The sequence below is a fragment of the Lissotriton vulgaris genome, chromosome 5 (assembly GCF_964263255.1).
Source record: "Lissotriton vulgaris chromosome 5, aLisVul1.2, whole genome shotgun sequence".
NCBI lineage: Eukaryota > Metazoa > Chordata > Amphibia > Caudata > Salamandridae > Lissotriton > Lissotriton vulgaris.
The window spans coordinates 1,393,028,459-1,393,295,579 of record NC_141693.1 but is presented as its reverse complement, the minus strand read 5'-3'; the positions used below and the strand labels follow the sequence as shown (position 1 = coordinate 1,393,295,579).

General features: G+C 43.8%; 1 protein-coding gene across 1 annotated transcript; it reads left to right on the top strand.

The window, feature by feature from the left end:
- Window positions 1–26,142: 26,142 nt before the first annotated feature.
- On the top strand, window positions 26,143–172,309 carry LOC147712643 (cytochrome P450 2G1-like). Its single transcript, XM_086923339.1, has 4 exons — window positions 26,143–26,284; window positions 83,098–83,285; window positions 92,398–92,539; window positions 171,817–172,309. Exons 1-4 carry the CDS (start codon window positions 26,173–26,175, stop codon window positions 171,996–171,998), a joined length of 624 nt encoding a protein of 207 aa, XP_086779465.1. The 5' UTR covers window positions 26,143–26,172; the 3' UTR covers window positions 171,999–172,309.
- Window positions 172,310–267,121: the final 94,812 nt, after the last annotated feature.

Below are 267,121 nucleotides of genomic sequence, written 5' to 3'. Positions count from 1 at the left end.
TATGTTTTACATATTGAAGAATGAGTGGATGTATAAGTGTCTGGATGAAGGATTTAGTAGGTGCGTGACTGACTGTAGGAGTGAGTGATTAAATGTGTCTTACTAAATGCATGGGTATTAGACCTGACATCATTGGCTTGAGTCTCTCCTCCATTTTTCTGTTTGCCTCTACTGTTTTACGATGTTTTGCTGGTATATGCTTTGGGCGCCGTGTCACTGCTGATCAGTGCCATAGCGCAAGTGCTCCCTATGTTAAAATGATGTGTCTATTGTATCCATGTTTGGCTTATTTGGTTTACTGTCAGTCCCTAGTCGAGTGCACCAGGAGTGCCGGGGCTTGTAAATGCAAATACCGCTCGTGGGCTTGTGAAGGACTGGGTTCTTTAAGACCCAGCGGTGCCAGGGCACAACACCTGAAACCTTCGTGGGTAACCTGCTCCGGCTTACAAGTCACAGAGACACGGGACACTTCCTTTGACGTCAAAGATTCAAGGTTTATTTGCTGCAGGGAACACAGAGATCACGACAAGTACACAGCGTGCAACTTGGGGAGACTGCTTCAAATTGGTTCTGTGGATCGCTCCTTTTATACAGTTTTTACCCATAGGATAACATGATACACAAAAGTTTACAACCCGGTTCCCACAATTATCCCCCAGAGGGGTCGCTTTGGTCACTTTGAAGCACATGAGGTCCGGAACATAAGTGCGGAAACATTTGGCGGTTCCCAACTGTAAAAACCCATCTTCCCACCATTAGCAAATTCCAATCAGCAGTAAAACAGATCGAAAATAGGAACGAGGACAGGTGCAGAGGAAGACGGAGACAGAGGGGAGATCGGAAAGGGTGTAAAAGGGGAGGTATCGGGAAACACGAGATACAGGCATCAAAGGGACGTGCCTAATGAGATGCACGGCTGAGACAATAAGTCCATGCGGCAAGATGAGCCTCGAGTGGCGCCATCTGCCTCACAGTAGCATCCCCCTCGTCATAAAGACACTTACAAAGAACATGTGTCTTCCGCAAATATCTTGGGAGTCCCAGGGTCGCGAAGCGGACAACGTCCGTTCGCTGGCTACTTGAGGGCAAGAGACAAAATGGATGCCGTATCTAAGATGGAACCCGTGGGTACAGATGAAAAACCCACATAACAAACGAACGGTTTAAGTTAGCACAGCGAAACTGCGCACACTTACTAAACTCGTCATTTGCGGTTCATAGATACCAGACTCGACCGTATTTGTGCGAGTCGAAAACACCACTTACAATTGTCACGGAACCTCAGACGCTCCTTTTGCCCTCATGTAGGCAAGCACTAGTCGGAATCATATTCGATATTCATCAGACCATCGAGATGTTGCTGTAGCATAGCTCTGTCCAACCGAGTCCCCTTGGTAACAGATGGTTGTCTCATACACGTTGTAGCACAGAGGCCACATAAGGCAGGACCACACTGCACACAAAGGCAACACGTGAACAGGAACACTACCACAACTCCAATGATCATCAGAATTTTCCAACCCCAAGTCGACATCAGGCCCCAAAACCATCCAAGTAGTGTCCAATCCCCTACATCCACGTGTATGGATTCGGAGATCTTATGCAACCTCGAGATGGCTTGATAGACAGTTGGAGCATTATCTGGAATAAAAATGCAGCAGCTCGAATGGATCACCTTACATACCCCACCTCGATCTGCTAAGATGACATCTAAAACCATACGGTTTTGTAACGTCATAAGTCTATCCGCCTGAAGTTCTGTGGTGATATTACCAAGGGCACTGGCAGTAATATTAGCTGTCGATTCTACCACTCGAGTCAACTGTCTCAGGTTCCTACTGTTAACCATAGGTCCCCAAAACGGGAGGAAACCCTTGAAAAAGTCTCCTGCCTCTTGACCGGCAGTGTCTTCTTCACTAATTACGCCTCGCACAACTCTAGTCTTATGATAATCGGCATCTACAGTGAACGTCGGAGGCAACAGATTTGCAATAAAACATGAGCCCATGAAGTCAGCGGGAAACCATGTGTATGCACGATCATAACAGATAAAGTATGTACCCTTGGCAGCCAGAAACACAGGGGACGAGGACATCGGCAGAATGTAATTTTCAGTGCAAGCACTTGCTCCAAGTCGGGCTTGCGATCTTCGGCCACGACCCATAAGACAAAAATTACCAGTGTGGGGTACGACCCATATTGGAGGCGAGCTTTTAAGCTGTTTTTCGCTGCTGAACACACTATATTCACCTCTACTTAGGACTCTATAGGCTTGTACCTCTTCTTCAGGGATAAGCGAAGGATCATAGATCTCACTATCTAAATCCTCTATGGCTATCGACAAAGGCTTCTGATACGAGGTAGGGCCAGAGTAGGGGGAACGTGGTTCTCGAATGGGGTGGAAACCCAGTGCGCTTCGAAACATTGTTTGAAATGCTCGAGCTGACCCTTGGGAACTATACGGTAACACCAGATATGGAATTCCCTTATCCGTAGTATGTGGCATCAACCCACACACCCAACAATTAGTAGTGTTAACCACTAACTGATGCTGATGGAGGAGCTGAATAAAGGAATTGTTGCGGAATTCTACACGTCTAGCCTGCTCGTGTTCCGGTAACATGTGAAAGGAATGGGGAGAAGCAGTAGAGGTAATATTAGGGTAAGGAGTAGGAGTAGGTGTAGCAGGTAAGAAATAAGACATCGTGTAATACACCCCACCCGCCAATAATGCAGAAGCAGTCAAAAACAATACAAACAATTGGAATATAAAACATTTGGTACGACTGAGTTGCTGCAGCTTGAATCTATAGACTTGAGCCCCTTCCAAATCATTCAGCTTCGAGAATGCCATTCCCTACGACCGTCCGCAACGTTTCTTGACGCACTTCGTTCTGTGCAGCAATAGTCAATCCCTAGGAGTTCCTAGGAACCGACGGCCTTTAACCTAGCGTCAAGACCTACTGTCCAGAAGGAAGTACGCGCGCGGCCCTACGGCCTTCAATACACAATATGTATATACAAGCACAAAGTCTCTCGGCTGTGGAAGTAAAAAGATACAAGGGAGGAAGCTCAATATATATATATGTACACAAATCACAGTGATACGAATGTTCAAAACTGATCACGGGAAACGGGGATAATGCAGTTGACAATTTCAGCAAAGCAAGAAAAAAAATTTTTATTTGTCCTTAGTGCGAGATCGCAAAGAATATCGGTGTTTCCCGGGACGTGTCTGCTCGTCGAACAAAGGATCCGTTGAAGAGACAGCGTCCTGCTGATCAGTTGATTGTTCTGGTCTTGAGTCTTTTGCTGACAATTTTTCAACAGTGGCTTTCTGCTGCGCTGAGGATTCTCCAACAGGCTGTGCGTCGCTGAAAGGCACAAACGCCGGCAATGTTTCTGTTTCTGTTGACGCAATGCCTTTCCTTACCCACGGGTCTGCCGGCAAAGGGATGGGGACTCGCTTGGTGTGCGTAGCATGCACCCAATTTTTACGCCCCTCAAGACGAACGGCAGTCCTCGTGGCCAGGAGCACCTGGTAAGGTCCGGTGAACCTCGGGTCCAGATTATTCTTGCGTGAAAAGTTTCGTGTTACCACCCAGTCTCCGGGCTGGAGCTGGTGGCCTGGACCCTCCGTCTGCGTCGGCAATGCGTCGTAAACCTGTTGGTGAATTAACCTCAGTTTAGCAGTCAAGTCATGTAAATAGTCAATCAACATTGGATACTCAAGATCAGAAAACATTCCTGGCCTAGGAACCCCCCACACATTCGCAGGACGGCCGAACACTATCTCATAGGGACTAAGCCCTATTCGGGAGTGTACCGTCGCCCTAGTTGACAGTAATGCTAAGGGTAAAGCGTCAGGCCACGAAAGACCAGTCGTAGCCTGAATCTTTGCTAGCTTTAGTTTAAGGGTACCGTTATACCCCTCAACTAATCCAGCTGACTGGGGATGATTGGCGCTGTGGAATTTTTGATTTATTCCAAGGCCCTTACACACACTCTTCATCACACTTCCAACAAACTCACTTCCGTTATCTGACCACACGACTCTAGGCATTCCATACCGAGGAAAATATTCCTTCAGTAGGATTTTCGCAGTAGACAAAGCAGTATTGTCTTTGAGGGGATAGGCCTCAATCCATCGGGAGAATGCGCAAACCACAACTAAAACGTATTTCAGGTTATTGCATCGCTCCATATGGATGAAGTCCAATTGAATCACCTCAAAGGGATATGAAGGGGGAGCAAAACTGCCAGGAGGAGTTGGGGTTCCTTTGCCAGGATTGTACATTATACACACCATACAATTCTTCACCAGACGTTCAGCACATTTCGTAATGCCATCATTCTTCCACACAGGCGACAACAATTTACAGATGCCTTTCACGCTAATATGTGCTAACCCATGTGCCATTGTCACAACGGCCAGCACATACGCATCAGGCAACATCCATCTTTTCTGATCCGACAAATCAATCCAACAACCATTCGCATCCAACTTTCCCGTACTTTCTTTCCACTTCGCCTTTTCAGTCTCGGTGGCCTCATTCTGAATTGCTTTCACACTCTCAATAGTGTCTTCACACATACTCGATTCTGTGGGCCACCTAACCGAACTCGTCACATACATTCGAGTGCTAAGGTTCCGGGCAGTCTCCTTAGCAATCTCATCCGCAAACGCATTACCACGACCAACATCATCCGTCACTTTACGATGCGCACTACACTTAACAATCGCAACTTGCGTAGGCAGAATCAATGCATCCAAAAGATCATTCACAAGCTGGCCATGCTGTATCTTCGTACCATGCGACGTCAAGAAACCTCTCTCTCGCCACAATCGTCCAAAACTATGCGCTACACCAAAAGCGTATTGGCTATCGGTGTACACATTCACACGTTTCCCTTTTGCTAACACACATGCTCTAGTAAGAGCAATCAGCTCCGCAGCTTGGGCAGAATTCTGATTCAATCTTGCAGTTTCAACAACAGTGTTCAATGTTACAACAGCATAAGCGGTAGTCACATCGCCATTCGGCAACTTAAAACATGACCCATCCACATACAGAGTGCCATCCGGATCTTCCAATGGGGTGTTTTTAAGGTCCACTCGACCTTTCGTTTCCTCTTCTGTCCTCAAGTAGCAGTCATGTTCTGCTACTTCATCTGACTCTGTGCTAATTGGTAACAAAGTTGCCGGATTTAGGACATTACAACGTTTTATCTGAATATGGCTTGCCAAGAGCGTCAATTCGTACCCAGACAACCTCGCACTCGTCAAGTGCTGAGTTTTCGTTCGATTCAAAAGAGTATCGACTGCATGCGGAACCATCACCGTAAGCATATTATCCATGACCAATCCTGCTGATTGTCGGATGGAGACCGCAGCTGCCGCAGTTGCTCTCAAACAACTCGGCAATGCTCTAGCTACTGGGTCCAAGGTCGAGGAAAAATATGCACATGGACGTTGCTTACCACCAAAAGGTTGCGTTAGAACACTCAAAGCACAACCTTCCCTCTCGTGAACATATAACGTGAACGGCTTACCGTAGTCAGGGGTACCTAACACAGGAGCCGAACACAATGAATCACGCAGTTCAGAAAAACGTTTCTGACATTCTTCCGTCCATGGTAAAGGAGTTGAAACATCCTTGCACGTAAGAGCCACCAATGGTTTCGCTAGCAATGAAAAATTAGGAATCCATTGCCTGCAGTACGACGTGATACCTAGGAAGGCACGCACATCTCTTTGGGTGTTTGGCACAGCCATTCGCGCAATCGCTGCAATTCTCTCTGGGGTCAATCTCCTTCCCTCCTTTGACAATAAGTGACCTAGATAGGTTACTTCTTGACAACAATATTGGAGTTTAGAAGGTGACACCTTGTGATTTAACTCACAGAGATGTTGCAGCAATGACACCGTAGCGATTTTACAAATGTCCTGAGTATCGGCAGCCACCAATAAGTCGTCGACGTATTGGATTAAGGCCGCACCAACCGGCAACCGAAACGCATCCAGTTGACCCTTCAAGGCTTGACTGTAAATCGATGGACTTTCACAGTAGCCCTGAGGAGCGCGTTTGAACCGGAAGCTACGTCCACCGAGAGAGAAACCGAAAAGGTCCCTGCTCTCTTCGGCAATCGGGATGCTGAAAAACGCATTTTTCAAGTCAATCACCGAAAACCATGATGCAGAAGCCGGAATCAGAGTCAGTAGCGCCGTGATGTCAGGCACAACAGGAAATTGAGGAACCACAATTTTATTTACCTCCCGTAAATCGATAACAAAGCGATAAACAGGCGGTTTTGTAGGATCTGTACGTTTAAGAATGGGTAGTACAGGGCTGTTGCACACGTTTCCCCGAGTCTCTTCAATAACATCTTTCTCGATCAAATCATAGATGATCGCCAACAGTGCTCGTTCACCATCGAGGGAGATACGATATTGGGGAATACGTGGCAGCCGCACATTAGATTTCAACTGAACAACATAAGGGGAGATATCAAGTAGGCCCACGTCATTTGGACCCGTCGCCCACAAAGACGCAGGAAGAGAACTCAATTCCGGTGGAAGCTTATCAAGAGACAAATACATGGGAGAGACAACCCTCTCTCCTAACGTAAGCTTTACACCCGCAGGAGAACAATACAAAGTTGCATACAAACGTTTAAGCAAATCCAGGCCCAAAAGATTTTCACCACAACCAGTAGTCAAAATCAACGGAGCTTCTAGCTCACGTGGCCCAATTTTAAGGGGCAAAGGGCGTGAAACTGGATTGCTAACGGGGGCGCCAGAGAATCCAACGGAAACATTTGTTAAGCCAGACAAAGGTGCGCCAGGGAGTTTCGAATGCATGACAGAACTTTTCGCTGCACCAGTGTCCAACAGAAAAGGCTCAACGACGCCCGATGTAGCAACTGCGACGTAAGGCCCTCTCTGATCAACCGGAACTGATACCACTCCCTCTCCTTGTCTTTGGCTGTCCTAGTAATTACTGTCGTCAGTTCCCTGATCAACATAATAATCATCTACATTGTACTGCGCAGATCGTCCTTGCGATGATCCACGTTGATCGAAACAGTTATTAGAATTTGATGAGTTGTCTGAGCGATCGTTTTGAGCACCACGACCTCTACCACGTGATGCCTGCTGTGAACCACCACGGCCTCCTTTAGACGAATTACCACTATTACGTTCATTTAAAACAGGGCAGTTGAATTTAATGTGTCCTTCCTGTCTACAATAAGCACATTGATTGTACCCTAACGACGATCTTTGGGAGGAGGAATCATTACGTGGCTGCGATCGATTCGATTGCGACTGCGATCTATTCTGTTGGGGCGCATTCTGATTAGAACGCGGCGGATACGCTTGTTGTAACAACACTTTAGTTTTCAGTTCTTTCGTCTTTTTGTCAGCACGGTCATTCTCCTCTTTCTCCCTATTCTCATAATATTGTGCCGTAGCCAATATCTGAGCTGAGGTAGAAACGGCCCATGCACTCTCCGAATTCTTTAATTTATTGCTCAAATCGGGCAACAAATTTGACACAAATTTATCCACAAACAACCTTTGTCCACCCTCGGTACCCATATCCTGTCCACTATGGTCAATGAACGCTTCCTCAAACCTTGTAAAGAAGTCCGAAACACTCTTGTCCTTCTTTTGCTTACACGCTGACAATTTGTCCCAGTTTACCCTCATAGCTGGCATAAGCGTTTTCATTAACGTTATTATTCGCTGAGGAAGAGCAGTAATCAATTGGTCCGGTTTAGTAGCAGCCACTTGTCCAGCATCTGCCGCTATAATGGCAGCCCAATCACCGCCTAATTCATTTGCGTGATCTTGCTGGCGAATCTTAGCCCATACCGGTTGCGGTACGACGTTGCCAAACAACATGTCGATATCGGCAAGATTCATTACCGTAGCATCTACGAGCTGCGATAATTCCTTATAATACCCTGTAGGATTTTTGCGCGGATCAGGCAAAGATTGTTTCACCTGTAGCACTTCCGAACGTTTCCATGGGAGATGTATCCACACTCTCTAGAAATGCGCCGCTGTCGCAGGATTAGCATTAGGATCAGCCGGTACCCAAACCGGCGGAACTTCACGCATAGGATATTGGCCAGACTCGTCTGGTTGGTTTTCAATATCCTCGACAAACAATGCATGAGGTATTGGAGCGGGACGGAAGGATAGTAACCGCTCAATAGCACGTCGGACGTTAGTATCTACTATCAGTCCGTTTGCGAACTGAAGCCGAAGTTCAGACAGGGCGGTCAGCACCTCGTCAGGCGCATCGGCCGTTATCTGATCATGAAGGAACTTGCACATTTCGTCAAACACATATCTCTGGGTTGGTATGTTAAATTGACAAAACGTTTCGAGGACAACACGGGGTGGATTTCTAAGAGGGTTTACCATCCAACCCATCGCCATATTATATAGCGCAACGCGTTCTCTGTTACCAGGAAGCTGACTACGTCTCTGAGGACCATCGGAACCAGCAGACCCATGAACAGGTCCGAGCGAATGAAAGAAGCTAGCCGCAAGGGGAGAATTACGATTACGAGTAGAGGGAGAGAGATACGACACAGGACTAACAAGAGAAGGAGTAGAGACAGTAGCAACGACAGGGGTTAACAAAACAGGAGCAGTAGCGGGAGCAGGAGTATGTGGAAGCGGAGGAGCAGTAGGGATAGCAACAGACAAAGGAGCAGGAACAGGCGGAAGAGCGGGTGCAGGTTGAGGAACAGGCGGAGGAACAATAGGTGGAAGAACAGGTACGGCAGGGACCACAGGAACTGCGGTACCCTGTACGTACGGAGGTGGCGACTTCATAAGATAGGACATTAAAGGATCCTCAACTGCCTCTTCCTTCTTATCCGACTCCGTAGGCAAAGCAGGATAACATTTATCTATGGTCATACGCTGTAGTCTTTCAAACACTTCCTTATCCTTATCCTCCTTATCACGCTGGAACTGCTCAGCTTTCTTCACTATGGTAGCAACATTATCTCGCTGACTACGTTTATTCTGTCTGATCTCTTTCTGTCGGGCTTCTTTGCGCCACAACCGAAAGGCATCAAACATGGCCGGCCTTGATTTACGTTCGAACAGCTTCATTTCTAGATTATCTAAGATCGACGCCTCGAAGCTACCGTGAGGTGGCCAACGAAGGTCGCCGTCTTTCTTTGTATATTTAATCCAATAATCGTTAAAGGTAATCGGGCCTAGCCCATGTTTGCTATACAAGTCATAAGTAGGAGTCCCAACCGGAGGTATCGGACACGAGTCCTCCAGTCGGGAATCCGCACCACAAGGTCTAAAACAACTGAACAAAGTACTGCGACCAGGCATCTTGCACACTAGCCGAGTTTCACAAACTTCAAGGGTTACGGGATTTACCAAGTCCCAGCAAAGAACAAAACCCTCGGTTTTTGGCGGCTGCAGTCGTCAAACAACACAACAAAGTACCAAGAACCACAAATGCAATGGAACCATGCAACCACTAAGTAACCACAACCAAGAACTCTGGGAGCGACCCACAAATACTTAACTCAAAGATCGATGGCGTCACCAGGAAGGCCCGTCAATCGTCTCGCTATACCAAGGTCTACGCCAGGCGCCAAAACAGGTCTACAGTCAGGGCAGCAGTCCGTCGCAGCCGTCAGGAGGCGGGAATCTTCGTGGGAAAAGTCTTCGGGCCACTTATTTCGACAACAGGATCGATGAAGCGGAGTGCACCTTCCCTCGGAGATTTCACACGAAGTTCCTCACGATCGTCGGGCTTGGACCGGTACCACTGATGCAGCCCCACGTTGGGCGCCAACTGAAGGACTGGGTTCTTTAAGACCCAGCGGTGCCAGGGCACAACACCTGAAACCTTCGTGGGTAACCTGCTCCGGCGTACAAGTCACAGAGACACGGGACACTTCCTTTGACGTCAAAGATTCAAGGTTTATTTGCTGCAGGGAACACAGAGATCACGACAAGTACACAGCGTGCAACTTGGGGAGACTGCTTCAAATTGGTTCTGTGGATCGCTCCTTTTATACAGTTTTTACCCATAGGATAACATGATACACAAAAGTTTACAACCCGGTTCCCACAATTATCCCCCAGAGGGGTCGCTTTGGTCACTTTGAAGCACATGAGGTCCGGAACATAAGTGCGGAAACATTTGGCGGTTCCCAACTGTAAAAACCCATCTTCCCACCATTAGCAAATTCCAATCAGCAGTAAAACAGATCGAAAATAGGAACGAGGACAGGTGCAGAGGAAGACGGAGACAGAGGGGAGATCGGAAAGGGTGTAAAAGGGGAGGTATCGGGAAACACGAGATACAGGCATCAAAGGGACGTGCCTAATGAGATGCACGGCTGAGACAATAAGTCCATGCGGCAAGATGAGCCTCGAGCGGCGCCATCTGCCTCACAGTAGCATCCCCCTCGTCATAAAGACACTTACAAAGAACATGTGTCTTCCGCAAATATCTTGGGAGTCCCAGGGTCGCGAAGCGGACAACGTCCGTTCGCTGGCTACTTGAGGGCAAGAGACAAAATGGATGCCGTATCTAAGATGGAACCCGTGGGTACAGATGAAAAACCCACATAACAAACGAACGGTTTAAGTTAGCACAGCGAAACTGCGCACACTTACTAAACTCGTCATTTGCGGTTCATAGATACCAGACTCGACCGTATTCGTGCGAGTCGAAAACACCACTTACAATTGTCACGGAACCTCACTTGCAGCACGTGTTGTGCCACCCACAGGAGCGGCCTTGTAAAAGAATGTCTACGGGTCGGTCATTGCGAGACCCACGTACAGTCTTGTACTGTCACGCAGGCTGCGCAAGTATACCTACTTGCCAGCCCCCCAACCTTCCCTTAACTTCATGTTAGTTACCCCTATGGTAGGCCCGTGGGCAGGGTGCATTGTAAGGATAAGGAAGGACACGCCTGACCAAGTTGGCATGTCCTGATAGTGAAGTACCGCCATCTTCGTGCTTCACTATTGCGAGGTAGCCTGCTCTCCATTGCTTAGAATGGGCCGCCGGGATTATTAATGCTATGATCCTAGCTGGCTCGGAGAGTATGGTGCAATGTCGAGTTTGGTATCCCTGAATTCGGGGTTTAATTACGCATCCATTGGTGTGGATGGTTTTTGGACTCTGGGTTCGAAAATAGTACTTTTAGAAAGTGTCTATTTTCTTGTCTAACCATATCTGGTCTCTGCTGGTCTTGCGTGTGTGTGACAGGAGCTGGGTGGCTCCAAGAGGTCTGGATGAGTCAGTGTGGGATGAGTGGGACATTTACGTTGAGAGTAGGGGGAGAGTAGCTGTTGATAGCCTGCCTTGCCTGATACAATGCTGGCTCCACCTCCTGCCAAGCGACTGATGGCTCTGTACCTGCCATGGACGATCCTAGCCCCACCTCCTGCCAGGAGGGCGATAGCTCTGCTCCTGCCAGTATCCATGCTGGCTCCACCTCCTGCGGGGCGTCTGAGGACCCGGCCCGGCTCAATGAATAGGCCAGGTGCTACTGCCTAGCTCCACCCACCACAGACCCAGGATGTTGGGAAATCCCCAGCATAGACAAAGGGATCAAAGACGAAAAGGGGTATAAGAGGAGGACCCCTGAACTAGGAAATCAGATCACTTCTGACAAGGAACCCTGTAACCAAGGACAAGAAGCCTGCTGATCTAAAGGACTGCCTACCCCTTCTGCCAGTGTGCTGTTGTTGGGGGAATCCTGCAGTGCTTCTTTATTTTTGCCAAGGAACCAGGAGAGAGGAACTTTGTGTGTACTCTCACGCTTGCTAAGAAAATCTCCAAGGACTGGAAGAGTGCCAGTCTCCTGCTGAAGTCACAGGGCTAAAGGACTTCACCGGCTAAAAAGTGCTATCCGCTGGAAGTGTGAATCCAGCACCTCTGAAAGAACCAGCAACCACGACGATCGGACGCTGGGCCCAACCGACGCCAGCAGCAACGCCAGTGAGTAGGAGTACGGCTCTAACTCCAGAGGACCTCGTGTCTGCCCCGCTGCTGATCGCATCAACCGTGTGCCCTTCGACGCCGTGAGCGCTGCTCACTCTGTGCAACTGCATCATCGACAACGCCTGCTGAGGCCTGATCGACACCGAGACACGACGCCGGATTGCTCGACGCCGCTGATCATCGTGTGCTTCATTTTCCTAAGGTACTGTGTTGTTGGGGGTCCGTGTGACTCCAGGCCCGACGTAGCGCTCCTCGCGGTCGACGCCATACCTGTGGATTAACTTTGCCTTGACGTTCTGTAGCTCCCGTGTGAGTTACCCTGTTGCTAAGAACTGTGTTTCCAAGAAGAAGATTTGCTTGATACTAAAAGACTTTTGTGCTAAAGAAGAAACTACCTTTGAACTATCCTTTTTCCTTCCCGAACGTATTTATTCCGATTGTGTACAGTTTTGCCGTTATTTGGTCTTGTGCTAAGTCTTATATAAAAATACTTATTTTTATAATACTACTGTGTCGTGTCCCTTTGTAGTGTATTCACTTTATTACTGTATGTGGTCATAACTGCTTAACACACAGCCTCTTAGATAAGCCTGTTCTGCTCTGCCAAGCTACCAAGGGGGTGAGCAGGGGTTATCGAAGGGTGTGATCCCCTTGCCCTGACAAGAAAAGGAGTGTCCCTATTTGTCAGGAGTGTATACCTCTGCCAACTAGAGACAGCCGGTTCTAACATTGGTGGGTCAGCGGTGAGGATTTGGACCTTGCATTTATGACACATGTACAGTGATTAGTGTGCGCTACGTAGTGAAAGCAGACCATAACGCAGTCACAATCTAATTCGGAAGGATCCTATTTTTGTTCTCCGCTTTCCTGAAACTTGATTTTCTGAACACTGCCAGTTTCATCATGAGTGACAACGGAGTCACTGCCCCTGCTATCGTTGTTGTTGAAGAGTTCGAGAGGAGTAAGCTAAAGAGATACAAGAAAGATGAGCTGAGACACTTTTGCAACCAGTTTGAAGTTCCTACCACCGGCCTCTCGAGAAAAGATGATTTTTATAAAGCATTACAGGCCTGGTGGGAATCCAGAAATCCCTCTGATGTGGTGGTGGTACCCACAGAGGAAGGGGATGAGGAGGTGCCAGTGAATGGACCTGTGCCCTCTCCCGGAAGCAGTGTTTCCTCCAAAGGTCTTTCCCCTGAAGAAAGAGAAGAAAGGGCGAAAGAGCGAGCTTACAACATGGAGATGGCAAGGCTAAAGATAAATGGGCAGTTGGAGTTAGAAAATGCAAGAGGTAGGAGAGAAGCTGATTTGGAGATCAAAAAGTTAGAGTTTGAACGAGAGAAGTTAGCTTTGGAGCGTGAAGCCAGGTTGAGGGAACTGGATATCCAAGCTAAAAAGTTAGAGTTGAATCCCTCTGGTGGCAGCATTCCATCCGAGCCTGCAGAAAGTAAGTTTTACTTCCCGAAAGATGTGATCAAAGATTACAATAAGAATGAAGATATTGGTCAATGGTTTAAAGCATATGAGTTAGCATTGTTGGCCCACCAGGTCCCTGAGAAGAATTGGGGAGCGGGGTTGTGGGGTCGCTTTGTGAATGAGGGAAGAGATACCCTGTTAGACATGCCTGTTGCAGATAGGATGTCGTATGCTCATATGAAAGATGCTTTGATGTTGCGATATGGTTTAACCCCCGAGCAGTACAGACAAGCTTTTAGAGAATGTAAGAAGTTGCCTGGTACGACGTGGGTTGAATATGTGTCTTATTTTTGCAGAGCCATGGATGGTTGGGTAAAGGGCAGCAAAGTGGAAAGTTATGAAGCTCTTTATGATTTGTTTGCGTGGGAGCACTTGTCTAATAACTGTTTTCCAGAGCTGCGCCAGCACCTGATTGATAGCAAGATATCTAACCCTAGAAAACTTGCTGAGGAGGCGGACCGCTGGGTCAGTACCAGGGTCCACAAGGGTCCAGTGGGAGACTCAGCCAAAGGTGGGCAGGGTCCCCAGCAGAAGAGTGCGGGGGACAAGGGTAAACAGAAGGAATCTCAGAAAGGGCCCCAAAGTAATCCCCAAGGGAACCAAGGGAAAGGTTCCCAGCCTCCCCCTGAGAAGAAGCCAGGGGCCCCGACGGGTAAACCTGTTCATAGGGGCCCCCTAACCTGCTACGGTTGTGGGCAGGTGGGACACCGGTTTTATGACCCCCAGTGTCCCAAGAAGGATTCGAATGCACCGCCGCGTGCACCCCCTCGTCAGTTGGCAAGTGTAGCCTTGGGAGGGGAGGAGATGGTTGTCCATGGTGGGAGGGGTCCCGCAGAAATGTCCCTGGTCTCGCTAGGAGACATGCAAATGGTCCCTCCACCCCCTTTGCCTAGTAACACTAGTAAATATAGGCAGTGGGTGACCATTAATGGCCATAGAGTGGAAGCTCTCAGAGACACCGGAGCGAGTGTGACAGCTGTCAAGTGTCACTTGGTGTCCAGAGAGCAGGTGGTTCCCCACGCATTCTACCCCGTGATAGCTGCCGACAACTCCCAGAAAGAGTGTGAGGTAGCTCAGGTTTCCTTTGAATGGGGGGGAGTTTCAGGTACTCTTCAGGTTGCTGTGAGGCCCGCCATGCCTGACGACTGTCTCCTGGGCAATGATTTGGAAGACTCCCCTTGGGCTAAGGTGGAGCGAGCGGCGCACTTGAAAATGTTGGGTGTACCAGAGTGGGTGTGTGCAACCACTCGATCCATGACAGCGAGTAAGGGTGTTGATGGGGTCCCGGAGCCTGAAAGTACGGCCCAGGACCCAGCTGTGAAGAGAAGAGGCAGGAGGCGCGGGAAACCGGCCCCCGTTGTTCCCGTGGTCCAGAAGGAGGTAGACCCTGAGGGGGATGCCCTGGAGCCCACAGGGGAACAAATTGCCGAACTGGGAGATCTGCCCGAGCTGACCCACTGGCAGCAGGATGGTGGTCCCTCCAGGGAGGAATTCTGTGCGGAACAGAAGGAGTGCCCTTCTCTTGTGGGCATGAGGCAGCAGGCCTCAGCCCAATCCTCAGGTGATCAGTCAGGGTCACATTTTGTGTACTGGGAGAACGACCTCCTGTATAGCGAGCCTAAGGCTGCTGAGCCTGGGTCAGCCCGTGTGCTGGTGGTACCCCAGCGCTTCAGAGCCTTCCTACTGGGTTTGGCTCATGACGTACCGTTAGCTGGACATCTGGGGCAGGACAAGACCTATGACAGGCTTGTCACCCATTTTTATTGGCCTCAGATGCGTAGGGATGTAGACATCCATTGCAAGACTTGTCGCACTTGCCAGGCAAGTGGGAAAAGCGGAAGGAAGCAGAAGGCTCCCCTCCAACCTTTTCCGGTAGTCAGCACCCCCTTTGACCGGGTGGGTATTGACATTGTTGGGACCCTGGACCCCAAGATAGCCCTGGGCAACAGGTTCATCCTGGTCTTGGTGGACCATGCCACAAGGTACCCGGAAGCCATCCCTCTCAGGACAGTGACGGCCCCCGTGGTGGGACGGGCACTGATGGGTGTTTTCTCCCGGATGGGGTTCCCCAGAGAGGTGGTGTCCGACCGAGGCACCAACTTCATTTCGAACTATATGAAGTCTCTGTGGAAGGAGTGTGGGGTAACCTACAAGTTCACCACTCCTTACCACCCTCAAGGAAACGGGCTGGTTGAGAGATTCAACCGGACCCTGAAAGGCATGATCATGGGTCTTGAAGAACCAATGAGGCGGAAATGGGACGTCCTCTTGCAATGCCTGTTGTTTGCTTACCGTGAGGTACCGCAGAAGGCTCTAGGGTTCAGCCCCTTTGAGCTCTTATACGGTCACCCGGTAAGAGGGCCTTTGAGTCTGGTCAAGGAAGGCTGGGAGCAATCCCCCAGGAAACCTCCCCAGGATGTATACAGCTACATGCTGGCCTTTCGGAACCAGACTCGGCGCTTCAGAGAACTTGCTCAGGCAAATCTGGAGGCCAGCCAGGAGGAGATGAAGCGATGGTACGACCGGAATGCCACTCTGGTAGAGCTTCAGCCTGGTCAGGAAGTGTGGGTCATGTCCCCTGTGGAACCTTGTGCGCTCAAGGACAGGTGGACTGCACCGTTTAAGGTTGTGGAGAAGAAGAGCGATGTCACCTACCTGGTGGACTTGAAATCTCCCAGGAACCCCTTGCGGGTCCTGCATGTCAACCGTTTGAAGCCCCACTTAGAAAGGTCCGAAGTGGGCATGCTCCTAGCTACAGATGATGGAACGGAGGAGGAAAGTGAGCCTCTTCCTGACCTCCTGTATGCTAAAGAGCAAGACGGGTCAGTGGATGGTGTGGTCCTCTCTGACACACTGACCCTTGAGCAAAAACAGGATTGTCGCCACCTGTTGGGACAATTCCCGGATCTGTTTTCCTTGGTTCCGGGTGTCACGCATTGGTGTGTCCATGACGTTGACACCGGAGACAGCCCTCCTGTGAAGCACAAGGCTTACAGGGTGACTGACAAGGTCCGAGCGTACATTAAGGAGGAGGTCTCCAAAATGTTCGCGTTAGGGGTGATTGAGTCCTCTAGCAGTCCTTGGGCCAGCCCAGTGGTCTTGGTCCCGAAGGCTGCAGCGCCTGGTGCTTCACCGGAACTCCGGTTCTGCGTGGATTACCGAGGACTCAATTCGGTCACGAAGACTGACGCGCACCCCATCCCCAGAGCTGATGAGCTCATCGATCGGTTGGGGGCTGCCCGGTACCTTAGTACGTTTGACTTAACGTCTGGGTACTGGCAGATCGCCTTGACTGATGGGGCAAAGGAGAGGTCAGCATTCTCCACACCAGATGGGCTATACCAGTTCCGGGTGATGCCCTTTGGGATGAAGAATGCCCCTGCCACCTTCCAGAGGTTGGTCAACCAGGTCTTGGCTGGACTGGAGGATTTCAGTGCCGCCTACCTGGACGACATCGCAGTGTTCAGCGCCAGCTGGGAGGAACACTTGCGCCACCTCCAGGAAGTGTTGTTGGCCCTGCGCGGAGCAGGCCTCACAATCAAAGCCAGTAAGTGCCAGATTGGGCAGGGTTCTGTGGTGTACTTGGGGCACCAAGTAGGGAGCGGTAAGGTGGCCCCCCTGCAACCCAAGATTGATACCATCCTGGCTTGGGCCCCGCCCAAAACCCAAACACAGGTGAGAGCCTTCTTAGGACTCACGGGTTATTACAGGAGGTTTGTCAAGGATTACGGCAACATTGTGCACCCCTTGACTTCGCTGACTTCCAGGAAGCAGCCACGAAACGTGATCTGGACTGATGCCTGTCAAACGGCCTTTGACACCCTGAAAACTGCAATGTGCACAGCACCTATACTCCAGGCACCCGACTTTTCAAAAGAATTCATTGTTCAGACGGACGCTTCAGAGCATGGCGTGGGGGCTGTTCTAGCTCAGGTGAATGAAGAGGGCTGAGACTTGCCTGTAGCCTTCATCAGTAGGAGGTTACTTCCCAGGGAAACGAGGTGGAGTGCGATAGAGAGAGAAGCATTTGCTGTGGTCTGGGCGCTGAAGAAGCTAAGACCCTACCTGTTTGGGACTCACTTCCGGGTTCAGACAGACCACAGGTCCCTCAGATGGTTGATGCAAATGAGGGGTGAGAATCCAAAACTGTTGAGGTGGTCCATTGCTCTACAGGGGATGGACTTTACGGTGGAACACCGCCCGGGTACAGATCACGCCAATGCTGATGGTCTGTCCAGATTTTTCCGCCTTAGTGCTGAGGACTCCCTAGGTCAAGGGTAGTTCTCCCCACATTTCAGCTGGAGGGGACACGTGTTAGACCTGACATCATTGGCTTGAGTCTCTCCTCCATTTTTCTGTTTGCCTCTACTGTTTTACGATGTTTTGCTGGTATATGCTTTGGGCGCCGTGTCACTGCTGATCAGTGCCATAGCGCAAGTGCTCCCTATGTTAAAATGATGTGTCTATTGTATCCATGTTTGGCTTATTTGGTTTACTGTCAGTCCCTAGTCGAGTGCACCAGGAGTGCCGGGGCTTGTAAATGCAAATACCGCTCGTGGGCTTGCAGCACGTGTTGTGCCACCCACAGGAGCGGCCTTGTAAAAGAATGTCTACGGGTCGGTCATTGCGAGACCCACGTACAGTCTTGTACTGTCACGCAGGCTGCGCAAGTATACCTACTTGCCAGCCCCCCAACCTTCCCTTAACTTCATGTTAGTTACCCCTATGGTAGGCCCGTGGGCAGGGTGCATTGTAAGGATAAGGAAGGACACGCCTGACCAAGTTGGCATGTCCTGATAGTGAAGTACCGCCATCTTCGTGCTTCACTATTGCGAGGTAGCCTGCTCTCCATTGCTTAGAATGGGCCGCCGGGATTATTAATGCTATGATCCTAGCTGGCTCGGAGAGTATGGTGCAATGTCGAGTTTGGTATCCCTGAATTCGGGGTTTAATTACGCATCCGTTGGTGTGGATGGTTTTTGGACTCTGGGTTCGAAAATAGTACTTTTAGAAAGTGTCTATTTTCTTGTCTAACCATATCTGGTCTCTGCTGGTCTTGCGTATGTGTGACAGGAGCTGGGTGGCTCCAAGAGGTCTGGATGAGTCAGTGTGGGATGAGTGGGACATTTACGTTGAGAGTAGGGGGAGAGTAGCTGTTGATAGCCTGCCTTGCCTGATACAATGCTGGCTCCACCTCCTGCCAAGCGACTGATGGCTCTGTACCTGCCATGGACGATCCTAGCCCCACCTCCTGCCAGGAGGGCGATAGCTCTGCTCCTGCCAGTATCCATGCTGGCTCCACCTCCTGCAGGGCATCTGAGGACCCGGCCCGGCTCAATGAATAGGCCAGGTGCTACTGCCTAGCTCCACCCACCACAGACCCAGGATGTTGGGAAATCCCCAGCATAGACAAAGGGATCAAAGACGAAAAGGGGTATAAGAGGAGGACCCCTGAACTAGGAAATCAGATCACTTCTGACGAGGAACCCTGTAACCAAGGACAAGAAGCCTGCTGATCTAAAGGACTGCCTACCCCTTCTGCCAGTGTGCTGTTGTTGGGGGAATCCTGCAGTGCTTCTTTATTTTTGCCAAGGAACCAGGAGAGAGGAACTTTGTGTGTACTCTCACGCTTGCTAAGAAAATCTCCAAGGACTGGAAGAGTGCCAGTCTCCTGCTGAAGTCACAGGGCTAAAGGACTTCACCGGCTAAAAAGTGCTATCCGCTGGAAGTGTGAATCCAGCACCTCTGAAAGAACCAGCAACCACGACGATCGGACGCTGGGCCCAACCGACGCCAGCAGCAACGCCAGTGAGTAGGAGTACGGCTCTAACTCCAGAGGACCTCGTGTCTGCCCCGCTGCTGATCGCATCAACCGTGTGCCCTTCGACGCCGTGAGCGCTGCTCACTCTGTGCAACTGCATCATCGACAACGCCTGCTGAGGCCTGATCGACACCGAGACACGACGCCGGATTGCTCGACGCCGCTGATCATCGTGTGCTTCATTTTCCTAAGGTACTGTGTTGTTGGGGGTCCGTGTAACTCCAGGCCCGACGTAGCGCTCCTCGCGGTCGACCACCATACCTGTGGATTAACTTTGCCTCGACGTTGTGTAGCTCCCAAGTGAGTTACCCTGTTGCTAAGAACTGTGTTTCCAAGAAGAAGATTTGCTTGATACTAAAAGACTTTTGTGCTAAAGAAGAAACTACCTTTGAACTATCCTTTTTCCTTCCCGAACGTATTTATTCCGATTGTGTACAGTTTTGCCGTTATTTGGTCTTGTGCTAAGTCTTATATAAAAATACTTATTTTTATAATACTACTGTGTCGTGTCCCTTTGTAGTGTATTCATTTTATTACTGTATGTGGTCATAATTGCTTAACACACAGCCTCTTAGATAAGCCTGTTCTGCTCTGCCAAGCTACCAAGGGGGTGAGCAGGGGTTATCGAAGGGTGTGATCCCCTTGCCCTGACTAGAAAAGGAGTGTCCCTATTTGTCAGGAGTGTATACCTCTGCCAACTAGAGACAGCCGGTTCTAACAATGGGTTAGTGACTAAACTGTCTGAATGTGTGCATCAGTATGTCTGTTGTTGTGTAAGCTGCTGCATGTGTTGATCAGTAGCTATATGAGTGGCTATATGGGTTATTTATTGGTTAACCAATTATTTGAATGGGAGACTGAGTGTGTGTGTGGGTGGCAGGGAGGTGTGTGACTCTGTGCATAGATGTGTGAGCAGTTGATTCACTAGGTGTATGAGTTCAAGAGTTCATGTTGAAACAGCTATACGGGCGGTTGACTGTGTGCATGGGTGTGTTGGTGAGTGAATGGATATCTCAGTGCTACATGTCCAAGTAAGTACATATGTAAAACACAGTGCATGTTAGAGTTGGCATATATAAATGACTATACATGAGAGCCAGTGAATGTGCGAGTGGCTGTATGGATCATTGTGTACTTGTATCAGTGATTGTATAATTGAGTAAGTATGTGTTAGTATATGTTTGAATAAGTAAGGTGTTGTGTGTATAACTGTCTAGTTGAAGAAATGGAAGTGTGATTGATTCTTTGCATGACTGACTAGGTGTGTGAGTAACTCCATGAATGAGTGGCAGTGTGTGAGTGTCTGTATAGGTGTATGAGTGCATATGATAGTGTTGTATTGATGAGTGACTGTATGTATGAGTGATTCTATGAGTGAATGAGTGAATGTGTGTGTAGACCTAGGAATCAGTGAGTGCGTATGTAGTAACTGGTATTGGTGTGTCAATGGTTTCAAGAATGGTAGTCTGTATTTAACAGTGGGTGTATCAAAGGTTATATTAGAGTGTGAGGAGGTGCATCATATTATCACATGAATGATATCATCAGTGATGTGATCAGTGATGTCAAATGAGATGTCATCAGTGATGTCATCAGTGATGTCATTTGAGATGTCATCAGTGATGTCATCAGTGATGTCACTGACCATGTCATGAATGATGTAATATGTGACATCATCAGCAGTGGATTGCGGGTGCGCGAAATATAGTTAGTACAACTAATGATATAGGAGCAATTTCAATGGTTTTTTAAATGTTAATTCATAACTATATATGACCTGAAACCTATGGTTTTTTCAGTGAATATATATATATATATATATATATATATACATACATACACACATATCTATATGTGTACAAGTATATATATGTGTGTGTGTGTGTGTGTGTGTGTGTGGGCTTAAAATAATTATATATAAGAAGCTGTCAATACAGGTATAAAAAATTGCAATGTTTCACAAAACTGCATTCATTATATGTAAACAAAATCTTAAACAGCATTTGGTAAGTGTTATAGAGGAGCCGAAGCGCGTCATGCTGTTTTAAAAAATAAAACCCTGTACTGGATAGCTAATTCTGCTCATGTGTTGGTGTCCGATTTTTGAGCAAAGAAATCGGGTTTGGTTGGAATATATATATATATATATATATATATTACCTACTGGCAATAGCCAGTAAGTATATATAGTTAGGACCTAGTTACCATAGGAAATTCCGAATATTCTATTGGGAATAACTTTGGCGCCGATTGAGGGATCTGCCTGTAATTTTCCTTAAATTTGCCTCGCTGTGCTCCGCTCATTCCCTGAAAGTTTCGGTGGGATTCGTCAAGCGGGGGCTGAGAAAAACGCGGGGTCCTAAAACGTGTTTTCCCATGTTAATTTCCATGGGGACATTCTGACAAGGCTACAGCTCGAACGGCTGAACGGAATTACACCAGATTTGGCAAAATGGTAGGGACTGGTATGCAGCAGTGCCTTTTGTATGTTTGGTGAAAATCCCTCCAGTGTGGGACCCCTGAGCAGGCCTAGGTGGTCAGGGTGCTTCTACCCTGCCCCCTTTTTGAGTTCTACATGTTTGTTTTTCTGCTTTCCTGTGCCTCAGTCTACCGAGGCACAAGATGGCTGCCAACAATTTCTATTTTAGAGTGTTGACAGACAGTGGCAGCCAATCAGCATTCAGCTCATACTCGGTAAGGTACAGAGTACAGTAAGCTTACAGTGCACGCACGGTGTCCCACCCATAGATATATTATTTGGGAAAATTCAATTTTCTCAACAACTACTGGAGCGATTTTCACCAAATATAAAAAAGGCACTACTGCATACCAGTCCCTACCAGTTTGCCAAGTTTGGTGTAATTCCATTCAGCCGTTCGGGCTGTAGCCGTGTCTAAAGGTCCTATGGAAAATTGCATTGGGCTACATTTCACATTTAATTTTTTCAAAACCTACTGGAGGGATTTACACCAAACATACAAAAGGCACTGCTGCATACCAGTCCCTATCATTTTGCCAAATCCGGTGTAATTCCGTTCAGCCGTTCGAGCTGTAGCCTTGTCAGAATGTCCCTATTGAAATTAACATGGGGAAAAACACTTTTTGAGACCCCCGTTTTTCTCAGCCCCCGCTTGATGAGTCCCCCCTAAACTTTCAGGGAAGGAGCGGAGCCTAGCGAGGCAAATTTAAGGAAAATTACAGGCAGATCCCTCAATCGGCGCCAAAGTTATTCCCACTAGAATGTTTGGAATTTCCTATGGTAACTAGATACTAACTATATATACCAACTGGCGACCGCCAGTAGGTAATACATATATATATATATATATATATATACATATATTTTTGTATATATATATATATATATATCACAATATATCACATTAATGTTTGTTGTAAAAAAGTAAAATACTTCCGCTTTTTTCACAGCACACAGAGCACCTTGCAATGCAATATAGTCCAATCTTTCCTCTCACCAGTATAAAAATAACTGCATTGCTCGCATCTGATGTATATGCTTTCTCTTACTGGCTTGAGAGCTGATGAAGTGATATTAGAGATAGTATAACTCATTTAGATAGTGTTTGAACACAGTTCTTTATGACAGGAAAGGTATGCTGAAGAATTTCCCCATCTACATCTCTAGTACAGATAGGTTCGTTTTCAGAAAATCTGCGAACGATGAATTAAAACAGAAAGATAGCTTCTCATTTATTCATTATAGCAGGTCTTAAAGACAATCAATACGATTTTATCATCTTATATTCCTATCTTGTGTTTTATGTACTGTATTAAGGTCATATGTCAATAGCCATTATTTGCAGAGCTTCCCAATGCTATATGTGATCACTGTAACAAGTGAATGTGTTTTACCTAAAGATCAATGTATACACAGATTAGTGTGGTCTGGCCAGAATGCTACTCGAGTGTAAGTACGTAATTCCCTAATACATGAACATTATTTAATTAAGGTATTTACTTCATCTTCTGATAAGGTCTTTCCATATTTTCAATCTGAAAAGTATGTATAGTTAGTTTGTGGAGCTTTAAAATCTATAGGGAAAGTGAAATTTGGACTTGTACTTTGCTGAACTGTTTTATTAAGAAAAACAATCTTGTTGACATAATCAAGCAGGACATTGTGTGTTCACTTGCCATGATGAGGCAGTGTCTCCAATACTTTTGGGTTGAAACGTTTTTATGGCAATATTTATTAAAATATTTAATGAATATTTAGGACCTTGTATTTACAAATAAGCAGTTGGAAATTCTATATTTAAATGAATACTATTCCTGGAAGTCTCTCAAGCTGCCAGCCCAAACAGATTCAGTGAGGGAAATTATCTAATTAACATTGGCCATTGACTGATGAATATAGAAGGTCTGTTGTAATAAACATCTACATAGTTTCACCAACGGAATGAGAGGAGTATGCATGGTTAAGTGTCAAAGCATTATCTCTCCCTGACACTGCAAGGATATCAGGGACATTTTTGTATTGTGCTTCACCTCGGGCCTCAATGGTATTGATCCTCCAGGATTATTTTGAAAGGTTCACTTGCAGGTTTCAAAGCTGCAGTAGTAAGGCTACTTGTGTAAGCCTGATGCCGTATTTTCAATGTCAGTCTAGGATAGCGCACTTTAGTGCCACAGTCCATAGGTGATATTTAACTTTCTATGCAATTGGTATAGATTCCCCCACTTGACCTTACTGGAAAGGACAATAAACCAATTGTGGCTTAGACAATTTTACCATGTTTTATGGGATAGTGCACATACACTGGACACCGGGTGAGTGGTGTGACTCACTGGTTAGAGGCGGCAGACCCGGAAGCAGAGTACGGCCCGGGACCAGGGTTCAATTCCCGACCCGGTAGGGTCGTGGACCAGCATCAGCGGACTCGATAATTCTTGCCTCGGTGCCTACTCTAACCAGGGATCACACTCGGCAACTCTGGGCATTAGCTTGCCTCATCTCCACAACGGCCCCCCACATACGCCGGGGATGCCTGGTTTCACCCTGGAGATTCCCAGTAGGGTCCATCTCACAAGGAAAGCCAGGACGGGTTCCCCAGCGGTCTACAGTGCGGAGACACCCCATGTGGGGTGATTCATGCGCTTTACAAGCCATCATTACACTGGACACCGGGTAGCAGTACTCCAATGTGCAAAGTTTACAAAAACAGCAGCATCTGCCCAGAAAACAACAGGCGTGACACGCAAAATGAGGCACTTTCTCACACCACCTCTAATTTATTAGATTTAGGCAAAATCCAAAATGGGAATGCTTTGTGGGAATTTTATTATATCTAGAGCTTGTGGACGTATTGCTTATGTCAGAGGTTCATGTGTGACAATTGGAATCCCAACATTAGTCACCATGGGCCGTGATACATACTGTCCAGTCTTCTATATAGTCACTAATTCTACTAATAACTGTCTAAACTGATCTGCACTCAAAATTATGTGCCACATGGGACCTGGAAGTTTAATTAGTCTTTTTTTCTACACTCCCAACCACCATTTCTACAGATCCAAAGTGCAATTCTAAGCTCAATCGAATTATGAGGAGATCCTTTTCATAAATAAGAGCATAACAAACTTTTCAGGAGAATAGTGAGTTCCAATTTGAGGAAGGAACAACAAATACAACAGATGTTTCTGTGTCAGTTATAGATGGCAAGTGCTTCTATGTCACCCCTGAGGGTTCTCATAGATAAAACCAATGATTTCATCACCCTGTTACATTTTCACAAGAGCTGTGATCATGGCTCAATAGATCCTTCGTATCCATCAGGCAAGCGCAGGAATGAAACAATTTAGCAGAATGAATGGTAGGAACAGACAAATTATGACCCACGTATTTCTCTGGATTTTCACAGAGATTTAGTGCTGTTAGTTATGGCAACATTTCTTCACAGTTGCACACACACACACACACGGGAAACTTGCGCTGATATTTTAAAGGCTGCATTTCAAGCTATTTTGTAGACAAGAATAAATGTAAAAAAAATATTGAAGGCATCAATATTATTTTAGGGAATGGAAAAGCACAGAATGTAAATAATATGAAATCAGATAAGATTTTAAATAGTGATTTATTAAGGAGACATTCATGCCCTACCTATAGCGCCCAAAGTTTGTCGTAATGAGGGTTCAGTATTTACTTGTCAACAGGCATGTGTAGCTGACATCTGTCACCTACATGTGTAGATTACAGCTGTCATCTATGTTTCAAGTCAGAAACTCATCTGTAGGACCAGACTGAATCATGCTTCCACAGAAGGACAGTTTTTGAGATGATGAGCTTGGTATGGTTCTCCTTGGAGCCACATTTCTCTGCTGTCTGGAAATGCTTAAGAGGTCCCCGTCTCTATCATGGAGAAGCCTGTGAACAACTTATTTATGCCACCCAAATCATTTCTTTTTGGCAGCATATCTTGTTAGCATGACTTAAGGCAGGAGAATGCTTGAGAAATCACTTGCACAGTTTTTTAAAGCCTAAAGCTATTATCTTTTTATTATTAAACATCAGCTATACCAATGAACACATAAATATATGAAATAAAAGCATACTATCAAAATGTATGATGAAATTAACACAACATTTTTACACAATAATGAGAAATTAATGCGTCAACTGTTGCAAGTTAATATCGGCTTATTAGAAATAAGGCCCCAAAAAGCAACTAAGCAAAGACATGATTGAGGGGGACATCTAAGAGGCATTCAGAAAAAATATATAACATGTTCTAATCTTGCTAAACGTGTGTTGTGTTGCTTATTCCAAAGTTCAGGTCATGCATTTTAATATTTGTTTTTTATCAACCCAAGGAAAAAGAGAACCCGGAAACAGAATTCCACATGTCACAATTGGTCAAAAGTGTACTGACTCTGTTCTTAGCGGGCACGGAAACAATCAGCACAACTTTAAGATATGCTTTTCTTCTTCTTCTCAAGCATCCTGAAATTAAAGGTACTACATTAAAAGCTGTGTAAAACCCACATCAATTGCAAGTTTTGTTTTCATCACATGGTTAAAAAGATGTAACCCCTGAGTATTCCTTTTTGATCTCAGTTCACTGTTATCACACATCATTCTATTGAACTCTCAAACTTTCAGTTAGTTGGTGTTCACAGCCCAGTTACTAATGGTCCTATTTACACACCACTAACAAACACCTTTCTCTTAACATGGATTATGTAATCAAATGTCAGTTATCTTAGTATAGATATTTAATTACAATGTGAATGAATACAATTAAATTAGTACTTTAAAATATGTTTATTCATAGAATATATATACAATTATTAAATCATTCAGTTCTCCATTCAAGATATAGTATAGGGCAGGACGGCTTTAATATTGCATAATATGTTGTTTCTTTGATGTTCCTGTGATGTCATATGCTATCCTAGGACAGGGACGTCTTTAGGGCAGAGCAGCTGGTGCGCCCGCACTGGGCGCTGACCTGTGAAGGGGGGTGCTGACCTCAGGTCAGGCACTGTGTTTAGCAATAACTTATGATTGGAGAGATGAGGGGAGCTTTTGCCCGGTGGTAGCGAGAGAATCCGAGGAGGTGATCATGGGGTATGCGGGCGCCAAAAATGAATATTGCACCAGGTGCTACCAGCGCTAAAGCAGGCCCTGTCCTATGATTGTGGTGAAGGAGATCATTTTCAAGTTGCTCTTTATGAAAAGCCCAAAATGCTTGCAATGCTCAGCCATCGCCCAGCCTTTTTTGGCTTGGTATAAACAGCAGAGCAGAATTTACTGCAGCAGTCCTCACAGACATCTTTGAGGTTTAAGACTGTGGAGCAGTATTAACCTTTACTACCAGGTCCCAGGGGCTCATCTGCTTCCATTTTCTCAACTGTGCCCATCTGTCCTTTAGCAGCCTGCCCGACACCTGGACAACGGACAGCAGTGGATAGCGACTCTCACCCTACTTTCTTCTGGAGGTGCTGGAGCAACCTCTTCTTCCCTGGTAAACTGTCTGTATGTCGGGACCCTGCTGGCTCCCCATTCCGGCCTGCAACCACTGATCGTGATGTGCCGCTATCTGAGCTGGTGATGTACTCATGCCTATGAGGAAAGTGTGCCCTGCCAGAAGACCAATCTTTTATTCACCTGCCTGCTTCTTCTCATCCCACCTCCATGAATCGGTGCCATGACACTACTGCCCCTATTTTTGCCTGAACTTCTCTTGAGGCCTCAAACCTGGTCACCGAGGCGCGCCATCTTAAAATTAGTTAATGGTCCTTGGCAAGACTGCATTTCTCTGTTTACCCATGGTTGGGCCATCCATAGCCAAGCACAAGCACCGGTGGCTGCGGAGTTACACAGTCACTCTCAGTACACCTGCATCCTCTGCTTGTCCACAGCTGGGCCAAACATATGTCCCAACAGCTGCCATCTTAGAACCAGGCAGTTGCCTTAAGGGGGACTGCAACTCTGTCCACACACAGCTGGAAAGCCCCTATCTGGAAAGGTCAGTCCCTGCCTGAGTCCCTCTAAGCTTCTCTACGGCCCACCCCACCAGAGGTGGTTGGGGGAAAAGTAAACCATCAGTCCCACACACAACACTGACCTATGGATCAGGTCGTTATGTAATTTTGTCTAGTCCTCCGCTCTCTAACATACCCTTTGGACACAAACTCAAATGCAACAATATGAAAATCATGATCCAAGCCAGTGATACAATCCAGTCCATGGTCAACTTTATTTCACACTCAAGCTTTCTGATGATCCTCGATGTACTCCATCTCGGTTCATACCTTGGTTCATGCCTTGGTTCATACCTAACACCTCAACCACTCTCCTTCCCTTATGGTCCTCCCAGACTCCCCTTTCTCCCCAGACTCTCCTGCAATCTAATATATCCCCCATATTCCATGGAGAACTTCCAACAACAGACCTCTAACACCCTTCCACAGACCATCTCCACACCATTCATCTCCAACCTTCCACAAACCATTATCTCCCCCTCTGGTTGCATGCTCCACCCTCTTCTCCATCCCATGGTTACCCTCTAAGCCTCCTCCTCCCTCTCCTTCTTTATTTCCCACTGACCTAACTTCTCCCAACACTAGATACCAACAACCCATGTCTCTCGCAAACATAATTGATTAAGATTATTGGCCTCTGGTTAACAAGCTCCTGCCCTTGTTCTCACACCTCTCTTGATGAATTGGCATCCCCTCATTGGCTCTATCCAATCTAATCATCTCTCTGTCCTCTCGTTGCTGCTCTCCTCATCACAATTTGCTGACCCTCCCCCCAAACCTTCCAGCATGCAGAGAGACAGCCATCTACCCAGACCCAAACAGACCCAATCACCCCTAGAAACCTCAGACCTATTCTATCTCCTAAAGAGCTACACAGCTTTAATTTCCAAAAACCCTTCCTCCTCCTTTCTTCCAGCAGTAGGCTGCCCGATTTCCATCATCTCAGACCACAGTCAAACTAACATACACCATCCCTGTGTGAGATCATCCCCTCTTAACTTGATACAAATCCCAACTTCCCTCACTGACCAGACAAATCAGAAAGATAACAGCTTCTCCCTGAACTGCATCCTGCTCAATTGTTTGTCTGCAGTTAAACACTGTCTAGAGATATTGGACTCTATCCTGGCCCATAATCTTGATATCCTGATCCTCACCAAAATGTAGCTCAACGGCTCATATGACCACTCTCTAGACCTTCTACTTCCTCCTAATTACTCCATTTTGCTTTTAGACCAAGAAGATAGACAAGGTGGATGTCTCGCACACATTCACAGAAATTCCTGAGATGTAGGACCCTCCCAACGACTTTGACTTTATATTTGAATGCGATTTACCATCCACCGGGTCAAAACAATTCCTTCATCAAGGAATGCACGGATCTCTTCACCTCAAAACATATCAGCATCGGACACTATCTTCCTTGGCGTCTTCAACATCCACTGGGGAAATGAGAGTAACAGCTATATGGACAATGTTGCCTTCTTTTCAAAGACAATTGATCTGCCATGAACCCACTTACATGAAGGCACCATTCTGGACCTAATAATCTCCAAATCCCCCAACCTAGAGTCGATTGGTATGACCAAATCCAGATCCGGTTCTCCTATCCAGCTTATATTCCAAAACATATGGACAACCCAACTTTCCACAAAATCCATGCCAATCATGGCCATTCCTACCATAATTTCGAATACACCTCACCTTAAAATTTCAGGCCACCAACAAGTACAACTCCTGCATGGAATCCCTAATCAACAAATATGCACTCCTAAAGTGCAAACTAGCCAGACTAAATCCATCTTGTCCTTGGTTCTCAAAAGAACTTTACAAAAAAATTAAAAGTTATCAGCCAATGTGAGAAAGAATGGAGACTAGCACCTTCTCACTTGAATATGAATAAGCTTTGCAAATGCAAAAACAACACAAAGACCGAATCCTCAGAGCCATATTGCACAGAGTACAAACCCCTCCACTATTTCAACACCTAAGTCATCAGTGACCCGCTACAAAAACTTTGTGGATTTCTTTGAGAAAAGTGTTAGAGACATCAATATCAGAAATGGTGGAGATTCTGCCATGAATGTCACTGTATTCATGGTTATCTTTCTCCTCAGTTTCCGAACAGGACCTACAGAAAACAATCTCCAAAGAGGAACCCTCAAACCACCTTCAGGACACCATTTCAGGTTCTACTACCAAATCTATTGCCATTTGGACTAACATGGTCAACTCCTCTCTAACAGGGCCTATTTCAGGAATAATAGTTGATCAAGTCTCTCCTCTTTTGAAAAAACTATCTTTTGATCCAGAGAACATGAACAACTTCTGTCCAGTCTCTACACTCCCATTTTTCAAGTCATTGAAAGTTGAGTAGCGTCCCAACTTGCCCTACACATTTGAACAAAAACACTCCTAGACACTCCCTAATCAGGTTGCGGAAGGGCCACAGCACAGAAACTGCGATCCTCCAAATAATCAACGACTCCCTTAGAATCCTCAACTCTGGTAAACTCATACCTCGTGGTCCTACTGGAATGGTCCACTGCATTCAACACTATCAATCAGCTGAACCTCTTTCTCACTTTTGAACAAAGAATGGGATAAGGAGGCACAGTCCTCAAGTGGTTCTCCTTACACCTAACTAACTGCTCTCAAATTGTGACAAAGGACAACTCTTTCTTGAGACCAGTTACCATACTTAAAGGGGTCCCCAAGGCTCGATCCTCTCCCCAACCCTCTTTAACCCGTTGTGTGCTCATGACGAGCTCAGCTCGTCATGAGGCACGCTTGAGTTGCACTCATGACGAATTGGAACGTTCACACGTGGGGATAATTTCCCCGCTGTGCTGAACGTTCCAAAACGGGTGTGGTCGTGACGAGCTCAGCTCGTCATGAGTGCAGCTCTGTGCCTCATGACGAGCTGAGCTCGTAACAAGCACAGCGGCGCCACGTGCTGCCCCCCTATCCCCACACAGCAGGTGAAAACTCCCCGCAGCCAAGGGGTTAAACTCTACCTAGTTCTACAATGTATTTTCAGAAACTCTGGGATTCTCTCCACCTCTACGCTGACAACACTCAAATATACATGTAAATCTCATCCCCTGAAGACATTGCCCTCCTTTCAATCACGCTCTTGGATTCAAAACTGGATGTCTAACCACCTTCTAAAACTCAACCCTGGTCAAACAGAATTTCTTTTGATTTCACACTAGAAAACAAAGACCCCAGTACAGGAGTGGATGGCTAAATTTCCCACCGTGGATGGCTTCCCTTCGATTGTACAGAGTGCTAGATCACTTGGTATCACTCTTGATAACCATCTCAATCTTCACAGCCACATTGCAGCCATGGCCAAAAGAGCTCAGCACCAACTTAGGCAGCTTTGGGGCATCAGACAACTGATCCATCAGACAAATGATTAAAACAGGGGTGCAGTCTCTCATTCTTTGCAGACTAGATTATGGAATTGCCCTTCTCTCAGGGATTCCCAAAGTTCACCTAAGGACACTACATGAAGTAGCGCACCTCCTTTTAAGTCTCAAGAAATTTGACCACATTTTCCCTGCCCTGCTAACCCTCCAATGGCCTCCCAATAAAGCATGGACCCAAAACATAAACTGCCTGTATCACCCACAGAGAGCTGCACTCCTCTTCATCCTTCTATGTAAACAAGAAACTGAAATTCTGTGGATCAAAAATGCATTTCAGAAATACCCAGCCCCTGCTCCTTGGATGCCACACCTTCAGTCGAGACCAGTACATGAGCCAGTCATTCTCTGGTAGTGCTACAAGAATATGGAACTTTACACCTCTCAACCTTTGATTAACCACTTGCATAGTCACCTTAAAAATAACCTCAAGCTCCTCCAATTTGACAGACACCTTGATTGATTTCTCTCAACCATACTTCAGTACTCTCTCCACCAGGATATAAACTACCTTCATTAAGTGACTCCATCATCTTAATCAATGCTTGAACTGTGCACAGCCTTTCATCAACTTCTGCAATTGTCCTGTTAAACACCTACGGATGCAAACATCTAAATGTAATTAGTGTAACTAGCTGTAATCCTTGTATCCTGCCACTGATGTAAAGTGCTCTAATACCTTCAGGCCATATATACAAATTTGAAAAAATAAAAATAATAACCAGGGACTTTCTCAGCAGCATGCTGTGGTCTCACAGTAACTCAGACCGATCACCAGTATCAAATTGGATTGTGAGCTTCCCCTCTCATCACTGTTTACCTACCAAGGAAGTCAGAGAACATCGACAATAGTAAAGTAGAACTCTGATACTATGGGGTGAACTTACAAGGGGTAAACCTGCCAGAACATCACTGTTATCAACGTTCTGGTGGTGGTATGCCATTCTCCATATTTACAAAGCTGCGCTAAGCCATGTTTAGTGGCTTAACGTCGCTTTGTAAATACGGCCCCTTTACACACATCACTTTGCGTGAAAGGGGCATGCAATGGGTGTTGCTGTGGACATTCCACCTCAGCACCCATTGCTTTTTGATGCTGCCCCAGATAGACAAATGATCTGTAAACCTGAAGCAGAGCCAGAAACTAACCCTATGCAATGACAGGCATTAGAATTCTATAACAAGGAAAAATACTTTTTTTCTCCTCGTTTTTGCTTTTTCTATGTGTGCTGTATTCTACAGAAAGAACACACTTTTAACAATGGTTTATGTGCAGAAAGGTGCTCGTTCCTGCACATAAACAATTATTTAATAATGACGATGTGCTATTTCTATGTGTGCTGCAGAATACAGCACCCTTAGAAGTACCAAATTGCTATTATTGACTGTTTATGTGCAGGAAAGGACACAAACACAATAATTCCCTGCAATTAAGGCACCCTTGCACTAGGGTGAGTTGGTGCTAGGCAGGTATTTTTAGCACCAGGCCTAGGTGAAACACCGGGTTGTGCCGTATTGTTATTAACAAAGCGCATCCCTGCGTGTTAGAAATGGCAGAGCGCAGCGCTGACAAATTTGGTGCAGCTCTGCCATTTTCTTGTATATATGCCCCATGCCCTTAAATTCTTTCCAGATATATATATAGTGTACTATAGGCGACATGCGAGTCCCTTTGAAGATCAGTTGGGATTTCAGAACAATATAATCCAGTTGCATTGTGAGCACGGGTTTAAGGGAGTCTTTATCTAAAAGGGAGTTTCAACCAAGGATTCCTTTATCAACCCATAAGGGCCAGAATAGTTCTATGTTACCTATAAATAATACAATATTATGCCAGACAGGCACTGCCCTGTTTATAGAAGCCAAGGATTTAAGTGGGCAATTAGCTCTCTTCCAGGCATAGTGTTTCCCTGTATTGAGGGAGAAAACATATGGTTGGTGCCAGTTGGTGGTCAAGCCAGTATGTTTCCATGAAAGGCACTTTGTTTAACCCATATCAATGAAATCATACAGCTGTAATGCCAGAAACCGGTCCTAGGAAGCTTGTTTCCGGTTCAGGGAAGGCATGGCTTGGCAGTTCGGGCTGGACTGTTCCCATGAGGCACAGGGTCAGACTGATTTGCATATGGCCATGTCTGAACTGGGGTGGCAGAGTGGGCTAAAGAACGGTGATGGATTAAACCCAGATCTGTTGACTGCGTGTGAGTGTTTGATTGGTTCAGATGCTCCGTCCATCACCACCCCTTTTTGTACCGCTTTGTTCACTATAAGTTGGCAGGGTATGCTCAGACGTGAGTCCCTTTCTCACTTTGCCACTGGATTCAAGCAAGCCTGGCTGAAGACGGCTGTAATGCCAGAAACCGGTCCTAGGAAGCTTGTTTCCGGTCCAGGATAGGCATGGCTTGGCAGTTCGTGCTGGACTGTTCCCATGAGGCACAGGGTCAGACTGATTTGCATTTGGCCATGTCTGAACTGGGGTGGCAGAGTGGGCGAAAGAACGGTGATGGATTAAACCCAGATCTGTTGACTGCGTGTGAGTGTTTGATTGGTTCAGATGCTCCGTCCATCACCACCCCCTTTTGTACCGCTTTGTTCGCCATAAGTTGGCAGGATATGCTCAGACGTGAGTCCCTTGCTCACTTTGCCACTGGATTCAAGCAACCCTGGCTGAAGACGGCTTTAATGCCAGAAACCGGTCCTAGGAAGCTTGTTTCCGGTCCAGGGAAGGCATGGCTTGGCAGTTCGGGCTGAACTGTTCCCATGAGGCACAGGGTCAGACTGATTTCCATATGGCCATGTCTGAACTGGGGTGGCAGAGTGGGGTAAAGAACGGTGATGGATCAAACCCAGATCTGTTGACTGGGTGTGAGTGTTTGATTGGTTCAGATGCTCCGTCCATCACCACCCCCTTTTGGATCTTAAACAGAGCAGGTTCTGCCTGTGTAGTGAATGGCTGATTCAATTTACATTTGATGCAGGGTAGTAACTTAAAGTCTCAGATCTAGAGCGGGAATTATATAACACCATTGGCTGTTCCACCTCTGTCTCCAGGCTTCTCCTCTCATCCTGCAAATATGTTTAGCAATTGTGGAGTATCTCATCATCTCACCTCATACGTATGATTTACCAGTGTTCCTTGTGTGTCAGAGAAGCCTTGAAGAAACACAGTAAGCAGTCTTTCTCTACAGGAGTTCTGTTGCCAGCCACGTACATTCGCCATGTGGCGGTCGGAGCCCCCAGAATGCCCATGTCAAGACAAATTCCTATCAGGTCATGGTCAGATATTACATTCAGAGAAAAGTAGGTTGCAAACAGCCTTCCAATTAGAGTCTTTATATGTAGGAGAAAGGGATCTGGATCTAGACCCATGAACCCTTGATGTGAAAGTGTAGTCCTTGCCCTCAGGAAAAGGAGGCGCCATGAGTCTACAAGAATAATCAGGCATGACATTTTGAAGTATTTTGTCATCTCTGGACCTTAGTAGATTTGATGGCCCCGACCTATTCATCAAGGGATCTAAGATTATATTCCACTCAACTCAGATTAGGACCTGGGTTTTGCCGAAGGAAGCAAGGAGTCTAAAAAGGCCCCTAAGAAAATCAGTTTTTGGCCTAACATAGGCATAGACTGAACCACAATAAACATGAAGTCCTGTAATTTCAACTTGGCAAATAAATACCTGCCATCTACATCAGAACATGTTTTCAATATACAAATGGGAAGAGACCTACCGACAAAGGGGTGGGGGGGTACTTACCTTTTGTGATGATCCGAGGAGTCCCTGGTAATGGTTGAGAGCCGGGGGCCTTACATGCATAGGGAACCGTTTCCTTCCAATTGAACTGCAGTTTATTGATTTTAGCTGGGGTGAGGTGCATTTCTTGTAGCAACACTAGATTGGGGTGCTTGGGATTTTAATAAGTTCAACATCTTCCTTTTGGTAAAGTGTAGGAGGCCATTGATGTTAAGAGCCACTACAGATAAGAGCTTTGTGGTCATATGGCCAGTTGAGAGTGGCTTGTAGAGAACCTTTTTCTAGTCAGGTTAAGGGAGTTATGCACCCAAGATAACATCTGCTCACCTTCTGGGTAGCTTGGGATGAGCAGTCAGGCTTATCTTAGAGGCAATGTGTAAAGCATTTGTACAAACACACAGTAACACAGTGAAAACACTATAAATGGCCACCACACCAGCTTAGAAAAATCACCAATCTTTGTCTAAGTATACTAAGGCCAAACAAACATAAATCTAACATACATAAGCAAAGATATCACTTTTGAAAGTTTAAAAGTAGTTCAGTCCATGGAAAACTATGCATACGTCACTTTTATCACAAGGTACCTGGGCTCTATCAAAAACAAAGATGAAAACAGGTGCGGGAGGTGAGGTGCCATAAAAGCAAAGTGATGAGTCGGTTCCTTGCTCTCAGGGAAGGTAATCCATCAGTTCCTTACTGCCAGAGGAGGTGATGCACTGGTTTCTTACTGCAGTGCAGGTGAGATCATGCGTGGGTTCTTTACTGTTGGGGGAGGTGATACGTCTGTTCCTCACTGTGAGGGGAGGTGATGTATCGATATCTGGACACGCATCCTTGGTTCATTACTGCTGGGCAACCTTGATGAAGAACAGGTGTGTGATGTGTTGAAAATCCAGATGTGCTGGGTCAATGCTGTGAAACAGGCGCTGTGTCGATTTGCCAGGCATGAAGCAGGTGATGAATGGATTTCTTCAGCTGTACTGCAGGGCCTGTGTCAGTGTTTTAGGGGGTGCCATGGACGTCGATGACACAGTGTTTGGGACTTGGGCTGTGGTAAGCTTTCAGCTGTATGGCAGGTGCTGCTTCGATTCTTTGGCCGCACCGGAATGCATTGGTTTTTCAGCCGCACAGCTGTTCTCCGTCAGTAAAAAACATTTGCTGAAGGGCGATGGTAAATTTTCTTCTCTTCTGTGCAGCAAAACCACCACCTAGGTCTCAGAACTTAAATTGGCACCAATTGGCATGTCAGAACACCCAGCAGAGTAGCTCAGTGGCTGCAGCTGAAAACTTTGATGGCTCTGAGACTTCTTACAGGAGGCAGGCACACCCAAGACCTTGGAAAACCTTGGTAACCAGGATACAGAAAGCACAAGCCCAGTCTTTCTATGGCCAAAGATAGAAGCAGCAACTAGTATGCCAGCACAACACAGCAACAAGCAGAGTGACAGTTAAATTGTGAGTTCAGAGACCCCAAACTCAAGAGATATCTCTTCCCTACGGGAAGTTTCACTTGTACAAAGTTACAAGCCAGGTCCAATGATATTCTACTGGAAAGAAAGTCCTTGCAATAATGAAAAACTAAATTAGCAGTATTTCACTATCAGAACATGTCAAAACACACCAGTACATGTCCTACCTTTAACATACACAACACCCTGCCCACGAAGCCACCTTGGGTCTACGTTATGGGTACCTTACATGTAGGTAAGGATCTGGCAAGTGGGTACACTTGTCAGGTCGACATGGCAGTATACAAAACTGCACACTCAAACACTGCAGTGGCAGGTCTGAGACATGGTTGGAGGGCTACTCAGGTGAGTAGCTCAATCAGTGCTACAGGCCTACTAGTAGCATTTAAATTGCAAGCCCTGGGCACATACAGTGCACTTTTCTAGGGGCTTACTAGTAAACCAAATATGCCAATCATGGATAAGCAATCTCAATTACAATTTACACAGGGAGCTCTTGCACTGAAATCAGTAGAAATCAAATGCAGCACACAGTCAAAAACAAGAGTTCAGAAGCAACAAAGACAGCGAAAAAAAACGTCTAACAGAGAGTACCATGGAGGTGATGTACGTACTCAACACGAGGGCATCAGAAGTCCACAGAACCACCCTGAGGGCTGGCAAAGATACAGAGATTGTAGTGTTTGAGCTGGTAGCGTGCCTGGGAACCAGGACTCAACACTCTTATGACCTGTAAACAGGCAGACATTCATCATCCAGCCATAACAACAGTCTTTCAGTCTGCCAGCATAGGCTCCCAGGCCACAAATACAACACACACTATAGCCAGAGGCAAAGCACTGCACCATCAGTGATGCAACCCTCTCCATCCTCTTAGCCCCGTAACTCAATAATGCAGATCAAAAGTACCTCAAAGGATAAGCACTGCTAAAATCATAGCTGTAATGTGACCAAATTATGCAATTATCCCAGTAGTATGCGTTTTATCTGGTACTGTAAATGGGATGGAAAGACGTTTAGTGCTTAAGTGATGTTAGACTGTCCATCTGCAGCTTGTATTTACAATATGATACTACTGTTATTTATGATGCCGCTGATATTACCTTTATGGTTACAATACCAATATTCAAGGCCAGTACTCTCAATGGTCAGCACCAGTTGAACACATGCCATCAAAACCAGCTAAGAAAACATTCTTTCAATAAGTTAGCTATAAAAGTAGAGGGAATAGAGATTGCACAGTAAACCTGGCAGTTGTAAGAGCAGACTCGTCCTAATGAACTGACCAAACTGGAAACAGATCTTTTGGCTTCACCAGCAACAATGTACTGGTATTTTATTAAAACAGTCAAGGATCCAGTAATGGACTCTGCTAGGGATGCTTATGTATTCATGGATTATATTGGAATGGGGCAACTTCTTAAGTGGTGGTCCACTCCTATCTGTTTGAGTATTCTTCTCCCCTTCCATACAGCAAGATTTTCACGGCTCGTCACATCGGCTACTTTCAGGATTAAGCATTAATATAATTTCCTTGAGAACCTCCGATAAAACTGTTATAGAGAAATTCACATATATGAAGATGTATATGCTGTATGTTGACAGGAATACTTGTTGTGTGGTACACTACTGGACGGGTGCTCGCATTGCCATGGAAAGACATATAGGGCCTCATTTATTAGCTTTACTCCATCAGGGTAATGGAGTATTTGACTCTGTCAGCCTTACTGAGTAACCACCTGGCGAATTTAAACATGACTACCAAACCGGCGATCATTTCTGAAGCATTGGCAGGAACCAAGGCCACTATTTCAAAGTTTGATGGACTGCTCTGTCAAAATGAGGGAACCATCCACCAAATGAATTTTTTTTTTAATAAAAACCCAAAGCAGAATTTTCTTTTTGAAAATAAACAAAATTCCCCTCCGCACCATGGTAATTATCTCCCATGGCAAGGGGGGAATTGATGGGCAGTAAACACTGACCTGTATGCCCACCCATTTAAGATAGGTGGAGGTACATAGAGGTCATCTTCAGATGGTTATTAATCTGTGGGGCTGTCTCAGCAGTGTAAGCATGGCACGGATGGTGAAATCTCCGCTGTGGTTACGCATAAAGTTTGCCTACATTTAAATTAGGTGGGTGGACCATTATGTTGGTGATAAGAATACTTTGTCGCCATTTCAACTGAGTATCCTTAATGCCAACATATAAATCAGCCATTTAGGGGTCGATTATGATGTTAGTAGGAAAGACTCTGAAGAGCATTCGGTTTGTCCTAATTCAATTCGTAAACATACCTATCAATGCTGGCTGCGCCAGGGCTCTTCAACGACTCTTGTCCCAACAGCACTAGGGAACAGGCTCCTCATACTATCCAGGCGCTGCTCTCATGCTACATCTAGAATGAGAGCAGTGCCTAGATTGGTCTTAGTGGCCTGGTTTGCCACACAGACAGGGCCAGGGAGTGTGTGCTGTTTCTCCAACCCAGCTATGCCACAAAAATGCACATGTTTGTTTGGCCAGACTAAGATGGCCAGCCAAACTGACATACACACTTTACAGTGCCCATCACTCCTCTCCCTGCCATGGTGCAACACCGCCCCACCCTACACTGACATCCAGTCAGTAAGGCAGCGGGGAGGATACATTGATAATAATTATTTATTATCATTTTATTTTTTGCTGACTGACTGTGGCAAGTGGGGAGCCACCCATGAAGAATGCAATGCCCTGACGCTGAAGCACATGCTTTGAAAGTCAATCTTATCCAAAAAGTAAGCCAATGAAGATTGCACAGAAATGGGCATATTAGCTTGTACTTTTTGATTTAAAAAGGAGATAAGCTGCTGCATTTTTGAATGATCTATAGCGGAAGGATCTACTTTTTTGGATAACCTAGGGCAATGGAATGTCAATGGACCAATCTGGCCACAATATTAGCCTGAACAATTTTTTGCTTGTTATCTAATGGTATAAAAGGCCGAATTTCTTTGAGCACTTTCAGAACAAGTGGTTTTTCAAATGCATTCAGGAAAGGACAACATGGTACTGGAGATGATAACTATTTTTTCTGCTGACTCAGTAGGAAGGGATGCATTACACCACAATTGACAAAGTATGATGTTTAAACATTAACTGGGTCAAATTAAATGCAGAGTAGATTCCTCACTTAAATGTGCTGAAGGTGTTGTACATGCCTGTTTTACTTCTATTCATGTGCACTATAATGATATAAAATGCTCATTCACCGGGCTCTACACAATATGTCTTGTCAATATATTTCAATCCTACATGTTTAAACAGATTCAGATAGATAGAGTCAGATAGTGATTTAAAGCTCATTCAAATAACTTTATTGAGAGGAATATTAACATGACCGAAATAATATACTGGAGCTTGTATCAACTGTAGAAATGAAATAAAAAAAATATCATAAAGGATTGAAGCTGTTTAACAATTTTGTAATACAATGGGAAAAAGATGGAAGGAAAGGAGAGAGAATTCATAAATGAAGACCAAGTTAACAGCGGTGTAGAGCATTACCTGAAAAGAAAATAGCGATATAATGTAATGTAACACATAAAAACAAGGAATAGCACAATTAACACCCATGGCAGAGAAATAGAAAAATGATGGTGGTTTACATTTTTCAGATCAATTACAAATAGGAAACGCATGCTCTACATCATCTAAAAAGGAAGTCAAATGTAACTAATATAAACCTCTTTTAGCAGACGGACAATAAACAGAGGAAAAGGCAGTATCCAATCTATTGTAATGACAAATATTATTCCACCAGGCTTTAGATTTGCTGAAAGGCAAGAGTTAGCATTAGATCTAACAACCGTAAGTTATGTGGTGAGAGGACATCTTCAAAAAGACTACCCAAAAAGAGTACCAGGGGAGTTAAAGAGTTAAAGATAACTGAGACCACACTTTTACCCAGAAAGAAGCTGTAGGAGGACAGTTGAATCGCATATGCATAAGGTCATCAAGTTGATGTTCGCAGGACCAACATATAGGAGAGGAGCCCAAGGAGAATCTAGCTACTAAGGAAAGGATAAAGTAGAGTCTATGATAGCGAAAGAACACAGATTAAGAAGTAGAAGCTGTTCTGGATGTTCAGGAAAGTTTATCTGGAAAATGGAAGAGTCCAGCTACAACCCAAATCTAATTCCCACTGCTCTTCCAACTTGGTTTTGGATCGGAGATACAATAAAGAGTAAAGAAGCCTCTATATTATCCTGAAGAATACTTATGAGAAGGAGATATTTAGGTAAAAAGGAATGAGAGCACTTGAATGAGTGTGGAAATTGTAAAAAAGAGAGAGGATCATTATTGGAAAATAAATCTTTGGCTCCAGGCTTTCCAAAAAAGGGGCTTGTTATTAATAGTAATACGATTGTTATACCAAAGAGGAGACTGTTGCAAAGAATCACTAGTTACAGACTGCAATTGATGAATTGGTTTTAGGATAGTGCAAGTGTGTTTAAAAAGAGAAGAAGAAATCATGAAAGGCTTAGCCAAGAAAGATATAACATCATGGGGAAAAAAGGAGCTAGAAAAGGGCATTCATTATCCAACCATAAAGGGGTAAATGAGGTCTGCAATAAAGAAAGCCATCTAGAGGCTTGTCAGAGACAGAAAGCCTCATAACCAAAATCAAGGAAATTGACTCCACCTTCCTGGTTGGCCTTCCTAAGAGAAGCTAGAGAAATTCTGGCTCTTTTATTCATCCAAAGAAATTTCGAAAGTTTAGTGTCTAATTTATCAAAAAATGTAGCAGGAATATTAACAGGGATAATTGAAAGTGAATAAAGAATTATGGGGGAAATTATCTTTTTAATAGAGTCCATATGACCCCACCAGGAAAGAAAGAAGGGATTCCAGGAAGAGAGAAGTTTGTCAGGTTTATCTAGACAATATCGGGCATTTACTGAAACTGAATCATTAATAGAAGGGGCGAACCAAATGCCCAAATATCTAATTTTGGAGGTATTCCAGTGGAACCCAGTGGCAATAAAAGAATGACTAAAAGTGAACTTAGTAAAAGGCATGATTTCAGTTTTTTCAGGATTAATCCTGTATCCGGAACCCGAGGAAAAGGTAACAATTTCCATGAAGAAGCTCAGGAGTGGAAAAGTAAGCATAAGAAGACATTTTTAAATGATAGGCTCCATGTTGAAAACCATTAATTTAAGTGTCATTTCGATACCGGACAGAAAAGGTTCCAAAGCAAGTATAAATGAAAGAGGAGATAAAGAACAACCCTGAGGAACACTACAACTTAACCGAAGTAACTAGAGATCATCCAATTGACTAAAACTGAAGCCATGGGGGATTGATAAAGTAAAGAAAATAATTAAATAAAATTGGGACCTAACGCATGCCAGGCTAGGGATTTGAGTAATAAGGGCCAGCCAACGCGAGCAAATGCTTTCTCAGCATAAATAGAGATTGAGGTTAGAGGACATGAAAGAGAAGATGCCTTATTCAAAACATTAAAAAAGAATCTAGAATTGTCAGAAGTAAATCTACCTTTAATAAATCCTGACTGTTCCTTACCAATCATTGAAGGAAGGAAGGATTCAATGCGCAAATATAGTAATTTGGCAAAGATTTTAGAATCAACATTTACTAACAAAATAGGCCTTTCGTTTTTACAAAGAGCCGGATCTTTACCTTCCTAATCAATCAATCAATCAGAACATTTGTAGAGCGCTCTACTTACCCTTGAGGGTCTCAAGGCACTAATGGATAAGACAAATAGAAGCCTCTTGGAAGGAGCCGACAGTGGAACCAGGCACAGAGAAACATATAAAGAGTTGTAATAGTCTAGGAAGAAGAAGATTAGAGAAGAGAAGAAAAAATTAAACTGTGTAGCCATACAGACCAGGGGATTTGTTCTTTTTAAAAGATTGAATTGCACGAAGGATCTCTGATAGAGAAATGTCAGATTCTAAGGATAAGAAGTCTCTATATTCGAAAAGGGAATTCCTGAGGTTTTGTCAAAAAGGCTCTATCTGAGAAGGCAGGGGTGGAGATTCAGGCATGTAAAGAGACTGATAATAATGAACAAATTCCACAAGAATCCCAGAATCTTTGAAGCCAGGAAGCACTATAACATGTTTACTGGATCTAACATGTGACCTTGCTTACAGATCTTCAAATAATTAATCAAAAGCTTACCCATTTCAGTAGGGGCACTTTAATAACAAGCACTGCTACGGAGTTGATCTGTGGATATCTTATTAAATTGAGTTTCGCACAGATAAGCTCTTGCAAATTAGGTAGAGTGGATGAACAGTAATATTGATGTTCCAAGAGTTTAATGCCAAGTAAAGATATAGCTGTTGTTTAACAAGCAATTTATTTTTCTGAGATATGAAATCAATAATATGACCTCGAGCAGAAGTTTAAAAAGTATCCCAAAGTAATTGTAGAAAGATTGTAGGGTCTGCATGAATTAAAAAAAAATATTCAGACAAAAGTCAAACAAGAAGAAGAGAAAGTATGTTTGATTAAAAGGAAATTATTGAGGCTCCATCTATTGGTCTTGGGATGCACCAGGGTTAAATAAAAAATCTGACAGAGGCATGATCAGAAATCCCAATTGGTCCAATTGAAGAACTGATAAGTTTTAGGGAGAGCAATTTAGAGACAAAGATATGATCTAATCTCGATAGGAAACTATGAGGAGGAGAGAAGAGAGAACATTCTTTACTAGAAGGATTGAAGAGTCTCCATGAGTTCACCAAAAAAAGTTGAGCTAGAAAGGAATGAAAATGTTTGTGCATTTTTTGGGGAATATATTTAGTTTGGGGATTGACAATCCATAAAAGGGTCCATTACTGGATTACAGCCATCACCCAAAATAAAATAGTCATCAGCATGTTTCACACATTTTTTGAAATGTTAGGCCAAAAGGAATTATCAACCTGGGTAGGACAATAAATATTACAGATAGTAAGGGGGTATTGTAAACAATTAACTTAAGAAAAAGTGATCTGCCTTCGGAATCAAATCTTAGAAAACAGTTATCAATTTTAAGTACTTGTGACAAAGAAGAATATTGCCATATTTCTTATTTAGGGAAGGAGAGACAAAAACAGAACCAACCCAACCTTGTTTAATTTTCAAAGCCTCAAGTTCAGAAAGATGAGTTTCCAAGAGCAGAACGTAGTCAGGAGAAGATTTGGCCAAGTGAGACAAAATTCTCTGCCTCTTTATAGGGTTAATTACTCCTTTAACATTCCAAGAAATAACTGTGAATGGAACAGCAGATAGAAATATATCCACAAAGTTGGTCTATTAGGACAAACAATAATGTAAACAATAAGACATCAAAAAAGAAACTGAAAAAATTGAAGAAAAGAGAAGTCGAAGGGAAGAAAAGGGGAGGAAAGAAAGGAGAAGTTAAAAAAAGATAGACAATACATGTCAAGCAATGACGACTGTAGAAACATACCTGATAAGGATGAACACGGGGAAGAATTGATGACAGCATGGGTGAAGACGGCACACTGAATGCCTCAACAGACAAATGGAACAGAAAAGGGTAAGTGACTTTATAAAATGACAAGGAACCTGAAAAAGTTGAAGGTTAGTCAATAACCGCAAATTACACAATAATCGTAAAAGAATCATAATGGAAATAAGCATGAAACTGCAATTGGGAGATAATGCCCAGAGGCAGATTATATACAGGCGGAACCATTAATCACAGAAAACTGTTATCTTGACAAGGAAGCAGAACTCTTCATATGGATGGAAGAATGAAGACTAAGAAATTGTTGCAGGTTCGCAGGAACTGTGAAGGAGGAAGTTTTATTCTGAAATGTCACTTAGAAGAGACAAGGATGGAATCAACCAAAGCGGGCACCCATGGAGCATAATTGAGGTAAGCGATCTAGGAACTCCTTCCGCCTGGCAGCTGTAGCTCTTGAAACATCCTGTGAGATGAAAATGTTACTTCCCTGCCATAAACATTGCCTTTTAGATTCCGCTGCACCGAGGTCTTTCAGTAAAATCAGTAAATTCCTGAAAAAAGATGATGTCACCTCTGGGCATGGTATGAGGAAAATAAAATAGAACATGGACCTAGACAATGAGTTCTCTGAATAATAAAGCATGTGGAGGAGGGTGGGCCCACCAGCTGAGGCAAAAATATAACGAAACTGGTACTGTGTAAAGCTCTCTGATACCCGATATCTCCGGGTCTAGTTTGCGCTATATAAAACTTTTTTTTAAAAAGAAGAAAAAAAGAAGTAAAAAAGAAAATAGGATCCATTCCCTCCAATCCTTCCTGAAGACCATAGAGGTGTGGGTTATTTCTTCCATTTCTGTTTTCTAAATATTCAGAATGAGCCTTCAATGCCGACACCTCTTCCTCCAAAGTTGCCATTATTTAAACTCACCTGGCACATAACTGACACGTTGTTCAAGGTCCCCGACTCTGGTTTCCATTTGAGACCATTTGTCATCAAAATTCTGAATGTGCATATTGGTTTCTTTCATGACTGTGACGTATCGCAAATAATTCACCTATAGAGCTGTACTTACCCCAGCTCGTCTAATATATTAATCGAGTAAATAATCAGTCAGTTGGCAGTGAAGAAAGTTCAATCGTTTAATATACAGAATGCTCTATATCGAGGAGCCTCCTCCGAACCTCATCCCTCGAGGTGCGCAGAGAAGACTACTGGCTTACAGCCAAGACAGATCATATATACTTTTCGAATACACATGCAATCACCCTAGATGGAAAGTTACAGGAGGCTTCTTAGTGGCCTCAAGGAAAGACCATATTAGGCACACAGAATTGGCTCAGAATAACTCTATTCATTATAGTAAGGTCAAAGAGGTTGACTCCCCTCGCCCCAGCACACGGGAGGACAGGCACGGCGCCTTCAGGAATGTGTTTTATCGCATTCAAACCCAGATGTAACCTTGGGCCTTCAGACAGAGGGAGAGACAGTCCACCATCAGCTGCTACTCTATAACTCAGAGAGAAAAGGGTCCTGTTGGTAGGAAAGGGAACACGTGACTTTGGCTCAATATAGAACAGGGCCAACAAAATGGAGTCTGTACGGATCCTAGGCCTAATGCACTAACACACTGAAATACTCATGTTTATATGGAAAGCATATAGAACGATACACGTAAATGACATATATCGGAATATATATATATATATATATATATATATATATATATATATATATATATATATACAGACGATTATTTAAAACAGGATTGAGTAACATTTGAAACTCACTACGGTGATGGGTACTGAGAAAGGCCAGGAAGCCGAAATGCATTTACCGCCGCCGCTGCCAGCAACCCAATAAAGCCTGCTGCTTCCTTGAAATCCCCTCTGGCCTCTTATTTCTTCACAGAAATTGTCCTTCATATATATAGATATATATAGGTACATCATGCTAACAACTATGTAATGAGGCCTAATATCAGAAACAGGGAACAAAGTCGAGTTTTATCCTTCAAATCCACCCATTTAGCATGATGTAGCTAACTAAGGTGATTCAGTCCCTAAAAAGACCTTCATCGATCTTCATAAGGTCATTTATTTCTTACTGGACCATCTGCTTTTTTACAGCGGAGTGGGATGGAACCATCGCAGAGGAAAGTCTAGTGGCACAATAGGAGCAGCAAGCTGGCCCACAGTGTATGCAAAGACAACAAATAAATATAACCCCAATGATCCCTCGAAGAATCATTAATACCTTCCAACCCCAGGTGGACAGCAATCCCCAGAACCACCCAGAGAGAGACCAGGTGCCATTTTCCGTGTGAATTTCTGAAGCCAAACGATGGAATTTCTGGATGGCCAAATGGACAGCGGGGGCCAAATCAGGAATATACACACAGCAGGAGCTGCCGATCACATGACAGGCTCCTCCTCGATTGGCCAAGATAACATCTAATACCATTCGATTTTGAAGCGAGACAAGTCTCGTCGCCTGAAGCTCCACTGTAATGTAAGTGAAGATATCTGTAGTGACATTAATAACTAGCTCAACTACTCTGGACAACTGCCGTACTTCTCTACTTGTTAGGATTGGACCCATATAGGAAATATTCCCTTTGCAATATCAGAGAACAGTTGCAAGGGAGTATCGGTTTGATCTACATCAAAAGTATCTACCCGTCTCCTATTTCTGATAATCGACTGACTTGGATCATCTATATGATAATCTATATGATAATTGGAGGGGGCTATATACACTGGGGGGTACAAGAAGGACAAATAACATTGTCCTGACCATCCACGTGGGAGCCACGTATACGCATTTTCTCTGCACACAAAATATACATTAGGGGGAGTCAAAAGTGGGGGGCTACTAAATGTTCTAAGACGATAAGTGTAAATACAATAAAACACAACAGGTAGGGAAGGGGCAAGGGTAAGAATATTTAGAGACCACCAAGTACAGTCTACACCCCCAGTTAACGTATAACAGCACAGCAAAAGACTAGTGGTGGTCTATATCAAACACTGAAGACTGAGCAAGGAGACAGAAAGAATCTATGTGTCAGATTTTCTATGTGTATGAATGAAAGGAAAGGAATCCCATCAGCCTACCCATATGGCAGAGCCTCGTCATCTGGGATTTGTGACAGGTCAAGGAATAGATAAGGAGACACACATGGTGATATTGTGTGTTTCTAGCCAATTCTCCAAGACCTCCAGTGAAGGATCCGACCCAGAATGTTATGTGTGGGTGTGATGGTGTGAAAAAATAAGATTGCAGTGAAGAAAAGTGTAATCAAAAAAACAAATGTGCTACTTAAAATTGGCTACCATGATGTAAGGAGAAACTTTAATGGGAATAAATCATGGTGTCAAGATTAAAATAAAGTGTATGACAGTCTGAAATAATGACTGCCCAAACTAGATGGTATAATGGTCAACATGTTTCTGCCATGCAGGGGAGTCTCCCCTACCAGGCTTTCATCAGGACCTTGGAAATACACTACTGCAAATACGTACAAATATCAAAAGTAAATTTTGTTACCAAATAATACAGGATACTGTACCATACGCGAGATACTTTCTGTGTCGGTGTATCCAAAATTTCAAAAAGATTCTTTCCTAAAAAAATGCAAAACACACTAATATTTAACAACTATGTCTGACACATATACAACGTACTTGCTGTCAAAAATTAGATTTTCCTTAAATTGCTTCTAAGTCATCCTTCTCAAAGATAGTCAAAAAAAGGGAATTTTGTGAATGTTTTTGGGAGTAAACCTCACCTCTCCTGGCCACTGCTCAGGAAATGGAGGCCCCGCTCTGTAGTAATGGAAAATACTTATTTACAAATATGTAGGTTATCCTATCAAAGTGAATAACCTAACATTTAAATATCCATTACATGTACTCTCTTAAAGGAGTACTCATGAAACCTTGGTATGTAGTCACTAAAATTTGGAAATGGCTGAAAATTCATGGGCTATCGTCAAACGTGAAACAAAAGATTGTGATAAATCAAAAACACAGAGCTATGGTGTGTTCAAAAAGACTGCTCTTGTTAATTTAATCAGTAGTGTGTAGCCTGGAGTAGCAGTGAGAAGCATAGACAAATCATAGTTTAAAAATAGCCAGACTAACTCTAGCTTAACTCTCCTATGTTATCACATATAACTATGCTTTATCTTATAGAGCCGATAGAGTAGCTAAAACTCCTGTTTTAAGTAAGGAAAAATTGCATCAAAACCATGCACACGAAAGGGGCAAGCGACCTACTGCATCTTACCTGTCCGTCGGAACCTCTGGCCTCGTCCAGAGCCAAGGGGGAGGTACCGACTTAACGGTGCTCAGTTGCTTATAACCCGTCATAAAACCAATCATAAAGCCGTCGTCGGTCACCTGACCGGCGGACTTAGTTGAAAACTGCTTAAAACCAGATTGTAAACTCTCGTTTCGTAAACACTTAGTGGATTGGTGCAGCTCGCGAAAGACAACTACTGATTGGTCCTCTCGCGGCCAATCATCGTCGTATTACGAAATAGGTAGTAACCCAACCCCACCGAATGCGTGGGAGCGGCCGGCGCAAAACCCCGCCCGCCATAAAACAAAGTTTACCTGAAGGCTTATTGATCGGTTGATTATCGAATCGCTAGTTATAGTAAACTATGGATGAAAAAAAGGAAAAGCAAAGACGGCGCTTAAACACTTGGTGCCATTCCCAAAATCTTTCGTCGTTAGTTCGTGCCATTCCCAAAATATTTTGCGTTGATTGGCTAATACCTCAGCCAATGGACCGATATAAAACAAGGCAAAACAAAGCCCAGCCCATATAGTGTCTGTCAACCTTGTGAACAGCAAACTGAAAAGTAGGACAGCTGCGTTAGTTGGTGCCATTCCCAAAATAATTAGCCGTTGATTGGCTAAAACCTCAGCCAATGGACCGATATAAAACAGGGCCAAAAAAAGGCCAGCCCATATAGTGTCTGTCAACCTTGTGAGCAGCAAACTCAAAAATAAGACAGCTGCGAGCTCCATACTCACAGGTGACGCTCAGATCCTTAAGGGGTATCTTGTATAACACTGACACGTCTCTCTAAAAATGCGGTCAATGAAACTTTGGCTAAAGAACCAAAAGGCAAATAGTAATGTGCCTAAAATGTTGTACCAATGAACTCAGCAAATGAGGTTAGCTGAATACACATCTCTATTATCTCTTAGTGTTCGAGAAAAAGAAGAGAAATACCCTTTATTGTAGTAAAGGGATGTGGAAAACTAAGCTCTAGACTTATGTATGGTATCTCCATGTGCAAGGTAACCCCCATCAAGTGCTCACTACGTGTAACCATGATAAGCAAACTGCTTCATAGGGGGTTGTCTCAGATAAAGAAATATGGTCCTCTAGAAGACCAATAATTCAATTTGGGACAACTGTGTTCTCAGTTCAAACAGATGGCCGGCACTAGGGGTGGTTGTTAGATGGATACCCAAGGAATTTCATCATTTAGACCTTCTGTGTCACTCTTCAATTAATAAATCAATTTTTGTTCGCTCAAAAACAAAATTCTTGAAACATCTCGTACGTGGGGTGGCACAAAGGGTTTTTCCAGAACTGTCCACATCATCTCTTCTGGGGTATGTTTCATCTGGATAAAGTGGTTGGTAAGTCTGGTTGCTTGTTTATTGCACCGTATGGTGCTCTTGTGCTCATTTATACATAGTTACATTTTTCTAGTCGTCATCCCTACGTATCGCAAGGCACATGGACACGTAATGAGATATATCAGTCTTTCACTATTGCAATTAGTGTGACTCTTCAGAGTCCATGGTCTCGAGGTACAGATGTCTATGGTAAGTGTCTTAGTCGTTTGGGGACAGGCAGTGCATTGTCCACAGGGAAAGTGACCCTGTACTGCTGGTAGGTTCCATAAAGTATTAGCAGATGCCATCTCATTTCCTTTGCTTCTTGGCCTCGTATGGACAAGGCTGTCTTTTAGGTTGGAACCCCTTTTAAAAGAAAATAGCGGTGTCTGAATAACAGAACCTGCAGTGTTAAGAATTCTCCAGTTCTTCTTCACTGTTTTTTGCAGTTTATTTGACAATGTGCAGAATGTCGTCACAAAAGTCAATCTGTCAATTGTTGGTTTCGAGACAGGGGGACTTAACAAAGCTTCATGGTTGTTATTCGTGGCACGCTTTTGTGCTCTTTGGATCATGTGCTTAGGGTAGTTGCGGTCTTGCAATTTTGAAGCCAGATCTCTGGAGAAAAATTCAAAATCACTTTTGGTGGAACAGTTCCTGCGGACTCTTAAAAATTGTCCAACTGGCAGGTTCTCTTGCAGGGACTTAGGGTGATGGCTAGTGTATGACAACAAGGAGTTGCGGGCCATCGGTTTGCGGTACAACTTGCTCCCGAGATATCCATTAACAGGAAAAATAGTGATATCCAAAAGCGCCAGTTCTTGCTCAACAGTGAACTTCAAAAAAGGATTTTGATCGTTCAACCATTTATGAAAATGTGTGATAGTATCTGATGTTTCATGCCAGACGACAAAAATGTTGTCGATATAACATTTCCACACCAACACCTGATCAAAAAAAGGGTTGGTGCGGTTGAGGACACATTTCTCTTCAAAGAGATGTACATAGAGATTTGCTAAGGAAGGGGCAAAAACGCCGCCCATCGAAGTTCCCGATGTTTGCAAATAGAGGCTGTCTTCAAAGGCAAAAAAGTTTTCCGTCATGGCTAGACGGGCACATTCCATGATAAAGTTGATAGGTTTGATGGTTTCTAACACCGAATCTTCCAAAAGACTTCTGATGGCTTGCAGAGTCTCTTGTTGAGGTATACAGGTATATTCAACATCAAAACTGACCAACAGGTCAGTCTCGACATTGAACGCAATCTCAGGGAGGAGCCGTAAGACATCTGTAGTATCCTGCAAGAACGTCGGCATTTTTTTCACAAGTGGCCTCAAAAAGAAATCAACAAAAGTGGACAGAGGCTCCAGCACAGAACCGATACCAGAAATAATCGGACGTCCTGGAGGCGGTCTCTGTACTTTATGTATTTTAGGTAGATTGTAAAAATATGGAGTTACAGGGTAGGCAGTTGTCAAGTAACGAGCTTCAGATTCAGTGATCCAACCTTCAGCGGATGCTTCTTCTGCCATGTGTTTGATCTCATTAAGTAGCCTGGCGGTGGGATCTTCAGTAAGGAGGCGATAGTGTCTAGGATCTCCAAGCTGCCGAAGACATTCTTCTCGGTAAATGGACAAATCCATGATCACGGTCACTCCCCCCTTATCCGCTGGTTTTATTATAATAGTGGGGTGCTTGGCTATTGAATCAATGGCTGATCTTTCTTCTCGTGACAGATTTGAGAAAGACTGCTTCTCACAATTGCTTAGTTTGATAACATCATGTACCACCGCCTTTTCAAAGACTCCTACTCGAGGTGGAACCTGATGTAAAAGAGGAGTAAAAGTCGAGGGTTTCCGTAGTCCAGTATTAGATATACTGTCCTCTGTTTCTGAAATTTTGTCTTTGAAGAAAAAGTGCAGCCACACTTTTCTAAAGAATTTTTCGACTTCACAGCGTAACTGGAATGGATCGGTAGTGTTTGTAGGTACAAAGCCTAGTCCTTTGTTAAGCACCCGTTCTTCAATGTCGGTGATAGTCCGAGAGCTCAAATTCACTACGAGACTTTCTCTGAGCTCGGTCCCGCTTGTTGTGGTGGCTGTTGTTTGCCCTTTCCGCTTCTGGTGTTCGGATAACTTGAATCGTCTTCCCATTGTACTTGTGGTTGTCCTCTTCTCCTGCCTCTGCTCAGTCCACGGCCCTGTGCTAAAAAAGACTGATCATTATACCACTGGGGTGGAGGTTGAAAATCGGGCATAGGTTGTGAAAACTGCGGCTGATGAAACCCCCAAGGGGCTGGTGGCCACCATGGTGCTGCCTGGTAAGGTTGGTTACCTTGTCTATTACCTCTCCGGCTTGGTCTATAGTGCCGGCCGCGATTATATCTCATTGGAGTATTACCACTAGATGAATCAGAGTCACTTGATCCGGGGTCAGATGAAGATGTCGAATAATTTGACCCATACTTCTTACCCCTGTTGTTGTGTTCTGGTGGCTTATAGGATTCACTTGTATAAGGGAACACCTTTTCCATAGCAAACTTTGATAGATCTTTATGAAACTTGTCTATTTTGGCAAAAAAATTGATTCCTTTTATTCCTTGCTGGCCTTGTTGTTGTCGTGAAGTTGTTTCTTGAAAGCAGTGCCCTTTATGGTTGTATTTATCTTTCCCTCCAGTATCTGGATTTGTATTAGAATCGCATCTGCCAGTCTCTTTGCTGTGGTGATAATCAGGATGAGCCAATCGCGTGTACATTTCCACGTGATGAGGGACCAGTCCTTCAGAAAGACTTTATCTGTCAGAAACAGGCGAGGGGCATTCATAACTATAAGCCCTGTGGGGGCACACTTACCACGGAGATACTTTAGCGACTGTGATCATGGATTTGTCCCTTTACCGAGAAGAATGTCTTCGGCAGCTCGGAGATCCTAGACACTATCGCCTTCTTACTGAAGATCCCACCGCCAGGCTACTTAATGAGATCAAACACATGGTAGAAGAAGCATCCGCTGAAGGTTGGATCACTGAATCTGAAGCTCGTTACTTAACAACTGCCTACCCTGTAACTCCGTATTTTTACAATCTACCTAAAATACATAAACTACAGAGACCACCTCCAGGACATCTGATTATTTCTGGTATTGGTTCTGTGCTGGAGCCTCTGTCCACTTTTGTTGATTTCTTTTTGAGGCCACTTGTGAAAAAAATGCCGACGTTCTTACAGGATACTACAGATGTCCTACGGCTCCTCCCTGAGATTGCGTTCAATGTCGAGACTGACCCGTTGGTCAGTTTTGATGTTGAATACACCTGTATACCTCAACAAGAGACTCTGCAAGCCATCAGAAGTCTTTTGGAAGATTCGGTGTTAGAAACCATCAAACCTATCAACTTTATCATGGAATGTGCCCGTCTAGCCATGACGGAAAACTTTTTTGCCTTTGAAGACAGCCTCTATTTGCAAACATCGGGAACTTCGATGGGCGGCGTTTTTGCCCCTTCCTTAGAAAATCTCTATGTACATCTCTGTTAGACCTGTCTGACTTTTTGGCGAAGTCCCTCCTAATTTTTATTTATTTTGTCCCCTTTTTGCCCCTCATACCCTTGTTAATTTTTGTGTCTACTGACTTTTTGTAGGTGTTGGTCAGGGGGATAGGTGTTTTCTTCCCCCCTCATAATATTTTACCTCAGGCCCAGAGGCCTGTTCTGACAGGAAAGTTGGCACCACCTAAAATGGTGGCCACCAACTGCCCCAACTGTCACCAACAGAACTTGGCCATAGCCTAACATAGGGCATTCCAGAACCTTCTGGTCCATTCTGGACCACTGAAGGGCAGCCTATATAAGGCGGAATGCGGGGCAGCCATTTTGTCTACCTGTGGAAGTCAGCTGGAGGACAGGCTGTAGCCAAGGGTGGGAGAGGTTAGACATAGGGTTGACCTCCTAGATAGGGAAGCTGCCTTGGGTTGTCACCTCAAAATTCCCCTTTTGAGTTATTTGTCCTGACCCCGCTGTGTAGGATTACTGGAGACCCTGGGCGCCTAGCTTGCCCCTTGTCCAAACTGTACAGGGGAGGTTTGTGGAGAAGGAGACTGCAGTGCTGCGGTGCGCAGTCCTCTGCCCAGCAGAAAGAGACTCAGGAAGGATATCCTTCCTCCCTAAAATCCCAACCCCTTCTTCAAGTCAAGTGCTGAGAGGACTTTGTGAGGAGAACTGGGTACAGAATCAAGCTAGCGCTGTCCCTACCTTCCTGGGTGCTGGGGAAGGCTGGTGTCCTGAGGAGCCCTAGTTGGATCTACAGACAACTGATCCCTGGAGTCCTTGGTGGAAGGCATCAATCGTTTTGGTAAAGCGCTCAACCCCGGGATCCACTGAGCCTGGGAAGCTTGTCAGGGCTTCCCTTCGAAAGCGGGACCCCGGGGGCACCTTCCGCGCTCCAGTCGCGTTACCGAGTGGAGTCCCGGTTTACCAAGAAGAGCCTGGGCGAGACGCTTTGCTGAGGCGCACTCGCGCATGCCCAGTCGGCTGTAATAATCCCTCAGGAGGGGCCTAGGACCGAGCAGGCCCAGTGCAGTGTCGCTTCTCCCCCGCGCATGCGCAGGAGAGCCCGGGGGCGTGTGGAAGCGCCGACGCGACGCTGAGGAGAGCTGTCCGGAGGCAGTCTCGGCGAGTGGCAGAGATCGAGTGGGGCGCCGAGGGACAGATCCTGGACGGTGAGGAGCAGCCCTGTGGCGAGGCTGCATCACCGTGTCTGCGCTCCGTTTTCTGTGCGCAGAAGAGGTCTCTGCTCCTCTGAGAGGGAGCGAGGGGGCCGAGTAGCAGCGGTAAGGAGCCCTCGAGTCCAGAGGGTGAGCGGAGGACTCGACTGTTGCCTGCTCATCCAAAGTAAGCGGTGAGGAGTGAGGGGAGGCGAGGGAGAGCTGGTTAGGCCTCCTTTTCGTCTGGGTTCCTTTCCACACTGGTTGAGCCTGTAAAGAAGAGGGAGGGGGGAAGAGCCTGGAAAACGAGGGGCTTAACTGTGGAAACACTACTTATAACGAGGAGCCTGGTTAGCTGAGGGGTGTAAAGAATATAAGAGTCCCAGTCAACCCCTGGCTCTTGTTCATTAATGACAGTTGGCCCCCCTCTGATGGAGTAGAGTGTTTGGAAGGCAAAACAGAAGCACATTGCATCATTAACTGTCCTATGGACTTAGAAGGGTTTTCTACCAGACTTGGTTGTGGTGCACATTCAACTGTAATGCGCTATTGGAATTAATTATCAATCTGCATAGTAATTTAAGAGTGTTATTGCTATTGCTGAGACCAGTTTTAGAGTATAGGTCATCTTTAGAAACTATGCCTAATTAAGCGCTAGAAATGCTAGGAATGTACCACTGATGATTTAAGCTAGCACCTTGATAGAATCTGTAACAAATTCCCTGACTAATAAGATTTGTGCTTTCATCTCATAAGGAAATCTACTTGTATTTAGGTGTTCCTGGGGTTTTTCCTCCCAAGGTTCTAGCAGAAGTGATAAATAACCTGATTGATTCTAAGGTACAGTTTATCCTAATGTACAAGTGTAATAGGAGTTCAGGGATATAGCAACTGCTTAAAGGCAACGTGTTAATCTGCTATTAATTTCAAAAGTGTAACTGCTGATTCTAAAAGTGATCTGAAATGTTTTTGAGCTAATTACATGTGAGATATTTACATTTGACAACAGAGAGAATATTATTTTTACATAAAGCAGTACGTATTTTCATATAATTTTGGTGTAGTGTTTTTCTTTTTGAGTGCTATTGCGTGAAGTTACTTTTGGGTGGTCTGCAACCTTTACACTGTGCCTCTAAATGTTAGTCTTGCCCTAGGCCAGGCTACCTAATTCCAACATTTTGGTGCCTAGCGGTGGGATTGCGGACTTGGTTGCAGCTACTTACTAGTAATTTGGCGTAATACACCCAACCTACACCAGGAGTTTTCTCCTTGCGGCCCTCCCAATTAGTCTTTTTGTTTTTTCTAAATTTATTCCTGGTGGTGGGTGGAGTTGGTTTTAGGTTACCTCACCCTTCTGAAATTTCTGGTGTGTATCCAGGTTTGCCAGATTCACCATGGAGTTTGCGGTGGAAAACCTGGAAGTCTATTCCGTGCCCCAATTGAGAATGTTCTGCCAGCAAATGGGGGTCTTTTTCAAACATGGTGCTAGGAAGGGGGAGCTCCAGACTAGCCTTAGGGCCTGGGTGGAGGCACACCAAGAGACAAAGGAGGAGGATGAAGAGGTTGACCAGGGCACAGAAGGGGGGGTGGAGGAGTTATTCCGCCATGAGGGGGAAAACTTGCTCACCGGACCAGTGTCCTATTCCAGAAAGGGCAGTAGCATTTCTGGGAGAAGCCTAACAGAAGCTGAGCTCACCGATAGGAGGGAGAAAAGGCAGCTAAAGTGGGAGTTGGCTAAGTTGGAGCAGGAGAAAGAGGAGAGGAGGATGGTCCACGAGTTTAGGCTGAAGGAACTGGAGCTCCAAAGTCTACAACGGGGGTCCTCTCCTGTTAGGAATGGTGGCAGCGAACCGAAAGAGTCAGCCAGGGAGACCAAACCCTATATCCCAAAGGACCTGATAGCGAGCTTCAGTCAGGGGGATGATGTTGCTAAGTGGCTGGCCGCTTATGAGGTTTCTTTGAAGGTTCATGGAGTGCAGGAGAAGCACTGGGGGGGTAGTTTGTACAAGTACATGCCTCCTGCTGGTCGGGACACCTTGTTGGCCCTGGAGCCAGAGGAACAGACAAACTACCCCACCATGAAGCTGGCGTTATTGAGGAAGTTCGGGCTCACCCCGGAAAGGTACCGACAGAAGTTTAGGGGGAGCCACAAGATGGGAACTCAGAACTGGGTGGACTTCCTTGATTACGCCAGAAAGGCTTTAGAGGGTTGGGTCAAGGGCAGTGAGGTAAAAGATTATGAGGGGCTGTACGATCTGTTTTTGAGAGAACACCTCCTCGAGAAATGTTTTCCCGAGCTGCGCCAACACCTGGTAGACAGCAAGCTGACCAATCCCCGGAAGCTTGCAGAGGAGGCGGACATCTGGACAAGTACCCGGGTGTCCACCAAGGGGACTGGAGGGGAATCTCAAAAAGCCGGACAGGGCGCCCCCCAGAAGAAGGAGGGGGGGGAGAAAAAGAAAGAGTTCTCTAAAGGTCCCCAAAATAACTTCCAAGGGAAGGGAGCAGGTTTCACCCCTAGGGCAAACCCGCCCCGGAACCCTCATCCTGGCCAGAGCCAGCAGCCCAGGGTTCTCCACTGTTTTGAATGCGGTGGCGTTGGACATTATAAGGGAGATGTCAGATGCCCAAAGAGACCACCCCCTCCCACCGGAGGAAAGTCACCGGGAGTAGCTAGTGTAGCGCTCGGGGAGGAGTTGCCCTTAGATAAGGGGGGTGAGTGGGCGGGTGTCACCTTAGTGTCCCTGGGAGAGCGAGAGATGGTGCCAAAGATCCAGGTGCCCCCAAATACTACAAAGTATGGGCAATGGGTTACCATCAATGGCCAGAGAGGGGAGGCTCTGAGGGATACAGGAGCCAGCATGACTATGGTGAGAAGTCAGCTGGTGTCCCCAGAGCAGGTTGTTCCTAATGTACTCCACCCCGCCGCGATGGCTGACGGCAGAATGGGCCACTATCCAGTGGCTGAGGTTCCCTTTGAGTGGGAGGGGGTTGCAGGTTCACTTCGAGTTGCCGTAAGCCCTGCCGTGCCAGTCGATTGCCTGTTGGGGAATGACATGGAACACAACACTTGGAGAGAGGTGGAATACCGGACGCATTCTGCGATGCTGGGTACACCTGACTGGGCCTGTGTCAGCAAACGGTCTGCGACTGCCCGGAGAGGGAGTTCGCCTGGGTTGGAGCCTGGAACAATGGCCCAACCCGCTGCTAAGAAGGGACAGACCCGGAGACAGAGAAAGCCTGCTCCGGCTTCCACACCCCATGAGACAGATCGGCCACCTGCGGTGGTGGACCAGGAGTCCGTGGAGGGGGAAGTAGACTCTCTGGAGGATTTGCCCATCCCTGCGGGGTGGCATGTGGAGGGAGGTCCTACCAGAGAGGAATTCTGTAAGGGGCAGAGGGAGTGCCCCACCCTTGAGGGACTGAGGCGACAGGCTGAAGCCCAAGCAGCAGGTGATGTTACGGGACATTACCATATTTACTGGGAGGATGGACTCCTCTACAGTGAACCCAAGGTACCCTCGCCTGGTTCATCGAGGGCCTTGGTAGTCCCGCAACAGTACCGAGCCTTTCTTTTGGAACTGGCTCATGCCATACCCCTGGCAGGACACTTAGGCCAGGACAAGACCTTTGCACGGCTTGTTCTCCACTTTTACTGGCCTCAGATGAAAGCGGCGTCCAACACATACTGTAGGACATGTGTAACCTGCCAGGCCAGTGGGAAAACAGGGGTGAAGCTAAAAGCTCCCCTGGAACCACTTCCCGTCGTTAGCACCCCCTTTGAGAGGGTGGGCATCGACATTGTAGGGCCTTTGGATCCACCGACAGCAGCTGGTCACAGGTTTATCCTGGTACTGGTGGATCATGCCACACGGTACCCAGAGGCAATACCTCTGAGGACAGTCACTGCACCTGTAGTGGCAAGAGCCCTAATGGGAATCTTTACCCGAGTGGGATTTCCCAAGGAAGTTGTGTCCGACAGGGGGACCAACTTCCTGTCAGCTTACATGCGGGCCATGTGGAAGGAGTGTGGAGTGACCTACCGGTTCACCACTCCTTACCACCCCCAGTCGAATGGACTGGTTGAGAGGTTCAATAAGACCTTGAAGGGCATGATCAGAAGTCTGCCCGAGAGCCTGCGGAGGAAATGGGATGTCCTCCTACCCTGTTTACTCTTTTCCTACAGGGAAGTGCCCCAGAAGGGAGTGGGCTTCAGCCCCTTTGAGCTTCTGTATGGGCACCCTGTACGCGGTCCTCTCAGCCTGGTGAAGGATGGTTGGGAGAAATCTCCCAGGAAACCCCCCCAGGATGTGGTGAGCTACATGCTGGCCTTCAGGAGCCAAATGGCGAAGTTGTGGAAGCAAGCTTCTGACAACTTGGAGGCCAGCCAGGCAGTCATGAAGGAGTGGTACGACCACAATGCTCACCAGGTGGAACTGGAGCCTGGACAGAAAGTGTGGGTGATGGAGCCTGGAGAGCTTAGCGCCCTCCAGGATCGCTGGACAGGCCCCTTTGAGGTGTTGGAAAAGAAGGGTAAGGCCACATACCTGGTGGACCTTAAGACCCCTCGACAGCCCCTACGGGTGCTACACGCCAACCGACTCAAGCCCCACCATGAGAGGCCCGAAGTCATGCTGATGATGGTGACTGACGGGGGAGAGGAAGCGGAAAGCGAACCTCTCCCAGATCTCTTTTCGTCCCAAGAGAAGGATGGGTCAGTGGAGGGAGTGAATCTCTCTCCTACTCTCACTCCTGAGCAACAGGAGGATTGCCGCCAGATACTGGAGCAGTACTCTTCGTTGTTCTCCCTTGTCCCGGGAAGGACCCACCTGTGTACCCATGATGTGGACACAGGAGACAGCCCACCAGTGAAGTCCAAGACCTACCGGCTGTCTGACAAGGTGAAGGCTAGCATACATGGAGAAGTTGCCAAGATGCTAGAGCTGGGAGTAATTGAACCTTCCAACAGCCCTTGGTCCAGTCCGGTGGTGCTCGTGCCAAAAGCCGCACCACCAGGCACCACACCTGAACTGAGGTTCTGTGTGGATTACCGAGGACTGAATTCAGTGACAAGGACTGATGCTCATCCGATCCCTAGGGCGGATGAATTGATTGACCGGCTAGGAGCTGCCCAATATCTGAGTACCTTTGACCTCACTTCAGGGTACTGGCAGATCTCCTTGACAGATGGAGCAAGAGAAAGGTCAGCCTTCTCCACGCCTGAGGGACACTACCAGTTCTGTGTGATGCCCTTTGGGCTCAAGAACGCCCCTGCCACATTTCAGCGGCTGGTGAACCAGGTCCTCTCTGGAATGGAGAGTTTCTCTGCTGCTTACTTGGATGACATTGCTGTCTTCAGTAGCAGTTGGGAGGACCATCTGCAGCATTTGCAGGCCGTTCTCCAGGCCCTGAGACAAGCTGGATTGACCATCAAAGCCAGCAAATGCCAGATTGGGCAGGGGTCGGTTGTGTACCTTGGACACTTGGTGGGTAGGGGGACTGTGCAGCCCCTGCAGGCGAAGATTGAGGCAATCATGGCCTGGGAACCCCCCAAGACACAGACTGAGGTCCGAGCTTTCCTGGGCCTCACAGGATACTACCGTCGCTTTGTGAAGGGGTATGGCACTATTGTAGCGCCCCTCACAGAGCTCACCTCCAAGAAACAACCTCGACGGGTAGTTTGGACAAAGGCTTGTCAGCAAGCCTTTGAAAAGTTGAAACAGGCAATGTGTGCGGCACCGGTCCTGAGGGCCCCAGACTTCTCCAAGGAGTTCATTGTCCAAACGGATGCATCAGAACATGGCATTGGGGCAGTGTTATCGCAACTCAATGAAGAGGGCCTGGATCAACCTGTAGTCTTCTTATCCAGGAGGCTGCTTCCCCGGGAACAGAAGTGGAGTGCCATTGAAAGGGAAGCTTTTGCGGTGGTGTGGGCTCTGAAGAAGTTGCGGCCATACCTCTTTGGCTCGCACTTCCTGGTTCAGACTGACCACCGACCCCTTCGTTGGCTGATGCAAATGAAGGGGGAAAATCCCAAGTTGTTGAGGTGGTCCATCTCCCTACAGGGAATGGACTTCCGGGTGGAACATCGGCCTGGAGTGGACCACGCCAATGCAGACGGTCTCTCCAGGTATTTCCGCCTTAGTGATGAGGACTCCCAAGGGGTTGGGTAGTTCTCCCCACTTTCAGCTGGGGGGGACGCGTGTTAGACCTGTCTGACTTTTTGGCGAAGTCCCTCCTAATTTTTATTTATTTTGTCCCCTTTTTGCCCCTCATACCCTTGTTAATTTTTGTGTCTACTGACTTTTTGTAGGTGTTGGTCAGGGGGATAGGTGTTTTCTTCCCCCCTCATAATATTTTACCTCAGGCCCAGAGGCCTGTTCTGACAGGAAAGTTGGCACCACCTAAAATGGTGGCCACCAACTGCCCCAACTGTCACCAACAGAACTTGGCCATAGCCTAACATAGGGCATTCCAGAACCTTCTGGTCCATTCTGGACCACTGAAGGGCAGCCTATATAAGGCGGAATGCGGGGCAGCCATTTTGTCTACCTGTGGAAGTCAGCTGGAGGACAGGCTGTAGCCAAGGGTGGGAGAGGTTAGACATAGGGTTGACCTCCTAGATAGGGAAGCTGCCTTGGGTTGTCACCTCAAAATTCCCCTTTTGAGTTATTTGTCCTGACCCCGCTGTGTAGGATTACTGGAGACCCTGGGCGCCTAGCTTGCCCCTTGTCCAAACTGTACAGGGGAGGTTTGTGGAGAAGGAGACTGCAGTGCTGCGGTGCGCAGTCCTCTGCCCAGCAGAAAGAGACTCAGGAAGGATATCCTTCCTCCCTAAAATCCCAACCCCTTCTTCAAGTCAAGTGCTGAGAGGACTTTGTGAGGAGAACTGGGTACAGAATCAAGCTAGTGCTGTCCCTACCTTCCTGGGTGCTGGGGAAGGCTGGTGTCCTGAGGAGCCCTAGTTGGATCTACAGACAACTGATCCCTGGAGTCCTTGGTGGAAGGCATCAAGCGTTTTGGTAAAGCGCTCAACCCCGGGATCCACTGAGCCTGGGAAGCTTGTCAGGGCTTCCCTTCGAAAGCGGGACCCCGGGGGCACCTTCCGCGCTCCAGTCGCGTTACCGAGTGGAGTCCCGGTTTACCAAGAAGAGCCTGGGCGAGACGCTTTGCTGAGGCGCACTCGCGCATGCCCAGTCGGCTGTAATAATCCCTCAGGAGGGGCCTAGGACCGAGCAGGCCCAGTGCAGTGTCGCTTCTCCCCCGCGCATGCGCAGGAGAGCCCGGGGGCGTGTGGAAGCGCCGACGCGACGCTGAGGAGAGCTGTCCGGAGGCAGTCTCGGCGAGTGGCAGAGATCGAGTGGGGCGCCGAGGGACAGATCCTGGACGGTGAGGAGCAGCCCTGTGGCGAGGCTGCATCACCGTGTCTGCGCTCCGTTTTCTGTGCGCAGAAGAGGTCTCTGCTCCTCTGAGAGGGAGCGAGGGGGCCGAGTAGCAGCGGTAAGGAGCCCTCGAGTCCAGAGGGTGAGCGGAGGACTCGACTGTTGCCTGCTCATCCAAAGTAAGCGGTGAGGAGTGAGGGGAGGCGAGGGAGAGCTGGTTAGGCCTCCTTTTCGTCTGGGTTCCTTTCCACACTGGTTGAGCCTGTAAAGAAGAGGGAGGGGGGAAGAGCCTGGAAAACGAGGGGCTTAACTGTGGAAACACTACTTATAACGAGGAGCCTGGTTAGCTGAGGGGTGTAAAGAATATAAGAGTCCCAGTCAACCCCTGGCTCTTGTTCATTAATGACAGTTGGCCCCCCTCTGATGGAGTAGAGTGTTTGGAAGGCAAAACAGAAGCACATTGCATCATTAACTGTCCTATGGACTTAGAAGGGTTTTCTACCAGACTTGGTTGTGGTGCACATTCAACTGTAATGCGCTATTGGAATTAATTATCAATCTGCATAGTAATTTAAGAGTGTTATTGCTATTGCTGAGACCAGTTTTAGAGTATAGGTCATCTTTGGAAACTATGCCTAATTAAGCGCTAGAAATGCTAGGAATGTACCACTGATGATTTAAGCTAGCACCTTGATAGAATCTGTAACAAATTCCCTGACTAATAAGATTTGTGCTTTCATCTCATAAGGAAATCTACTTGTATTTAGGTGTTCCTGGGGTTTTTCCTCCCAAGGTTCTAGCAGAAGTGATAAATAACCTGATTGATTCTAAGGTACAGTTTATCCTAATGTACAAGTGTAATAGGAGTTCAGGGATATAGCAACTGCTTAAAGGCAACGTGTTAATCTGCTATTAATTTCAAAAGTGTAACTGCTGATTCTAAAAGTGATCTGAAATGTTTTTGAGCTAATTACATGTGAGATATTTACATTTGACAACAGAGAGAATATTATTTTTACATAAAGCAGTACGTATTTTCATATAATTTTGGTGTAGTGTTTTTCTTTTTGAGTGCTATTGCGTGAAGTTACTTTTGGGTGGTCTGCAACCTTTACACTGTGCCTCTAAATGTTAGTCTTGCCCTAGGCCAGGCTACCTAATTCCAACAATCTCTTTGAAGAGAAATGTGTCCTCAACCACACCAACCCTTTTTTTGATCAGGTGTTGGTGTGGAAATGTTATATCGACAACATTTTTGTCGTCTGGCATGAAACATCAGATACTATCACAAATTTTCATAAATGGCTGAACGATCAAAATCAATTTTTTGAAGTTCACTGTTGAGTATAGCCAGCAAAAACTGGTGTTTTTGGATGTCACCATTTTCCCTGTTAATGGATATCTCGGGAGCAAGTTGTACCGCAAACCAATGGCCCGCAACTCCTTGTTGTCATACACTAGCCATCACCCTAAGTCCCTGCGAGAGAACCTGCCAGTGGGACAATTTTTAAGAGTCCGCAGGAACTGTTCCACTAAAAGTGATTTTGAATTTTTCTCCAGAGATCTGGCTTCAAAATTGCAAGACCGCAACTACCCTAAGCACATGATCAAAAGAGCACAAAAGCGTGCCACGAATAACAACCGCGAAGCTTTGTTAAGTCCCCCTGTCTCGAAACCAACAATTGACAGATTGACTTTTGTGACGACATTCTGCACATTGTCAAATAAACTGCAGAAAACAGTGAAGAAGAACTGGAGAATTCTTAACACTGCAGGTTCTGTTATTCAGACACTGCTTTTTTTTTTTGAAAGGGGTTCCAACCTGAAAGACAGCCTTGTCCATACGAGGCCAAGAAGCAAAGGAAATGAGATGACATCTGCTAATACTTTATGGAACCTACCACCAGTACAGGGTCACTTTCCCTGTGGACAATGCACTGCCTGTCCCCAAACGACTAAGACACTTACCATAGACATCGGTACCTCGAGACCATGGACTCTGAAGAGTCACACTTATTGCAATAGTAAAAGGCTGATATATCTCATTACGTGTCCATGTGCCTTGCGATACGTAGGGATGACGACTAGAAAAATTTAACTATGTATAAATGAGCACAAGAGCACCATACGGTGCAATAAACAAGCAACCAGACTTACCAACCACTTTATACAGATGAAACATACCCCAGAAGAGATGAGGTGGACAGTTCTGGAAAAACCCTTTGTGCCACCCCACGTACAAGATGTTTCAAGGTTTTTGTTTTTGAGCGAACAAAAATGGATTTATCGATTGAAGAGTGACACAGAAGGTCTAAATGATGAAATTCCTTGGGTATCCATCTAACAACCACCCCTAGTGCCGGCCATCTGTTTGACCTGAGAACACAGTTGTCCCAAATTGAATTATTGGTCTTCTAGAGGACCATATTTTTTTATCTGAGACAACCCCCTATGAAGCAGTTTGCTTATCGTGGTTACACGTAGTGAGCACTTGATGGGGGTTACCTTGCACATGGAGATACCATGCATAAGTCTAGAGCTAAGTTTTCCACATACATTTACTACAATAAAGGGTAGTTCTCTTCTTTTTCTCGAACACTAAGAGATAATAGAGATGTGTATACAGCTAACCTCATTTTGCTGAGTTCATTGGTACAACATTTTAGGCACATCACTATTTGCCTTTTGGTTATTTAGCCAAAGTTTCATTGACCGCATTCAACGGCGAATTATTTTGGGAATGGCACCAACTAACGGCGAAAGATTTTGGGAACGGCACCAAGTGGTCAAGCGCCATCTTCGCTTTTCCTTTTTTTCATCCATAGTTTACTATAACTAGCGATTTGATAATCCACCGATCAATAAGCCTTCAGGTAAACTTTGTTTTGTGGTGGGCGGGGTTTTGCGCCGGCCGCTCCCACGCATTCCGCGGGGTTGGGTTACTACCTATTTCGTAATAAGACGATGATTGGCCGCGAGAGGACCAATCGGTAGTTGTCTTTCGGGAGCTGCACCAATCCGCTAAGTGTTTACGAAACGAGAGTTTACAAGCTGGTTCTAAGCAGTTTTCATCTAAGTCCGCCGGTCAGGTGACCGACGACGGCTTTATGATTGTTTTTATGACGGGTTATAAGCAACTGAGGACTGTTACATCGGTACCTTCCCCTTGGCTCAGGACGAGGCTAGAGGTACCGACGGACAGGTAAGGTGCAGTAGGTCGCTTGCCCCTTTCGTGTGCATGGTTTTGATGCAATTTTTCCTTACTTAAAAAAGGTGTTTTAGCTACTCCATCGGCTCTATAAGCTAAAGCATAGTTATATGTGATAACATAGGAGAGTTAAGCTAGAGTTAGTCTGGCTATTTTCAAAGCAACGATTTGTCTATGCTTCTCACTGCTTCTCCAGGCTACACACTACTGATGAAATTAACAAGAGCAGTCTTTTTGAACACACCATAGCTCTGTGTTTTGGATTTATCACAATCTTTTGTTCCACGTTTGGCGATAGCCCATGAATTTTCAGCCATTTCCAAATTTTAGTGACTACATATCAAGGTTTCATTAGTACTCCTTTAAGAGAGAACATGTAATGGATATTTAAATGTTAGGTTGTTCACTTTGATAGGATAACCTACATATTTGTAAATAAGTATTTTCCATTACTACAGAGCGGGGCCTCCATTTCCTGAGCAGTGGCCAGGAGAGGTGAGGTTTACCATACAAATACATCTAATAAAATAAGAGAGACTAGTGGGAATCAAAGCTTTGTCCAAGGATGTAAGAGGGTCCGGGCATATTATTGCTCATGTCAGTTAACCTTTAGTAAGTATCTCTGTAATAAATATACTGTCAGTAGTTTGGACTCTACTATATGGAAATGGTTATAGGGCGGAAGATTAATTCTGCCAAATCAATAGCACCCTTTCCTTTATGCCTTTGTATGAAAAAAGTCAGTTGTTATGTTATGTTACTTATATTTATAGAGTGCACTGTTACCCGGGGGTGTCCTGGCGCTGGTAGCTCAACTTTACTGAGAATTCGATTGCAGGAAGGTGTCACTGGAGGATTATATAAGTTAAATAGCCAGGTTTTGAGTACTTTCCTGTAGGTGAGGAGGTTAGTGGAGTTCCTCAGCTTCCAAGGTAGGGCATTCTATGTTTTGGCCACACCTATAATGAAACTTGTCCCCCCTACGTAGCTTTCTTCGTGGGTGGTAAGCACACAAGTTTTACCCCTAGTGAGTGCAAAGTTCTTTGGGAGTGTACCATTGAAACTCGCGAATCAAGAATTCAGGATCCTGGCCATGTAGCGCCTTGAAGACAATACATAGAGACTTACAGTGCACCAATTTCCAAATAGGCAGCCAGTGTAGTCTTTTAATTTCCTTGGCGTCAGATACACATTTAGGGGTACTTGTCACAAGTCTTGCTGCTGCATTTTACAGGGTCTACTATTTATTCAAGTACCGCTCTTGGATATTAAGGTAGAGACCAGTACAATAATCCAGCCGTGATAAAATAGGGGATGAGACGACCGTTCACAAACTGTCTTCTGGCAGGAAAGGTTTGACCTTTTTTAGCAGTTTAAGGGAGTGAAAGGTGGCTGAGGTAGTGGTGTTTATCTGGTCCTCAAAGCTCAGTCTATCATTCACCTTAACTTGCAGATTTTCCCCTTCCTCTTAGGTTTAGGGAGGGTGCCCAGATCTGATGGCCAGCAGTCCGGGGTCCAGAAGCTGGCCTTATTTCGGAATATAAGGATCACAGTTTTGCCCAAGTTTAATTTTAGACAATTCTGTGTCATCCAAGTTTTGACTGCTCCCATGCAGTCATGGAACTTCTTGCTCATCGCTACTTCTTGTCCCCGTAGCAGTGATACTACAACTTGTGTGTCATCTGCATAAGAAGAAAGACTGAATCCATAGGATCTGATCAGGGGGTCAACAGTGCCACATAAACATTAAAGAGGGTTGGGCTAAGGGACGATCCCTGCTGCACTCCACATGGTAAAGAAAAAGGTTTAGAGTAGAACTTCCGTGGGGATACTGTTTTTGATCTATCATTTAAGAGCTGTTATCAGCATTCATTGCCCTTAACTCCATACTCTGACAAACGGTCCAACAGGAGGTCATGTTGAACCGTGTCAAAGGCCGTGGATAGGTCCAGCATAATGAGGGCAGCATCACCTACTTGGTCCAGGGCTTTCCTCATTTTCTTTTGTTGGTTTTATCGGGGCAGCCTCAGTACTTTGTCCTTCTCTAAAACCATACTGAGTAGGATCCAGTAGCTTATTCTCTTGGAGGAAGGCACTCAGCAGGGAGTTTATTTCTTACACAAACACTTTCGCTGGCAGTGGGAGGCGAGAGATAGGTCTAAAGTTATTTGGATCCATTGGATCCAGGTTGTGTTTTTTCAGTAGTGGAAGTATTGAGGCCATCTTCCAACATAAGGGAAATCTCCTGATTCGAACATGGCATTGAATACTGATGTAAGTGTGGTAGCAATAGGTTCCAGGGCAAGACTGGCCACTGACACTGGACAGGGGACGTAAGTTGTGATGTTAAGGTTCCTCCAATAGGCCACAATCTAGGAAAAGCTCCAGGTGTAGCTAAAATAATTGCAATCTGAGCCTCTGATCTGGGGATCTTGTCTTCACCATATCTAAAGTGCTGTCACATAGAGCACTCCTATTCCTCATAAATTCTTGGGTGCAAAAAAAATCCCAATAGTCAAAAAGGGACGTTTTGAGGACCTGGTGACCTACACATGGATCAGCTTGATACATGTTCCTCAAATTTCATTTTGAAAAACAATACATTAAAAGTTAAAGGAATGGATTGATAATGCTAACATCTTACCCCATTGTTGCCCTGGATTCACAGAGAACACTAGTACTATTGATCAAGCGTTTAGGTTTAATGTAGTATTGTGGAACAATCCTATTTTATTGTGATTTTAGATATTCAGGGTTAAAATACCAAGATTCTATAAGTAAATACATATGTGAGTCAGAAATTAAGGATAACCAAAGTTGGCTTTTTGCTTTTCAAATGCTTCCAGTGTCTCTGGAGAGGAGACACAAGCCTGCACACCCCAAAAGACTGTCTCTAAAACCTAAAGAGTGTGAGAAAGCATAACATGTTGACAATGCTCCCATTTTGACTACTAGATGCTGGTCTTCTGGCTCTGACTGTGCCCTGGGCTCTGTGTAAAAAGTATATGGTCATTTGGTACAATTGGCAATGACAGACCCCTGTAAGTCCCTAGTATATAATAAGGCAAGGTGTACTCAAACTTCCACAAAGTCCCTAGTATATATTAGGGCAGGGAGGTTTAGAGGCTCAGTAGATTTCCTGCACCGGAGTGTGCACTACTGTGGTGCCTACTGCCATTTTAAAAGCTAGCCCTGTCTTGCCGGCTGCTTTTAAATTGACATTATATTCAAATTCGACTTTAGATTGAAAGGTACTGCCAAAGTATTATTCTCCCATTGTTTTTCATATACGTCACCCTTAAGGTCTCCCCTAGGTGCCCTTAAGGGCAGGGTGCCTTGTAAAAATATGCAGGAACATTATAAATGATGTTTTATAAGACCTGGTGAGGGACAAACTGTCAATTTTGGCTTTCCCCGTTGTCGTGAATAGCTCCAGAGGCTAACGTAGTAATATTTGATATAACTATAACTATTTATAGGAGCCACATGAAATATACTTCACCAACTTGCCAATGTTAAATTTCTATGACAGAACAGAATTAATTAATCTGTCTTTAAGGAGCCAAAATCCAGCCTTTCAGCTGATCTCTCCTGAATTGACAGTCTCTGCCCATGCTGGGCAGGCTGCTCTAATGAGGTGTGAGAAGCCCTGCTAGAGAGACAATTTGTTTCCTGTGGGCGGAGAAGTACAAGCTGCAGAACAGATAACAGGAAGAGGGTGAGGGGTAGCCAAACTGTTGTTCAAAGGGAGAATGACAGTTTAGGGCACTCTGCCATCCCATCCACAGAGGAGCCTCTTCAATTAGATTAGGGAGAGGGTTGGAAGGTCAGTGCTTAGGAACATCAGCCACACCAGTGGGATGGGTTAGCCTGACCCAGCTGCTCTGGAGAGACTTTCTCTATTTTAAATTTTGAGAGAATAGTGCTCGCTGGGACAAGCATATGCCAGTCTTTGGAGGAAGGGGCAACATACCTGGGTGACACCCTGCATCCCGTTGGTCAGGGGTGCCCCCCCTGCTTGATGTACAGGAATCCTAGATAAATATGGAAAAGCTGCATAGCTCCTCAGAATTGCTTCCAGAACCTACAAGGACAAAAAGGACGTACCTGCTGGAATCTAGATCTGCACCTGCTGCACAATCTGGTACTACAGCCCTAAGGACTTTGCCTTGCTTCAAGAAGGATTACGGGGTGGACTCCCTGCAAGCTACAGGCTAACAGAGCCCACCTGCCTCATCTCCATCAAGAGTCCCCATTCTGGAGTGCGTCCAGTGGACTTTTAAGGATTTGGCTAGGTGTACTGTGAGAATTGTAGTCCAGACATTACAAGAACCATCTAGGGGATTCCAGACACTTGGGTTAGTGTTTTGCACAGGCAGAAGTTCCAGAAGTTTGGAGTTCCACAGGGTGACTCGACAACAAGAGTCATTCTTTTCATTTCATAAAGCTTTATTCGGTACATATCAAAAAATGACATAAAACCTCAAGATAACATACAAATATAAACAGGCAAAGGCTACAGGGGTTATTAAATCAGTTAACACAAAGAATATTAAAACATCATACTTTTCCCCGCATGAATTGATTTGTTTAAAAAGGTAGCAGTAAACAAGCATACATCCATGTTATGCATATTAAAAAGCAAATTCATCGCCTCATTGACAGTGCGGACTCCATATTTCACAAAGATAGGTTTTAAATAAACAATGCAGTAATTCATATATAGGTTACATAGCAAGAGAAAGTGCAAAGTGCTTTGCTTAGATTGGCAGTAACAGCGGCACGGGCCCACCAGATGTTTTTTTCGGAGACGGAAGGCCACCAGATGATGTACTAACCCAAGCCTCATCCTCGTAAGGACAAATCTATGCGAGGGTCTGGTCACCTGCAAATTTATTATAGAACATACAGGTCAGTTTTAAACTACTGTTGCTCGACCGCCTCTCTGCTTTATATTTCATGAATATGGTCGTCAACTCATGTTTAGACATCGCTGCAGCAGCACATGGGTCAGCCAAGATATTTATACCAAGGATTTCCTGGAAACTACAACAAGAGTCAAGCCAACTATCTTCAACTGCAACCCAGCCTGGATTTAAGGTTTGTCCAGCTGAAAGCTCCTGAGCGCCAGACTTCCAGGATCCGACCGGGGCCTTGCAAAGAAGGAATCCAACCACATAGCATTGAAATTGGCCTGCTGCAGGGGACCAGTCGATGTTGAAAGGATATGCTCCAGATAATTTTCTAAGTCAGAAGCTAAAATTTTGACCGAGGCCTCCTGCTTAGTGTATCTGACCTGGGCTCCAATGCCATTGGCCTAAAACTTTTACATTGTCCCGGTCAAACATTACCAGAGGTCTGAGTAGCAATATATGTTTTTAAGCACTAGAAAGTGTTTATTCTTTAACAATTAATATCTCCAGTTCCTTACATTTGATTTTTATAATTTTGTTGTCCATGTGTTCATAAAATATAATCTATTTTTCTTAATTTGGAGGTGGGTCTTTATTGTGTGTTGTGTCTTACGTATTTTATATGTCAGTGTTTTTAAATGCTTTACACACCTGTGTCCTACGTTACACCTGCCTGCTCGTTGCCGGCCACCAAGGTTTGAAAAAGGGAATAATTTATTGAGACCTTGACTGACCCTTTTATTGTCTTTATGGCCTTATTACTAGTGGTAAGTCACTGCTTATCACTACTAATAATCCACTTTCCAGCAAAAAGCAAATACAGAAAAATAAGTGCTCTATCACTGTCGCAAGTTACATTGAATGTATCGGATATGTAACACATAATGCAGAGATTTTCCAGTCAGATCTCATTCAGAAAGTGTATAAGACCCATAAAAAGTGTCCTGGTAAAAATAATACAGTAATACTGCACTCAGTAAAGTTTGTACTGGCCAGTATTATCACAACAATTCCAGAACATTCTGTCTTTTGCTGCGGCAACGGGGCATAGATTGGGAAATCGGCATTACTACAGTGCTCGACCAATTTTTAATTTTGGGCCCTTTATTGGCATACATACACCCTCTTTCAGCAGGTGACTATATGCTAGAAATACTGGTAAACTTGTAATCAAATTTCAGCAGAAAAATGTTTTTTGCCAGAATTATCGGGGTACTTTATTTTCACATGCATGACTCTTATACCCCTGCACTGTTATCTTGGGTGGTCAAGAGACCATACTATTAAGAAGAGGTAGACAAGGTGAGTTGGAAATCCAACACTTTTATTCCAGACTTTCACAGTGGCTCCTCACTCCTGCTTGTCTCCAAACCATCTCTTGACTGGGTGAATATTCATCCTTCGAACACAAATGCATCCACCCACAGAAGTCCACCGCTGGACTTCACCACTTTGTGACACACAACCACATGACACAATCTTAGCATCAAAAAACTGAGACACATAACTTTAAGACACAATCCATACTAATCTTGAAAGTGTAGATGAATAACTTCAAAAGAAGGGGGTTTTAACCTTGGGGTTCTAATTTACATCATAGACAGGAAGTTTCACTCTCATTGACTCTTTGATATAATTTGGTACCCGTTGCAGAAAAACTGCCATTATATAATTATACATATATGATAATGTAGCATGTTTTATAATATGTACAGATGCCCCATGCGCAAAATATATGGGAACCAATCAACTACAGGAAAATGCAGTGTCTTTGCACATTAGTCCCATCGATCTCCAGCTAGCATGGGGGGGAAGCTCCTGGGCCTGATGGAGTGCCCATAGGTTTATATAAGTCCAACCTTCTGCTATAGGGCCCTCTTTTAACCCAGGTTATAATAGCTAGCTGCTCTTCTCACTTCATAGAAAGCTGGTCAGAATCAACTCTGGTTCCAATTTAAAAAAAAGGTGATCATCATGATCCGGGTTGTTACCGTCCCATTTCTTTGTTGGATTCCCTGGTTAAAGTTATATGGTTTGTCCTACTTCTAAAATTACAGGACTGTGCCAAAGATGACAAGCTCATTTCTGAACTACAGTTCGGTTTCCGCGAAGGTCTAGGTACTATTGCGCAGAGATTACATTTGAATATTATCATAGGAAAATATACACTGGCAAAGCAGGGCAGGCTGTTCCTAGTATTTGTAGACCTTACAGCAGCTTTTGATTGTGAAATCCACGATAGGTTATGGAAGATTCTAGAAGACTTAAGTGTGGAACTTCCAATAATACAGTTTTTGAGGCAACTATACAATGACGCGAGGGTGTGATATGGTGTCGGGGGAGTGCACGGCTCCATTTAAGATGCAGACAGGGGTAAGGCAAGGATGCATGCTGACCCCATTCCTATTTACTTTATATATTAAGGATTAGGCCAAGCGCTGATGAACCAGTACCAAGATCTCCCGCAAATTAACAGACAGTCCATACCGGCTCTACTGTATGCGGACAATGCCGTCCTGATGTCACATACTCCATTTGGCCTCCATAGAACAGTAACTAGTTTCTCATCATTCATGCACAATCTTGGACTTGGAGTCAACACATCAAAGACCTTTGTCATGAGATGTGGTGAACGCAGCTCTAAGTGTAGGGACATTTTTATCGACAAGAAAAAGGTTGAGTTTACAAACAGCTTCTCATATCTAGGAATTTTATTTGAGCAAGAGGGAACCTGGACACAGGCAATACAAGTAAGGAAACTAATGTTTATGAATGCCACTGCAGCCTTGGTTAATTTTGCAAAAAAATGGGCAGACGTCCGGCAGCAGAGTTATCTCATATTTATCAGGCTATGTGTGTTTCTACAGCCATATATGGCTCAGATGTCTGGGGTTTTGCTGAGTCGCATGTATTACAAGTAGTCAAAAATGTTTTTTTAAGTTTGTATTAGCAGTCCCAACCAGTACTTCATCATATGTATGCAATGCTGAACTAGGTGTCCCTTGCATATCAGATCTCATAAAAATAGAGCCTACTTTGCTCTGGGATAGGATCTGGACATCATCAAAGACCACTGTTAATCAGGACATTTTAAATAACGGTTTTAAACTTTGACAGGTATCCAAAATACCATGGCTAAAGTATCTTGACAAATTTATGCATGGTCTTGGCCACCCTGAATTTTATTACAAGCCTAATACATTGACTGGTGTAACAAGAAAAGTCCTTAAGGAAAAATGCCTGACGTTACTAGATGAGCTCAGACTAGCTACAGAAACTGTAAAGCCCACAGTAATGGCAAACCAGTCTATTTTAACAACCTATAGTATGTAGCCCTATTTGAAAATTGTTCAGGGTGGATATGATCGATTTCTGTAGACCAGATTCAGAGTGAGAATCCTCCACATATTATTAGGTTTTCCGGCAATGAATGACTGGTCTAAAGTTATGGAAAAATGCCCCTGTGATGATATTTCGGAACAGTCCACATTACATGTTTTATTTTGTAAACTTATTTCCGTGCAAAGAAGAAGATTGGTCTTGAAGTATTTAGGGGTTCCCAAGGCCTACACGCTCCGGAGATAACCCACTCACACTCAAGAACTGTTGGCACGGAAACTGTAAAATGCAAAGAACAAGTTTATTAAAACCCCATGGGGTGGTGGTACACTCAAACAGCACCCTTCGGTAATGCAAGAGGTATCACCCCGAACATCGGTGCGACCTCATATTATATACAGTTTTGGGGCAATAAAAGATAGGCGGCACAAGTTAAGACACATATTCGAGACATATATGGTCATGTTTTGGAATACTGCCAGCTCATTGGAGGGGGCACAACTCCGCTGGTCAGTTTGGTGCACATTCCTGAAGGTTTACGGGTCAGTGGGAACTGCGCATGTGCGGCTTGACCAGTACTAAAAATAGCCTGTTGCTGGGCAGATAAGCATGGTCAGTGGAACGGACAACGGACTAAAGGGCACGTCGGCCACGAGGCCGCTCATGATCTAAGATGGCCACCGTAACATTCAAAATGGCGTTTGTCATATATAGCCAAGTTAAGGAGGACAACGTATAGGTTCAGCTAATCGCTAATGCGAACGGGCCAATTACGACAGACGACCCTTTTAGCGTTTAGCTGAATCTACCTCATAATGAACATACTCAGGATGTTCGTCCTCGATGTCTATTAACATAATTTGTGTCACCTCTTTGTGTAGCCTCATTTTGTCATGGGCAAGAGCTCGCCTCGATGGTAAGCAAGCTGATAGACACATTGAACATAAAGCAGGGCCACATTGAATACACAAGCATATAAAGAACATTGCTCCCACAAGTATGCAGAGAATTGTCAACAGTTTCCAGCCCCACGTCGCAATCATGGACCAGAACCATCCTGAAAGTGTCCAAGTCCCATTGTCTGGGTGTATCTCAGCAGCTATTTTATGCAGTTTGGAAATAGCATCATACACAGATGGGGAATTGTCCGGGACGTATACGCAACAGCTGCTTCCGATAATTCTGCATGCCCCCCCACGATCAGCCAAAACAACGTCCAAAACCATTCTATTTTGGAGGGTGACAATTCTGGAAATCTGTAGTTCCTCAGTAATATTCCCCAGGGCAACGGCAGTGTCATTCGCGACAGCCTTGACAACGCGTGTCAGTCGTCTTATTTTCCGGCTGTTTAATGCAGCCCCCACAAAGGAGAATAGTCCCAAATTAAAATCCACATACTGTTGTAATGCAGTGTCCGTTTGATCAATGTCCTCTAGAGCAACAGTTCGCTTAACCCGGTTCAAAACAAAATCGTGGTACAATGTGTAATCATTGTGGTACATTGGAGGGGCAATGAATACCGGAGGTAGCACAAATGATACGTAACACGTGCCCAACCACCCCACTGGGAGCTGATGATACCCCTTCGTTCCACAGATAAAATAGGTGTTTCGAGATGCAACAAATGAAATGCCATTCGGGCTATCAAACGTGAGAGTAATGTTACATTCGCTTTTCCCCACTGCAATCGTGCCCTTGTTTCTAATGCATAAATCGGCTTTTGTGGCAATAACATTTATGACATGAGCGCTAGATACATTCACATTTCGCTGATTGCTATATACACGTGGAGCAGATACATTGTCAGGCCTGTACTCTTCCCATTCGAAACGTGTGCCCTCAGCCCGGGGAAACCCATCCTTGTCATGGGAACATACTTTATTCAAACGGAAAAGCACCCCCCCTTTTGTTGGCCATCTCAGAGTAAAGAGGAGAGTGTACCAGGCGTTGCATGACCCATTGTGCGAAAACGGGAGTGGGATAAGTGGGGTGCCCCCTCTCTTCTGGTGCCCAGGCAACATTCCGCACACCCAACAATTAGAGGTATTGGTCATATTATGCGTGTGGTGAAGAATCTGAATGAAGCTGTTATTTAAGTACGTTTGGCGATGGCGCTCTTCATGGAAGGGCAATGTAAAATGAAAATGTTCAGACGGTGCCGGGGTAGTCGGCAGCAGATGTTCACGTACAGGCACCACAAGTTCGACTACCCAGGCCATAACAGCAATCACCACAATGGTCAAGACAAAGAGAAAGGCACCCAATATTTTCTTATCACGAGATGCCGTTGGTGCCATAGTTCAAGAAAGTTTATGCAAAGTCTCAAGTGGCACAAATTGTTCACAATGTTTTCACAAATTGTCTCAGATACACGTGCGTGTATACCTAAAAAAAGAAAAATGCGGTGCTGAACTCCGAGGTAGCCGTTGTTTTCTTCTCCGGGCCAAGACGGGTGTCGCTACTCTGGCAGAACTGATCCCCCCCCCTTGGAATTCCCGGTTTCCGTTTCACAAACCTGGAGCGGTAGCCAACCAGTCATAAAAAGGAACAAAAATCTTCTTATCGTGGACGTAGATCGTAGCGCTCTCTTCCGGTAGCAGATTGGTCCGGGAAGGCTCCCTCCACTTCGGCCGACGTCACAGCTGGGCTCTTTTCTTTCTCCAAGATCTCCTTATAATCAGTCAACACAGCAGGAGTCACCAGATCCGGAGAGACACGGCGACAATGTGTCGAATGCACCCACCGCTTCCTGTTCGTCACTCGTACTGCGGTGCGGGTTGCCAGGAGGACCTGCTCGGGGCCCTTCCACCTGGGCTCCAAACTGCTTGCTCTTTCAAACGAACGGACCATCACATGGTCCCCAGGACGAAGATCGTGGCCTTCTCCAGTGGAGTTATCAGGGAGCGCTTCTCGAACCTGTTGATGAATAGAGAGCAAATCATTTGTTAATCGTGCCAAATAATCATTCATCATAACACAAGGCACATCATGTATTAATCGCGGCTTGGGCACCCCCCAGATATTCATAGGGCGGCCAAACACCACCTCATAGGGCGTAAGGCCGGTTCGTGAGTGGGGTACTGATCTGAGAGATAGTAGTGCTAGCGGCAATGCATCTGGCCACTTCAACGATGTAGACGCCACGATTTTGGCCAGCTTAAGCTTCAAGGTGGCATTGTACCGCTCGACCAAACCTGCTGACTGAGGGTGGAATACAGCGTGGAACTTTTGCTGAATCCCTAACCCCTTCAGTACATATTCCACAATCTTTCCAACAAAATGGGGCCCATTATCGCTCCACAAAAATCTGCAAACTCCAAAGCGGGGAAAGAATTCCTTAAGCAACACCTTAGCTGTTGTCAAAGCCGTATTGTCTTTCGTGGGGTAGGCCTCAACCCATTTGCTAAAAGCACACACCACCACTAGGACGTACTTCAGGTTATTGCAGCGCTCAAGTTGGATGTAATCCATTTGAAGCACTTCAAACGGTGCAGAAGGTGGAACGAACCCTCCTTTCGGAGTATGGGTCCCCTTCCCAGGATTGTGTTGCAAACACACCAGGCAGGTCTGCACTACTCTCTTCGCAGTATTCGCAATCTCAGGATGTTCCCAAACTCGTGTTAAAAGGCGAGTGATTGCAAGAGCTCCGACATGGGCCAGTCCATGAGTCATCTGGACCATCGCCTGTAAGTAAGCCGCAGGCAATTTCCACTTCTCCATGTCTTTGCTTCTCCAACAACCTTCGTCATCTAGTACCCCATCTGCTGCCCAAGCCGCAAGTTCAGATTCTGTAGCTGATTTTTGAATATCCCGTATCTCTGCTCTAGCGTCACTCCATCTCTCAGCCTGTGATTGTACCACGTACATAGGGGAGCTAGTTCGGGACATAGCCGTCTGCCTTGCTATGCTGTCTGCAAAGGCATTTCCTTGACCCACTTTATCCGTAATCTTCTTATGGGCACTGCACTTCACTATCGCTACTTTTTTAGGACTGAGCAACGCATTCAGGAGATCACGCACTAGCTCTCCGTGCATAATGTGCTCCCCGTGTGATGTCAGAAACCCGCGTTCCCTCCAGAGGAGCCCGAAGTCATGGGCCACTCCAAAGGCATACCGGCTGTCCGTGTATATGTTCACACATAATCCGGCACTCAATTCGCAGGCTCTTGTTAAAGCTATCAGCTCTGCTGCCTGAGCCGATTTCTGTGGTATTCTAGCTGTTTCGACCACCGTCTTAAGAGTCGTGATCGCATATGCTGCGGAAGTCGTACCATCTGGCAGCCTCAAACACGATCCATCAACCCACAGTTCCCCATCCACATCTGGAAGTGGCACATCCTGCAAATCGACACGACCCTTTGTCTGTTCTTCGGTCAGGAAAACACAATCATGATGTTTTTCTTCCTGACCCTCCTCGGCCGGATAGGGCAATAAAGTCGCAGGGTTCAAAGTAGCGCATCTTTTCAATGTTATGTGCGGCGCTAAAAGTGTCAGCTCGTATCCTGTAAGTCGTGCACTCGTGAGGTATTGGGTCTTTGTTTGGTTTAACAGGGCATCTACTGCATGAGGAACTAACACCAACAATTTGTGTGATAACACTATGCCCTCACTCTGTCGTATGGCTACTGCTGTTGCCGCTACCGCTCGAAAACACCCAGGCAGCCCTCGTGCTACAGGATCCAAAATGGCAGAGAAGTATGCACATGGTCTCTGCTTATCCCCGTGTAACTGCACTAACACTGACAACGCACACCCATCATTCTCGTGTACGTACAATGTGAAAAGTTTCGTGTAGTCTGGTGTCCCTAACACGGGTGCGGAACAAAGGGCCTGCCTCAACTGTTCAAAAGCTCTCTGACATTCATCTGTCCACTCAAGAGGCATCGGTGTGGCTTTGGACAGTAATGCTAGCAAAGGCTTTATGATATGTGAAAAACCCATGATCCATTGCCTACAAAAGGACGTCAACCCTATGAAGGCACGCACATCTCTCTGCGTGCGGGGGACTGGTGTATCTAAAATTGCTTGAATTCGGTCAGATGTTAATGCTCGCCCCTCCTTAGACAACAGATGACCGAGGTAGGTCACCTGGGGTCTACAGTATTGAAGCTTTTTCTTGGAAACCTTGTGATTGTTTAGTGCCAAAAAGGAAAGCAATGCAAGCGTACTCTGTTCACATTGTACATAGGAGTCGGCGGCAAGCAGAAGGTCATCCACGTACTGGATGAGCGCAACGCCAGACTGCAATTTAAAGGAATCTAGTTGACGTTTCAAAGCCTGGCTGTAGATGCTAGGGCTTTCAGTATATCCTTGGGGAACACGACAAAATCTATACGATTTATTATTGAGCGTAAAACCAAACAGATATCTACTATCTGGGTGAACAGGGATGGAAAAGAACGCATTCTTTAAGTCAATGACACTAAAGGTGGTGGCCGTCGGTGGAACCAAAGTAAGCAAAGTCGTGATATCGGACACCACTGGGTATTGGGGAATGACAATTTTATTTATTTCACGCAAATCAATAATAAACCGATAGATCTTGCCATCTGAGTCTCTCTTAAGAATCGGTAGAATAGGGCTGTTACAGACATTATAAGGGACCTCCTCCACCACCCCTGCAGAAATCAAATCCTGAACAATATGTGTCAATGCAATTTCACCTTCCTTCGAAATCTTATACTGTGGCACTCGTGGTAGAGGGGCCCCCTCCTTTACAGTAATGTGTATTGGTGGAATGCGCATCTCTCCCACATCCGTATCTGAGGTCGCCCACAACGTGTGCGGCAAAGAGGCCAAAGCAGGGATGTCTAGAATGGCATAAAATCTGTCAGGGTCAGGGCAATCATCAGGGTCAGGGTAGTTGTCGTTCAGAATAACCCGCACTCCCTCTGGAGCGCAGCGTATTGTTGCTCGAAAATATTTAAGCAGATCAATGCCCAGGATATTGTCTGGGGTATGGGGTGATAACAAAAATTGGCCAAAACTAAAGTATTTGTCAATGCATAGCGCAAGGGGCTTGGACAATGGGCTGGGGGAGGGTGTGCCATCAAACCCTACACACGTAATCATTTCGCCAGACAGGGGAGCCCTCGGAACCAAGTTTTTCGACAGAGCACTACGAGTAGCTCCTGTGTCGACTAAAAATTGATCAGTAGAGCCCAAAATACCCGCTGTTACATATGGACCTTGCTGATCTACCGGCACTTCAACTGATTCCTTACCCCATCCTACGCAATCCTATGCATGCACATAATCCTGATGTTCCACATTCTCTCCTTCCGAAATCTGATATTGATTCCGTCTATCAAACGTATTTCGTTCGTCCTGGCCACGGCCCCTCTCCTCAGCCTGCCTACGATCACCTCCACCACCCCTCGCTCCAGTATAACCTCCTCTTGACCTTCCACTGCCTCGACCACGCTGGCTACGCTGCTCACGAAGTACCGGACAATCCTCGGCCCAATGCCCAAACTCCTTACAATAAGCACACTGATCCTCCGCAATGTCCGTACGACCATACGATGCATTACCTCCACCTCGTCTACCTCTATCATTCCCTCTACCCTGTGTTCCCCGAACCTGCGCCAACATCACCTTCGTTTTCAATTCCTTCGCCTTTTTCTCTACACTTTCTTTAGCCTCCACTTCCTGCCGCTCATAATACTGAGCCATAGTTAACAAGGACGCAGGGGTCGCCGTGGCCCAGGAACTTTCACTCGACTTCAATCGCTTTGCAATCTCTGGTAGGAGATTAGCTACATACTTATCTACAAACAAATGCCGACCCGTATCGTCTGTTAAAGATTGACCACTATAATCATGAAATGCCTCCTCGAAGCGCGTAAAGAAATCTGAAACCGTTTCATCGGGTTTCTGCTTGCACGACGTTAACATGGTCCAATCAATCTTTTTGGAGGGAACAAGCGTTTTTAATTTATGTAAGATAGCTGCCGGGAGATCTAGAATTAGCTGACAAGGCTTACATGCTGGTTCCCTATCTAAATCTGCAGCATTTATTTCTTTCCATGTCCCCCCCAATATCGTTTCATCATTATTTTTACGAATCTGCCGCCACATATCAGGTGGTAATATCAACCCAAAAAACAAATCTATGTCCATGAGAGTCATCACACAAGACGATATAGCCCCCTCCACCCCTTCATAAAAATCCGCTGGATTCTTCCGAAGATCAGGTAAAGAATTTTTCAACGCCATGACATCTGCTCTATTCCATGGAGTGTAAACCCAGTTATACACAAAATACCCTTTCGCATCCTTTGACAATTTATCCTCATCCGTACCTTCCCCCCTCGGCGGAACATACAAAGGCGCAGCTTCACGCATAGGCATAACATGCAACGCAGAACTCTTATCTGAACCACGGAGAGAACACTCTCTGGCCTGCCCATCATGCTCCAATTCAGACTCCTTTTGTTTCCTTTTCCGCTCCTCCCGCAATCGAGTTGTCTCATCCCGCAGCTTGATCAATTGCGCAAACAGGTCATCGACATCTGAAAGATCAAAATCACCTTTTGTCAAATTTTCACGATACACTGACAATACTTTAGGCTCTAACGTATCAGAAAGGTCACGATATGCGCTCACAACCTCATCAGCCAAGGAAGACAGAAAATACATCAATTTGAGATCCGACCACCCTGTTTTTTCTGATATCAATTGATCCTGAGTAACAGTACGCTTATTCACTTTGCGAGCCCAACTACGTAGATGAGAGGACCTCTCCGCAGTAAACCTGAGAGCAGATACACCCTTCTTGCCCGACTTATCCTGTCCGCCATCATCGGAATCCACAGCTGGAGCCGTCGGCGTAACGTACGGAGGCGGTGACCGATCTAACAAAGAAAAATCATCAATTTCATTATTAAGGACAGGATAAAGCGGTCGGCGAATAGGAAATTGACCAGTCGTTTGCAAATTACGTTCCCGTTCCTCCCTTTCTTTCTTCTCCTGAGCCTCCTTTTCCTCAAGCTGTAAAGCCTTATCCCGAGCAGCCTTGCGCTGCTCTTTGTCCGCCAAGGCAACCTCACGCTTCATTCGCTCACGCGCTGCTTTCTCCCACATTCGCACGCAATCAAACATGTTTTGTCTAGACCTGCGTTGAAACATACATTGCTCTACAAATTGTATTTTACTCAAATCATACGACCCGTGTAGGGGCCATTGCAACTCAGGATCGGCTTTGGTGTATTTATGCCATAATTTACTGTACATAATGGGGGGAAGGCCGAACTTTATATACATGTCCCTATTTGGAGTTCCCTCTGGGGGAGCCGGCTGTGATTCCGCTAACCTAATTGAGGTACCTTCTCCTAAACAACACATTCCTCGGAGTGTACTGAAAACAGGCATGTTCAAAAGTATCACGAAAGCGTGACACCGGAAAAATGGCACTTACAGTTCTCCACACGATCGTGCCACTCAAAGGGAAAAAAGAAAGTTAGAGAAACATCTCTACATGCCTGCCTATGTGAAGTGCACTACACATATAAGTTCAAAGATCACAAATTCACAATGTTAGCTAACTCAAATCAAAGTTCCTAGAACTCGGCAAGCGTCCGAAGACTACCTCACCGATCACAAAGCACAGATCTTCAGTAAGCGTCCGAAGACTACCTTACCGAACACAAATCGCAGAACTTCAGTAAGCGTCCGAAGACTACCTTACCGAACACAAAGCTTACCAAATTCCCAACTGTCCAGATTCCAACTGCCAAGGTCTTGTAAGCCAAATCAGCCAAACTGCACTTTCGCAGCGATGCAGACACTTCAAAGACTCAGTCGGAGACCGGCGCCACCTGGAAGGTCAGATCGGAAGGAAAGGAAAAAACACCGTGGCAGCCAAGACTCGGGTCACTCGTGGCAGCGCGCGCCCATGGCGGGTTTCCAAGCCTTCGTCACGACCTCTCCTTCGGGCATCCGAGTCGCCGATGAGTCCCTTCGTGGTCGCCAATTGAAGTATTTAGGGGTTCCCAAGGCCTACACGCTCCGGAGATAACCCACTCACACTCAAGAATTGTTGGCACGGAAACTGTAAAATGCAAAGAACAAGTTTATTAAAACCCCATGGGGTGGTGGTACACTCAAACAGCACCCTTCGGTAATGCAAGAGGTATCACCCCGAACATCGGTGCGACCTCATATTATATACAGTTTTGGGGCAATAAAAGATAGGCGGCACAAGTTAAGACACATATTCGAGACATATATGGTCATGTTTTGGAATACTGCCAGCTCATTGGAGGGGGCACAACTCCGCTGGTCAGTTTGGTGCACATTCCTGAAGGTTTACGGGTCAGTGGGAACTGCGCATGTGCGGCTTGACCAGTACTAAAAATAGCCTGTTGCTGGGCAGATAAGCATGGTCAGTGGAACGGACAACGGACTAAAGGGCACATCGGCCACGAGGCCGCTCATGATCTAAGATGGCCGCCGTAACATTCAAAATGGCGTTTGTCATATATAGCCAAGTTAAGGAGGACAACGTATAGGTTCAGCTAATCGCTAATGCGAACGGGCCAATTACGACAGACTTACTGATTTTAAAATTACTTGGTTTTAGGCAATGCCGCCCTTAATTTATAACTCTTCAATTTTTAGAAAACAAATTCTTTACATGGTATCTACTATGGTTTTAAAAGGCATACTAATATGTAGAAAATCTAATCTAAACTGGTAACCAAGAATATAATTTAATCTAATTTTATCTGTATATAATGTACACATTACGTGCTTTTTAATATCTTGTTTTGTGATTATGATGATGAGCATTAATGTATGCTTTTATGATTACCTAAAAAGAATTCAAATAAAGCTTGGTTGATGTAACAAATTCAGATTTCAGTATTGTCAAATCATTGTAAATTGTAAGCAACACTGAAAGAAAAAAAATGAAAAACCCTTTTTGCTTGTTTTATATTTCTAATTGCAGAGAAGGTCATTGCGGAGATTGATAACGTGATTGGCCGGCTCCGCATACCCTCCATGGATGACAGGAACAAGATGCCATACACAGATGCAGTGATCCATGAGATCCAGCGATACAGTGACATTGTTCCACTAGGAGTTCCACACATGGTGATGCGCGACACCAACTTTAGAGGATTCACTCTGCCCAAAGTAATGTTTTTACAATTTGCGTACGTTTTAGATTGAATGCTACAATGTATCCAGTCTATGAGCTATTTGCCCTCTGTCCTAGTTCATAAGTGGCTTTGAGTGCAAGGCTGAACAACTCATTGCATATGAACACAGGATGCTGAGGATCAAGTACACTGATTCAAAATCCAAGTAAAGCAAATAAAACACCACCTACAATATGCAAGGGTTTCACCCAGTTTCTAAAGCTGAAAATTAGGGTAACACTTGCCCAGTTCACATGATTATCAGTGTAAAATGCATAGGGCTATTGGGAGTTTGGTAGTAGGTATTCACAGTAGGAAATGTTTCTGGGTAAAACAGGATAATACATTGGATAAAGTGAAATATTCCCTGCATCGTATCATGGCTGGAAAGTGGCAGGCATGCAGCCACATAAAGTGAAGGAATGTAATGGCAGCTCAGAACAATTACATGTGCATAATCCTGAAATGTTCTTTGCTCATCCTCAACTTTGTTATCACAGCTTGTGGCTGCTACCTGGACATGAGGGCCTTGTGACTAAATGATTGTTCAAGATGTCCAGAACTCAAACTTCAGTTTGCTGGACCTTTCTCATTGTCTAACTGATCAGGTCACTGCTTCACTCCATATAATAAGTAGCACCGCTTCCTCTTCCTCCAAGGCAGACTGCTGAAGTGGACTATCAATAGAATCCTAGGGAAGTTCTTGACTTTGTGGAATATAACAACTATTAGGGTCTCATCTCAGGCAATTGTTGACCTTAACTTATACAAACTGGCCCCTTCAAAATTCTGAAAAAACACAATTACTGGTTGGATGAAGCTGGAATTAATCCACTTTTGAGATACTGGTAGTGGAGGCTGATGGAAATCTAAAGTATGTTATGTTATGAGTATTTGTATAGCACACAATTCACCTGGGATGCTATCCTTTCCCTGAAGAAAGCGTTGAACTTAGGTAATGAGCCTTGTTCTCAGTTTCTTATGGAATTCAAGAGCTGAGTAGGAAGCTCTTATTTGCTGGGGCAGGTCATTCCAGGTTTTAGAAGTGAGATAGAATGAGGCCTAACAACCGCATCTGGCTCTTTGCATGCAGGGGGTGTGTCTAGTAGGTTTGCGGAAATGTCTGCATTTGTAAGGGTACAAGGTGCCAATGTTGTGTAAGGCTTTCAATGTGTTTGTGATTAGATTGAAGAGTGCATGTTACAGGATTGGGAGCCAATGGAGCTCTTTGAGATGGGGGTTGATGTGAGTACTAGGTGAGAGGTTCAGGCTGATCCTGGCCTCTGAGTTGTCTATGGTCTGAAGGTTAATGGTCAGTAAAGTGTTGATTCCACCATAGAGTACATTACCTAGTCCTGTTTGCTAGCGATGAGGCAACAGTGACAATTCTGCATGTCGTGGCAGGGAGTTATCTGGAAATCTTCTTGAGCATCTTAAGAGTCTGGAGGTAGGCAATGGAGATTGCATTCACTTGGCCTGCCATTGAGAGTTGGTTGTTGATTACTACTCTGAGGTTCTTTTGCGGGTTGTCCAGAGAGGTGTGGATCCAAGTTGGCAGGTCACCAGTGGAAACCCAGAGGCAGCTGTCTTTGCCAAACATTACTACCTTCATCTTGTCTGTGTTGAGTTTGAGGCAGTTACTTTTAATCCATCTGGCAACTTTGATCATGCAGAAATTGGTCTGAGTGTTTGGGTCTTGTCAGAGAGGGAGAATGTGAGCTGGGTATAGTCAGCATAGGATAAGATTGATTCTGTGGGTGTGGAAGGTACTGCTGAGGGGGCTATGTAGGCATTGAGCAGAGGGTGGGCCCGAGTGAAAAGCCTTGTAGGATTCCACAGATGAAGTTGATGGTATCTAAGTTGAAGGGGGTCAGGCTGACCAACTGGGTGCAGGTTGTCAGGAAGGAGCAAATATAGCAACGTGTGAGACCTTTGGTGCCAGCTTGGTGAAGTCATTGGATAGGAAGTGATTTTACCAGTACAGTGTGCCTCTTTGAAGGATTTCCACAAGGCAAGTGAAGAATATTAGTAATCAAGCAAAGGAATAGATATTGTACCCAAACTCTCTTAACCATGGCTTTCTGTTTTCTATAAGACAAACAACATAATGCAAGAGGGTCAATGCGTGCTCAACAGTGGTGACAGACAGATACCTCTTGACAGGAAAGTAGGCTCCTAGTCTTGAGACTCCATGAGGTAATGTGTGCTATATTATTTGCAGTTAGTCAAACAGTAAGATTATTGAGCTTTTTGCAGAGAGAATTCAGTTCAGAACAGATAAATAAATAAAAGGTGGTGAAACAACTTCATAGCACTGAAAGGAGTTTTGCGCTAGAGCATATCTCTCTGACATCAAATATCCATGGAATACACCTGTTCATAAGCCAGTAAGCAATTGGATTAAGGACAAAAGGTCCAAAAGCACTCCTATAGAACTTTCAATGAATCTTCTGTCCATGGGAAGTATGTTAAATAGACAAGGCAATACAACTAGGATAAAGATTCTTTATCACACTGACTCCAAGCAAGGGCAGATATTGATATGGTGCATGGCACCCAGCCAAAATGATGGCTTCCTGCTGTGCGGTCAACCAAAGAACAATGACCCTGTCCCATCACATGAGGGATTCTTGGTATTTTCATCTAATTTACCTACATTTAGAGTTGTTTAAACAAAGCCACAACAAAGTTAAATGCCTTCTCAGGTGAAATGCACTGTCCACTGGTGTATTTCAATGAAATCCCCTTACACATTTGGGAGAGCTTTTCTTGGCCTCAGTGGAAGCCCACATGACTAATCTCTGGCCTGTTGGTAAATATGTTTTCCAATAGCTGAATAGGACTTGCAGAAACATTTTAAGATGTCCACATTTCCCTGGTCACAATAATCCCCCGGCGCCTGGGAGTGCCTTCAGTGCAAAGGGTGGGAATAGGTTAGAATCTTTATATTCACAAGAAAGGTCGAGCTGAATACCTAGCTTTTCATCTTCTCTGTTTCTTAATGTCATTGTGTAAATGCTACAGTTATAGAACTACTGCCATGGTCTTGCCGTACTCCACCCCTACCACCAGGCTAAGAGTCACCACCAGTCCAGGAGTGCAAAGAAGCTCTTCTCTTTCCACAGACCTTCAGCCTTAATTCAGATTGTGATTCCTTTGTATGACAGATCTCTTTTCTGCTTCTCTGAGAGGCCAAGTGGCAGTTCCTTCATCCTATGTGTAAGGATTGGAGTTCTTTTAATAATTTTCCCACCATGTTTGCTTGTTGAATCGATAAAATTGCCCAGTTGTGGTGAAGTTTTAAGAACATTTTGAGAAAGTACCCAAATGTACTCTTTAGTACAAAATGTATTATTTGAAAATGACATCCTTGGCTTCATTGTCCCTCAACTTTTTACCTTCCAGCCTCCTGTTTTGTGCTGACATTATGTGTGCTAGCTTTAAGAGTCTACACACTTCACAAATGCTAACCAGTGCTAACCTGCTAGTGCTCTTGCCTATAAACATGGTCACATTGGCTTATTTTATTTAATTGTAAGTCCCTAGTAAAGTGGTATTACATGTACTCATGGCCTATATGTTAAATGCTACTAGTGGGTCTGCAGCATTTATTTTGCCATCCACTTTAGTAGACCTTTAAACATGTCCCAGGCCTCCCATTGTAACCTGTGTGTCCAGTTTTAAACTGCCATTTCAACCTGTCAAGATAAATGTCTCGTCAGGCCTAACCCTCCCTTTTTTATACATAAAAGTCGACAGGGCAGGGTGAAGTGTATAAGAAACATTGGACATGTACTTTTAAGTTTACATGTCCTGGTAATAAAAAAGTCTGAAGTTTGTTTTCACTACTGTGAGGCCTACCTCTCACATAGGATAGCATTGGTTCGACTTATTACATTTAACTGCTAATGTTTGGTTGGGAACAGGCAAACCTTTTATTTTTGGTGTCTGAGAAATTCTGTAATGGTAAAGTCAGATTTTAAGTAACAATTTTGAAAATGCCACTTTTAGAAAGTTGCCATGTTCCTGTCGTAACCAATTGGTGTCTGCAGCCTGTTTCTTGGTCACATAACTGGGTGTGGTTGGCAGTTGGACATTGTTTATTCCTCCAAGACAGCTGCTTGAGTAGGGCTCTACCCTCAAAGCGTAACCAAATTTCCAGCAGTGGTTTTTCAAGTATTTTGCATTACTTTTTTAAGCAAGCACATACTTTCTGGAAAACCTATTAGGATTTACTAGAAGGAGCTTGTTTGGAGCAAAACATTGTCTACCCAGGCCACCCCATTTAAAATAGCACTAGAACTTGTGGGAATGTTACATGACACACAATTTAGGAATTTCACAAACTTTAAAGGTGCAATAAAAAATCTGCATAGACCTGTTACACTTTCCATGAATCCTCATACATTATAATGGCTTCTTCACCCCGGTAGCTGCCAAATGATTAGCTTTGGGGTTGTCTGACTCTCCAATTAGCCTCATAAAGAGTGGTGGGATGACCTTTGTTAGAATCTACCGCAAATAATAATCACAATCATTTTTGGGTGAACCAATAATTCAATAAATATGCCTGTGCTTAATCCTCTTATAGCTTGGAACAAAGCAGTTAGGCTTAACCTAGAGGAAATATGTAAACTATTTATCAGTACTCAAACAAGAGACATCTCAAACCAATTTGTAAAAATAGAGAATATTACAATAAAAAGTGACACTAAAAATACAAAAATCCAGAAAGTAGAACCTGAGACAGAAAATGTTATAAGTTGGAATAAGAGTAGCTCCAAAAAGCACAAAGTGGCCACTGTGCTTATTTGGTTGAGCTAGACCTGGTCAAATACTAACATTAATGCTGACTAAAATGAATTGCCGGTAGGATACAGGAATTAGGTTTGTCCTGGTGGAAAGTTGACCTTGTTGCTTAGAAACGTTTATGGAGACAAAATGACCATCAGTGAGTTTTCAGCGGGGCAATCTGCAAGCTGTATCTGAATCAGAGCTTGGTGAAGGGGGTTGCTGAAGAGTGGGGCCCGGTGCAATCGTGGAAGAAGGCAAGAAAACTGTGAGTGGGCAAGTCCAAAGTCTATGCCCAGAAAGCACTTAACACCGATGTGTTCATGAAGAAGTCCTCTATGTTAGAACTTAAACACTTTCCTGGAAGTCAGATCTCCTTCAGTGGGGCAAACCAGCAACCTGAGACTGACTAGCAATTTGATGTAGGAAGTTGCAAAAAAAAGATTAAGTCACTTTTTTAGTAGTTTGGGGACAGGAGGAGCATGTTCTAACACTAGCCAAGGGTCTGGGACATGGGGGGCACCACTTTGGGTTTAGGGCTCACTCTAACAGAAGCCTGCAGTAGAATCAAAGGCAGGTCCATTTGGTACTGGTCTGCAGGGAATTTTGAAGGAAAAGGGCCTCTAGAGGTGTTCAAACAGGAAGTCAGCCAACTGGAGTCACTTCTGGGGTCCTGGGTTCAAGGCAAACAGGTTCAGGTTTTTTCTCCATTCTTTAGATAGCAAAGAAGCCTTCTTCTGATTTCTCACAGTACCAGAAGTGTTCCCAGGAGGGTAGTGGGTATGACACATTTATGCCCAGTATCAGCCTGTGAATGTGGGTAAAAGATCCCAATTGCGGTCCTACCCACATTAGCGGTGCTTCATGCATGTTTTACAGTAAACTGTCTCACAGTGGCCTTTCTATCTTAACTTTACATGGCAGAACCTTTTTTCCCCGGCCAGAGACCCCTGCTCCCATCTAAAGGTGTGGCTATGATAATGGGAAAACACTCCCTTCTGATTACTCCAAACCAGTTCTGGGGCAGTTCCCCACTGGGTTTCGAGCCAAGCTGACTAGCAAGACAAAATAGTGGCAGGCCTTGTTTTGAGCTGCATCTGGCAGTGACATTGGTAGGAATGCGTTAAAGCCCAGAAGGGGGCTGGGCACGACCCTACCCATCCTGCTTAATGAAGAAGAGCACCTCTCCACAACCATGCCCCTTTTGTCCACTGTCTAGAAGCAATCCACATCTTATCAAAGGGGAGCCATCAGCAATTAAGTGACACTGCTCACTGCCAGATATGCCCCTTTCGCTTTAGGGAGGAAATATAACATTTTCTAAAAGTGTCATTTTCAAAATAGTAATATAAAATAGGACTCAACCATTTTAAAATTAATTGATGCTCTCAAAGTAAAATTGAACACTATAATTTGTTATATTGTAGCCAGTACTTCAATTGGGCCGGTACTGTCCATTACTTAGTACCCACACGTCTTGGATCCGAGAGGGAAAGTACCTGCACTTCTAAGCACTCACACAGTACATTTAATGGGAGAATACTAGCACTTCTCAGAAGCAAACATGTACTCTAAATTGCAAGAACCTGTAATTCTATATTTCCATTTAAAGCACTGAGTGTAACTCAGCGTTTTCCTACGGGAGCACCAGCTTTGTCACAGTGAAACATGTCTTTGGAGCTTGTCCATTGCCATATACATGCCCACCTTTTAATATGCCATGCACCCTGACTTATGGCATATAAGGCCTACCTTAAGGGTGATTTAAAAGCATTAAAAGGGAAGGTTAAGGCCTGGCAAATACTTTGTTTTGACAGGTTTAAATTATGGTTTTAAAACTACCCACCCAGGCTACAGGGGTAGGCCTAGAGACATGTTTACAGTGCTAGTTTAGTGGGTGGCATAATTAGTGCTGCAGCCAATTGTTGCAGTTAATTTCCATGCCCTGGTTATATAAAGTACCATATACTAGGAACCTATAAATACATCAAATAGGTCAATTGGGTATATGCTAGTTTTGCCAAGGTTAGAAGGGAGAGCACAAACACTTTACCACTGGTTAATAGAAGTAAGGTGGACTATGGCCAACATAAACATATTAAACAATAGAAGGCAAAAACCAGGGGATATCATGAAAAAGATGGTTATTTCCAAACAACTTTGTGGAAATGAAGGACAGCAGTGCTGTCAGAAAGCAAACATCTACACTATAACCCGATAAATTGGAAAACGTGTGTTAATGCATCCTTGGTGGAAAGCAATGGCAATGAGTAATGGTTCTCCAGCAAGTCTAGAAAACGGAAGTGTAAAAATGTTGAGTTATTTATGTTTCCTTGAACGTTCTTTTTATTTCACTTTGGAGCAGTCCAGGGCTAAGTTATTCAATGTATTTGCCATTTCATACTGTGTGTGGGTATTGTTATACAACTACTCATTAATCACTGGTTTATTCAGCCTTGCATACTATCGCCAGGACTTTATTTACTTACATTTTCCTTAAGCCATACACTTTGGTGCATAAATGTCCATCCCTTTGGCAAAGTAGTACAAAAGTATTACATTTGGTTAAGAGACCTTCTCACACCACTGTCACCTAATGCCAGTACAGCAGAAAGAAACAATCCATGTAATCCACCGATGCACTTATTCTTCATTCATTAATACAGGCACTCCCTCAACGGTTTATTCATATACTCACACATTCCATCACGTGGTCTTCCATGCTCTCCATTATAAAATCCTGCAATAGGGCACTCAAGTCCTTGGCCACTCCTACTTCCATGCACTCAGTCACTTACTAAACCTTCCTTATACTTACTTATCCATCCACCCACCTAAGCACTCCCCCCATTAATTCTTACACACACCGCACACCCCTTTATCTCACTCCCACATACTAATTCAATTATCCATTTATACATGCTCCTCACACATTCAACAGTCCATCCAGTCGTTCACCAATTGAATTATTCTTGCATTTACCAACTGAGACTTGCAGAACCAATGAAGAAGCTAGTTGACTCATAGTACAACTAGACCTGCTTGCTTTATCAATGCTTCTTAGTTTAGAGATACTGAACACATGAATAACAGCTGGGTATGACCTTCTTACAAGGTGCAAGAGTACCTGCGATGTAAGAAGGATTTTTTTGTGCAGGAACAGGCACTTTTCTGCACAAAAACAATTCCGTTAGGCGTTTTCCTCTTTCCATGTGTGCTGCAATATGAGCTAAAAGCTAGGTGTGTGTGTATCTGTGAATGGGAGGGAGACAAGAGATGTGGGCGCTGGGCGTTGTGCTTCAGCACAGCAGTGGTGAACCTGCCGTGCTGCAGCCATGCTGCGGCCTTCATTAAGTAGGTTACCTGGGAGGGGGGGCGGGGCACTGGGCGGGGTCAGTGGGAGCCAGGAAGCAGGTGAGGGAACAGCTGGGAGGGAGAGCAGGAACAAGAGTGGTTTAGCCCAGGGGAGGGAGAGAGTGGATTCAACGAGAAAATTAGTTGTGGGGGAGAAAGATAATCTGTGGAGAAAAAGGAGTTTAAAGGGGGAAATATGTGGAGAGGAAAACGACTTAAGGTGGTATCTGTGGAGAGAGAAATGAGTTAAAGGAAAAATCTGTTGAGAAAAACAAGTTAAAGAGGGAAACTGTGGCGAAAGAAATTAGTTAATGTGGAATATAATGAGAAAAACAAGTTAAAGGAGGGAACTGAGGAGAGAAACGAGTTAAAGGGAGATTCTGAGGAGAAAATAAGTTAAAGTGGGAATTTGAGTAGAAAACGTGTTAAAGTGGGAATCTGAGGAGTAAACAAGTAAAGTGGGTAATCTGTGGAGAAAATGAGTTAAAAGAGGGAATCCGAGGAGGAAAGATGAGTTAGGGAAAGAGAGGGGATCTGTGGAAAAAACAAGTTAGAGGAAAGAGAAGGAATCTGTGGATAAAAATTAGTTAAGGGGTAAGCAAAACAGAGGGAATCTGTGGAGAAAATGAGTTTGAGGAAAGAAAGGGAACCTGTGTAAAAATGTAGTTAACGGGGGGAATAGCGAGTAACTGCTTAGTGGTGCAAGCAGCAGGGGAGAGCTGGCACAGGCACCTGCTCCCTGTGCCAAATAAGCCAATTACTTGAACCAAAATCTAGAAATGTCATCTTGTACCACTTCCAAGGTTTGCACATAGCAAGGACCATGTATGGTCATTGGTAAACATGCTGTAAATTACTTGGCACTGGCAAATTTTAACCACTGCCTGTCTGTTGAGTAATGATATAGTAAAAATATCGATGAATGTTTTGAGAAAAATATACTTTTCTGTAATTTTTTGTAGGGTACAGAAGTGTATGCCATATTATCTTCTGTGCTTTGGGATCCCACACAGTTTACAGATCCAGACATCTTTAATCCTGAACGCTTCTTAGATGAACACGGTAACTTCAAGAAGTCTGATGCTTTCATACCTTTTTCTGCAGGTAGATATCATAGCAGCGGTGATGTGAAGTATATTAAAAAAAACTGTACACAAATAACACTACTTAACCTGATTGAGATAGTTGTTTAATTGCATAGGCATTTTGACAGGGCTATAAAAATATTTTTTTGAAAAATGCAATGTACAGAAATAGAATTGTAACTGTTATCCCTTGGCGTGATGACTACTGAGATCAAATCCCATTTTAACAACTGTACTCATTCAGCGCTTAACTTACTTTTTGCCTAAAAGATATGTCAGAAAGTGTGGTATTCATTTGGATAGAAACATTTTTATGAATTTCATAAACACAATCAGTTTAGGCAAAAAACAAATTCTTTGATCATTTCTGCTTATCCCCTGATTGATATGGCATCAGCAGGTGGCAAATCCCAGAGAAAGGTTTATGTTGATCCAGCATTACTAACAATTTTTAAGTTAAGAAAACAGCACAATACATCAAAATGGTCAAAGTACAGATAAGAGACACTGAAAATATGAATACAATTTTTTTGTAAGTGCAATAAGTATCCACCGAAATTACGAAGATGGTCAATTTGTGGTTAACCATGAGCTAGGTATGATCCCAGGTCTACCGCGATGGAGCAGAAGTTTAATTTACTTTTTACAAGGTCAAGGTCTTCAAGCAGGACAAGGTCCAACGTTAAAGCTGGTGCGAGTTTCTTGAAGTCAAATTTTGGCACCAAAAGGTCTAAGTGGGACAAAACTGGATAGCCACTGAGATCCTTTTGCTACTCAAATAGATTTGCTGCCTTGCCCTGTCCAATGTTTTTTCTTCACAATTTGAACCTGATTTAGAGCAGCATCCAAAGAACCTGTGCTGCGTTGCCTGACAGGGAGAAAGCAGGAGAGAACCATATTCACAGAGATATGGCATCCTCCTTCCCTCTCTCTAGTGCCTGCTCTGATTTGTGCTGCCATGCACCAGACACACACCTTAGCATTGTAGTGCTAGGGTGCGTGCCTGAGTCTACCATAGATTTTCTACAGGAATATACCGTTCTTGTAAACAAAATACTATGGCTAGACAAGTTTAAAACATGTTCCTTCTTTGTATGTATCTTGTACAGTGCAGCAGACATGCAAAGTCAAAAAAGCAAGGAGAAATGAAAATGTTTCTCCTTGAAACGCCTGACTTTGAGCTCTGTTAATTTTTGGAGCTAAACCCCATCTACTAAAAATAGTAGATAGGATTTACCATCAAAAAGCATCGTTGGTTGCATGGTAACACCATGTAACACCCATGTAATGCCCCCTTGGCCATAAGTAATGCAAAGCAGCGTTTTGCGTTGCTTTGTGTTACTTTTCCATACATAACAACGCAAATACCAATGTGCATTGCTTTCTTAATCCCCAAAAAGATTTAATATCAGATTAGCATTAAAAAGTAATACTAACCCAGAGGCAAGATGGCCGCGGGTGGGGTGCTGTGAGTAGTCGCACCCAACCTCTCTCCCGTCTGACGGCTACACTATGACAGAGCTGGAGTGATAATAATAGTGTCAGGACCTGCGAATGGCTATCGATAATGACACTGAACTGGCTACAACCGGGGATCGTGTAAACTACAGTTTTATGCAACCAGCCGTCAATTTGCTTGTCGATTTCGGAAGATTCTTTGTTAACCTGAGAACGCTTACAACCAGGCTACTGTTGCAAGTAAAGAACCGTTCAATATTTGGAGGCCGGGAGATGAGCTGTATGCAGAGATCAACAGCAATGCCCACAAGGTCCGCTAAGACCGACAAATCAAAGGTAGCGGAGGGAATCACAGCACAGAAGGCACCGATGGCAGCAAAGAACCCAGGCGCCATAAGGAAAGCAGCGATCCCCTCGGTAAAGAAAAAGTTGGAGCTTAAAGGGAAAATGAGCGCCGAGGAGAGCGCTACGGTAAAAAGCCGAGCTAACGCGAGTGAGAAGCAACCAAGCGGGAAATGTAAAGGAACCCCCCTTAGACAGCCCACCTTACCAGAAACTTTCACGAGGCCAGCCAGTTCAGGGGCTGCAATCACAGCGGGAGACAAGGCGGATGCGGAGGCTGACAACCAGCGGAACGTCCTCGAGGACGCAGCAGGAGAGGCGAAGACTGGAGCTGGAAGCGTGGCAGACGCTGGATCAGCATTTGCTAGGCAACCCCACTCGGCAGACTGCATTCTCGAGCAGAACGCTGGAAATGGTTTGCTGGATACACCCTCGGAGAATGTGGGACAGAGGGCTGCACTAAAGCACGATAAGAAGCAGGAGACAAGAGAAGGGGCTGCTGGGGTACTGGCGTTGGAACAAGGCGGCATACCGAATGGAGAGACAGGAGCTGGTAAGGGGGAGTCAAGGGGGGACGCAAAGGAAAGTGGAAAAGGCACAGAAAATGAGAATGAAAACGAAAATGAAAATTCTGACATGCTAAAGGCAATCATGCAGGTGGAGGCTGAAATACAGGCTAAAACCCCTAACCCTACATGGGGAAGTTCGGTTAACTTGATGGCTGAGAAGGCAGAGGCTGCCTACCCCAGGGAAAAGGAAGATGTATGTTCACTGGAGGGAGATCTTTTTTACTCAGTGAATGAAGACTCTGATTCTGGGAGACAAGAAGGGGAGATTACAGAAGATGAGGGAGAAAAGGAGGAGGAGGATGAAGATGATGAGGAAGTTGAGGAGGAGGAGGAGGGGGAGGATTCATGGTCTGCCTCTACTTCCTCAGGAACAGACATAGGTAAAGAGTCTACACAAAAGAAGAGGCAGGTGAGGCACTATAGGCATGAAAGAACGCCCACAAGAGGTACGGACAGAAAACTAGATTGGGATTACTCGGCAACCTCGCAGACATACCAGGAAGAACAAGAAACAGGCTCAAGGCGAGATGAGGCATTGGGAACGGTTGTTGGTATGTTGAAACAAATGCAGGCTGAAGCAAGATCCACAAGCCGTAAAACAAGACAAGACTTTAAGAAGATTCAAAGTACGCTCCGGAAAACAAACAAATTGTATGAAGGATTGGCGGGGAGAGTAGCTGAAGTAGAGGAAAGAACAGGCAAAATAGAGGACGACTTCCGTAGCTTCAGTGACTTTAAAACACAGCAGGAAAAGAAGGCGGATGATTTCCTTTGGAAGATGGAGGATTTTGAAAATCGTCAAAGACGCAATAACATTCGTATTTTGGGGGTGGCAGAAGGGCTTGAAGGTCAGGACCCTAGGGGGTTTGTGATAAAACTACTAAAAGGGGCATTTCCTGAATCCCAGTGGCAGTGGGAGGTAGAGATCCAGAGAGCACATAGGTTCCCCTTTGCCCAACGTAAAACGTATGGAGCTGAAGGAGGCTCTAATACACCGCTCCCCAGAGCATTATTGGTATATGTTGGGAACTTTTTGCTTCGGGAGGAAATTATCCAGAAAGCCACACCAAATAGTAAAAAAACTGTAGAGGGTGTCACCTTCTTCACCCGACCTGATTTTTGTCATGTGACGGTTGAGAGGAGGTGGAGGCTGAGGAAAATGATACCGCAGTTTCAGGCCTTGGGGTCTGAGGCATATTTACTGTTCCCAGCTAGATTAAAGGTGATCACAAGGGGAAGAGTCAAGATGTTCATGTCGGAGATTCAGGCTCAGGAGTTTATTCAAGAGCTAGGAAAGGAGAAGAAAAAGCAGGGTCCTGTCTGAACAAAGTTTGATTAGCAGTTAAAGAGATGTATGGAAAAAGATGGGAGAGGGGCGCGACTAACGCACCCAGGAAGCGACCACACATAGGTCATTGCTGACCTATTTGCCTGTAGGGAGGGGGGGAGGGAGGGAATAGGAAGGGAGGGGGGGGAGGGGGGGCAGAAAAACTAGTTAGATGTATAGGTTGGACATGTTCTTTAGCACACATTTATTGCATTTGCAGTTCGTTCTATGTATTTTTGCAAGTAGAGAAGGGAGAAGAATGGTGGGAATGGGGGGAGAAGAATTTAAAGATGTATTTGGGACACAAGGAAGGGCCTTCACTAAATAAGGGCAATGACATGTAAAGTAGTTTCCATAAATGTGTGTGGACTAAATGATCCTAGGAAAAGGGCAAATGTAGCAGCATTTATTAGAATTTTACAAGTAGATCTGATATGTCTACAAGAAACGCATATTGAGGAGAAACAGATATATCTGATGAATCAATTGGGTTTTGATGTTCTTGCAGCTAGCAGGCAAGGGACTAGGACAAGAGGAGTTGCAATTCTTGGGAAAAGAAGGGAGGTGACTGTAAAAAGAAAGAAGGAGGACAAATGGGGGAGATGGGTCATAGCTGAATTATGTTTTAAAAACTTCAGGCTAACATTGGTGACTGTATATGGCTCCACTGAGGATGATCCGTAAATATGGCAATTTATAGATATGGAACTAGCACAATGGCCCGAACCCGTCGTTTGCTGTGGTGATTTTAACCTACATGATCCTATAAGCTCGTTTATGGGTATAGGAGGGATATATAGTGGCAGGAAGAAGAAGGTAAACAGGGCCATCACTAATATGGTGTATAATAATCTTTTGGCGGATCCATGGCTGATGCAACATCCAGTGGCAGATAGTAGCACTTTTTACTCAGCACCTCATCAGGTCTTGGTAAGATTAGATTACTTCCTAGTCTCAAAATCTTTGGTTAAGGAGACACTGATTGAAAAACAACCAAGGATTATCTCTGATCATAGCCCACTTATTTTAACAATTAAGTTGCCGCAAGTGACCCCAAAAAGATCAACATGGACTTTTGAGAGGGGCCTCCTTCAGGATGCAGAATATAGGAAGCATATGGAGGGATGGATTAGGTTTTTTTGGGAGATCAACCATGGCACCGCCTCTATAGGACAGACATGGGATTGTTTCAAAGCAGGGGTGAGAGGAGAAACCCTGTCTTATGTAGCGGCAAGACGGAAGAAGGAGAGATTGAGGAATGAGGCTATCCGACAGAAGCTGTATATAGAGGAAGGGAAACTAGCAGCTGCCATAGAATCTAAAGCTAACCTGGAGCAGGTATTATTAAACTTGGTTGTATTGAAGGCAGAAGCGGTAGAAAGTATGTCCAGAAGGTTGGCTGAAAAGTATATGGCTAAAAAAGGAGAGGCGTATGAGTGCAGTGAAAAAGTAGGGCATATACTAGCTGTCAAGGTCAGACAACAGAGGGCAGCTGCAGAGATAAAGGAAATACTGGACCCATTGGATAATTTTGTTACAGATCCGGACAAGATAAGGGATGTCTTCAGAGTTTTCTATGAAAAACTATATACACAGGAAAGTTCAGGGGGAGTAGTGGACATTAATAATTACTTTAAGGATCTAGTCGCAACACCTCTTACAGTAGAGGAAAGGGAAATTTTAGAATCTACCCTGGGGCTAGAGGAATTCAACGATGCACTAAGTACTTTACCCTCAGGTAAGGCATCTGGACCTGATCAAATTCCGATTGAATTTTACAAGGTATTTAGAGAGGGATTGTTGGTATATATGTTTGAGGTTATGCTGTATGTACAACAGGGGGGGCAGGCACCAGACTCATGGGGAGGGGCGGATATAATTGTTATCGCTAAAAAAGGGAAGCCCCTAACTCTCCCTGGATCTTACAGGCCAATTACCCTAATGAATTCAGATGTGAAGGTATACTCGAAGATGTTGGCAAAAAGACTTGCAGGGAGTATAGAACATCTGGTGAGCCCAGCGCAGCATGGTTTTATACCCGGGAGGGGTACTACACAGCATATCAGGACTGTCATCACTATGTTTGATGCGGCAGAAGTGGCAGGCGACCCTATTTCTGCTCTCTTCTTAGACGCCGAGAAGGCATTTGATAGGGTCGCCTGGGATTATCTATGGGAAGTCATGAAGTGGTGTGGTATTGGGCCAGGGTTTATACAGGCAATACAGGCTCTATATAGAAATCCGGTCGCAAAAATAAGAGTAAACGGAGGGCATTCAGACCTAGTACATATACAAAGAGGGACCAGACAGGGCTGTCCGTCCTCTCCACTACTTTTTGCTTTGTATATAGAGCCACTACTTCGTAAATTAGAGAGAAACCCTGGGATTCAGACTATGACAATAAATGGCAGTATCGTGAAAACCCTCGCTTATGCGGATGATGTTGCTATACTGACTCCCAACCCAGATATGGCTATGATAGGTATAGAGGCAGAGGCACAGGAATTTGGGCTGGTCTCAGGCTACAGTCTAAACAAAACAAAGACCCAAATAATCTTGAACAGGTTTGCAGTTAGCCAGGATACTAGGGTGGTCAGCAGTGCAATATACTTAGGGATTGATATTTCTGCAAATCTGGAGGAGGTAGTCGAGTGCAATATCAAGCCTTTGATCGGGAAGGTAAAAAGTGATTTGGAAAGGATAAACAATCTGCACCTTTCACTGGTTGGCTGCACGAATGTGTTAAAAATGATGGTTTTACCCAAATTTTTGTATTTGTTTAGGTCAATACCTTTAATTTTTGAGAATAAATGGTTTAGTATGTTGGAGAATGTAGTTAATAGATTTATATGGGCCCAAGGAAAAACTCGTAGGGCTTATAAATTTATTACGTTGCCAAGAGATAGAGGGGGCTGGGGTGCACCAGACTTTAGGATGTACTATTTGGCCTCGGCTCTCCAGTATATCCAGGGATTGATAGGGGGAGGAGGAGGGCCATCAAAGTCTATCAATATGTCTGTGGAAGCTTACACAGCGGTACTAGGAGAGAACACCGAGAATTGCTTTCTCTATTTCACTGATTTGGGTCAGCTTAGAAGACAGACGTATAAGACACTTAGGGCGGCACTCAAAGTATGGAGTATGTTTTTGAAGAAAACGGGTATGGGTAGGTTTAATAGATACACCAAAGTTTATAAAAATAAATCCTTCCCTGAAGATATTTTTTCTGATCATATAATGGCTGGCTGGGAAGTTAAAGGGATACATCAAATTGGGGACCTGATGAACTCTGAGATTATGGTACAATTCGAGGATTTGGTGAACATATATAGCATAAATAGAAGAGATTTTTTTAAATATCTTCAGATAAGGAGTTTTTTAAGAAACAAGCAAGGGGGGCCATTGGGTTTTCAACCTTATGAGTTGATGGAAGGGATAATTGCGGGAGAGGAATACTCCATTAGGTTAATATATGCTGCCTTGGCAAAAGATAGACCAGATGATTTAGATAAACATAGGGCTAAATGGGAGGAGAGGATAGAGGTTAACGCGGAAGTTTTTAACGAATCCCTAGAGCTAGGTCGGACCATGCTTTGTTCTGCCCCCTTGCAATCCCAACATTATAAAACCTTGTTTTCATTGTATTATACTCCAGCTAGAATTGCCAAGTGGGGGGGTTTAGAGGGCACTACATGTCCTAGATGCAACTCCATAGAGGCTGATATTGTCCATATGTTTGCTACATGTCCACAGTTACATACATTAATTAAGGACATTGAACGTTTCTTAGTTAATACATTAAGGATACAGATAACCTTTTCTGTAAGTTTAATTATGTTGGGGGTCGATGATGGAAATTCACAAATGGATTCGGGCGACGCAATGTTTTTGTTTATGGCAGCTGCTGTCTTCAGATTAATGTTAGCTAGAGTTTGGCTAGATAAGAGCCCTCCATCCATGCAAACATGGTTAGCAAACCTCATCGCTATATACAATCTTGAGAAACATATTTATGCTAGAAAAGGCAAGGCTGGGAGAATTCGGGGCCTCAAGATTTGGGGACCACTGGAGAAATGGAGGGCAGGAATAGGTTGATAGAGTGTAAATTGTTAAAATGCCAAAATATGATATGCCCATGGTTTGGCTCCCTTCAATGAAATGTATACGTGTTTCTTTTTATCTTCTTCTTTGGTTTCTTTTCTGCATTTTTCTCTGGTTCTTTCGATTAAGGATTTTTCTTTTGATATTTTTAGATGAACAAATGTAAGCTGAGAAAAGTTTGCTTATTTTTTGCTATAATTTTACTTGAAATGTGTGCTTTGTTCTTTGAAAGGTAAAATAAAAAAATATTTAAAAAAAAAAAAAAGTAATACTAACCCGCCGCTAAAGCTTTGTGAATCCTGGGCTGACTTTTAAGAGGGCTCTGGGAGAGAATGGGTGCAGATCCTGTCAGCCTATTTGGCAGCTACTCAAAAGAGTGTTAAGCTGTTCTGCCAACTGTTCCTGCCTTCCTTCTGGATAGTTAATCCCTTCTAAGTGGTCAGTTAACAAAACTACAGTGCTCCTAGACTCAGACGCGAAGTGTTTTGTCCTCTGCAAAACTTTAGACTTCAGGTTAGAATGTGTGTTGAACCTCTGGTGGTGAGATAGCACACCTCTTTCTAACCCAGTTTTGGCTCATGCACCACAGTGCATGAGCCAAAATCTGATTTCAAATATATACTATTATGAGAACATGCTTTTTTTTTTAGTGGTCACCCCTATTGTTTGTTGAACTTTATTGCAGATTTTCAGACTCAGCATACTGGGGTACTGGTGACCAGTACACAGTGTATGTGTTCTGACTAAGCCTCGGGAGTGAACTCCGCTCCACTTGTGGAGTTTGTGGAGTTTTCCACACTAACCGGAGCTCCCGAAGGTCTGAAAAACTCTGCTCTGAATTCGCCAACATTAAGTTGGTGAGGGCAAGCACAGAAAATTCACCTTCCAGTGAGATTTTTCTTCACGGAAAATCAACCTCCTGGCAAGATTTCTCCAGGTGCGATCAGATTTCTCATTGTGAGTGGTCATGTGTGCTCTCCACCGCTCTCATTTAGAAACTGTCCATTCAGCTGCAGCTCAAGTAAAAAATCTAACTGAGAGGCAGAAAGGAAGTAGTGCCCCCTCGAGCTGCGCATGGTGTTGTTTGTGATGATTGCACAGTGCGAACAAACACCCGGCCCTGAAAATCGCAACAAACTGCATTTATCGAATGCACTCCACTGCTTCCAGAGCCGCATAGCATGGTGGAGATTTGTTTGCACTTCATGGGGTTCCACCAACTCTGCCCAGCCTTAGTTCTGACCCTCAAAAATGTAAAAATTGGCTAATCCTGGATTTATTTCTCTTACAGGGCCATAGTTTATGGTGTAGAAACTAATTCCATGGCATAGAAAGTTAAATGTTATCTAAGGCCGGCAGGACTCATTTTGCCATCCATTAGTATGACAAGAGGAACATACCTCCAGGTCTACTATTGTAGCCTTACTGCTGCTTCTCAAACTTGCAGGTCGAGCTGTCGAGCTGTCCAAAAACATTTTAGACAGGGAAAGCTCCCCGGTAAATAAATAATAAGCCATCCCTAAGTAGCTATATAGTCCACAAGGTACGGTGCATTGTATTTAAAAAAAGGGGGAAATGTAGAAATGTAATTAAACCATGTCTCTACAGTGACAAGGCTCCAAAAGCTATTTTCACTGTAGAAGGCTTTGGATGTCTTATAAGAAAAAATAATAGAACAGATTAACATATTAATTCTGGTGTCTATAGCTTGAGGCCAGCCTAAAACCAGTTCAACCACTATTTTTATTATTTCTTAAAAGGCCAATCGATGGATAAAGTGGATTGTAAAGACATACTTTTAGAAAGTGAATTTTTCCCAATTGATGTTCCTGGCAGCTAATCCCCAACAGTGCTTGACCTCAATGAGTTGTGAGATCTGCTTTGATAGCAGGAACAATGGTCACGTGTGGAGTAGTGTTTTCTTCTTCTTGCAGGAATACCAGTTGGAATGTACCCTGGAACTTCATTAACTTGTAAAGGGCCTGCCCTATCACAAGTAAATGTAAGGTGAGTCTAGGGGAAGGTAGCAATTTGTCCATGCTAGCTCAAAACCCAATGGGAGGGAATCTACCCCAGAATCAGTTTTGAGTGACCACCAGGGGAGTGGACTGCTCATTTATATGGCCAGGCCTCCTGGTAGGTACACAGGCTCTGCACATTGGCGGAAGGTTTCCCTCATTTTGGATTATGGGAGTAAGTGCACTGCGGAATTGTTTGCAATATGCAAACAAGAACTTTTGCAAAAGTGGATATGGTTGCTCCTGGTAACTTACACCCCATTAAGGAGCAGCCTGGATTCACCAACATGCTCTAATTAGTACCAAACATTAGGGCACCCTACTCAGAACACTTTCTGGACCAACAGAAAAGGACTGGACCTGATGCCTGAAACTTGTGGGGAGACCTTCTCCCGCTACACCCAGGACAAAGAAGTGGACCCCAAGGATTAGTGTCTGACCTCCTCTGTAGGAACCAACAAGCTGCCAGAGGCCCCTTTTATGAAGCGCCCAGCAGAACAGTAGCAACTGGAACTGGAATGGACCCTGCTCATCTCCTTTGCTGGAGTGAGTCCTGGCCCTTACTTGCTGTCCTTGAGGTACTGGGAACTAGGGTGAGTTGCAGCACAAGCTGAGAGAATTTGGGAGGTGTCACATTTTTATGCATCTTCTTGGATACAGCTTCAGGCATGCCCAACTGGAGGATTTTGAGCTCCATAAAAAAGGGGCACTTCCAAAGGTAGACATCTTGACCATGCGAAGGAGTATTAAGTCTCCTGAGAGACTCCATCAGCTTCAAAATTTGAATTTTTCCCACTTCAGTGAGATCTTGTCCAGTGGCTATGCTGCTTTGAAAGGACTTCAAATGATACAGCCTGTAGCCTTGTCCCACTGAAGCATTTCGACTTCGATTTCAGAAACCTAATATAAAATGCTCGACTAGGACTAACAAGCTTCTTGTCTACAACAGGTGCATTAACGCAGTCAGCCTGAAATCACACTTAATTCCTGGTCAACCATGAGTACAGACTATCACGGGCACTTTTTTCTTGATACTTTTGTACCTTAAAATCTTCAAAGATTAATATCTCTGGTTGCCCTTATTGGAGTTTTTCATTTTTGTATCATTTTGCTTATGAGTCTATGTTTCTAAACTGGAGTGGAATTTGTAATATGTTATGTTTTAAATTCACTTTCTTACAACTGGATTTTTAACACTAAGTGAACCATAAGCATGACTGCTCTTGTACCGAGTTACCAGAAGGTTAAACACAGGTTAAATTACTAAATTTACTGGTTCACCCTGACCAGGTTTGTGGTGGTACTTGAGAAGAGCCTTTACTCCCTTCAATTAAAAGCTCAATTTCCTACAATACCATACATGCTTTTAAGGGGAAGGCACAGATGCTATACCGATGCTAATGGCTATCAGGGCGTATAGTGCACAAAGTAGTACTGCCAGCAAAACTGAACAAGGAAGACCATGGCAAAAAACATCCTTCCTCGCAATATAGAATTTTGAATATTGTTTTGTCATTTGACAACTTCTAAATACAAAGTTCTTCTGAACCCAGACATTTAATCTTAAAGCAGTCAGTCCCAATGGGTCTGCATATCTGAACCACTGCCTTTAACACTTTTTATAAGTGAAGGCAATCTTTGAACTCAGTACAAGCAAGTTCAATGACTGCCACGGAAACACTATCTATTATAACAAGCATTGGCATAGCCAATAGGTCTCGCCTTTGGTACCTGTTTAGCCATGCAACAGTTGATGTTGTTGAATCTACATTATACAACCCCTTCAGTCATGCCTGGCTTATAGCCAACAAAACTTTGCATTCTGGGACTTGTAGAATTGATTTTACAATTACAACTGTTTGAATGAGCATGGCAAGTTATTGTCCGAAAACTGTCAGAAGATTTCGCACATGATATGGTCCTTGTGAGTTTAGTCCCCTGTGCGTTCTATTTACATGTCATAAGTGTGCACAGGTCCCAGATTGTAGGTGCATGGGAACCTGCAAGGTCTTACTCTATCTGCCCGCTCACATGCATCTTGCCTGCATGCACTAAACAAAAACTGAGGCTATTGGCTTTGCCAGTGTTTGTTTCCAAAGGGTTCGTGAATGCTGCCGCTGGAAGGCAGTACATTGAACATGCAGATGATGTTAAGGTAGGAAACGGCTTGTAAGAAATGGAGTGCGGGGGTGGTGGCTGTTATGGTTTAAGACCACAGATTTTTTGTATGGAGGCTGCATAGTGACATATTGATGCGGAATTGCCTAAGCAGCTATGACTCATCTCTGCCACAACTCGGTCAGAGGAGCTTGCGAATTGCAGAGCCGTGAGGACTCACAGATCGTTCAGAGATGTATTAAATGCAGTGATTAAAAGGAAGGCGCAGCTTTGACAAGTCTCTGTAGTATCATCACCTTAAAGAGGAACGAATCTTGGTGTGGTTTACCCCCATCAGTGAAAACGTCAACCGGTTTCTAATTATTACGTATTGTTGCGAAAATGGGGAAACCTAATAAAGCGATAACACCGAATCGAAAAAAATTTCGTTATAAAGATAATCGTCTAAAATATAGAACTGGTTTAATTGAAAAGTAGAAGAAAATTGGGAAAAAAACAAAGTTAGGTTGCCAGGTTCAGAAACCTGAAAGTAAGCTGATTGGGGTGGATGCTTGCGTGTGCGCGCAGTTTTCACTTTTCAAGCACTGCACTCGTGTTTGTGGTGGGTCGCTGCTCGCTCCCGCAAGGTGGATGCCGCCACAAGCACGAGTGAAGTTCTTGAAAAGTGAAGATGGATGGCTAAAGGCCCTCCTAGAGCACCGCATATGCACTGCCTAGGGGAGACCTAAAAATGACTGGGAGAATAGTCATGAAGGTCTTCAATACAATACAAATACTTTATTTAAACAATCAAGTCCATGAAAGTGCCAAGTGCCCTAAACAGCGATTAAAAGAACCTGAAAGTATCAGTACAATGTTAAAAAAAGTGATCTGCAAGTAACAGCTTCTCAGTCATAATAATTTAAACAATTCATGAGGAAGAGATGGTTTAAAACACGTTTTGATAAAAGACGTGGTATTTAAAATATACCTTTTCAGTAACATATAAAATAGGAAGTTTCCTCTTATTGTGGGTATAGTATGAATACTGACTATGATGCACCCATATAATTTAGGCGCATCATTAATAGACTGAAAATAAAGTCTATATCAATAAGAACATATAACTTAGCCAATTATGTCCATTGTCTATGCATGTTTTTATGTTAGCTGTGCAAAAGAAAAAACTCTGAGCTCTGAGTGAAGAGAGTTCGCTACAACAGACTTCATGGCTGCATGACTATGACCAGAGAGCTCACCCTAAAGTGCTAACGCATTTAAAACAACGATTTTCATTCTTAATAATGCATTTGCTACATCCAGAAATGTTACAAGTTTGGAAATGGCCTGTGGCTGAGCATTGTCAGAAGGTACTTGACAACCTCTGGAATTGTCTGTAAACCTTCTTTGCTCAGCAGTTGCTGGAGGAATCTTCTACATTCCTAACAGTGCAAATGCAAAGCAGGTGTAATAAAGATTCCTTGAGCAAGGAAGCTGCAAAAACCCAGTGGGTTGAAAAAAAATTGAGAGGCTCGGTTATTCTGAGTTTTGATGTAATGAGTGGCCTCCCTTGTCATCCAGCCAGCACCTGAGATATTTATTTGTATTCACAATATTCAGCTAATGGTTGTTAAGGTGCCAATGGCTTTGTTTCGTCTTTTTCTGACCAAAGATCATGCTGTTGGTTTTTTCATAGTTAATTGTCATTCCGTTTGAGCAACAGTGATTATATGAGATATCTACCAGCCTTTAGGCAGCCTTTAAAGGTCAATCAAGGTATGGCTTGAGAGAACGACATCATTTGCGTAAAGGAGCGAGGCAATATGTTTTTAAGTTCAAGAACATTTTTATTTGATATAAAAAGAAAAACAAGGTGTCAATACAAAATACAGTAAACGCATAACATTTTGAAAACTGCGAAAAGTAGAACAAGCAATAAAGTTATAAATAGTAGCAGAAGGAAAATCTGGGCAATAGAATTAAAAGAAGAAAAGGAATGAAAAACATTGGTCTTAAAAACATGGAAATACCTGGGAGGAGTATAAAAATAGTACAACAAAGAAAAGATGGAATGTAATGAGCATTTAGGGAGATTTAAGGACTTCTTGCTGCGAAGGCAGTGGGCAAAACATATGATTAGCACAAGCATCTAAGTAAAGCGTGATAGGGAGCCATAAGTCCATACGTTTTGCAGCCATGTGAGCTGGAAAAACAAAAGCAGTGTCAAGTCTGTGGTTATGGCAAACGTTAAACCACCAGGCCTTAAAGGAGATATTGGAGAAGTCCTTCCAATTCACCGTTATCAGTTGAAATGCAGCAGCTAACAATAAATCTATAATCTGAGGCTTTAGTTCAACATCGTCCCAACAAGTGGAAAGACTACCTAAAAAAATGTTAGCATGAGAGAAAGGAATACACGTATGAAAAATCACATTAATTTGAGCCCAAACCTGTAACCAAAAGTCATGAATAGATGTGCATAAGAATAACATGTGAAACAAAGTCGCCTGTGGGGAGGAGCAAGACCAGCATGTATGAGAAGTGTTTGGAAAGCGCTTGTGAAGGTCAAAGGGTGTGTAGAGAAGTCTGTTATAAATAAAGAACAAGGACTGTGTTAAAGTCGCCGCTCTCGAGGATTTACGAATTTTATTCCATATCTTGTCCCATAATGAAATTGGCCAGGACGTGGTGAGATCATGTTCCCAATATTCCTCCACTTTAGATTTAGGCCTAACAGAGTCAATAGTGTGAAGGTATTTGTAAATGGAGAAAGCCTTAGGAGTAGTGCGCAAAAAGGAGTGAAGTGAGGAGGTGGGAGTGGGAGAGATAGGAGAGGAATGAGGCTGAGAGAGACGGGTATAAGTTGTCAGTGCAGCCTCTCTAAGTAAGTGGTAGATACGGGTAAAGGAGGCAGGTAAACCATAAAGGGAACGGAGAGTAGCGAAAGGTAAGAAGGAAGATTGAGAGAAGAGTTGAGAAATCCATATCAGCCCTCTGCGACGCCATGCCTTCCAAAAAAAGGGCTTGTTATGAACAAGTAGGGCGGTATTATGCCAAATGGTAGATGAAAGAAAATCAGCAATAGTCGTAGGGGGCGGAGGGAGAGGAAGATAGGAGCAATTTAGTAGTGAATTTGTGAATGGGAGTAGGAATGGAAGAGGGCTTACGAGAGAAAGAGAGAGATTCAGCAAAAGAAAAAGGAGAAAGAAGAAGGAGCTCAAATTTAGCCCATAAAGGACAGGGAGTGTTATGGTCTTGCAACCAGAAGGAAGCTTGTCGTAATAAAAATGCCTTATGGTAAGCAGGGAAATCTGGGAAATTGACTCCGCCCTCCGCTTTAGGGCGAATCAATCGAGCAAGGGACATTCTAGGTTTTTTCTTATTCCAAAGAAAGGACATCAAAATGGAATTAATCTTTTTAAAAAATTTAGAAGGAATGGATACTGGAATATTAGAAATAGTATAGAGGACTATGGGGGACAGCATCATTTTAATAGTGTCGAGACGGCCCCAACATGATAAGTAAAGAGGGTGCCATCTGGACGTTAAGTCCACCAATTTTTGAGTACATTTAGACAAACAAAGGGAAACAGTATCTGAGATAGAAGGAGTAACATGTAGACCAAGATATTTAATATGGGAAGAATTCCACGTGAGGTTAGAGGCAGCGAAATCAGGTTTAAACGTACATTTCGTCAAGGGTAGGATCTCACACTTATCATTGTTAAGTTTATAGCCAGATATTTGGGAATAATCATTCACTTCAGCAAGGAAGGCGGGAATAGAATCAGTGGGATTAGAAATAAAAAGAAGGATGTCGTCCGCATAAGCGGCTAGCTTGACTTGGGAATCTGATATTTGAAAACCCTGAATATTAGGATTCTGGTGAAGTTTGGATAAAAAGGGTTCTAAAGCTAAATTAAAAAGAAAAGGAGATAAGGGGCAGCCTTGACGGACACCTCTCCCCAAATTAAAAAAGGAAGAAACTTGGCCATTAGCACAAACCGCTGCACGAGGATTAGAATAAAGTAAAGAAATCAGAGAAATGAATTTAGAACCAAAACCAAACCATTGAAGGGTGTGAAAAAGATAAGTCCATTCAACCCTATCAAATGCTTTCTCAGCATCCAGGGCAATGGCCGCAAGGGAGTGGGGCAAATGACGGGACTTGGATAAAACATTAAATAAAAGTCTAGTATTGTCAGTGATGAAACGACCCTTGACGAAACCTGACTGTTCCTCACCCAGAAGGTCTGGGAGAAGAAGGTCAAGACGTGCTGCAAGAGATTTTGCAAATATTTTATAATCAATATTAACCAAAGAGATTGGCCTATAATTTTTACAATATTGAGCATCTTTCCCTTCCTTAGGTATCAGACAGATGTGTGCGTCAGAAAAAGAACCTGAGGAGACACCTAGAGTGAGGAAAGTATCAATAAGGGAGTGTAATTTTGGGATGAGAAGTTTCGAAAAGTGAAGGAAGAATTCAACAGTAAAGCCATCCGGCACAGGGGCTTTATCTTTTTTGAGATTCTGAAGTGCTGTGAGTAATTCTTGTTGAGAGATATTATACTCTAAGTGAGAAAGATCAAGAGGGAAGTGGTCTGGCTTCTGTATGTTACGCTTGGGTCCAGCTGATTTAGGGAGGATGTCAAACTGAACTAAAGTGAGGGCGTGATCCGAGAGTAGCATCGGACCAATCTCGTCATGAGTAAGGGTTTGGGCAATGTTATGAGTAACAAAAATGTAGTCAATCCGGGATTGGGAATGATGATAAGGAGAATAAAAAGTATATTCTTGCACCTCCGGATTACATAGGCGCCAGGCATCAGTGAGCTTATGCTGGGAAATAGCTTGGGAAACAAGTTTATGGGACTTATTGGGAACATAATGAGCTTTAGAATGTCTATCTAGGACGGGATCGAGGGGCTGATTGCAATCTCCCGCTTGTCATCAATAAATCTGGTGATATGATGGGAGAATGTATGCCAGAAAGTAGGATCACCACCAGTGGGGGCATAAACATTTAGAAAGGAAATTGGAACACCCTTAATAGACAGTTTAACATATGTCCAGCGACCGTCAGTGTGTGATTACTGAGCAAGCAACAGATGACACAAAGTTTTGTGACATAAAATAGCTACTCCATTACGTTTACCATCACCCTGAGAGTAGTAAACATCACCCACCCAACGTCTGGGCATCCCCAGCGCACTAAGGGCGGAATATGCAAACACAACAGGTGATGGACCGAATGTGGATCAATGTCACACACTCACCCCAGTCCAAAGATCTGGGCCCAAATCCATCGTTTTTTTGCACTCCACACCACCCTGGGTTAGACAATGGCGATATGCAAATCAGCTCAGACGTGGGTCCTAGACACTCCACACCACTGGAGTCAAGCTAGCCGGGCTGATGAGAGGTGTTACCTCGAAACCGGTCCGGTCCTCGGATGCTTGATTCCGTTCTGGGAAGGACATGGCTTTTGTAGTTCGGACTGGACTGTTCCCATGGGGCACAGGGTCAGAGCTGATTTGCATATCGCCATTGTCTAACCCAGGGGGGAGTGGGGTGCAAAAAAACGATGGATTTGGGCCCAGATCTTTGGACTGGGATGAATGTGTGACATTGATCCACATTCGGTCCATCACCTGTTTTGTTTGCTTATTTAAAATGATGGCGCTGCCGCGCTTCCTCTATGTGCTCGAGAACACATCGACCTTAGTGCCGCCGGGTAATTTCCGGAAGGTCGCCGGGGCGCTGGCAGGCCTGCTGTGGGGAGACCGTCTAGCTCGTATAGCACACGTCAAACTTAACAGAAGCTGGTACGACGGTGGAATCGCCCTGCCAAATCTGCAATTGTACTATTGGGCAGCACAGCTTAAGGTTATAAATCAATGGCTGCACGCATCACAGGAGGATCCGGCGTACCGTGCGGACAGAGCCCAGTTGGGTACCCACAGCCTGCTGGCACCACTATATCACAAAGGAATAGCGTCCAGATTGATAGGACCCACTAAACACACGGTAACATTATGGCACAAAGCCCAGGTGCGACTGAAATGGGACGGAGTCATAAGAAAGCAGACACCGCTATGGGATACAAAAGCCCTGGGAAACTTACGCCACTCCAAGGGATTCACCCAATGGGACAACATTGGAATCTCAACGTTAGGTGACATGTGGACAAGGGAGGGAGTGGTCTCATTTTCACATCTTCAATTACGTTACAACCTAGGTCCCACGGAAACATATCGGTACGTACAGATTAGGCACGCCCTAATGGCGGTAATTTCGCCGAATGCCACTCTGCCAGATGTCTCACTGCTTGAAGATCGCCTACTTACGTACTTTATGCAGGAGAGTGCCACGTCCCTTACATATCGTAAACTGTTGAATAATCTGCCTGACCCCCTGGTTAAGCTGCGTGAAAAATGGGAGGAAGAAATAGGGGACATGAAAGACTCGGACTGGAACGCAGCGCTAGCATCTCCGCGTGAAGCCGGCATCTCGGCTAGGTTCCGCCTGGTGCAGCTGAAAATTCTACATCGAATATATTACACCAGGACTACATTGTTTAAACTGCACAGAGCACCACACCCACATTGCCTAAGAGGATGTGACCTAGAGGGCACATTCTTGCACACACTTTGGGAATGCCCCACCATGGTAAGATACTGGCAGCAGGTGATGCGCACCATCTCGCAAACACTGGAAGTCTCCCTAACGCCCGACCCACACCTATGTTTGTTAAACATATAGGGCCCTAACGACTTAACATTTCAGGGTAGGCTGTGGGTTGCGATAGGCACAATGACAGCCAAGAGAGATATAGCGCAGAGGTGGGGGGCGGCGGAGCTGCCAACACTGTCACAGTGGTGTAGGAATATGGATGCGATTATGATTACAGAGTGGGCGGTATATCAGATGAGAGCGAATCCCCGCAAATGGAATAAAGTGTGGCTGCCTTGGAACACATACAGAGGCGATCTCTGTGAGCCCCTGGATGAAGAAGAGAATGGTAGCTTGGGGGATGAGATGGAGGATATCTGAGTTCATGAAGTTGTGAATGGCCGAGCATGTTGGGGAGGAGAGGGAGGCGAGGAGGTAACCAAACTTCTTCATACGAATCCCAACCTGGGACAAAAGTGTGTCTGATGAATGCATAAGTAGCCGAAATTGCCACAGGAATTTTTGGTCAATTGGACCTTGGATGAGGTCACACATTTAACTATTGAGTCATTAGTTTAGTTGTGTTATAAAAAAGACAAAAGCAGGACTACAACTTTATTTTTCAAATTATAAGAATACTGCGAATAAATTATACGCAAGTGTGGAGTTATGCTGCCGCTGACCGCTGGTTGTCGGCTGAATAGCTGTGTAATCTGTTTTTCATATATAAGGTGATGGTAGTTGCCGGCCCCAGGGTTGTAGGTGATATAATGTATACTGAAGAACTGTCAATAAAGTCTTGCATCAAAAAAAAAAAAAAAGAGCCCCAAGGAGAAAATAAGCAAAAGAGAGAAGAATATGCTAGGAAGAAGAGAATAATGAATATGATATGGGATAGAGAACTAGAAAGGAGGAAATGCTCATGAGTTAGCAAGATAAGTAGTGAAAGTGTGAAAGAAAATGAAGATAAATGATCTAAGAGAAAAAAGATCAAGGCCCAGAATATATGAAAAGCAATGAATAAAAGATGAGAAGAGAAAGGGAGAGAGAAAAAAGAAAGGGAAGAGTATGAGAAGAGAAAAAAAGTGTACATTGAAAAGGTGATAGTGAAAACCAGTTGAATAAGGAAATAAAGGAGAAAAATGCAAGAGAGGGATAAAAAGACATGAAGAGGGTGAGAAAAAAGGAGTTGATGAAAGCAAGGAAAAGGAGACACCTTTGAACAGAGGAGAAATAGGAGAAAAAACAGGATTGGGGGTAAAAAGGAAAAAACAAACAGCAAGGAAAGGAAGGAGAGCATACTTACGAAGGGTGGAACTAGGGGAGGACAATCAAAGGGGAGAAGAGACGAGAAAAACTGAGGGGGGTAGCGCCAACTGGAGGAGGCATAACAACCAATGCAAATGAACCACCAGACTAGGGGGGATAGTACACAATGAACTGTGGATTATGTGGAAAAAGAGAAAAAAAAAAGACATGAGGAGAAGAAAACATCCAGAGACTCAACAATGAGAACATGGTACCAAACAGAGATGAGAAGCAAATGAACAGGTTATATAAACATAAGGGAACAAATAAAAACAAGGAAGATCATATAGGAAGAGGGTAAATCAGCATGACAAGCATGAACAAAGTTAAAGTCAACACCAACTGTGCAGACGAATTAAAGAAAAACAACAACTCATGAAAGTCATGGAATGAAAGCCGATGAGGAGCTAGAGAGGTCCATGTCAGATGTTTGACAGGAATTTAGGAAGCTCCAGAGGCGAACAGGATCATCATAAGTCGTTGTCTTGTTGTTATGAGTGACTCTGAAAAGACAAGGATGAAAAAGGCCGTATCTGGCGCAAATGGAACGAAGCTCTGGTCGCATATCCAAGAAAGCTTTACGGCGGCTGGCTGTAGCTCTGGCGTAATCTTGCGCAAAGAAGAGGGTGGATCCTGACCATGTGAGGTGAGGAGAAGCCCAGGTTGCTGAGAGGACTTTGAGAAGATCAGTATATTCCAGGAAATACATGATGACACCTCGTGGTCTTGAAGAGGCGGAAGAAGACGAGGAGATGCGACCAAGCCTGTGTGCTTAGGTAGGAAAGATTTGAAGAAAGCAATAGGGTCGTTCCCCTCACAATTCTCCGCCAGGCCGTAAATTCGGAGGTTGTTGCGCCGATTACGATTTTCAAGCTCCTCGACCTGCTTCTGGAGAGAAGAAATCTGCGACTGCATGTGCGTCACCTTGGAGGATGACTCCTGGGGAGAAGAGATTGTGCGTTCCACCGTCGTCACTCTCACATCCATCTGTGACCAATTATCAGTTAAGATCTGCAACTTGGAGTTGGTTTCCTCCATGAAAGGTCAAAGCGCACGTATCTCCTCCAACAACAGCTCCATAGATACAGCTGAGGTAGAGCCTGTCGGTGATGGAGGATCCTTTTTGAGGCGTTTCGTCGTAGCCTTCCCTGAGGATTGACCAGGACGCTCCGCGTTGGACTGCGACATTTGGACAGCAAGTGCCTAAGAGGCTTCCAGATGTGCCAACGCAGAAAAGACTTTTGAATTTTTAATAAAGATACGTCGTGGAGTATTGGAAACACGACCAGTTGGACCTCTCACCATAAGACGAGAACCACCTCCAGAAAGAGAACAAAAGGAAGACTAGCACCTTGAAAACTCCGTGTCTGCAAGGGTCAATATGTGAGCGAAGGAGCGGCACAGTCAGCAGGAGCACATAGGAGCTAAAATGTCCAAAGAAAGCCACCTCAGAGCCACCTAAGAGCGCCAAAGAGTCACACAGGGTCGCAAAGCAATAACCAGATACTTAAGTCATGAAGCCCTCATGCAGGGAAGCGAAGCGCAAAGTGTCCATTAAGATGAGGAGCAACAAATTGTCACACTGTAGAGAAGGAGGTATCCAGTAGGAGATTCACAGCAGCATAATAAAGTAGGGCAGCCTGAGGCGAGTGCGCAGCCTAGAAAATGCGCAAGCAGCGTGAAGAACTGTGGGCATGGAGAAAATCCGTGAATGAAAGAATGCAGGAGAGGTAAGTTGACTGTGGCAGAGAGCAGACATAAATAAATTACTTCCACAGGTGACCCATGTGAGGAAACTGCCAGATGAGGGTAAAATGGCCGCTGAAAAAGTGATAATTGCGGATAGCACTCGCAAAAGCTGAAACAGTTAGGTTGATGGCAGCAGCAGCTAAAACAATGAAGAATTAGCTCACAATGAGCAGTTCAAGGACTCAAGGACACCTCAGGAAGCCAACAGAACCAGGAACGGGCAGCGCGCTGAACGCGCATATCAGGCACAAAATGGCGGTCGCGGCCGTCATGAAGCCGCAGCCGCTAGCTGAGGCATCTGAAATGAGGCGAAAATCGCTGAGAAATGCCTTGGTTTAGTGCCAGAGCATTCCCCGCATGCTCCGGTGAAACATTCTTCTCCTGAAAAATGCCGGCGGGAAGTAGAAGGAGGTAAAACCCCCGGTCGGCACAGAGCGCTCACGTCGGAGCTGCCATCCACACCGGGCACTAAGCCACGCCCCGCGAGGCGATATGTTGATCTGCTAATTTTGGAGCATGACTGATTACTAGATTGAATGCGGGTAGCAGGTTGCTCATAAACTAATTAAAAAGTCTGGATGCTACTACGTGCTACACCCAGTCTCTCCGCATCTTCGGGCTCTGCACTGGCTCCCAGTGGCCAGTCGGATCAAGTTTAAAACCCTGAGGCTGGCTTTTAGGTCCCTGTGGGGCACCTTCCCTAACTATATGAAAGTTAGACTCCCCAGGTATCATCAATCAAGGACCCTCCGCTCCAACGGGCGGGTGAAGATCGTGGTCCCTCGAGTGCAAAGGGCACGGATTGGGGGAAGAACCTTCTCGGCCAATGTGGCGGGGTTATGGAACTCTCTCTCCCCTGCTCTACAACAGGCCCCTTCCGAAACCTGTTTTAAACAATTGTTAAAAACCTGGCTTTTCACTTCACAATGCTAAGTCTCGCCACACAACTCTTTGCCTTTCTGTTCTCTCAGCGCCGGGACACCTCCTTGTGAGGTAGCTGTTCGCGCTCTACAAAACTCATTATTAATATTATTATTATTATTACGTATCTTTGCTTGACGCCTTGTTCGAGGCTCAATTTGTGTAGTGACTGCTGTATGACATCCCAGTATTATTAGAATTCGCCAGGCAATAAGCTAGGACCACAGTATTTGGCAATTGACATGGTCGAAGGTCTTGCTGTAATCTATAAAACAGCAGTAAAGCTGTTCTTTCTTCTTTATTTGGTTTGCTGCAAGCATCCTTGGGGCCAAAAGGTTGTCAATAGTGCCAGTCATTGTTCTGAAGTAGGTTTGGTTGAAAGGCAGCATGTTGTTTGTCGCTGCCCATTCTTCTAGATCTTCCAGCAGGAGCGAAAAAAAGTATTTTGCCTCAACATCCAGCAGTGACATTTGTCAATAACGTTCAGGGAGAGACACAGGACCTTTTTTTGTAAATATGATGTAACATCGAATCTTGCCAGGGAATTGGAATAGATTTACTAAGTATTCACAAGCTGAACAGATTTTCATGCGCTCCGGACCAAAAATCGATGTTGTATTTGTAAATCTAAGCTGGAATGCGGTTGGGGCCAGGGGCACCATCCGCTTGGCTTTTCTGGAATAATGTTGCTGTTCTCATAGCGTTGAAAGTTATCGCATATTGGCAAATTTTTGCATCTATTGCCGCAGATTTCTGTTGTTCGGTCTTTTGTTTGAGAAGGGCGGAATATTGATCGGGCAATTTGACTATGCCTTTATTTGTGGTGGCATGTTTTGTCCAGTTCTCAGCAGTAACATTGTTTCCATTTATCGTTGTTGGTCCTGATCCCCTGGCATTTTTTGTTTTTTATTTAGGCATGCAGAAAGAGTTCAGTCTGGAATGATTCCTCGTACTTTTGTTTACCTTGCTAAATTTATTTTTTGTACTGGCTGCGCGGAGTTTCTACTTCGGCAAGCAGGGTGGAATTTGTTTGTAATTTGAGTGATCATTGCTTTTTATTCAATGTTCTTTTGTGCGTCCTTAGCTCTATTATGAACACGGTTTAGTGACTGTGAGACTTGTGGATGAGGTGTCTTGTTGGCTACTGATCAAGCAGAATGTCATTTAGTTCCTAGTCATTGATTCTATTGATTAAGGCCTTACTCAGGTTCGGTGTTTGTATTTTGCAGTTATTATACTTTATGGCAACTTCTGAACTGCATTTGACCTGTCTCTAATTATGGTGCGGCTAATTTGAACCAATAGGGCTTAAGGTGGTATGGGCATTGATGGAGTTTATTATGGCCAAACCTGAGGCATGTGGTCACTTTCACAGCGGGGTTCGATGGAGGAAGAATTAATGGTGTTAAACAGAGTGGTTGAGCAGAATGTGTAATCAAGCACGGCTGATCTTTTTGGGCAGTGATGGGTGGGGCGAGTGGGTTGGTCTTCTGAGAAGCATACATTTACTGCTCTCAATGACAAGGCCTTTAAGGGATTTAACAGAGTGCATTCCATCGAGTCTGTTCTTTGAGGCCTTAAGACGGGAGATGGAATCAGCTATTGAGTGTCTGTTATTTATTCTGCAATGCTGCTAAAAGGGATCTGTAACAGATTTTGATTAAAGTTTCCGGTTAGGAGAAGATGAGTATTCACATGGTTGAACTTGATGGTAGTGATCAGCAGCTCTATTTTTTCCACCCTATCATGCTTCCCAGAAGATTTTGGATGTAGATACACATTCATCAGAAATGGATTGGACTTTATGGAATTGTGTCGCCAGTTTTTAATTTCAATGCATACAAAATATTTCTGGTCAGTGACATACTCGATAGCTGCAAAATCCCAGTGGGCTAACAAAAATATTGAGAGGTCCTCCCATTGCATGGCTGTTTGTATACAATTAGGTTGCGGGTGAATGGAATTCACAGTCGCCTTCTATTGGTGTGCCCGTCCCTTGAAGTTAAAAAAGAGATTGCATCAGAGTCTGTTACAGATGGTCTAATCCTGGGACATTCCAGGACACTAAGGACATTGTTGGAACCCTGATAGTGTTTCCTCATTTGGGCTTTTTCTGGTTCCTTAATACGTGTCAAAGTGGTTTTGAGCTGGCCAAGGTGGTGCAAGTCAGCCCCAGTCCTCAGAAGATTCTTCAGCACTTGAGACAGAGAGTATGCACTGTCTTCCAGTCTAATTATTTGTGGAGACAATTAATGATTCCAAATTTATTGGTGCAATTGAACAGAGGGGACCTGCCACATTTCTTAAGAGTGATTCTGGTTTATGGGCAAGTTCTCTGCCTGGATGGGGATAAGCACTTTCTTGATTTGAAGAAGGCATAATGGGGTCTGGTCTACGTTCCTTGTTTAATGTTACTGGGTAGCGTGCCTTTTTAGGGAGGGTGATCAGGATTCTCCAGTCTTCCGCCATTAAATTGGAAGTTGGTCAAATTCATGACATTTTTAGAACTGAAACTAAAAAATCATGAAATCGGCCCTGACCAGATTAATTGAACTATGGCTAAGACATGACGCTATGAACACGTTCCCATATCAAACTGTTTTAGCACTACTACTTTTTAACCAAAGTTTTCTTGTTTTAAAAAAAATAATCTTAGAATCTTTTACCTGATGATATGAGTCATCAATGTATTTTTTGTAATGGTTTTAATTAACCTAAGACAATAAAAATGTACTTACTTACTTACCATTCTTCAAAGATCTTCCGGTTTTTGCAGATTGTCTTAACTGCAGCGAGATTAGACTATTTTACTGCTGTGGGCTCTTTGTTAGATAGCATGTCCTACAGAATTAATTTTATGACAGTGATATGGTTAGATTTTAGATGGAAAATTACTGGGCAATGTTGCAATTTTACAGGAAAGCTCTAGAGTTGGCGTCGTAAACAGTGCGCCACGATGCAACATATCTACAATGTGACACATCTAGGGAGATACGTCACATTGTAAAGCCCTGCCCTATATTATACCTGCATTCGGTATAATGTATGCCATGTGGACGGTTCATCACAAGGAAGCCCCGTAAACGTGATGCAGTGAAATTTACAAGATTTCACTGAGTCACTTTTACGACGCCACTGCATCAAAACATTCACCAACTTAAAGCAGGCATAAGGAGTAACACAGCATGATGGGAACAGGCATTCCTGATCATTGTTGTAGTTGCGTTGTGCTTATGACACGACTCCAGCAATGTGCTGCCTTTCCGCCAAAAGATGCGTCACGCATCTGTCTATCCTTGCGCCGCGGTGCGCTGCATTGTAAATGTGATGCATCCATGGTGGCGCAAGCCTTTTTTTTCATCACGCAATTTAGCTGCTTGATCTCTGCTAATAAGCAGAGATGTGCAAGTTCTTGTAAATCTGCCCCTGAACATCTTTATGATATGATATTGTTGCCTGGGTTGAAATAGAATTTGGGCTGTCAATGTTACATTGCCAACTGCAGGATGCACTGTGACTGATGGCTGATGCAGCCTGATTTCCCAATTTTTTATTAATCGAGGAGCAGAATTTGTAACTGTACCAGAATGTGGTTTTTGCGTTGTGAAGGGAGATCAACAGGTTTGTGCCAGATTGGCTTTTAGAAGCTGCATTAGTGATGGTATGTGCACTGATTCAATTGTCTGGGATAAGCATGGCATTATGATTTTGAGAAAAGGCACTGAAATTAGAGGATTTGGATTGAAGGCAGTCTTTCACCTTATTGTCATTGCCTGTTTTTCAATATGAAACATCACAGCCTGTCTCATGCCTTTCTGGGTCTTCATCTGTTTTTTGTAAATTTCCTGAGTCGTTTTCTATTACGCTTCGATAAGTGTTCTGCTGAAGTGCCACACAGAGTGGCTATTCTTTTTCAGATTGACTGAGGGATTTTTTGCATGATTTGAGTGCCCCATATTTTTTCCTTTCAAATTAAGGATTTTGTTGTTGTTGCTATTTAAGGGTTCAGTGTTACCAGCCACTGAGTGAATCGCTGCACTTGACTAGGACATTCTTCAGAGCTATTGAGGTGTTTCGGGAGAGTCTACAAGAGCTAAGGCTGGGGGTCGTTGATTAACGGTGCCTTGTAGGGTCATTGATCGTATTATATTTTGGCATTCATGGATTGTGCTTTACCAGCCGTTTTTACTTTCTGTAGTAAATCACCCACTACTGAGGGTAGAACAAGCAGTTTGTCCTTAAGAAGGCGCACATACACTCTTCGTTGTCAAGAGTGGAAGAAAAAGCTGAAATATGTGTGGATGGCTTATCAATATCTAAGAGTACACTGTTTATGGCAGTGTTAAGCCATTCAAAGCGTGAGTCTATAGTAGATATTCGCTGTGATAGCAATTGAACAAGAGAGATTTGGATATCAAACTTGTTAGACTGACATTCCAGAGCTTTAACTGTGGTGTCTAATGTATTGATTATTTGCCGCAAAGTCCCAATATTTGGGAGGGGGTTAGTTATGTAGTCTTGTTTCATACCTTAGTTTCAGAATCACTGCTAGATGCAGAATCATTTGTGCCTGAGGAATTGATAGTGATGATAATAGGCGGCAAGATGGCCTGATTGCCCTGGTCCTGGTCATTGTTTGACATAATTTCAGGGCCTATGCCTATCATCAAGCCTGGTATTATTGTAAGAGAGACCTGTATATGGAATTTGCACTGTTGTGTCAGAGGTGTGTCACCACTAAGTGAGTCAATAATTGAGTTATGCAAACTGAAATTGGTTAATGATAAGGACCAGTCAGACAGCTGGTCTTCCTCAGGTTGCACTAGTGAATCAGTCTGCTGACCATTTGCTTTCCGGAGCCCGTAAGGGCAGGTCCACTTGCTGTTCATGGAGCAAAATTCTGAATATATTAGTAGAGTTAAGCCAATGGGGCTGATCAGATGAAAAACTTTCGGAAATTGCTTTTTTTTACCGAGTGGAAGGAGAGGGCGTTAGAGTTGTAAAAAGAGGCATAATAGGGGGCTGCAGCGATGGAAAAATTCATTTTACTTATTTACAAGAGGGATACAGTGATGCACCTTTGTCTTTCATAAAAGAAAACTTGGACAGACTTTCTGGAGCCTTGGCCAGGAGGCAAACATATTTTTCCATGCTGAAATAAGCAGAGAAATTAAAGTGCCTTCTGTAGACGTTGGAGACTTTTGTTTAGGCCTGATCATTTGAAGTTGTGTGCAGACAAAATATTGAGTTGGAAATGTCGAACTACAGAAATATTGAGTCCTAAATATCGTGAGTCCCAAATATCGACAGCAAGAATATCGTGGTGAATAATATCGATTTTAGGGTACGAAATATTGTTTTTAAAAATATATGTCATTAATATCGTTTGCAAAAATATAGTTGTTTGAATTATTGATTTATTATTAGTTTTATGCATTTTAGTATATGTTTTAAATGTATGTGATGTATTTTTTGTATAAGAATTGTTTCTGTTTTTTAATATATGTGTTACATTTTTAGCAGTTATCAATTTTATTTCAATTACATTTTATGTTTTTTAGTTCAGTAGCAGGTTTTGTGCTTATAGGGGAATAGGGTGAGAAGTAATTAAACTATTATAATTCAATGATTATTTTTTATGTATTCATATTTATTTAATTGCGATATTATAGTATTAATGGTGGGAAGTAATTTATTATTAATTAATGATTAAATATTTGATAATTAATATTAAATATTTAATTGGTAATTGATTAGGTAATTGTGTAATTCATTTTTGTGTGGGCTATGGGGCTTATAAGGGAAACAGGGTGGGAAGAAATTTATTTTTTATTCATTAAAAATAAGTTTTTAATCAATATTAATACATTTTTAGAAAATTAAATATAGAATTGTATAATACATTTTAGATGCATTTTTGGGGGGTTTATAGGGGTAATGGGTGAGAAGTCATTTATTTTTGATTAATTAATAATTCATTGTTAATAGATATTAATGAATTAATTGAAAATTAATAATGGCAACTGTGTAATTCATTTTAAGTTCAGATTGTGGGCTTAATATATGTAAAACATGGGAAGTAATTTATGTTTCATTAATTAATAATTAGTTATTATTAGTTAGTTAAATATTAATTAATTGAAAATTAAATATGGAAATTGTCTAATTATTATTAGGTGTGGGATGCAGGGTTTATATAGGTAAATGGTGGGAAGTAATATAATAATTGGTTGATCATTAATAATAATTATTTGATATTTAATTAGGGTAATGTTTTATTTTGTTTTCTGTGGGTTTTACATTTATACGGTTAAAGGGTGGGAGTACATTCATTTGACTTCGTTTATAATTAGTTGTTAAATACTATTAGTTTTTTAAATGGAAATACGTTTTAATTGTGTATATAATGTTTTTACAGTTTAATTTTAGGTGTGTGTTGTGGGGATAATAGTGTGGGAAGTTAATTCATTTTTAAGAGTTTGAAATTGTTTTTTAATTATTCATATTTCTTTATTTCTTTAATTGGCAATTCATTATGAAAGTAATTTAGATACAAATAAACATTTTTCGTGAATTGTGTGATTTTGTAGGGTAGGAAATAAAGAAACAAAATTTATGTAATGATTAATGTTTTTGTTTCTAAATATTTTCTAATTTAAAATTATATTTTAGTTTTTTTAAATTCTTTTTTATTTAACTTTTTTTAATATTTGTAGGTATTTATCATATGTTATTAACATTATAATATGTATTTATTTTTAATGTTAAATATATTTGTATTTTATTTTTGACCTATTTATAATTTCTTTATTTATATACTTTAAAAAAAATAGTTGTTAATATATTCTTTATTTTTAATTTTAAACTGCCTGGAATGGGAATATTAATTGTTACCCCTCTGCAATCCAAGAAATTCCCTACTGTTGCACTTTTTGAAGTGGGAATAGTATGTTTTATCCTGCCACTATCCAACACTTTCCCTACTGTTGCACTCACTTGAGTAGATATGGTCGTTTTAACCCCTGAACTATCCAACACTTTCCCTGCTGTTGCACTCATTGGAGTGCGAATAGTAATTTTTACCCCTCTGCTATCCAACATTTTTCCTACTGTTATACTTATTGGAGTGGGAATAGTCAGTTTTACCCCTCCGCTATCCAACACTTTCTCTACTGTTTCACTCACTGGAGTGAGAATAGTAATTTTAACCCCTTCAATATCCAACACTTTCCATACTGTTCCACTTATTGCAGTGGGAATAGTAATTTTTACCCCTTCACTAACCAACATTTTCCCTACTGTTGCACTGACTGGAGTGGGAATAGTAAAGTTTAACCCTCCACTATCCAACACTTTCCCTACTGTTGCTCTCCACGGAGAGGAAATCGTAATTTTTACCCCTCTGCTATCCGACGCTTTCACTTCTGTTCCACTCTTTATAGTGGGAATAATAATTTTCAGCCCTGCGCTATCCAACACTTTCCCTACTGTTGCACCCACTGGAGTGGAAATAGTAATTTTAACCCCTGCGCTATCTAACAATTTCCCTACTGTTGCACTCTTTTGAGTGGGGATAGTTAGTTTTAGCCTCCACTATCCAACATTTTTCCTACAGTTACACTTATTAGAGTGGGAATAGTCATTTTTACCCATCCGCTATCCAAAACTTTCCCTTCTGTTGCACTACCTGGAGTGGGAATAATACTTTTTTTTCCTCTGCTATCCAACACTTTCCCTACTGTTACACTCACTGGAGTGGGAATAGTAATTTTTACACCTTTGATATCCAACACTTTCCCTACGGTTCCACTCATTGGAGTGGGACTAGTAATTTTTACCCCATCGCTATACAACTTTTTTCCTACATTTACATTTATTGGATTGGGGATAGTCATTTTTAACCCTCCGCTATCCAACACTTTCCCTACTGTTGCACCCACTGGAGTGGAAATAGAATTTTAACCCCTGCGCTATCTAACACTTTCCCTACTGTTGCACTCTTTCGAGTGGGGATAGTTAGTTTTAGCCCTCCACTATCCAACATTTTTCCTACAGTTACACTTATTAGAGTGGGAATAGTCATTTTTACCCACCCGCTATCCAAAACTTTCCCTACTGTTGCACTGCCTGGAGTGGGAATAGTAAATGTTACTCCTCTGCTATCCAACACTTTCCCTACTGTTACACTTACTGGAGTGGGAATAGTAATTTTTACCCCTTCGATATCCAACGCTTTTCCTACTGTTGCACTTATTCGAGTGGGAATAGTAATTTCCACTCCTCCGCTATCCAACACTTTCTGTACTGTTGCACTCATTGGAGTGAAAAAAGTAAATGTTAACCTCTGCTAACCACCACTTTCCCGACTGTTGCACTCACTGGAGTGGGGACAGTATTTTTTACCCCTTTGATATCCAACATTTTTCCTACTGTTACACTTATTGGAGAGGGAATAGTGATTTTTACCCCTCTGCTATCCAACACTTTCCCTACTGTTGCACTGACTGGAGTGGGAATAGTACATTTTACCCCTCTGCTATCAAACACTTTCTCTACTGTTGCACTGACTGGAGTGGAAATAGTACATTTTAATCTTCCGCTATCCAACACTTTCCCTACTGTTGCTCTCTCTGGAGTGGGAATGGTAATTTTGACCCCTCAGCTATCCAACGCTTTCCCTACTGTTGCACTCATTGGAGTGGAAATAGCCATTTTTACCAGTTCGCTATACAACGCTTTCCCTTCTGTTGCACTCACTGGAGTGGAAATAGTAATTTTAACCCCTGGGCAATATAATACTTTTCCTACTTTGCAATCATGGGATTGGGAATAGTAATTTTTACCCCTCCGCTATCCAACATTTTTCCTACAGTTATCCTTATTGGTTTGGGAACAGTCATTTTTACCGCTCCACTATCCAACACTTTCCCTACTATTTCACTCACTGGAGTGGGAATAGTAATTTTTACCACTTCAATATCTCACACTTTTCCTATTGTTGCACTTATTGGAGTGAGAATAGTAATTTTTAATCCTCTGCTATCCAACACTTCCCTACTGTTGCACTCACTGGAGTGGGAATAGTAAGGTTTACCACTTTGATATCCAACATTTTCGCTACTTTTGCACTCATTGGAATGGGAATAGTAATTTTTACCCCTCTGCTATCACACATGTTCCCTGCTGTTGCACAGACTGGAGGGGAATAGTAAATTGTAACTTTCCGCTATCCAACAGTTACCTTACTGTTGTACTCACTAGAGTGGAAATAGTCATTTTAACCCTTGTGCTATCCAACACTTTCCCTACGGTTCCACTCATTAGAGTTACGGTTCCACTCATTGGAGTCGGAATAGAGAGTTTTACCCCTCCGCTATACAACATTTTTGCTACAGTTACATTCATTGGATTGGGAATAGTCATTTTTAACCCTCCTCTATCCAACACTTTCCCTACTGTTGCACTCACTGGAGTGGGAATAGTTATTTTTACCCCTCTGCTTTCCAAAACTTTCCCTACTGTTGCATTGACTGGAGTCGGAATAGTACATTTTAACCCTCTGCTATCCAACACTTCCCCTTCTGTTGCACTCATTGGAGTGGGAAAAGTACAGTTTAACCTCCGCTATCCAACACTTTCCCCACTGTTGCCCTCACTGAAGTGGGGACAGTATTTTTTACCCCTTTGATACCCCAAATTTTCCCTACTTTTGCACTTATTGGCTTATTGAGGGAGCATATATTATATTTTATATATTATATATATATTATAGCACTGTTTTACCCCTCTACTATCCAACACTTTCCCTACTGTTGCACTGACTGAAGTGGGAATAGTAAATGTTATTCCTCCGCTATCCAACACTTTCCCTACTGTTGCCCTCACTGGAGTGTGGGCAGTATTTTTTACCCCTTTGATATCCCAAATTTTCCCTACTTTTACACCTATTGGCTTATTGAGGGAGAAATAATTTTTACCCTTCTGCTATCCAACACTTTCCCTACTGTTGCACTGACTGGAGTGGGAATCGTAATTTTAACCCCTTCAATATCCAACACTTTCCCTACTGTTGCACTTATTGGAGTGGGAATAGTAATTTTTACCCCGGCTCTATCCAACACTTTCCCTACTGTTGCACTCATTGCAGTGAGAATAGTAATTTTTCCCCTCCGCTAACCAACACTTTCCCTACTGTTGCACTGACTGGATTGGGAATAGTAAATTGTAACCCTCCACTATCCAACACTTTCCCTACTGTTGTTCTCTCTGTAGTGAGAATAGTAATGTTTATCCCTCCGCTATCCTATGCTTTCCCTACTGTTCCATTCAATGGAGTGGTAGTAGTAATTTTTACCCCTCTGCTATCCGAAACTTTCCCTACTGTTGCACTCACTGGAGCCGAAATAGTAAGTTTAACACCTGCGCTATCTAACACTTTCCTTACTGTTGCACTCTTTCGAGTGGGGATAGTAAGTTTTAGCCCTCCACTATCCAACATTTTTCCTACAGTTACACTTATTAGAGTCGGAATAATAATTTTTACTCCTTCGATATCCAACTCTTTTCCTACTGTTCCACTTCTTCGAGTGGGAATAGTAATTTCCACTCCTCCGCTATCCAACACTTTACCTACTGTTGCACTCATTGGAGTGGGAAAAGTCAATTTTAACCTCGCTATCCAACACTTTACCCACTGTTGCACTCACTGGATTGGGGACAGTATTTTTTACCCCTTTGATATCCAACATTTTCCCTACTTTTGCACTTATTGGCTTATTGAGGGAGAACAGTAATTTATAACCCTCTGCTATCCAACACTTTCCCTACTGTTGCACTCATTGGAGTGAGAATTGTAATTTTTACCCCTTCCGCTATCCAACATTTTTCCTACTGTTACACTTATTGGAGTGGGAACAGTAATTGTTACCCCTCCGCTATCCAACACTTTCCCTACTGTTACACTCTCTGGAGTGGGAATAGTAATTTTTTCCCCTCTGCTATCCAACGCTTTCCCTACTATTGCACTCATTGGAGTGGGAATAGTAATTGTTACCTCTCCGCTATCCAACACTTTCCCTATTGTTGCACTGATTGAAGTGCGAATAGTACATTTTAGCCCTTTGCTATCAAACACTTTCCCTACTGTTGCACTGACTGGAGTGGGAACAGTACATTTTAATCCTCCGCTATCCAACACTTTCCCTACTGTTGCTCTCTCTGGAGTGGTAATAGTAATTTTGACCCCTCTGCTATCCAAAGCTTTCCCTACTGTTGTACTCATTGGAGTGGGAATATCAATTTTTACCATTCGCTATCCAACACTTTCGCTCCTGTTGCACTCACTGGAGTGGAAATAGTCATTTTAACCCTTGTGCAATATAACACTTTTCCTACTTTTGGAGAGGGAATAGTCCTTTTTACTCATTCGATATCTCACACTTTTCCTACTGTTGCACTTATTGGAGTGAGAATAGTAAGTTTTTAATCCTCCGCAATCCAACACTTCCCTACTGTTGCACTCAGTGGGAATAATACGTTTTACCACTTCGATATCCAACATTTTCCCTATGATTGAACTTATTGGCTTCTTGAGTCGGAATAGTAATTTTTACCCCTCCGCTATCCAGCACTCTCCCCACTGTTGCACTCATTGGAATGGGAATAGTAATGTTTACCCCTCTACTATCCAACACGTTCCCTGCTGTTGCACAGACTGGAGTGGAATAGTACATTTTAACCCTCCGCTATCCAACAGTTACATTAATGTTGCACTCACTGGAGTGGAAATAGTAATTTTAACCCTTGCGATATCCAACACTTTCCCTAAGGTTCCACTCATTGGAGTGGGAATAGTAATTTAAACCCCATCGCTATACAACATTTTTCCTACATTTACATTTATTGGAGTGGAAATAGTCATTTTAACCCTTGTGCTATCCAACACTTTCCCTACGGTTCCACTCATTAGAGTTACGGTTCCACTCATTGGAGTAGGAATAGAGAGTTTTACCCCTCCGCTATACAACATTTTTTCTACAGTTACATTCATTGGATTGGGAATAGTCATTTTTAACCCTCCTCTATCCAACACTGTCCCTACTGTTGCACTCACTGGAGTGGGAATAGTTATTTTTACCCCTCTGCTTTCCAAAACTTTCCCTACTGTAGCATTGACTGGAGTCGGAATAGTACATTTTAACCCTCTGCTATCCAACACTTCCCCTTCTGTTGCACTCATTGGAGTGGGAAAAGTACATTTTAACCTCCGCTATCCAACACTTTCCCCACTGTTGCCCTCACTGAAGTGGGGACAGTATTTTTTACCCCTTTGATACCCCAAATTTTCCCTACTTTTGCACTTATTGGCTTATTGAAGGAGCATAGTAATTTTTACCCCTCTACTATCCAACACTTTCCCTACTGTTGCACTGACTGGAGTGGGAATAGTAAATGTTATTCCTCCGCTATCCAACACTTTCCCTACTGTTGCCCTCACTGGAGTGTGGGCAGTATTTTTTACCCCTTTGATATCCCAAATTTTCCCTACTTTTACACTTATTGGCTTATTGAGGGAGAAATAATTTTTACCCTTCTGCTATCCAACACTTTCCCTACTGTTGCACTGACTGGAGTGGGAATCGTAATTTTAACCCCTTCAATATCCAACACTTTCCCTACTGTTGCACTTATTGGAGTGGGAATAGTAATTTTTACCCCGGCTCTATCCAACACTTTCCCTACTGTTGCACTCATTGCAGTGAGAATAGTAATTTTTCCCCTCCGCTAACCAACACTTTCCCTACTGTTGCACTGACTGGATTGGGAATAGTAAATTGTAACCCTCCACTATCCAACACTTTCCCTACTGTTGTTCTCTCTGTAGTGGGAATAGTAATGTTTATCCCTCTGCTATCCTATGCTTTCCCTACTGTTCCATTCAATGGAGTGGTAGTAGTAATTTTTACCCCTCCGCTTTCCGAAACTTTCCCTACTGTTGCACTCACTGGAGCCGAAATAGTAAGTTTAACACCTGCGCTATCTAACACTTTCCTTACTGTTGCACTCTTTCGAGTGGGGATAGTAAGTTTTAGCCCTCCACTATCCGACATTTTTCCTACAGTTACACTTATTAGAGTCGGAATAATAATTTTTACTCCTTCGATATCCAACTCTTTTCCTACTGTTCCACTTCTTCGAGTGGGAATAGTAATTTCCACTCCTCCGCTATCCAACACTTTACCTACTGTTGCACTCATTGGAGTGGGAAAAGTCAATTTTAACCTCGCTATCCAACAATTTACCCACTGTTGCACTCACTGGATTGGGGACAGTATTTTTTACCCCTTTGATATCCAACATTTTCCCTACTTTTGCACTAATTGGCTTATTGAGGGAGAACAGTAATTTATACCCCTCTGCTATCCAACACTTTCCCTACTGTTGCACTCATTGGAGTGAGAATTGTAATTTTTACCCCTTCCGCTATCCAACATTTTTCCTACTGTTACACTTATTGGAGTGGGAACAGTAATTGTTACCCCTCCGCTATCCAACACTTTCCCTACTGTTACACTCTCTGGAGTGGGAATAGTAATTTTTTCCCCTCTGCTATCCAACGCTTTCCCTACTATTGCACTCATTGGAGTGGGAATAGTAATTGTTACCTCTCCGCTATCCAACACTTTCCCTATTGTTGCACTGATTGGAGTGCGAATAGTACATTTTAGCCCTTTGCTATCAAACACTTTCCCTACTGTTGCACTGACTGGAGTGGGAACAGTACATTTTAATCCTCCGCTATCCAACACTTTCCCTACTGTTGCTCTCTCTGGAGTGGTAATAGTAATTTTGACCCCTCTGCTATCCAAAGCTTTCCCTACTGTTGTACTCATTGGAGTGGGAATATCAATTTTTACCATTCGCTATCCAACACTTTCGCTCCTGTTGCACTCACTGGATTGGAAATAGTCATTTTAACCCTTGTGCAATATAACACTTTTCCTACTTTTGGAGAGGGAATAGTCCTTTTTACTCATTCGATATCTCACACTTTTCCTACTGTTGCACTTATTGGAGTGAGAATAGTAAGTTTTTAATCCACCGCAATCCAACACTTCCCTACTGTTGCAATCAGTGGGAATAATACGTTTTACCACTTCGATATCCAACATTTTCCCTACGATTGAACTTATTGGCTTATTGAGTCGGAATAGTAATTTTTACCCCTCCGCTATCCAGCACTCTCCCCACTGTTGCACTCATTGGAATGGGAATAGTAATGTTTACCCCTCTACTATCCAACACGTTCCCTGCTGTTGCACAGACTGGAGTGGAATAGTACATTTTAACCCTCCGCTATCCAACAGTTACATTAATGTTGCACTCACTGGAGTGGAAATAGTAATTTTAACCCTTGCGATATCCAACACTTTCCCTAATGTTCCACTCATTGGAGTGGGAATAGTAATTTAAACCCCATCGCTATACAACAGTTTTCCTACATTTACATTTATTGGATTGGGGATAGTCATTTTTAACCCTCCGCTATCCAACGCTTTCCCTACTGTTGCACTCACTGGAGTGGGAATAGTAATTTTTACCGCTCCGCTGTCCAACGCTTTCCCTACTGTTGCACTAATTGGAGTGGGAATCGTAATTTTTACCCCTCCACTATCCAACACTTCCCCTACTGTTGCACTGATTGAACTGGGAACAGTATATTTTAACCATCTTCTATCCAACACTTTCCCTACTGTTGCAATCTCCGGAGTGGGAATATACATTTTTTCCCCTCCGCTATGCAACATTTTTCCTACAGTTACACTTATTGAAGTGGGAATAGTAATTTTTACCCCTTTGCTATAATGCTTTTCCTACTGTTGCACTTATTGGAGTGGGAATAGTCATTTTTACTCCTCCGATATCAAACACTTTCCCTCTGTTGCACTGTTGGTGTGGGAATAGTACATTTTATATATATTCGTAACTTTTTATGTAATTTTAAAATGATAAAATACATTTAAATGTATAGTTTATTAATTGTTTTAAAGTAAATATATATATATATTAATTATTATGTATGTATGTTTAACTTTTTTTATTACGTTTATTTATAATATTTGTTAAAATGTGTATGAAATCTAATGATTTTTTAAAATTCATGTTATTATTTAATATATTTAATATTTAGTTTGTTATATATATGTACATTTATATCTATATATATCTATATATATAAATCGATATTTTGTACAACTATATTTTTTACATCACTAGTTTTTTTCGATATTTTTGTACTTACCTGTTTAAGTATAGGAAGTCAATATTTTTGCATTCTATATTTTTACCCTAATATTTTGTACATCTATATTTTTGAGGTTGATATTCTGTCAGTGAACCATTTGAGGTTCAGGTACAGTTTCATCATGGCAGTCCTTGGGCCCTTTCTTTTTCCGTGGGCCAATGAGGGCATGCTTCTTGGCACTCTCTCAGCATTTTCTGGTATTTGCGACAGGTGAAAATGAGTGTAAGAATGGCATTTGCATTTCAAAACAGTAGAAAAAGATGTATACGAGCATGCCACAGTTGAAAGGGCTACAACTTGAGACCTGTCCATTAACCCATGCTCGCTAATGTTTGGCGTTGGGTAGTGCTTGCAATTGCACACTGACATGCACTGCCAATGCTTACTGATATTTGCCTTGAGATTCCCTTGAAGTTGCCTTGAGAGTGCCTCAATTCCAAATATCTGGCTGGGTTCCTTTTGATGGTTTTCAGGACACTTCTGTCTGCAGGCAGTCCCGAGGTCCTGCGGAAGACAGCTGCTCCTTTTCCCCACCTTTCCCCTCCTCTACCATACACCTGAAGAGGGAGGGGCAGAGCTGCAAAGTGAGGTCTAGGGCAATGGCTCTGGAGCAGTGGTCAGAAGAGAGCCCAGGCCACAAACAGAACAAAGGAGCAAAGCAGCGATGTGCCAAACAAGGGTCACGCATGTGAACACAACAAAACCAAAAAAGACACTGACTTGCACCACCATGATAGTCTTTCAAGGTCATGGGTCCTGTGTTTGATTAAATGTGATCTGCTTCAGCCCTACACATACCCAGCTATGAAGTTAAACAGCATAGAAGCTGTGAGCCTTCTGTTTCGCCCATCAAGGGAGGGACCTCAGAAGATGGCGGCAACAGAGGGCTGGGTTTTGGACAGCTTAGAAAAGGCACTGTTGCACAGCTGGTGTGAGCAGTGTACACCGGAATGCCTGCAAGCCACACATCGCTCCAACTAGACCACTTCTGCGGTAATCTCTGGGGCACATGCTGTGGCGGCTGACTACAGACCCGCGCTTGCACGTCTCTTTAGGTCTCGGCCTAGGCAGCGCATGCGCTGTCTCGTCGAGAGAGGCTGTATACAATATAGTGGTGGAAGCCCCGCCCACATTCCATCTATCTTTTTAATTGACTTGCAGCTTTGTTCTTTTCTAAATGCTGCGTTCTAATTGGTTTAGAGGCTGCTAGTCCTGCCTTATGGCAGCCATGTCTCCTTCCACCACTATTGGCCCCTTTACTGCATATTTGCTGAGTACTACTTTGTGCCACTGTCACTCCTCCCGCCTTCTGAGCCTTATCTCCCACCCCGCCCCCTGCCCCCCACATCTCATGGTGAGATCACCGCCATGGGCCAGGGGATTCCTGTGCCACCCCTCCCACTGTCCGAGCCTACTCTCCCGCCACCCCAACACATCTCATTGTGATAATGAGATCATCGCCACGGGCTCAGGGGATCGCCTTTACTTGTGTGGGTAACTTTCAGGGCACTGGGTGTTATCACTAGAACAGGCTTGTGTTCCCACCATTGAAACTTTTAAACATTTAAACCAGCTCGGGAACCCTTTACGCTGCACCCCTGGCGTCAGGGAAGAGCCGCACTGGGATTGGTGCCCTCATGGCGGTTGCCCGGCAACAAAGGGCTCCTCCCGGAGAGGAGCTGCTGGGAATTCCAGGTAGAGCAAATCCAACCACATCCTCCATTCAACTTGGCAAAGGGGGCTAGAGCCTGGGTGAGTCGGCTCTCGGACATTGGCAGCGAGAGCCGGCTCATAGGAGCTTGTTTTCCTTATTTTTGCCCGTACCTCCTGTTTCTCGCTAGAGACGACGACTTGCGACATGTTCGCTTCCCTTTTAAATTGTTAATTCTCTCCTGCAATGGGTGTAGCTGGAGATACAACCATCTATTCAAACAATCACAGTTTTGGGGCTGATCCAGAGACAGCTTCGGAGTGCCTTACTTTCTCAGTAGTTAAAAAGACACATGTTGTGCCACTAATGAACTCCAATTCACATACCAGTCTCCCCCACCAGAAACTGGCTCCGCATTTTTCGTTGCAGTTAAAAGCCATACAGGACGTTGTCCAAACGGTAACATGCGTGGTGTGCAAATGTCAATATGCCAGCAGCAGCATAATTACAAAGTTTGACTTTCCCACTGAGCTTCCGCTCTGTGAAAAGAAATGCCAGGCGGTAGGACTTATGTTCTCTGCAAATGACGGGGGAATAGCTCTGATTCGCCTTTGAAATGCAGCAGCGAGCTTTCACTGGTACAGTAATAAATAATAAACTAAGAGAAATCAACAGCAATAAAAAAAGTCATTCTTTATTATTGATTAGACCACTTCTAAGCACTGCTCTAGGCCAAATAGGGGTCGTCCGGGGGAGAAAGAAGGGTAGCAAGCAATGGGAATTAGAAGTAGACTGAACCATCAGATATAGCTTCAAAGTACTTCTTGAGAGCAGAGTCAGGCAATACAAATATTGTCAAGGCCAACAGGACTTGCCTTCGAGAACTGGCCTATTTTCTTTGCCAATACTGTTTGAACAGGCACGTCAGTTCTCTATTTTTTATTTTTACGTAACTGTTCAAAAATGGCCATGTTCGACTGGCAAAGCAAGTTAGCCTCTGAGGCATCAAAATGCATGCACACACATGCACACTAATGGCAGACATATTTTATTGGGTTTAATTTCAAAAAGATCCATGCTAAGATAATTGCTGTGTGCACTCATGCACGTACATCCATCACATGCAGTATAGTGCATGCACGTCGCAAGCATTGTCACACATCAGTGGCCATTTTGGCCTTTTAACTTTAATGTTTCAACTTGTTTTTTTTGCAAGGAACAGTACCTGCACTTCTCAAGACAGCCGTAATTCTTTTAATTATAAATAAAACAACTATTTACGATGCCAGAACTGATAGGGAGAAACCAATGGAATCCACCAGCAACTCAGCGGGAGATCCGGCACCCATCCCTGCTGCAGACTCCCATTCCGCCCTGTAACCCTCAACAAGCAGCAGTACCACAGCGCAGTGCAAGAACCCACATACACGTACCAGTACCTGTAAAATGGCAAGTTGTAAGTGCGTTGATCAGGGAATGCATGGGTTGATAATGCATAGTCCCGCTTATTGAAGTAGAGCACAGTGTAAATTGGGTCTCAGTGCATGTGCCACTTTGCTCCTTTAGTCTGAGGGCACCACAGCTCTGGAACACTCTGCCACTGGCCTTAGGCAGTACTTCTAATCTGCTGTCTTTCAGGAAGGGCCTTAAAACTTGGCTTTTTACCCTTTAGTTATGTCACTCTGCTGTTAATGACTGTCTTCATCTGTTATGTTTTTCTTTTTATGAGCTGCCAATATAAAGCGCCGGGACACTCCATCGGAGTAGCCGTGCGCTATAGAAATTAAATTTAACATAACTTTGGGTTTCAGTGCAATATTGAGTGTCTTCACAGATTCCAATGTCTGTTTAACTCTTACATTGTATATGTCCTTTGGAGTACTTCAAAGGCTAACCAATCGATTGCAACCCATTTTCCTTTGAAAGTGGCGACCGGGTTTCCATATAAGTAATAACGTATGAAACCCTTGACTAATCACAAGAGACGTTTGCGCCTATGGCACCAAAGTAAAGCACTGGAACAACAAGCAGCGGCTGCATACCGAAGAAATGAGATCTGTGGGGACCCCCGACAAAGTTAGTGCAAACATTGCTTAGAGGCACGCTAAATTATTAATATATGAGTCATACATTATTATAAAAACATCTGTCACACTTGTGCCGTTTCTAGGCTTTATTAATTAGAAGTAGTAATCCTAACAAATGTATGGTCCTTAAAATACTCATCTTCAGAAAGATGACAGGCTGAGTTGGCCTTACCAGGATTCCTACCCTTGCCATGTAGGTTATTCCCCATTTCAACAGTGAGCATTCAGCATTCTGCCAGCTGAGTAACTATACTACCCAAAGACTGCTGTCAATGTACTAATTATAAGGTAATTGTGACATCTAAACTGTCCTGTCCTATGAAATACTCCGTGGCTGTTGTGTAATACCTTTGTTGCAGATTAAATGGAGCTAAGGTTAATTTCTTAAGGGCTTTCTTGTCAGTATTTGAAGACCACCAGCTCCTCAGTCCTGCATAGCGGCTTCAAAGAAGGCACCTTTCTAATGTTGGGCATGAAGGCCGGGGGAGATGTGGTCTTCAGTGATTGCTTTGGCTTGATACTGTATGTACAGCAATCGGTTGCTACTTAAGCCAGTACTTTTTAAATACCACATTTCTGCATCTTCGCCCCTGAGACTTCTCCTTAGTCTGATTTCACAAACTTGAGTTTGTCGTTTCTAAAATGAAATTAAACCCTGGATCTTGGCACTTCAAAAGTGATCGGGTTGACGGTGATTAAACCTTATTTTTTTCTATCTTCTTATTGCTTTCCTGATACTGTGTTTTCCCCAATGCTGTTACTACTATCCTGCCAATTCTGCTGTTAGTGTGTCCTGCTAATTTCATTGTCACTGCTTTCCTGCAAACTCTGCTGTCACTGATGTTCTGCTCTCACTACTCTTCTACTGTTACCAATGCTGTCCTCCTCCTACTGCAGTCAGTATTTTAATAGGACTGCTCATACTATTGTCCCAATGCCATTGCTGTAGTTACACTCCTAATATTGCTTTCCTGCTATTGTTTCTTTTCCTCACACTGCTGTTACTACTAATCTGCTAATTTTGCTGTTAGTGTGTCCTGCTAATTTAATTGTCACTGAAGTCCTGCTAACTCTGCTGTCACTGTTGTCCTGCCCTCACTGCTCACATTACTGTCATGCTAAATCTGTTGTCACTGCTGTACTGCTCACTCTGTTATACTACTAACTCTAATGTAGCAGTTATCCTGCTTATATTGTTATTACTGCTGTCCTGGTAACTATGCTGTGACTGCTAGTGACCTCGACTGTTACTCTTATATTACTCACTTGTGTGCTACTGTTTTTCAGAAAATTATACTGTCACTGCTATTATTCTGCTAACAATGCTGTCACGACAATAATGCTTATACTGCTGTTACTGTTGTACTCCTTATACTGCAGTTTTAAGCTCTTTCGCTGGCTCTGCTGTTACTACAATTTTGCTAACTATGCTGTCATTGCTATTTTGCAAATTGCTGTCAATGCTATCCTGTTAACTCTAGTGTCACTGCTATATTGAGCAGACTGCTGTTACTGCTATTCTGTTAAGTTTACTGTCTCTTTCATCCTACCGAAACTAGTCACTGCTGTCACTACTGTGCTACTTACACTACTGTTACTGCTATCCTACTAACTATATTGTCACTGCTTAATACTAACACTGCTATCCGGCTGACTATTGTCAGTCACTACAGCGTACTAATCTACTGTCACTGCAACACTGGACTGGACACAATGTTGTCACTGCTAGCCTTGTACCTCTACTGTTACTTTTGTACTGCATATATTGCTATCACTGCTATCTTGTTAACATTACCATTAATGCTCTTGTGCTAACTGCTGTCACTGCTCTCCTGGGGTAACTCTACAGCCACTGGTCTTTTGCTCCTGCTGACTGTACTAATGGCACTTTACCTGGTGTTTCTATTGTACTTATACTGCCATCATTGCTCTCCTGCTGAGACTGTCTTTCTTCTCCTCATACTGTTGTTTTTGCTATCTTGCTGATTGTTAACACTTCTGTTACTGCTCTACTGATAACTGCTGATACTCCCGTCAGTGCTATTCTGTAATCTCTGCTGTCAATTTTATTGTCCGCAATCTATCACTGCTATCCTCCTAGCTCTGCAGTCACTACTGTGATTACCATGTTACTTCTCATACTACTGACACCAATGTTATGCTAATGCGCTTACTACTTTTTTACAAATTATACTGTTACTACTAATGTACTAATGTACTAATGTACTAATGCTGCTGTCACAAAACTACTCATGCCCCTATTACTGCTCTCCTGCTGCTAATCTGTTCTTCTCCTTTACTACTGTTACTGATATCCTGTTAACGGGTAATACTGTTGTGAGTGCCTACTGCAGTTTTTGCTATTCCTGGTACTTCTGTTACTGTTGTACTCCTCACACTACTATCACTGCTGTTTTACTAACACTACTATTAATGCTCTCTTGCTAAATTTTATCACTGCTCTCCTGGATAACTTATTACCCGCGTGATAAGTTGGCCTGGTAATTCTAGTGATCACTTTGTACCATGCCAAGCAACCCTTATGATGATTGGTTGTAAGTCAACCTTATAGACCAGTTATCCTAGTGGTAACGTGGACAAAGCAGTCTTTAGGCTAAACTCTGAAAGGCATGTGAAGTCAGCTGTATTACCATACACAACCCCCTTGAATACCAAATGAAAGGACACCACACAGATATATATTGAAAATATAAATAGATTTATTAACTAAAAGTATCCCCTGGACTCTTTATGAGCACAGAAGCACAAGCGTTAAACACAAGACAGTTTAAAATACACAAAAATATGGATGAGCCCTAGGGGCCACCTAAATCATATACTAAGAAAGTGGTATAAGAGATACCAATCTGAAAGGAAACAGGCCTAGGGCCTTGGGAATCGCTGGAGCTGTTCGGGACTAGCAGTGACTAAGTCGGGAAAGGCCCGCGGGACTCGGGTGCAGTGTTTAAAGTGCACGCACCCACCAATGCAAAGTCTATGGTGCGTAAAAAGTACAAAGTTAGTTAGCTCGGAACCTTCCGAGTGACCTAGAAAGCTGAAACTTGAGACACAGGCCCTAGAGATGTGTACCAGTGTAGGAACACCGGCGGAGCCGAGTTACCTCACCCACAGGAAGCGGGTGCATAGGGTCAAAGTATTGTTGGGTTTCGTCACGCTGGTCGATGGTGCTTGGAGCTGAAGATGCTGCAGGCGGCTCCATGTGAAGAGTTCCGGTGGATCCAAGGGTGGATCTGAAGATGTGAAGACCTGAAAGCAGAGGGGACAATGTTCAAAGTCACTAGCTAGTGACTACCGTGGAACCAGATTGGAACCAGGCGATATCGGGTGCAAACCGGCATTGAGGTGTAGCTTCTCTCTCCAGCCCGGAACAGCTAAGGGAGTGGTTCCCGACAGCTGCAGACAGGCTCAGCTCATGCTAGAGCACCATCTCACATATTTCCAAGCACTCTGCCTCCAGGATTGATGAGGCCTTCCATAGAAGTGGCTGATAGGAACATATGTGTCCAGTTTAAGGTTAGATATAGGGATACTATAAGTAAGAGGTGATTACACCAACTTACCCCAGCTGGGTGATCAGCCAGTTGTGTCAAAATATGGAGGCCAGGCCAGGGGTGGCACAATACATGCTGCAGCCCCTGGTAGGCCTTGGCTACACCTATGCCCTGGGTACCTATGGTACATTGTTACAGGGGCCTATAAGGTGAACCAATTCCAATTGTGTTATGCACCTAAGGTACATGGAGTCCATTTTAAGGAGAGAGCAATCAGCCTGGGGCCCTGAATAGCAGGATCCCAGGCCAACTATGTCAAAAACCAGCTAAACACCAGGCACAAAGTTTGGGGGTAACCATAGTCAGATAGCCACCTACCTACAACCCGCTGCTTCCCTGGGACTGCACACAGTACTCTACTAATGCTACTAACACTGCTGTCGCAAATCTACTCACAACCCTATTACTGCTCTCCTGCTGCTATTGTGTTCTTCTCCTTTACTACTGTTACTGCTATCCTGTTAACTACTGAAACCGCTGTAGCTGTCTATTGCTAATACTGAAGGTACTAATTACCTAGAACTTCTGTCACAACTCTCAAATTGACTCTGCTATTAAAGCTCGACCAATACCACTGCTGTTCCTGCTCTCCTTGAGGTAATATGAATTTTTCATGGTCAGTTATGTCCCCTATCGTAGACCCCACCGGCTCCATGTACGTGCTTCAAGTACATGTATGTTCCCTCCACTTCTAGCTATGAAGACGCAAATACATTTGCGTCCAACGTTAACATGTCCTCTTTCAGATCCACCATGAATGGGTCAGATATTCCGTTCCTAAGTGTGCCTTGCCAACGTCTTTATATGGTGCACTTTTCATGTATTCTAGCTCTGGCGAGTTAGGCCCTGATTCCTGCCATCAAGCCTTTTCCTGCCTTCTATCTCTGAAAGCCGCAGCCTGCTGCTTCCTGACCCTTGACTTACTCCCTGTGCGGCGAGCGGTGCCTAGCTCGGCCTGCCTTGCCTGCCAAGACTGTACTCAACCTTCAAGTTATCTGCTCCGCTCCTCGAAAATACATTCCTGTCTAGTAGTTCAGGAAAACATCCTTCCCAGCTGCAGAGCAAAGGGCCCGGCCTCACTGTCTCCATGCAAGTAATTCATAGCTCCTGTTACCATGGTAGGCCCATGGCCCCCTTGCTTTACACGTAGACACGTAGACACGTAGTCGCATAAGCACGCACTAGCAGTCAGTATAGAATAGCCTCTGCCCGAGAGACCTTTCCTTCTAGATAATACAGCTCCTCAAACACAAGATATAGATATGATTTGGGTTTAGGTTGTTCTGACACCCCAGACTTCTGTCTCCTCATGTAGGGCTAAATGTCAAGTCCCCTTCACCCTCCAGTTTCACGTCAATTACACGTCATGCTGCTGCGCGCGCATCTCTGCCATGTATTTCTGCTGACACTGCAGGATTCTTCTATGGATCCACCCACCTGTGTTACGTTTCCAGTGACGTTGTCTAGCACACACCTTCGTGTACGCCCTTGTGCACGCCTTCTGTTACGAACACATGTTCTTATCTCGTTTCTCTCAGCTGTTACGCCTTCTGCATCAATCTCTATTGTAAATGCATTGACTATATATATGATGTTCTGTTAATAAATCATTGTACATGTCCTATCCGTTCCCTTGAACATGCTACCTGGTTCGAACCAATAACCAATTCCTTTTTAAGGAATAAAACCCCTTTTAAAACCTCAACTACCACGGATTCTGTCTCTTATTTTGACTGAGTTATTCTTATTGAACTTTACCGCATAAATTAAGTATAGGTAATTTAAATTTACCACATAATTGGCGCCCGAATAGGGACCCCTCCCCCACCCCATGCGCCGGAGGTGCGTTGCAGGCCCGGTCCCCTGCCACAGCCGTGAAGGACAACTACGCGTACCCGCAGGATTTCCTGTATCTCCCTCGGGCCAACGGAGGTGACTGAGGCTGCGGTCGACACCCAGACGAGGCGGTGAGGAGTGCGGAGGATCCCGACCAGAGCCTAGCTGAGAGAGCAGAGTCCGAGGTATTCAGAGGCCCACCAGTTACGAAGTTCCGAAGTACCTGCGTCACGAGTCCAGTCGAGTCCAGGGTCCAGTCCAGTATCGAGTTTCCGAGGCCTTCCGTTCCGTGCTTCCCGGTGAGTACCGTTGCTGGGGACGCATCTAGACGAGTGCATTAATTTGTGCCCGGTCAAGACGGGGTTGGGTACACAGCCATGGTCTGCACTGTTTAGCAGTGTATCTGTACTGTTTAGCAGTATATCAAGTATGGAGGTAGCTAGTTTCATTTTAATCATTGTTGTTCGTTTTCAAAATGTTTAAATGTGTTTTAATGTCGTGGTATGAGTGATTGTTCGATCTACATTATTGTGTTTATTGTATTAATTGTGTTCAAATCCAAGTAAGTATCAAGTACCAAGTAGTACGGCTGAAACATGCCGCTATTCTCTAAACTGAGACAGATAGGAACTAGAAAAGGGATACTAGAGGAAGCTGTTCCCATTCCACCCAGGGACACTCCAGGGTATTTTATGTACCACAAACACGGCTTAGATGCTGTATTATATCTTGATTTGTGGGTGGATTATACTAAAGATCTAGCAGAGAATCAGAGATGGCCCGCTGCAGGGACATGGGATGCCGAGTGCATCATGAGAGTAGAAGAAGCATTATGGAAAAAGAAAGCCAGACAGTCACAGAAAGATGCCATTGAATTATGGCGTAAGGAATCACACAGACGGACAGAGAAAGCACTCAGAAAAGCAGAGAAAGGTAGAGAGGATTCAGACAAAGCCCGAGAAAATGTATTAGTTGAAGAGGGAATACGAGTAAAAACAGAACAAGTAGACTGGCAACGAAACGCTCTTATGAATGGTATGTATCCTCTTCTGGCCGAGGGTTTACCTAAGGCCACTCCGGAAATACCGAAGAATCTGCCACCTCCATTACTCCCGACTAAAGTACGACACAAGGCCACAAAGGACATTTTCCTTTCGTCCTATTTAGACGATGTAGCTCCTGAATATGTTAATGTTCCGCCACCACGCACACCACCTGCTGATGGCACTCCACCCCGAGATAACCTACCGCCACTTCCGCAACATCAAACTCCTCCTCCCGTTCCACATCCTCCGCCGATTCCTCCACCCCTTCCCGCACCCATTCTCCCTATTATGCACCCAACAAATCCTTTTGGACCTGGCACTTCGGGAGGGGCAGCAGGAGGTTTTCAAACACCGCCACAAGCACACCGATTGACTTATAGGGATCTAGCACAACAACGTACACCTCAAACAGCGAGTTACGACATACTTAATGAGCCTCTTACAGATTGTAGATATGATCCCGTACCTGGCAAAGACGACAGAATGATGCCATCATCAGTACGTCTACGACGAGTTGCAAATTATTTAATGTTACTACCTGGAATGATTGATCATCTAGACAGAATATATCATTTTTTCCAAACGGGGGAAGGTCCTGAAAGTATTGGCGGGGCCATGGCATACCAGAAAGTTGACACTCAAAAAATGATATTACGTTTCTTTATAAACTGCTTGATAAGAGACCAAGACAGGCCTGGTGTAGACCAGGAAGAAATGAAAGCACTTAACAAATGGGGTCAGAATATAGCAGACGGAAAACACGATAAACAGAATAGTATAGAAAATATGTACCGAAGGATCCGAAAAGCAGTAGAACAAATACATGAAAGAAGACAGCCTGAAAGAGAAATAGATACAGACAAAAATGAATCCTCAGAGGAGGAAGAACTACCAGAAACGACAACAGGAACATTGCAATTACCAGCTAGAGAAATGATAGCATATGTAGGTAAGGGAAGACCTTTTGATAATTCAATGCGTCCGGTACGCCCAGAAAGTAAGAGACTTTTTCAAGCAGCCATGTCTAATCCAAAGACTCCTGAACACCTATTTCAGGCTACCGATAAAATACTTCAAGAACGAATGGGGTACCATGTACTCAATTCTATGGATGAACAAGAATTAGCCAGGTCAGCAGTACAATGGGCTGACAGTTATGATAAATATAATGATGACGCATTAGCACAAACATTTTTGAATCTTTCTCCAGACGAACAGAAATTAGCTGGAATATACATGATTCAGCATCTCCTTATATTATATAAAAACCAACATTCTGATCCAGGTCCCCTACCTGATATTTTAATAGAGTTACTCATGAATAGATGGAGAGGTCTAGGTACCGACTTAATTAAAATAATTCTAGAACATCGGCACAGATATAGTGCCTTCTTGTGTCCACAGTTTGATCCAGCTCCATCTCCAGAAAGAAAAATGTTTTACATGGACAGACAGAATCCCTTGCGGGAAGTACATCCAGTCAAGAATGATGATAATACCTTTAGACGTGTGTTTGTGTACACACCCATAACTAAAATGGAACTGCTAGAAATGAGTGCCTAGTCATGACAAAGATCCAGCAGGTTTCCACCGTGAAATAAAAGACATGTTACTCATGGGTGATTATACCTATCCCGACATCATGAAAATATTAAAGGTATTATTGCCTGCCGGTATTTACGAGAAACTCAAGGAAAAAGAATGGGAGGTGGGAGAGGCAAAGATTGATTGGGCTGCATTAGAGAACGAAGAAAATACTAGAACCCCAGGCCTAGGGCTCGGGGACAAAAACTAAAGCATTACCAGGATTGTTAGTACAAGTATTGCCACGATTGTTAGCAACGAAAAAGGAAGACTGGGATGCAATCTCAGCTTGCAAACAGAAACCCGATGAAGACACTAGTGATTTTTATTCCCGATTTGAGAAATGTTTTGTTATTAATAGTGGCCTGAAACCAAGTAGCGAGTCATATCCACATCTTTTTGTATCTAAATTGGTCGAAAATTCCCTGCCCCAAGTTAAGAATCGTGTTCTGAAAGTCGAGAGCACATGGCAAGCTAACACGCCTTCTCAAATGTTACAAATGTTACAGTACCACCAGAATAGAATTAGAGAAGAACATGAACACGAACAAAGATGTATGAAAGACACGAAAATGAAAATGCTAGTTGCTCAGTCAGTCCCAGCTGACGGTCAGAAGAAGGGTATGACACAGTCCAATAATTCGGCAGCTCCTGTTAAAGGGACATGTAACTATTGTAAACAGCCAGGTCACTATATAAACGATTGTGCAGTTTTGAAACACAATATAGCTACAGGTAAAACTGAAGAAAGACCGCGTCTTCCTAGACAGGACCAGGTTCAACAACAAGTACCACAGAATATCCAGCCTATGCAAGCTTCACAACAGACAGTACAGACCGTAGCCGTGCCACAGCCACAGCCCATTGCCGCAACACAACATGCAACACAACAGATGTACCAGTATGCACAAACAGATTATCCTGATTACCAGCGATACACATGAAATAGCCTAGAGAGGGAAGTTGGCTTGCCTCTTATTGAGGTTCCTGTAGATCAAGAGGGTCCTTACGTACACAGCCAAGTGTTAGGAAAAGATAGAAAGTGTTTGATTGATACAGGGGCAAGCAGGACAACTATAAGTCATGACGAGGTTCCAGGGGCACCCCTCTCAGGCGCACAGAATGTTTCCCTTGGATTTTCAGGCAAACCTATTGTAAATGAAGTATCACAACCAGTACCACTTTTAGTTGGTCCATTGACACGTACTACAGACTTGTTGTTAACGAAATCATGTCCAGAAAACTTGTTAGGTATCAAGACACTGAAAGCTCTAGGAGCTGTGATATGTTGCTCTCCGGAAGGAGTAAGACTGTTTTTACGTGACTTCAAAGGTCACTATGTGTTGAGAGATATTGATCCCAGACTACAGAACGTTCCTGCACATTTATGGGCACAAGGCCCCACTGATGTAGGTTGTATGCACATTACACCATATCGAGTCACACTCAGACCAGGAGTAGTCTTGCCACGAATTCGGCAATACAAGTTACCCCCAGATGCTGTAGCGGCTTTACTGAAAATCATTGACGAGCTCATTGCACAAGGAGTGGTTGTAGAAACCGACTCGAATTTATGTAACTCCCCCATCATTCCAATTCTTAAACGTTCTGATCCAAATGCACCCCCAGTTTATCGATTAGTTGTCGATCTGCGCGAATTGAATAAATGCATCGTACCACAGTACCCCGTGGTCCCAGATATCTCATCTCTATTGACTGCCATTGATTCCGAAGCAACGTTCTTTACTGTAATTGACCTGAAGAACGCCTTCTTTAGCGTCCCCATTGATCCGGAAAGCCAATATCTTTTCGGATTCTGTTTAAATGGTCGAAGCTTCAAATTTGCACGCGCACCTCAAGGATTCACAGAAAGCCCCAGCATCTATAGTCAAGCATTGAAAAGACAACTAGACAGTATACATATGCCTGACAACACTGCCCTGTTACAGTATGTCGATGATCTGCTGATCACCGCCCGCAGCGAACCCGAATGTGAGCAAGCGTCACTGACGGTTTTGCATTTCCTGGCTGACAAGGGACACAAGGTGTCCCCATCGAAGCTGCAATTCTGTGTTCAGCAAGTTGTTTACCTTGGGCACTTGCTGACCAAAGGGGGGAGACAGCTAACACCTGACCGCATTCAGCTAATTGTAAACATGTCACAACCCAAGACACAAAAGGAGGTACGAGCCTTTATAGGCCTCACTTCTTACTGCAGACAATGGATCCCTCAGTATGCATTTCTAGCCAAACCACTCATACAGTTGACAACCCAGGAGGCAGCGACATCGACTGTCCTCCCTTGGACTCAGGAACAGACACAAGCTTTTGACGACTTGAAGAAAGCCTTATGTCAAGCACCAGTTTTAGCAACACCATGTTATAGCAAGCCTTTTACACTTTTTGTCACAGAACGTGAAGGTACTGCATTGTCAGTACTCACTCAGGATCATGCAGGTTCATACAAACCGTGTGCTTATTTTTCTAGTACATTGGATCCAGTAGCCCAGGCTCTGCCTGCGTGCTTGAAATCAGTAGCAGCAACAGCTCTAGCAATCAGACAAAGTGATTCCATAGTGTTAGGTCACCAATTGACAGTACATGTTCCACACTCTGTGGAAGTTCTTTTAAACCGAACACAGACCCAGCACTTGACTATAGCACGACTGACAGGTTATGAATTGACATTATTTCAGCCACACATAGAAATCAGACGCTGCAACACATTGAACCCTGCTACACTTTTGCCATTAAGTGAGACAGATCCATTGGCACATGATTGTATTGAGGTCATTACCATTACGACGAAACCCAGACAAGACTTGACAGACACCGCATTACCAGATCCAGACCTGACACTTTATGTGGATGGTTCATGTATGAGAACAAGCACTGGAGAATTAGTGGAAGCCTACGCAGTCACGACAGAAACTGACATCATAGAAACGAATTGTATAGACACCTTGTCAGCTCAAGCAGCAGAGCTCATCGCTCTGACTCAAGCCTGTATTCAAGCAAAGAACAAGAGAGTTAACATATACACGGATTCACGTTATGCATTCGGAGTCGTACACGACTTCGGTGTGTTATGGCGAGAGAGAGGTTTTTTGACCTCTCACGGAGCCAATATTCAACACGGTCCTCTCATTCAAACTCTGTTAGATGCAATACATCTGCCTACAGCGATATCCATCATGAAGTGCAAGGCACATACGAAAGTCACAGATCCAATTTCCCAGGGTAACGACCTGGCAGACCGCACAGCCAAACATACAGCTCAGACTCACACAACTGATCTGACAAAGACAATAGTTCAGACACCGACACATTGCATGACAGTTAAGGATCCCGCCCTAGATGTAATTGATATACAGACACATGCTACACCAGACGAAATCAAGAAATGGACTGAACTAGGAGGGGTCCAGACAGATCAAGGATGGATGACGAAGGGAAAATCTACATGGTTTCTCCCCGACTCTATGGTCCAAGTCATCAATAACACAGTACATAGTCCTGCACATTTAGGAGAAAAAGCTATGTTAGACAGTATTCAAAACATCTGGTTCAATAAACATTTACGAGCAGCAGCCAAACAGAAAGTGCGTACTTGCATGATTTGTTGTCAGTTCAACCCAGGTAAAAGCATTCCCGTAGAGCAAGGTGGATTTCATCCTCCCGATCACCCTTTTGAAGTCCTCCAGATGGATTATATCCAGATGGAACGTTGTCGAGGATTCAAATATGTCCTCGTAGTTGTATGTGCACTTTCCCGTTGGAGAGAAGCATATCCAGTCCCAGATTACACTGCTCCGACCACTGCCAAGCAGTTGGTTCGTGAATTCTTCCCCAGATATGGTTTGCCCCGCATCGTATACTCCGATAACGGTCAGCCATTCTCGTCCGAGCTGATGAAGCAGGTATCTCTCCTGCTCGGCTACAAGTGGAAGTTCCATTGTGTCCGACATCCCGAGGCAGCAGGCCTCGTGGAACGCCATAATCAGACTCTGATAATTCGCCTTGCCAAGATCTGTAGAGAGAAAGGAGTCGACTGGATAGTAGCTTTGCCAGTCGCACTCTTTTACATAAGAATGGTCGCACACTCCAGAACAGGGCTATCCCCGTACGAGGTGGTCTTTGGTAGGCCACCGAATATGTGGGGGACGCCTTTGCCGAGAAAAATTACCGATGTCGATTGTAATATGCTGACAGATTACCTTGCCTCCTTGATGTCTGCACTCCAATCATGTTGTTCACAGGTTGCTGCAGCCTTTCCCGACAACACCAAAGTGAAGCCCCATGAAGTGGTTCCGGGGGACCTCGTCTACATTAGGAACTTCGACAGGAGAAGTCCGCTGGAGCCCCGCTGGCAAGCCCCAAGACTAGTACTTCTTACAACAAGGACAGCAATCAAGGTCGAGGGCCGCAAGGGCTGGCTCCACTCGAGCCACATAAAAAAGTTTCATGGACTGCCTCCAGATTTGAACGCTCAGCCCGGCCCTCCTCCACAGACTGACTCAAAGCTCCCCTTGGTCGAGAAAATTTCTTCTCAGCTATATAAATTAAAACTGAGGTCTAGCAAGTCAGACAGTTTAATTGTTTAAGTCCTCCCCTAGGTGAATCGGTTAGACGAGTTTCTGACATGTATCCCCTAGACCCCAACAGAGAGAGAGATAGACAGAAACAGCTCAAGAAACGTGAATATTGTAAATCTCTTCGCAGCCACTGCATTGTGACTCTATTGATTATGTTTTTTCTAAGTCTTTTGATTATTGCTGCAAGTATATTGTTGCATGAATACTACCCTATTTTCAAGCGTGCACTATCTTCTTCAAATGTCACTATTGAGCACTCTTTCAGTGAACTGCCCTCGCACGAACTATCTTACCGACTTGCGCTGCGCAACAACACATTCATTAGTATGTTACATCATTCCCATCAGACCAGCAATGCTACCAATTGTTGGATATGTGGCCGACTCCCTCCCTATCAGAAATACAAGGGAGTTCTGCCTCTTTTTCCGTACCCGTTCACACACAATGGCTCATGTGGTGCATGGTTTAGTTTAATTAATTCCTTAGATTCCTATTCCGCAGTTTACCAGGGCAACTGGGTATGGGGAAATCTGAACACAGTTCTGCATAAAGTATGTTTCCCTGACAAGGAGGGTCTTCCAAAAAGAATAGGAACTGATCTAGAAAACGAAGTATATGGATTAGGTAATTTTACACTTAACCTCATGATTCTGAATGTTGAATCCGAAGCCGAACCAGTATTGCCCGCTATGTCCGTGCTACCAGTCAAAGGTGAATTATGTGTTAGAAAGAATGGTTCAGTACACCTGGGTCATAGTAAATGCACTACTGTGATCGAATTCAGTGATAAGGGCAAGTCTACATTTAAAACTTGACGTCATTCCTACTTTGTTTGTGGTCATACCGCATGTATACGCTTACCTCTAGATTGGGATGGCACCTGTTACATTGCATTCCTTCTGCCACCCATTTTCCTAGCCCCTCCTGACTATCATAGGGACATCCATCTAGTACACAATAGACCACAGAGAGATCTCCCGATTGTCGACTACACTGAAACGGCATGGGAGCAGTATACAGATTTCAATAAAGGTTTCTTTCCCTACTTAGGTGCTGTCTTTAATAGTAAACTGATACGGAAATTAACTAGAACCCTTGAAGCAGTAGTGAATGAGACTACTTCCGCCCTAGGTAACTTAACAGAGGAGCAGTCTGCTATGCGGATTGTTGTTCTTCAAAATCGTCTCGTCCTTGACGTCATCCTGGCCGATAGGGGCGGAGCCTGTAGAGTCATCGGGTCGAGCGGCTGTGTTTTCATTCCAGAAAACGCGCCATCAGTATATAGAGCCATTACTCGTCTTCACAAAATTGCAAGTCTGATACACCAGAATCCAGGCACCTGGACTTGGTCTGGTTGGTTCTGGACCACGTTGTCAGCCTGGGGATGGAAAGTCCTATCCTTCCTAGGTATTGCCCTTCTCATAGTATTCAGTTGTTGCCTATGTCTGCAATGTGGGCCAGCGATTTGCGGCTTGTGCGCCACATCATGTATTCCTCATTCAAGTCCACGTTCAAAGTCCCGCCATAAGAAAGAAGAGCAAATGATGTTACATGAACAGATTGATAGATTAATGAGAATTGATATATCATGAAGGGTCCGTAGGGGACAAGGAGGGAATGAGGTAATAGGAATTTTTCATGGTCAGTTATGTCCCCTATCGTAGACCCCACCGGCTCCATGTACGTGCTTCAAGTACATGTATGTTCCCTCCACTTCTAGCTATGAAGACGCAAATACATTTGCGTCCAACGTTAACATGTCCTCTTTCAGATCCACCATGAATGGGTCAGATATTCCGTTCCTAAGTGTGCCTTGCCAACGTCTTTATATGGTGCACTTTTCATGTATTCTAGCTCTGGCGAGTTAGGCCCTGATTCCTGCCATCAAGCCTTTTCCTGCCTTCTATCTCTGAAAGCCGCAGCCTGCTGCTTCCTGACCCTTGACTTACTCCCTGTGCGGCGAGCGGTGCCTAGCTCGGCCTGCCTTGCCTGCCAAGACTGTACTCAACCTTCAAGTTATCTGCTCCGCTCCTCAAAAATACATTCCTGTCTAGTAGTTCAGGAAAACATCCTTCCCAGCTGCAGAGCAAAGGGCCCGGCCTCACTGTCTCCATGCAAGTAATTCATAGCTCCTGTTACCATGGTAGGCCCATGGCCCCCTTGCTTTACACGTAGACACGTAGACACGTAGTCGCATATGCACGCACTAGCAGTCAGTATAGAATAGCCTCTGCCCGAGAGACCTTTCCTTCTAGATAATACAGTTCCTCAAACACAAGATATAGATATTATTTGGGTTTAGGTTGTTCTGACACCCCAGACTTCTGTCTCCTCATGTAGGGCTAAATGTCAAGTCCCCTTCACCCTCCAGTTACACGTCAATTACACGTCATGCTGCTGCGCGCGCATCTCTGCTATGTATTTCTGCTGACACTGCAGGATTCTTCTATGGATCCACCCACCTGTGTTACGTTTCCAGTGACGTTGTCTAGCACACACCTTCGTGTACGCCCTTGTGCACGCCTTCTGTTATGAACACATGTTCTTATCTCGGTTCTCTCAGCTGTTACGCCTTCTGCATCAATCTCTATTGTAAATGCATTGACTATATATATGATGTTCTGTTAATAAATCATTGTACATGTCCTATCCGTTCCCTTGAACATGCTACCTGGTTCGAACCAATAACCAATTCCTTTTTAAGGAATAAAACCCCTTTTAAAACCTCAACTACCACGGATTCTGTCTCTTATTTTGACTGAGTTATTCTTATTGAACTTTACCGCATAATATAAGTATAGGTAATTTAAATTTACCACATCCTAATGCTTTTATTATTGTTCTTCTGTTAGTGCAGTTCTACTCTAATAATGCTGCTCACAATACTGTCACACTGTTACTTCTGTAATCTTACTCCTATTACTATTCTCCTGGTGAAATTCTATTTGTTCTCCTTATATTACTGTTATTGCTAAACTGTTCAAACTGCTGACACAGCTATCATACTTACTTTGCTCATACTGCTTGTTGGACCCGGCCCGTTGGGCAGGTTCACCCCTAGACTTTTTGCGTTTTCCTAGCCTGTTTATGGAACCTGGTGTTGGTCATTTTAGGCCTCTGCGCACTTTTTCACTGTGGTACAGTGTAAAGTGCTTGAGCTCTCTGTGAATGAATGGTGAGTGACCTGCCCTCCCATAGGAATGAATGGGGAATATATATGCCCATGGTAGTTCCTGATGCGTAGGGAGTGCAGGGGCGAGTTTGGTATGAGCGGACTCGTGAGAATGAATGCTGCAAAATGATGTATGCGGCATGACTGTGTCTAGTCTAGAAGTACTACTTTTGGAAGTTGGCATATTTGTGTAAGTTGTTGCTGGCGTGTGATTGGCTGGTGAGCCTGGCCCAGAGTGCCTGGGCCTGCTTGTGGATTGACTGTCTGGTTTGAGGATGACAGGGGCTGGAGAGCCCAGGATGTTGTCTGAGTCAGCCCATGAATGAAAGGCAGCATTTGCTGCCAGGGAAGTGGGAGGAGATGGCACCTGATAGTGAAGGGCTGTGCCTGCCTAACTACAAAGCTGGCTCCACCTCCCGCTGGGCGACTGACACCTCTGTCCCTGATACTGAAGGGGACTTCCCTCGAAACCAGTCTAGCTGGTTCTCACACTGCCTGCTTCAAAGGACTTCAAAGGACTTCAAAGGATTTTCGGTGTATAAGAAGGGGCTGTGCCCCCTTCTAAAATGTTCTTGTTTTCTGACTTAAATCTACCAGGGGTGGGCGCTGCCCAGCCCCTGGATGCCTGGAGGACTTCTGGGGGGACCCCTCTGCCTTGCCTGGGCTGAGGGGGGACTTTGCTGAACTTTCTGCCCCCCCTAAGCACCTTGAAGGGCTTTTTCTTGGCTATAGCGCTTGGGAGCGCTGGATTCGTCTTTCTTTGCGCAGGGAGCGCTTTGGATTTCCTTTGGCGCTTAAGAGCGCTTTGTTCCTGCTCCTGGGAGCGCTGTGGATTGTCGTTTAGCGCTGGGAGCGCTTTTGTTTACTTTGCAGGTGCCACCCTGCTTGTGGTGGCCCTGGCGAGTGCCCACCTCGCTTATTCGCTATTTTTGTGATTTGTCACGAGGGAGCCCACTCCTCGGATGGTGATTCCCCGCCTACGAGTGCCTGAAACGGGCCGCTGCGCTGCCCACGACGACCCGGAAGTGCTCTGCCGGCCGGCAACCTGAGAGAGGGGAAGTGCGGCCGGGAGACGAGGCGGCTCGAAGGAGGACAGGAAGCTGGCTGCCCGGTTCCCCGGGGCTCCCGAGTGAAGGGAGACCCCCGGGGAGAGAGAAGAGGTCTGTCGCTTGTCAGGAGAGCCCAGCAGAGGAAGCCGCGTGTGAGGCAGAGCCCCCCCCGCCCCCGAACAGCCGGGTGAGTGTTTGAAGGGCTGGGGGAAGGCGGGGAGCTCCGCGAATGGCAGTGCCTGATCGAGGCAGTGTTCGAGCAGCCCCATGGCAGCGGGCCGCTCCTCTCTTCTTCCCGTGGTGGGGGCTGAGTCAGGGCGGCCCCGGATGGCAGTGGGCCGCCCCACCAATTTTGCAAACGAGAAGGAGGGGCGCCGGGACACGTTGTCGGTGTCCGCCCCTTCCGAAGCGCGAGCTCGCGCTCCTTGTTCATGGGGGCCACGAGAGCTTCAATGGCGGCCCCAGCTGGCAGTGGGTCGCCCCAACATGTGTGAGCCCAGAAAGGCTCAGAGGGGCCCTAATTTGTTTGAGAGCCTGTTTGGCTCCAGAGAGGGCCACATTAGATAGAGGGGGCGTCGGGGCATATTGCCGGTGCCCGCCCCCTCCTGCCTCAGAGTGTGAGGGTTAGAGTCCGGTGAGGCTCATGGGGGCACCCTTGCTTTTAGAGCCTGAAAGCTTCAACGTTTGGCTATTTACAGTACCAGAGCCTGTGTGGCTCCAGCAGTGGCGCAGTTGGCGCCTAAGGGCCAGTGAGGGCCTTGGCGCAGTTTTGTTGTCTCCCAGCTGTCCAGCACTTTGTGGGCAGCTGCCACGTTTAGGCTTTTTGTACTTTTGAAACTGGTGCTGCATGGCAGCGCACCCTGCCTTTGGACTCAGGGCATCTTTGCCCCACAAGGCCAGTTGGCCTAGGGACTGCCACAGGTAGTGGCTTATGTAGTGTTGGCGCAATGTGATTTCTCTGCTTTTTAATAGTTATTGCTTATGTGAGTTTTTGCGCTATTGATTTATTATGCACCTCTGAATGTGTTACTGCATCATGTGTCTTTCTTTCCATGCGCCGCACCTCTGAATGTTTGGTCATCATGTGTCTTCCTGCGCTGCACCCCTGAATGTATTTTATTGCATCATGTGCTTTATTCTTAACACCTCTGAATGTCTTGGGCGTCATGTGTTTTCTCTTTATTACTCCTCTGAATGTAGGTTTATTGCATCATGAGTAATGTATTCTTTCTTAGACCCCTAATGCTGTGTGATACTTAGGTGGTTCTTCTTTCTTAGTACAGGTGGTCCTAGTAAGGTCCTGGTTCCTGTTACCCGTGGTTACTGGTGGTTATCTTTGATTATTATTTTATGTTACATTTATTCTTTATTCTAGAAGTGATTTTATATTCTACACTTTATCTAGAAGTTCTATATCTGATTTTGACAGGGGCCCATGTGGCCCGGTCTTGTGTACATAATCCCTGTGAATATTGCCCGTGCCAGTTGGCACCATGTATATGTGTGATTTTATCTGGTGTGTTTTTACAATACAAAAGTTATTTTTATAATAACCTTGTGTGGAGTCTCTTTTGTGGTGTGCCTAGTATGTTGTTGCTGTTGTGCGCTGGCGCAAATGCTTTACACATTGCCTCCGAGTTTAGCCTTACTGCTTGAGCCAAGCTACCAAGGGGGTGAGCAGAGGTTATCTTGGCGTGTGACTTCCTTGCCCTGACTAGAATGGTGGTTTCTGCCTGGCTTTGGCGTGAGCCTTAGCCTACCAGAAATAGCTAGTTCTAACATTGTTGGTCAGCGGTGCGGATTTTGGACTTGTGTTTGCGCAGTGCCATAGCGACAACTGGCTACATTACAAAACTCTGCAATTGTTTTTTCAGATAGTCACATGTTTGGGATTATTGTTTTTGATTTTTTTTCCTCAAGAGTGTCATTTTCAAATGTGTTTCTGCGCTTTATGTTTAGTGGCAGATGAGAGAAAGTGACAGGGCGGGACGCCAGTAGAGGGGGAGGTTCCCATAGATTAGGAATCCCTTGCTGGGTCCAGCGTCCAATCCCAAAATCTTGTCCCTGTGTGGGTAGATGGAAGAGAGGGAGTGTGAGGAGAAATGACTAGCTCAGGAGGGTGGTTGTTCCCTGAGTGTAGTGGGTGTGTCTGGATTCCCCAGTGTGGTAGGATCCAGTGGTGGCAGCTTTAATGTGTCCAGTGTGTTAATTCCCATTCCCCGCTCCCAGAGTTTGGTACCTGTGTCACGTGTGGTCAGGTTAAGTGATCAGGGGTGGTAGAAACTGCCTTACCAGTCCGAGGGGGGAGAGTGTGCGAATGAGTGATGTGCTGACCTGGAGGAGTTGGTGTGAGTTTTCTTTTTGTTAAAGAGCTTGCATGAGAGGTGTACCTCTGGTGGTGTGCAGGAGGTCCTGCAGAGGAACTGGACAAGAAGGTGGATGTCTGGCGGTGTGCTAGATGTCTTGCAGAGGCATTAGGGAGTGATTCCAAAAGGAGTGGTTTGTGTATCTGATGATCCTGTGAAGGGGAAGAGGTTACTGTGTAACCCAGTTAGGTCCCAGTAGTATGGTAGGGGTGTAGGGGCTCACGCCCTGTCTCAGTGGAGGCGGAGTGAGTGTGGGACGGTGTGTCCCACGTTGGCCTGAAACCCTATCTCAGGGCCTGGAGGGTTCCCTAAGGGAGCGCCAGGTCAGGGGCCTAAGGTGTACATAGGTCATTTGAGGAGGATCTTCCTGTGTCTAGAGGACGGGGAGTGTCTGTAACCAGAACTCCGGCGGTCCTAGTGTTGGGCAGTACTGCTCCTAAGTGGAGGGTGCAGAAGTCCTGGCTCGCTGAGCATTTGACCGTCTAGAGTGCTTGACCATTTGTGGGGCCTCTGGAGGTCGTTCCCCGAGGAGGGGGGAAAGCTGGGTTGGGGTTGTGGCCTGACCTGGAAGGAGTACTGGAGGAAAGTGTGTCACTGATACGCCGCTGGCGTGTGCTCTGTCTAGCCTCGGACATACTGAGAATCACCCTGTGATAGGGAGTACTAAAGGAGAGTGTGTCGCTGATACGCCGCTGGCGTGTGCTCTGTCTAGCCTGAGACATCCTGGAACTGGAAGGGGGTGCAGAGGGACGGTGTCCTTACTTCTGACCCCGGTGTAACCTGAGGGTTTAGATCTTAGGTTGGGAGATTAGGAAAACTTCTAGGTCAAGAGGAATTTCTACCAAAGTGGATCAGCTGAAGAGACTGAGGGGGCTGCCCTTGCTGTGTGTTCTGGGGCTCACCTGCAGTTTGTTGTTCCCACCAAGGCAGAGAAAAGGGGGCTTTGCTGTGTGCTGTGTCCCCCCACCTGCTTGAAGAGGGACTGTGCTGTGTGCTTTGTACCTCAGAAGTGGAATAGTTTCCAGGTGGTAGACCAGTGATGGAGTGAGGTCCTGATCTGGTAGAATTGTGTTCTGGTGAGTGCTTCTCTGTGAGGGTGAGGAAACCCAGAAGTAGAGGTAGGGTGGGGCATTCTTGCCCGTGACCTCTGGTCAGCCTGAGGGTATGGTCCCTAGGTTGTTGGATCAGTGGTAGTTGTAGCTACACTGAGAGAGAGAGTGGAGAATGGCTATTGTATGCCAGGGGTTACTACCCCCCACTCTGTGGATTAGTTAGGACCTGTGGATTGGATGGCCTATGGCCTGGTCTTGGCTGTGGATGACTAGTGAGTACCAGTGTGGTATCCTAGTTGTGTCAGAGAGTTATTGTTTGGAGGTAACCAGGTGGGTTCAGAGTGGCGTAAAACCGGAAGGTGTCCCTGCCGTGCGGGTCCGTGTCCGTGGTTTTGTCGCCCAAAGCAAGGAAGCCCATCAGTGGAGTGATTGGTCTACCCTGCGTTTTGGCTGGAAGGGGGTTGTGTTGGACCCGGCCCGTTGGGCAGGTTCACCCCTAGACTTTTTGCGTTTTCCTAGCCTGTTTATGGAATCTGGTGTTGGTGATTTTAGGCCTCTGCGCACTTTTTCACTGTGGTACAGTGTAAAGTGCTTGAGCTCTCTGTGAATGAATGGTGAGTGACCTGCCCTCCCATAGGAATGAATGGGGAATATGTATGCCCATGGTAGTTCCTGATGCGTGGGGAGTGCAGGGGCGAGTTTGGTATGAGCGAACTCGTGAGAATGAATGCTGCAAAATGATGTATGCAGCATGACTGTGTCTAGTCTAGAAGTACTACTTTTGGAAGTTGGCATATTTGTGTAAGTTGTTGCTGTCGTGTGATTGGCTGGTGAGCCTGGCCCAGAGTGCCTGGGCCTGCTTGTGGATTGACTGTCTGGTTTGAGGATGACAGGGGCTGGAGAGCCCAGGAGGTTGTCTGAGTCAGCCCATGAATGAAAGGCAGCATTTGCTGCCAGGGAAGTGGGAGGAGATGGCACCTGATAGTGAAGGGCTGTGCCTGCCTAACTACAAAGCTGGCTCCACCTCCCGCTGGGCGACTGACACCTCTGTCCCTGATACTGAAGGGGACTTCCCTCTAAACCAGTCTAGCTGCTTCAAAGGACTTCAAAGGACTTCAAAGGACTTCAAAGGATTTTCTGTGTATAAGAAGGGGCTGTGCCCCCTTCTAAAATGTTCTTGTTTTCTGACTTGAATCTACCAGGGGCGGGCGCTGCCCAGCCCCTGGATGCCTGGAGGACTTCTGGGGGGACCCCTCTGCCTTGCCTGGGCTGAGGGGGGGGACTTTGCTGAACTTTCTGCCCCCCTAAGCACCTTGAAGTGCTTTTTCTTGGCTATAGCGCTTGGGAGCGCTGGATTCGTCTTTCTTGGCGCAGGGAGCGCTTTGGATTTCCTTTGGCGCTTAAGAGCGCTTTGTTCCTGCTCCTGGGAGTGCTGTGGATTGTCGTTTAGCGCTGGGAGCGCTTTTGTTTACTTTGCAGGTGCCACCCTGCTTGTGGTGGCCCTGGCGAGTGCCCACCTCGCTTATTCGCTATTTTTGTGATTTGTCACGAGGGAGCCCACTCCTCGGATGGTGATTCCCCGACCTACGAGTGCCTGAAACGGGCCGCCGCGCTGCCCTTGACGACCCGGAAGTGCTCTGCCATCCGGCCAATGGCAGCGCGTCCGGCCGGAAGTCCCGCCCCGCAACTTGAGAGAGGGGAAGTGTGGCCGGGAGACGAGGCGGCTCGAAGGAGGACAGGAAGCTGGCTGCCCGGATCCCCGGGGCTCCCGAGTGAAGGGAGACCCCCGGGGAGAGAGAAGAGGTCTGGCGCTTGTCAGGAGAGCCCAGTAGAGGAAGCCGCGTGTGAGGCAGAGCCCCCCCCCCCCGAACAGCCGGGTGAGTGTTTGAAGGGCTGGGGGTAGGCGGGGAGCTCCGCGAATGGCAGTGCCTGATCGAGGCAGTGTTCGAGCGGCCCCATGGCAGCGGGCCGCTCCTCTCTTCTTCCCGTGGTGGGGGCTGAGTCAGGGCGGCCCCGGATGGCAGTGGGCCGCCCCACCAATTTTGCAAACGAGAAGGAGGGGCGCCGGGACACGTTGTCGGTGTCCGCCCCTCCCGAAGCGCAAGCTCGCGCTCCTTGTTCATGGGGGCCACGAGAGCTTCAAGGGCGGCCCCTGCTGGCAGTGGGTCGCCCCAACATGTGTGAGCCCAGAAAGGCTCAGAGGGGCCCTAATTTGTTTGAGAGCCTGTTTGGCTCCAGAGAGGGCCACATTAGATAGAGGGGGCGTCGGGGCATATTTTTCGGTGCCCGCCCCCTCCTGCCTCAGAGTGTGAGGGTTAGAGTCCGGTGAGGCTCATGGGGGCACCCTTGCTTTTAGAGCCTGAGAGCTCCAACGTTTGGCTATTTACAGTACCAGAGCCTGTGTGGCTCCAGCAGTGGCGCAGTTGGCGCCTAAGGGCCAGTGAGGGCCTTGGCGCAGTTTTGTTGTCTCCCAGCTGTCCAGCACTTTGTGGGCAGCTGCCACGTTTAGGCTTTTTGTACTTTTGAAACTGGCGCTGCATGGCAGCGCACCCTGACTTTGGACTCAGGGCATCTTTGCCCCACAAGGCCAGTTGGCCTAGGGACTGCCACAGGTAGTGGCTTATGTAGTGTTGGCGCAATGTGATTTCTATGCTTTTTAATAGTTATTGCTTATGTGAGTTTTTGCGCTATTGATTTATTATGCACCTCTGAATGTGTTACTGCATCATGTGTCTTTCTTTCCATGCGCTGCACCTCTGAATGTTTGGTCATCATGTGTCTTCCTGCACTGCACCCCTGAATGTATTTTATTGCATCATGTGCTTTATTCTTAACACCTCTGAATGTCTTGGGCGTCATGTGTTTTCTCTTTATTACTCCTCTGAATGTAGGTTTATTGCATCATGAGTAATGTATTCTTTCTTAGACCCCTAATGCTGTGTGATACTTAGGTGGTTCTTCTTTCTTAGTACAGGTGGTCCTAGTAAGGTCCTGGTTCCTGTTACCAGTGGTTACTGGTGGTTATCTTTGATTATTATTTTATGTTACATTTATTCTTTATTCTAGAAGTGATTTTATATTCTACACTTTATCTAGAAGTTCTATATCTGATTTTGACAGGCGCCCATGTGGCCCGGTCTTGTGTACATAAACCCTGTGAATATTGCCCGTGCCAGTTGGCACCATGTATATGTGTGATTTTATCTGGTGTGTTTTTACAATACAAAAGTTATTTTTATAATAACCTTGTGTGGAGTCTCTTTTGTGGTGTGCCTAGTATGTTGTTGCTGTTGTGCGCTGGTGCAAATGCTTTACACATTGCCTCCGAGTTTAGCCTTACTGCTTGAGCCAAGCTACCAAGGGGGTGAGCAGAGGTTATCTTGGCGTGTGACTTCCTTGCCCTGACTAGAATGGTGGTTTCTGCCTGGCTTTGGCGTGAGCCTTAGCCTACCAGAAATAGCCAGTTCTAACACTGCTGTTCTGCTAACACAACTAGCAATGTTTTAATGTTAATTGCTATCACTAATCTACTGCTTCTGCTGTAGCTGCTTTACTACTAAAACTGCTGCATTACTATTCTGCTACTCCGGAAGCCATTGCTAAACTGCTAACATATTCATCTGATACTAAACACAGTATATTAAAATATTTATAATAACAACTACACCACTAAACCCATTAATATGTTGAGACCAATTGGCATTGCCAGTGCTTGTTTTGAAGGAGAGTCTCTGCAGGTCTCAGGTTTGGGTAACACAGATTAGAGATTTACAAACCAACACAAATTGGCCTTTGTGTTGGTTTGTTAGAAAAAAATTAGAACCAGTGCAAAGAGCTGCTTTGCATTACTCTACATTAAAGGGGCTTCCAATTGGTGTTTCCTGTGCAACACCCATGCCCAAAATGAATGCCTCTTGGAAGCAGCATTTGAAAGGAGAAATGTTGTTATTTATTCACCTTATTACAAGTGCATTAGGATCTATATGACGTGACTGATACACCAACTGTTGTAGTATGTTGGGTAAATAAATCCAGAAGAAATCCACAAGTAGATGAAGAGTGGGTTTATTGAAGCATCCACCTTCTCAAGATCAGCAGTATAACTGAAACCAAACTGATCTTCAGAACATGGAACAAATCACAACATACAGACACATCATGAAGGCATGAGACACAGAACACATGTCGAATACAAGGGTAGAATTATCTAAAACATTCTAAAGCTAACAACACTCTAATCTATTACCTATTACTACACCAACTGCCTTATTTCAAGTGCATTAAGATATAATGCACTTGTAATAAAGTGGATAGGATATATATCATGTTTGTGACAGTCCTTGTTATTGAGTGCCCGCAGTCTTTTGTTTTACAAAATGAAAGAAAAAAAAACATCTTCATTGAACACCCAGAGACCTTAATTGACCTTAATAGTAGACACCTACTGTCCAGTTAGGCACAAAGTGGGTACACACCTATTAATATTTGGATAGGTCCTTCTATCTAACCATGTGCCGATTTTGTAAAGGATAACTAGTGCCAAAGCAAATTGGCCATACCGACCAAGACACGACACATCTCTCACACTATCCCACTTAATGAGCCCATAAATATTGCACATGAAACATGTGGTGCAAAATCATACCCTGTCAAGCACAGATTGTTGGGTCATCACATCTTAAATAAATAAATGAAACTGAATACTGAAGATCGCTGCTACCCGAAGAGCCATTGTGGCATTAAGATGTGGAAAAAGGGAATTAGCCAGTAAAAATAAATCTGCTTCTAAAATGAACTAAGATTGTTTCATTGGAGATTTCCTAAGGATGGACGTTGCAAAGCTTAAAGACTAGAAAGTACAAGTAGTGGCCCGCAATGCCAACCTTTTAATGGGAGGTAGTGAAAGAAAGTTTGCATTTGCCCAACAGAGCGTTCTTTGTGGAACGTACGAAGTGACTCTCTGTAGATAAATTGAGCTCCTGTTTTGTAGAATCTTCTCTGACAGATGTAAAATTCATTGAACAAGGAGCTAATGGCTCCTGAAAGCCAGTAAAGTGGCCAGGCGATAAGATACTGATGAAATGGGAGATGAGCTGTTCAGCATTTTTTTCAACAATTTGAAGGTGGGGGACCTAGGTGGACCAGGATGATAGACTTAACAGCAGTCTCTGGCAGGCTTGCAGTATAACTGGAATGGCTGTCTACGGCACACTCGGATAGAAAAACAGCAAGACACTAACTTGCTAATGTGCTTGGTAAAAGAGAGAATATGATAATAAATAAAGCCATGGTTTCTTACTGCCTTCACTGGGATAAGTGTGGGACCGAGCTCCTCTTTCCACCAGGTAGATCATAAAGTAGTGGGGCTTCCAGAATGAATAACGTTGACACTGAACTATCTAACATCCTCCAACACACTTTCATTCTCACATCTCATTCTGGGCAATTTGATTGCCCGACAATACTTATAGACAATGTTTCATTGATAATAAAAACTTTGAGAAAATGCCCAACAAGTATAAAGTAGGTGACAATTTTGATACCCTCTGTATGCAAGGTTCCCCATTTTTCTTGTATCTGTGCTGGCTGTATCCTTTTCTCTCAGGAGATGAGTTTTAGAGTCCAGTGAGGACTCGGAACCTGGACATGTACACCTTCATTGCAATCACAACAAGCCTATTTATGTAACTTGAAAGTATTTTGAATACCTATCTTGCAAACCCTCTTTCACATGACTGTGTCAACAGTGACCACATGACTGTGATAACTGGGGGTCTCTAGTTGGCTGAGGTAGGTACCTTCGTCCAAATAGGGACCCTTGCTTTTAAGTCAGGGAAAGGAAGGACACCTTCTCCGATAGCCCCTGCTCACCCCCTCTGTAGATTGGCACGAGCAGCCAGGCTTATCTCCAAGGCAAATGTGTAATGTATTTGCAACCATGCATTCTGAAACACAGTGATAAAACCAAACCACAAATGGACTCCACACAAGTTTCATAAAAACAATTATGGTTGGTTGGTTGATTGCTTTATTTCGATATGCATATATCATAAAAGCATTACACGGAAAATATATAAAACAGCACATCGTAAAAGAGACTTACATTAAAATCAAACAGGTAAAAGTAGCAATTGATCAGAATAAATTAGTTTAAAAAAAGAATTAAATTGATATGGACAGTCTTTTTAAGCGGATCAACCAGGCCCATTTTAAAAATTTGGATACGGCACAAACAATAGGAGGGGCTGTGTCAGTTAATAAAATCCGTAGAGCCACCAAATACTGATGAGTGCCCATTTCTCTACAGAGTGGTTTGAGCCAGTGGGATCTAGGGCGCACATAATCCGGGCATTCAAAGAGAAAGTGTGCCACAGTTTCGGGTCTGTCAGTACATAGGGCGCAGTGGCGTGATACCTGCTTAGACATATTCCATCTGGAAAGCAGGTCGGCTAGGGGTAGAGTCCCTAGTCTGAATTAGATATAGAGAACCCGGTCCATGGGGATGGTAATAATGTCCAGAAAGGGCTCAAAGGCAACAACGTCTTTTATTTTCAGGTAAGCTGCGGTGGAATTGCAGTGACGCTGGTTGCTGATGAGCTTGGCAGAAGCCCATTCCCAATATAGTTTTTTTAGGGTCTCCTTCGGGGGAGCTGAGTGGGTGGACCAGCAAGAACCCAATCCCAGGTCCCCTAGCAGGTGTTTAATGTCCCTGAGCCATTTAATCTTCTGCCAGCCGTCCGAACACATCACGTCTGCCAGCCCGTCTGCATAAGATTTTAGTTCCGGGACCCTCCACAGGCGAGCCCACAGCAGAAGAGGCCGAAGGCGGGCCTGGTCAGTACAGACCTCGATATGGACTTGAGCGTAGGCTCTTGCTGCAAAGATGGGAAAGGCAGAGAGCGTTTCTCTCGTAGCCTGCACCTCGCTGCAACACATGCATGCTCGGTGAGAGTCATCTGGGGGGTGTGATCTCACTCTCCTCTCTTCGTGGCTTGGGCCTCCCGTGTGACTTTGCTGATCTTGGGCAGTGGAACTCGGACCCCCGACGGTGATGGTTCAAAGTCTCTCCTTAGCAAAGGCAGGCTTGGGCCGGCGGCAGAGACTTTTCACAGCTCCTCTGGGGATGCTGGTCCAGGCCGGTGGCAATGACGATCGCAGCACTTCTGGTCACGCTGTCACTCGAAGCAAAGAACAAGACTGCTCCGGGACACACAGTCACGGGGCAATTTCTCACGAAGGTCTCAGGCCACAACAGGGCACACACACACAGCAATGCTGAGATTCACTTGAGCTCCGAGTAAACACGATCAGAGGGCAAACGTCGCAAAGGTCTCGGGTTGCACGAAGCACACGCAGACAGCGTCGCTGAGACTTACTTGGACTCCGGGTGCACACGATCACAAGGCAATCCTCACAAAGGTCTCAGGCTACACGAAGCACATGCACACAGCGTCGCTGAGACTCACTTGGACTCCAGGTGCACACGATTACGGGGCAGTTCATACGATCATCTCAGGCTCCCAAAAAGCACATGCACACAGCGTTGCTGAGACACACTTGGAAACGTTTATGTTCCTGAGTTTCCACAACAGGGAGCCATCACACAGCAAAGTCCTTTCAAGCTCGGGGACACAGCACACATCAAAGACCCTTAGCTTCACATTAGTTAAATCAGCAAACTGCAGGCCAGTCCCAGAAAACACAGCAAGAGTCAGTCCTTCTCTTCAGTCTCTTCAGCTGTTCTTCCTTGGCAGAGGTTCCTCTTGACCACAAAGTAGTTTCAATCTGTTTCAGTCTTGATCAGTCCACCGCTCAGGGGTTTCAATTCTCTCAGTTATAACCCTAAATGTCTTTGAAGTCTTCGTGTTCAGGGGGCACTGACCCCTATCTCAATCAGTTCTGGGAGTCTCCCTGCCTGTGATAGTGGGGGTCTGGTACCTCTTCACCTCCAGGGGCTACTCCACCCCCCTTCACTCCAGATGCAGGTCAGCCTGTTGCTGTCTCACCTACCCCTCCCCTGGGTCAAGGCACTTCCCAGATCCTATCACATTCAAATACAGACAGTCAATCCACAACCAGGCAGAGACAGACAGAATTGTTAGACTAAGAAAACCAGCCACTTCTAAAAGAGTGGTTTCTAAATACACAATTCAGAAACCACCTTCACACAAAGATGTGTTATTAAATTGTGAATTCAGGCACACTAAACTTCACATCTCCATCTTAAGCCTATGGGAAGATAGGCTGGAAACATATTACACAGCCTCCCCCATACTTTCCTATGGCAAAAAGGCCTTGAAACAGTGAACAACGAATTTGGCAGTTTTCCTCTGTCAGGACATGGTACACACATTAGTACATGTCCTACCTTTCACATACACTGCACTCTGCCCAGAGGGGACCTTGGCCCTACCATAGGGGTGTCTGATGTGCATAAAAAGGGGAGGGTAAGGCGTGGCAAGTGTGTGCACTTGTCAGGACAACAAGGCAGTTTAACAAACTGGGCCTAGGCACTGCAGTGGCAGGCCTGAGATCTCTTTCAAGGCTACTTATGTGGGTGGCACAATTAGTGCTGCAGGCCCACTAGTAGCATTTGTAGTACCAGCCCTGGCACACATAGTGAACTTTACTAGTAAAACAAAAATACCAATTATGGACAACAAATTCCCATTACACTTTACACAGGGAACACTTGCACTTTGACACTGATCAGCAGTCGCAAAGTGCCCAAAGCATCTAAGTTGGCAAGACCATGTCAGAAAAAAGGTCTAGAGGGAAGGCAAAATGTTTAGGGGACTTTAGCCAAAAAGGACTAAGTCCAACAATGACATACACGCATATTTTCTTAGAGAGAGTTACGGATAGTGGGCAACTAAATAACTGCATGACTTTGCACACCCCAACTCTGCATCAAACACAGGTACATATCTTTACATATATACACTGTAAAACTCTCAGCCTAATCACACTCACAGAAATCCACAAAACAATATAGGGCACTTTATGGTAAGCATTACAGAATGTTAGTCCATCATAGAAGCACTGGCTTAGCTCTCAATCAAGTGTACTTGTAAATATGTACCATTAACTTCCACCATATGAAATGACAAGAATATGCCATTCTTGATCCTGCACTTTCTGCACAATTATCCCGGCCAAAGGGCTCACACTGCTGCCTCCTTCTGTAGGTTTTGCTTCACAAAAGGCAAAGAACAACAGTGCTTGCCAGAAAATGCCAGAGGTGGAAAAGCAAGCTGTCACAATGCTGGCTCTTTCCTGAGGGACACCCCAAAATTATATTGTTCTGTAATCTGTTGTTCTGTCATCATAGTCCTCGTTGACTTTCAGCAGTATAAATCCTGTCAACACCTGCAAAACCATATACACATCATTCAAATTCTGGTCTTTGATTTTCATCGTATCTAGAGCTGTCACTTGCCTGGGAGCCTTCAAAACAGAATCTCTCAAGAAGAGTATCATCACCTAACTAAAAATCCCCACCTAACAAAGTACAACTCTGCCTACATCTGTTTTGGGCCACAAAATATATTTGCCACAACAATGATATCACACCCTCAAGAAGTAGTATAACTGACATATATGTTGTGAGACCATAATGGCCCATCACTTTTACAACTAAATTAAGATTGTCATTGGTGATAGTAGGTATCATCATTTCACTACACTGACTACCACATATTTCTTATCAGTATTACTTCACAGGAATTAAAAAAATAATCAATAAAATAGGTACACTTTTTCATATGATTTGTTCCTTCAAAATGGCAGTTTTCACTGGGACAAAGAGAAGCAGGAACATGAGACAATAGGACTGTGAGAATCTGACAGAGTTAGTATTGCAGACAGACTCACTGGGATCATGATCCACGCACTCAGAATAACAAACATAGATACAGTGGGATAATCCTGGGGCTGCTCTGCCTTTTTACTGCAGGAGCATAAGAATATACCCTTATCCTTCTTGGCCACTCCAAAGAGGTGATATTGGCCCAGACGGCCTTATGTACTCTGGCAAAATACGGGGCCACCAGGACACTGCTTTGTGTCTTGCCCCCTACGGAGGTTTCTGCACATAAGATAGCCTCCCCAAAATTGTTTACTACAAGCACCAGCATCTCGGGTAGAGCCAGAGAGTCCAGGACGACCAGCAGGTCAGCCCCCTCTCATTCCAGCCCGGAGCCCCACATTGACTGCCCGCCCTGTTCCAGGACCAGACAGTCCCTGCTAAAAAGGAGTTCCCACCATTTCTCTTGCCCGTGACCCGCCAACTCAACTTCTAATTTCAGGAATGGATGGGTGGGTAAGTTGATGTTGCTCAGATCCGCTAGGCACCCGCTATGAAATGACAAAGAGGGCTTCCCCTATCTTCACTAGCTTTTATCCTTTTTTGGGGCGGGGTCACCTGCGCACCTTAGTGACACATCTAAGGGGACCGCACGTGTTTCCGACAGCGCCCCCTCCTACCTTCTTGCCCGGAAGTGACCCTGGCTCCCGAATGCGATGCCACTAATGGCATCATGCCCCTAGGTGTGGTGGTGCCTACCATAGTGGGCATACCACATGCGATTCGTCCCCTGCCAGATTAAACAAGATAGCCCTTTTTCTCTTCTTCCCCACCATAAACACACCAGGCAAGTAGTTGGTCTTCACTCTGTAGTCTTTATTAACTTTCAGATACCGCAGTCTTTATTTGTTGATTCAGTCTCAACTTGTGACCAACTTTATTATCAACCAAAACAACACACACTGTTATAAAAGAAGTAGGCTTGCAACGTACACATTTGAGAAACAGTTTGAGATTAAATTTACAGTTCTCAATCTTCAGAGACACACTCGATGCATGTTGTGCCAGTAGGCCACAACCAATTGCCACTGCTTCTATGTATCTGGGGTAACTACCCGTTGTCTATCCTTCCAGACACGGCCACCAGGACACTGATTTGCGGCTTGCCCCTTATGGGGGTTCCTGCACATGAGATAGCCTCTCCAAAATTGTTTACTAAAAGCACCAGCATCACTGGTAGAGCCGGAGAGTCCAGGACCAACAGCAGGTCCCACCGCTCTCCCTCCAGCCTGGAACCCTATATTGACTGCCCTCCCTGTTCCAGGACCAGACAGTCCCCGACAAAAAGGAGTCCCGGCCATTTCTCCTGCCCAGGACCCTGCCACAGGACGAGGAGCTTACTGGCGCTCTCACCCTCCCCCCAATGCCGCTTGACCATCCTGCTCTAATGCCATGGCCCCTAAAATTTTCTGGATGAACAATTCCAGCCCTGTGTTGGACAGATGCAGTTCATCTGCCAAATACAACTCTGCTTTGGAGGCCTATATCAAGTTATGCCTAATGGAACGTATGGGTGCCCCCTGCCAACAGTTGTGCCACTGTCTGATTTAATTTTTTCACCGACCTGTTTACTGTGCTTGATGGTGCATTGTTAGCCCAAACCTGACGTGGAATCACCTCCAACCAGAACATAGTGGTGTCCGGCAGGGCCCACCTCACCCATGTGAGTGAGAAATGAATGCTTGTTTCACCCCCCTCCGGCCCGCCAAGATCATGTAATTGCCACCTGAATGAATCACCAACACATCTGGGATGGGCATGGCCTCATCTCGCGCGTTCTGTAAATGGTCCGTGAGACCCTTCAACTGCTGCCCTCCAATCCCTATCCAGTGGTGATTAATTCATTTTACTCTCTGCACTCTTTCATCCCTGGAATTGGTGAAAAATTGCCATTCTCTGTGTATAAAGGAGTGGCCACACCAGCATACCTGCATCTGCTGCCTCAAGACCACTGTATGAAAGTTAAAGAATAGAATGAAAAGGCTATGTTAGGGAAGAGGCACCCCATACACCACTATGACCCAGCAACTGTCTAAACTAGCTGTGGTGTCACATATCGCTCGGAACAGGATGACTTCCATCTGCCTACCCTCTTGATGGTTTCAGATGAGAGACCTAACGTGGCTTCTGTCGTGTAAGCCCCAATGTGGAATGAATGAGACATAAAATGGGCCGTTTCCTCCCCCAGCAAAACCAGGGAGCAATTGCACATTCGAGTGAACTGAAATCTTGTGAGTGGGGTTTTATCTGGATGTAGTAACAGCCTATCATCTCCCCCCAGGCCACATTTGTATGAGGTTCTGCATCAGAATCATGGGACAATAAACGGCCCCATGCATTGCTGTTAGATATAGTCGAACTCCTTTCCCTGAAGGGTCTGAATTTGACTTCCTCACTCTAACTTGCAGCATGTCCTCTGATTTAATCGCATCTGCCATGGTGATTCCCCCCTCCCTATCCGCCTTTGAAGCCTGCAAGAGCTCAGATATTTGGAAAGCCCCAAAGAATGCCAAAGAATACGCTAATCTCAACAACTGCATCTCATAAAGGGATATGCAGACTTGAGGTAACACCTCCAACATACTTGATAACCTACTGGCGTCTATGGGTCTCCTGCAGTATTTCACCCCCAGGGCCAACCACTCCCAACCCTTCATTGCTCATCTGACTCTAGGATGCTTGGCAGGGTACGCCACCCCCTCTAATCCTGCAAAGAAAGAAATTGCCAACAGCTGCCTCCTAACCAGAGATAGCAATTTTCCACACTCTTTCTATTGTACTATGAAGATCATTACCCCCTGCGGTGTACATTTTTCTGCACCCCCTGCTCCCTTCCAGCCTGCTAAGTATACCTACCAAGCTCTCTCAAACATACTCTTAGTCTTGGGTGCAAGAGAAGCTAGTATCGGGTCGGGGCAATGGGGCACCAAGCTTCCATAGCTCTTCCGGGAATTTTGTCACCAGATTGTAAATCGGTAAATCGAAATCTCATTCGCTAGATCTGGGGGTCCCACAGGGGTCATCGTTGAGTCCCACTCTTTTCAATCTCTACGTGAGACCGCTGGCTGCGGTCATTAAGCAGTGGGGCCTGACGATGGTTTCTTATGCAGACGACACGCAGCTGGCGGTCACACTGAGTGGGGACTCAGATTTAGAGGCTCCCAGATTCTGTGATGGTTTACGAGCAGTGGTTAACTGGATGAATTCCAACTGTCTCCAGTTAAACACCAAGAAGACTGAGATTATGGTAGTGGTCAGCAGGTAGAATTGTGGGGTGACAAGTGGTGGCCTTCTGAATTGGGTGTGACTCCTTCTCCAGCATCAGAGATTAAAAATCTGGGGGTATGGCTTGATCCATCCCACAGTTTTGTTTGTCATACCAAGAAGGTGGCGGCTTCCTGCTATGGCATTATCAGAGGACTTAGACCGATCCTCAAATTCTTTGATGCATCCACTAGACAACTGGTGGTTCAAGCATCAGTGTTGTCTAGGTTGGACTACGCCAGCTCCTTACTGGCTGGGATCAATCAAGCGGAACTCGCTCGATTCCTGCGAGTCCAAAATGCTGCAGCCCGAGTGGTGATAGGCCTGCCAAGGCGCTGCTCGGTGTCTAAATCCTTGCACTCCCTACATTGGCTCCCTGTGCATCAGAGGATTAAATTCAAGGTCCTCTGTCTGGCCTTTAAAATTCTCAAGGGTACGTCTCCTCAAATCTTGGGGAATTTGCTTACACCATATACTCCTCAGCGTGCCCTTAGATCCCTGGGTCAGAATTTAGCAGTGGTCCTGCGTTTTAGATTGAGTAGAGCTGGTGGCCGCCTTTTTCGAGTTCTGGCAGCAAATTGGTGGAACTCTCTCCCCATGCATATCAGGCTCATTGACGAGCTTTTCCAGTTCAGACGGGCCATTAAGACCTTTTTATTTGTTTAGCTCTTTCTCTGCGGTCTATTCTTCTGAGTTTCTTTAGTGTTGTGTTATGTCTGCCTTGTCAAAGCGCCAGGACACCCCTTTGCTGGGGAAGCTGTGCGCGGTATAAGTAAAAAGAACATAACATAACATTGTCTGCTTGCAGCCATCAAGCTCTGAATTCTGTTAACTTAAAGCAAGACATGGCATCAGCTACTAGGATGTCCTCCCCTGGAACATTTTTGGCAATAAAAAATACATTTCGCTTGAGGTATCCCAAAACCAGTTCTTTAATTAAGCATGGAACCTATGGACATTTTGCCTCAGGTTGTTCCCTGCCATCACTGCAGACATACAGTCAGACCAGAACACAATGCGCTTATTTTCCAGGAGGGTACCCCACAAATGTAGATCCACAATGATGGGGAATAGTTCTAAAAAAGTGATGTTGCTAGTCAACCCCATGTTGATCCATTCTGTCGGCCATTGCTTCATTCACCACCTTGACCGAGCACTGCCCGAACCCAGCGCTGCCAGCTGCGTCCGTGTAATGCTCTAACTCTGCGTTCACTTACATTGGTTGTTACCAAATCACTGCCCCATTGAAGCCCACCAAAAATTATTTCTACATGCCCAAGTCATCTTTCACCTCTAAAGATAGCCTAGTGTGGTGGTGTTTTGTCCTTAAGCCCAACATTGACCTGGCAATGTTCCTAGAAAATGCCCTGCCCATGGGTATCACTTGGAGCGCAAAAGTCAGCTGCCCCACCAGGACCCACAACTGGTTCAAGGTAACCTTACTTGCCACTAGACATTCATCTATGGATGCTTCAAATCCTTTTACTTTCTCCTGAGGGAGTCTGTATACTCCAGCTATGGTATCTATTTCAATGCCTAAGAAGGTTAGGCAAGTCGCTGGGCCTTCGTATTTTTCATCCGCCAGGAATTCCCCCAATGCCTCTGCTGGAAGCCCAGCAGGGCCTTCCCGCAAGCTGGTGAGCCAGGTGGACGCAGAACAAGGAAATCATCCTGATAATGCACCACATCTCGTGATGATACGAGGTCTTAAACTGCCCATTCCAAGAATCAAGATGAATGTTTCAAAACTGCAAACGCAATGGAACACCCTATTGGCAAACATAGGTCCATGAAAAAACTCCCCTCAAACATGAAACCTAGCAACCTAGTGTCTTCTGGGTGCACCGGAAGGAAACAGAAGGGAACTTCTATGTTGGATTTGGCCGTCAGAGTGCCCTCCCCTAGTTTCTGTAGTTTTTGAATTGCTGTATCAAAAGTGGTGTAACGCACTGCGCATAGTTTTGGATCCGACTTGTCATTGATTGACAACCCCAGTGGACTTCATAGCTTATGAATCAGGCAGTATTTCCCCGCCTCCTTCTTTGGCACCCGGCCCAGTGGTGAACACACTATGTCTTGCTTTGGTAATTGCTGGAAAAGCCCATCCACCCTCCCCAGCGCTACTTCTTTCATGATTTTTTCCTTACCCACCTCCGCATTTTGCTTAACTGAGCTATGAATGTGTGGGGGAACTGCGAGAGGCAGAGCACTAGATAGAATATGGAAACCAAATTTAAAACCTTGATATAATAGCAGAGCCTCCTCCCTCCTCTCGTATCTATGGAACAAGTGGGCCAGGACATGCAGATGAATGGGAGTGGGTGGTTTCTTAGGATGACTGGGCAGGGCAACCCCTGTTCTGTTCGTGGGCAGGGGTATGCTGTTCTTTAGGTTTCCCAACTTTCTTGTAATACTTAGTCTCTGGGTGACCTTGTATTCCACAGAAGGAACATATATGCCTGAGCCCCTACTGCATTTGTTCTTGTTAAACTGCCAGCAAGCTTGTTTCTTGTCCCCTTTTCCTTTGTCCCCTCAAAAAGGAATGAGCTGCCTTGGTAACTGGCGCTGCTGAGCAAAATTCTGCATGCCATATGTTGATCTCTCTCTGATCCCATGCCACTTCTGACCTTACCTCCTTCATTTGTCTAAATTTGTTGTTTGATTGCAGCCAGGCCGTGCCCTGGAATTCTGAAGCTGCATCGTGTACATTGACATGTCGCTAATCAACTGGCCTGCCAAAGCTGGGAACCGCTCTACCATGATTGATGCGTAGATAGCAAAACCATAAACCCAATTCTTGATTTACCATTCCACCCACACTTTTTTAAGTTTAAATTTGCCTTCCTTGCCTACCCTGCTCTTCTCTGGCACCACTCCTGCATTGATAAGACCAAATACTGACCGCCCTCGCTTCATGCGCTTGAATTTATTCCCTGCGCTTGCCTCTAAATGCCAGCCACGTGTTTCTATATGCGGGCCATGTTGCATCTGTGCTCCCAGTTCGTTTCTTTAACTTGCATGCTGACCGCGCATGCCTTTCCCGAAACTCGGTTGCCTCCTGAGCGCGGACCACACATTTCCTCTTGTGGGCCACGCTGAACCCACGCTCCTGGTCCCCGCTTCACTCCCTTTAAAATAGAACGCGCTTGTATTACAACACATGCTCCATTCCCAACGCTGACCACGCATTTTCACACGCGGTCCGCTTCTCCCGTTTGCCTTCTCATCACGCCCCTGCCATTGCTCACAAGGCTCTAGCACATCAGAGTGTTCGGCCACCAATGCCCCTATTCAGCATACAGTTCCCCGGCCTCCCATGCTCTGGTACTATCCTCCAAACAGGATATAGCATGTGTTGTAATTATCAAAGCTGACCGTCTTTAGCCGACATAAAACAACTCTTCCCCATTTATGCTACGAGTATAAGGCCCTCTCAACTGGGTGTGCAAACTTTTAACTTGATGTGGCTCGGATCCGCTAGGCACCCACGATGAAAGGACAAAGAGGGCCACCCCTCTCGTCACTGACTTTTATCCTTTTTTAGGGAGGGGTCGCTTGCACACCTTGGTGGCGCATCAAAGAGGACCTCCTGTGTTTCTGGCGATGCTCTCTAACCTTCTTGACCAGAAGTGACCTGGGCTCCCGAAAGCGATGCCACTAAAGGCATCACGCCCCTAGGTGTGGGTGGTGCCTACCATCGCCCCTACCTAAAATCTAGAAAGTTCAGCATGTGGGCTGATTCTTCTCCTCTTTTGCAGCTAAGCATTGGAATCCTCCTCCGGTCTCTGTTACAGCGCTCTCTGGTCATCGGCAACTTCATGAATCCTTAAAAATGTGGCTGTTTACTCTTACTTTTTTAAGATACACAGCAGCAGGACAAGCATCCTCCTGGGTAATAGTTGCCCTGTACAACTTTTACATAGACTTATTGGGCCCGATGAACAATGGTAAAGTTAGACAAAAGTCTAACGTTATGACTTTTGTTATTCAAAAAGGGCAATTACTACTCATAAATGCCCTTTGTGAATACCGAAGGTGGAACATTACGAGCGTCAGTATTCACAAAGGGCATTAAAGAGTAGTATTTGCTATTTGTGAATACCGAAAGTCATAAAGTTAGACTCACTTTACCTTTGCAAATGGGGCCCATTGTGCGGTCATACTTAAACATGCTTACACACAATGCAGTTACCTCAGTGTGTGCTAATGAATGACTATTAAAATGTTTAATTGATGTTTGCAACAATGAACTACAGTTTTCATTTTCTTGTGGCTTTTCTCACTCTAGGGAAACGAATTTGTATCGGAGAAGGGATGGCCAGGAACGAACTGTTCATATACATCACCTCGGTTCTTCAGAACTTCCAACTTAAGTTTTCTTGTGATCCAAAAGAAATTGACATCAAGCCAAGGCTGAGTGGTTTTATAGGCATCCCAGTAAATTATAAGGTTCAAGCAATTCTCCGCTAGGGAAGGTGTTGGTGTCTGAACCTCACGAAGGAGCAACAGAGGAAGGGAATTTGTGACCCTTAAAAAATCCCCAAAACACCTACCGTGCAACTAGAGAAGCAACCAACTACTGTATTTTTATGTCTTCTTTTTTTATGGAGCTCTTTAGTTACTTCCTCAGTTGTTCTTGACTAATAACTACTTGCATATCAGAGATTTAAATAACATTCATCATAGCAGCTTTATTTCAAAATCTCAGGCTGTAAGATAATTCTGTTGAAGGAAATTAGGTTGATGACTTATTGTATTTCTTCGTGTTACATAAAGGTATTATGTCACTTTTATCCGAGATGCTGTAAAAAAAATAAAATCATATGCACATTAAAAATAATTGACACATATAGATATTCGTAATGCATATACGTGATTAGTGAATTGAACCGTTAAACAAAGCTAAACACGGTCACTGCGTTGTTATAGATATGGAACCAAAAAAACATGATTACTGAAGAAATATGTTCAACGTTGATAAGTGATGAAGTAAGATGAATCTCTCAAAACCTACAAATAAAAACAAATAAAATTGAGCAGAATAAAATAGGTGAGTGGAGAAGCTATAGTATCTGATGTAGGAAAAAACACAAAACCTGTTTGCGAGGGGGCGAGTTTCAGAAATCTTTAAGACAACAGAAAGTGAATGAAAATAAACCACAATTGAGAGTTAATTACTTCAAAGTGAGTTCAAATGATAGAAATAAGGAAAGAGGACTATAAAGCGTGCAATGAGAACAATTTATAGACGAGGATGAACCTTTCCAAAATATAGAAAAGTGCAGTCAGATATATACCAGCAAAACCAATGTACCACCATGCCATAACTCCTAAAACTAAAAGGGGCATATTTACATACACTTTTTGCCACCAGAGCGTCACTTTTTGTGACGCTCTGGTGGTCGTAGCACCACTTTCTATATTTACAAGGTGGCGCTAAGCCACTTAGCATGGTATAACGCCACCTTGCAAATATGTCTCTTTGTGCCTCAGTCCTCTGCTGCAAAAGTACATGTGATGGGTGTTGGTGAAAGCGCTCCACCACAACACCCATTGCTTTATGATGCGGCCTCAAATTAACATAGAGGTGTAAAATTGTGCCAGCACCAAAAACGAATGCCATGAAATAGCAGGTGGTAGAATGATGCACGAGGAGAAATGTTTTTATTTCTCCTCGTTTTTGCTTTTTCTATGTGTGCTGCATTATGTAGCACGCAAGAAAAAGAGCAAAAAGCTTTTAATGATTTTTTTATGTGCAGGAAGGTGTCCTTTCCTGCACTTAAACAATGACGATGTGCTACTTCTGTGTATGCTGCATAGAAGTAACAATTCACCAATATAGATTAAATGCAAAAAGGGAAACCTTCTTGCACATAAACAATCATTTCCTGCTATGCAGGCACCATTGCACTATGGTGCAAGGGGGCCTGCATTGACACTAGGCAGGTAATTTTAGCGGCAGCACTAGGAAAACACAAGAGTGGGCTGTATTGTAGTAAATACGGCGCATCCGCGAGTTTAGAAAATGTCAGAGCGAGGGGCTACCTGTTTTGGCACAGCACTGAGCTCCAACATTTTCTAGTAATTATTTCCCAAAGTGGAGAAAGAAAAAAGGAGTGTGGCAAAATCTCGAATGATGCAACTAAATCAAACAAACTCCAATTTTGTGGTGATCGTTAATAAAATAGGGACCAAAAAGTAGAGCCATTATTCTTCCCCAATTTAATGGTACTCAGATAATCGACCGTGGAAGAAAGGATGCTTGATTTGGTACTGACCTTAAGAAGGCATGTTTTCCTTCAAAGTTACATACCAATCACACAAGCATTATTTTGTGGGGTATTACAGCACTAAAGGTAATATAGGTATGATTTGTATAGCACAAACATAAGTAAAATGCATTAGACTTTTGCACCGGATTACAGCCAATCCTTTAGTCAATGAGTGATAGGTATGTAGCTGTGTCATACTGTTCCAACTTTCTCATTAGGACTGTGTGCTTGGGCAGCATTAGGATCCAATCTATATGGGACTGAGTCCACGCATACCATCAGAATATGTTGACCTAATTCCTGGTTAGCTCACAGTGCGCCCGCTGGCCTCTGAATGAACAGGGCACCGGATGGAGGCTACAACTTCAGAACATGCCAACCCAAATTCTCCAAAGGAAACGTGGAAGCATATTTTACCCTATAGTCAATAAGTCAGGCATGCCCAAAGGGAGATACAAGAAGTGAAAATTTCTCATTTCAAACGTTTATTGAAGCAATTGTACTCCTGTGTAAAATACATGTGCTGCAATGATTAATAGAATGGAGGGAAACAATATTACCAACATTTCAAGAATGCCGAACAGAATGAATAATTCAACCATTGTGCATTTGTGTTTGTTGATATGTATATGATAGAGCGCGCAGGTCACCCGGCTAGGATATTTTTACTAAATACTCACCTGGGCCCATTTTATTTGATACAACCGTAACATTCATCTTGGGTAACTCATGCTCTACTATCGGTATATCTTGAGATTCTTCTACAGTACTGATTCCTATATCTATAACAGCAGTGTAGATACTGGGAACCAAATCACCTAGGATCAGGGAGTTGAGTCAAAATATTAGATAGTCAAGAACATTTATAAACATTTGAGAAATATGAAATAACCACAGACTCTGGGTAGGTTCAAAACTTTATCTAATCATCATCATCATTATCATATGTCATGGGCAGGCAATTAAACGCTATAAGACTATCTATAATCAAAATTAATAAAAGCGTATAACTATGCAAGAGATAGATTATGCTAAGCATTTAATAACCTTTGAATAAAAGGAAGGTAAGAACAGGGAACATGCTATTTTCAGATAACAATCTTTCGCAACATTGATTAAAGGAGGGTAAAGAAAGGGAACATGCTATATCCAAAAGTCTTTAGAGCAGTTAAAGAAACTTATTGCAATTTGAGATTCAATATTAGCTCAAATACTAAAGGGTAGGTAAGATTGGAACATATTATTCAATTCAGCTTATCTCCTAGAGGGAGGGTAAGATAAGAAACATATACTAAAATAGAAACGATTTAGCATTTACTAAAGGTAGGTCAAAAAGTGGAAAATGCTAATAGACGAGTAATGCATGAAAATCTTATTTATAAAGGGATAGGGGGAAAAGAGAACATATGCAATTACACTTTGTAATAATCGAGAATTAGAAATGCAAATATAGATAAGCAATCACCCACACAGACTTTATATTTACCTACAATAGAGTGAAGACCAACCCTGGCCATGGGTCAGTTTGGAAAGACGGGAAGGAACCCTCAAGGACTTAGGTGCCAGTAGGCGAGCAGGTAGAGCTCATGGACAGTCAGGACAGGTTACCCCAGAAATTGGATCAGGACCTGGTTCACCAAAGGGTACGACACCCGCAGCTTTGGTTGCAACGCCTGCGCTACTCCCTCTCTACAAGGAATCTGCCAATAACACCGATTGGGTTCTTGAACCTCCCAGCAAAGTGCTTCGCCAGCACTTTCAATTACCAAAACCCCGGAATGGGTTTCTCAAACCTCCCAACAGAGTGCTCCGCAGCTCTCTGTATCAGTCACCTATAGAGTGCGTTGGGTCAGTGACAGGTCAGCTATTCGGACACGTCGAACAAATTCTCTAGCTAAACCTATGCTAGTTATACTGTTTTTCGGGTCAGTGTACCACCCCCAATGTTGCAAGTGTAAGGATCCCCAATTTTGATTGGACAAAGGAGGAGGTTAAGTCAACACACCACCTAAAATGTATACTTTCTCAGGATTAATATTCAATCTTTGTACCCACCCCTTAAATTCCATCTTCTCATGACATATGCTTTTCGACTAACAATGGTGAATACAATATTCATGTACAATTGTATCGACTTCAGTACAGTTCAACTTCGTTCAGCTAGGTCGCGGGGCAGGTTCCCAGGAGCATCTTGGCTGTGGCTGCCAGCTGGCTGGGTTCCACTGCTGCAGAGTTCTCTTCCCTTCACAATTGAGACCTGCGCAGTAGGGACTTCCAAAATGGAGTAGTAAGCACCTCCCATGCCCAAAGGATACGATACATGAAAAGCAAGAGAAACCAATTTAGAACACAGGAAATAAATGATTACACTGTATTCCATGAATACTGTAATGTAACTATAGCATTATTGTTTATGCAGAACAGACAGCTTTGCGAAAGCGGCAATGAAAGCTTAAAGCATGTGAAAACACAGAGCAGCCATTTTAGCTTTATTGCACATGCGTAATTATTTTCCCTCCAAGACATTGAATACGTCACGTCACATGGTTATGACCGACGCATGCGTAGTCTAAATTCCCGCGTAGCAGCAACCATTTTGTAGTGCAAGCATATGAAGATTAATAAACTCATAAGCAAGCATCCCTTGGACACCCCGTATGATGAAAAATGTGCAAAATTAGTAAGACGAACATGTTGATTAGTTTATTAACATTATTTGAGGTTCATGATACAAGCAAGTCCCTTAACGTGCGAATCCTTGCTCCATCACATACATACAAATGCACTCCTACATAGTGCTGCCTATCCTTTAATGTGTGCGATTTTGACTCCGTATTTACCTGTGAGCCTGTGGATTCAAGTAGCCAGCCTTGGTGTAGAACTGATTGCCGTCCTCTTCAGAAAGGTGTTTGAATTCAGCTGGTCTAGAGTTCAGGAATGTGGTGACCTTCAACAATCCATCAAGATGGTCCTCTGCCTAAACAGAGGCGCAGTGTCGTTTATAAAACAAACTGCACTCATTTGTTCTGTACCTAAGTCCTTGTTCTGTTGTCATTGTTGATTATTTTATTTGTTTACATTTGTAATGCGCAGAGCTACCCAACAAAGGGTTTCCCTGCGCAGCAGATCCCAATAGCAATGCGGTTACAGAAAACTAGATGTTAAAGAGCCATGTTTTTAAGGCTTTTCTGAATTTAATGTAATTCGACTCAGACCGCAATGTATGTGGCATTGAATTCCAGAGAGAAGGTCCTAGGAATGAGAAGGACTTGCCACCCATGCGTGACAGCCTGGTCCTTGGAATTTTAAAATGATTTGCCGTGGAAGACCGAAGAGATCTGGAAGGACGGTAGGGGCGCACCAGGTTTTGCAGATATTTAGGAGCGGTGTTGGTGGAAATCCTGTGCATAAAACATAGAGATTTGAATTTAACTCGGTTTTCAATTTTTAGCCAGTGTAACGTCCTGATGTATTTAGTGGTTGGAGTAGAGATGGGAATTTTACAGAGTAGTCTGGCTGCTGCATTTTGCACTGATTGCAACCTGCGGACAGTAGCTTTGTTCGCCCCCAGGTACAAAACGTTGCCATAATCTAGCCTAGATGTTATTAGGGCATTGACAACTGTTTTCTTGGTGTTTTCAGGCAGCATCCAACAGATCTTTTTAAGCCATTTTAATATGGCAAAGCAGGTGGCTGAAGTCTTTACCGCTTGCTGATGTAAACTGAGTGAGTCGTCAATAATGACGCCCAGGTTGCGAGCATGAGTACGTGGGTAGGGGGGGTGCCCATTTCAGTTGGCCAATGTTGGGGTCCCCAAAGTTCTTTTGCCAAACACGATTAACTCGTTTTTTTCGCCGTTAAGTTTTCGGAAGTTTTTTTGCATCCAGTCGGCGATTTTACAGAGTCCGAGTTGTAGGGTGGAGGAATTATCAGAATCTGCAGCTGATAAAGAAAAAAGCAGCTGGGAATCATCAGCCTAGGAAAACATTAAAAGCCCTGTTTCCTCCACTATTTTGGCCAGGGGGCTCATATACACGTTGAAAAGCAACGGTCTAAGAATAGAGCCCTGTGGAACTCCGTGTTTGAATGTCATGGTATCAGAGCAGGCAGTTTGTGAGAAGACCTGGAACGTGCGGTTTTCCAATAATGATCTAATCCAGTTGAGAGCTGCCCCACGGATGCCCAGGGAGTGGAGTGTTTGGGCGAGGACCGCATGCGACACAGTGTCGAATGCCGCGCTGAGGTCGAGCAGCACAAGTGCCACTGTTTCGCCCTTGTCCACCATGCGGCGGATATTTTCGGTTACCCCCAGCAAGGTAGTTTCTGTGGAAAAGCCTGCACGAAATCCCGACTGGTGGGATGGTAATAGGTCATGAGTGGTAATGAAATCAGTGAGTCAACAATGTACATGTTTCTCCAATATTTTTGCAAAGGTGGGCAGCAAGGATATTGGGCGAATTGGGGTCTGCGCCAGCTTTCTTCAGGAGCGGATGAATCATTGCATGCTTCCATTCACTGGGTACAAATTGTTCCAGTAACGAAGCATTGAGAAGATCAGTGATAGTAACCAAGACGTTGCTGTTAAGTTGCTTTAAGACTGAGCATGGCAATGGGTCTTTAGGTGAGCCAGATTTAATAGTTTTTAGCAGCCTTTGAACCATATCAGGGTTCAGCAAGGGCCAACTATCAAGTGTGACAGAAGATGCATTAACCGGAGTAGAGCAATCCGGAATGCCTGGGGCATTACCCGAGGTAGGTGATGCACAGTTTGGGGTAGCTTCAGTGGTTAACTTATATTTATTAGAAGCTTGATTAATGTCTTGGTGAATTTGGTCGACTTTATTGATGAAGAAGGCAGCAAGTAGGTCACATTGAGTTTTATTAAGTTCAGGTGGGAGTTGAGACGTATTAGAGCCAGCCAGCTCTTTTACTAGCTTAAAAAGTGTTTTGGAGTGGTCTAAGGCATTTGTGATTTTTGTGCAGATGAATTCTGCTTTAGCCTTGCTACACTGCTTTTGATACGCTATTAACTGAATTTTGTATTTTTCCTTGATTACAGGTGAGTAACTCCTCCTCCATTGACGTTCAAGAGGCTGGGCAGAATGCGTCACAATATTGTTAAGATTGGAAAAGATGGGATCTAGCAGGTGTCCAGCACGATGTGTAGGCCCTGAGTTCTTTAAGGTTAGATTGAGAGCTGCTAAGTCATTTATGAAGTCTTTAGCTAAAGAGCATTCCTCATCCTCTAGATGCAAGTTTATGTCACCTAAGATTGTGAAATTGGCAGTTCTCATGGCTAACGGTCCGATAAGTGCAGACATATTTGTCACCCATTTGGATGCTGCCCCCGGAGGCCGATACACAAGGACTCCGGCTAAAGTGAAATAAGGGGTTAGCGTAAGTTTAAATTTCGCCGCTTGGCAGCCATCACATAAAAGAGGTTTAAATTCGCAATTAAAAATCTTTTTGAAGATGATGGCAATTCCTCCGCCAGGTATCTTTTCCCTGTCAAGTCTGGTGATAGCGTAGGAGTCCGGAAGTGCCATAGCTATGTCTGGACCCGAACTTTCTTTGAGCCAGGTTTCAGTAATAAACAATGCGTCGGGTGCTTCATCTAAGAGTAGGTTAAAAATTTCTAGTTTATGCATTGGTAAAGAGCGACAGTTGAGGCTAATAAAGGAAAAGGATTTTGTCTTTGATTTTGAGGAGTTCTTGAGGGAATCAGACAGCGTGGATTTGATCCCTATAGGGTCAATGTGTAATTGACAGGTTTGACAGGAATCCTTCTCCCACCCCAATTTTAACAACCTGCAGGAGGGTTTTATTGCCGGTTGTAGAGCCTTCAAATCGACAGACGTATATTTGATGTAGGGGGATTCTATTGAATGTATTGCTACATCGGCTATAGGTACCTGTGGTAGGTTGGGGACTGAACCATATGGTGGTGCCATAGCCCTGAGGCACGTCCGAGGCGCGGACGGGCACAGATGGGCTGACTCTGGCGTGACTCCGGCGCTGAGGAGGCGCTTCCGCAAACGCGACCGCTAGCGCGGAGATAGACCGTTTCCTTAAATACCGGACACTAGAGCGCTCTCACCACTCTCGCCCCCTCACTCAAGATGGCCGCCGTAAATGCTGTTGTCACTAGCCCTCGATCTACAGCCCTAAAATCGGCTGGGAATGTCAGGAACAGAGCGAAAATAGTGGAAGTGAGTGCCAAGTATGCCAGGTATGCTGTATGCAAACAGTATGAAAATTAGAGCAGTTTTAAAATTCGGCGTTTTTAAAATAAAATAGGTTGCACAGTAGCTGGAAATTGCTCCTTGCGTGATCAGAAGTCAAACATTATGTTTGCAAAGCGCTGGGATCTCGCGCCTGCTTCCTAGGGGCTCCTTAAATACCGGACACTAGAGCGCTCTCACCACTCTCGCTCCCTCACTCAAGATGGCCGCTGTAAATGCTGTTGTCACTAGCCCTCGATCTACAGCCCTAAAATCGGCTGGGAATGTCAGGAACAGAGCGAAAATAGTGGCAAGTGAGTGCCAAGTATGCCAGGTATGCTGTATGCAAACAGTATGAAAATTAGAGCAGTTTTAAAATTCGGCGTTTTTAAAATAAAATAAGTTGCACAGTAGCTGGAAATTGCTCCTTGCGTGATCAGAAGTCAAACATTATGTTTGCAAAGCGCTGGGATCTCGCGCCTGCTTCCTAGGGGCTCCTTAAATACCGGACACTAGAGCGCTCTCACCACTCTCGCCCCCTCACTCAAGATGGCCGCCGTAAATGCTGTTGTCACTAGCCCTCGATCTACAGCCCTAAAATCGGCTGGGAATGTCAGGAACAGAGCGAAAATAGTGGCAAGTGAGTGCCAAGTATGCCAGGTATGCTGTATGCAAACAGTATGAAAATTAGAGCAGTTTTAAAATTCTGCGTTTTTAAAATAAAATAAGTTGCACAGTAGCTGGAAATTGCTCCTTACGTGATCAGAAGTCAAACATTATGTTTGCAAAGCGATGGGATCTCGCGCCTGCTTCCTAGGGGCTCCTTAAATACCGGACACTAGAGCGCTCTCACCACTCTCGCCCCCTCACTCAAGATGGCCGCGGTAAATGCTGTTGTCACTAGCCCTCGATCTACAGCCCTAAAATCGGCTGGGAATGTCAGGAACAGAGCGAAAATAGTGGCAAGTGAGTGCCAAGTATGCCAGGTATGCTGTATGGAAACAGTATGAAAATTAGAGCAGTTTTAAAATTCGGCGTTTTTAAAATAAAATAAGTTGCACAGTAGCTGGAAACTGCTCCTTGCGTGATCAGAAGTCAAACATTATGTTTGCAAAGCGCTGGGATCTATCTATTCTATCCATCCGGAGCTGTCACTGAATTGACAACAACAAACTATGACATTTTGCTCGGTGTACTAAGTCCGTGTACAGAATGTTCTAAGGCCTAATAATGTGCCTATGAAGAAGTGAAGATTGCAGCATTGTGATTGGAAAGGGGAGACCTCTCGGTCACCCCGAACGTATGGCTGCACTCGGGAAACCTTTGCAGGCAGGGGGCGTGTTCCCGGCCGGTATGCCCAAAGTGGGGTGGTTGAAGCACACCCACGCCGCCTAAGAGGGTTGTCCTAACACCTGCCCGGAAGTCCGTGCACTTTTGGGCCGGAGGGGGATGCTGCCCCACTTCCCCGCTGCAAGTTAAAAGGCGCAGGGGTCCAGGCAGGCGTCCGCTTGTTCCGGCGCTCCGAAGGCTGCACCACTCGTCGCTCGTGAGCCGTCAAGGGAACAAGCTGCAGTTTTTTGACCCACCCACCAGCCCCTGTTGCAATAGTTTGGGAGTAAACAAAGTTGTGATTTGCGATTGATTGTGATGCATAAAGCGTCTTGTTTAGGCCGTTTTTTCCCATTGTAAACTGATTCCAAGATTGTGTATGCAACTGAACACTTGTCGATAGGCCTTTTTTCCTTTGTAGAAGTGTGATGAACTATATGCAATAAAATGGTTTCTCTGTTATAGGACCTTTTCCTCCTTTGTAGCAATGTTTATAGTAAAATGGATACTATTCTGGGACATCTGCTCTACAAGGGCGGGGTAGCAGGGAGGGATATATCTAGCTATGATTAGGCATAAGTTTGTTTTGTTTAAATTTTCCCCACTAGTAGGTAACTACTGTCGTATTTATTTAGTCTTCGGTCGGGCGGTAAGGTCATGATCGGTGAGCAGTGATTTCAAGGTCCCTAGTGGGGGGCGCCACCCATTATGGATGGGAGCACCCGGGGGGAGGCGACCATTGGCCCCTCCCATGGGGGGCGGCACCCATTATGGATGGGATCGCCCAGGGGGAGATGGCCATAGGCCCCTCCCAGGGGGAGACGGCTATATGCCCCTCCCACGAATTTCTCGGGGGCCGGATATCCGCTCCGGCGGAAGAGAGTGCGGGGAAAGGGGGGAGTCCACGCTGTCCTTCTTACGGTTACCCGGCACGGAACTCGGACGACCTTAAAATGGCGCCGAGTGGAAGGGGGCCCCCATGACAAGGGAAGTTACGGTTGGCTACGAGGGTAAAGCCCTCTGCACATGCGCCACTCACACGAGAGGCGGAAATTTGGTGATAGGGATCTGACACCGGTTAAGACCTTGCCGTTGGCCCCTAACGATAGGATGTACAAAATTCGTATGCAATGCATTATGACATGATGTTAGACTCGGTTAGGAAAATCTTTGTATTAGAGATTTGTTAAGGTTAGCCTGAATACCTGTCTTCATCAAGTGTAATGAAAGTTTAATTTTGTACATGATAAATGAAACTTTTATTTTAAAGTTTTACATTTTGTTTCATATTTTAATAGATACGGCCAAGGGGGTCGCAAGGCCCCGCTGCCTTCCAAAAGTTCAAACTGTGTCTGTCTCCTACCATTGGGATTGGTGGTGGAAGGGGTGGCGGGCATCCCGGACCATATGGTCAGGGGAGCCCTGGGACTTTAGCTCCCCAAACAGACTCTACGTCACAATTGTCCTTCCAAAAGTCTAGCCTTGGATTGAAAACTGTTGGTTAACATATGTTTCTTTTGCTGAGGAAGTGAGAAGTTTATACTATTAATATTCTGGGTCTATGGGGTTATTGCCAGAAACATATGCACACTTCTCTGCAAATTGTTTGGAGCTACCCACAGGTGGTGTAGGGCAATGTTCCCATTGTTTATAATTAAATATTGCACATGGAGTTCTAGCTCGGCATGTGAAGTGGAGAAAACAAAAAATTTCATCATAATTAAATGTGCTACTATACATATGAAGATACTGTTCTAGCTCATCAAGCATTGACCTCACTATACGTATATACCAATCATCAGAGGTGCTGCTCGAAGTAATAATGTAATTCAAAGAAATCTCAAATAGATACTCTATCTGCAAAGTTTCTGTCAGCCAAAAAATGTCCTATGGTACCTTGCCCAAACAATTCCATCAAGTACCAAAACCTCTTCATTGTTCACCAGGGACAGGTCTCTTCGCATTTTATGTGGAAGATAAGGTGATTGAGAAGCAAAAATAATACTCAACTAATCTAAAGGAAGAGCAATATAATGTAAATTCAAAGTTAAATCCAATGTGGAATAAAATATGTATTTTTGAGACAAATTATAAGTGCACAAGATTCATGCGGTGGTGAGTCTGACGAATCCGATAAAAAGTCATCAAATTGAGCAAAATATCCGGTGACCCTGTGGGGTTGTGTAGAACTAATAGTGAAATCAAACGGTAGCTCATAATAAACAACTTTGTTGTTGGCACATGGTACTAAACCTGTGAATTCGCAAAGCGTGATTTTATGGTGGAGGTAGATGTAACTGGGAGTAGCAAGAACTCAGAATCAGATATCCCCAGCTAGGGAGTAGAAACCTCAGTGTTGGTTGAAGCTTGTAGTGCGATTTCCTGTATGGTAGTGAGAAGATGTAGGTAACAACCCAGTAGCCCATGTGGCCTACTATGGAGAACTGTCCACATGGTTTGGTTTTATGAGATTAATAGATACAAATCTCTTGTGTTACTACCAGCAAAGGAAGGTAAAATTACAGTTCTGATACCTTCAATAGCCAGAACAAGCACAGGCTCTCTGTATGTCGCAGGCGTACTCGCTGTTGATGTGCAGGTCAGTGGTCTAGTTCTCAACATCTCATGGCCACTCCATGAGGGCAGGTTTGCACACACACCACACCCATACGGCACATGCTGCACAGGTCATGTGACCATGGAAATATAATAGATCGACAACGTTACATCCTTTATTGCCGGTGCTGACTATCTGGCAAACGCTCCACGGGTCTCAACCATAAAGACTCAATGAAAAGTTGCGCAGAATGTTAGTTGTACCCACAGCTGTATTGCCGTCAGCGGTCTATCATCACCTTGGTGCAGACTTCATATGCATAGGGTTATTGCCACCCCAAACTCATGTGGCCATCAGGAGCTTACCACCACGTGGCACGAACTTGAGTTCCACCAGCTTAGCGGCACCACCCCTGAGGTGGTCTCCGCCATTGACGACTCATGACTCAACGACATGTGTGAGATCTGCCGGGCCGCGGAGAAGCTGTAGTGGTCACCACCATTCAGGACTCAGCGACATCTGTGAGATCCGCGAAGAAGCTGATGTGGTCTCCGCCATTCAAGACTCAGGACTCAGCGGCATCTGTGAGATCAGTGCAGAATCTGATGTGGTCTCCGCCATTCATGGCTCAGGATTTAGCAATACATCTGAGATTGGAGGGGTTTTGACAGGCACATGGAGTCCGCCCACTGCTGCACATGCCGCTGGCACCAGGTAACTATTTTCTCATGGATGCGCAAAGACGACAGTCTCTCTTTCTCTCTCCCTCTCACTTCCCTCTCTTCATTATTTTCCTTCTATCTCTCTCTCCCTTCTCCCTTTCTCGCTCCCTTTCTTTCCTTCCCTCTCTTTTTCTCTCTGGCTTGTTTGTCCTTCTCTGTTTCTCTCTCTCAATCCTTTGATATGCGCATTACACACATCCTTATTTTGTGCTTTATTTTCCAGGCTCTGTCGTCGACATCTATGGTCCTCACAGAAGTCTTCCACCTTGTTGTTTTCTATTATGTTTGTTAAACGTTGTTAATTGGTTTATTTATATATAGATATGTTAATAAATTAATAACATTTTAAAATAGGTTATGGTTTATATATGTTTATAAAAAAATAAAGTTTGACAAAAAAAATTATTAACCTTTTCGGTAGTTTTTTTAACTTCTGTGTGACTCTTTCATGTTCTTACTACTTTTATTTGCTGGTATCCACCATAGTGTTCAATTTTGGAGCACTTATCATGGGAATACTGGTGATCTCTGCAGTTTGCACCAACTTCTGAATACTGTGTAGTTTTGTGTCAACTTTAGTTGCATTAAAGTGCAGATAATGAAATGCTGAATAGCCATCCCGTGCAAAAAGACACTAGGTGCACCTTTGTGATTTACTCTAAATACTAAAATTCTGTATTGAATTGCACTGAGGTAGTGCCTGCACTTACAGTGGAAACACAAAATCAATGTAGAAATCTCATTGTATTTATATTGATTAGAAATAGTGTCAGGTGCTGGATCTTGACGGGATACACTGTCCAGTTCGTATATTGTTCTGCACACAAAATAATGACATCACAACTTTAACAACTGCAATGCGAAATTCATTTTGGCGATAACCCACAATACCACCAGGAATTTTACACCTGCTTTCTGCTGGTGTTAAGCATGACTACTACCTGCAGCATGAAAGGAAACACAGCTAAGAGCCACACCAGAACACCCACGGGTGCCATAGAGTCAATGAGCACGATACAAGGATACCCATGAGGGCCACAAGACTCATCGCAACAACCCCAGGACCACCAACAGCCCCAAACCTGCATCTGAGCAAGTGTGTCCATGTGGTCAATGTGTTAGCATGGTAGGTACGGGCCCTGAAACATCACAGTGTGCTGTCTTCAGCAGACGTTACCATGTCACCTCAGCGTTGGCAGTGACATTGGACATGCAGCTAAGCACGCATCCTCCTGCAAGCACAATACACGTGTGCTGGGCCGGCGTACCCAGGTCAGCGCAGAGGTGTGCCTATCCGGCAAGGGAAACGGGGTGTCTCAGACATGTCCGTGTGCAGGAAATGCGGTAAGTGTGTCTCTGTGTTCTGGTGTGGCATGCCAAAAGGGCCACAGCAAATGATGTTGTAAAGTGGCATGCACCACCACCATACGGCACACTCATGGTGTAGTTGAAATGCCTCAGGACATGCCGGAAGAGGCATTACAATGCTGTGCCGTACAAGTTCACATGATACAACAGCGTGCCATACAAAAGTGTGGGGGCTCGTGAGAGGGAGGAGCAGCTGTTTGGCAACGTAACACACAGTGAACCCGCCCATGTGCCACATGCTGGGCACCTCACCCAAGATGACCAAGGTCGCAGACATCCCACAACACCCACAACCGGCCTCTGTACACATCCTTTATGAATCCAGCATGGTTTTTCACTTCTATGCTCATTCAGTGGTGTGATCTTGCCAGGTTGCGTGACTTATGCTCCTTGTTGGTGTGCTTCATTTTGGCCATTATTTGTCAATACTTGTGCTGTACTTCATTGTACATGTGTGCCATTGTGCCCATCTCCCCCGTCCCCCCTTTCCGTGCTTCTTCCTATTCCTGGTGCTGTTTCTATAATTTTTTTCCTCCAAACATAAATACATGTAAAGAACAAATTAGGGGCGCGATGTAGGTAAATCTAATTTACCACTTCTAAAAGACCGAATCATACCGATTCGGTATTTAAGAAGTGGTAAATTAGAGGGGGCGAAATGTAGGTAATTCTGAATCGGTAAATACCGAATCTGTAAGATTCGGTATTTACTGATTCTGTAAATACCGAATCGGTATCCCCCATTGATTCCTATGGGCCTTGAAGCCCATAGGAATCAATGTGGAATACCGAATCGGTATTTACCGATTCGGTAATTACCTATTCTTGCAAGGGTGCAGGGGGTGTCACTTTGACACCCTCTAGCACCCCAATTACAGGCTTGTGTGCCATGTGGCACACATACATGCCCTAAGGGCATGTCTGTGTGTCACATGGCACAGGTGTGCATGCACAGATGTGCATGCACACCGGGATTCGATATTTTACCACCCAATTGGATTGGGTGGTAAAATACCAACTCTTGAAGGCCCGTGGCACTCTTTAGAGTGCCACCTACATCTCTATTTACCAATTCTGTACATTTACCGATTCGGTATTTTACCGAATCGGTAAATGTACAGAATCAGTAAAATTACCGAATCTGTACTTATATAGCCCCCTACATAAGAAAACCGTAATACCGGTCGGAAACGGCCGAATTCGGCCGTTTCCAACCGGTATTAGGGCTCCTACATCGGGTCCGTAGAATACTTCCTTGATTCGTTTAGGTTTTAAACTTCTCTCTATTAGTTTCTTTTTAATTTCCCATATAAACAGTTTTTTTCATATTTTCAGACCCCTCCACATGCCCCGGGGACTGCTACCGTCCTGGGGCAGAAATATTTAAAATAGGGGGTCCATGATGGCACGGACCGCCCAGCCCCAGGGATCACACGCTCTTGGGCTTTTTTATGTTGGAAGGGGGTTGCACGGCCTCTCTCCTGGAGCCCTTGATGGCCCTGGGGACCACCACCTCCCAGGGCCGGTTCCTGCAGTGTCCCGGGGTAGTAGGTGTGTGTTGATTGAGTGGAAGCTGAATATTGTAAAAAATAACTAGGAAAGGCTGCAAGTGCGCAAATTACCCACTGCCATTCACGGGTGGTAGTTACCAAGAAGGCTCAATAAAGGGCCTTCCCTTTGAATTAGAATACCAAACAGAAGAATTGATAAACATAGCCTATACTGGCTCTTTTTTAATATTGGTAGACTTTTGTTAAGCTTTTAATTGTACATGAATTGCAGGACGTGTGCAAATTACCCACTGCCATTCACGGGTAATAGTTACCAAGAAGGCTCAATAAAGGGCCTGCACTTTGAATTTGTATTACAAGAAGAATAATTGATAACCCCAACCAAGAAAGGCAGCAAATGTGCACATTTTTCACTTCCTTTGACCGGAGTAGTAGCTACAACAAAAAGGCTCGATAAAGGGCCTTGACTTTGAATCAGAATATGAAATTGAACAATAATTGATAGCCCCAGCGAAGAAAGGCAGCAAGTGTGCAAATTTCCCCCTGCCTTCGGCCGGGGTAGTAGCTACATCAAAAAGGCTCGATAAAGGGCCTGCACATTGAATAGGAATATGAAATTGAACAATAATTGATAACCCCTGTCAAAAAAGGCAGCAAGTAGATGTGTGTATGTGTGGATGATGTGTTGATTGAGTGGAAGATGAATAATGTAAAAAATAAGAAAAGCTGCAAGTGTGTAAATTACCCACTGCCTTTAGCCGGGGAAGTGGTTACAACAAAAAGGCTCGACAAAGGGCCTTGAATTTGAATCAGAATATGAAATTGAACAATATTTGATAACTAATGTATATAACAAGGAACCCCTGAACAATAATTAATTCAATTCCTAGGTGAGGGAAAATATCTATAAAAATATCTAGGAAATTGTATATTCTTGTCTATACAATGATAAGTGGGAGAATGAACAGTACAGAAAATTTGAGTTCTATCTTTATTATCCAATTTTTTATTAATTCATAAAAATACATTATGCGATATACACATTAGCTAAAAAATTGTATCAACATACAATTTAAAAAGAATTCAAATACATAGGTACAGTTTAAAATCACAAAAATGTGGCACAATAATAATCAACGCGCGTTTCGGTGAACCAGCGCCTTCTTCAGGAATAGCCATTAATTACCTGAGAAAAAGAGTATGAAAATAAAATAGCTGCATTAAGACATTGTTACATTGTTATATGCAATACATCAAAGAAATAATAATATTAAAAAGTTTCTAATAAAAATATACATATTCTATAACATCAATCACATAATTTGAAGATCTATAATTTGACAACTTGAAATCTCCCAGAAATGGACAAGAAAGACTTCTAAATAGATCAAGTCTATATTTTTGGCTTACTATAGTGTTCATCTGTATCCATAGTATAAATATAGTCACAAGGGTAAAGAATGTAATTGCTTCTAAATACCGCCTAGTAGTATCCCCGTTAAAATAAATAGGATAAATCACAAGTAGATATGATACTTACTTCAAACACAATCTTAATAATCTCAACAGAAAGCGATAGATATATGAGTCTCACACTTGTTCTGAAAAATAAAGAAAAGACTAATTGAAACTAAAGGTAAGGACGGATGTATATTCACTCACTTTATGCAATTTAATTCCAAGCGAAGGGCTTGTTCTAGTCTCTGTAATACCACTAATTCGAATGTTGCTACCTCAGGTCCTAGTTGATCAAGAGAAGGGCTGAAAGTGGAAGGGAGCAAAAGTTAGAGAAGAGAAAATATTTTTCTACATTCTACATTTAACAATGACTTTTTCGCGCTTTTTCCGTCTATATTTGACCAGGATGAGTTTTTATGAGCCTTGCGCGTTAATCGTCTTTCTTCACGTATCTTTCGGTAACAGTAACTTGTCTATTTTGATGAATGGTCATGTGTCGGGTCACATGATCCGAATTGCACTGAAGTATTTAAGGCCTTGTTGATATCAATCCACCATTGTTCCCGTGACGTAGGACGCCGGGTTCTCAAGTTCGCCTTTGATAATCTTGGGAAGATTTTACTTTTAAGGGGAGCCTTGCTCGGGGTAATAAGTTAATGTTTTCACGCATTGTCGGTACCTGACGGTGTGTTTTGAGTAAATGGAGATTAACCTTTTCTGAACTGTGTGTCTAAACGGCCGGTTTTGTTTTATTGTCTTCCTATAGTTTGGAGCAATATCGTTGCTATCGAAGGCTATACCTGCTGCAAGAATTTGCCAGGTAATGATATGTATCTATCCCGAACTAAATGCGAGTGAGTAACGGAATTCTGTAAATTGTTTTTATTCTGTAATGGTGCATTTTGGATATATGGAGATTTATGTTCTCCGAATTATATGTCTAATAATTTTCCTAGTTCGTTTTTTTCTTTTATAGTTTGAAGCAACATCAGTTTCAACCAAAGGCTGCTTTTATCGCAAAGACTCGCTAGGTAATTATATGCATCTTTTTTAATGTGAAATTCATTGTGCATATTGCCTATATGTTTTCTCTCGAGGTGGCTCTTTATCGATTTGAGAAGAGTTTCTGTTTCTATCCTCACTTTAGACTCTATCGTTAGTCATCGTATGTGAGAACCGAATGCGAAGCTCTCTCCATACTTCACGTTATTGCCTAGGTGGTTATTCTCATAGACAATAATTGATACCCCCAGCCAAGAAAGGCATCAAGTGTGCAAATTTCCCACTGCCTTCGGCCGGGGTAGATGTTACAACAAAAAAGCTCGATAAATGTCTAATGACTAATGTTGAGAATAGCGATGCTCCTGTTTCCTGTTTTTTATGAGGTTGATAGACTGTTTCACGTAACACAAAAGTTCATCGCAATAAATGCATAGAAATTTAAGTTTACCAAAATCAAGATGAATATGTGAGTATGGACTGCTTGCCGAAGATGCTGTTGCAGCAGTTGATGTGCTTGGTGCAGCAGCAAGTGGGTTGTCCTGGAATCTCTGTGTTGCAGCTCAAGCAAAGTTGTTGGGGTGCAAGTTCTTCACGTGTCGCACTATATTTGCTGTGTCAAAGGAGTATTTTTTGGATGGATCACCCCTTGAAAGAGTTGCTTGGAAAATTTTACAGATTACTTTTGGATCAGTAACCTTCGGCTGGGTTAGTAGCTACAAGAAAAAGGCTCGATAAAGGGCCTTGACTTTGAATCAGAATATGAAATTGAACAATAATTGATAACCCCAACCAAGAAAGGCAGCAAGTGTGCAAATTTACCACTGGTTTCGGCTGGGTTAGTTGATACCAATTACAAGATAATGTAAAAAAAACTAATGTTGAGGACAGCGATGCTCCTGCTTCCTGCGTTTATCAGGTCGATAGACTGTTCCCTGTAACACAAACGTTCATTCCAATAAATGCATAGAATGTTAACTTCACCGAAATCAGGATCAATCTGTGGGTATGGATTGCTTGCTGAATAAGCTGCTGCGGCAGTCGATGTGCTTGGTGCACCAGTAGGTGGGTTCTCCTGTAACCTCCGTGTTGGAGCTCGAGCAAAGTTATTGGGGTGCAAGTTCTTGACATGTCGCCCCATACTTGGTGTGCCAAAGGAGTATTTTCTGGATGGATCACCCCTTGAAAGAGTTGTTTGGCAAATTTTACAGGTTACTAACGGAGCATTAACCTTTTTTGTGCCCTTCAGGGAAAGTAAATAACTTCCAAATTAGAGCTTCTTTCTTCTTCTTTGGAGGCTCTTCAGGAATGAAATATCCTTCTGAAGATTAGCTGGAAGATGAGTCTATTGCTGTTATTATGGTGATCTTCCTTCTATTTGACAGGATTCTCAGAAGAGATGGTTCTTCTTAGAAAGTCAAGGTAGAATGAATGAAATGGGAGGGATCTTTCAACAGTTGGAATAGGATGTGTTATGAACCACTACACTACAATGCATATACTTTCTGGCTATTTTTCAGCTAAGTATTCAATTTTTTGTACAGATTTAAGTACTCGATTTCGTGTTGCACCAAGACCTAGACTAACCCAAATGATTCTTCTAGATTTGGAGTAAAGACTTGCAGATGATAAGCGATCTGAACATTCAAACGCTTCAATTTCTCGATGAGATAACATCTTCAAACTGTAACTATATACTTTCTTACTTAGAGTCTTCTCATGGGCAATCTCTTCCCACATCTTCTTCAATTCTGTCTTTTCTGATTTTGTTATGTAGGATGGTACATATCGAGCAACAGCAATGGAATTGTCTGCAACATATTGAAAGTCCATGCTAGTATTCCACATGGACGAAATGACTGGGTTGTAGTCATTTTTGTAGTTTGACTCTTCATTTCTTTTTAAGGAGACTTTCTTTTAATAGTATGTCGCAAAGATGACATAAAACTGTTTACTCTTCCTTTCGATATTACAGGACATGGAAATACAAAACGACATTTGGTATAGAACTTGTCCTTAGATTTGTTTTTTCGACGACAGTATTTCCCACAACGATGGCTTTTGAATTGTAAGACTTGTTGTCTTAAGTCCTTATCTTGTGTACTTTTGGATATATCACATGTAGCATAGACACTACAGTATCATCTGACTCAGTTCCGAATTTGGGAGTATTGTTGATCCATATTAGCATATGTGAGGAGCACCTCTTGCTTGATACTCCTTTCTTCAAAAGAAATCCAAAACCTTCCAAGAGAAGGATTTTTTTATTGGTGATAAAAGACATCATAGCTTCAAATCTATGACTAAAATAACTGCATACATTAACTGGATCCGAAGAGCACAATTCTCCAGGTGTCTTTTATTCAATATTTAGTATATTTGGATTTGTTTCTCAAAGAAATTGAAGTAAATCATCCCAAGTATATTTAGCACAGGTTAGAGTAAGGAACCATGTAGGAGTTCCTAAGTTCCTTAGCATACATTTAAGTTCTCCATGACGACGGTACCAGTACTCATTAGTACCATGCCGACATGCCATGAGATTAATTAGCTGAGATTCCAAAACATCTTTCTGCTGTACTTTATCCATTAATTCCTTTGCCGAAACATGTTTTTAATATATGATTCACTGCATAAGAAAGTCCAGACAAGTCACTCTCAAACAAAAGATGAAACAAATACGGAATACATTGTCAAAATCTTAGATCTTCTGCATACAACCTTGATGTCCGGTATTCAGATGCAGGAATCTGCTCAGGTCGATCTGCATATCGTCCTCCTTTCCCTGTTGGAAACAACTGAGGGAAACAACGAGCTTCCAAGCTTTTTTCCCATACACTAATGGGACTTTTCTTCTTTCATTTGGAATAAATCTATAGCATTCCCATCACTTCTTTGTAATGAAGTGGATGAATACTATAATGTTCATAGATCTCTTCAGTTCTGGACTCATCTACTTTTTCAATTTGTCCAGATGTGGAATCACTATCTTCTTCTACAGTTATTTCTTCTTCTCCCAAATATACATTTTTTATAGTATTGATTATTTTTTACCAGATACAACATTGCCTTTTTCACTTTCCTAACATCCACTAATTCTTGCCAGATTTTCATACTCTTAGTAGGAACGCCATTAACTAAAACAACTAGAGGTTCATCTTCAACATTTTGTACACCAATTGTTTCAATATTTTTCCCTGTGGTATCAATACAGATATTGTAATACATATTATCCAAATAGAAGAATAAATGATAACCCCAGCCAAGAAAGGCAGCAAGTGTGCAAATTTCCCACTGCCTTTGGCCGGGGTAGTAGCTACAACAAAAAGGCTCCATAAAGGGCCTTGACTTTGAATCAGATTATGAAATTTAACATTAATTGATAAACCCAGCCAAGAAAGGCAGCAAGTGTGCAAATTTCCCACTGCCTTTGGCCGGGGTAGTTGTTACAAAAAAAAAAGGCTCGATAAAGAGCCTTGAGTTTGAATCAGAATATGAAATAGGTGTTATACTTAGTTTGGTTTTCACTGAGTTAGTGGTACCTGAAACGACAAGGCTCTGTGGAGCTTGCGAAGATGTGTGGTCTGGGCAGGACGTACTGATAGTAATGTTTTTTGTGTTGTGAATTCTGGCTTAGTAAGGGCAATTGGCGATTTTGTGTAGGTTTGAGGGTGGTTACTTTTTTTGGTACTGGACTTTATACGTAATGAATGAAGAATCAGTTAAATTCTGCCTGAATATGGCCATGTGGTGATGGCAGTAGGCAGCGGTTAGCAAGAGCCCATGACTATGTGACATTGATTACTGCTGCATAATATTGGTAATTTAGTGTGTGTGAACGCAGCGATGATAAGTGGTGGAATGAGTTAGTGGCACCTGAAGCAACAAAGTTCTGTGGAGTCTGTGATGGTGCGTGGTCCAAGCAGGACGCAGTGGTAGCAAAGTCTTTAAAATTAAGTTTCAAATAAATATTGGTTGTCCATTCACAGAAGTAAGTTGAAGTATATCTACAAAAAGTATGATATATATTTTTCTAAATTAGTCATCTCTTTCAATACTGTCACGTGGTGATGATTTCTGGTGCACTGAGTTAGTAATACCTTTGGCCCTGAGCTTGAATGTTCTCTTGATGATGTGTGGTCGGGGGAGGCACAGTAGTTGAAGTAATGTCTTTTGTCAATTGTATTCTGCATCAATTCCATTTAAAAGGGACAGTATGTCTCACTGTGACATAAAACTATTCACTCTTCTTTGTGATGTTTATGGTGCACTGAGTAAGTAGTATCTTTGGCGCTGAGCCGGTACGTTCCCTGCGCAGTGTAGATTGAAGGCAGTTGTTAACTGACATAGATGAATGCTTTTTGTCACTTATTTAAACAAAATTTGAAGACATATAGTAGAATTGTCTCTGCATTAAATAAATGAAGGATGAATTTCCTACTGTTTAAACTTTAAGAAAATCTGAGGAGATTGTGCAATTGTCTCTGTTTTAAATAAATCAAGATTGTATTGAATGTTTTCTGTAGTGCTGGCGCTCTTAGTATCTAGTTGTCAACTCTACTGAGCGCAGAATTGATTGAAGGCCCTTCTCAGCACAGATACTGAAGAGAAATTTACATCCAAAGCTGAATTGCAGTTGTGAACCCTACTGCCCGCAATGTAGATCGAAGGTACTACTTGACACAAACATCGATGAATGCTATTTTGTACAGTTAACAGAATCTGAGGACATAGTACAATTGTCTCTGCCTTAAATAAATTGAGACTAAATTCCATGTTGTCTGTAGTACTGATGCACTCCTGGTATCAAGCGGTAAACTCTGTTGATCGCAGTGTACATTTGAAGGCAGTACTTAGTACAGACATTGAGGAACTTTTTTGTGGCATCCATTAACAAAATTGTCTCTGCCTTACATAAATCATGGCTAACTTGAATGCTGTTCATAGTGTAAATGGAAAACTGAATTCAAGTTTGCATTGTAGATTGAAGGCAGTTGTTGACACAGACAAATTATTTTATGTCGCTTATTTAAACAAAATGTGAAGACATATAGTAGAATTGTCTCTGCATTAAATAAATGAAAGTTCAATTTCCTACTGTTCAAACTTTAAGAAAATCTCTGGACATTGTGCAATTGTCTCTGTTTTAAATAAATGAAGATTGTATTGAATGTTTTCTGTAGTGCTGGCGCTCTTGGTATCTAGTTGTCAACTCTACTGAGTGCAGAATTGATTGAAGGCAGTTTTCATCACAGATACTGAAGACAAATTTACATTCAAAGTTGAATTGAAGATGTGAACCCTGCTGGCTGCAATGTAGATCGAAGGTACTACTCGACACAAACATCGATGAATGCTATTTTGTTCAGTTAATAGAATCTGAGGGCATAGAACAATTGTCTCTGCCTTAAATAAATCGAGACTAAATTCCATGTTTTCTGTAGTACTGATGGGCTCCTGGTATCAAGAAGTAAACTCTGTTGATCGCAGTGTACATTTGAAGGCAGTAGTTAGTACAGCCATTGAGGAACGGATTTGGTGGCATCCATTAACAAAATTGTCTCTGCTTTACATAAATCAATTTGCAACTTGAATGCTGTCCGTAGTGTAGATGTAAAGCTGAATTCAAGTTGTGAACCCTGCTGTCCGCAGTGGAGATCGAAGGCACCAGTCAATACAGATATAAGTCTTTGATGGTGTGGCAAAACATAATGTCTCTTTAGTTGTAGTAGATCTCCAAAAACTATGACGTGTTTTCCTCCAGATAATACGTCACATCTCTGTTTTAAAAATGTGCTGCATTCGTAAATGCACAAAGGCAAGCATTAAGTTTGATACCATGCTTACCTCGTCAATAATGAGAAGTTTGATTTTCTTCAAGACTCTTGAAACTTCACAACAAGATTCTACAGATAGCTTATGGCATTCCAATTTGTTTTCATGCTCTACAGGTAGCATTAATAGAGTGTGTAAAGTAATTCCTTTAATATTGTGTGCTGCCAACCCAGTTGGAGCAGTGACAACACAAGACAAATGCGATTCAGTTGTTTTTTGTAGATAAGTTGTAATTACTTTAATTAAATAAAGTATTCCTGTTCCAGCTTGTCCACTCACGTACATCCGGATAGGTTGAAATGATGAGCAAGAGCACTCTTTCTTTTCATGAAGTAATCCATGGTCAATCTGTTTTTTCACTTGCTCATATATTTGTTTCTGCTCAACATTTAGTTGTTCTTCCAAGTTTCCTAAGTTTTTTACATCTTCTTGAGCTTGATACTTTGCTGTTTCCACCTCTTCCATTGCAGTTGCTGCTTCATTTTGAACAATAGGTTCTCCTAGTGGATCCTGACTCAACGGAGCAAAAGTTTGACTGTCTTGAGAACTGTTTCTAGCAATATCTACTGCAATTGTAGCTTCTTGCTCAATTTCGTCGTTCAACATTTTCACATAATTAGCAAAAACAGGACATTCTATAATATCTTTAGTTGTTTTGAACAAATCTTCTCAGCTCTGAATTTCCTATTCTGAACGCCATGGCTTGAAGAGTTACAAAAGAGATAAATAGTTGTCAGGAGTATCACAACTCATTTTTCGGTGATTAATCAAATGTCCTTTTCTTTGTTTCACCAAGCATATTTCAGAACCAATCACAGCATATATACCATTCTTGATTTTTTTTGTAATATTCTGTTTAAAAGTATAGTTTTGCAGCATTTCATAGAGAAATATTCTCAAGATGATGACTTCTATTTCGATAATAAGTTTCCCACATATTTGTTTTCACACTATCTGAACTTTCTGGCTCTTTTTCAGCTAAATATTCAATTTCTTTAACAGATTTAAGTACTTGATTTTGTGTTGCAAAAAGACATAGACTTACCCAAATGATTGTTCTAGATTTGGAGATCAACTACAACTTACTCCTGTAAAAGGACAACCAGTATTTAAAACACTTGTGCATGAAGATACCAGAAAGTCTTTGGGTAGTATTGGAAATGTTTACATTTGGTCATTTGGCCGGAGTAGTAGCTACAACAAAAAGGCTCCATAAAGGGCCTTGACTTTGAATCACAATATGAAATTCAAGAATAATTGATAACCTCAGCCAAGAAAGGCAGCAAGTATGCATAGTTCTTACTGCCTTCGGCTGGGGTAGTTGATACAATAAAAAGGCTTGATAAAGGGCCTGCACTATGAATACGAATATGAAATAGAAGAACAGTTGATAACCATAGCCAAGAAAGCCAGCAAGTAGGTGTGTGTACGTGTAAATGATGTGTTGATTGAGTGGAAGATGAATAAGTTCAAAAATAAGAAAGGCTGCAAGTGTGAAAATTACCCACAGCCTTTAGCTGGGGAAGTAGTTACAACAAAATTGCTTGATAAAGGGCCTTGACTTTTAATCAGAATATGAAATTGAACAATAATTGATAATCCCAGCCAAGAAAGGCAGTAAGTGTGCAGATTTACCACTGAGTTTGGCCGGGGTAGTAGCTACGACAAAAAGGCTCGATAAAGGGCCATGAGTTTGAATCAGAATATGAAATTCAAGAATGATTGATAAACCCAACTCAGAAAGGCAGCAAGTGTGCAAATTTCCCACTGCCTTCGGCCGGGGTAGTTGATACAACAAAAAGGCTCGATAAAGGGCCTGCACTTTGAATAGGAATATGAAATTGAACAATAGTTCATAACCCCTGCGAAGAAACGCAGCAAGTGCGCAAATTTCCCACTGCCTTCTGCCGGTGTAGTATCTACATGAAAAAGGCTCGATAAAGGGCCATGAGTTTCAATCAGAATATGAAATTCAAGAGTAATTGATAACCCCAGCCAAGAAAGGCAGCAAGTGTGCAAATTTCCCACTGCCTTCTGCCGGGGTAGTAGTACAACAAAAAGGTTCAATAAAGAGCCTGCACTTTGAATATGGATATGAAATAGAAGAATAGTTGATAACCATCGCCAACAAAGGTAGCAAGTAGCTGTGTGTACGTGTAGATGAGGTATTGATTGAGTGGAAGATGAATAATGTAAAAAATAAGAAAGGCTGCAAGTGTGAAAATTACCCACTGCCATTCACGGGTAGTAGTTACCAAGAAGACTCAATAAATGTCTGTACTCTAAATTAGAATAACAAAGAGAAGAATTGATAACCATAGCCCATGCTGACTCTTTTTTAATATTGGTAGACTTTTGTTAAGCTTTTCATTGTACATGAACGTGTGCAAATTACCCACTGCCATTCATGAATATTAGTTACCAAGAAGGCTGAATAAAGGGCCTGCACTTTGAATTTGTATTACAAGAAAGATAATTGATAACCCCAGCCAAGAAAGGCAGCAAGTGTGCAAATTTTCCACTGCCTTTGGCCGGGGTAGTTGTTACAACAAAAAGGCTTGATAAAGGGCCTGCACATTGAATACAAATATGAAATAGAATAGTTGATAACCATAGCCAAGAAAGGCAGCAAGTACGTGTGTGTACGTGTAAATGATGTGTTGATTGAGTGGAAGATGAATAATTTAAAAAATAAGAAAGGCTGCAAGTATGTAAATTACCCACTGCCTTTAGCTGGGGAAGTAGTTACAACAAAAAGGCTTGATAAACGGCCTTGACTTTGAATCAGAATATAAAATTGAACAATAATTGATAACCCCAGCCAAGAAAGGCAGCAATTTCCCACTGCCTTCGGCTGGGGTAGTTGTTACAGCAAAAAAGCTCGATAAATGTCTAATGACTAATGTGGAGGTTAGCGATGCTCCGGTATCCTGTTTTATCAGGTCGATAGACTGTTACATGTAACACAAATGTTCATCGCAATAAATGCATGGAAATTTAAGTTTACCAAAATCAAAACCAATATGTGAGTATGGACTGTTTGCCGAAGATGCTGTTGCAGCAGTTGATATGCTTGGTGCAGCAGCAAGTGGGTTGTCCTGCAATCTCTCTGTTGCAGCTCAAGCAAAGTTGTTGGGGTGCAGGTTGTTTACGTGTTGCACCATATTCGCTGTGCCAAAGGAGTATTTTTTGTATTGATCACCCCTTGAAAGAGTTGTTTGGAACATTTCATAGGATACTAATAATGGTTGGTGTGTTTAAGTGAGTATGTGAGCATTCAGGATTGTAAAAGCTTGCCATAGGAGTGACTGATCAGTTTATATATGTCAATGACCAAAGAAATCAAGTACGCTTGTTTTACATTACAGATATACAGACCTGAAAGACTATGCATGTAAATCAATTATTAATTTCACTTACTTAGGTCTGACTTTAAATGATAAAATGAGTTGGGAAACTCAAATGACTAAGGCTAATGTAACCCTTTCTCAGTCTATGGGGGGGATTCTTAAAGTGCAGAAATCCTGTGTCCATAAAGTTGTCAGTGTACCACTGGAAATATATAAGGTTCAAACCAGATCCTCCACCCTCTACGGGGCGGAACTCTGGGGCCATCGTCCAGCGAGTGAGATTGGCATAACAGAGAATAACTTTATTAGACAGCTGCTCTCCTTACCAAAAAACACTCCTTTAGTTCCTTTAAGGTTGGATTTAAATCTGAGGCCCATAACAGAAGCAATAGCCTCACGCCCGCTCCTTTACTGGCGCAGATTGTGGAGCGTCCCGGAGCTTGAGTGCTATAGAGAAGAGCTGAAGATTGTGATGGCACGCCCGGGTGCAGGGAAGATAAAGTGGCTATCCTTTATAAGGGGGCAGGCGTCTAGGATCGGCATGGAGAATCTCTGGTCTAATCCGGAGGACGCATGCAAATCCATCTCAAAGAGAACCCTGGCTGAGTCTATAAAACATTACAACCTAGAAGAGGTCCTTCGGTCAGCCAGGCCTTCTAGTCTCACTGACGGCTTTCTGGATTTCAAGAATGTCTACAGCTTTGAGAAGGAATTAGACACTATAGAACCTGTCCTAGCAAAAAAACTGTATTTACAGTTCAGATATGGTACACTACCCCTTTACTCTTACACTGATAAATGGATAATGGGTTTAGCTCGTCCTTGTCCAGGTTGTAATGATCCAAACAAATCTTTAATTCATGTGATCTTGTTTTGTCCTGCTTATTCTGTTAGCAGGAAAAAATGTATCAAACAGTTATGTGTGAACCTAGGAGTCAGGAACCATATAGAGTTTTTTAGAATTTTAAAAACTGATACTAATGCACTAATAGTTACTGCTATTGCTAAATTTTTGTTTTCAATGTGGTTAATTAGACGGAGATTGATTAGGTAGTAGCAAGCTACTTCAATGTAGGTAGACAGTTTGTCTCAGTAAAAACTAGGCCTCCACCGTGTTTTAAACTTTAATCCATGTATTTTATTGGCTTAGGGTCTTTATCGTCACTCTATAAACCACATGCTAACTGATTTTATTGCAAATATTTAAAATGAGATGTAACTGTGTATTAGTCTATTGCTGTAAATGTATTTTTCTATTTTTGATGTACTTTTATGGTTCATAAACAAACCGAAATAAAGTTAAATTGATGATGTAAATCAATTAAATCTTTTTTGATGGTATGGAAGAAAGCAGTGAAAGGGTGTTTAGAAGCAATACTGTCCAGCATAAAATGTGCATGATTATTCTTTTTGTTGACTCTAAACACACATTTTGGATTATGACCATGGAATAGTGGTGTAACTATATCCTAGATTCTATTGTCAGACATCTATCTTAGTGAAAGTGGAATTACCACTACTTGTTATACTACCATTGAACAATAATGTGTGGAGGAGCGGTATTGCTTGTTGACCTTCAAAGAGGAGGAAGATTTACATTTATATTTCAACACCTTAACAAAATAGTTGAAGTAGGAATGTTAGAGGAAGTCTGGACCAACTCTAAAATGATTGTGCAAATCGTTACAGCTGAAGGAAGTGTGTCTCAACATTACTTCTTATGATAATCTGGACACAACACTAGATTGCAGGAGTATGCAAAACATCTAATTAGACATCTTGCATGCAATCACATCCTTACTTCAAGACATACATTTTGTACATTTGTAACCAGTAAATGGTAGTCAGGATGTTACATTTGGTTTGATACATTCAAGGTGGACCCATCTGCTGCATTCGAAACATTGGTCCTGTTGGGAAGATAGTGAAAAGTATCTTGTTATTAACATTGCATTGTTTAAAGGTCAATAGCTTTTTTTAAATGAAAACGTTATATGTATTTACATAGTAAACAAAGTGACCTCTCAACACTCAGTGGAAAGTGGTAATGAGTCCATAACTAGGAAGGGCGCATAGCCAGCTAAGCAACATGGTGGACGTAACTCTGAAAAGCCCCTTGCAAATGTCTCAGTATCTGAGTCATGCTAAGATACATGCTGCATCAGACAAATATGATTTGGTGACTTAATGCCCCCAAAACACCCCAAGGACTTATATCACTTAATTTTTATCTTCAGCATCTACAGTCAGTTTTGCATATAACTTGATGAAGTATCTTGGTTGCAGACACCACAATACTTTTCAACAGCCGCTAAATGTAAAAAAAGATGTACAGTAGCACATCATAACAGCAATGCTAACAATTCAAAACTTATTTTGCAATATATCATGTATGATTCTAGATGTTGTCAGATCCATGAATAGAGACAGTCACAACTGTTGCAAAGATATTCAAATGGCTTCACTACAAACATTATTAAAAATGCACAACTATAATGACAATATCTTACTATACTATGTTAAAAAGTGAATGATATGCCTTTATCTATAAAAGACCTTCTATGAAAAAAGAAAATACAGAATAATCCAATGTTCAGGACAACACTACAGTGTGACACCTTATTTATCATTGAAATGTTAAAGTCAAACCTGATGACTCCCTTAGGTCCATTGCAATTTTCAGTAGATAATTCCCTAGAAATATTACATTAGTAAAAATCTCGGCAACTTGCTGATGAGTTAAATAGCATTCTTCAAACTGAAAACATAATAACCAATGTATATGTTGAGAAAAAGTCCAGCCTGAATGTTAATGTACATAAAAACAATTAATCACAAAAGGTTTGAGGTTGAAAAGCAAACATAGGTTTCAGTGCTCTAGATACATTACAAAATCGTTTAGAAAAATTAGCATTTAAAATATTTGAAAAATATTTCTTTGACAATTTGAACTATTGCAACCAGTCATTTTCCAACAAGAACTTTCAAAATAGATTGATCAATGCACTTACCAAAAGTATCCAATGACGATCAGTATTTGCACTAGTAACGCTGAAAAGTCACATAACAGATATGAATATTTACCTGAAAAGTAGAAGAGCGATATTTGCCGAGGAAGATACAAGGTGACACTGTTGCTGATATTTCTAAATACTAAGGTTAAAATTAAAAGATTTCAATACACACATTGATTTGAAATATTTACTGAAAGATAGGTAACTGTATTAGGAATGGAAATATACATACATTTGGTCTTGACAAACATATTTGAGAGGAAGATATCGATTACCTGTAAAAATATATGAAAGCACATGAGCTTCTAAAGAGGAACCAACATGTACACCATACGTTATTAGCCATAGTATACACAATTTACATTAGCAGAAACTAACCTCATCAACTATCCATAAAAAGTAACATTTTTTAAAAAAGAAATTAGTTTCACAACCTACAATAAACCTTTCTACAACACAAAAGTTCATCAGGAATACCTTTCTTACATTAATGTAGTTTGTAAAATATGTGGTGTGCAGAAAGACATAATCACTGTTAGAGGTTGATTTATGTTAGGGTTCCTGGATGCATTCAATGTATGCCTTTGGTTTGGTTAAAGCAGTAAATGAACATGAAGAGAACTGTAGTTTCTTTCTACCTACATTAATGCATTTGCCTATGCTTGTTTGTTTGCATGCTAGACTTGGTAACAGCTGCATTTGCCTATGCTTGTTTGTTTGCATGCTAGACTTGGTAACAGTTGTAGGGAAAGATTCTACCAGAAAAAGATGTTCAAAGGCACGTGTAAACTGCTAGTGCTCTTCCGCGTGCAGCGTGTGCTATGCAAATCACCAACAGCTATGAATATGAATGCAGCGCTCGTGACGGCGCTTCGCTTCAACTGAGTGTCACCTTCAATACTGCTGCTGAAGATCTTGCTTTGTTGCCGAGTATCAGGATTCCGGACTTAGTCTCCCTCAGCACTTGGAACATTCAGAAGCCCTGACCTCTTCCCGGAGAACTCCTCATCTTGTAAGTGCTCTCACCCTCCTCTTCGTTCTCCTTCTCTTACCTCTCCGCAATTGCCTTCCTTTTCCCGTAACTCTACCCTCGACCCTACCTTTGGTGAAGCTCCCGGTTGGCGCCTGCTTTCTGCCTTCAGTTCCTGGCATCCTATGAAGGTACTTCTTCTTGATCGGACCGCATTCCCCAGCTTCCTGTCCTGTGCATCATCTCCGGTCCGGCAGCCAGCCAAGAAGGTTCATTTAACCCCTCGAATCCCTGTAAGTACAAGAACAGTGTACTTAATCAGTAAATAACGACAAATCTAATATTATCTAATTCCCGGCGTTAAGAACTAGTAAAAGACATTGAATTCGTTAAGGAAATTTGGAACTTTGATTAAACAAGCTTTTGAACTTGCTACGAACTTACCAACAAAAAGCATTGGCTCCTGCAAAAAGACTATTGTGATTTCATTGAATAACTAGTTGTGTAATTGATATACAGATTAGCAGTACAACAAGGCGTTTCACAATAACATTGTATTGGATATGTTCATGAATGCATGCTGTGAATTTTAAACAAGCATTGATAAAAACAAGAGCTGTGAATTACAAACAAGCATTGTTTTAAGCAAGGTGAAAGGCACCTTTAGGGTGCAGTGATTTTTTTTTGGTTTCTTGTTTTCTTCTAATTATCGTTTCAGAGCAGACTCCCTAATCCAGCTGTAAACTACAGAAATCCAGGCTATCCAAGAAGAAAAAACCTTAAATATTGTTGTAGAAGTGTTAGCAAGGGCTGAAAAAACTAAAGGTATGTTTTGCTAGATAACAACTAAGAGAGTGTTCAAGAGTTATCATCCTTGACGTTTTGGTTTGTTCAAGAGGGAGTTGGGGGTTTGCAGCAAAGAAAAGAAACAAAACAAAATTCCGCAGTGTCAAGGTGTAAGCTCAGCAACCACGTACTGTTCTTCAACCTATTTACTTTTCACCTATATAGGAGATAAGTACACTAGCCAATAGAACATCATTAATCTAGACATTCAAATTATGTGCCAATACTAAAAAAATTATACTACCGTCAACAGAGAATTTTTTAGATAGTCTACGCAATCCATGCTTCTGGAATTTACTGAAACCATCAGGATACACATTACGGCTTATATAATCCAGAAGCTGTTTGGTACTTAGTGGCATTCATTTCTATGGAAAATTAAGATAAACGGGCAAAAACGTTAGAAGAAAAGCATTATAGATGTAAGGAACACATTTTATATGCTCCCATTCAAGTATAGAGTCATGAATGACTATAAAGGTGTGTGAATAAATAATTAGTGAAACAACTGTCACCCCGTCTTCACAGCTCAATACACCAACAAAGTTTAGCTGAAGGATACAGAGTACATTCCATACAAAGGGACGGGTAAGACCTGCCAAATGGATGCAGTTTGAAAACATGGCAATTTTAGAAAGGGCGCTAAGGCACTGCAGTGTCAAGCCTGACTTTTTTTTATTTAGGGTAACTTGTGTGGGTGGCACAATTACTGTTGCAGACCCACTAGTAGCATTTACATGAGCATCCCTGGTATATATAGTATACTTTATTATCAAGAGTAACATAAATATGACACAGAAATTCATGCACGCACAATTTATTAAAAAAGGCCTAGGAGGGCCGGTGACGCAGAAGGAAATATTACGATCAACCATATACGATCAATAAGAATAGAGAAATACACAATGACCCGCACAAGGTAAGATTATACACAGATTGTATCTTTTGCAAAAAATCATGCAACAGTATTTTCAGAACGTGTAATATAGACGCTTTCCAGAAGAGAAGTGAAGTCCAAATCTTGAAAGTTGTAATGGAAAAACTTTTAATTCATGAAAAACAGGAATTCATTGATTGCTAGCAGCCAACGCGTTTCGTCACTAACGTGACTTCTTCAGGGCTAGAAGCAATTATACATAAAACAAGCAAATTACATATATGAAATATTTACACAATAAAAAACAACGACAGACGATTGATATATGTGCAGCACATACACTTTTAAAAAGCTGTAATGACACTAAGCCTAGTGCGATTACCTTAAAATTGGTACACATTAAACATTTCTATATCTTCTATTGGGTTCTAGACTTATTTTAATTTCATTGGACAGGTCTAAATTTACATTTATTGTGTTTCACATATTTGGAAAGCGATGGAGCAAACAGCAACAACTACTATTTTCAGCTGTGGTCTTTGACAAGATGTTGATAAGAAACCAACACAGGGAGGAAAGTTGGCCTCAATACCACCTCTTGTTTTACTGCCATATACGGGTCATGCTATCTTCTATAGATTAAAGCATTTAACATTATCATATACACTTCAATGAGGCTTATGTATTCAAGATATATCATAACACCATATTTATAGCCTAATTTGATGCAAAGCATAATGGTTTGATGTTACCCCATTTTTTCGACACATTATAAATATAGCACAGTGGTATGCATACCTATGAGGTCAGTAAAACTGTCACGTATACAACTTGCAGCACTAGAGCAGAGATACGTCCAGATGGGGACTTATAAGGTATTAAATACACATATTAGATTGCTATCGGTTCTTCTAAATACTGTGCAAAAAGTAGACAGATTTAATTAACTCTTACATTTGAGGAACTGTTTATCTAGTCCCTTTGTATTCAGTGTAGCTTGTAAGTGATTCAGATCTTGTGTAGTGGTTTTAGATTTCTTGCTTCTAAGTCATAGACAACCTAAAGGTACATAATACACCTTTAGTAAAAACAATCTTCATGAGATTTCATATTTGGAATAATAAATGATCTTCTACTTACATTGTCAGGGTTACTCTGTTGTATCCCCAGTAATATCTTTTTTTTGCTCTGTTATATATGTAGGTTTTGTTCTGTTCAAGGCCCCAACGGTTCTCCTCAGTAAAAAGCGGGCATCTAGAATGATGTATATAGATCTTATTTTACATTGTATTTGGTACATTACAATAGACTTCCTATTACAAAAAAATATCTCATAAGATAACCCCATTGACTAGATGCTGTGAGATGTAAATGCTAATTATGTACTGACATATCTTATGATTCCAACATAATTAGGAGGGTGAATTGATGGGGTACCTTTCGCTATATGTCCTCCTTCTCCTATAAAGTGAAGGGGTAACTTGCGCTATATGTCTTATTTATGTGTGAGAGTCCGATCGCCATCTACTCTAACTGTGAAGACAGATAATTAGCCACTACGAGTTGAATGCCACATTATTTCAGTGACATCAAGACCTGACTTATTAATCGTACCATCGGTTTAATTGGCATGACTTACGCGAGTAAAAGTAAAACCGACATTTATGTCTTAAGGGTTTCAGACTCATATCAAATCTTTTGAATATCAAAATAAAAGGAGTCCATTTCTTGACACTGAGCCCAGCATTATTTAACAGAAAGCTCCCATGCCAGGCATGAGAGACAAAAATTGGTCAGGTTAAACACAACCCCATCGTCCCATCCGACAATAACTCCCTTACTTACTTTTAGCGTGCCGCCACCGTCTTGCCCGAGGTCCTCATCCCAATGAATGAGAGCGACCTTGTGCGAGCGTCCTTAAATATCCACGTTTCCACCCTAAATTAGATAATTTGAGACAGCTGCAAGTATTTATTTTTGTTACCGCGTGAAAATAACATTTTGTAGTTTAATGTGCTCGCATGTTCATGGGAAATTAAGTCCTATCGTAAGCGGCCGGATTCAAGTTTGTTATGGTGTTTCTAGGCAACAGGACGTACAACGTCATATCTGACGTGCCGATTGTCCTGGGAAATGTAGTTGAGAAAAACCCTGTGTGCTTCCAGATACTCAGTCCTCCACCGTTACTTGTGCGCAAAACCCACGCCATTGCCCAATGGTCAACCGATCCCATATTAACTGTAGCTATTATACAGAGACAGCTTGTGATGTTTAAGTTTCCTATTAGAGAGTCTGTGTTCGTTTTTTTGTTTATAATTAAAGTTCAAAAACGAACATTGCGATAATATTTATTTATGTGACGATATAAAATGTCTCATTATATGTGGACTTATAATTCTTGGTCAGTTCGCAATCACTAATTTGGATTTTCTACATGCCGGTCGTCATGGGAAATGTAGTAGACAAAAACCCCATTCTGTGTTTAGGACATTCGCCCACTCTGCATAGACCATGTTAAAACTAGTGCATACGCTCTCAAACAATTAATTTAACTATGTTGCTTATTCGCAACAACTGATGACATAGTTAAATGTATGTCCAACCCATATTAGATGTTTAATTTTGCTTATTTTGAATTATCAGATATAATTCATTTAATATGTGTCATGGAGTATACAATTCTTTTGTGTCCATGTTGGAACTGAACAAACGGCCAACTACATTCTGAGTAGCATTCTTGTACAGCTTTATAAGAAGTGATGAAATTACATTCTTAGGTATTAGGCTTGATGAAAAAACCCCATATGTCAGTTCATGTGGTTACAGTTCTAACGTAATTGATCCAACATATACACTTCATAATGTCACGTTAGACACATGCAATGGAACATCTAGTTATTTGTATTCATGTCAACTATTGAGCAGATAGCCAGATTACAGACAAATTGATGGTCTACTGTGGGTTTATAAAAAGTGATGAAATTCATTATTAAAATTTAATCCCTCAGAGACGGCCCTCAAACGACATATCCATTTCGCCTCTGTTTGTCTCAATCTGACTAGTCTATCTCCTCCTCTTTTCCCTGCATGTACATGATCTATTGCATGGAACTGGATCTCGGTCTGGGTGGGATGTGACTCTGCTATATGTTGAGCTACTGTTGAGCTACTGGTGACCGATCATCTGTCTTTTTGATATCCCTTACATGTTCTTGTATTCTTATTTTGAGAAGTCTGCTGCTACTTCCTACGTATATCTTTCCACAATGACATTGCAACACATATATGCAGAAAGTAGTGTTGCAGTTCATGAACGAAAGTATACGGTAATCTTTTGATCGATTATATTGAAAGTTGGTACATTTGTTAACTCCAAATTGACAGACATTGCAGTTTCCACATACATGGAAGCCCACCGAACCGGTCGGCAACCATGTACGTGGATTGCATAGAAATTGCATTAGCTGGTACTGCAGTGCATTGAAGAAGGCCCCAATGTCGTCTCAGAATGGTGTAAATATGGCCACTGAACATACCATATTCTGTTATGAATGCAACCTGTTCGTTGAATTCAACACTCCTTCTGTTCTGCTTGGATACTAAGGTATCTGATCTAACGAGTTTTTTGGCTCGCTTTTCAGCTTTATTTAGACACATTTCTGAATATCCTCTTGTCTTAAAGTTACTTTGTATGTCTTTTATGGTTTTTTGAAGTTGTCCTCCTGACTACAGTTTCTTCGTGCACGGACCATTTCTCCATATGGAATGGCTGAAATGGTCGTCAATAAGAATAGAGTCCTGGGAAGGCCACTTGAGGTAGCAATAAACATTAAAAGTCACGGGAGGATTAAGAGGGAGCAAATACGATGAAGCACAAACTAAAGCATGTGGCGCACAACAATAAAGCAAAACAGAGCTGGGAGGGCCATGTGACGCAGTAAAAAAATAATACTAATAGGAACGCACAAATTGGAACAATAAAGGCTAAAGCACGTGACACCGTCCAAAGTACGACAAGGAAATATTACGATCTACCATATACTATCAATAAGAATAGAGGCCTGGGAAGGCCACGTGAGGCAGCATAAATAATAAAAGTCACGGGAGGATAAGGAGGGAGCAAATACGATGAAGCACAAAGCATGTGGCGCACAAAAATCAAGTAAAACAGATTAGAGGGCCACGTGACGCAGTAAAAAATACTATTATGAACGCACAATTTAAAACAATACAGGCTAAATCATGTGACACAAATCAAAAATACGACACAGAAATTCATGCACGCACAATTTATTCAAAAAATGCCTAGGAGGGCCCCGTGAGGCAGAAGGAAATATTACGATCAACCATATACGCTCAATAAGAACAGAGGCCTGGGAAGGCCACGTGAGGCAGCATAAATATTAAAAGTCATGGGAGGATTAGGAGTGAGCAAATACAATGAAGCACAAAGCACGTGGCGCACAAAAATAAAGTAAAACAGAGATTGGAGGGCCACGTGACGCAGTAAAAAAAAAATACTATGATGCAAGTACAATTTACAGCTGGGGCTTTAGCTGGGCCTGAGGCTGAGCTGGGCGCGGGCGCCGCCGCACCTACAGAGCTGGGAGGACCACATGATGCAGTAAAAAAATAATACTATTATGAATGCAAAATTTATAACAATACAGGCTAAAGCACGTGATACTTCAAAATATGACACAGAAATGTATGCACGCACAATTTATTTAAAAAAAGGCCTAGGAGGGCCCTGTGACGCAGAAGAAAATATTCAGATCAACCATATACGATCAATAAGAATAAAGGCCTGGGAAGGCCACATGAGGCAGCAATAACAATGAAGCACAAAGCATGTGGAGCACAAAAATAAAGCAAAACAGAGCTGGGAGAGTCACGTGACACAGTAAAAAAAAATACTATGATGCAAGTACAATTTACAGATGGGGCTTTAGCTGGGCCTGAGGCTTAGCTGGGCGCGGGCGCCGCCGCACCTATGGTAGCTTGGCAGGGCGGCAGCAGCAGTGACACCACGTTGAGTGTCATGAGTCGTCCTCCACTCGAGCAAACAGTTCATAGTACAATCGACGACAATGAGAGTCTATCTGTTACCGCAGCACAGGCAGGCAAAAGAGAGTGTGCTCACGTCAGTCCCCGCATTATATGGGAACCACGGGGGCTGAGCAAACCAAGCCCAGAGCCGTCATTGGTAGGGTTTTCGTGCTCAACCAGAATGACGGCCCTGTGGGACCTCCAATTGGCTAATGTATTGGCTTCCAGGCTTAGTAATAGCAAGAAAGCTAGGTGGTGACATCTGGGGAGTGTGGGTGGGCATGCACCGTGCATGTGCAAGTGTGAGTGTGTGCACCAACAATTAAGGAGAGAGACGGGGCGGGGTTATCATGTGCGCAGAGGCGCGCCCAGAATCGGATCTCCAATGAGTGACCACTTGAAACCATTCTCATAGCTCGCCCTGAGCTCTGATTTGACACTGAGAGGGTGATCGCACCATACTTTGTACTGCTAATCATACTCAGCGCGTACCCGCGCATATGCTACTAATACGTTTTGACGTTACGCGTTGCATCAAAGCTTCCGTGTGACGTCATGTACGGCGCCCCGTACGCGAAAGGCGCAAATGTTTTTAATTGTATATTACTTTTAAAAGCAATTACACAAATCATGGTCGAACATCATGCGCACTCGCATTGTAAGAGCACTGTAAGCACACCGTAAGCGTAGGCAAAGCCATCAGACTTTAAAAGAAGAGATTTGATTGGTTCATAACACTTTCTATTCCAACTGTTGAAAGTTCTGTCCCATTTTAATTATTCTACTTTGACTTTCTAAGAAGAAGCATCTCTTCTGAGAATCCTGTCAAATAGAAGGAAGATCACCATAATAACAGAAATGGACTCATCTTCCAGCCATTTTTCATAGGGATATTTAATTCCTGAAGAACCTCCAAAGAAGAGGAAAGAAGCTTTAATTTGGAAGTTTTTTTACTTTTCCTGAAGGGCAAAAAATGGTTAATGCTCCAAAAGTAACCTGTAAAATTTGCCAAACAACTCTTTAAAGGGGTAATCCATCTAAAAAATACTCCTTTGGCACAGCAAATATGGTGCAACACGTGAAGAACTTGCACCCCAACAACTTTGCTCGAGCTGAAAGACGGAGGTTGCAGGACAACCCACCTGCTACTGCACCAAGCACATCAACTGCGGCAGCAGCATTTTCAGCAAGCAGTCCACACCCACAAATTGATCCTGATTTTGGTGAAGTTAAAATTCTATGCATTTATTGCGATAAACTTTTGTGTTATGGGGAACAGTCTATTGACTGATAAAACGCAGGAAGCAGGAGCAACGCTGTCCTCGACATTAGTTTTTTTTCTCATTCTTTTGTTCCTGTTAAACACTTTTTGGGTTCCAGTTCAAGTTTTTTGGTTTTAAAAAAAACTTGTTGACAAAACAAAAAAAATAGAAAACTTAAAAAAACAAAAAAAACAGTCCTTTTTAGAACTACCTTCACTAGTCAAAGAAAGAACTATATTTATATGTTAGTGTATACAAGTTTCTCAGAATGAATGTGTAGTTCATAAATGAATGAATGAATACATTACTAGTGTATGGTGAATGTGAAAGTGCAGAACTATAAGGAACTACTACAGCATTAATCTATAAGCAGTTTACCTTTAGTATACTGTAGTACCTCCGAAGCTCTTGAATGTAACATATGTACCTAAAAATGTAGGTCTATTCTTCAATTTGCACTGCTGGTGAAACTGCCTGGATGAATTTCTATGTGTTACGGGTGGATTTACAACCCCCTTGTGCCTCTTTTAACACAGCCGTTGCGTCACTTTTGTGATGCAATGGTAGTTTATAAGATGTGCCATGGCGTGTGGAAGGTGCATCACATTATAAAGTCCTGCTCCAGAAGAAGGTGATATCACAGTACACAATAACTGTCATATCTCTGGGGATGTACCACTTATTGTACATCTGCTGATTAGTGTTTTAATGTAGTGAATGAATTATTTTAGAAGAGTTTATACATAAGCACATAGTGCTGTATGGTCACTACAATACTGAAATAGAAGTGTGATAGTGTTTACTGGAAGTGTAAGGATACAGATTGGGGAATTGAAGGTATAAAAGACAAGTTTGCCGGTGCATAGAAGACTGCATGTGTTATCTATAGGGGTTTTCTAATGAACTACTGAACGGATTTACACCATTTAACAAAAAGGAATTATATACAATTCAATTTTAATATATTGGAAACAAAATGATTAATAAAAAAAAATTAAATATCGTTTTGTTAATATTTTACATTAAGAATATGAACTATAATTTAAAAAATAAAATAAATATAAATATTTATATTAACAATGTAAGAAATTAGTATAAAAAGAAAACAATATAACAAATAATACATTTCATAACTATCATTTACAAAACCTTTAAAAATTCACTGAAAAAACCATAAGTTTTACAAACGTTATGGTTAGGATTAGCATTTAAAAAACCTTGCAAATTCACTGAAAAAACCATAGGTCTCAGCCACGTTATAGTTAGGAATTAGCATTTAAAAAACTGTTGAAATTCACTGAAAAAACCATAGGTTTCACACATGTTATACTTAGCTGGACATTTCACTCATACAAAACCATTGAAATTCCCCCGTAATAGTTAGTTCAGCTAACTTTAACTCCTGCACCCGCAATGCACTGCTGATGACATATATATATATATATATATATATATATATATATATATATATATATATATATATATATATATATATATATATATATTCAATGAAAAAACCATAGGTTATAGGCCATATATAGTTAGGAATTAGCATTTACAAAACCTTATTTTACTCGCATAAAACCATTGAAATTCCATATATAGTTAGCTAACTATAAGCGCTAACTATATATCGCGCACCCGCAATCCACTGCTGATGATGTCACATATTACATCATTCATGACATGGTCAGTGACATCACTGATGACATCACTGATCACAACATCCAATGATTGTATGTGTCTGTAAAGTTTAAATATGTTTCACATATTGAAGAATGAGTGGATGTATAAGTGTCTGGATGAAGAATTTAGTAGGTGCATGACTGACTGTATGAGTGAGTGATTAAATGTGTCTCACTGAGTACATGGGTTAGTGACTAAACTGTCTTAATTCGTGCATCAGTATGTTTGATGTTGTGTAAGCTGCTGCATGTGTTGATCAGTAGCTATAAGAGTGGCCATATGGGTTATTGATTGGTTGCCCAAATATTTGAATGGGAGGCTGAGTGTGTGTGTGGGTGGCTGGGAGGTGCGTGACTCTGTGCATAGATGTGTAAGCAGTTGATTCACTAGGAGTATGAGTTCAAGAGTGCATGTGGAAACAGCTATATGGGCGGTTGACTGTGCATGGGTGTGTTGGTGAGTGAATGGATTTCTCATTGCTACATGTGCAAGTAAGTACGTATGTAAAACACAATACATGTGAGAGTTGAGATATATAAATAACTGAACATAAGAGCCAGTGAATGTGTGAGTGGCTGTATCGATCACTGTGAGCTTGTATCAGGGATTATATAAGAGAGTAAATATGTGTTATTATATGTTTGAATAAGTAAGATGTGTATAACTGTATAGTTGAGGAAATGGAGGTGTGATTGATTCTTTGCATGACTGACTAGGTGTGTAAGTAACTCCATGGATGAGTGACAGTCTGTGAGTGTCTGTTTATACTGAGTGTATGTAAGGTTATATTAGAGTCTGAAGAGGTTCATTGTATTATCACATGAGTGATGTGATCAGTGATGACAAATGAGATGTCATCAGTGATGTCATTTGAGTTGTCATCAGTGATGTCATTTGAGATGTCATCATTGATATCATTTGAGTTGTCATCAGTGATGTCATTTGAGATGTCATCAGTGATGTCATCAGTGATGTCACTGACCATGTCATGAATGATGTAATATGTGACATCATCAGCAGTGGATTGCGGGTGCGCGATATATAGTTAGCGCTTATAGTTAGCTAACTATATATGGAATTTCAATGGTTTTATGCGAGTAAAATAAGGTTTTGTAAATGCTAATTCCTAACTATATATGGCCTATAACCTATGGTTTTTTCATTGAATTTTCAAGGTTTTGTAAATGCAAATTCCTAACTATATATCCACTATAACCTATGGTTTTTTCTGTGAATTTCATTGGTTTTTTAATAGCAAATATGAAAAGCTTTAAAATGTCAAGTACGTGATAGATAAAAACATTTTCGTATTTATGCACGCTGATGTGCTTTGAACGCTGCCCCCCCCTCCCCTCCGTTGTAATCCGTCGTACCTCCTTGTCTCTCCATTTGATTGATTGTTGTCCAAGCATTTACTGTTTTAGAATTGGTTCTCTTTGGATCATTCTCTATTTACAAACAAGCACAAAGTCGCAATACTCTGTTTAGTCTTTGCAGATAGTGAAAAATCGTGTAAAAAAAATAAAAGTAATCGAGCAAAATCAGTAGGCCACTAATTGGATCTCTTTTTGACCTCGCTAAAATAGAAATATTAGGAACAACCCTTCTTGAGAAATACGAAAATAGTGACATGAACTGAGCTCCACACCATGAGGGCTGCAAGACAGCTCGGCTCCATCACCCATCCCGCACAAAATAATGACAAACCCTATGCAAATATTAAAAATGTAGACAACACACCAGCAAAGAAACAGGGTAAAACATTTTATTAAAAAACTATTTACATAACGTTGGTTTATAAGATGATGTCAGTAGTGGACCGATGTGTGAATAGATCGAAAACAGCACAAGGCTCCAAGATCCGGATAGCAAGCTCCTGGATGTTGGGTGCCATAGTTTAGAGTTCTGAATTTCAGCCTTTTTCAATGCCTGTGCTTTGTTGAATCAAAATGGCGGCTTGACACAAAGCTGACTCAAGCGTTGCTACTGATGCTATGCAGACCAAAACTGGTTTTCAGTTTGTACATTTTTCTAGATTTTTCAATCCAAGTTTGGTTGACTTTGTAGAACGATGGCTTCAGATTTTCAACATACGGTGTGGTGGCGCTGACTGGGAGGGGGCGCTTCGCTCCTGCCCCCTCCCCAAGTAAGATTTTCATACGTGAAAGTACGTTAATGGTTTTGGTCCCTGAGATGCTTCGATGTCACTACCATTCTCAAATAGCATAAGTTCTAGATGTTGGGTGCCATAGTTAAGAGTTCTGAGCAGCGCTTGTAACACTGTCTGAAGCTTATTTCCACCTACTGCAGCTTCACTATTCTCAAAGTAAGTGAGTGTCGTTTGTGGACCTGACTGCATTAGAAAACAATGTGATATGTTACCTTCCTAAACAGCTTGACGGAGGCCCCTGAGGGACGCTGTGATGGCCATGGACTCGGAGAAGACGCTTGGCTCCGACACCCTCCCCAAGTCTTATAGCACTGGTGTAGCCTGAGATCGCCCCCGACATAGGCGGCCGGCTCCCGGCGGTACTTTTTGCCTTTTGATGACTCTTCAATTCTGGACCTTGTCCCACAATCCGTTTGACCTGAAGACAAGCTGTAGTGGGGCGCCCCTTTATCGTTTTAGTTGCCATTCCGCCCGCTTTTGCTACACTGTGCCTCTTCCGCCATTCAGCTGTTTTCCGCCCGCTCTTGCGACTACAGCGTCTCGCTCACCATGTAGTTGAGATGCGCCCGCTCTTGCGGTGCAGCGATAGGCGGCTGCCACAGGACTCTCAAAATGGCGGCCGGCTCTTCGGTTTTGGGCCTGGTCCACTAAAATGGCCCTGGGACACCTTGGAACTCGGACGCTTGTCTGCTAGGGCTTGGGTCCCATTCTCGAAAAGCGTCCCCTCAGCCGTGAAGATTCTACAAAAGTCTTGGGGGCCTCCGACTCCCGCAGGCTTCTGGTGGGGAGCGGCTGCCATGATTGCTCGTGGAATGGCCACGACGGAGCTACGAGATGGTAGTGGTCTCATGCTGACGCCAGCTTTAGTGTGAAACATCCAGAAACACTGTAGACTACCAATTCGATCAGTTCCGGTAGCGCCCCAACATGACCCGGAAGAGAAGAACTTGCCCTCCCCTCTTTGACTGATGGTTCTTGTTGCCTGTCCCCTCTGTTGTCATTTAACAGAACTTTTTGGACTGCTGAAAGGGGTTGTGTTCTGAACGCTGGTTGGTGGAGACATTTAGACTATATTCTTGACCTACGTTGTCGCGTAATGCGTTTTATGACACGCCGCGTTAGCGCACCCGGAAGTGATCCGAGGCGCGGCGCGCAGCGCGTAACGTAAGCATAACAGGTCATGTGACTTGTTAATAAAACTTTTCATTGGTTCATTTTACTTTTGTTAATTTAATGATGAAAAGCTTGGTCTTATGACCTAAAAATTACGCTTTTTATTATTTTCGAACAATATTTTTTTTTCAAACATATGTTATAATATTCCAGGCTAATGTACTTTCCCGGAAAATTTACAACTGTCTTGCAAGTAAAATATATTCCTTTTTCGAGAAAAAGGGCGTTTCTTCCTTCCATGACGGAGCCGTTGAGTAAAAGAGATTCGGCCTGCTGTCTTAGTCGCCGATACGCCTGATTATCAGATTCTTATCGATCACTTTATGTTGCAGACATGAAAAACACAACTGCCCTTGACCATTTATCTTTACTGCGTTCCTACATATTATACCTTTTATCCGTCATGTAATTGGACTGCTTTATTTCACTTGCCTTTTACTGATTCGAAAACAGTCACTAAAAGTAAAAACTTTACAAATGAAAATACTACTACCGTGTTTTGTTTTAAAAACCTTTATTGTGAAAATGTCAGTATACAAATACGGGCCTATAACCACGTGGGCCGGCCACGGAGCAAACTCAAATCGTATATGATGAGGAGACATTTACACTGTAGAAGAACGTAACGAGCGGGCCATTAGGTGACAAGAACAAAGGTGTCTAACAGTTGCGGAATCGGTGGACGTACATTTTGTAATTAAAATACGACAGGGCCACTTACAATAACATTTTCTAGATATACATTTGCGGGCAAAGAGTTACGAGTCCCATTTATACCGGCGCCATTTTGGGCGAGGCCGGGCAGGTCCAAGATATAGTCAAAATGTCTCCACCAACCATCGGCCAGACCAGAACCCCTTTCGGCCCTTTATGTTACAAGATGGTGTCTTCTATTCAGAAAATATTGGTGGCAGCATTTTGAAAGGAAACAGAAACAGCCGTTCTCCTAGTGAGTTTCACATTGTTACATTTAGGAAGAATGTTGAAGAGTAGTATGTGGAAAATCTGAAGCCATTTTTCTACAAACTCTCAATCAGACTTAGATGGAAAAAAAACCTGAAGAATGTACAAACTGAAAACCAATTTTTGTCTGTATAGCACCAACAGTAACGCTTGAGTCAGCTTTGTGTCAAGCCGCCATTTTCATTCAATCAATAGCGTCCCCCTGCACACATTCAGGGACCTGGTCGTGTCTTTAGATGAAACGCATTGTAGGAAAAGAAGCAGAAAGGAAAAGGAAAAAATTTCCGCCGGACCTAGTGAAGCTGCAGCAGGTGCAAATAAGCTTCAGACAGTCTTACAAGCACTGCTCAGAACTCTCAACTGAGGCACTCAACATCCAGGACTTGCCATTCGGATCTTAGCGCCTTGTATTTTTGTTTTGTTCTTGATGGAGGGGAAACAACAAAAAACAGGCATTGAAAACGGCTCAACTGGAGCAAAAAAAAAATTACTTCTTGGGTGCATTAGGGCATTTATGATTTTCGAATGCCGTATTCATCAGGTTGATGCTCATGTTGCCATAGGACAGCATAGCACCACAGTGTATACAAGTTAACTTCATATGTTCAGATGAGGCAGGTGGCATATTTAGCATTCACCTTCTTTGATCCAGGAGGGATGGAGAAAAACTGCCAGATGAAACTTGAAACTTGGCCATCCAGATCTCGGCGCGTTCGACTCACTGTACCGCAACAGTGACCGCAATTCAGCTGGACACGCCGTCTTTCGGCGCAGCATTGTAGGATGGCCACACCAGTGCGGCAATTTGCTGGACACCACCTCGGTGCCATCCAGATCTCGGCGCGTTCATTCATTCAATAGCGTCCCCCTGCACACATTCAGGGACCTGGTCGTGTCTTCAGAAGAAACGCATTGTAGGAAAAGAAGCACAAAGGAAAAGGCAACAAGTTCCGCCGGACCTAGTGAAGCTGCAGCAGGTGCAAATAAGCTTCAGACAGTTCTACAAGCACTTCTCAGAAATCTCAACTGAGGCACTCAACATCCAGGACTTGCCATTCGGATCTTGGCGCCTTGTGCTGGTTCCGACCTATTGACACATCAGTCCACTACTGACATCACCTCATAAGCCAACGGGGCACCCCACGCCGACTTCCGGCGCAGCATTGTAGGATGGCCACACCAGTGCAGCCACTTGCTGGACACCACCTCGGTGCCATCCGGATCTCAGCGCGTTCGAGTCACTGTGCCGGAAGAGTAACCGGAACTCAGCTGAACACGCCGTCTTTCGGCGCAGCATTGTAGGATGGCCACACCAGTACGGCAATTTGCTGGACACCACCTCGGCGCCATCCGGATCTCGGCGCGTTCGAGTCACTGTACCGCAACAGTGACCGCAATTCAGCTGGACACGCCGTCTTTCGGCGCAGCATTGTAGGATGGCCACACCAGTGCGGCAATTTGCTGGACACCACCTCGGTGCCATCCGGATCTCGGCGCGTTGTGCTGCCTTCGGCCTATTCGCACATCGGTCCGCTACTGACGCCGCCTCACGTGCCAACGGATTTTCTACGCTTTTTGTAGCCCTATGTCGCATAACAGGTCATGTGACTTGTTTATAAAACTTTTCATTGGTTCATTTTACTTTTGGTTTCCTAAAGATGGAAGGCTTGGTCATATGACCTAAAAATAACACTTTTCATTGGTTTAGAACATTTTTTTTTCCCAAACGATGAAAGCCCCACCTTGTTTCTGGATCATTCAGACTGAAGCTGGCGTCAGCATGAGAGCACCACCATCTCGTGGCTCCGTCGTGGTCATTCCGCGAGCAATCATGGCAGCCGCTCCCCACCGGAAGCCTGCGGGAGTCGGGGGCCCCCAAGACTTTTATACAATCTTCACGGCTGAGGGGACGCTTTTCGAGAATGGAGCCCAAGCCCTAGCAGGCAAGCGTCCGACTTCCAAGGTGTCCCAGGGCCATTTCAGTGGACCAGGCCCAAAACCGAAGAGCCGTCCGCCATTTTGACAGCCATGTGGCAGCCGCCTATCGCTGCACTGCAAGAGTGGGAGCAACTCCACAACATGGTGAGCGAGACGCTGTGGCCGCAAGAGCGAGCGCAACTCAGCTAGATGGCCGCCACCTGGGGAGACCCGTTCACGCCGCCTCCCCCCCCCCCCCCCCGGGCCGCCGCACGCCAATTTTCGGAGCAGCATTGTAGGATACCAAAACCAGTGCGGCAGTTTACTGGACATCACCTGGGTGCCTGTCGTACATGTTGTGTCAGCCATGTGACACTGGACACAGACCGCTACTGACGAGGCCTCCCCCCGCACCACCCGGGACGCCCCACGCTGTTTTTCTGTGCTGCATTGTAGGATCCCTAAACCAGTGCGGCACCCAGGCGACATCACCTGGGTGCCGTCCAGAACTCTGCACGTTGTGCTGCCTTGGGACTATTCGCACAACAGACCGCTACTGACGAGGCCTCCCCCCGCCCCACCCGGGACGCCCCACGCCAATTTTCGGAGCAGCATTGTAGGATCCCTAAACCAGTGCGGCACCCAGGCGACATCACCTGGGTGCCGTCCAGAACTCTGCACGTTGTGCTGCCTTGGGACTATTCGCACAAAAGACAGCTTCTAACCATTGTTGCTTTTTGTGTTAATAAATGTTTAAATGTTTTTAGTTTTTGTTCTGTTCATTATCGTTAAAAGTTAATAAAGTTTTATAACCTTAATTTGTTGGAGTGTTATCTATTTTTTGAAAGCGGGTGAATGGGGCCTTGAATCGGGTTATTGTCATGTGTGGGCTTTGGAAGTGTGCTGCTGCAGGATCGGACATTTCAAACTCAAATGCACGTTCTTTTTCTTACCTTTCCGAAGCATGGAGCGCAATAGCAAGCAGAGAAAGGGTGATGCACGTGTTGAACACTACCTGACCTGGCAAGTTGCTGGCAGTGCCCCCCCGCCCGCTCCTGAAAGAGGGCACACACACACCGCCGCCCCGAGTACTTCAGAAATCTTTAAAAGACCATGCGCTTGTTCATGAGGCTTAAATGGTTTATCACCTCTTCTAGAACCCCTACATCGACCCTCTGACGTTTCATGGAAAAATTACCATGTAACACAATACCAAGCCCTATCAGCTGAAACCCCCAAGGAATCGTGGGGCATATTAGCAAGGGGGTTTATCTCCCCTTTTTTGGCTTTAAAAACCATGAAAGCGGAGATAAAATTATTTCCCTATTATCAAGCTGTCGCTAACACCAGTTAGTGACACCTAAAAGGAGATAGCGACCATCTTGGGCCCGGCTTTGCATGTCAGTGATACTTATCACTAATGACATGCAAAGTGGCGTGCCAAGATGTTAGCGACTGGAAACAGTCCCTAACATCGCTACCTTCTATTACCAACTTTTGGAGATATTCGCACTAAGCGCGAATATCTCCAAAAGCTAACACCTGCCCTGAGCAGGTTTTAGCCATGTTATCCAATGGGAGGTGGATAACATGGCTAAGAGCATTAGGTCGATAATACATGAATATCGCTGACTTTTCTGCGATAATAGCAAGGTTTATCTGCGATAAAAATCGACGATGTGCGGCGATAATTTTTGTCTCTAAACAAGTTATAGACAAAAATTATCGCTAGTTGTTAGTAATATGCCCCCGGGTTTTTGCTTGCAGAAATCGGGAGGCGGGAGACTAGCACTGAAATCAGTACTCACACGCCTGAATCAGGAGGATTGGCATGTCTGAATTCTCTACAGCTGGGGCCATAAACTACATCCGCAGGGGTAGGTGATAGCCTGGGACCAGCCTGGCATCTAAAATGGCTGCCGTGCACGACAAAATTGTGGCATTCGAAAAAAGGCAAGATGGCGCAGCCGCTGGAAGAGATGTATCAACATATATCAGCCTCCTCAGCCACCCTCAGGAAACATAGGGGATTAGGATACGTCTCCCGCACCCCCTTATACCTAGTAATTTAATTTACGAAGCACAAAATGGCGAATTCCCGTTTCGCTACCAGTTTGCGGCCCAGTTCGCGGCCCGTGAAGCGCTTCTACCGTGAAAAATCATTTTTTTTTTATTTTCCCCACGGGACCCTTTAATAACCCCAACAACATTCCTAGGGGGTCAAGAGGGGGATACCTTGCCCCCTTTCATTAAATTCCCCCTTAGTTTTTCACCTTTTCTTCTCTCTCGATCCTACCGAGAGACAAGATGGCGGCCGCTCCGGACTGTCACGCAGCAAAAAAAAAAAAAAAGCTCACGCACAGCCGCTGGAAGAGATGTATCAACATATATCAGCCTCCTCACCCACCCTCAGGAAACATAGGGGATTAGGATACGTCTCCCGTACCCACTTATAACTAGTAATTTAATTTACGAAGCACAAAATGGCGAATTCCCGTTTCGCTACCAGTTTGCGGCCCAGTTCGCGGCCCGTGAAGCGCTTCTACCGTGAAAAATCATTTTTTTTTTCTTTTCCCCACGGGTCCCTTTAATAACCCCAACAGCATTCCTAGGGGGTCAAAAGGAGGATACCTTGCCCCCTTTCATTAAATTCACCCTTCGTTTTTCACCTCTTCTTCTCTCTCGATCCTACCGAGAGACAAGATGGCGGCCGCTCCGGACTGTTTAGAATGTTGACAGACACCGGAGAGCCAATCAGCTTTCTGCGCGCAAAGTTCCGATAAGCGAAAAGTAAGCGGACCGGATCGCTGCCCAGAGCGCTGTTACAGATATATATCTTGATTTAAACGTTAATTTCTCAAAAACTACTGGAGCACATATATTGAGACCTAGCAAAGGCACATCGGGCTAACAGTCCCTACAATTTTGCCAAGTTTCGTGCAAATCCATTCAGCCGTTCGAGCTAAAAGTGAGTCCAACCGCCCTATGGAAAACTCAATGCAAAAAACGCGTTTTGGGACCCCCCTTTTTTCTCAGCCCCCCCTTGACGAAACCCCACCAAATTTTCAGGAGCTGCTCAGAAACAAAATGTGCCATTTTCCTGAAAATTTCAGCCGATTCCATCCACAAACGCCAAAGTTATTAGACATAGAATTTTCAAAAGTCCCATAGGGAATTAATCCTAACTATATATACCTACTGGCGATAGCCAGTAGGTAATATATATATATATATATATATATATATATATCATTACCAGTCTCTCTCCACACTGAAAAGAGTGTGACAACAGCTCCAGCGGATCAAAAAAGGGCTTAATGACTTTAAAAGCACTGGAAATCCAAGGGTCCCTGAAACGCTAGGCAGACGCATTTCAGCCACATTCCAGTCTCCTCGATAGTTCACCGGGTCTGCCATTCTGTTGTTTAAAATTGATCACATCATGTGATCACTGGCTGCTCTTATGCTCTTGTCTTCATTTGAAATTTTGTATTCAATGAACAGGACACTGAGATAGGCAATTTTTGAAATTGAATTTGTAGCCAATGTGAGAAAATCTTAGAATTGCACGATCTAATCTGGCCAGATGTGTTTCTGAATCATTATCTGCAAGATATATATTTCATCAACATAGGAAAATCCTTCATTTTCAAAGCACTGTAACAGTTATGTTACCTGGGCAGAGTATGAGCCTAGACTATTCTTACACCCATGTGGTAATCAAAGGAATTTTTTTGGGGACTTGAGAGTGGAAAATGGAGTCAAGTTCATGCTTTCAGGTGCTATGTTTTAGCAGAAAAAAACAATTGAATTGTCTAATGTGGTTTTGTTTTCATTCCACACAATATTGCTCATTAGTGCTGCATATTTTGTACTGCAAATGTGCAAAGGCCTACTCCTTGGCATATCTATGTTTAACTGATTCTGGAATGAGGCTGAAGGAAGATAAAAATTATACACTTTCCTCTCATGGGACTTGTCGAACAAACTCAGGTGGCCAATCCTTTTTAGCCAAGAGAATGTTATAACCAAGAAGAGAAAATTAATACTAAGCAGTATAGTACCCTCCAACTGATTTGGAACACTTAGGGGCTTATTACAATGGCGAGTCGACATGAGTCTGCGCGCCATCGTTGAAGTGGTAGGGACCGCACACCCGTAATGGGGCAGTCCTGCCACACATATTACGATGCACCCGCCAGTATGGTGGGCGGATTTCTGGCGTTTAACATTGGGGATGGTGCTGCTGGATGCAGCACCGTTCGCAATGTCAAAATAGTATGTACTGCATTTTCCTGCACTGCGTGGCAGGCATCGCACGGTTCCTGGCATGCAGTGCAGGTAAATGCAGGGGAGTACCATGGGTACCTCCCCCAGTGCAGCAACCCCTCCCCCCGGGACAAGGAGGACCTGCAATGGGTTCCCAAAGCCCATCCCCGCCAGCCTTTCCATGGCAGCATCCCCGCCATGGAAAGTCCTTGTCCACACAACATCCTAATTTGGTGGACGGTGCCTGCAAGGCACACCACCATTTCAGGCACCCTGCACCATCCGCCAGGCAATTGGCATAATTGCCTTTGGTGGTGTAGTCGTGGACTGACTTTGTGTCCGCTGCAGTACCCACCACCATCCTGATTGAGCGGCGGGTAAAACTCTTGGTGATATCAGAAGGACTGCCACTACCAGCCTGGCGGTGTCAGTCCTTCCGCCATCCTAATTTATTTATTTATTTATTTATTTATTTATTTATTTAAACTTATAAGGCGCGCAGCTACCCGCAATGGGTTTCCCGGCGCCAAGGGATAGACTAGAGAAGAAAGAACTACAAAGCTTTAAAGAGTGGGACAGCTAGAAAGAGACTGTTCTGAAGATTATTGCTGGAAAAGCCAAGTTTTTAATCCCTTGCGAAACCTGACAAGATCAGTTTCCAACTTCAGCCTAGCAGGCAAAGCATTCCAAGATTTGGTGCCCAGGTGCGAAAATGAGCGGCCGCCCATCTTCACCAGCCTAAATCTAGGAACGACAAAATCTCCTTTACCTGCAGATCTGAGAGTATGGCTAGGTGTGTAGGCATGAATAAGACTTTGAAGGTACCTGGGGGCAGAGCCCTGTTTTATCTTAAAAATATAACATAAAGCCTTAATTTTAATTCAATTCTTAATTTCTAGCCAGTGCAAGTCGCGAAGGGCTGAGGATGCGGATGCTCTCCGGGGAACATTACGAAACAACCGTGCGGCCGCATTTTGAACAACCTGAAGTTTTCTCACTGTTGTCAAATCGGCACCAAGATACAGTACATTCCCGTAGTCCAGGCGAGATGTTATTAAAGCCTGGACCACCGTCCTTTGAGTGGAAACCGGAGGCGTCCACAAGCATTTTTGGAGCCATTTTAGTGTGGCAAAGCAAATGGCAGCCACCTTAACGGCCTGCTGTCGCATAGTGAGCTTTTCATCAATAAAAAATCCAAGATTGCGAACCTGGGCCACGGGCGTCGGGGTAGGACCCATACTCTCGGGCCAATGTTGGGGGCCCCAGAGATCTTTGTCCTTACCCAGGATCACAATCTCGGTTTTGTCACCATTTAACCTAAGGAAGTTTACCTGCATCCATCTTGCCACTTGGGACCCAATTTAAGAGCAGAAATATTGCTGCCGTCCCTTCCAGATAATAATTTGTGTGTCATCGGCGTACGAAAATAAAGTTAAGCCAGCTTCTTCCACAATGGTGGCCAGGGGTCTAATGTAGATGTTAAAAAGTAATCGGCTAAGAATAGACCCCTGGGGCACGCCGTACCCATGACCCCCTTAGTCTCTGATCTGGTGTTTCCAAATGGATGAAGACACTCTTGAAGATTCCTGTGAACTATCGCAACTTCTGGTGCATTGTCTATCAGAGTCAGAACCCGCACCTGGTTCAGAAGCAGAGTCCTCAATATGTGTGGCATGTTTAGTTTTTTTCCTATCCACTTTCTTCTTTTTAAATTGAGATTTTTGCTATAGACGTTTTTCTTCCTTTATTATGAAGTCAGAAGGCATTGTAAGTCCTTCTTTTTTTCGCAAACTCTTCCGGTCTGCGCCCTGATCATCCTCCTCCCTGAGCATTTTTCAGATAACTTCTAAAAGGAAGGAGAAGGAAGTCAGTATACTTATCAAGTTGCTTCATTATATCACGGTTGCACAAATGATACTGCTTTTCAGGGGACTCCCATGGAGGAGATCCACCCTGTGGTTTAGACTTTTCTTTTTTTTAACCCAGCATTTTTTAGAAGACTCAGGTGCCTGCTTTGATTTATCCTTTTCAGAATTACCCTTTATTTGTGGTTTATTTAGTGTAGCCCTCAAATTATCTTAATTTGTAATTGTGTAGGTGTCAGCAATCATTTTGGTAGTTTTTGCTCCTTCTCTACTAATGGAACTTGTGTGAAATGCTGGCAGACCATGGCATAATTACCAATTTGTTTCACCCCCAATTCCGGGGCTGGGGCTGCCTCTTATCCATTTTGAATCTGTTTTAGCACCTCTACAAAACAGCAATAGATGGTGTGCCATGTGTAATGGTATAGACCGCTCTAAATATTTTGTCCCAAGTGGTGCTCTTGTCTACCAGGGGAACATCTATATTGGTAGGCACATTGTGAGAACTCAATGTTTATCTTGAGGTCCTGTGTGGGGAAATACTGCTTCAAGATGATTTGCTTTTTATGCAATCCAGAACAGAATTTCCTCCCTTCTGGTGGAAACGTTCCCCATTATTGAATTAATGGCCACTCGACTGATGGGCTGCATTGCTAAATGTGGTTGTGAAGCTTGATCGATCCTCACAGGATTTACTTTCAGTGTTCACATAATGTATTGTGTCATGCATCTGTATAACCTAACTAGACTTCTGTATAGTGTATGTAGCTCTGGTGTTGTAAGGTTTGCTATGTCAGAGTAAGATGTGTAACTGGCTGAGGCTGGCTATGTTGCCCCTACATTGATGAGGGGTACCAGTCTAACTTCGTCTCTTGCATGTGGTGGTGTAGCTAGGAATCAATTTTGGTGTTCCTGGAATATTAATATTATTTCTAGTTCTTCATATGGTATGCAATTATTTGGGACTGGTGCAACAGTATAGGTGTGAAAATGTTGTGAGACTATGTTTATTGATGGGATTGTTACCCATGAATAAAATACCTCTATTCCGTATGCTTTGTGTGCCTCTACCATGAAGGTAACGACCCAGCCCGTAAGGGAGAGCCAATTTGCTGTAGCATCTGTGTAGCTACATATCTGCAGTTTTCCGCTATAACTACTGATGCTGCACTAACAATTTTAATTTGTAGAATATAGAGAAGGTAACTATAGTAAGATGATCCTTTGAAAGGTTCCATCTTGAGCATCCATACAATTCAAATTAGGGGTTCCCTGTTTTGCTAAGGAAGATGTATCTCTAACACTATGGACATCCCTGGTTAATTGATGAGTAGATGTCTTTGGGCACACTTAAAACACTCCTCAAAAAACCCATTAAATAAGTATCCAAACTAGAATGTTGGTGGTGCCTACCTTCTCAGTGAGACTGTGTATGTAGGCAACATATGCTTCAACACTTCTGGGACTAAGTCTGTGCATACCATTTGAATATGTTGACCTAATTCCTTGCTTGCTCCTAGTGTGCCGTCTTGGCCCCTGAACGAGCAGGGCACTGGAAGGTGTCTGCAACTTCAGAACATGATAACCCTAATTCCCCCAAGGAAATTGTGGAAACAGATTCTACTCTTTCTTCAGTAACTCTGGCATGCCTAAAGGGAGATACAAGAAGTACAAAAATTGACATTTCAATCATTTATAGAAGCAATTGTGCTCTTGTGTAAAATAAGTGTGCTGCAATCATTAATAGAATGGTGCAAAACCATGCTACTTACATTACAATATTGGTGAACAGATAAATAATTCAACCATCATGTCTTTGCATTAGATTATATGCGTACATATAATTGCACTCCCACCTAGCACTGTCTATCCCATAAAGAAGAGGATGTTCAGGTCTGCCAGAATACCTTAGAGGTGCCAACTCCCCATTTACCTGTGGGTCCTGTGTCAAGCAGCATGTCTTGGTGTAGAACAGGCTGTCTTCCTCTTTAGGAAGGTGTTGAAATTCAGCTGGGCTAGATTTCAGGCATGGGACAACCTTTGACAAATCATCAAGATGCTCCTCGGCTTAAACAGAGGTGCAGTGTTGTTTATATAATAAACTGCATTAATTTGTTACGTACCTGAGTCCTCTTTTCATTTTTGATTCTATCCATCCAGAGCTGTTGTTGAATGGATAATAACAAACAACAAAAATTATCTCTGTATACTAAGTCCTTGTGCAGACTTTTTTAAGGCCTAATATTGTTCCTTTAAAGAAGTGTAACTGAAAGCATAACCATTTCTGAGTACTTTATTTCATGAGACCGCGCAAGCATATGTGTGTTAAAAATCATTGTTTAACAACATGTCAACTTTAAAAGTGAGGAAGTAAAATTGAAGTGTTTGTCTCCGGGGCCTATGTAACCTGATGACAGCTTTGTCCTGAGAACAGTAGTGTACTGTTTCTGCATCAGAATCTAGTGTTCATTAAGAGGTGAGTCAAGAATTCTTTACTAAATTGGAGCAGAAGCTGGGGCAGTCCCAATGGATAGAGGGATGCTGTTCCAGTCCCTAGGTGCATAGTTGGAAAATACCTGCTGCCATGCTCTTTCTTTTATCAAACTTCTTAGTCTTCAGTCTCATGATGCCCTGACTGTGGGTATCTTGAGAGTCTCCAGAGGTGGAACAATTATACAACAGAACAATAGCTGTGGTCCAGCAATCGCACATCCAGAACAAATAATACAAGGGTCAAGTATTAACTTATTATCCTTGAGGTATCTTGGTGCTCACATTGTATGTGCATCCAACTACCTTAGAATGTGTAAAATCCAAAGAACAGACATGCTTGATCTTTAACACCTTGGCTGCGCAGGATATTCCTCTGCTGTGCTGGGCCATAATGATAATGGGTGTGGTCATGACAAGCTCAGCTCGTCATGAGCACACGAGCACCGTGCCTCATGAGGAGCTGAGCTCGTCATGAGCACCGAAGGGGTTAATAACATTGAAATAATATGGAAGCACACACTCAAATGTCGTCTATATTGTATAAAGTCGAATAGACTATGAAGTGCCGGAGAATCCAAGAATCTTTATTTTTGCTACCGTCCACTAGTTCTCATATAACTTGTTTATGAATTAATGGCATGTCAACAGCAGCCGACAAGTGTTTCCTTACATAGTGGCTTTGTCAAGGTTGCTAATATCACCAATAGGTTATGCTGTCCCTCTAGAGTGAGAGGCAGAACACAGAGAATTATGAACCAACCTGACCTAGAAGGGTCAAGTTTGGGAATCCATTATATTGGATTGTAATGCCCTCACACACCCTGTCGGGTGACATGCTTCATCATCAGGCTGCTCCTCATCGGGTCGCCGGTGCACTATCCAATGGGCTCCCTTTAATAGGGGTACTTTTTCGGAGATCTTTTATCCAACAGCCGTCAGATGAAGTGCAGGTGGGGGGCCTCGTATGTGTAGATGTGTATGAGTGATGAAAGTGAATGTAAAATAGGGCTGGGAGTACCTAAGAAAACAACTTTAACCAAGGGGTCTCCTACCCTAAGCAAAAACAAAAACTATAAGGCGCAAAAGCTGGGATAATGTCTCAGGTTGTGGTGCTTTGAAAAGTAGTGGGTCAACATGTTTCTCACCAAAATTCAGTATTCTGCAGGTGATTCATTAGGACCAAAAGAATAACTATCTACACTAAAATTAAATATGTGTTCTGGCTTCACACTCACAACAACCTTAAAACTCAATAGTCGAATACCTGGTGGTGCAGGAACTACCTGTGGAAAGAGAATACATCACACGGATCAATATAGTCAAGCTGTCTTTCAGTTAAACATAGTGAGCATCAAGCAGAAAAAACACTTTAAAACCATTGAATTCCACCTAATGTGACACACATGGAGGTAGCAGAATGAGTGAGAAGTAGGGACTTACCCAGATCAATGACTAGTCAGGCATCACAGTACCCGGTAGGTTATACACACGAGGGGTTCCTCATGTACCAAAAACACACAGGGAGAGGGAGGAAGAGGAGACAATAGGCTTATCACCTTGAATGCACCTTGAATGCACAGATATGCACAAGCACATGTCAGCACATGTCTAAGAGTGATCAACTGTGCCCGGTCAGCCTGACCCTTTATTTGCAGTGTGCCTAGCAGTGAATTTTAGACCCTAGCTCAGCAGGCACCTAAAGACATCTAGCAAACCTATACATTTTTTAAAACAAGACATCTAGCGAAATCCAGGGTGGGGTGACTTGTGTGGCTGTCACCAGGTTCTGTTACCCAGAATCCCTTGCAAACCTCAAACATTGGAAAACAAAATACATTCTCCTCACATTTCTTTGAGAGAAATTGCTGGAATCTTTGTGAATCCTCAAACTTCCATCAACCCAGCATCTCCCAAAGTCTTCTGATAAAAATGGTACCTCACTTGTGTGGATAGGCCTAGTACCCGTGACAGGAAACAGTCCAAAACACAACATTTTTGCAGTGAAAATTAACCCTTTTTTCCCAATGCGCCAAGCTTTGGATTGTGGACCCTAGCTCTTCCAGCACCTAAGGAAACCTAGGAAACCTATACATTTTTTCAAACTTGAATTTCAGGAAAAACCAGGATATGGTCACTTGTGTGGCTCTCACCAGGTTCTGTTACCCAGAATCCCTTGCAAAACCTCAAAGTTTGTCAAAAGAACTACATTTTCCTCACATTTCTGTGAAGTAAAGTTCTAGAATCTGCGAGGAGGAACAAACTTACACCCACTCAGCATCCACCAAAGTCTCCCAATAAAAATGGTACCTCACTTTTGTGGGTAGGCCTAGTACCCTAGCTCTGATGAAACCTAAGGACACCTAGCAAACCTAACATTTTTTAAAAGTAGAAATCCAGGGCAATCCAGGATGGAGTGACATGTGTATTTCTCACCAAGTTCTGTTACCCAAATTCCCTTGTAAACCTAAAACTTTGGCAGAAAAAGCTAATTTTTCTTATATTTCTGTGATATAAAATTCTAGTATCTGTGGGAGGCCACATACTTTCAGCGACCAAGTTTTCCCCAAAGTCTTCCGATAAAAATGGTACCTCATTTGTTTGGGTAGGTCAAGTACCCGCAATAGGAAACGGCCCACAATACAACGTGCACATCACATTTTTCCAGTGAAAAATGACCCTTTTTTTGCAATATGCCTCATTGTGTATTTTGCACCCTAGCTCTGCCAGCACCTGACGAAACCTAACAAACTAATTAATTTTTCAAATCTGGACATATAGTGAAATCCAGGATAGGGTGTATTTTGTGGTTCTCACCAGGTTCGGTTATCCAAAATTCCTAGCAAACCTCAAACTTCGTAATAAGAAACACATTTTCCTCACATTTCTGTGATGGAAAGTTCTGGAATTTGTGTGTATACAAAAACTTTGGCACCTCCAGCATTTCCAAAAGTCTCATGATAACCTCACTTGTGTGGGTAGGCTGAGTGCCCACAACATGAAATGTCCCAAAACTCAACAGGGGCACATCACATTTTCCAGTGAAAATGGCCCCTTTTTGTGCAATGTGCCTAGCTGTGAATTTTGGATCCTAGCTCAGCTGGCACCTAGGGATATCAAACCTATACATTTTGAAAAACTAGACATCCAGGGAAATCCAGGATGAGGTGACTTGTGTGGCTCTCACCAGTTTCCGTTGCCCAGAATACCGTGTAAACCTCAAACATTGTAGTAAAAAACAAATGTTCCTCAAATTTCTGTGATGGCAAGTTTTGGAATCTGTGTGAATCCACAAACTTCTACCCACACAGTCTTAGGTGGAAGTTTGGGGATTCACACAGATTTCAGAACTTTTCATCCCAGAAATGAGAGGAAAATGTGCTTTTTTACCCATAAAAAAGTATCCCTGGAGTCTAGGGTGCTTTCTGCCCCACCGGGAGGCAGATTGTGGGCTATTGTCCCAAAGACTGGTTATGCCATATTTCAATGGGGGAGCAGTGGCCCTTGCCCAAGGGGCTGCTCCCCCCTTCCATGGTGCCTAGTGGGTGGATCCCTGCTTGGGCATCGCCTCCTTGGGTGATCCGCAAGCAGGGATCCACTACAAGAGGGTGCCATTAGAAAGATGAGATTCTTCTTCTTTCAACGATACCTCTCTCATGCTTTCAGGAGCTTGGAGGACAGAGATAGCCTCATGAGTACACAAAACTTGAAACTAAAACTAAGTTGCACTTTCATTATCAATGTACTGCCAAAAGCACGCCTGGCACGCAATCATCATTACATTGAAAAAAGAAGCTCTTCCCTCCTCCCGGGGCCCCCCCCCAAGAAAAGGAAATCCCTCTGCTGTTAGCAGCTGAGGGATTTAGTGCGCCTCTGCCCATGAAGGAATGGTTCCATAATGAGCACAGGAGTACTGGTGCTCATGCTGGAACCATTCCGTCATGAGCACCGAAAGGGTAAAACGCGATACATAGTGATTTAAACTTGATCTTTTTTTCAACTGGAAGGCAGTGTAATTTCCTCAAGCCCTGTAACACCGATTGGTGTTTAGGAGTAGTCACACCGATGGATTTTATAGCATTTGTAATTTTTGCAGGAGTTTCTTTGAATATTTCAAAATAATGCATTTCCATAATCAAGTTTCCATATCGCCAATGTTGAGACAACTGGCTTCTGGAGATGGAGTAGAATAAAAGGACAGATACTTTTGATCATCTTCAGGATAAGAAAAATGAAGACACTAAAACATTGATCTGATCTTTAAAGCTAAGCGTATTGTCAATGATAATTCTTAGATTTCATGTCCTTAGGCCACCAAAGGGGTGAACAAAATGAGATGTATTAACTTCGTCTTACCGGAATTCAATTTTAGGCTATTAAGCTGCATCATGTTATTGATCTGAGTCATACAGATATTGAGGCATTCAGCTGTATCCTGGATGTTATTAGATACTGAGACAATTATTTGAGTGTTGTCAGTGTAGGATATAGTTGAGAAACCATAGTTTCTGATCAGCTCTGGTAATGGGACTAACTATAGGTTAAACAAGGTTGGGCTCAGTGCTATTAAATGTGGTATGCACCTCTTCTACTATCGTCCTGAAGAATTTGGCTACTGAGTGTCAGAAATTAAGGCTGCAGTCTTGTTGGGTAGGTTATGGGGCTTTCGCCAACTGTGGCAAAAAGCTCTTTTGTGGAGTTCTTAGATTGAGTGATTTTATCAGAGAAATATTTGGTCTTTTCCTCCTTCATTAGAGTTTTATAGTCTGCAATAGCTGAGGAATAGATTTTTTTATCTTGGGAATTATAGTTAGCTCTCCACGTCCTTTCAAATTTCCTGTAAAGCTGTTTTTGTAATCTAGATTTGTTGGTAAACCAACGTCCGGAAGGGGGTTTTCTTTTGTTAGATAAAGATTTTTCTGGTGCTACTTCTGCAACTGCTGTGCTAATATATGATGCTTAGGTGGAGGCGGGTTAGTAGGGATTAGGAGTGACAGCTGATTAATCCCAATTGAAATGTAATGGGCTATATCCTATGCCAGGCGAGTCCTCTGCTAGAGGGGGAAGATTTGTTATAGCTGCTTTTCGAGCCTGAACCACTGACATCGAATCTAACTACTTTCTGGTCTGTCCATAATAAAGGCAATACCTCTATGACCTTAGGCGGAAGATTATTTGTAAAGATTCCTTTGAGAGTATGTTCTGCTTAGTTAGTAGGCAATGCTACCTGCTGGTGTAAATCAAAATTGGTGATTGAGTCAGTCAAGGTGTAGTGTAGTTCCCATATTCCCAATAGGCTCTGCGCATTGGAATAGTACACACTAAAGATTTGACATAGGACTGAGGTCAGTATGTCTCTATCGAGTATATTAAACTTAATTGTGTGTGTGCCAGCTAACTCAGCGGTCACTAGAAACGTTCTCGAATAAACAAGAAGGGATTAGTCTCTGACAACCGCATAAACATGACAACGTTGTTTCCCCTAGAACGGGAACAGTATGTTCAGAGTCGTGGAAACAATAGATAACTATTTCACCTAATCAATCGTGCATGCTTCGTTTCGACAGAGTTGCACAGAAATAGAGAGACGGGGGTTTCAATAAAAAGGGTTTATTGAACAGTCTTCTTTCTCATGCAAGAGATATGAACTGCTACAATCGTTAGACAGAATGTGAAACAGTAATATACAATAAAACTGTAATAGCATTGTCTGTTGCTATGACATATATAAAAATACATACATAAATAACACAGGCTAAAATACTCAACTGGTGCTTCTAAAATACGCCTACCCCAGTGTACCTAACCTAGGTCTAGAACGAGGGAAGAAGTAGGTGCTGTCTTTAGTTATAGTTTAGTTCATCCAAGAATTGCCAAAGGTTACTCTAGGTTCTAATCATCTCCATACCTAAGAATGAGAGAGGGTGGTATCTCTTTCCCTAGACTCGATCTCCCAACATACCGCAAGGGGAGTCATAAACACTGGAGCTGGATTCTTGGCACTGCACCAAATCACACCGTGCTTTGCCATAGTAAGTGAAGGTATATTTATACCTTGAAGTTGTTTAGGAATGCCAGTATTGACGTAAAAGTCGGGCATATGAATGTCATGAATGAACGCTTAAGGAATAGATGTTCATGCATAATAAAAGAGTTCTTGGAGAAATCAATATCCAGGCAAGGGTAAGTCCCTTCAGCTTAAGAGTCTGGTTTTCTAAGAAATTGTTATGACGTAGATGAACGCATGGAAGTAGCCATGCCTGTATTTCAGCAGTATGGGCTATGCCTAAATAAGGACTGGATTTCTATGCCTATATAAGGGCAATGTGAATTGTACCTATATAAAGGCATGAATCGGTAAATGCATACAAAATCTAAATCGATTCAAAACACCCACTCCACTTTCGTATGTACGACTAAACATGTCTAAACATATCTAAAACATATCTACACATGAAGTGTTATAACCCCTCCAAAATACATAAAAATGCATTTGAACAGGTTCTAAGCATAAAAAATGCATTGGTGCTGTACCCATTAAAGCAAGTATTCATTCGTAGCATATTTTTGACATTTGAAATGCGAACATGAATGAATCATAAAAATATACATTTATGAAATGGTTCATGAATAAAGAAGAAAAAAGACCAAAACCATTTCATGTCAGATTACATAAAACTATTTGTTTGTGTACAAGGTCATATATTGTCTCTGGAAGTATTCAAAGAGTTCTTGTTCTCTATGAATAGTTCTACTATAAGCAGATTACTAGTGCCAAAAATGAAAAATACAAATTTGGCAAAAAAAATAATCATAGGAAAGTTCTTTGTTTTGTAACAAATTAAGGTCAAATTTAAAGTCTCTCAGAACACTGTGTGTCAAATTCAAAAGTCAGTGTTCAGCGCTTGGAGAAAACATGAAATCTTCTATGTCTGTAAAAATTTGTCTATCATTGTAGGTGATAGTTTGATTACCTTGTTTAGAAGATTAACCGCACATAGATGTGAAGCATCACTTTCAGCATTGGTTGCATCAGCAATGTTCGAATCGGATGTTACCTGCGTGCCTGTAGTTTCCTCTCGTACCTCAGCATCAGCATTTTGCGTCTGTGAGATCTCAATGAATACTGTCATCAGAATTGGTAGCTGCTGGGGACAAGACAGAGCATGGGCCGTTACCGGTTCAAGCAAAGTATCAACATCATTTGGCATGACTGATAGGAGTGTTAGACAGATGTCTAGCATGCATTCTTCTCATAGCAGCCAGCGTGGAACAGGTAAGATGCAATCTTGCCAGATTTGTCTGAATGACAGAAACCATGTGGTATTTAATTCTCATAGACAAGTAAATCCCAAAATTAGGACGATGCGCTCACGACACTTCATCTCCAATAGAACTCTCTCTATGGTGCTTGGAGTGGCGCTATTGATTTGGCTTGCCATATCGTAGCAGAAGGAGCAAAATTAGTATCCCTACAAGGAGTCCTAAAAGGAGGGGCAGTCCACCGAACAGAGTGCACGAAGTTTGGAAATATTCCGAGGACTGCTTGAAAAGGTGCAAACAGTCCAGAACATATGTTCTTGGCAGAAGTCCTTGCGAATTGTAGATCATAGGTTTCTTTGGTCAGTGTCACAGTTTTTTGCAAAAGAATGAATTTCATTCTGCTTAGAGTATAAATTTGTATAGAAGAGATGTTCAGTGAAGGCCATAAATGCGACTCCCTAGCTGTCTTCGCTTTAGGAAACAATACTTTCATACAGCAATTGACCCTGGATGACACAGTTACTAGATATGGTATGCCTGGCAACATGCCGCAACAGCTGTGATCGTTCTGTGATCGTTCAACATGAGGTAACTCCCTTTGGAAAGTTGTCCAAATATTGGATCAAGCACTGCCACTGGTGAACCTTGCAGGTGACAGGATAAGTTGTTAGAGGAACCATAGCAGGCCCTTTGTAAATTAATACCCTGACAAGGAGAGAACCGCTCAGTGGGTTTTCACAGTTTGAACCGCTAAGAAACACTTCACGTCCCCCACTCCAACATCTGTGTGTGTATGGTAAATCCCAGGATGGCTTGATGTATTCTTTACCCAAATGTTTCATATGTGCCTGCTGGTATGGGTTTTAGGCAATACTGTAGATGAAAAATTGTAACAGGCAGAGTGATTCTTCCATGTATTATCCTTTCAGTAGCAGTTTTTTCTGCTACCATAAATGGCAATCTTTCCAGTTTTTCAATGCTCAGCACCGTATAGTCTGCTCCCCTTTGTGCCAATTTGATCTGTTTATCAGTGAGATTGAATTCTGAAAACAGTGACGTAGTATTGAATAAACGCCAAGCCTGAACAAAGGTTTTTTGATGCCCAGCCTAATAGCATGATAGAACCTAGTTGCGACTGACCACGTTGCAACATGACCAAGTCCTGTTCCATGATGTCTATGGCAGAAGATACTATGCTGTCCAATGAATATATCCTGGACGACAGAGTCGTTAACCCATTGTCAATTACAGAGAGAGTTTTCTCTAAATTAATACGATCAATTTCTCGTATTCGTTCTGCAGTCTCTGCTTGCGTAATCTTCCCTTTTTTTTCATATGCACCATATATACCGGCATATATGAAATGTTTTAGACGCAGTTTTCTTGGTCCTAGCAAGAATTCTCTAAGATCTGCGCCATCTTTAAGTAAAGATAAGTGTTGTTTTACATCCTTAAGTGTAGATCTGTGTAGCCAATCAAGGCAGAGCTTCCCTACACTGTATGTTGCTACTATTCCAGGATGCTGTCTTTGAACATATCTTGGGTCTGGCCTATTGTATTTAACCCCTTGTCTTTTGTTCAGGAATCTATCTTGACAGTTGTTTGTGGCTGTGGGTCAGATCAACCATTTTTATCAATCTGAATCTGTTCTGTTGTGAAGCAAAAAAGTATGTACGTCAATCTCCCCCGCTGAAATGTCTTCACTATCAGGTGTAGGTGTAGGTATGGACGGGTTGTTCATGTCTTTGATCTTGGCTAACCCAAGGCAAGACGTTTGTTGGACAGTCTCATTCAAAAACATAATTTGCTTGGGGATGATACATGCTCTAAACAAAGCTTATACCCCCTGCACGTGCCAATCTTTCGTACCCCAGAAAGTTTGTGTCTCAATGTTGTCTTTCCAAAAGTCAAAACCTTGTTTAGATAGTTGGGCATAAAAGGCTGCAGAGTAAATCTGTTTTGTATTTGTTAACATAGTTTTCGTTCTCGTTTTGTTTACATTTCTAAATTAAAATGATTCTGGATTGGATACTTTAAACCCTGAAAATTATGGAAACTTATTAGCAAACGTTTTTGAGCTACCCTTTGGTGGCGTAGGACAATGTTCCTATTGGTTATACATATATACATTTCTAGGCATTCTTGAGTTGTTCAAGAAATGATGACCATAATGATTATAACTATACATTTGTTTATACTCTAAAGAACCTTCTAAATATTCATGATTAGTGAACACTGCATATATTTCTAGGTCTGACATCATATTATTAACTGTCACGAAGTCCCAATCATCAGAAAAGGTACTAGATCAGGGGTCCCCAATTTTTTCTGTAGTGAGAGCTACTTCTGCTCAAGGAAAGTCTTCCTGAGCTACTGGTAAATTTTATAACTGTAAAATAGTGACTATACTATGACCACCCAAACAGGATTATCAGTAGTTACCACCCACGTATTCCAGATACTGTATTACATAATGTGCCCCAGGGGCGCAAGGGGCATTTGCGCCTGCTATGCACACCCCCGGGGACGCACCTAAATGCTGATGAGTCTCTTAATTTTCTCTGGTCTGGATCATGCCCTGTTCTCCTCAGGTTTTGAGCTGATCATGCTCCCAACTGACACGTTTTCAAAATGGCCCTGCAGTCCCACACTTTGGTGGGTCAGCACTCATTACTGCTCAGGTTACTGCTGCCATACTTCTTTTATGGGCCACTGTTCACACACATGCTGTGACCGATAAAGCAGGGACTACAACATGGTCAATCTCCTTGTGGCTTAGATTGGATACCGACTGTCAAGTGGCAGGCCCTATAGGCCGATACCGTGCATGTTTAGTATGAGTTACTGACATAGGTTTGGCTGGCTGTCACTCTAAGGGTCTTGAGATGAGCAGTGCTGCCTTCTTTAATAGGTGCCTACTCTCTGAATTTCATCCTGGGCTTTACTTCACCTCTGAGAGCTATTTTGAAGGTACTGGCAAGCTACCAGTAGCTCCCGAGCTGCTCGTTGGAGACCCCTGCCCTAGATCTATTTAAGGGGTCAGCATCAACACAGAATGTATTTATTAAGCGTAGTGTGACAAATCAGCATGTCGGGGGCTAAGAGCTCAGTCTGAAGTTTCTATTGAATCAAGGTCACAAATTGATGGACACTAAGGGCCAGATGTAGGAGAGAAAATACCGGTCGGTAACGGCCGATTTCGGCCGTTACCGACCGGTATTTAGGATTTGGCATGTAGGGGCCATCATTTTACAGAATCGGTAAATTTACCGATTCGGTAAATTTACCGATTCTGTAAAATACCGAATCTGTAATTTTACCGATTCGGTAAATCCACATGTAGGTGACACTCTCAAGAGTGTCACAGGCCCTTAAAAATCGGTATTTTACCACTCAATCCAATTGGGTGGTAAAATACTGAATTCAGGTATGCATGCACATCTGTGCATGCACACCTGTGCAATGTGACACACAGACATGCCCTTAGGGCATGTCTGTGTGCCACATGGCATACAAGTCCGGAATTGGGGTGCTAGAGGGTGTCAAAGTGACACCCCCTGCACCTTTGCAGGATTCGGTATTTACCGATTCGGTAAATACCGAATCAGTATTGCCCATTGATTCCTATGGGCTTCATGGACCATAGGAATCAAATACCGATTCGGTATTTACCGAATCGGTAAATACCGAATCCTACCGATTCGGTAATTCTCAAATTCGAATTACCTACATCTCCCCCCTTCATATTTACCGACTCTTAAATACCGAATCGGTAACATTCGGTATTTAAGAGTGAGTAAATATGAATTACCTACATCTGGCCCCTAAGTTCAGAAACAAGCTTATTGGGTGGTCTGACTGCAAATTAATGAGAAGTGGAAAAAAGATCAGCAGTTTGCACAATCTCACTATCAGAGGCTCTGATGGGAATGACACACACATCCAAAGTTTTTGTAATCAAATGAAACCAATTTTTCATTATACAGGGAGCTGGGGAAATATCACCTATACCCTACATGTGGTGCCACACACTCATTCACTCCTGTCAATACTCCCGCTGTACTCTACTACCTACTAAATTGCTCCTTCAGTATGATGTTTATGATGCCATGGGTAAGGGCATTCAACGTCACTCCCCACATGGTGTTCAAACCCCACAGCAAACACCTCACCCCCTCTCCCAGCTTCCCAGTAGAGCTAGCTGAACATTGCAATGAGAGCAGGAAGCACAACACACACTTACAGGGGAGCACAACTGCTTCCAAACACTTCCATGATCAGAATGGAAGAGGAAAAAAAGAGGTAAGTGAAGGTGAACTAAATATCTCAGGAAACATTGTTTACAACGCATGTGATACATCAAATGCCATTACAACGCAGTCATTACAATGACTGCATTGTTACATCGCATACCATTACAATGCAAGTCGTTGGAACGACTTGATGTAGGGGGCAGAAGGTGTTGGATTTAAAATCCATCACCTTCCCTACTGTTGCACCGACTGGAGTTGGAATAGTGAATTATACTGTTTCGAAATCCAGCACCCCTTCTACAGCAAGTCATTGTTATGACTTGCATTGTAATAGTATGCGATATACAACGCAGTCATTATAATGACCACATTGTATTGGCATGCGATGTAACGTGGCCTATTCATGTGTCTCTGCATCTCTGCTGCAGTTGAGAGTTAGCACATGGATGTGGCAGGCTGGCAGCAACATGCAGGGCCTACTGGGGCTGTGTTTCTGTTCTGGCTTTGAAGTGACTTGTGAAAAGATGGGGGGCTGAACAGTGATGTTGAAAGTGCCTGTCACAGACTCATTAGCCACCCTTGGCTACAGTAAAATGTCAGCCTATGCAATACTCATGTGAGCTGATCTAAAACAAGAAATGTAACCGATGGCAGAAGAGTGATGATCCAAATTATCTCTTTTATTTTCAGGAAAATACTTTCTGGCCAGCAGCCAACCTAAAAATGATATCAATTCTTTCCAGCATAAAATGTTATTAATTGGGTAGTAATGTTACAACTCCTGCTATAAGAGCCAGCAGGCATTGCAAAAGCGAGAACAAAAAACGCCACTTAAAAATAATGGAATTAACTGCGTATCAGGAACCTTTTCCTTGTGAGGAAGGAAAATCTTTTTTTTTTACACAGCATTTGGTATATAACCCTAGAGGGAAAGAGAATTACTTGGCAGGCCCCAGGGATACGTGGTTCACCCTGATTTCTTTTTTGCTTCAGAGGCAAGGCTCAATGGAATATTTTCCCCTCTTGAATCTGGAAAGCTATTTGGGGTTTAAAGCCTATCTTTTCTGCATCAGTTTGCAAAGGCCTGCTTTTAGAAGAGTGGTATCGAGAAAGACCTTCTGAATCAACTAAAGCATTTCTGAATCATAAAATTGGTTGACCCACAGAATTGGTTTACCCGTATTGCAATTACGAGAGGGCATGAAAAAGGCATTCACTCCTGTCTTTGATTTTCAATGGTCTGTATCAGTGAGATTGCAAACTCTTGATAAGTTACAAACTCTTCAATGGAGGTGTAACCCATTTGCAAAGCGAAAGCTATTCTTGATAGAGAGATTCCCCTTCTGGGTCAGCCTTGGTCTGCCCTGTTGTCTTCCCAAATTGAAAACATTTTCCAAATCAACACCAGTTCCTTTAGAATCACAGGCTGCTTTAAAAACATTTCCTGCTAAGGAATTCAAAGACAGACATATCGGTCAGTTGTTCCTTGGAGGCCACCATGTCTGTGTTGGTGACTAATTACAGGGAATCATAGAGAGTGACCTGTCTAATCAATATTAAAATATTAGAATGTTGGGAGCTCCATTGAAAACATGAAGTGCTCCGGGCTTATAATGGCCGGTATAAGCATGGAGCTCCAACATTCCAATGTTTCTTTGTACACAGCTCTGGCTGTGAACAAGGGCTTCAGGGAGCCTGAGGGGATTCCAATCCCCTCACGCCCCCCTAAGGCTTTGTTCTTTTTTGTTAGAACATTCTGCCCTCTAGTGGCAGATGGTTCTAATAGCCTTATAGCCCTCGTAGCTGGGCTATACCAGCTATTAAAGTCCCTCTCCCTTTAACGCTGGAGAGGGCCTCTAATAGCGGGTATAGCCCTCTACGGTGGGCTATAAGGCTATATTAATTTGTCAGGTCATTCTTGGTCCCCTGCTACCAGAAGCGTTCAACTTGACTTATTAGTATTTATTATTTATTTATTTATTTTTTTACTTATTTGGCGCAACAGCTACCCTGAGGGTTTCACGGCGCCTTGGATTCGCTTACCATCATGAGGAGGATACGCTTATGTCACATTATTGGATGAAAAGCCAGGTCTTGATGCCTTTCCGAAATTTTCTGTAACTTGGTTCTAGACGTAAATGTAGCGGGAGTGAATTCCATAGCGTAGGTGCTATGCAGGCAAATGAGCGGCTGCCCATTCGCCCGCATTTGAATCTATGGAGAATGAATCTTGACTGATTTAGAGAGCGCAGGTTACGGGAAGGGGTGTATTTACTCACCAGTTTACACAAGTATTCTGGGGCTTCCCCGGAATTAACCCTGAACATGAAACACAGTGCTTTAAATTTACATTGACTTTCCATCCTAAGCCAGTGTAGCTTGTGTAGGTGACCAGAGATATGTGCTCGCTTAGGGAGGCATAAAAAACTCTGGCTGCCGCATTTTGAACGACCTGTAGCAGCCGTGTTATCTCTTTATTAGAACCTAGATAGAGAACATTTCCGTAGTCTAATCTAGAACCAATTAGGGCCTGAATTACTCTTTTATGACCCCCTTCGGGGACCTGCCAAATAATTTTCCTCAACCATTTTAGAATGGCAAAGCAAACAGATGACGTTTTGACTACTTGTGGTTGCATCAACAGCTTTTCGTCAATTACAACACCCAAGTTTCGAGCATATTGAACAGGAGATGGGATAGGACCCATTTCCATAGGTCAATGCGCCGGTCCCCACAGCTCTTTTCGTTCTCCAAAGATGAGCAGCTCAGTTTTCTCATAATTCAATTTCAGTTTCTTGGCAAGCATCCATTCCGCTATTCTTTGTAGTCCACTAAGTAGGGGTGATGTTTCAGGTTTGTCTGCTGCCGATAGGGAGAAAATGAGCTGCGTATCATCTGCATAAGACAAAATAGTGAGACCAGCTTCCTCAGCTATTTTTGCTAATGGGCTTATGTAAATAATAAAAAACAGTGGGCTCAATATATTGGAGGTGTTGTTTTTGGAGAAGAACTGGAATGATCTGTTAGATAGAAAATGTGTTATCCACTTCAAAGCAGTACTCCTCACTCCTATCCCTTCCTAGAGTCTGGATTAATGTTTTGTGGGATATGGTGTCAAAGGCGGCGCTCAAATCCAATAGGATGAGCGCCACTGTACCACCCTCATCCACTGTTTGGCGGATGGTTTCCGTCACACCTAATAAAGTGGATTCGGTGGAATACCCAGTTCTAAAACCTGACTGAGATGGATGTAGTAACCTGTTGGTATCCACAAAGTCTGCTAATTGTCTGTTCACATGTTTTTCCATGATTTTAGAGAATATTGGAAGGAGTGAGACCGGGCGTAAATTAGAGAAAATCTCAGGATCTCCATTTGGCTTTTTTGAGCAGTGTAACCACCTTGGCGTCTTTCCATGTCTCTGGGACCGCTGCTTCAGCCAGTGACGCATTAAGCAGCGTTCTGATTTCATCCAAGATCCTTGGGTCAAGTTGTTTTAATATGTGGGCTGGCATTGGATCATTTGGTGATCCAGATTTATTACTGTTTAGGATCTCCACAAAAGAGTTAGAATCTAATGGGGTCCACTCAGTGAGCAGATTTCTAGGTGGATCACCCAGTTCATTGGGATCGCTTGGAGTTGTGGCCATAGTACCAATAGGATCTAAGTCATCTGAACCCCTGAAGTTTAAATAAATATTAGAGATTTTCTCCTGAAAATAATCTGCAAGGAGATTACATTGTGAGGTGGACAATGTTGGGGGTTCTGGCTGATGGTTTGCCCCAGCTAGGTCTTTTATTATTTTAAAAAGAGTTCTCTGGTTATTTTGGGCTCCTAGAATATTTTTCTGTATGTACTCTGCTCTAGCAATCTTGCATGACAAATGGTAGGTTTTTATGGCTTGTTTGTAGCTCTCTTTACTGGCTAGATAATAGGTTTTCCTTCATTGTCTCTCCAGTTTTTTGCAATTGCTCTTTTCTATTTTTAATGGTTCAGAAAACCAAGGGACTGGGGGTTACTAGATCCAGGCGTACTCTTAGTGTGTGGAACAATGACATCTACACCTTCAGATAGCCATTTACTAATTATGTTGTGATCAGTGACTCTGCGTTCATTTGGGGTAGTTATTGAGTTAATTAACTGAGTGTTAAGACACTCGATGCTCATTTTTTTCCAATTTCTGAACCGAATGGTTTCAGCCTTATCCAAACTTTTAACAGTTAACATCCTGATTTCAAAGCTAATTAGAAAGTGGTCCGACCAGGGTACAGGCAATGCCGGTTCACATGTGAGATTATCAATATTAGCAAATATCGGGTCCAACAAGTGACCAGCTATATGCGTGGGTCCGATGTTGCAAAGCCGCATATTCAGAGCTTCCAAGTCCGCTATAAGGTTCATGCTCATGGGGCAGTTGTCGTCCTCCAGATGTAGATTGAAGTCTCCTAAAATACCGAATATGGAGGCTTCCAATGCTAATGGGGTGATAAAGTCAGGAAGAGCAGCTACCCATCCCCCTGCTGCTCCTGGTGGCCGATAAATCAAAATACCCGATAAGGTAGATTGAGGTTTGAGAGTGAGTTTAAAAAGACCTACTTCACAATTGTCTAATATAAGATCATCCCATTTGCATTTAAATTCCTTTTTAAAGATGACACCTATACCCCCACCACTTTGTGATTTCCAATATTTTCTGACTATGATGGAATTGGGCGGCAGGGCTATAGCAATGTCTGGACTGGAGCTATCACTCAGCCACGTTTCTGTTAGGAATAATGCATCTGGTTTTTGATCAGTAAGCAAATTGTATATATCTTCTTTGTGCTCAGGTAGTGATCTGCAATTTATGCCAAGAAATCTGAAGTTTCTTGATTCATTACTTTTTATCGGAGAGTTCATGTTCCTATGGCAACCATACTCCACCGTTCTTCCCAGCCCCAGATGAGAGAAGGAGAAGTGACATTTGGGGCAGACAGATGGTGGACTTTCGCAGTTTAGCATCTCACAATCCCGATGACAATTTGGCCTTAGACTAGATAGTTCTCTGTGTAAATAGGTTAGTGCTGTCGGGATTTGGACAGGGGGGGTGGCCCCTGGTCCAGGCCGGCCGCGGATGGGCGAAGACGGGCTTGCCTTCGGCGCACCACCGGTGCGCCCGCTGCGCACGTCCGCTGCGCGTCTTGCACATGAGTCAACAAAATACTGTTTCTGCTGTCTTCACGCCCCCTGGCCTCTAACCAGGAAGAGTGTCTTGGTCACACCTTCACTCCCGCCACATCAACCGGGATGACCCGTGGTGGACCGGGGAGCTGGCGGACTAGACCGCGGGTGTCCGAGGAGGGGATCGCGGCAGTGAGTAGTTATTTTTACAAAGTTTAAAAGTGCTCCGTGATAGCGATAAAAACAGTTAAAAGGTTACGCGTTTCCAGCCATTGTGCCAAGTACCAGTCACTCACATCATACCACTAGCTCCTACACCTGGCAATGCGAATCCAATGTGAGGCTTCCTGCGAGCCCACTAAATACTGTTTCCGCAGTCTTCCCGCCCCCTGGCCTCTAACCCGGAAGAGTGTCTTGGTCACGCCTTCACTCCCTCCACATCAACCGGGATGACCCGTGGTGGACCGGGGAGCCGGCGGACTAGACTGCAGGTGTCCGAGGAGGGGATCGCGGCAGTGAGTAGTTATTTTTACAAAGTTTAAAAGTGCTCCGAGATAGTGATGAAAACAGTTAATTTCCAGCCAATGTGCAAAGTAGCAGTCACTCACATCATACCACTAGCTCCTAAACCTGGCAATTAGTATTTAGGTCGCATTGCAAAATTAATGACAGGTTGCAAATTGAAATATCTTTTTCCAACTTTCCTCTTTGTACAACAGGCCCCTAGCCTCTTTGTCTCCCCTAAGGACAGAAGAGACCAGAGCCTGTTGTATATATGATATCAGAAAGAAGCCTAATAAAACAAATAGATTTTTTTAGAGGCCGCCCACATGTAACTTTCAATTTGGTGGTAATCTTGAAAGTATGTAAAGCATTGCATGCTCTGCTTTTGGCTTTGCCAATGCCAGAGCTCTGAAGAATAATGACCCTTTGGCAAAGCCAGTTGCATGGTTAGTATGCAAAGGGAGAGGGGCAGCAGAGATAGGGTCAACAGAATGGAAAGGGTGCGCAAAGCAGGAGTTCACAGGGAAATCTGATATTAAATAAAATGCTGTTCACAATGAGTAAGATAGTTCTGGGTTTGTGGAGGCTCAGACAACTCATCTCAATCCCAATAACAATTTGTATATCAGAATTGTCATAATTTTAGAATTTAGCTGACATGCATTTTTTATACAGGTGCCTTTATTCAGTGTTGGAAAGGCCTACCTAATTCTCTTTTCAGTCACTCAGCAGTCAGGAAGGTTATCAGTGGATCACTCACAGCTACTATATTTTGCTGCACCTAGTCTCACCTAACTAAAATCAAATCCTGTGGCCTTCATCTAACCCTTCATCTTCAGACAAAGATCTCTGCTGACCCTAGGTTAGTCTACACGTTATACATAATGTTATTGCTTCTCTTTACCTTGACTCTTCCATTGATGTCTGATTCCTCCCAATCTGCAGTCATCGCAGAGAACCTGTCCAAATCATCCTCCCCCTCCTGTAATCCACACTCTTTTCTTGTTTTTTAACTCAGATGCTACTTTGTTTCCTCCCTCTCCCTCTCCCTATTCCTTCCAGCTTCTTCTTCACCTTTATTTCTCTCTTCTTCTATCTTCCCCTCAACATCTGTTCTTTTTTATGCTGCCTCCACCATCCTCCATGCTTAACATTTTTTATTATTACTGCATCCCCTAGTTTATATTTTCAGGACAGTCACCCTACCCACCCAGTCTTCATACCTCTCGAGCATATTCAATCCATTATTTTCAGGCTTACAGTCTGCTTCCCTTCAAGCATCTACTTGTCCCCCCTCTCACCTTCAACATTTGGCTTTCTAACCTCCCCATCTCACCAATTCGCATCCTGTTACTTTTTTTCAAACATCTCCATTCAGCTAGGAAACAAACTGATACACATTAAACTTGATGTCAGCCCCCCACATGACAAATATTTAGTATTCAATAACTTGATATACCCTTCATTACCTAGTTCTAGCTCTCTCCTTCTTCCCTATCATCCTTGCTGTAGTACGCCATCCATCCTAAACAAAGGTGGACCACCAAAAACTAGACATGACAGCACCATAATTCACAGTGACACCTGTAACTCCATTACAACTGATATCTCCCCTCGCCCCTCCTTTGAACTTCTATATTTCAATTTCAAACCTAACTATAAATAAAGCGTGCTGTTTCCATATCATCTATTGACCAGTAGGTCTTAATCCCTCTTTTATTGGGAACTGTGGAAAATGTATTATGCACCTACAGATTCACTGCTCAACCTCCTTCCTTCCTTCCTTCCTTCCTTCCTTCCTTCCTTCCTTCCTTCCTTCCTTCCTTCCTTCCTTCCTTCCTTCCTTCCTTCCTTCCTTCCTTCCTTCCTTCCTTCCTTCCTTCCTTCCTTCCTTCCTTCCTTCCTTCCTTCCTTCCTTCCTTCCTTCCTTCCTCCCTCCCTTTCTCCCCCCTCCCTTCCTTCCTTCCTTCCTTCCTCCCTCCCTCCCTCCCTCCCTCCCTCCCATTGTCCATCCCATGGAACATTCGACAATCTCTTTAACTGTAAACATTTGGAGCTATATGAGTCACACAATCTTACCAACTCATTAGCTTACTTACATATAAGAAGGGTGTTATGATGTATGAACTTCAGGCTAAACAAGACATACTCCTTCAACTGCATACTGGTCTACCGACCACCAGTTACAATAGCCTCCTTTTTTAGCAATTAAAGTCCATTCCTGGCTTCCAGTATTGGATTTATGGACTTCTCCATATTAGGCAATTTCAATTTTCACATCAAACACCTAGGTGACCGTGAAACCCTTTACTTTGTTGTGCATCAATTTAGATTCTGTATGCACTTCCAGATTCATGCCCTTATATAGATACAATTCACATTGCCCTTATGTAAGCATAGAAATCAAGTCTGTATTTAGGCATAGCCCATGCTACTCAAATACAGGCATGGCTACTTCCATCTGTTCATCTAAGTCACAATCATTTCTTGGAAAACTAGACTCTTAAGCTGAAGGGACTTGCCCTTGCCTGGATATTGATTCCTCCAAGAATTCATTTATTATGCATGAACTTCTATTCCTTAGGGGTTCATTCATGATGTTTATATGGCCGACTTTTATGTCAATACTGGCATTCCTAAACACCTTCAAGGTATAACTATACCTTCACTTGCTATGGCAAAGCACGGTGTGATTTGGTGCAGTTCGACTACCTAATTGCACAACGCAGCTCGCTAAAGCAAGTGCCGAAGGAAGCCAACTCCCTAGCTGAAGTCATCCTCCTGCTGAGAATCCAGCTCCAGTGTCTCTGACTCCCCTTGTGGGGTGTTGGGAGATCAAGTTCAGGGAAAGAGATACCAACCTCTCTCATTCTGAGGTATGGAGCTGATTTAGAACCTAGAGAAACCTTTGGCAGTTCTTGGCAGAACTAAACTATAACTAAAGACAGCACCTACTTCTTGCCTTGCACTAGACCTAAGTTAGGCACACTGGGGTAGGCGTATTTTAGAAGCACCAGTTGAGTATTTTAGCCTGTGTATTTATGTATATATTTTAATAAATGCCATAGCAACAGACAATGCTATTACAGTATTATTTTATATTACTGTTTGCGCTGTATGCATTATACTTTGCATTCTGTCTAACGGTTGTAGTAGGCCATATCTCTTGCATGAGAAAGAAGACATCAATAATCAATAAACTCTTTTTATTGTAACACCCGTCTCTATTTCTGTGCAACTCTGTAGAAACGAAGCCTGCACAATTGACTGAGTGAAATGGTAATCTATTGCTGAAGGACACAATGTTCCAAAATATTGTGCACCTTATCTTTTTTTCCTTGAAGCTTGCTGTGCAAACTTTCAGTCACCAAAATGTCCAATGAAGGTAATCCTAGGGCCAGTGGAGCTGCAGGCGAAAACGCCATACCAGCCTTCAACCTAACAGGTTTCCAAGAAACCAACGCAAATGCCGTAATCATTCCTCCAAATGTAAGGAAAGCCATCTCTATAAAACATATATAAAACATGGCCTATCATCAAGAGGTGGTAGAGCAGTGTTTGTGATAGAGGCACATGAATATCCCCAGACAGAGGTATTCTATTCATGGATAGTATTCCCAGAATCAAATCCAATAACACATTTGCTTCACTTCTACAAAGAAGATGAACTCCCAGATGAATATATTCCTTTCGAGGATATTGAAATTCCACTAACATACCAGGAGCATTAGCTGTGGTTTAAAGGCGCCCTAATTTTTAAATCTCATTACCAGCTTGGTCCACTAGGTATACCAGGAGCAACATGGCTGAATTTAGCCGGATATACACCACATTCTGACATTGAAGAAATAACAGAAGTAGAGTTACTAACTCAACTCAAAGAGCTCATCAAAATTTACAGACAATTGGTTCACTATGTCATGCTGACTCTTACAGTCCAAACACCAATAGTTATCTCAAAACAAACCTCTCAGGGGAATACACTAAAAATTACACCACAGACTTTACATGCAGTCATGGGTAAATTACCCGCAAAACGTCAACAAATGCCATTCTGGATAGCTCGAAAAATTACTCAAATCAAAGCAGTATTTCCTAATACTAGCCGTCATGTGAAACACAGAATTTTAACAATTTGTTTACCAATGGGGATCACACCACATCTGGAGGACTGCACCACTTGGGGTACCTGCTTCGCTGCAATCTACACTAAAACACGTGGTGTTCCGTCCATGGCAATAATACCCGATATTCTGAAACAGATTCAAAATGAATACAGGGCAGAGCCTGCTCTAAATTTAGGTATGAAATTACTAAAAATTGTTAACCAGGTCTCATCAAAAATATTATCCAATATTAAAGGAGAAGCAGCATCAGTGGCGATCCACCACAAATGAAGGTAATTTGATGTAACAGAACAACCTCAAGAACTAGCCAGAATAATTGAAAAATCCTATGAAGAATTAGGCAGAGACAGTCTGGATGGGAAACCATTAAAGCCACAATTGTCTGAATGTCCCGGAAATTTGAAGTGAAGTGAAGTTGATACATATATAGGGGCATCCTGGCGCTTAGAGTGAAAAAAAAAAACAGTATAACAATGGAGAAAGCTGTCCGAGAGAGGAACTGAACTAATTTTTGTTCCTAGGGAATAGCCAGGTTTTAAGGCTATTTCTGAAGCACGTCAGTGTGCTGATCTGTCTCAGATTCTGGGGCAGCTAGTTCCAAAGGCGGGCCGCCGCCGCACCAAAGGCTCTGCCTCCCAGCCGTAATTTCTTGAACCTGGTGGCCTTGATCAAATTAAAACTGGAGGAACGAAGCCATCTCCCAGCGTTGTACCAAGTAAATCTCTCCTGCAGAGGAACAGGTCCCAAACCATGGACCGCTTTATATACAATGCAGAGAAATGTAAAACATATTCTCTCCTTAAGAGGCAACCTGTGAAGATCACTCAAGGCTAAGGCTGTAGAAGACTGACGCTGTCTCTTAAGCACCAGCTTTGCGGCCATAGACTGGACTCTCTGCAACCCCTGCAAAATATATTGCTGTGCTCCTAAGTATAAGGAATTGCAATATTCCAGTCTACTTAAGATTATACTCCTCACTACTAAAGAGCAGGAGTCATATGGTAATAGCGGGAGGATCTTCTGTAAGATGCGCAGTAGGGATAAACACCAATAGTTTTATTGGTGTGTGCCTCCATTTGGAGGTTTCCATCCACCAGGACCCCCAGATTATGCACTGTTTTAGCAGGTAACAGTGGTTCATCCTCAGGGGTGAGCCTAAATTCTGTCGATAAGGGGCGGGACACTCTAGTTGCTGGACTTGACACCACCTCTGTATTCCCTAGATTAAACTGTAGAGTGTTTTCTCTGAGCCAACTAGCAGTCTGACACATGCACTACTGGAAGTTCCCCATAGATACTGCTTGTTTTCCTTCCAGGGAAAATCACCAATTGAGTGTCATCTGCATAGTTGACCAGGTCAATTCCAAAAGATCTAATCATGGGGAACAGGGGGCGCAAATAGATATTAAAAAGTATGGGTCTGATCGCGGAACCTTGAGGTACTCCATGATAAACTGTTGACTTAGCCGAATTAAAAGGTGTCAAAGATACAGCCTGTTGTCGCCCGACAGATATGAAAGTAACCACTGCAAGGCCAATCCTTTCATCCCTATGTTCACTAATCTTTGTACTAGCAATACATGGCTCACCGTTTTGAATGCGGCTGACATATCCAGTAATACTAGGACCGAGGAGTTTCCATTGTCAGCACCCATTCGTAGGTTGTCCATGACTGAGGCCAGAGCGGTCTCCTCCATTTTCTTTCAGCCTTTTTACATATTACACGCAGCATTTTCAGCTCCTCATTGTACCATGGGGCAGAGGTCTTTTTCCTATTCTTAAGTCTTTTTTCTCAAGTCAATAGGTTAAGAGTATCAACTACATAGGTACAGTAAGTTTGATAGTTTTCTTTTACAGAGACATAAGGGTCAAAAAGATTCTGGTTCAGGGGTGGTAGACGAGTCCTATTTCTCACTAATTTGGCCCATTCTCTTCTCTTTTGATAGATTGCCGGCCGGACAATACTAACTTCTGCACCAGATATCATGATGTCAAAATTAATAAGGGAGTGGTCAGTCCAATTTTAAGGTAAAACCTCAACCACCATAGTCTCATTGTGGTTTGCAAACAGAAGGTGTAGGATATGTCCTACTGAGTGAGTGAGGCTGATGGACCAATGGATAAATGTTAGAATTCCCGCAGGTATGCCTTAGGTCTCTCAGATGACTATCAGGCTTATCCCACGTATTAAAATCCCCTAGAACAATCATTCTGGAGTGAGATATACTCAAGTTAGTAATGACGTCAAATAGGGTTTGATAGTGGGTAGCTGAGCCCGGAGGTCTATAACAGACCATTCCTGTGAGTATCCTGCCTTTGGCCTCTTGAAGTGAGAAGCCGATCAGTTCCATCCCTATAACTTCATCTATCAGTAAAGGTGCAAAATTCCACCTTTCCTGAAAAATTAACCCAACCCCCCCTCCTCTTCCACCAACCCTCAGTTTGTGAAGTATTTTATATCCAGCTGGGCAGGCAAAGCCCATTTCTCCCAGAGTATCCGGGCTTTCCCAAGTCTCTGTTAGAAAGAGGACATCTAAGTCCATATTCTCTAGCAAATTGGACACCTCTTGATAATGCTTTATCAGGGATCTGCTGTTAATCAGCCCACACTTCAAGATCTCCCTATCTAGTCCCTTATCAATAGGTGGTGGGTAGTTCCCCCCTACATCCCTCTTACCGATATGAAGTAACTCTTCCCTAGAGTATTGTATCATACCTCGATTTAAGCTGCCACTGGGCACGATCAGTTTGCGGACGGGCGCAGCCGGTCTTGCCTCTGGGTGACTCCGGCGCGCCAGCTGCATGCGCGCTGCACGCTTGCATTTCCTTTCTTAAATAGTCAGGCAGGCAAACACTAGAGCGCAACCCAGGTTAGGTAACAATCTTCCCCCAAGTTGACGCTAAAAAGCACAGAAATCCTGACTGCTCGCTATAACTGTGAGGTGAGAGTGGCAAGATTTTTAATGTGCAGTTATGCGGGCATCACAATTTCTAAAAACAAAACCGAGTAGAAATTAGCAGCAGTACAGCAATTTTTAAAATGAAACAATTTTTTTATTAAAACAACAGCTCGAGATACCGGCACCCAAATAGTCAGGCAACTGGCAGTATTTTTTGTACAGCCGTCGTGCTATCTGGTTGACTTCAAACTAGCATTTCCTGTCTTAAATAGTCAGCAGGCAAATGCTAGAGCGCGACCCAGGTGAGGTAACAATCTTCCCCCAAGATGGCCCTAAAAAACACAGCAATCCTGACTGCTCGCTAAAACTGCGAGGTGAGAGTGGCAAGATTTTTAATGTGCAGGTATGCGGGCATAACAATTTCTTTAAAAAAAACCTGTAGAAATTAGCAGCAGTGCAGCAATTTTTTATATGAAAGAATTTTTTTTATAAAAACACCAGCTCGAGATACCGGCACCCAAATAGTCAGGCAACTGGCAGTATATTTCATACAGCCTTTCGTGCTATCTGGTTGACTTCAAACTAGGTCTTTTCTAAACACTCTCCTACCTCTTCTAAAAAGAAGTGGGAAAATAGCAAACAAACTTCTAAAGAGAAGCGTTCTCAATCTAGAGGTAGGGCTCCTCAAAAGGAGCCCTCTGAAATCTCAGGAATTGGGATAATTTGAAACAACCTGATGGATAGCAAGATACTGATACACATTCCTCTCGTACCTTTCAGACATTGTCACAGAAATCCAAAAGAAGAGGATGGTCAGAAAACAAGGAAGAACGCGTGACGTCCAAAGATGATCAACACGTTCAGAAAAGTAAACCAAAAACTCAATTCACCAAAAAGAAAGTAGCAGGTCTTAAAATCAGACATGCCGAGGATCTTGAGGACACAACTCAAGAATGGAGAATGGGCTCAGACAATGCTGGACAGCGCAGCAGAAGTGACAATAGCTGGCCAGAACCTAAAGGGACCTCTGGAGACAGTGGACTTGAGTGAAGTTATTGAAGTTGAAACTACGGCCACCAGGGTTAGTTCCCCACATAGGTTATATGAAATAACACTCCGGATTGAGGGAGACATACCAAGAAAAGTGAAAGGACTCTTTTGGGAGTGACTTTCTAAGGGTTACGATATACTTCTGGCTGAAAAAGACTGGCCACTAGAATTTGTCAGGGAGTGCCCACTTGGCGAAGACATCCTTATGCCAGCCTTCTCTAACCATATTTCAATTCATTTAAAGTATACTTATGCCAGGAAATGGGCAGTTGCCCAAAGCCCAGCATTATACAAGCATCATATAGGATGGAACGAGGACTCGTCTCACAATAAAATCCAGTTGAAAAATCAACCAACTGCACAAAGGCAGTACCCAGTTAAAGCAAGAAGCTAAAAAACAGGTCAGGGAGATATTAGATCAACTTGAATACCAAGGGGTGATTGAAACATGCACCTCATCAATGAACAATCCTTTGTTTTCTGTCTCCAAACCAGACAATACATATCGTCTAGTATTGGATTACAGACATCTAAACTCTTGTTGCAAACATGTTGCAGTGCAAAATGCACACAGTACAGCATTAGTGAATAACATTGTGCGTAAAAATTATAAAACCACATAATATATTTCTAGCAGTTTCTATTGTCAAAACAAGTAGGTATTTGACTACTTTCTCAATTTTGGGGACACATCGTCACTTCTGTCGTCTCCCTCAAGGATTCAAGAATAGTCCAGGGTTATTCTCAGCAAGGGTAACAAGAGTTACTAAATACTTATGATGATGAAGCATTGTCATATATGGATGACACCTATCTGACAGATGATGACTTGGATAGGCACTTGAATATGGTGAATACCATTATACTTGGATCCGCCTCTGAGGGTTATAAATTCAATTAAAAAAAATCAAGAATAGCCCATTAAAATGTCCCTTTTCTAGGATATGAACTTTCAAGTGACGGCAAAAGCCTGGCAGACAACATTTTAGAAAAGTGTGCGCAGCTCCGACCTCCAAAAATGCAAAACAACTAATAGTGAATTCTAGGTTTCCTAGATTTCTGAAGAACTTACATTCTTAATGACGCAGAAAGGGTTAAACCTCTCTACGAACTTATCAAACCTGATTTTAAAACAGTACATTCGACACAAAAACATACAGAAATTTTGCGTTCACTACAGAAAGACATGTTAGCAACTACACATTTGCAAACATGCCTAAAAGTACGCATCCTAGTGATCCATATCATACCGGGTCAATGCGGATTCACCTACTTAACCTTTAATGAAGGTGAAAAAGTTCCAATAGCTTAAAAAACACATTTGTACACACAGTCAGAAATGAAATTAACTTCTACAGAAAAAATTCTGACAGCTGTTCGAACCGCTGTAGCAAAAGAAAGAGCCCTAGCACAGGGGAAACACATTATGGTCATAACTCCTGTAACTGCCTTAGAGGCAGTGACAAAAGCGAGCATTCCAAATGCTAAAGCTTTACATCCAAGATGGATACAATGGGTTAGCTCTCTTACTGCAACCGATGGTAAATACTTTTTTTTTATCCATATTTGAAAACACAAGTATTTCTGCAATACAAACAAGAATGTCCTCTGCCTAGAGAAATTCTGCCTCTTGACCAGTATTAATGTATAATTTATACAGATGGATCAGCTCAACCCGCTACGAAGGGTAAACAAGCCTATAGTGCGGCATGCTTGATCATTAAAGGTTGTATGCGCGATAGCAAATTTAGACCAATGGCTACTAAAACACAATCTCTAGGAGATTGTGCAGCTCAGGGGGCTGAACTACAACCATTCAAAATGGCACTTTAAAATACGGATCGCAAATTCCCCACACTCATAGTGTGCAATTCTTTCTATTGTGTTCAGTCTTATAATGAATATTTACAAAATTGGCTTCAGAATGGTTACAAAGATGCAAAAGGTGGCACAATAAAGCATAAAGATTTGGCAACAAGTAGTTCAGTTACGAGAAGGACTACAAAACAATCACGTGATACAAACGCTGAGTCATCAACGTGATGGCATTGGCTGATGAAGCTGCGAAGGGGGCTGTGCAAACGGCTTCTGTAGCTGCAATCACTTGTTCAAAAACGAAAATAGACAGTGAAATAATGCTGGCTGTCAATGCTACATGCAAAGGCAGCAGTGCAGCGTTACCTAAGGGGTTTCTCATATATAACTGATGCAAACAATGTTTCGTTTGCTCGAATCTCTGGAGTGGGGGATAGGGTAATTCCAAACATGGAACATAGATTAGGACTAATCCTAGCAGCACATGAAGGGCTTGCCTCTGCACATGTGGGTGTTTCCGCCACAGTATTGTTATTAAAATAGAGATACAGGTAGCCATACATGAGGAAACAGACCAGAAACTACGTCTTGGACTGTGAAATATGCCAAAAGATGAAAGTCTCCACTGTGAAACGTCCTGCGCAGACGCCCTGTTAATCTCAGATAAACCATTAGCATGTGCTTACCTGGACCACTGCAGTCCCTTACAAAGGGATGGTAACTATAATTATATCATGGTTGCAGTGGATTCGTGTTCAAGGTTCCTTTGGATGTGGCCTCAGAGCTCGGTTGACACTCGAACTGTAACAAAAGATTTGCGAGTCTTTATCGGCACATACAAAATCGGCACGCTACATTCTGACCAGGGTCCTGCGTTTAGCTCTCGAGCTTACAAAGAAGCCATGGCCAGTTTGAGCGTTGCATTGCAGTATTCTATTCCATTCCATCATGAGGGAAATTTGGTTATGGAGAGAAAAAAAACGGGACATAAAGCAATCTGTAACAGCTAGGGTATTAGGTTTGGGTGAAAGGTGGGTCAAACATCTAATAAGTGTCCAACGTAGTCTTAATAACCAGCCAAGAAGTTTTCTAGGGGGTATCACTCCATATGAGGACCTTTTTGTGACAAGAATGTTAGTCACTAACCTTGATTATCAGTGGTGGAACAAAAGCATTTTGATATCAAAGATCATTTGGCTGTTTTACAGGACTTAAATGAATTAAGAATGAAACAAAGCAACGTGTTCCTGAAGCCAACCACCACTGGGGAAAAACCACCTGTCCCAGCAAGGCATGTCTGGATCCTGAAGCTTGGTGATCTAGTCAGAGAAAAGATCACGGCCAAGAAGGAATTTGAGCCTTCTTACAGACAACCAGTACCTGTGCTAGCAATCCATGGATCAAGAACAGTTTTACTGCCGCCCATTGCCGGTAAAAAGGAGAACGGGTTTGTGTCTATCGACCTGATCAAACCACACTATGTGGCCGATACTAAGCAGTAGGCAAGTGGACTCTGACCAAGTAGCAAATGCACTCCTGTAGCTACTATTCAAGAGGTTCAAACTGAGAGACTCATCACCTTTGAAGAATCTGCAGTGAGAAAAGAAGGACTAAGCAACAAAGCTATGGATCTTATACCTCTTGAGACCCACATAACAGTTCGTCAAGAAACACCTGTCTACAATGAAGTGACAAGTGATCAAGTGGTTCCAGCAATTTCAACAAATCTGGATGCAATCCCCACCATTTTTACGAAAAACAATGGCCCTTGACACAAAGATAGAAGGGTATAATAATTATAGGCCACAATGTGCACTATAATAGCAAAAAAGTCCAGCCGGACTTGCAAAATTTATTCAATAATTCAAATAAACAGTTGGAGAAGAGCAATAAAACAGTGGGACACAGTCCTGTATCCTCAAAGCTTACACAGACTAAGGGACAATACAAACATATACAAATACATCAGGCATATAAACGAAAAATGGAGCAAGAAGGGGACTCTGTAATACACTTGCTTCACATATGTGGGGAACAAAACATATTATGCACATAATAGTGAACTAGTGTTAAGCCCACATATCATGTCGCCGGCGGTTCGATCCTTTCATGGATAGTGGATCATCATCAGGACTACCATTGTTTGCCTGATAAAAGCATCAAGGCGGTGAAATTGATGCGATAATTCCAAGGTGCTGGGGCGGACTGGGTCACAGCTAATTAACCGGGGTGCGTCAGGGCACTTGTACCTGAGACAACAAATAGGGCAGCTGTGCATCGAACATAGAGTTGCTACAACTGGAGACGGGGTATCTCGAAGGTTGCTGCGTGGGTCTTGAATTGACCTAAGACGTCAAGGGATCGAGCAACTGTACGCAGATCATGGAATGCTATCGTTGGAAGCGAGGCGTCCTGCGGTCTGCAGCATGGGTCTTGTGGTAACCGGAGTGGCAGCGCTAGAAGGGATAATGCATGGTCACTTCTAAGTAATTGAAGGGTAGCGCTAGTGGAGTTAAATGTGAGGTCGTAAGTAGGAACCCAAAATAGTGGTGGACCCGTAACTTCAGCAAAGGAATACGCTGAGTCGGTACCTTCGTCCATAGTAGAACGACATGGAAGCGTCCCGGTGCACAATCGCGCCGTTCCACTCTTAAGTGCATTATAATCCTGGCGGTTAAATGCTATCTTTGGTTTGGCTTTATCAAAACATGTCGAGTAAGGTGTCATACGAATTGGAATACTATCCCCTCGACAGTTCTGTCGACGGGGATAGCATTCCACCCTTCTAGAGGGACACGACATGTGTGTAGCCTTAACCCCGGTTAAAGTTAACCAGAGCCTCAGCATCACAAAATGGATGCTGCCACCACAGACACGAGTCTGGCCTCCTGCTGCTGACCGAAACCCGGCAGATGGTGGCCTGGACAAAGGGTTTCCTGCCTTGGGAGGTGCGAGCACCACCCCAGACAGGGTTTTGTGTATTGGGTAGGACAGGGCTAAATAGAATCAGACATGCCCGGGGCGCACAAGGTGTCCCCGTGCATAGGCCAGTCCAAACCGTTCCTGGGACTTTCCAGACCCAGGGCTGGCGAGGAGCTGGACAAAGGACAGGGGGTGTAACCGCCCCCCTTCCTGGTTCCTCCCAGAGGAGGGACCTAGTATGTGATCCACCCCTCAGATTGGGAATAAGAGTGGGAGCAGTGCCATTGCACAGCAGATTATCCTGAATCAACTTTAAACAAAGAAGAAGACTGGACTTCGACATTCTGCTGCTCAGAAGACTGAAGAGAATCTCCCTTGTGGCCTAGGAGTGGCCACCCTGTGAACACAGGCACCAACCAGCAACTCAACGTCTGCTTTGCCGCCGCCTCCCGCCGGAGCCCGAGTCCAGAGCCCGACAAGAATCAGACTCCCAGACCTCTCAGAGCCCGATCCAAAGTCCCTGCAAAGAAGGGACCCGTGGAGGCACCGAGTGACGTGGGACAGGACCTCTTAGAAGACACTCGAAAAGCTGACTGCGCCGCTTCTGAGGTATCCTCGATGTTGTGCTTTGGGGACTGAGAACCCCCACCAACGAGCAGCCCTTGCACTGAAGATCAGCCCCCCAGCATCTCCACGATCTGCGTGGGGCCCTTTTGCATTGTGCCACTCGATGCGCCATCCCGGCCACTAGCCACGTGGTCAGCGGCCATCTTGGCGATGAAACCGATGAACTACACAGCAGGTCTGGTTGCTCCAGACCTACCCAAGCTCCTGTGAAAAGGAACACTCGCTCTGACCTTGCTGGTCCGAGTGTTAAGCATCTTTTGATTCCTGCGTGGCTTGCATTAACCAAGGCCTGTTTGCTCCGATCAGGTCGCTGACACCGCCAACAGCGAGAAGCCTGCGTGAGACAGCTCGTGACTGACTCCTGGACGTCCTCGACCCCCGGTGTCCACGTGGCTGCAGAGAGAAGCTACCTGACAACGCCTGTTTGCACCCGACATCGCCTGGTTCCAATCTGGTTCCACGGTAGTCACTGGCTAGAGACTTTGAACATTGTCCCCTCTGCTTTCAGGTCTTCACAACTTCAGATCCACCCTTGGATCCACCGGAACTCTTCACATCGAGCCGCCTGCAGCATCTTCAGCTCCAAGCACCATCGACCAGCGTGACGAAACCCGACACTACTTCGACCCTGTGCACCCGCTTCCTGTGGGTGAGGTAACTCAGCTCCGCCGGTGTTCCTACACTGGTACACATCTCAAGGGCCTGTGTCTTAAGCTTCAGCATTCTAGGTCACTCGAAAGGTTCCTAACTCTTTAACTTTGTACTTTTTACGCACCATAGACTTTACATTGGAAAGTGCGTGCACTTTGAACATTGCACCCGAGTCCCGCGGGCCTTTCCCGACTTAGTCGCTGCTAGTCTCGAATAGCTCCAGCGATTCCCAAGGCCCTAGGCCTGTTCCCATTCCGATTGGTATCTCTTATACCACTTTCTTAGTATATGGTTTAGGTGGCCCCTAGGGCTCATCCATATTGTGCAACTTTTGTGTATTTTAAACTGTCTTGTGATTTAACGCTTGTGCTTCTGTGCTCATAAAGAGTCCAGGGGATTTTATAGTTAATAAATCAATATATATTTTCAATATATATCTGTGTGGTGTCCCTTTCATTTGGTATTCAAGGGGGTTGTGTATGGTATTACAACTGGCTTCACATGCCTTTCAGAGTTTAGCCTAAGACTGCTTTGTCCACGTTACCACTAGGATAACTGGTCTACAAGGTTGAATTACAACCAATCATCATAAGGGTTGCTTGGCATGGTACAAAGTGATCACTAAGAATTAGTGAGCATTATATACCAGGCCAACTTCTCACAACCACTCTGATCAGAAGCTAAACGTTTTTTCTTTTTTCTTAAAAAGCAGTGGGTCTTGGATGCTCTGAAGGGCTAACAGTAGCGTATTCCAAGCCAAGCCTGCTTTAGGAACAAAAGAGCTCCCACCAAGCCTTTGGTGCCTAAACTGAGGGGTCTGACTTAGTAGCTGGTCAGATGATCGAAGTTGTCTGGTGGGTTTGTAGAAGGCAAATCTCTTCTGCAGATAGATAGGGCCAAGCCCATGAAGGGCTTGATGAGCAATGTACAGCATTTTGAATTTTAGTCTAGATTCAACTGGGAGCCAGTGCAAGTTACGTAAATGGTTACGGACACTCTGTCTAGATGAGAGTCCTAATAACAATCTGGCTGCTGAATTTTGAACTACCTGCAATTTCCTAGCCAGGTATTCTGGACTGCCGACCAAAAGAGCGTTGGCGTAGTCTAATCTGGACAAAACCAAAGCCTTGACCACTGTCTCCTTGGCACTGGCCGGCAGAAGCGGGAGAAATTTCCTCAAGATTTTCAGAGTGCCAAAGAAGGTTCCTATCAGCTTCTTTACCTGTGTCGAGAAGTTCAAGTTTTCATCAAACCAGACCCCATGGGTTTTAGCAGTGCCCATTCCCACGATGGGGCGGGGGAAATCAGGAGGCCACAGCCTTTCTTTGAAATCCACTGGGAACGAGCCGTACAGGAGCACTTCAGATTTTTCTTCACTGCACTTCAACTGTGCGTTCGCCAACCAGTGGAACATAGAGGACAAACACTGCTGCGCAGCTTCGACAGAGTCATACCCCCTCTTCCAGGAAAACAGGAGCTGCGTATCATCCGCATAGGCCATCACTTTAGCCCCCAGTGACACCGCAAGATAAACCAGCGGAGTCACATAGATATTAAAAAGAAGAGGGCTAAGCGATGACCCCTGTGGAACGCCAGTTGTCAGCTGCATAGACGCAGAGGCACAGGGAGGAAGCCAGATCTGCTGTGTCCTATCTTCCAAAAAGGACCTAATCCAACTCAGTGCCGAGCCTCAAATACCAATTTCCGCTAGGCGATCAAGGAGTAGAGAATGAGGCACCGTGTCAAATGATGCCGAGAGATCAAGCATAATCAAAGCTGCTCTCCCGCCGGCATCCAGACATTCCCGGATCGCATCTGCCACCTCCAATAATGCTGACTCTGTACTTTAAGAAGCACGGAGCCCAGATTGAGCTGGATGAAGCAAACCAGACACCTCTACAAAGTTGGTAAGTTGCGATGTCACTACCTTCTCGCAAACTTTGGCCAAACTTGGCAAGAGGGAGATGGGGCGGTAATTCTCAAGAGGGTCGAGAGACGGCTTCTTAAAGAAGGGCAAAATCAATGCCTGCTTCCATGACAGAGGAACACATGCCTCGCGAAGCGACTGATTGACAATTAGATGTACTTCAGTATTAATAGTATCTGCCACACCAGATAGAAGCCTCGCTGCACATGGGTCATTAGGTGATCCATATTTAAGTGCCTTAAGAATTCTAAGCGAGGTAGGCGGGTCCACCGGGCTAAAAGCAGAGAGGAAGCAACCCATTTCACCATATATAACATGGTGCTGTATCTCTTTTCCCTTTAGAAATGAAAACCATGTTGAAAGAAAATATATAGTTCTTTTCATAGTGTGATTTACTGTGTCATTCATTGAACAGTGACTATAGATTATTTATTATGTTACAGAAGATTATCCCCTGATGAAGGGTCCATCCCGAAATGCATTGGGATTCTAGACGATTGCATATAGGTTTCTAAATGACTGCATAAGAATTTTTCACTGCAGTGTAATGTTAAACACTACAAATGCATTGCGACATGAGCCATACAGATGTTGATGCAGATCTACATGAGCCCCCTTGCCGCCATCGCACGCAAACACAACATCAACATCATCCTCTACGCTGACGACACCCAACTGTTTCTCTCCCTCACCAAGGACCCAGCCTCCGCCATAACCAACCTCCGGGAAGGAATGAAAGACGTCGCAGAATGGATGAAGCTCGGCCGCCTGAAACTGAACTCAGACAAGACGGAGGTCCTCATCCTCGGACAATCCCCCTCCGCCTGGGACGACTCCTGGTGGCCCACAGCGCTGGGCTCCGCGCCTACTCCCACGGACCACGCACATAACCTGGGATTTATCCTGGACTCCTCCCTCTCAATGACCAGGCAAGTCAACGCAGTCTCATCATCCCGCTTCAACACCCTGCACATGCTCCGAAAAATCTTCACATGAATCCCCACTGAAACAAGAAAGACCGTCACCCAGGCCCTCGTAACCAGCCGACTGGACTACGGAAACGCCCTCTACGCAGGAACCACAACCAAACTCCAGAAACGACTTCAGCGCATACAAAACGCCTCCACCGACTCATCCTCGACATCCCCCGCGATAGCCACAAATCTGCCCACCTAAGAAACCTGCACTGGCTCCCCGTCAACAAGAGGATCACGTTCAGGCTCCTCACCCATGCACACATAGCGCTTCACGACAAAGGACCTGAATACCTCAGCAACCGCCTCTCATTCTACACCCCCACCCGCCAGCTCCGTTCAGCCAGCCTCGCCCTCGCCACCGTCCCATGGATCCGCAGAACCACCGCCGGAGGAAGGTCTTTTTCCTACCTGGCCGCCAAGACATGGAACTCACTCCCCGCACACCTTCGACTGACCCAGGACCATCTCACCTTCAGGAAGCACCTGAAGACCTGGGTGTTCGAGCAATGACAGCACCCCTCCCTTTAGTGCCTTGAGACCCTCATGGGTGAGTAGCGCGCTCTACAAATGTACTGATTGATTGATTGAAAATCAATAAAGAAGAACTGATGATTATTCTACAATTTATGATTTTTTATGAAAGAAAAAGAAAATCTAGGATCGAATTGGAGTGCAATTTGGGGGCGCTATTCTCTCCAAAATAACGCTGATACTGCATATATATACCTGGACCCCTTAGATCAGAGGGTGATACCCACTTGCACCCTACACCTTTTTGACAATAACTTAAGAATGTTTAAAGGAGATAAATCAAGAGTGCGTCTTCACCTGTTTTTGATTGTAGAATGGAGTGACACGACAGGGGCTAGCTACTGTTGATTCTGTTGTGGGGACACACAACAGAATGTCCGATAGACGCTTGACTTGGGTTGCTGCTTCCACAGTTGCAAGTGGATTGGGGATAGTAGACAAAGCCCTCAGAGACAAATGTACAAAGCCTTATTGTGTTCCCAAATCAGATTCGCAGAGTCAGCGAACGCATAACAGCATTTCGAAATGTAGTAATCCCTAAAGGTTATTCAGTAACCTATTATCGAATCACAATTTGGGTTTACGTTTTGGTACTTTGAAGGGACGTGTTCAGAGCATCCCGTCCAAATACCAATTTGTACAAATGTTTTGTGTCCGAAATGCAGTAGCAAAACATTTGCACTTTACCACCAACTGTAAGTTGGGTATAAGTTATTCACAAATGGGAGTCTGCAAGGGACCCCTTCGCCTTTGAGGATTAAAATATTTATACTTTTTAAGAGCAGGCAGTGGTCCTGCCTGGTCTTAAAAAATTAGACTTAAACATTTCATTAAAAAAATTTAACTGCATCTCATTTTCCTTTAAGGAAAACGGGCTGCGTTTGAAAAATAGATTCAATCAATCACAGACGTGTTCTCCTGAACCCAGCGGACCACCATCCCTGTGATTTTTGTGACTCCCAATGGATCACAAACTCAGACATACCTCATTATTATTCATGAGTTAGGTCTATTTCCGACTCATCGGGAATTGCAAAAAGTGTAAAACACACTTTCGTACATTAGTATTTGCTTTTACCAAATTGCGAATCAGAAAAAAAAACTCTATTTGGAAATCGCAAATGCTAAACTTCGTACTTGTGGCCCGATAGCTTGATAAGCCGAAAGTGCCCTGCTGATCATTATGGTCTTCAACATGGCAAACCGAGTACTCCCACTGAAGGCTTCCAAATGTGGCTGATCCAGCAGAGAAGACAATTAATGAGGCGCTGTTTGATTGCTAAGTTGTGCACCTTATAAATACATTAGAAATATTAAAACTCAGAGTAGTAGATCGTCCATAAACAAAATTAATACATTTGTGATCCAACCCAGAGTCAATGCAAATATGGCTTCAAAACAAACATTTTACTTGACACATCAAATTGAAAGAATCTTTACGGTACTATTTGTCACAAGGTCAGTGATGGCTACCGCCCCTCTCCCTGTATACCCACATCAACCCAGAAGACATCGACACAGAACATGATTTGTCTTTGGAAGGTGGGGGATCGAAGACCCCCCCGGCCATATTTATTAAGATACAAAATAATAAAATTGTTTTTAAACAAAATATACAATTTTTTATGCAAAAATATTCAGGAACATTTAGATACATACATATCGACAAGTGTGATCGGCTAGCTTTAACAAGATTCTAATACAGCTTGTTTCCTAACCAAATCTAACATCCTCATCCGAAAATTTTTGCATACTAACATTTATGGCGATATGGCAAGGTCGCTAACCGGTGTCAGGTCTTACAAGCTGCGCCCTTACCGCAGGTGCGCATGCGCAGCCGGGCCTGTTAATTACCCGGTCCACCCCTGCAGCTGAGCCTGTTAATTACTCAGTCCACCCATGCAGCCGAGCCCGTTAATTACTCGGTCCACCCATGCAGCCGAGCCCAGTAATTACGCGTCCACCCATGCAGCCGAGCCCGTTAATTACTCGGTCCACCCCGTGAACTCCATTTAACCACTGAAGGAGGGTCCTAACTTGCGTCACCAGTTGCCCCTGAAGTTCTAGGAGGGGCCAGTGACCCCTCCTCCCCCTGGGCGGACACCTCCAAAGGATGATGCCGCCTCCTCAGACCTTAAAATAGCTGCTCACCGTTCATGACCTTACCGCCACAGGCCAGCATTGTTATCCGATGATCTGGCCTCCCCCCTTCCTACTCCCAAGAAAGGTCATGTTCACCTTGCAAATCCCTCTAGCCATGCTAATATGTTGTTCGACCACAGGACATTCCCAGCCTCAGTCAAGTGCACCCCGTCCCGCAGGTAGGAATGCTCCCCCCAAATACACCCGTGAGGAATTGTCTGCAACCGGGGGGGCTCGAAATAACTTGTCCAGCTGTGTGTTCATCCTCTTTACCGAGTGATTCAACACCTTGACCGAGTCCCCCCCCTCACCATTGCCAATGAGGAATAAGATGCGACCAGACTACCGTACAACCCGCGCATGTTCTAGACACCCACCCCGCTGTGGATATGATTTCGTCTATCAGGATGCGTCTCCCTAGTTTGGTCAAATTGTTCTCCCCCAGGTGAAATATCACCACTGACGGGGGAGCGGGTTGCTGAGATACTAATTCCATAAAGTAGTCCTTGAACTGTCTAATGCCTAGGCCTCCCCTCCGGAAGACGGAAACAGAGAACCCTCTTTCCTCAGCCCTTCTCCTCCTTTCACCTGAAAGAAACACATTTTTTGCGCGCCGAACGTAAGAGTGGCCCACAATCCAAGTCACCAATGTCCATTGATCTTCTTGTTGCTTGTGTTGCGAAGCTGATGTTTCTTGCCGACATCCGTCGAGTTCCTCTCGCACGTGACAGGTTCGAGAAACTGTAATACCAAGAGATACCAAGCGTGAGCCTCTGTTCATGTCACAACATGTCAATACGTACATAACGTTTGTAACACCCAGAAGACCATCTTCCAATCCTTTGAACCTTTTTGACTGGGAATCCTCTTACAACTGCCTCAGTTGCTGCCCCAATTCTGAAAGAATGGGTGCCAAATTCCGTGGGATCCAGGCCTGCTTTTGCGACCGCCAAATCCCGGACTCTGCTAAACTGATACCTGGTCAATGGTGTACCATCCGTGTGACACAATAGTTCCCCCCCAAGCGTACCCACCCGCTGCCTTCTAAAAGCCTCTACATGCGAGACTGGGCAACAAGGGTTGGTCCAAACCCGGTGAAGCACTATGGTATCCCCCTTCCCTCTTGGTCGGTTTTCCATCTTTGAATTGTCACCCACATTGTATCATCCTGGATCACCACACAGGCCACTTGAAGGCCGCCCATTTTGTCACTCTTTGACGAAGCTAAAAGCTCGCCTATCCTTATAGCTCCATAGAACGCTAGTGTGAACGCCGCTTTGAAAAGCATCACCTCCCATGTTGAGCTACAGACGCCCTGAAGTGCTAACAACAGGGTTGTGAGCCTTACTAGCCCAATCGGCTTTCTCAAATCTGTCAAGTGTCCTTGTATGGGACGCCAGCCCCTCATCGCCTTGCGCACTACAAACGTGTTGGTAGGGTCCCTTATGCCCTTGGCTTGTGCGAAGAAGGAAACTGCCACCCTGGACCTGCTTGCAGCTGCCACCGAGCGCCCTTCCCTGTGCATCAACTCTAGGTATGCAGCAAAACTGTCCTCCTGTGCCCAGCTAGCCTCCCAATTGTGCCCTAAGAAAGTACAGTAAGACAAAAACGCCCCTTCGTATGCTGTCTTGGTCCTGGGGGCTAAGCTAGATGCCACGAGGTACGGTAGTCTGGGGCACCAATCCGCCAGAGAGCAACCAGAAAAGGTGCTGGCGATGGGTCTGCTGCTGGAAGCTGCTCCCTGAATACCTGCATTTTAAAGCGAGAAAGGGCGTCAGCTGCATTGTTGAGAACGCCTGGTACATGTTTAGCTCTGAACGTCACATTCCATTTCAAACATTGTAGCACAATCTCCTTTACCAGGCGCAGTATGAATGGACACTGTGCCGCTGCTGGTTAATGCATTCTACCACGCTCATATTATCCGACCAGAACACCACCGATTGATTGCTAAGGTGCTCCGGCCAGACCATCAGTGCTACCCATATCGGGAATAATTCCAGGAATCCGATGTTGGTGGTCAATCCCCACGACCCCCATTCCTCAGGCCATTTCTAGGCGACCCACTTGGTCCCCAGGATGGCGCCAAAGCCCACGCTACCAGCAGCGTCTGTCCATAAACCCAACTCTGCTGATGTCGTGGGGGGGCCAGGCCACACTATCCTGCCATTGAAGTCCTCCAGGAATGCCGTCCATATCCGCATATCCTGGCGAACCTCGGCTGACAACCTAGTGCGGTGATGTTTCTCTCTCAAACCCTTCATGGCTTGGACGATCGATCGAGAGAAGGGGCGTGCCATAGGGATGACTCGCAATGCAAAGTTTAATTGACCCACCGTCTCCTGTAGCTACTGCACGGTAACCTTATCTTTGAGTAGTGGTAGAAGTCAAAGTCGGGCACTGGGACCTCCAGGAATGGCCCATCTATCCTGCCCAAAGACAGTTCCTTTTGAATCTTAGCCATAACTACTGCAGGATTATGTTGTACTGATAACTGATTCCTACAGTGTGCGCTGCCTGTGTATCCCCCTGCCGGGATCCGGAAACCTTGGAGAAACCTTCCTGTAGTAGG

Excerpts from the sequence above, each read along its gene's own strand:
- LOC147712643 (XM_086923339.1), top strand. The coding sequence starts at position 26,173 with ATGTCACAATTGGTCAAAAGTGTACTGACTCTGTTCTTAGCGGGCACG. Across the intron at positions 26,285-83,097 it reads CAAGCATCCTGAAATTAAAG|AGAAGGTCATTGCGGAGATT; the intron begins GTACTACATTAA and ends TTCTAATTGCAG. Across the intron at positions 92,540-171,816 it reads TTTCATACCTTTTTCTGCAG|GGAAACGAATTTGTATCGGA; the intron begins GTAGATATCATA and ends TTCTCACTCTAG.